The following is a 288,358-nucleotide window of genomic DNA, read 5'->3' on the forward strand; positions in this document are numbered from 1 at the left end:
CCTTGGGGACCCAGGGGCACCCGGCCTGTGCTAAGAGATGGATGGTGCTCATTTCAGACTCCAGCTTCAGCTGTTTCTACTGTTTCGATGTGGTTTTTCCCACCATCTGTCATTCTTTCCTCTGTTCGGGACAGATTAAGTAAATGCTACCCGTATGGACTGGTTCAGACCTACCCAGCTAGATGGAACCCAGATATTCGTATGTGTTTGAGGACGACGGAAGAGCTGGCTTTGTTTAAAATTATGCTAATTCACAGGAAGGCAGAGAGATGATAAAGGCCAGATTACAAATGACATTATTGAAAATTTCATTCATTGGTTAATAGCACCTCCAAGAAGTGAAGTCAATTACTCTATAACAGAGTGGGCTTCAGGGTGGAATTTTATAGGAAAAAAATAAATAGGCCACCAAATGAAACCAGAAAGTAGAGATTTCCAACATTTCAAAATGATTTCCTCTGTCATCTCTTTTCCCATGTGCTTTAAATAACTGTAAAACCGTGACCCAAGGAAGGAGATGTAAAAAAGAAAAGAAAAGAAAAGAAAAGAACAGAAAAGAAAGAAAAAGAAAAAAGAAAGAAAAGAAAAGAAAGTCCACACAGCCAGCGTTTAACAGTTCATTTCAAAGCAGAATGAATCATTATGCCAGGAAGGACCACAGTTGCTGGATTCCGGAGATGCTACATTAGCATAAACACATCACAGATGAACATAAAACATGTTCTCTTCTGCATTTTTCAGAGAATAGAAGTGCCTACTTTGGCAACCCTTTTGAAAAGTAGCATTTATGGGAAAAAATACATTCAATAAGGGATTAGGAGCCTAAAAGCTCTTAATGAATATTGAGGCAGTGATTCACAAAAATTGACTCCCCATTGGCGTGAACTTCCAACAGAGGACATTTTCCCCAGTCGGGGTCCAGTTCGTCTTTGGGCGTGTGCGCGCTAATGGGACCGAAGCCACATGGGGCTTTTACTCCGGCGCACACAGCTCACACAAAGCATCCTGCCCTTTCCTCAGGAGCGCCTGCGGAGCCCGCGATGGACGCTTTTCCTCCAAAACATAATGGCATTTCAGACGGGGAAGTGACAGAGCCATCATTATGCACTTGGAGGAAAATGAAGGGCCGGGTTAATTAAACTTAGGTAAGAAGATTCACTGAAGCCATGGGTCGCCCCACCAGGAATATACGGTGCTATTTTAAAAGAAACCAAAAACAATCTAGAGACTGCATTTTATGTTCCTGTTGCTGGCGTTTGCAGAAGCTTCCTGTTTTCCCAGTTTTAAAAACATTCTTCTATCTTATGTCAGTATTATCTACCAAGGCAGCAGTTTGATATTTGGCATTAATATTTTCCACAAATTTTAGGAGATATGTCCATTTATAATGAATAGTTTTCTGAATAGCAAGGATACGGTTGCCTATTCTATAGGGATTCAGTGGTCCAATCCTAAAAATCAAAAGGCTTGTTGGAAATAAATGAGAGGAAATCTGCCTTTCTCATTTAAAAACATGTCATATGAGAAAAGAAACTGAAGAAATTTCTCATGAGAAAGGGATGCTCATTTTCGTGCTTAGTTTCAACGCACTTAAAATAATTGAGAGAAGAAAAACTCAATTAAGATTTTGTTTAGAAGAGATGTTTTCCTTGCCAAACATTGATTACCAGTGAGCTCTTATATGCAGAACATATTTCAAATGAGTCTTGCTGTAGGCTACTCCCAGGATGGCGATTTGTTTTAATACTTTATGGTAGAAAGGAAAAAAAGAAGGTCCACTTTAAGATGGAAGCAGAAATATTTCCTAGTTCCTTTGTCCCATTGATTGTTTTTAATCATGCTGTGGCATGTTGAATATTTCTGAGCACCTGAAATTGAAGGCAATTCCCCCCCCCCCGTTGATAATTACACTTTTCTGTTTCCAAAGTTTTATTATATGTCCCCAAACAGCAGACCTTCCAAAATTTCATCTTGTTCTTCATGAATTTGGTCTGAAAACGTTTTCTGGGAAGAGATAGGGGTGATAAATAGAACATAAGAAAGGTACCTTGCTTGCCGAAGCATTTTAAATATGTTAGGATATTATCTTAATAAGCTTGCCAAACAAATGTTTAAAAAACAGGCTGAATTGTAAGTGGGCAGTTTACTGCACAGTGACCCTGGGATGGTACTGATTGTTCCAAATACCAATATAGCAAGCACACCTCTCTAAATGCATCCCATTTCTGCCTTCCGATTTTGAAAAATTCTTTTAACTGGTCTAAAGGGCAAAACAATGGGAAAAAATAACTCCTTGGACTAGAAGACGTGCTTCACCTGGTTATGTATCAGTGTACTTTGAAATATCCTTTCTCTGTGAAGGAAGAATGAAGCTTTATGGTGGTCCTAATCCATGACTGGTGATTATCCTTATCAAAATTTCCTTCCCAGTAGCCTCCCTCCCCGACCTGGGTTGGAATGCATCTAGATGATCCAATGGGAATGGCTCTGGGTCACACAGCGGAGGATGGTATGTTTTCTTCTGGGTTTTTATTCTCAGTGAGTGGAGCCCCGTCTGTGCAGGTATCCAGGGACCCAGGCCTCCATGCTCTGAGTGGTGGCTCATTCCTTCTCCACCTGCATTTCCCACATCTAAGCTCAGTCATCACTTCCTGTGTGGATTGCTACCTTCCCCTCTGGCCTCATGGCGCCATAACATAGTCATTGGCTTTGACCCTCACTTTTGATGGTAAACATGTCCCAACTGATGCCTCTACTGCCAAATCCCAGTCGTTTCTCCGAGATGCAGACTTGATTTTGTTGTTTGGCTTAAAACTCATTCAATGACTCCTGTGTGGATGAACTTCAATTAGCTGGAGGGGAGAGGCATGTGTGAATTTCTCCAGGGAGATTTTGACTCCCTTCTACTCCCCGCAGTACAACAAATGGGCGTGGCCACTCCCACGTTCCCTCCTCGATCCTGTAAGTTCTCCTCACTCTTCCTACATGCGCCTGCTAAAGTGCAGGCCCCTCAAGGGCAGGACCATGCTTTCTTCCACTTTGTATGCCCAGTGCCTAGACAGAGCACACTACTGACGATTCCTTTTTCGATGACAGTTCAATATGTATCATTTGGCGTTAGATCCTTGCATGTAGGCTTCTCCTGGACAAAATGGTAACAAGTGTAAACCATGTCTTATTTCAAAATATTTGAATTTGACAATATATCTGCACACCCACACTCTCCTCATCACAGTTATCGACAGAAAGCCAATTGCTAAGCTTTGACCATTATCCCCTCCTGAACTATAGCTTACGTTTCCAAAACTGAAACTTTAGAAATGGTTAAGAGTCATGGGATTTGGCTGAGAGAAGGCTCTTCACTGAAATGTGACAAGACTTAACTCATGGTGTAACCTGTATTCCCTCATCATATAAGACCTTCCTAGTACAAGATCACATCTACAAAGTTTGTATACATGTTTTTGGTGCTTAGGAAAATAGTGAATGGAATACTCCACTAAAACTGGATTTTATCACATTTTATTTTGAGCCTCTTATAGATTGTAATAGAGCAAACCATTCTGTGTCTTCCAGGAAATTACATTAGATTTGTGTTTCTATCCACTCACCAAATGAATTTGGTGAGTGTTACTTTTATTCGGTATGGTTGCAAGAATAGGAGGGAAATGTGGACTTGGGAGTTGGTTTGAATCTGACTCTGTCGCTTTCCAGCTGTGTCACCCTCGGTGAGTTCCACCTACTCCCCCAGCCTCACTTTCCTCATTTATAAAGTGGGACTTAACACCTACTCTTGTATCGAAAATGAAGTTCGATGATACATTTAGCACATGTAAATCATTGTGCATTTATTCTGGTCACATCTTCTATTTAAAACAAATTAATACAAAGAAAAACCATTTCTTTTTTTCCATAGTAGAATTATATTATGATTTTCATAGGGTATATTAATTAATGATTACAATTACTTATATGTGACCCATTCTTTGTGTCTTCAGGAGTGTTCTTTTATTTCAGTTCTCAAAGTTCCTGCCCCAACCCCCACCCTGCACAGACACACTCAAAATCACAATTTCCTACAGGGACATTATCAGGAAGTTCTGCAGGGAACAAAACAATTGACATTAAAAATCAGTACTCTGCAATTGTCACTGTTATTATCTGCCAAAGACTCTGCATAATGCATTTTAAACCACAAAGGCTGGCTGCCACATCCATGTGAAATGCTTGAATTTTATGGTGCTTAAATATTTAATGATTCATAGGGGGAAAAATGTGAGATGTGTCCAATAAATCGCATCCCTTTCTCTAACCTATGGTTGTAAAGTTAAAGACTTGCAACATGGAACATTTGCAGGATTCTTGGTCTGCTACTGACACCTGAATCTGTGTTGTAGTACAAGTTATACTATTGTGCATTATATATAAAATTCTGTGATGACCTCCAAACATAGCTGTGTGTTTTATCTGGGTGAATTTCTTCTCTTTCAAGCCAAAGTACGTTTGCTTTTTGATGTACCGTGCTTCTACTGTGGAGCCAGCAGAGTATGGGAAGTGCCCCCTTTGAGGAAAAGGGTGGGATTCTGAGGCTCGAGAGAAGTGCTGGCCAGCAACGGGGTAGGTGATGGAGATGGATGGGGCCAGGCCTCAGAGCCAGAGGCTGTGTTGAGTTGCATGGGCAGTTGGCATGGGGCTCACTCAGACCCTTCAGGCCTCAGTTGTCCTATTAGCTGAAGGAGAATGAGACCACCTGCTTAACAGCGTTGTCCTGAGGATTGAAAGTTAGAGATACAACCGCAAAGAGATAAAAAGTGTAAGGAAGGCACTGTTGCTGATAAACCACAGGAACTGGAAGTTAGGGGTTAGGCATCGAGAGTCAACAACTTTTCATGCGGTTACCCTTTTTCAGTGGGAGTATTTGGCCCAGCCTCTCACCTGATAGAGAAATAGCATTTCTTGAGGACCTACTAAGTGACAGGGGCTGTGTTAACCCTGTTAAATGTGTTCCCTCTCATCCTCTGAACTATCCTATTTTATGGGTGAGAAGACTGAAGTTTAGGGAGAGTAACTTGCTCAATGTCATAGTCAGCACCCCGTAGAACTTGGACCCTGGTCTGTCACTAAAGATTATGCTCTTACCTGTTACACCATCGCCTCCCACGATCTTCCCCATTTGTGGGTTGGCTAGACAATGGAGGGCGCGATGTAGATGTCACCCTGAGGTCCTGAACTGCCCTCACTGCAAAGCCCCAGTTCCCCGGACAGTCCCCCCGGCTCACTTTGGAGACCGTTGTAACCTGTTTTCAGAGAGACGAAGGCGGGGAACCCATGAGGACAGAGTGATTTGTGGGGGGGACCCAGAAAGCATATGCCTCAGGGTCAACTGAAGATCAGCTAGGCCTCTGGAGCTCCTTAATGTCCATTCAAAGTCAGCTGTTCAGGTGAACCACTCTGAGTTGGAGGAAGAAGTATCGGGAGGCCCTTATCTGGAGGCTCGGTCATGGTGGCACCAGGCCAACTTGAATGTCGTTATTCTCCCATTTGCCAGCAAAGGCACTTCCTGTCATGCATCAGTTTGGGGAATGGCTTGCATCTTCAATGGCAAAATACCTAGTGTGTATAGTTTTATTGGCTAACCATGACATTCTCAACCAGCCATCATTTTCATCTATTTGTCTGGAAAAGTAACGTAAAAAAGAGGAGTGAAAAGTGCTTCTGGTCGCAGAGCAATCTGTCTGCTTATAACACGCACAAGAAATGGGGACAGCCCACCCTGACAGTGTGAGCAGGGTGGATCTGCTGATCGTTCTGCTCTCGTGATAAACGGGGAGTCACTGACACCTTGAGCATCTGGGATTTTCAGCCGGTCCATTTCTGACCCCCCACAGCTGCCGCATACAAGCACTTGGGATTGGTAACTTGTGTGCAGGTGCGTGGTTGCAGGTACATTCTTTCCCTCAAACTTCTTTCTGCTGAGGTCAGCCCCTCTCTTTCCTGCTCCCCGAGACAGTAACAGTGGGCGGTGATATCAGGTCCTGGCTGCTGACCCCGCGCCCCTTGTGTCACCTTTCTGAGCCTCAGGGTCCAAAATGAAAACAAGATGCCTGGTTCCCAGGCAGGATGGGATGGTGTCAGAATACCCGGCAGATAAGCAATGATCCTCTCACATGCATTTGTGCACACGGGAATCTGAGACGGATTTCGGTGCCTATCAACTACTGGAGACCAGTTCTCTCTCTCTTTTTTTTTCCCTCTTCCATGTCCATATCCTTGTTTCCCTAGTGGCGGGAACCATTAAGATCCACTGTCTTAGCAAATTTCAGTAAGGAATACAGTTATTAACTATAGTCACTATGCCGTATGTTAGATACCCAGAATTCATTTGTCTTCTAACCGGAAGCTTGAACCCTTTGACCCACATCTCTCCATCCTCCCCACCCCCTGGTTTCTGTGTTGGATTTTTTTCTTCCTTAGGATTCCACACATACATGAGATCATACAGTATTTGTCCCTTTCTTGTTCCACTAGCATTCGGTCTTCGAGGTCCATCCATGCTGTGACAAATGACGAGATTTCCTTCTCTCTAGTGGCTAATATCCCATTGTATACATATGTCACATCTTATTTGTCCATTTATGCACCCTTGGGACCTGTTACAATGCACATTATGATTCATGTGGTCTGGTGGCAGGAGTCAGAATTTCCAGCAACTCCTTGATGCTGCTGGCCCCGGGCCCACACTCTTCAAGTAGCAGGGAAGTTGGCCCTGGCGCTGTTCTTTAATGACATCCTGAAGACCCTGTTCAATGGTTTTAATGCTTATCTGTTACCAGGATGTGCAGGATATTTTCAGTTATTGATGGAGGGGTTGTGTAAAGAGACAACATCACAAGGCTAAAATGAGACAGTTAACTTTTGAGGACCTCAAATACATGCCCAGAATCTGTGAAGTCACATGCTTTTCTTTGTTTGATGTGTTCTTGTTCTTAACACTTCCCTCCAGATACTACGCAGGGTATTTAAAAGGAAATAAAGTGAGAGATACAACTTCCTGGCAGAAAGCCTGGCTAGTGGCTGAGCAGCTGGTGTCAATGCTTAGAAAAGGGACCCGCATCCCCGCATCAGGTTCAGTTTACAGAGGGCCATGCGGCAGAGTGTGGTTTCGCAGGGTTTGCTTGTGTGGGACCCAGATTCCAGGAGTCTCTCTTATCACCTCATTCTCTTCCCAAGCACCAATATGTATTACCAGCAAATTTAATGATTTCTAGTAGTGTCGTTTCAGCTTTCCGTGATAAAGCGTAAATCCTATGTTCAAATCTGCCGGCTCGTTTCTGTCATCTGAACTAGATGTCAAGATCACTCTCCCCTGCCCCTAAATACAACAGAAGGGGGAAATAAAGGTTAGCATGGACACATCAAAAGCATTCCTGCCAAAGTACAATGGCCGGATTTGGTGGTATAGACAGGGAGCCCTCAGGGATGCCTTTTGGATATACTTGGATCTTGAATTTTGTGCAGTGACAGAGGGCGTGTCTTCAGACTCATGCAGGAGGGCAGTCATCCCTCCCCACCTTCTGATCAGTAGGCACGCCACCTTTGGAAGCCTGGGAAAGGTCTGAAATTCTTCCCATGGGCATATCCTTTCTTTCGAGTTACTCCTTTCTTGATGTGATTCAAGAAACCACAACAATATCACTTAGCAACACCCCCACCTTTTCTTATGTGCTGCCGGTGATGGCATAAATGAGCCTCTCTCTGTTTCAAAACACAGGCATTTATTGGTTCTGATGCTACAGACACTGTTGGAGGTACTGTGAGGTGATACACAGAAACGGTCATGGTCCCTGCCTCATGAGGCTTACAGTCTAGAGAGAAAAGACATTCTTTCACTGCAGGATACCTAGAAATTGCAAGAGGACTGTGAACACAGCCCAACAAGAGTAGTGGATCTGGGCTACGGTATGTGGGGGCAGGACAGGGAAGGGCTGGATGGGCTGAGCGAGAGGAAAAGACTGTCCTACGTAAAAGCACATCACAGGGAGGTCACAGGGTAAGCTCATGCCTTAGACAGGGAGACCAGTGAGTGGGAGAGCAGACTCTGTTATGGATAAGTGGGGATGAGGTCGAGAGGCTGGATGGGGCCTCACGGTCAAGGCTGAGGAGCCTGACCTTCATGCTTTGGCAACAAAGAGATAATAAAGGGTACTGAGATGACAACTGGCCATCACAAGAGTCCATTTTGGAAGATTAACGGCCAGAATGATGTAGAGCGAGTGGAGAGGTATTTTAAGTCTCGCAGAGCAATGAATTGAGAAATTTTAAGGTCCTCTAAGCAGAGAGACTGTGATTCTAAAATGCAAGACAAGACTAGGAGGGAAAAAAAAAATCAGGCAACGACTGCAATACCCGATGGGAAGGGAAAGGCACAACTGTATATAGAAGGTTTTATAAAAATGACTAATTGAACACAACTCTATTGAATACTGAACTTCTCAGGAGAAACAGAAGCCTGGGAACAAGGAGACCAGCACTGCCACACCTTGTGGTCTTACAGTCCGTTGTGGGTGGCGGGTCTCATCTCTCATACATCCACTCCCCAGTGGCAGAACAAGGGTCAGGTAGACACTCTGACCCCGGTCCCACCAAACCCTGCCATTCACTGCTGGCCTGCACCGCGGCCAGGATGGAGGGAGCTATAACTAGTGTGTACAACTTAGGGATCACAGGCAAAGAACGCGCTCGAGGTCATTGCAAGGAAGCAACTGTAGCCATCCCCTCATCTTGGGAAGCACAGACAGACTCTGCCATGAGAGCTCTCCTAGGCTGACTGCCCACAGCCAAAGTACGGCAACCGGATGCTTCACAGACAATCAGGAGATCACTACAGGCTAAACTACACACCAAACCTTAAAAACAGCCCTAAATTGCTTATCTTCTATGAGAGATAATTCATCTCCTACACTTGCTTTTGTTTGTCTTTCTCAACCTCATTCCAGTGTGTTGACATAATTCTGGGGGTTCCTTACTGCAGGAAAAAAATTAAGAGGGACACTGAAAATAAGAAGCATTAGTCACAGGCCAGTCTATTAACAACAAAGTAATTATCCTAATTTTCAGAATATCTTCGTTGTTGTGCTAAGGTAATTGGTTTATAACTAAAATGACCTCTCCCACATCTCTACAGTTGAATGGTGTTCCATTCCATAAAGAAAGAAGGTGTGTGCATTATAGGACTTCTACCCTGCAATATCCGATTCCAGTGTCTTGGTATCTATTTGATAATACAAATACAAGAAGGAGCCACTGCTATCAGACTCAACAGCAATGAAGAAAAGCACTTCCATACACAGTGGCTGGACTTTCAGTGTAACAGAAAGAGCACTTTGGTGGGAAAACATTCAATGAGTACCTCCCAGGAGCCAGGACCAGCCTCTGGGTGGTGGCAGGGGCGAGAGAGACAGTACAGAAAGATAAGACCCAGTCCCTCATCCCAGAGCCCTTCACAATCCCCGCTCCCCGTGCAGAAGACATGTTTTTGAGTAGATGTGCACAAACAAGAACAGGGCAACACACCAGTGTTATCATAGAACTGCCTTTACAAAGAGCTAGGAGAAGACGGTCTGTAAGAATGAGGTTATTGCTAATAGGGAGAATGAGAGTCAGATCCATAGAGTTTGGGAGCAAGAGAAGTGACATTTGAACACTTTAACATGTTTAAGGCTATCAGACTCACAGACACAATTCATATAATAAACAAGCCATATGTAGCTTCACGCTGATTATAAATTAACCCGCGGAGCCCAGCTGTCATTGTGCAGGTCAGAGCGCTCCCAGGATTCAAGGGTTTTCTTAGCTCATTTGTAAGCAAGGTCAGTGCCTCTCACAGATCAATCGGATTAGGGACTGGATACAAAACTGCATAGTTGGTGTGCTTCAAGTTCGTCAAATGTGTATGAAGAAAAACTGAAAAAGTAATATCCCCAAAATGTTAACCTTGTATACCTAGTGAAAATGTAATCAATTTTAAAATGGTACAAGTACTTATATTTGTTTCTATTATGAATTTTCTCAGTGGAGACACAGTCCTTATTCAGTCTATTTTCCTAATTATATATTTCTGGCTTTATTATTATATAAATCAGTTTTACTGGTTGTAAAAGTAATATATATACGTACAAATACACACTTTTTTATTTGACAGAGAGAGAGAGAAAGGCATAGAGAGGGAGAGAGAGGATCCCAAGCAGACTCTGCGCTCAGCACAGAGCCTGATGCAGGGCGTGATCTCACAACTATGAGATCATAACCTGAGCCGAAATCGAGAGTCGGACACTTAACCGACTGAGCTACCCAGGTGCCCCAATACACACATTTTTTTTAAAAAACACTGCAATATAAAATTGTAAAAAACCAGAGAGCAAAATCGTATGTGCCCTACCCCCAAAGATAACCTCTGTTAACATATGGGTAGACTGCCTTCAGATGTTTGCTTTATGCATATATAAGGCCCATATATTATTCTTGTGATCATAAAACTATATATAAATGCTAAAAATATCAATGAAAATAGGAAGATCCTTTTCTGCTTTAACTCTCTTTAAAGGTAAATATCTCAGTGACAATAAGACAGCAGTGATATGACTGTGTCTTTTTATTCTCAAAGCACAAGCACCAGGAAATAGTTTATATGACGCAGATGGCCTGTGGGCTCTAACAGCGAGGGGTGCTGGGGGTGTCCTGGACCCCTGGTCAGGACAAGTGGCTGTTACAGTAGCCATTTTAAAGGCACTTTTATGGCAAAAAAAAAATACTTCCTCGAGAGCTTTCTCAGTGACCAGCCCACCAAACGAGCTTTGCTCTGCTAGTAGCACCTGCTGCTGCCTGCTGGCTGGAGCCCGAGTCACGAGCTAACCCGAGTCACGTCTCTGAGAACCTCTGCTCTCACTGGGGAGGCCACTGTGAGCCCAGAATGTGGGTGCCACCTGATATCTAATGGAGTGCGTAGGTGGTTCCCCCACCAGGGTCTTACCCAAACTTTTGAGCCCAACGTTCTCTAAAGACAAAGCCATGGAAGAACAAATCAAGTATGCTGTCAATGCCACCCGGACATGGGCACCCAGGGAGCCGAGGCGCCTGGGCCAGGGTGACGGGAACAGCAAGCTGGTACAACGGCCGCATCATGTTTCCTGGAAAGTCATCATGGCACCGTGGCGGGAGGAGGGAGGGCTTCTCTCCTCCCGCCAAGGCCGACATTGGGCGCGCGGGCAGAGCCAGGGGCCTGATCTTCCAGGCTGCTGAAAGTCACAGTCTTCAAAACCGGAATGAGCCAGCCGCCCGTGGAAGGAGTGTGGAAACCGGTCCCTGTGCGGCGGCACGGACCCTCCACCCGCGACACAGGATGAGGCCGGGAGGAGGGCCGCTCCCAGACAGCTGTGGGCTGCTTCCACCAGGGTGGTTTCAGCACAAGGCGATCTGCTTGCGGACACAGACCCACAGGGGCCGCGGGGTGATGAGCAGAGGCAGATGTGAGAAGATGCTATACTCCGCTTTCCTTTAAAGTAGGGGCTCGGGAAAGGAGGGACCACACGGGCAGTAATCACATGGCTGGACTCTCTTGCCCAACGTGCGGTGCCCCCTCACTGGTTGTCAAACCTGCGAAGCCGCTGCCTCCTCATTTCTTCTTCTGGAGAGAGACGGAACCCGTAGGGCGAGGGGCCCAGGTGGCTGTTTCCTGCAGTGAGAAAACACAAGGGAGACTCAGACACTGCCCATCTGTCATTCTGACACTCACAGGGCGTTGCTTCCTAGGCTTCCAAGGGGGAGGGAAGACGATGGCTTGGGTGTCATCTACCCTTTAGCACGAAGCAGAAATGTAACAAACATATTTCAACTTGAGCTGTCAATACTAAGTTTCAACATCAAGTAAATACTTTTAGTGCGGTCCAGCCTAGGAGTCTAATCCAATCCTTTTGAAGATTCTTGACACATCTCCCCATTTTTATTTTTTCTTCCATCATGCTTCACAATCTGCATCATCTGGCTTCTACAACGTCTCAAGGGCTTTATTTTATTTTATTTTATTTTATTTTATTTTATTTTATTTTATTTTATTTTATTTTTTTATGTGCAGAAGTGTCTTGTCCCTGTTTCAAGCTTCCCCACCAAGTATGCTGGTTGATTTCTCTTTTCAGCCTTTGGGTAGCCCTCTCTCCCTGCCTCTGCCCAGCTGCCACCCTCAACACTCCCCCTCCCCCCCTGCACCCCAGCCAGTGAGAATCAAGCCTGCTTGAAACATACAAACACCACCGAGCATCTGAGCATCCAGGGCCACACAGCAGGGACCCAGTGACCATGCTGACCAATTATCTGGGAGGGCAGACAAAAATGCAGGCTTAACACCTTAAAAGTCATCTGGAGGACCATGGAAATCATCACTGAAAAAGGGTTTCTACTCATTCGCCAAGACTGGTAACTTTTCAGAGGTGTTCCCAGGTAATCTACATTGATATGAATGCTGTTAAGACGAAGATAAAAAAAAAAAAAGAGCTGGAGAGAGAGCAGTGTGAAACTAAGTTAAGCTGCTCACAAAGGAAGACAAACGCTGTATGATGTCACTTACATGTCAAGTCTAAAAGACTGAACTCATAAAAACAGAGAGTATGGGGCGCCTGGGTGGCTCAGTCGGTTGAGTGTCCAACTTCGGCTCAGGTCATGATCTCACCACTCCTGGGTTTGAGCCCCGCATCGGGCTCTGTGCTGACAGCTCAGGGCCTGGAGCCTGCTTCGGATTCTGTCTCCCCCCTTCTCTGCCCCTCCTATGCTCATGCTCTGTCTCTCTCTCTCTCAATAATTTTAAAAATGCTAAAAAATAAAAAAAAAAACAACAGAGAGTAAATGGCAGTTACCAAGGGTGGGGGGTGGAGGGGGTGGTGGTGGAGGAAGTGAGGAGATTCTGTTTAAGGGCTACAAACTTGTAGCAAGAAGATAAATAAATCCTGGAGTGCTAATGCCCAGCACTGTGACTGCTGTCTGCAGTCAGTATTACTGTATTAGAAACTCCCAAGTTGATAAGAGGCTAAATCAACTGTTCCCCACACAAAAAAGAACTGATAAATAGGTGACATAATAAAAATGTCGGCTGATGCTGCGGCAGTAATCATATAGCAATATATAAATGTATTAAACCAACGTGTTGTGCACCTTAAGTTTTTTTTTTTTTTTAATGTTTATTTATTTTTGAGGGAGAAAGACCGAGTGTGAGTGGGGGAGAGGCAGAGAGAGGGAGACCCAGAATCCGAAGCAGTTTCCAGGCTCTGAGCTCCACGCAGGACTCCAACTCATGAACTGTGAGATCATGACCTGAGCTGAAGTCAGATGCTCAACTGACTGAGCCACCCAGGCGCCCCTGTACACCTTACATTTACACAATGCTATACATCAATCACATCTCAAAAAAAGTCTGTCTACTCGGTTCATGACAGGAATTTCAGCTGTCAGACGATGAGAAATTTTGAAAAGGCAGTCAAAAGGTAACTCCTTCCCCCCCCCCCCATTTTGTTGTTGTTTACTCTTATCTGGTTCTCCTTTCTTTTGAGACTCTGGGAGAATTGCCCCTCCTGGATACCCTGTGGGCCTTCCTCACGAGGAGACCCAAAAGTCAACTAGGCAGGCCTAGCTCCATCCTCACTTCGGGCTAAACTTGACTCCAAGGCTTCTTGGTAGTGTAATTTATGTCAGTTTATCAACCTTCATTAAGGATGGCATTCAAACACAGCACAGGCTTATAAGACTCCCACTGTAAAGAGTTTATGAATACTATTAAGAGTTTGGGGGCACCTAGGTGGCTCAGTTGGTTAAGCATTTGACTTTGACTCATGTCACGATCTCACAGTTTACGGATTCAAGCCCCGCTTTGGGCTCTGTGCTGACAGCTCCGACCCTGGAGCCTGCCTGGAATTCTGTGTCTCCCTCTCTCTCTGCCCCTCCCCTGTTCTCTCTCTCAAAAATAAATAAACATTAAGCAAAATTTATAAAGAAAAAGATTAAAAGTAACCAGATACAGCTTTTGCTATATGTATCTGAAAAGTAATTTGTCTTTGTTTCAACGTGGCAAACGCCTTGACATTACAGAGAAACTCATGAATCCAATTACCATTAGTTTATTGCTTGAAACTGTTTCGTGTGAGGAGATCCAAATCCTGCTTTCCCTTCAACAGTTGTTTGCAACAATAAGGCTATTCTTAATTGCACTTGGGAGCGCAGGCCAGCGCGTGACACCCCCGTTCCAGCGTGGCGGTTGGGGGGGGGGGGCGCGAGGAACAGCCATGGGCAGGATCAAGGGCAAGCTGGACGTGGCATGTGGAGTCTGGGCCACGGCGCATGCGCCCATGGGAGCTGCAAGAGTGCTCAGCCTCCCAAAGGAAATCACGGTGGCCACAGGAAAAAGGCGGAGGGCTGACGCATCCATGGAGGGAGGGGCAGGGAGGAGCTCAGAGCTGGGGCTGTAGGGCTGCTGGGGCCCAAGCTCTGAAAACGAGCAGCCCGCACAAGTGCACTTTGGACGTGCGCACAGGGCAGTCGGGGGGCGCGGGGACGAGCCAACAGAAGTGCCACGTACTCAAGCAGAGGACTCACATCAAGGAACGACGATCGCGCAGAGCTTTTTTAAGGCGCCCTGTTTCAGTCAGCTTTCACTCCCAGTTGTAGGATCCCAAGTTAACAGGCGAGGAAACTGGCTCACGGAGTGTTGGGGACACACACAAAAGGTCACGTCTCCCCATTTTTCCCACGACGCCCGCACTGACGTCTTGCCGTCCCCATGCGCTCAAACCCACACGGATACGTGGGGAGCTCGTGACATTTGGACACAGGAAAAGAAGACCCAGCCTAAAGCCTTCAACTCTACGTGACTCTGCGGTCACCGCAGATATGACGACAAGGTCCCCTCAGGGGCCCCCTGAAATTCCTAGCTTTCCAGGACCAGCAGAGGGCGCTGATCGTCACGGTAACACAATTAACACCCAGTTTGTAATCAGGCTCAGTTTTATGGGTATTTAAGCCTGTGCTTTGGGTCAGTGCCACCCTGCTATCCATTCACGTCTCAGCTAAGCTCTGCCTTCCAACCCCTGCTTTTCATTTACTCTTAAAACCATTTCTGGCCTTTCTCAGGGGGTCTTAGAAATGTTTGCAATATATACTTTCATCTTTTTAAGTTTATTTTTTTGAGACAGAGAGACCTGAGGAAGAGGGAGGAGTGGAGAGAGACGGAGGGAGGGAGGGGGAGAGAGAGAGAGAGAGAGAGAGAGAGAGAGAGAGAGAGAGAGAGAGANAGGGCTCAAACCCACAAACTGTAAGATCGTGACCTAGCCGAAACCAAGAGTCGGATGCTCAACCAGCTGAGCCAGCCAGGTCCCCACATTTGTTACGCACTTGGCACAGATGTGGACGGGCCTCCGCTGGGTGGTGGGAGGCGATGCAGCCCCATCCCCAGGATGTGATGTTCGTAGGGCATCAGCAGATGTTTCCAGCCCTGCCTGGAACAGGAGGGGACATCCTGGGCCAGTATCCATTTCGCAGGTTCTAGTAGGCTCCTTTGTGAGGGGAGGCCGCCCAACCAGGTGACCGCTGGGTCCCTTCCACGACTGTGTGGTCTCACCACCTGGGATGAAATCCCCACCCCTCCACTCTTAGCTACACAGCCCTGAGCAAGCTGCTTATCCTCACGTGGCCTTAGCTTCCCTGTCCATAAACTAGGAATAAGGAGGGATTCCTTTGCTGGAGTGCTGAGAGGCAGGGGAGAAAAAAAAACAAAACGTGGCACATAAAATGCTTAGCTGAGCCCCGGACATGCAGTCAGTGCCTGATGAGTGCTGGTTGGTATAATTTTTCATCTCTAACATCATCGTGAATCATGTGTCACATGCCTACGTGTTAGTATTGCTAACTTAACTCGGTATAAGACACAAAATAAAATGATTTCTTAAAAGACAGCACCCAATTCTGCTGGAAGCCCATTTGGCAGCATTTTGTATCAAATGAGGAGCTGCTGCTTACTAAATATTTGCCTTCTAAGAAACAGATACCAAAATGAAAGGTGATTAAGAGAGAGAGGTAGGCTTTTCAGTCGCTGGCAAAGCTGACGGACCCAGCCAAGACCTTTCCCCTGCAGAGTTACACCATGCACTGGACATCTTACAGCACTGGGTGCGACAGCCCTGCTCTGGTGAACTGCTCTGGTGAATTAGTATGTATGAGCCTCGCTTCCATGTCCCTGTAAATGGAGGTCAGCCCTCGATGTTACTCAAAGGAACAGTGAGCATGCTTCAAAGGACCTCAGGAACAGTGCCCAGTTTAAGATGATTTAGCTCAATTATAGCCCCAGTAGTGAGGTCATAAGATTTATTGACTCATGGTTCTTGATGGAAAAAATTTCAGTTCTCTACCCTTATGTATAATGCAGTCACCTCTGTATTTTACATCTGAGGGAGGAGAGGCAATTTCACCCAGAAAAGAACTGCTAAAAGGAGCGCCATGAGTTGATGGCCATTTCCCCTCCTGGTCGCCATTCCTGTAGAGATGTTTAATTTGCTGGTATTCACGGATCCTGCCCATGATCTGAAGACGACTCTGTACCAGTGAAATGAGACTGATGTGCGTCACAGGATGGAATATCCACAGGATGAGGGAGCTAAAAAAGGCCATTGCTCTTTAAAAAAAAACAAAACAAAACAAAAACAAAAACAGGAAACCTCTAAATAAATCACCAGTGTTCTATTGTCAAATTGGGGCAGCAGCATGAGATCCATATTCTCTCTTTTAAAGTGACTTTATTAAAATCCCATGAATTACAAAGCTTCCCAAACGCCTCCAGAAAGGATGGTTGCTCAGTCATTTACTGACAAACACCAACAGGGCTGGAAGGAATTCCTAGTCTAACAATTTGGCAAGGTTCTCTGAAAAAGGCAGATACTTCAGGACGTGGGACCACTCTATGTTTTGAGTCACTAATTATAATATCTCTCCCTCTATCTTTTTAAAAAAGAGTTTGAAGTTCACCTAAAACCTCATAATTCCGCACAAGTGGAAGCTTCGTTACGGTTTCCAAGAAAGGTAACATTTGCAAGTGACTTGAGAGAGAAAACATTCCCATTTCTTCTACTCAACCAATCGAGTCAGCCATAGTGGGGATTTCTTGGTTCTGAACTCCCATCTGGAATCTCAAAATGAGAAGCTTTGAAATGGAGACCCACTCAATGGCTACTTTGTCTCTCTGACCTGAAGTCAATAAATTCTGGAAATCTTTAGGGCTGCAAAAGACTTAAAATAAATAGGCTATAATTCAGTTAGCTGATCAAGTAACCTAAAATGCTGGGTCTACCATGTCAGGTGTAGTGTTTCTTGCAAGATAGACAATGTGCAGTCTGACTTCTGGAACAGAAAGTTCTGGAGACAAGGCACGTCTGTTGGGCCATTACTACATGCTCACCCTTCTTATTCTTCCTCCTTTTTAAAAAGTGCACAGCTTGATTACCATTCATGAACTGAACATGTGGGGTCAATATCAGATCAAAATACAGAACATTTCTGGGACACCTGGGTGGCTCAGTGGTTAAGCATCTGCCTTCAGCTCAGGTCATGATCTCATGGTTCATGAGTTTGAGCCCTGCATCAGGCTCTGTGCTGATAGCTCAGCCTGGAGCCCGCTTCAGATCCTGGGTCTCCCTCTCTCTCTGCCCCTCCCCAGCTTGTGCTCTGTCTCTGTCTCTCTCTCTCTCTCTGTCAAAAATGAATAAACGTTTAAAAAAAAATACAGAACATTTCTGACACTCATCAATGTCTGCGTGTGCCCTTCTAAGTCACTGCTCCCAACTAAAGAGAACCCACAACCCTGATTTCCAACGGTGGAGACTCCTTTATTTTCATGCATAAATGGATTCATACCCTATGCAACCTCTGTGAGTGGCTTCCTTTTATGTTACATTCGTGATCCATATTGTATATGTGGTTTTTATTTCTACCTGCGCCTGCAAGTGGAACTTCCCTATTTATAGACAGAGAAACTGAGGCTCAGCAATGTCAAGTTAACTGGCCAAGGCCACACAGCCGGGTCAGTGGCACAGTCAGGACTCCATCCCAGGAAGGCCCCTTTCTACTCTGCTCCAGATCTGAGGTGTGTGTGTGTGTCTTCCCTCATCCCAAACCAGACTGTAAACCTGACCAGTACTACTGCCTCAATCGTGACTTGGGGACAGGATCTGAAGTCTGCCTCTGCCTTAGAGAAGACTCACTGCAAACAGTAACCTTTCTTGCGTCACTAAAGGGACCTGGGGTTAGGATCTCCGCTGACAAGGTACAGTTTTAGCAACGGGCCCAGCTGCAAAGGGGCAGCCTTGGTAGTTCACTATCAAGTCATACTTTACACAGAAGACAGTTTATCACTTCTTACGGAAACAGTTTTTGATGCGCTTTCGCCCTCAGTGCGCTGGAGGAGCAGCAAGGAGGAAGGAGAGCCTGTGTCCACCTGTCATTAGCAATCACTAGCGCATGAAGCTTTTCTTTTTAACTCGAGTATAGCTGACATGCCGTGTTACACTAGTTCCCGGCGTACAACATGGTGATTCAACAACTGGGCACATAATGCTATGCTCACCACAGTGGAGCCGCCATCTGTCACCATGTGACACTACTGCATAGCGACTATGCTCCCTGTGCTGTGCCTTTTAGGCTCATGATGTGTTCATTCCGTAACAGGAAGCCTGTATCTCCCCCTTCCCAGCACCCATCTGCCCATACCACCCACTCCCCTCTGGCAACGATCAATTTGTTCTCTGTATTTACGGGTCTGTTTCTGCTTTTTGTTTATTCATTTATATTTTAGATTCCACATATCAGTGAAATCATATGGTATTTGTCTTTCTCTGACTTATTTCACTTAGCATAATGCCCTGTAGGTCCATCCATGTTGTCACAAATGGCAAGATCTCAGCCTTTTTTTTTTTTATGGCCAACACTCCATTATATATTCAAATTTTTAAAATACCTATTCATTTTTGAGAGTGAAAGAGACAGAGCATGAGCAGGGGAAGGGCAGAGAGGGAGAGAGACACAGAATCTGAAGCAGGCTCCAGGCTCTGAGCTGTCAGCACAGAGCTCAACACGGGGCTCGAACTCACGGACTGCGACATCATTACCTGAGCTGAAGTCAGACTCTTAACCGACTGAGCCACCCAGGGGCCCCATAACACTCTATTCTATATTATATCACATCTTCTTTATCCATTCATCTATTGACTGACACTTGGGTTGCTAATGGAATTTTTTTTAAACAAATGAATGTGAATTTTAATACTAAAAGATTTTCCTCTTTTTAAGATCAATCTGTCTTAAGTCCTTTGAAAATTCCATCACCACCGCAACACTTTATCACAAGAGATTTTCATGACATGAGCAATGATTTTCAAATACCTTTTACATACACTTAATGATGCTTTAGAAGGTTCCAGATTTTCCTTGATCTAAACAATTTCTTTGACCAAAATGCCATTTGGTCAGCAATCTGGAAGTACCTCCATTGACCCATCCTATCAGCTAATGGAAACTGAGACGAGGTTGACTACGTCTAAGAATGTCCAGATACTACAGGACTGTATTTTTTTTTTTTTTTTTTTGGTTCCCAATTCAAAATCATCTAGGCTTATTCACTGGACAAATGTATACAAACTCTTGGAAAACGAAACCCAGGGCTCTCTGAGGGTAGAGGTCTCTCACTTCAGTATTCTTGTTGCCTAGGACAGATGAGGGGCCTGGCATGTCTGGTTGGGGTGAGAGAACCCACACATGGGCCTTGTCTTGAGACATGGGGGCTTGGGGGAACACGCTTTACAACAGAAAAAAAAGGAACCAAAGATAAGACTTCCCATCTGTGAGGAGGGAGCGAGTTCTGCTAAAAAATGTACATACGTGAGTTCAAAGATGCTAGGAAAAAGATGAAAACCTCTTGGGAAATTAAGACTCCACAGTCCTCTCAGAAGCTCCAGGGCCCAGTGTGCCTTCGGGGGGCATCTGTGTTCCCCGGCTTCTGTGTCCTGACATTTCTGAATGTCATGGGTTTGAGCCCCGCGTTGGGCTCTGTGCTGGCAGCTCAGAGCCTGGAGGCTGCTTAGGATTCTGTGTCTCCCTCACTCTCTGCCCCTCCCCCACCCATGCTCTGTGTCTCTCTCTCAAAAATAAACATTAAAAAGTTTTTTTAAAAGAGAGGACAGTAGAGAATATTTAAACTATAATAAATTGAGCTTGACAAGGTGAAAAAACTGCCTCCTCGAGAGGCACACAGAGTTCTGGCCCAACTGCCTGCCGCTCACGATGACCTTCACCCTAAAGAGTGGTCATGGTGGGATTTGCTCTTCCTGGCTTTCCACAGCCCCAGCCCCGTGAGCACAGTTACCACCACACAGCAACTGACTGGTCACGGAAGGCAGAAGCCAGAGTCAGGGTCCCAGCCCTTCAACGGGGCCAGACGGTCTTGGAGACACCACTCACTGGACAGCTCCCTGCTCTGTTGCCCTGGTCCCTAAACATTAGTGAACATCATGACAGAAAGCTGGTCAGAGACACAGATTACAAGATCCCACGGCTAGAGATGCCTGTGCTGGAGCCCAGGAAGCTGCATTTCCACCAGCACCCACGTGATTCTGTTGCAGGTGTATCATCAGATCACTGAGAACTGCTGTGGAGAAAGAAGACGCTTCGCCAGTCACGGGCTCACATCCTGACTCTGCCAGGGCCTTGGACGAGTCATTACCCCCACTCCCAACCCTCCAGGCATCGGGCTCGTCTGTGCCATGAGGGTGCTGGGCTCGACACTTTTACCCCCTGCACAGAGATGCCATGGTTGTCTGCTTCCCAGTGAGACATCAGGCAGGCTGGGCCAAGGTGGGAGACTACAGTGAGACATACCAGCCACTGGCGTCTACTGCCTGAAGCCTGGGTGGCCCACTCTGGAGGATCCCGCCTGCCCCGTTGGCTGGCCTGGCCGTGATGTCTGGCCATCCTGTGCTCCTCGGCCATGTCCTCCAACTCAGCTGGTCTATCTCGGTGCCCCTCCACTCTGCCATTTTAATTTTTAGTAACCTTTCTATTTTGGAACAACTTTACATTTGCAGAAAAATTACAAAGATAATAGAGACAATTCAATTCCCCTAATGTTAACATCTTATGTTATCGCAGTATAGTTGTCAAAATGAAGGGACCATTTACAGGATGGTGCATTACTATTAACTGAATTGCAGGTTTCGTTTGGACTTGACCAGTTTTCCCAGTAATCTCCTTTTTCTGTACTAGGATCCAACGGTATATTTAGTTGCCAGGTCTCCTTGGCCTCTTCTGGCCTGTGGCAGCTTCTCCATCTTTTCTCACTTCCTATGACCTTGACGATCTTGAGGGACACCAGCCAGGTAGGCTGCAGAATGTCCCTCATTTGGGTTTGTCTGATGTTTCTCCTCCTGCTTAGACTGAGGTTATGTGTCTTAAGGAGAAGTCACATGGGGGACGTGCCCTTCTCAGCCTATCATATCCTCATATCTGGGGTTCCTGCTATCAACATGACTAACCACCGGAGAGGTAACCTTGAGTACTTGGTTAAGTAGTATTTGCCATGTTCCTCCACTCTTACACTTGTGTGATGAGTTCCGAGGGAACAAAGCATTGACTCTCTCCAGGGGTGACCAGGATAAAACGGAAGAAGTAGGAGTGGGGACCTCAAGCAGGCTTGGTCACCTGTTTCGGAATGACAGGACAGGGTGGGGGGGTCGTCCTTGACCTTCACTGGGCCCCAGGTCCCTGAATTCCAGGTGAAGAGGCTCCAACACTGGTGTGAGGGCATGAATCACCGCGAGGGTCATTGGAGAGAGTTTCCCATTCTGTAGGCTTGGCATGGAGCCCAGGCCGTTGTATTTTTAATGAGCTCCCAGGTGATTCTGACGTCTGCTACCTCTGGGGAACCAATGAGCGGCAGCTTGGATTTTCCTTGCAACTAAAGATATCCACACCTTGAGTTTCCTTCCAGTTTTTACACTTGCCAGCAGGTGGACCCAGAGGCCTGTGACATCGAGTCCACGGAAGAAAAGTAGGGCAAATTCCAGTCAACAAAGCATTCCGCCTCGTAAGCAGAATTGGGGTTATTTTGAAACAGATGGGCTCTACAGAGGCCGCCGCACTGAATATTATGGAGCTGTTTATTGTCTAGATGCTCTGAAACTCAGGGACTCTCTGCCGACATTGAGCAGTTTCTATGTCACATCAGACTTCTTCAGGAGCAGAGGAGACGGACGAGGCACTCGCAGAGGGTTAGACGCGGTGACGGATGCGGGTGCAGAGTTGGCTATTTTAACCGGCTCTAAACTCAGACTCTCCTCTTGCTACTGTGCTTACAGCCTTGCATTGCGGAGTGCTTTTTACTGCAAGGATCTGTATCACCCTAACTCCCGGTTAGCCAGAAAAGATAAACAGAAACAACTGTGGGAATAAGACCATCATGGATGTAGGAATCCCAAAACTGATTTATTTTAAAACCGAACAACCTAAACCAGTCCACGATGTCACCCAAACCCCCACTTATACTGGCCCCCAGTCCCCTTTCCTTCTGCCCCCTCTCCTTGTACCGCCCCAGCGGAGTATCAGGAGGGAGGAAGCAAGATAAAGAAGGGCCTTCTAGCGTTCGGTCTGACTCTGCCCGATGCAGTGGTTCCGCATGGACACGGCCAGGACTCATACACGGAGTATTCTGTGAGTCCTGGAAATCTGCAAAGAACTCCAACATCAATGGCTCCTCCCTGAAGGACGTTTTCAATTCCGTAGCCCGTGACCTCAGACGCTTAGCTGCTGTTCTGGCCAGTCCAGGCCCAGAGGGGCCATGAAGGGGTCTCTGAAGTTGGTGGCTGGGTAATTGGTGGTCTGGCTGTGTCTGCGGCCGGGCAGCCCCCAGGGGTCTGAGGGATACAGACATGTGCTTCCTGGTGGACGAGGCCCTGCCTGAAGTGGTGGGTTCAGAACCACCTGGGCCCCCAGCTCTCCCCTGGCTCCAAGGGATAAACTGCCAGGTGCGCGATCCAGCGCCACCCCCACCTCCGGTGCAGGGGGAGGCCCTTTGCTCAGGAACAACAAAATCCCTAATGCGATTGCTTTTCGCCTGGGCTTTCAAAGCCCCTGTTCACACAGAGGTACAGAGACGCGTTTGTGATGACATTTAGACCTATTTCATGTTTTTCCTCGCTCCCTCTCCCTCGAGCTTCAAATCAGAGACAGCTCAAGTTTCAGCTCTTTAAGCAAAGGCCCAGAATAATGTTTTCATTGACTTTTGAAATCGCAGACCATTTAAAATTAGACAATATTTTACTCAGAAGCCTTTCAATCTTCTGAAAGCACCGTTTAGCCTTGGGAAATGAAAAAATACAAATAAACATCATCCCAAGAAATCATGGGATAAGGGGGAAAAATATGGAGAGCTAATGTGAGGAGAATCCTGGGAAGGGACAAGGGAACAGAGGTTGAAAACCTCCGCTGACAGTGCCAACTCGGGGGTCAAGTCCAGGTCACCCTGGACAACCGCTGCAGGTAACAGGATATCAGGAGAAAGGAGGAGCCTCGGGCGGTGAGGGGGTGGGGACGGCTGGCTCACAGGCCCAGCGGCCACAGGGACCCAATGCTTTCATGTCACAGTCCCGCAAGCAACGTGGCACAATGAAGCCCTGAAGGCCAGATACGGGCCCGGAAGAGGGAGTCCCACAGTCTGAGCGGAGAAGAGTTTGGTGAGAGGTAGATTCTAGGCTGTACCTTGGGAGGTTCCAGCCCAGTATCTGTGGTGGGACCCAGGAATCTGCATTTCTTTTCCTCAAGCACCCAGCATGAGCTACCGGCCTCACTTTATGAAACCTGGATCATAGCAACGCCAACATGCATTCCGGAGGTTGGCCATGAGTGCTGATTTTGTACAAGTAGGTCTTGTGTCACATTTTTCATGAGTCAGAGACTCTAGTGGTTTCTTAGGTTGTTTATGCTCAATCCTGGATGATGTGAACTTTAAAAGTAAGGTATCGGTGTAACCCAGCTCTCCGGAAGAATATAACAAACACAGTTACAGTATTACCCCAGAGACTCTGTTAGCCTGGACATTAGTGTAGATGAAACTGGCCCACCGTCCCTCACCCATGCCTTGGAACGGAGCAATTCACCCCTGGATCCCTGGTGGCTGGTAGGCAGGTGGTGGGTGTATCACAAATGTTTGGTGCACAAAGAAAGACTAATTGTGCCATCAGGGCTGAGCAGAGAGGGAGTCAGGATGGCCAGGCCAGGGCAGTGGGGCCAGAGGGCACTGACAGAGGGGAGATACACAGTGGCAGGGAGGGCATTTCAAGGTCTGGGAACCTTGGTTTCTGGCCTTGGCCCCCAACCAGCTCCCAAACCCTGACACATTCACGGATGAGGAACAGGTGAGGGGAGGCTATGCACACACACAGGCTTCAGAATACAATGCGGTGTATTTGTTTCCTCTGAAATTCCTTAAGTTTCCCTGGGCTCTGGGGTTCATGATACTTTAGAGGACTTTCAGCAGCTAGAAGCAGGCCACGATAGGAGATATACTGGGTACATCTCAGCTGAATGCATCTTAAAGACGTCAAAAATTCAAATTATTTCAGCATTTCAAATATCATAATCCTGTTTAGTGCATAACCACGCATCCAGAAATACTGATACCGATGCATAATTACAAAACACCCGACCCGGGAAACTGTCCCTGAGGTGTTTGACGGCCAAGAGAATGTTATGGCTCAGTGCTCTTATGAGAGCTGAAAGCCACCTTGAATCCATTTCGTGAAGGTGGGATGAGAGGAGGAAGAAGAGATGAGAGCCCCAGCGATGGAGTGTGGCATGGCTGGTGTCTGAGGGGCACAGGTCGGCAGGGCCAGGCTGCGGCCATCACAGGGAAGCAACCACCACGAGAAGCTAAAACAACGTGAGGACGGTGGCCAGGTGGTCAAATAAAAAAGGCAAGAGAGGGAGGAGGTGAGCATACGTGAAAGAAGAATGACGTTCTTGTTGGAAGTATGATCACCATGACTTCTGAGTGGCCACCGCGGGGGTGGCCTCCTCCACCAGGGTGCAGACACCATGGACAGGGTGGACAGTGCAAGCACCGAGCCCTTCGGGCAGGCACGCCCTGTGAGGTAGGCGGCTGAGAGAGGCCACTGGGGGCATCGCACACCCACAGGAGCCTTGCTCTCTGCGACTAAGAGCCAGGGAGTTCTTCCTGCGGTTCAGAGTCTACCTGGAGTTGGAAGGCTGTGGATTTCTGTGACGTGATGAACTATCCCACAATATGGCGGCCGTTTTCAAAACATGCTTATTTCTGTATTCGATGGTATTCAGCCTAACCTGAGCTGAACTGCCACTCTGTGGGTGTTCTTTTAGGTCTGGTTAACTCATTCCCACCACGTTCTAACCTTGTGCTTCATCTAACAGAGTGTGTGTATGTGTGCCATGCGTGGACACATGTATGTGGGCGCGCGTGCACGCACACACACACACACACACCCCTCTCCAATAAACAAACCCTCCCAGTCTCAGGAAGCCTGGGGGTGGGGGGTGCTCAGATGGTTTTCACACCACTCAACTGGCCTGCCTCGAATTGCCTCAGAGTGACCTAGAACCATTCAGAAATGACTCTACAATAGCTTCTTAGCAGAGCAGATACTCCATAACAATTAAAAGTGACTTACTCTTACCCGGGCTGTTGATAATCTCTAGGAAAATAAAACTTCCTTCATGAACATTAAAGGAGACCTCAGGACTCAAGTTTTTGAACTTTACGTGCTAAGTTAGGGGTCTAGAATTTGGCTTCTCTTGGCAAACAGAGGAGCTGCATGAAGAGGAGGGATATGTTGCTCTCTGAGCCGCTCTGGAAGAATCCTGTGCGTGCTATGGATTAAAAGCTCATGCCGGAAGGCCTGTCTATGGTTTTAGGAAGGAAGTTCTGAAGAGTCAGTCAAGTGTGGACAGGAGGTTTGGGTAAGATGCATCTAGTCCATCTTCAAAATCATGGGTTTTCAGAGAAGGGGGTGGTCACTTGGGATGGTGGTATCCAGTTGGCTCATCTTGGAGACAGGAAACAGAGGCACAGAGAGGGTAAATGGTTTTCCTGTTCTGTGCAGCTATGGGGCAGAATCAGAGTCAGGTCTCCCCAGGAGCTGCTCCTACTACCGGGCTTCCTTAATTTTTCCCTTAAGTTTATTTATTCATCTTGAGAGACAGAGAGAGAAAGTGCTTGAGCAAGCAGGGGAGGGGCAGTGGGAGAGGGAGAGAATCCCACGCAGGCTTGGAGCTGTCAGCGCAGAGCCCAAAGTGGGGCTGGATCTCAGGAGCCGTGAGATCACGACCTGAGCCGAAAGACGCTTAATCGACCGAGCCACCCAGGCGCCCCATCTTATTTTCTCTTTCAGGCATTTCATCCTACATAACCCGCACCTCCCTTGTCAAGCCTGCAGTGGACACTGGCATCTCACAAAAGTGCCCTTCTGCCACCTGGCTCTGGCAGGGGACAGAGCGAGGGAATGATTTCTGGAGCCAGACAGACCTGAGTTTAAATACCACCTCTGCTCCTTGTTCTGTGCCCTTGGACAAGTCACTTTCTTCCCTGACCCTCGATGTTATCTGGGCAGTGCAGGGATCTGCTTCACAGATGTGCTTAGAAATGAACGAATTAGAATGTCAGCATCTGGCCCCAAACAACCATGGCTAAGTGGTTCCTAATTATCATACTAAAAACCCCCTTCCCAGGCTGCCCCATCCTGGGAATGTCCCCACCATACAGCCAGCCAGTCACACATACCCCGACCCTAGTCATCCTACACTCCTCTCTCTTCCTCACCTACCCCTCTCGGACCCCCCTCACCAAATCCTGTCATTTTAACCCAAACATTTCCCAAACTCGTCCCTTCCTCTCCGTCTTCCCCATCACCAACCCTGCCTGAGTCACCTGTTTCATGAGCCCAGACTGGCATCTGAGCCCCTAAATGATCTCCCCACATTCTCTCTGGTCTTCCTACCAGCCATCTCACACACAGTTGTGGGAGAGCTTCTGGAAAGCACGCGCCTCATCAAGTTCATCCTCTGCCTGCCACAGGTTTCCTTTAAGTATAAACATCAAAATCTATACCCAGCCCAGCACGCTTGCCCTCCGTCACCTCCCGCTTACCAGCTACCTTATCCCGCCCTCCAGGAACCAGCTCAAACACCGCACCTCCAGGAAAGTGAGTGCTCCCACCCCCGAACACTCAGTGAGGGTCCTCTGCCCTAAGCTCTCACAGGAACACAGCCCCTTCCTTCAAAAGCACACGGTGCCACCGTCAGTAATTGGACAGGACTCATTATTTCGGTAATGTGTGTTCGCACTGGGCTGTGAGCTCTGCGGGGTAAGAACGGGAGGGGTTGTGTTCACAATCTCTCTCCAGGGATGAATACATAAATGAGCGGATGCCTGAATGAGAGAGAGGGAGGGAGGGAGGCGGGAGGGTAGGAAATACTGTCCTCATTTTACAGATGGCCAAACTGAGGCTCTAGAAGGTGTGTCATTTCCGGAGCCCTTAACAGCCAGCACACGATACGGCCTGGACGTGAAGGGGCTGGATCCGAGCCCAGTGTTCTCTGTCTTCCTCCAGACTGCCCTGGAATCCGGCACCCACATCTCTCCCTTTATAACATCCAACTTTCTCCACTTTAACCAGTGGCTCAGCAAAAAAAAAAAATAAATAAAATAAATAAAAATATATATATGTATCAGTGTCTTGTTCTGTTTTGTTTTTAAGTGGGAGGCCACGAGGGTATAGGAGGGGCCATAATTGGTACGTGAAAAAAGAAGAAATTGCAAGTTGATATAGTGGATATTTTGAGTTAAGAAAAAAAGATGACCATGAAAAGGCACAAAATGTGTTGCTTTTGAGACCACGTATAACCACATTTCCAAAATTGTTTCTATGGGTCTGAAGATAGTAGATTAAGGGCAACTGACTTGGCGAAAAGGCCTAGATGGGGTTTCAGATGCTCTTAGGTTAGGAAAAATAATCAGGGCAGTAAAAGCCCCGATGGGGACACTACACCGACATGGCTGACAGAAACAGAACATACTTCTATGAGTCATTTGTAGCTTTAAATACTATAGAAAAAAGAATGTATGAAACATGCCCAAACAGCCTCCCTTTGATGTGGCGAAGCCTTTTAAAACCACATTGTTCAAATTTATGTTAAAATGCAAACCCTTCATGTTTACAATGGCGCACTTGGAGAAATGCAATATAAAAGTACAACTGTTAAATTTCAAAGACAAGACTTCTAACCTCAGAACAATAGGGCATTCCCAGTGCAAATTTATGAGCTGTTAAACCTCAAAAGGTTTCTTCAATTAGCAGTGAAGGCTTTTGACATATTTGCAGCCTGATATAGGGGCTGCTCTTTCCATAATTTGGGGTGTATTGCTTTTATCAGAACTTTTCCTTACTTTTATGGACCTCGGCCGACAACTATTGTGCCTCTCTCTTCACAGCGTTTGATCCTGCTAATTATGCTGTGGGGCCAGGACGGCATTTCACGGTTTACCATTGCTCCTGGGGCGCGCTACAAATTATACATAATGCATTGCATTGTAATTGCTGCATTGTGAACTTGGCTCGCCTTTCCAACATAACATGCCGACATCCAAGTAGTTTTATTATAAAAAAAACCATAAGGGATTCTTTTGGATTATAAACATCTGAAGACATAACATTCTCATGAATTCCAGCTGGCTATTTTGGACACACAGAGGGCAGGCGAGGCTGAAAAGCAAAGCAAATACACTTCATATTGATGTTTACAGAGGAAAGGAGGCGGTCGTAAAGGCCGGAGGGCTCCACCGAATGCAGAACACAACGGAGGGCGCAGAAGATGAAGGGCGGACTGAAGTCCACACTGAGAAGCGCCAGAGATGCAAATTCTAGCAATGGTCCTTCGCCTCACTGGGCCTCGAGTTCCTCATTTCGAAAACAAAGGCACAGGCCCAAGCGGGCACAAAAGTCCCTTCTCCCCAAAGACAGGGGCTTCAGGAGAGCAGTGGCTTGTTTTCTGAGTTTAGCTCGTCAGGCCAGCCTTGCCGGGGGGCGAGGAGCCTGCATGTTGTAGTAAACATGAGGCCTCTCTTGGGTGCCCTTGGGTTTGGGGCCTCATAGAACAAGATGATGGCTCTTTAAAGGGTGGGAGGCAGCATGAGAGAAGCCGCACCTTCTATATATGCACCACGGCCCGCTGCAAACAAAATCGGGAGAATAGTATGGTGGGCAGTGGGGCTTATCGCTGCTGCCTGCACGCCCCGGGCCGGAAGTCCATGCTCCTGAAAGCCCCCAGCGGGCTGCTGGTGGCTCCGGGCCTATGTTTGGAAGCAACACCTAGGTACCAGGCAACTACTCCTAATGCTCTTTTCTGCCCTGCCCCCCTCCCCCCAAAATGAGACAGTAGCCTGATCTATTAATTCAGACCAATTTCCTTTCACTTCCTTTCAGGGAGAAGAATGTTCTAGAAGAGCTTATAAGTGCAGGTGGCACTCGATCTGAGCACATTCTGCATCAGTGAGAATGCCGTCATCAACAACAGGGGAGGAGGTGGGGGTGAGGCTGTGGGGGTGGATGGGGGTCAGGCTCATGCATCTTAGTAATTTACAACAAGTTATCACCATCTGGGGACACGCCGCTTCCTTGCTGCTGCATGTCACAGTGGCTGGATTTGGAAGTCAATGACATGGTACCCTCACTTCTCTTGTCTAATGGCATTTCTGGCTGTGGGGTGGGCGGGGTGGGGGAAATATATGTCTAGGATCCAGGAAAGTCAGACCGCACAGACTGTCCCCACAGGCCATTTCTGGAAGCTACACTTGGGCTGGCCCTGATGGGGACGGTGGCCAGTTTTCACACCTTCACAATGTCCCTCGTGCCAAGACTCGAGAGCCTTCATCCCTGTTCCAATCCACGCTGCATTTAGTGTCCAAACGATCAACACTTGTGACCAGTCAAGTCGGCCATGCCGGTGGAGATGGAAAGGGAGGCTATTTTAAACCGAGCCCACTGGCGTGACCGCATTCATAATTTCTGTGTTGCCCAGACCTAGAGACGGAATACAGCACCCCAGTCCTGCAGCCAGAGGCACTGGGCCCCACGGGGGGCATGTTTTCAGCTCTTGTTTTCCGTCAGTGATGATGGAACTTGGCCTATGTGTATCATCTCTTTTCAACTATTTTTTAAATCATATGCAGTTTCTACGAGCACTACCACAGCTTATAACATGCCAGTATAAAGGGCAATGCTTAAGGAGTTTATACAGAGACCACTGTTGAAAATTTTAAGCCTAACAGATGTTCAGAAGCTCCCTTCTTTGTGTAGAGATACACGCCTTTCCGCACTAGATGACATTTGATGCATTGTCCTTGCATCCCAGCAACTTCACTGTTCTGCACCAACACCACCCCCTCCCGGCCCCTTCCTTACGAGACAGTTTCTGTTGTCTAGGTGGGACTCTCCTGGTTTGCGTGGGCTCCGAGGGGAAATGAGAAAGCATCAGGAAAATCACGAACTGGGTGGCCCCAGGAGAAAGGGGATGACATCCCCTTCCGCAAGGGGAGGACTGCCTAGAGGAAGGCAAGCAAACTGTTAGGGCCTCAAGAGCATCTACTTCACAAGCTTCCAACACGGTCCTGTCAAAAAGTGTTTCTCTTTATGCTCCTTTATTGTCCTGGCATCACATTAAACCTTGGGAGACACTACGGAGCGCAGGTCTGAAAGCTCACGTGTTAGAAATGGAACTGCTGATAAACGGAAGGACTAGGTGGCGGTTTTATTTTTATTTTTTATTTTTTTAATGTTTATTTATTCCTGAGAGAGAGAGACAGAGCATGAGTGGGGGAGGGGCAGAGAGTGAGAAGGAGACAGAATCTGAACCAGGCTCCGGCTCTGAGCTGTCAGCACAGAGCCTGACGTGGGGCTTGAACCTATGAACTGTGAGATCATGACCTAACCTGAAGTCAGGCACCTAACCAACTGAACCACCCAGGTGCCCCGTACTGGCAGTTTTAAAAACACAATTTCCAGGGCGACCCAGTGGCTCAGTCGGTTGGGCATCAGAGTCTTGATTTGGACTCAGGTCATGATCCCAGGGTGTGGGATAGAGCCCCGTGTTGAGCTCCACACTAAGCAGGGAGCCTGCTTGAGATTCTCTCTTTACCCCTCTCCCCCATTCGCTCTTTCCCTCAAACACACAAAAATCTTTAAAAAAACAAAAACAAAAAAAACACAATTTCTTTCCCACCACCAAGAGAATGACTCTCCCCACGCCCTCCCTGGGTCGCTGCAGTGAAGGAGCTGGGGCAACTGGAAGTGCTTTTGGTCCATACGTGGCCATCAGACCAGTGGGCCTGGGCTCACTGTGCCACAGGAGCGTAGCCTAAAGGAGATCTGTGGCCTCAAACTGGTAAAGGTCACCTATGTACAAGGCCGGGGACCTTGTAGGAATGAGTTTGGTCCAGGTGGGTCACCACCCTGCCCTCAGTGATGAGGACCAGACACTGGAGTACCCTGGTGCTTGGAAATTCCTATGCAAAGCACTTCCAGGATACACTTGTCTTTATTTTTCAACCAACTGGGAGAATCAAATGACCAGATGTCTCCTTTCAGTATCTTTAAGAATGAACAAGAGACCTGACAGAAGTCAGCACCAGGATCCTTGGGGCTCAGAAACAGTGACACTCACACAATGGTGTGGGGTCAGGTCCTGGTTCAGCTTCACCACATTCACACTCCACACTCACCACTGTGTCCAGAGACCTGAAATTCAGGGGACTGACACCGAAAAGAGCCTGTGAGTCAAATGTTAAGTCCAGTAAAATTTGGTATAAAGGAAATATGCTCTCAAATTTCTGTCCTACTGGGTGACGACCCACCTAGATTCATAATCTCCGGTTAACTAGAAAACTCACAACTTCTTCCTCCTACTGCCGGCAGCTGACATTTTATTGCGTGCTTACTATGTGTCAGGTATGGAGTTAAGCATCTGACATGACTTCCTCACAATGACGGACAAGGGGTGGTTGTGGCTCGCCAGTCACAGCCAGGAGAGGACACAGCTAGTGTCATTTTCATCTCTCTAACCTCCTTTATTCTGGTTTAGAACTTGTAATTTCTAATTCCAGCAAAGTCTCTGAGGCTGTCTGAAAATTTAGCAACTTGCCTCTCTCCTTTCCTTAATTAATGCAACCGACATTAACTGAAAACAAGGACTGTGTGTCAAGTACCATTCTAGATTAAGGATGAATAAGATAGTTTCTTCTCTTGAGAAATCCACTGAAGTCTGAGATGAAGAGGCGTATATGGTTTAAATGAGTGCATATATTCACATCCATGAGACCTATGTGCTAAGGCCAATATTAAACGTATGTAAAATTTCTGAAGCTAATGAGGCTACTTTTACATCTCCTTGTCCTATAGATCCTGAAACAAGATTCAGGAAAGCTAAGAAACTCACCCAAGTCCCTCAGCTAGTCTGCAATAACTTTTTTAAAAATCATTTATTTATTTAAATGTTTATTTTTGAGAGAGAGAGACAGAGACAGAGCATGAGTGGGGGAGGGGCAGAGAAAGAGGGAGGTACAGAATCCGAAGGAGGCTCTAGGCAGGCTCTGAGCTTCTGAGCTGTCAGCATAGAGCCTGATGCAGAGCTCGAACTCACAAACCATGAGATCATGACCAGAGCTGAAGTCGGACGCTTAACTGACTGAGCCATCCAGGTGCCCCTGGGAATTTAGTTTTAAGTAATCTCTACACCCAACGTGGGTCTTGAATTTACAACCCTGAGATCAAAAGTCACATGTTCTACCGACTGAGCCAGCCAGTCACCCTGCCTGCACAAACTCTGGAACTGGAACCTGGTCCCCCTCATTCTCATTGACTACAGACACGCCTACGATTCGGCGCATCAAACCATCTATGTGCTCCAACAAGGTTTCCGGCAAGAAGGGTCATCCCAATGGCTCAGGCGGCCATAAGGCATTGCTGGTCTTGCTCACATAGCATATAGCTTGACTCTGTTAGAACAGTGGCTCCTCTTTGATGTCAGGCCACAAACACTCAAAACATGCCGTTGGTGGGCAGTTAACCTTCCATCAAAGAGTTCTGTGTCCCTCTGACCGCTCCTCCCACCTGGGCCGGCAGTGAGCAAAGGGCCCAGCTAATTTCAAACCAAACTTCAGACCTATATTTGGCAGCAAAGTATGTTTAGAACTTTGCAGTGTTGGTCATATAAGGGTCAGAATCCTAACTATTTCTTCAAATTGTTACACCCAGTGCTGTGTAAAAGGAGTCTTTGACTCTGGCCACCTGTCAGGGCCTGTGATACTGGGTAAGGATGCAAGAGTGTGGTAAGGCTGTGAGTCAGCCTCCCCACAGTCCCCACAAACCCTGAAGTCTAGCACATTCTCCTACCTAATGGTTAACCTGAACAAAAAGGATCTCAGGAGGGAGCAGCTGGAAAGGTCAACAGTCAGGATTGCGATTTTAGGACAGAAAATTCTATTAGCCTCAGAGGTGTTCTAAGGCTCACAGAAATGCTAGAAAGGGATGTGATCTGTGGCAATTAGGCCCGTGAATGAAGCATCTCCACACTCTTCTCATTTGGCTTTTACTCCTTAAGATAATAATGATGATAATCACAAAAGACCTGGCAGTGTTAAGAATGATGACCTCCTGGGGCGCCTGGGTGGTTTAGTCGGTTAAGTGTCCGACTTTCGCTTAGGTCATGATCTCGCGCTTTGTGGGTTCGGGCCCCGCGTCGGGCTCTGTGCTGACTGCCAGCTCAGAGCCTGGAGCCTGTTTCAGTCTGTGACTCCCTCTCTCTCTGACCCTCTCCTGCTCACGCTGTCTCTCTCTCTCTCTCTCTGGGCTCTGTGCTGACTGCCAGCTCAGAGCCTGGAGCCTGTTTCAGTCTGTGACTCCCTCTCTCTCTGACCCTCACCTGCTCACGCTGTCTCACTCTCTCTCCTAGAAATAAATAAAACATTAAAAAAAAAAAAAAAAAAATGATGACCTCTAGAACTTTTAGGCTTGTTTACTCATGGTCTAATTTACCATCTTCCTCTAAAAGAAAAACAACTCAAATTTAAAACATTAGAAAAGTTCTTGCTGGGGTACCTGGGTGATTCAGTCATTCAAGTGTCTTGACTCTGGATTTTGGCTCAGATCATGATCTCATGGTCTTGAGATGGAGCCCCATGTTGGGCTCTGCGCTGAGTGTGGAGCCTGCTTAAGATTCTCTCCCTCCCTCTCTCTCTATCCCTCCCCTGTTTGCCATGCATGATCTCCCTCTCTAAAAAAAATTAAAAGGTAAAAGCTCTTGCTGAAGAGGGCAGGGGAGGGAAGAAAGCATAAATAGGAGTGGTAACATCTAAGAACTGCTTTGGGAAATACTTCCAAGGTCATGGAGCTTTACCCTAAATAAATAAATACCCACCTTCCAATGGGATAGTTTGGGGTAAATGGCAAAGCCTATGAGGAAGCAGAATAGAAAAGGGCATATGAAAACACCACCTTCCCAAGCTCCTTACACAAGGAGGCCAGATGTCTCCCGTCAGGCACCCACTTCTTGGTGACCAACATCTCCAATGCAACAAAACGTCTCAACAGTTTCCTGAATAATTATATTCTTAAACTGACATCAGGCAAATCTTGTTCTATCTCCAGAGAGAATATGCTTTGGGATTCCTGCCACAAATTAAAATGCCCTCGATGAGTTTAGGAACAGCTCACTTAAGAACCATAAAAATCTAGGGGCGCCTGGGTGACTCAGTTGTCTGACTCTTGACATCAGCTCAGGTCTTAATTTCAGGGCTGTGGATGCAAGCCCCATATTGGGTTCTATGCAGAGTGTGGAGCCTACTTATAAAAAACAAAAAACACCAAAAAAGAACAATGCAGATATATCCATACATGCAAAAAGGCAATACTGAAAGTGAACAAGAGGTGGCTGGGTGGCTCAGTTGGTTAAATGTCTGACTTCCGCTCAGGTCATGATCTCACAGTTTGTGGGTTCCAGACGGACATTGGGCTCTGTGCTGACAGCTCAGAGCCTGGAGCCTGCTTCAGATTCTGTGTCTCCCTCTCTCTCTCTGCCCCTCCCCCACTCATGCTCTGTCTCTCTGCCTCTCAAAAATGAATAAATGTTAAAAAAAATAAAAAAGGAAGAAAGAAATAGGAAGGGAGAGAAGGAGGGAGAGAGGGAGAAAACAAGAGTCCCTGAGTTGGAGTTCAGGTAGGAACCACCATAAGGAAGGATGGTGCCAGAGAGCACAATACAAATTCAAGAAGGATTCTACATCTGCTTAATCTGAAGTCAAGGTCTCCCAAGAGATTTGAAAAGAAGTACAGAAAAATACTATAGCAGTCGAGAAGCTGAACATTTACATGCTCAATTGCTCAATCGTTATGCCATAGGCTCCCTTCCCCCTTCTAGCCTTAGTTTATCAACAGAAGGGTTGTCTTTCGAATACGCAAGGTCACAAGTGCATGAACATACAATCCAACCAAGAAATGAGTAATAAAAAGCAAAGACACTTCAAATATACTTCACAAAAGGTACTCCAAGAGCAAGAGCTTGATCCAGTGGGAAGAGACAGACCTCTGGACTCCAGGGACGAGTCTGTCCTGGTCACTGTTGTGTTGCTAGTGCAGGTAGCCAGGGAGTATTTGTTGGATGACAGATTCCCAAAGGATTTTCATGGATGGAGGGCAAGTTCCAGCATTTCTGCCCCGAATTGGAAACTTAGCCCAGCAAGCAGCATTGCAGGGTTTTGAGTTTAGCCCAAGCACCCTGGAGGTCTCTTAAAGAGGTGTGTCCAGCCTCCAGAGGCCCCGGGGATCCATGAGGAGCAAGTACTCCCAGCATCCATCCACGTCAGTGTGGACCCTCTTTTCTAGGGTGAGATCAGGTCAGAGGAAGAAAAAAAATTGGCTTTTTAGACTGTCCTAGTATCTCTGCTCCTCATTTAGTCCTTTTGTATTTCTTTCTTTCATAAGGAGGGGGCTCTCTCTCTCTCTCTCTCTAGCTTTCCACCATGTTCCATAGGTCACTTGCTATCAAACCCTAGAGCTTTGAAGGTGAAGATTCACCTTTGGATTAAACCAAGTCACACAGTCCTATGTCTTAACGCATTTGAAATGACACAGGGCGGGGCTTCCAAAAGCAAAAGCCCACGAAGGTCCTCAGACACCCCCCACATGACTGATGGGACATCCCTGTTCTCACAGAGCTCACAGTCTGGTGCGGTCAGAGGCACACACCAACAGCCACGGTCCCCTTGTGAAATATCTAAGAAAACAACTTCTCTGAACCTCCATTTCCTCGTGAAAAAATAACCAACCCAAACTCAGAAACCACAGCCTTCGGGGCAGTTTTGAGGACCAACTTCAAGACAAAAAAAGATGGGAAAGTATTTCCCAAGCTCGAACTAATGAGAAGAAGTCTTAACTTCTTAAATCGCGGTTCCTCCAGGGTGGTAGGTGTCTCTTACTGTGTCTGTTGCTGCACCTGCTGCCTATGAAGAATCAGAGCTCAGAACAGACGTATCTCTACCAAACCCTAGAAATAAGGCTTCTACGGTGCCCTTCTGCAGCCAGGAGGTGTTCCCGGTGGACCGACACACATAAACCAGAACGCTTCACGCACAGACAATTCTTGGTCCATAGCGTGACACACCGAAGAGCCAGAAGCTTTAAAAAAAAAAAAAAAAGAAAGAAAGAAAGAAACCATTTTTCAACTAGCTTCAGTCCTAAGCAGATACAACCATTTATTTGCCCTAAGAATGAGAAGCCATAGACTGCTCCGAAATTCAATTGTACATCTCTCTGTTGAAGACATTTTATTAAACACCTAAATCCTCCCAGCCGGCAATGCTAGTAGGTAAAAGGGAAAAATGAACTCAGCTTTGGAAAGCAAGGGTTACATGACACAGGCTTGGAAATCTATCGTAGGAGGCAATCTGGTTCTATTATTCGTCCTGGGGTTTTTACCCCCAATTCTTTGTTGTGCCATCCTGTTTGGGAGCAGCATGGGAGAGGGCTGGGGTGGGATATGACCAGGGTAAGAGCAGCCCAGGCACTGAAGAAGAATAACATTTAGAAATCTCTGGGAAGAGAAAACTGGCTGCTTCGAATGTGTTAGACTAGACCCTCCTCCTGGCTTCAGGGCTGCCTTTGTGTTTCACCACAGGATGTGTGTTAAGATGATGTGCAGCGTGTTTAAATAAGACAAGAAAACAAACCAAGAAAAATTTAGCCTTATGAAGAAAGAAAATCCCCTAAAAATACTCTACTACGACTTCAAACATGAAATCGCATTTACAAAATAACATTTTAATGACTTAGGCGTAAATGACTCAGGAACATATGGATTAAATTTCCTTCAAAATGCATATGGCTGGAACAATTACGGGGAACTTGCTTGGCAAAAATTAGCTTGGTTTGTAGAGCACAGCTCTGGAAAAAGAAAAAAAAAAAAGAAGTGTGTCAAATGGCACTCACTGTTAGCGTCCCTTTCTGGTGCTTTCTTTGGTGACTGAGTCAATTGGCTACAGCAGCCATTACCTAACAAACTTGGAACAACTTTCTTGGAAATGGTTTAATTCTTTTTCCCTATTTAGGCAAAGTATTCAATAAGTTTATAATAAATGACTCTCATTCACCCCCAATATTGCATTAAAAATAGAGGCCCACTTCTGTAAAAAAGAAATGTTGAGCTATCTTAGGCCCGGAGCAAATGGTTACCTTGTCTTTCTGACGATGGAGATTTAACATTTTGGGATGTTAAAACAAGAATGTTTTTATTTTAATCTATTTGGAATAAACTTTAGAGAATACATCCCCCCCCCCCCCCCCAGTTAAAGATACACATTTTAGGCAAAGCCCACGATAATCAGGCTCTGTTTTTTACTTGACCAACCTTTTTTATTTTTTCACTAAACTTCACATGTGAATACTACCACCATCATTATAAAAAATACCTTAGCATTCACAGTGTTAAGTGTTTCCAAAATGTACCCTCAAATACCATCTCATTCCATCCTAGGGGATAGTCATGATGAGTATTCAAAGTATTGTTTTTAAAGATTAAAAAATAATTTAATATTTTGAGAGACAGAGAGAAAGAGAGAGCATGAACAGGGAGAGACAGAGAGAGAGGATGAGAGAGAGAATCCCAAGCAGGTTCCATGCTCTCGGTGCAGAGCCTGATGCAGGGCTTGAACTCACTAACTGTGAGATCATGACCTGAGCCAAGATCAAGAGTTGGACACTTAGTTAACCAACTGACCCACCCAGGCACCCCTCAACCTAATTTTTTCGACAAGGAAACTGAGTGCTGAGATTCACATAATGGTCATAAAGTACAAACTAGCCATTATGCAAGTACCAGCTGTACATTCTTGTCTTGAAATATTTTGTTGTTCATTTTTAGTAATGTTTGGTAGCAGCACTCTCTAGGATCCCGAGTCCCTTTATGCCCACATACTAGAATCTCCATTCTTTAAGGACCAGAACAAAAGCCATACCTTTCAAGATGTGATCCTCAAACACTCAGTCTTTAAGAGTGATGGTCTTTTGTGTGTGTCTATCAATTGGGCTCAACTATGGACTCCCTTATGTGATCAAATATGAATTGGGCTGTTGTTGTGAGGGTATTCAGTAGATAGAACTGAAATCCATAATCTGTTGACTTGATGGGAGATGATTCTAGATCATCTGGGTGGGCCTAATTCAGAAAGGCCCTAAGGACCAGAGCTGAGGTTTCCCTGAAAAAGAAGGAATTCCACCTGTGGACTGCATCTTCAGCACGTGCCCGAGACTGTCAGCCCACCCGTCCTGCAAGCATGCCTACAGAATTCAGACGGGTCTGTTCAGCACCCTCTGGTGCATGAGCCAATTCCTTGCACTGAATCTCCTAACATAGGTCTCCTACGGGTAGTTTCTCTGGTTGAAATGGACTAATTCCCCAGGTGCTTCTCCCTCTCTGTTCCTATCATTTATAGAATTCTTAAAACCATTTCTATAGCTCACTGCTATAGAAGTTCTTTGCTACTGTAAGTTCTTTGTAAGGCAGGCTCACGTCTCAGACATCTCTGTAAGCCACGCAGTACTTAGCCTTATATATGAATAAATATCCACCGGAAGAATTAGATTACGTAATGCAAGAGCAGAAGAGACAGTGCTTCATCCTCCTGTGAAATAAGTAAGCCTGATTCCAAAATGCTCATGGGGAAACCGGACAAGCCAAGGAGAGTCATGGCCTTCCAGGTGATTTCACCTAAGAGATTATTTCTGTCAACTACCAACGGGTTACCGGTTTCTCCTCACTGGACAGGACAATCCTATGGGTGCAGGACATTTAACTTTCCTGGCCCTGAGGCACTGAATGATGATCACAATCTCTCTACTCAACCCCTCAGTGCAACAACAGAAAAGTTCTCACATATTTCCCAATGACTGCCCTGCAGGGGGCATACTGGGCTCATCAAAATTTACCTTCTTAGCATTAAAACAATTAACACTTTTCAAAATTCAGAGTAAAAAATTAGGCCAAAAAGAGCTGCTTCTAAAGCCAAGCTGCAGAATTATGGATCTGAAAAATGAAAAATACTAACAGGTTATCACGAATGCCAAAAAGCGATCACATACAGAAAGTCACAGGCAGGGAAAGATTTCTTAACTTTAGATACTTTATCCAGGCTTTTATAAATATTTTTTATTAATTCAACAAGTACTTTGGGGCCCTTCTGTGAGCCAGGAAGTATTTGTTATGAGCCCATGAGAAGATAGCTAGAAAGACTTTCATGAAGTACATAGGGTACATTTGGGGATGTGAAAATATTAGTTATGTGGCATGCACAGAATGCATTCTCGGGGACCTGGGGGCCTCACAAAGAGGTAATCCACCTTCTACATCACCTTCTCAAAGTGATTTGTAGACCAGCCTCAGAACATCATCCGGGGAACTTGTTAGGGAAGCAAAAATTCTCAGACCCTATCCCAAACCTGCTGATTCAGGAACTCTGGGGATGGGGCGTCCTTTCTGATGTGTATGACAGTCACCTGCAGAGCCTGCCAGAACAGACTGCCAGTCTCACCATTGTGTTTCTGGTTCAGCAGGTGTGGGGTGGCATCCAAGAGTCTGTATTTCTAACGAGTTCCCAAGACCCGCTGGGAGAAACTGTGCCCTGCATCTGCCCTAGTATGATGGCCACTGGCCACACGTGGCTATTTACATTTAAATGAATTCAAATTAAGTAAAATAAAAATTCAGTTCCTCAGCTGTCTTAACTACAGTAGCCCCCGCTCATCCATCGTTTTGCTTTCTCCTGTTTCGGGTGCCCGTGGTTATCCACGGTCACGAGGCAGACATTTCGCCTCTGACATACGGCCAGAAGGTCAACAATAGCTTAACGCTGCCTCATTCACCTCACTTTATCTCATCATGGAGGCATTTTATCATCTCACATCATCACAAGAAGGGTGAAGACAAGATATTTTGAGAGAGATCACATTCACATAGCTTTTTATTAGTGAATATTACAATCATTCTATTTTACTACTGTTAATCTCTTGCTGTGCTTAATTTCTCAATTAAACTTCACCATAGGTATGTTTATAGAGGGAAAAAAAATAGTACATACAGGATTCAGTACTATCTGTGGTTTCAGACATTCATGACAGGGGGTGGTGATTTTAGAATGTATCCCTCAAGGATAAGGGGGAGCTCCTGCACATTCCAAGGGCTCAGCACATCCAGCGAGTAGATGTCCAGTGTCCAGTGTCTATACTGGACACTGAAGACGCAGACCGTGTCTATCACTGCAGAAAGTTCTATTGGACAGCGCTGTTCCGGAGCTACTGATGAGTCCCCTCCAGGAGAACCCTTCCATACATAGTCAGGCACCGCAGGCAGAGCAAAGACCAACTTCACATATTAGCCTTACAATAGCCAGATGGTCTAAGCCAAAGGCGAAGGCCATTTTGTGAGTGAGCTGCTTCTCTCATGGGCAACTCACTGTGGCTCCAGGATGAGTAATATCAGGGGGTTATTTATGTAATACCAGCTAAGGCTGGGGAGTTCAGTGGGAGCAATGCAGCCTGTCAATTATCATGTTCCTTCTCATTAGTTCTCAGGAGTAGAGGTAGGGGTTAAGAAACTCAAGCCTTTAAAAGCACAGGGCCTCCAGGGTGCCTGGGTGGCTCAGTTGGTTAAGCATTTGACTTCGGTTCAGGCCATGATCTCACAATCTGGGAGTTCGAGCCCTGCGTCGGGCTCTGTGCTAAGAGCTCAGAGCCTGGAGCCTGCTTCAGATTCTGTGTCTCCCTCTCTTTCTGCACTTCTCCCACTCAAGCTCTCTCTCTCTCTCAAAAATAAACAAATGTTAAAAAAAAAAACAAAAAAAATAAAAGCACAAGGCCTCTGTTTTAACTCTGATGGAGCAAGAGACAAAAGCAGAATCTATATGGAACCAGCAGCTGTTCATTTCCTGAAGCAGCTCTTATCAATGCTATTGTGGACCTTGGCCTTGCTAAGTCGATGGACCATTTCTCGGCCATCATCCCACAAGTACTACGAGGGGCATTTGACACAACTCAGCCCTCCTCCCTCCTGACTTATCTTCAAGGAGCCACACTCTCGTCTCCACTTTCTGCCCACTTTGTGGCCCTTTCTTCTCACTCTCCTTTGCTAGTACCTTCTTTTCTCCACAAATTTCATGTCGGAGACCCGGGCACTTAGTCCTTGGTCCTCTTTTCTATTTACGCTCACTTCCTTGGAGATTCCATCAGGCTTCATAAAATTTAAATATCATTTATACCTCACTGATGACCTGCAAGCAGAGCCTGTTTCCAGACTGCACCCAGCATCTGGCCTCATACAAACCACCTCTTCACTGTCCCCACGTGAAACTCTCATAACCTCTCACTCCCTGCAGGTCTAAGACTGGACTCCATCCCCTAACCTGGCAAATCTGTTCTCCCTGCGTGTTCAGGTTCATGGAAACCCCAAATTCCCAGTGCTCTCAGCCAAAACCTCAGTCCCCTCTCTCTCCTCTTTCTCTTACAATCACAACTGTTGTCAAAGAATCTTTCTGTATCACCTTCAAAGTGTACCCAGAAGCCAACCCCATCGCTGCTCTGACCCAAGGATGGCTCTGTCATCGGGTTTAGGGTCCACTATCTTGACACCGCTGCCTTAATTACATCTGTAAAGACTCTTACTCCAAATACATTCTGATGGGGTCTTTCGGGCATCACCACTCAACCCGCCAGGCTGCCCCACGCACTAGTTTCAACACAGCAGCCTGGGTGATCTTTTAACAAGTTAAATTAGGTTACTCCACTGCTCACAATTCTCTAACGCTCCTATCTCGGAGAAGAACAAAAGTCCTTAGACTGGCCTAAAAGGCCTTGTGATCTGGCCTTTTCCCTCTCCATCCTTACCACCTACCCTCTGGGCACAGACAGCACTGGCTCAGGGGAGTCCCCGTGGACAGAAGTGGAGGAATGTTTTGAGTCAGCACCCAGAGCACTTGGTTATTGACAACACTTAACGAGGAATGAGTTGGGGAGGTGAAAAGGTCTGCCGAATTCAGTTTTACACGCACTGCATCGGAGAGGTCCTTGAGTGGGTTATATATAATTTCAGAAGCTCAGGAAGAGATCTGGGCTGAGGAGATAAATGTGGAAGCTGCTGGCATATACGCAGTAACTCAAGCCTTGGGAGAGGAAAGTATACCCAGAATGAAGTCATTAGGAAACCCGTATTCAAAAATCGAGTGGAGGTGGGTGAACCTCCCAAGGAGGCCAAGGAAAGAGGCCAGAGCAGCAGCCAGAAAGCCAGGGGAGCGGGCATCGGGCGGAAAGGCAGGCAAAAGGTAGGGTTTCAAGAAGGGGTGATTAGGTCTGGCAAGAAAACGTAGGGAAGAAAAATGACCCCGGGCCTTAGCAACACCGAGGTCGCTGGAGAACTTGGCTAGCGCTATGTGATTAGGGTAATGGGGGCCACATCATGATCGAGGAAGTGGAGGCAAGATTCAGAGATGAAGAAGTGAAGACAGTGAGCAATTCGCTGGAGGATGTCAACGGGAAGAAAGAGTGGGGTGAGTGAAAGGCAGCTGTTACTTCTCTCTCTTTTGGGATGAGGTGGAAGCAAGCATATGTTTCGCTTTGATAGGAAGGATCCAGTAGAGGCCAAAAGGATGGGGTGAAGACAGAAGGAGAAAGGGATAATCAGTAGCAAAAGATTTTCCTGAGAAATTAGGAATTCTTTGATAAGGAGAAGACCTCCCTGCCCAGCTGTCAGAAGGGATGAGTTAACTATGGGGAGGGGTATAAGTAAGTCTGTAGCTTTCTTGGTGGGAGAAGGAAGTCATGACCTACAGGTGGATTCTATTTCCTCCAGGCAGTCAAGGCCAGGTGGAATGTTGACGTGTATTTAGAACAAGCTCAGTCTCCTCTATTGGGTCACTTTCTCCAATCAGACTCAGCTGCCAGATGGAGTGTCTGAGACACCCAGAGGCTGGGCTAGTCCCAATCTGTGCTTGTTTCCAGACAGGTGGAAGAAGGATGGAGCAGCGAGGGCATGGACGGTATCTGTAAGACAGTACTTGAAACAAAGGACCAGAAATCTAAGCAGGGTGGGAAGGAAAGATAAGGAATTAATAGACTGAAAAGAATACCTGAGGCTGACTAGTCAGAACATTCAGGTCACCTGAAAGTGGCTGAAACTTTAAACATTAAATCTATGAATGCCAAGAGCCCAGTATATTTCACATGAGAAGCAAAGGTGTTTTATTTTTTTAAGTTTATCTATTTAATCTATTTATTTATTTATTTATTTTGAGAGAGAGAGAGAGAGAGAGAGAGAGAGAGAGAGAGAGAGGATCCCAAGGAGGTTCCACACTGACAGCACAGAGCCTGATGCTGGGCTCCATCTCATTAATTGCAGGATCATGACCTGAGCTGAAGTTGGACTCTCAACCCACTGAGCCACCCAGGCGCCCCACAAAGGTGTTTTAGATACAGGTACTTTACTATTGAGCGCCACTCTACTTCCTAACAAGGAGGACCAGAGGGACCTTGACATTGAAGAGGTAAGGAGGAGGTACTACAATTCAAGAAATATTCCAAATCTGGATTTCATACCATTAAATTACTTCTAAATGATTTGCTTTATTGAGTTCACTACAGCTGTTTCTACCCAAGTGTCTGTCCTACCTGTGAGTTTTACTAGATTTCTCTTTTAAAGCTACTCTATATGCAGGGGTTCTCAACTAGGGGTGACTAGCCCTCCCCCTCCCCCGGAGATAATCCATAATGCCTGGGGATATTTTGGGCTCTCAGAGCCAGAGGGAACAGGGCACTGCAGCCAGTGGGTAGGGGTCAGGTGCTACTCCTCATTCTATGATGCACAGGTCAGTCCCATGCCACCCCAACAAGGAACTATTCAGCCCAAAATGTTACCAGTGCTAAAGAAAATGCAGGCTATTTACAACAAAGAGGGCTCAACTGTGGATCAAAGTAACTAACAAACTATCTTCAAATTTTCTGCACCGGAAACATAATAATGGCTTAACAAAACCAACTTCGTTTTCAGAAAAGGCATCAAAATAAGTACATAAGAAGGTACAAAGTTTAGACGTGTAAGAAAGCCTCCAGAGATATTTGACTTCTCCCTCCATCATCACCTGGCTTCCCCCATTCCCTCGTTCCTCTCTTTCCTACATATGGGAGAATTAGCTTCCAGTGATAAATTAATCTTGACAAATTTCCTTTACCAGAAGTCAATGTGAAAGTCTGAAGACTTTAGTAAGACGGCCTTTTGCTCATGTATAGAAATGATGAAAGACCAGGCCACGGTAAATTCCAAGCAGAGTACCATAATTATAGCAAATTTATGAATGGGTCTTCTTTTCACAGTTCTACTGTCAGGACTAATTACTTGTATTAATTAGGACTGTCAACACATGAATATGCTTGTTGAGGCTGCTTCCTATGGTAAAATAGGAGACTTGTAAATATCAAGGCACTTGGAAAGATGCAAAGACTTTCATTTATTAGCAGCTCTGAATGAAGCGGGAGCTCCTATGTACGGGCCTTGGGAATTGACTGTAAATAGATTCCTGGTTAATGAATTTGCTGTTTGTTCTTCCTTGCTTATGCATTACTCCTGGTATAGCCTTTGGATCAGATAGCCAACACATCACTGCTTTAGAAGGACTGTAGGAAGGATAAGGAAAGAATTCCTCACGTTGCTGGAAAATTGGAAAAGAACAGCCAGGGTGGTTAAGGTGAACAGGAGGGAGCAGAAGCAGAGTCTGACCACCACTTTTAACTCTATGTGACCCTGGGTAAGTGGATGAGTGACTTAAACTCTCTATGACTCAGTTTCCTGACCTGTAAAATGGGGAGAGCAACAGAACTTCTACAGAGCTTTGGTGAGCCTCAAAAGAATCAATACACACGAGAGGCTTAGAGCACCAGCCAGGTGAAGTATGTCCTGGCCGTAACCATTTTCATAATCATGGCTACCTGGGTTCGGGGTAAAAATAGAAGTGAACACTCCTAGAAGGAGATCCTTGGAGTAACACGTAGAGTTATGATGAGCTTTGGAGTCAGGTCTGGATTCATACCTCGACTCTAGTACATCTAATTCCTAAGCCTCAACTGTGCCAATCTCCTGAGTTCTTATGAAAAGTAAATGGAAAGGAAAAATGCCTGATGGAGCATTTGTTTAGGCCATTGTTTATGTTTCCGGGGCAGAAAATTTGAAGAGAGCTTGTTAGTTACTTGCTTATGCCTGGGGCTTGCTGTTATTGGCTTAGGTGTTCATTATCATCATTATCTTTTTGGAGGAATCTCCAAAACTGAAATGGATGCGGAAAGAAAATACTTTAGTAAGTGATCTAAGAGAAGTGGAGAGAGAAAACACGTGGAAAAAGAGAAAAGGAAAACAAAATGGCAAGAGGAAATGGTCCCTTCCGGGCCAGGTGCCCTTCTGCTCCGGTCTCAGGCAGCTACCACTACAGAGCCAAGTGCAGGGCCTAACTCCCTTGCCACAAAACCCCCATATTTCCCTCAATTACTCTGCTCACTGGTGAAGGAGAGACGGCCGGGATTCTAACAGGGGCCTGACTGACTGCAAAGCCCAGACCTTGTTCAGGTGGGGAAGTGAGGATGCAAAAGGCTTCCTCCCAGACTGAGGAGTCTACACATTCTGCGCTCTTTCTGCTTTTTCCCCTTTACACATAAAAAATAGTAATCAAATTCTTGGTAGGCAGAGTGTGTTCTGCCTGGCTGGCTAAACTTTATCTGATGACCACCATAAAATACCACAAAACAATTTTAAATCAAGGTCAGTTCATCAAGTCATTTCAATTTTAATCCCTTTAAGTACCAACTTGGCAACAGTCCACAAAAGACAGAATTATTCTGTATTTTATTTGACAAGGTCTTTCCAGAAACGCCCATCTCTGACAGTGTGAAGACAGCCTACTCATGGGTGCTGCAGGGAACATTCTGGGAATGACTGAGAGGGTGTCTGCTAAGGTCCCTCCTGATTCAAAGACATTCTATTTCTGAATATAGCAAGATGTCCATGCTATGAATGATTTCCATGGAAAATCCATTTCTGTATAAAAAATGTCAGATAACTAATAAAATATGGTAAGTTGACCCCCAATTTTGTCTTTAAAAATCTTGCAGTACCTTAAAAATCAATCTGGACAGGGGCACCTGGTTGGTATAGTTGGTTAAGCATCCAACTTCGGCTCAGGTCATAATCCCAAGGTTCGTGGGTTCAATCCCCGCGTAGGGCTCTGTGCTGACAGCTCAGAGCCTGGAGCCTGCTTCAAATTCAGTTCTCCCTCTCTCTCTGCTCTCCCTCACTCATGCTCTGTCTCTTAAAAATGAATAAATGTTAATTAAAAAAAAAACACACACCAATCTGGCCAAAAGTTTATACATCAAAATCATATATAAGGAGAAAATCTAGTTGTAGGATGTTCTGGATGCTTTCATAAGGATATTTGCTAAATACAGGGTAACAGAAAATCCACAGTAGTTCCTAGTGATGGAGTAAAAAGCAACCAGATCCACACTGATCACTGGAACCTGTTAAAACTTATTTTCAGGATGTATCTCCCACCTCTATTCCAGGTGCTAATTGCTTTAGAAGCAAATGCAGGCAGCAAAGGACCTTACTGACAGTCCTCTAAGGTAGTGGGAGAGCTTTAGTAATGGTCACAATATGCATCATTGCCCTTCGAAGAACTCAGTTTTTATTTTTTGATTGCATATTATGCTTAAAAATGAACTTGCATGACAGCTTTAAGTGGGGAGTGTAATGATGTGGATTGCTGGCTCGAGCCAATAACAACCTCTTCTCCCAGGGTGCATAGTGCCTAGGTGGTTAGGACCAGGCCACTCCTAACGCCCTTGCAGAGTGAAAATCCCAGGAATGAGTATGTTAACAAGAACTCTCTGTAATTCTTCTAAGGCGAAGCCACTGGCATGGGGCTCGTAGGTTAACAGTTCCACGCCGTTTCTGGAAGTGTCGGCTGAGCTCTCTTTAAACGGCGCAGCCAAGCCGTCAGGTTATAATCGTCTCTAATTGGTAACCCTGTGAACTGCAACTTCCCTAACCACGAAAAGGGCTGATGATACCACTTCTCTAATAAGAAACATGTTAAAAGACAAATAAAAAGAAAGCGCTACGAGCAATAATCATGAAAATTCACTGCATCATGTTAACGTTTCTCATCAGTAAAAACTCAGATCTAGAGAACAGAATAAACAAAAACCAAACACGTTACTTTACAATTTATTAACTGCATGATTTCCAATAGGAAATGGTATGTGATGTAAGATGGGCTTAATGGTTTCTTTTTTTTTTTTGGTCACGGAGCCATGTCAAGAAAGTATCTTCTTCCTTTCTTTCCTCCCTCCCTCCCTTCCTTCACATCCCTAAATATTCCCAACCAACAGTCCCCTTTTTGTTTACTAACAAGTCTCCCCTAGATAATAGCTATTTTTGCTGATGCCTTACCAGTTTCCTCCCTCCACATGCCCTTCCTCTTTCTCCCACCTGACCTAGTTCTCTTAAGGCAGGAAATGTGGTCCTATCTTCATTTTGGAGGAAGAGAGGGCAGCTCTCTTGCTCATGTTTGGCAAAGCATGGGTTTTCCATATATTCTAAAAATCATATACAAAGAAATTAGAAATCCACATTACTATTGAAATGGTACCTCCAATTTAAAAAAAAAAAAAGTACCAACTACCTTCTGCTAGAGCTCCTTCAGAGTGAAGCAGAGGTAAATGGGAACCTCTCACCTTGATCTTCAAGGACTTCTCTGTCTAAAGACTAGGGGAGCTTATAAAGCAGTCCCAGTGCCTGGGCCCACGCTACCATCCCTCCCTGTACACTCCTTCACCCCGAGGCTACCAGCCACGGATTCTGATTGGTAACTTTAAAAAGCTCCCTGGGTGATTCTAACAGGCAGCTGGCTGAGTACCAGCAAAATCTCTGAAACATCTCCTCTAGTTACTTAAATACTCGTCAACCGTGTGTTTGGTCTTTCTTGAATTACAGTCCTTGGATGCACCCACAGTCACCATTCACTTCCTAGAACACATTGGATGGCAATGCTGATTCTGTTTTCAGAAACCAAGTGTGGTCACTGCAGTTACCAATATATGCACTTCTCCTTGATGTCCGTGAGCTGTCTCTTTCATAAAAGTCCACTCTCCTTTATTCTTAATGCTGTCTTTCCTATCTTTCCACTGAATTGGAAGATGCTATCTACAGTTAACTGAGTGTTACCTGTGAAGGGGGGAAACATTTTGGGATTTCATATCCCCTGGGCTCTCACACAGATCCCCTGAAGGCCCTGAAAACACTCAACCATGAAATTTGCTGCACAAATTCGTATACAGAATGTTAAGTTGACCAAGACGACATTAATTAACCTCTACTTGGAAAATTTCATTGGAAACTTTTTGATGAGTATTTTTCAGAACTCTAATTCACTAAAGTTTCAAATTTCATTCCAATAGGAATGAGTAGGAGTACAAAAGTTCACTAAGCTAATGAAGTAAGAGCAGTGTTTCATAGAAAACTAGTACTGTTATTATTAATTAAAATATGATGGGGGCGCCTGAGTGGCTCAGTCGGTTGAGAGTACAACTTCAGCTCAGGTCAAAATCTCATGGTTTGTGGGTTCGAGCCCTGTGTCGGGCTCTGTGCTTAACAGCTTGCTCAGAGCGTGGAACCTGCTTTGGATTCTGTGTCTCCTTCTCTCTCTGCCTCTCTTCCATTCGCACTCTGTCTCTCTCTCCGTCTCTCAAAAATAATGTACAAAATTTTTTTAAATAAATAAATTACATAAAATATGATGATGATAATCCTACCAATACACAGTACGTAGACTGTATATAGGCTCACATCCTGGCTCTACCACTTACCAGCTGTGTGACCTTGGTCAGCCTTCCCTCTGCCTTAGTCTACTCTCCAAAGGATAAATAGTAAAACTCACATCACTGTTGTTGGATTAAGTGAACACACACACACACACACACACGTGGATACATATGCATGGGTCCCTTACAGTGGTGCCTGTTATGATGACTCATTAAGTTCCATCTCTTCCCTGACAACCCAATCCCCACAGAGTGATCTTAAAATCCACATCTGAGGTGCGCCTGGGTGGCTCAGTTGGTTGAGCATCCAAGTTCAGCTCAGGTCATGATACTGTGGTTCATGAGTGCCAGCCCAACACTGGGCTCACTGCTATCAGCCAGTCAGTGCAGAGCCCACTTGGATCCTCTGTCCTTCTCTTTCTGCCCCTTCCCTACCTGCACTGTCCCAAAAATAAATATTAAAAAAAAAATCCATATTTGATCTTATCACTCGCCTACTCAATGTCTTCCACAGTCCCCAGGGCCAGGCACAAAACCTGTGAATACAATGTACAGGGCCTTTCACAACCTGATTCCCACCTATCTTACCACATGGAGCCCCACCTGAAAAATATATTGCAGCTCCAGCCAACTTAGTTTCTCCAATAAGCCACTGTCTTATCTCAGGGTCTTTATCCATTTTCTCTGCTCCCCTCTCAAGAGGTTCACACCCTTCAGTACTCATCACTTTCAGAAGAAAGCCAAACTCCTGAGATGGGCCATGGTCTGGAACCCACTAATTCAAATTTAGAGTCAATACCTAGATTGCCCGCAAACTTAGATATCATGCATTCATTCATAGGAGAAAGGATTCTCACTACCTGAGTATCCTGTCTGCCAACAAAGAAGGTGATGGGGGCGCCTGGGTGGCTCAGTCGGTTAAGCGTCCGACTTCAGTTCAGGTCATGATCTCATGGTTCGTGGGTTCGAGCCCCGCGTTAGGCTCTGTGCTGACAGCTCAGAGCCTGGAGCCTGTTTCAGATTCTGTATCTCCCTCTCTCTCTGACTCTCCCCTGCTCACACTGTCTCTGTGTCTCTCTGTCTTTCAGAAATAAATAAAACATGAAAAACAAAAAGACAAAGAAGGTGATGGCAGATTGTTATGACGGCACTTCAGCCACACAGGAGGCTGACCTGTGAATTCTGAGTTTAGAGTAAATGCCATCCTCTCTCTATGCCTCTGCCTCCTGTTTGCTGTAGGCACAATTTTTAATTTATTTCCATTTTAAGTTGTTATTTCTCTATTTGTGTAACTGCAAAGAGCAGAGGAAGGCATGCTTTTTCAGCAAATACAAGTCTGGGTGTTTTTAAGGACAGTGCTCATTTGATCTCATTATTCTGCCAGTTAATTGACAGGAAAGAATGTCCTAATTGCTCATTAACTCTGAAGATGTCCCCCTTGTATAGTGTCAAGGTCTCAGAGACGCAGGGTACACAGCATCTGTACAAACTGCTGCTGCTTTGGGGGACACAGCGTAAGTTTCACACAGCTTAAAAAAAAACAAACAGCAGATGTTTTTGATTTTTGCTTCCAACAATCTTATCTATAATAGAGTAGTGGTGAGTTATTTTCTCCTCCGGCTAATAAGATGAACCACATTGCTGATTAAATACTATTTTCTGGGGCCCCACGGTTTTTCACAGCCATCACTTATGGAAATCATTCTTGGTGGATGGTAATCTGCCAAAATGGCAATGGATTTTTAAACGGTACTTCGAGAAAGGTACTCCTCGAAGGACTTTGGCTTCTACCCACCCATGTCCCCATATGCGGGACTGTGATGAGTAAAACCGTAACAGAAAGAAGCCATCGACACAGGCGGTGCTCAGGCCCCTTCCTCAAAGTGTTCGGAGAAAGCCAGCATTACTCTAAACAGGGCTGCCCACATGCCAGGAAGCCTGGTCTGCATGCTTCTGTGATTATATAAAACATTAAAATGACAATCAGCAAATAATTAGGGCTACCAAGGGCTGGGAAATGTCATAACTTGACAATGGTCATCGTGTCAAAATTATGCTCAAAATGGGCCTTTCTGGGCCTGAGTCATCAAAGTCAGGGGCTTATTTCCCTCTGTGCCCCCAAATGTCCCAGCAAAAAGCGTCCTGGATGCAACAGCAAATTACCTGGAGGTTTACAATGTATCTTTGTCCCAGCAGTGTGTCAAAAGAAGGGCCCCACTAACCCCCAGAGACACAGCTTATTTAAAGTTATAATGAAGACAGCAGGTGCTCTATACAGATGTCACTTCTAGGAGTCAGTTATTAAACACTTAATCTCCCTTACTGTCTACTGTCCCTGGGCGAGCTACACTTTATGTTCCTTCAGCATCACTGTAGCCAAAAGCAAACTGTTTCCTTTTAGTCTCACAGAGCTGAAAATTAAAAACGACTGGGCTCTGGGTTGTTTAGGTGGATTTGCAAAGACTTCTAAATGTAGTGATTCAGGAGTCAACCCATACTGTTTTCTAGTCACACAAAACTGTATTTTGCAACACAACAATGCTCTCCCACAGAAAGCATGCCAGACGTCTTTCCCTGGTGACCCAAACCGCTGCGTTCTAAACACCACACAACCTTTCGTTCAGACGAAGTGCAACAGATAGCAAAGGACCACACTCGAAAAAATGTACGAAGCTTTACATTTCCTACACTGTCAGGTAAAATGGGCCCGCCTGGTACAATGGTTCTGAAACTCTGTGCGAAAGCAGCCTCAAACTAAACCAGAATCCAGCATGTTCTGGAACCTTAAGGAAACAATCACTGCAATAGCCAGGGAGAGCTAGCTACTAAAAACAGGAGCCGCGGGCCTTCTTGCCTAAAGTGCATGGATCACTTTAGCCTGGAAGGTTCAGAGGAAAGATGGAAAGGGAAAGGGGAGAAGCAAAAAGGAAAAGGGGAGACTGGATCTGGAGCGATCCTAGTTTGAAAGCCAGGCTCTGCTCAGCCTCCTCCATCACTCTGACTGCCCATCGGTAGCCTGCAGAGGCTGGAAGTGAATGAATGAGGCGTCTCTGCACTTGTCCACAGCAAAACCACCTGCAGCCTTACATGGAATGGGGCTGTGGAGAACATCACAGAACAGCATGGCTAACAGTAAACATTTTTAGCAATGCCCAGATTCATTTTAATAATTTTTTTTCCTTAGAAAGGTTCTACATGATTTTGTAGAAATTTTCGAAAAGGGAGTTAAGTCAAAACAAGAAAAGTCACCCTAATCTTATGCTTGAGAAATAAGGATAAGTGGCATTTTGTGAAATATTATCCCAATCTTTTTTTACAGTACATTCACTAGGTCTTTTTTAATGACTGAGTATTAGTCTATATCATAATTTATTTAACCTGTCCCTTCTCAGGGCATGATTAGGCCATTTGCAATTTTTCCAAAGCAGATGATTACAATGTCATTTTAATCAGCCTAATATTTATAGTGATCTTCATAACACTGCACAATTTTGGTACAACAAAAATAGATTTGAATAACACAGATGTGACACAGGAAGGTTTCTGGTCCCTAATTGAGATTCATGAAGATATATAAATACATAGTATGCATGACTCTCACATCTGGCTCTCCGTAACTAAATACAACAGAATTATAAATAGTTCTGGACCCTTGGAGAACCGCCATGTGATGAAACTAGACCACTGTGAAAGCCATTTGTGAGTCTATAATAAATGGAAACCAACGTATGACTTGATTTTTCTTACTAGCAAGACAACACAACAAAATAAATGGAAGACTGCGCAACTCTGACAAAGGGAACTTTGAGAGGCAGAGTGGATGACACCGGAAATTCTCATGGGACTAATTCCCACTCCTAAGGAGCAGGAGAAATGTGTGACAGCCTGATGTAAAATTCTGATGTCTTAAGCCACATCTAATGTGAGCATATTCATTCCTTTTTGTTCTCAATCATTTCTCCTCTAAAAGGAAAGTTACTAGGGGCACCTGGGTGGCTCAGTCAGTTAAGCGCCCGACTTAGGCTCAGGTCGTGATCTCACAGTTTGTGGGTTCAAGCCCTGCATCAGATCTGTGCTGACAGCTCAGAGCCTGGAGCTTGCTTCAGATTTTGTGACTCCCTCTCTTTCTGCCCCTCCCCTGCTCATACTCTGTGTGTGTTTGTCTCTCTCTTAAAAATAAACATTAAAGAAAGTTTTTTAAAGGAAAGCTACTGAACAAAAATAGAGCCCTATTAAAATGAATGATGCAAATACCCTTACTTAAAATGTCACTGATGTTTCCATATTAAAAGCAGTATTTTCACATTCATATGCTATAAATTTTGGTAGAAATGAATGACAGCCAAGATGACTATTTATGATTGTCTATAGTAAGCACTTTTTTAAAAAAATTTTTTTGAGTGTGTGTCCTTTAAGGTACCTTAGATGCAGGTTTCTTGTGTAAAAGGGAGTTCTTTCCCTACAGAAAACCATTTATTTTGTGATTTTTAAATGTATCCAGATCTGTTGCTTAAACAAAAACTGAAAACCAACCAAACAAGAGGACTTAGCCAATCATATGCGGACAGGTGAAGACAGCAGTCATGGAAATGTCATTGTTATTCTATAAGCAATACGGTCTTTCTAAATGTAGCCACAACCACCTCCGTGTTCAGTGCTCTGAATTCAGGAAAATCACAACAGCCAAACCACCTTCAAGAACACAAACATAACTCCAGCTCAGTTAGGTTTTGACTATGTGGACAAAAGGTCCCTCCTGTCACCAACAATTCAGTGGCAGCCTAGAAATGCTTTTTTAAACAGGCTCTGTTGTAGGACATAAACAGTGTCCCAACTAGTGTCCCTTCTTGTCTGGTGTTTACCACTTAGAATATGACCCTGGGCAAATCATTTAACTCCTCTGTGCCACTACTTCACAATCTGAAATAACGAAGATAATTATAAATGTTTCTTTTATGTGAACGTTCCTTGCTCCATAGAGAGGCACTTAATTCTTGTTGACTTAGAAAGAATTTCACCACAACATTTGCTGTGGTTTCCTTCTGGGTGCCTATGCTATGGGGAGGGGCTGCAAGGATACACCTCAAATGTTATGTGGTTCTTCTCTGGGTGGTGTGCTTATGGGTTCTTTTTGGTCTTCTTTTCTCATCTGTATTTTCCACAGCAAATACATATTGCTTTTATAACCGGAACAACAAATGTTAACCAAATTCTCAAGATGGTTATAGGTGAGATCAGGCAGCCACCATCAACCTGTCTTGGGTCCTCAGCACAGTCTCCCTCAGGACATCTGGAATTCAGGTGCAACTTCCAGAAAAGGAGTTGAGCGCTGACCATTCCAATGGCGAAACAGAAGCAGAAACGTGCAGCGATCACAGCACACATCTTACCAGATGTTAGCACACGTGCATCAGATCCGTTTGTCACACTATCACCCATCTCCCTTACCTCAAAAGCCAGGTGGTCTCTGCCCCTGGCGACAGGGAGAAGCTGAAAGTCTGTCTGTAGTCACGTCCAGAAGGCGGAGGTGAAAACTCACTCAGAGATTCAGCTGTAGGGTGGACTCACGGGAGCTCTAGAAATGTGTATCCAATCTAGCACCTTCCAGGGAGGTCTTGACTCCCAGGCTCCTCATACCTGCATCCCCAGAGCAGGACACTGTCAACAATAATCGAGGCCAAGTTAGCAGACATGTATATAGATGGTGATGGGCTATTAAGTCTCTTGGCTTCTCTGAGTCTGTTTGGGCAAAATCAGGTGTCAGATATGATGCCTCGTAAGGTCACTGCCAGCAGGTCACAGTTACATATGAAACTGGTGCTGCTTTGTCCTACTCTTTGTCATTGACTTTAAACATAATCTAAATAAATTAAGCAAAGGGTCACAATAACATACCCATCCCCAAGATTTAAACTGAAGTCACATGCTTAATATGCTCAACAAGGTAGCTCTTTACAACACCAAACTCATCAATAGTGTCATAGTTAACCTCAAAGATGAAGAGGAACTATTAAGACACAGTCATGAGAAATGTTATATATATTCACTTTGATGTGTAATTACAATGCTTAAAGAGGAATCAGAAAGGCTCAAATAAAAAGAAAAGAAAATCCAATTCACTGAAAATATCAACTAATGAGTCTATGAAACAAAGTCTGGGCCTTCAAAAAAAAAAAGAAACTTGTTTTGTATTATATTTTAGTATAAATATGTAGGATTAGAAACCTCCTCATACCCTCAATGGTTTAATAAGGATTTAAGATCCACTGTAATTTTAAAGCCCTATTTGATATCTCTTTTCCATATTGATACATTTTGTAGAAATAATAAGAGTTTCTTAAATCAGGTCTATGTTAATAGTTTTCTGCAATTATTTGATTTTATGGGATGCTGACCATACACATAACTTCTGAGATTAAAAACTGTATAGATAGCTTGAGTACACAAATCACTGTATCAGTAAACTTGGTAGTATATAAAATTCTTATATAGCTTAGAGAAAATGGTTTTGCTAAAGTGGAGAATTTCACAGATGGGTAAGTAAAGTGATCAACTCAGAAGTCACCACATCACTTTCGTGGATCTAATATATTGGTGAGCTGAAGAGAAGTCCGTCACTGGTGAGCTGAAGAGAAGTCCGTCACTGAAATCTCCTACTATTCAGCAAAGATGGTAAATAACAGGATTTCTTCATTTCTGTAGCCTGCAATGCTAAATGGTATCTGACGCACACAAGGGGCTCAAACACAGATTTGCTGAGTAACCGCATAAATAATGAACTTGACCGACACGATGAGGGTGCCAGGTAATATTTCCAAGACCTAACTTAAGATCTGGTAGCCCAAAGTGGTCCCCAAGCGTGGGGGAGGATGGAGGGGCCATGGGTGAGTGGAATTGATTCATTACAGTTCCATTTATACTTTTATTGTTAAATCTCCTCATTAGCATCTGAATAATGCCTTTTAATAAATGGTGATCGTGGGGGGTAGCAGCAGAGGAAAAATTATAAATACACGTGTAACTACTACTGTCAAGTTCCCAAATATGTTTAAATTTCATGTATCTTTACTTCTATTTTATTATTTCAGTAACTGCGGGCTATGGTTAATATTTTAAAATCTGGGACATCAAGAGATGCTGCTCCTTTCCAACAGGGACCCAAACAGAACTGGGGCTCACTCCTTTCACAATTTTTCTCCCGGGCTGGGAGATTCACGTATTGTTTCGCAGATTTTAAAACGCATGTGCTTCTGGTTCTTTACGTGCACAATTTGACATCTAGACACAGTCTTGAACATCAAACTTCACTCACTGAAGTATCGCCCAACACAGAGCAGCGAGTAAGAACTGTAATCTGTACGAAGTGTTCTGCAATGATACTGCTTTTAGACAATCCGGCAGATGGTACTTTTTCATTACATAGACACTCTTCCTAGGGGAAAACACACCAATTTACTTAAAAAAAAAAAAAAAAAAAAAGTTATGTGGTCACAGAGAATTAGCTGTATGTCTCTGTCCTGGCCCATAATGCCTCTGCCAACCCACGGCCAGCCGTGAGCATTTGCATATGTTAAAAACTGCCAACCGCATTATGCCTGCCCTGGGCCAAGGAAGGATCATATAATCATGCAGCCAAATAAGCTACCACCGTCTAAGCCACGTATTTATCGATTTGGGTCTGCCGTGGATGGCTGTGTGAGTTTCTATTGCTGAAACGGTCTTTCATCCCTAAGACCTGAGACCTACAGGTCAAACACCAATATTCCCCACGGTTCCCAGAACCCTCCACCTCTTTCTGGCCACACTCCTCCTACTCAGTCCATTACTACACAATAATGGAAAAGGAAGACAAGACCCAATTCAACTCTTTACTATAAAATAATAATAATAATAATAATAATAATAATAAAATGAAAGTCTGATGATATTCAGGCATTCTCACCTCAAGTAAAGTAAATATGCCAGGACTGAAATGCAGGCCACCGAAGTCCCTATCATTTTCTCTTTGTGCCACACCAGGAGAGAGAGAAAGAATGAACGTAATGTGTTCCATTTTCTACAAACGTGTCCACACGATAAAGAAACAAGACAAATGCTGCTCTTATAGACCCTGGTGTAGCTTCAGTAAAAAGCAACGTTGTACATTAGTCTTTTTTTTTTTTTTTTTAACCTAAAATGTGTCTCGGTTGGTTCCTATGAACACAGAATGCTTACAAACAAGATTCAAAGATATTGTCAAATAATCTGGTAATAACAAAAGCACTAGATATTGATTTGGAACCTCAACATTTTCCCCAAAATGGCTCCCCCGGCAATTTCACGTCGGGAAACTCAGAGACAAAGCAACAACCAGATTCATTCTGAAGCCAAGACCTTTGTAGCATATTCCACCATGGCTTCACATATGGCCAACCAGCAACCCCCAACTGTACGGTGTATGTGTGTGTGAGGGGGGGTGAGAGATCTGCCTGATTTTCACGAGAGAGCCAAAGTGTGATCGTGGCCATTTGCCTTTCAGAAAGAGTCTAAGAAAAGCGGCACAAGTTCCTCCACATGTCAGCAAGGATTTCCAGCTTTAACCAGGGCACATGCTCCAGGCTGGCAGACAGAAGTTGAAAAGAACACAGCTTTGTACCCGGCCGCCAGCTGAACTTGGTGGCAGGCTATTTAAAAAAAAAAAAAAAAAAAAAAAAAAGGCACAAATTATACATAGAAGGATGTGGGGGAGGGGAGAGAGGAAAATGCAATGAGCTAATGTTCCCACTTGGCATCTGCCTTTTGACTCAAAGAAAGAGATGGCTCTTTTCCAAAATTTTTCTATTATTGTGCTATCAGCTGCCTCTTGGACTTGCTTATAAAAGCGGAGACCGCCAACAGAACAAGACAAGATTTCTGTGGAGAGTAGTAAATGCGCAGGCTCCTTGAAATAACAGGGATTCCACGATTTCTCCTACAAAGGCTACTTTGGGATGAGTATTCCCGGCATGAGCTTCAGGACATGTACAGCCGGGTCCTGTTGAGGGCTATGCCAACAGCGAATTGTGAGGTTAAAAAAGTGCCACCTTGATTCTTTAATTTCCTCCTCCAGGATAATTTAACTAAAGAACAATCTGAAACTAATTGGTGCTGGAGGTTTCTTGCTGGACTGGCATTCAACCAAATGAATTTCTATTAGTTGGCCCTTTCAAATCTCAGCATTGCTCTATGACACTAACTTCTTGCTCTGAAAACTATAAATCAAAGAGAAAAAATTAAGCATCCAGCCCTTTGAAAAAGGACTATAGATTCTGCCTACTTCGTGACAGGAGGATCTTATTCAAACAAACAAACACGAAAAGGTAATAAGTAAATGTACTAAGAATGATAGATTCAAACCCCAGTTAAGAACAAGGAATGTTTCCAACTTCTCTTTGGGGTGCAGAAAGCTAGGGAAAGCATCACTCCTATCCTTATAATAAACATAAATGCTGGACAATCTGCAAATTAATAACTTTTTCTGAACCATCAAGGAGCTGAGGCAGTAAGGCAGCTAAACAGAGGTCTAAAAGGTACCTGAGCCCTTGCGTACCTAGAACACACGGCTGGATGCTCAAAAAAAGAATTTGGCCGAAACCATGAACGAATTGCTAAAGGCTGAGTGTGAGCAAGAGAACACAGGTTATACTCATGGAAATATAACACAAAGTGTACTGGGGGCTACAATATAAGAGTTCACACCCACTTCTGGGCTCTTCTCAGAACCTCTTGTGGGCCTCCCAAAACGGACAGTTGAGTCCACAGAAAACATCCTTTGTCAGTCCTGGGAGAAAGCACAGCAGTCAGGGCAGGAAAGGTTTGTTTAAAAAAAAAAAAAAAAAAAAGACTGCCCCGATCCTCCTTCTGTATCCCTATGGAACGAAAGCCGTCACTGCCTGGGAGAAAGGCAAAGACCACTCTTTCCTTAAGGAACATGGTGAAAACCTACTGCAGCCTAGAAAAGGAGGAGGGGAAATGAAAAGGGACCTCTAGACTTGGGGGCGGGCCAGGAACACGGAGAAGGCCATAACTCTAATCACGACACAGTCACTGCCTAGGATCAAGGCCTAATCAGAGCGTACCCCGCTTGCCCGCCACCCCAGACTATAAAACCACAGGAAGCAGCAGCAGCAGCGTGCACCACGGAGAAGGGGCATGAACTGCCCAAGCACAGCACAGAGGAGACGCTGCTGAAGGTCAAGCAGATGCCGAGAGAATGTCTTCAGCAAATCGGCCCCCACCCTAAAAGACAAGGTAACCTGGAGGAATCTCAAGTGTTTGGTGTACAGAGGGTAACCACAGCAACCCTAAGCATTCAGGAATACCGAATTATATATATATATAAATATAAATGTTTTCATATAACTCATATAATTCAGAATGCAGTACGCAATAGAACAGGTAGATAATCAGAATGGGGGTGCTGAACTGTCAATCTAATTAACGTTTATAGAATATTTCACCCAACCAGAGCAGAATACCCATCCGTTTCAGGAGCACATGGTATTTTCACCAGGATGGACCATAAAATGTCACAACCAGGTGAGCCTCATCCTGAGAATGCAAACCTTCTTCAACTTTGAAATTCAAAATAATTTAAGAAGAAAAAAACATACAATAATCTCAACAAATGGAAGTTCTTGAAAATGACTACTTAGAACAGCCTACCTTCCCCTCCAAAAAAATACTTAGGTATAAATCTAATACATAGAGGGTCTAGATGTTCAAAAAATCTAGCGGTATGAAAATATACAACAGAAAAAATACAACAGAACACTGAAGGAAAATAAGTAAGGTACAAAATAGTACATACTATACAGTCAGAAGTTTATAAAATTAACTCAAACCAAATACTTTCTGCATAGGGAAAAAAAGGCTACAAAATATTAAGGCCTTTAAAATAATGTTTTTTGGGGGGCACCTGGGTGGCTCAGTTGGTTGGGCGTTCGACTATGGCTCAGGTCATGATCTCACAGTTCATGAGTTCAAGCCCTATGTCGGGCTCTGTGCTGATGGCTCAGGGCCTGGAGCCTGCTTCAGATTCTGTGTCCCCTTCTGTCTCTCCTCTCTCTCTCTCTCAAAAATAAGCAAACATTAAAAAAAAAATTTTAAACAATGCCTCTTTGGTATATTTTTTTAAGTTTATTTTTTTATTTTTATTTTGAGAGAGAGAAAGAGAGAGAAAGAGCATGTGGGTGAGCAGGAGAAAGACAGAGAGAAAATCCCAAGCGGGCTCTGCACTGTCAGCATGGAGCCTGATGCAGGCCTTGATCTCACATACCTTGAGATCATGACCTGAGGGAAAGAAATGAAAAGTTGGACACTCAACTGACTGAGCCACCCAGGAGTGCCATGGTGTCTCATTCTTAATAAGACAATCACAAAGTGTTTTAAAGAAAATAAGCCTGAAATTTATAATATAAACAGTTTGTAAAGCTAATCCCTTTGCTGCCACCTGAGCCTGTAAAGTGCACTTTGCGAAGTCTCGTTAGGTCAACTTCCTTAGAACTCATCCCATATGTTCTTAAAATCACTCACTGAAAATAAAGTTCCGTGGTCAGAGGAGTTTAGAAAACAGTCATTTAATAAACTGGCTTCCCAATTAGAACTGTGCCATGCTGCATCTTTAAGGGGATATAGTTTGCTATATTTTTATAGCTTTGCAGTGTTTCCCAAATCTATTTGGATGCAGTACTTGGCGGGGGTGCAGGGGGAGCAAGCCAGAAGGTACCGGGTTGTTTCCACTGACCTTCCAAAGTAGGCTGCAGACAACATATTATTTTGCTTCTAAATACTTTAGTGTGTACCTCCCAAGAACAAGGGACATTCTGCTGCTTATCCATGACACCATCGTCACCTCCAAGAAACTCAGATTACTTCCCTAACAACATCTAATATCTAGTCCAAATGCAGAATTCCCATTTCCTTATAAACTGTTTTTACAGCCACTCCTTCAAGGTTCTCATGTTATGTTTGACTGTTATTTACTCTTAATACAAAACACCACCCTGTTTTTTGTTTTTTGACACGGATTTTTTTTTTCTCCAGGAGACCAGTCTCCTTGAATTGCAGAAATCCCATGTTTTGTCCAATTATTTCTCCATGGTGCTATTCAGCCTGTCCCTCTATCCCATGTATTTCCTATATACTGACACTTACATCGAGAGGCTCGAAGTCACGTGAAACACTTTCAGCAAGAATATGATGTTGTGTGCCTCATCCGCCTCCCTGGGAAACACACAGGCCATCTCACTAATGACACCTCTGAGCTGAGCTTAATCACTGCGTTGATCTCTCTGTTGCAGAGGTACATTTTCCCCTTTGTTATCAGCATTTCCACTCTGAGGTGACAACTTCCTCACTGTCTGGTCCCTCAACAACCTTTCAGGTGATGGTTTTCGTTGTCGTCGATGGTCTCTGCAGGACCACGCATTATTTCACAGGGTTTCATATTAATTTTTATTTACCTCCTTCAACATTTCCTTATGGGAAAATTGAGTTTGTGATGTACAGGTATGTGAGTTCTGACAAATACAGAGTCGTGTATCCACCACAATCATCACTACACAGAACAGTTACATGGCTTTAAGGAACTGCCCTCGCGCTGTCCCTCGGGGGTCCAACACGAAATCTGGTATAAAGCCCGTGTGCAGTAGCTCTGTTCCACCTGTCCTTATCCCATAATATCTCCTGTCTTGCCTGATAGTGACTAAACCCCTGTTTGCATAGGAATAAAACCATGAAAATTTGTTTTAGTAGAGGCTCTGGGGCCCTGTCCCCAGAAGTTAGGATTCCGAGGCTAAGCGTGCTGTTAGCAATTGTGATACCAGTAACCCATTGAGTATATGCGATGTAATGATATGAGAATGGCCCTAATTCTCTCCCTTGCCTTCTATCCATCCTCTTCACAACGTGACTCTGCAGCTCCTGCCATGAAGAGGTGGCTTCTACTTCTGCATCCCAGGAGTCTGGGCAGCGTATTCATTTCAGCAACAAATACAATGGAATTGACAACGTGCCAGCCTAAGAATCGTTTTCACTCTCTCAGAAGCTTTGGGCTGAGGCCTGGTGGATGAGCCTGGGCCAGCCGGCTGGCCAAGCAGGGGTGCACGGCCTCATCTCCACCATCGCCTCACACGACGGTCAGTCAGGCAAGTGAATGGGGTCATCCCCCAGCAGTCAGCTCCAGGTGACCCACCACAGACCCCTCAGCACAGAGGGCGAGCTAAGGTCACTTAAGCTTTGGCCAGCTGCACTATATGCTCTAGAGCAAGACAAAATGTTTACTGTTTTTAGCTGTGTGTGTGTGTGTGTGTGTGTGTGTGTGTGTGTGAGAGAGAGAGAGAGAGAGAGACAGAGAGAGAGAGAGAGAAAGAGAGAGAGAGAAAGAGTGAGTATGTGTCTGGGTGATCTGTTACATATACACCATAATTCTGATATGCTTTACCCAAGAAATACTGACTTAACTCTTCCTCTCCATTTCTCTTGCCGCCTTCCTCATTGTTTCTCGTTTGGACTACTGCTGTCATTTGACCTCCATGCACACTGCTGCTAAAGTCATAAGCCGAGTTGTCACAGCTGATGCATTCTTATCATCTAGCATAATGCCTCTGCTCCCCACAGGTGCCTGGTCCTTCCTGTGCAACGACTGTAGCCAGATTCGTAAAGCACAGCTCGGATCACGTCCCTCCCGCACACAGGACTCTACTGGCAGTCACTCCACATTCCAGGTCCATTTTCCACTTGGCCTGTTTAATTCTAGGACCTTTGGGCTCAGACCGCAGCCTTGCTTCCCATTCTTCTTCCCTGCCTTCACTTAATGCTCCCTTCGAACTGGAGGGCTGGCTGACCACGCCCTCACCACCTGGTCTATGGGACACTGACTCCCGCCTGGAAGACCCGCCCACATCTCTGCCAACTCCCTATGTCCTTGAAGGTCCAAGTCCTCTGTGAGGGTCTGGTAGCTGTGGTTAAGGCAGAGCTCACCCCTCTCCCTACCTCAATTGGTTGGCCTGCGCCTTTCTTAGCTGAGCACTCCCACCTTAGCACCTGCTATGAGAGTTACCTGCTCCCTGCGGCATCCAGCAGGCATCTCCTCCACCCAAGACTGTGAACTTTTTGAGGAAGAGTCCATCTTTTACCTCTGTGTTCCCTGTGTACCTAACACAGTCCATGAAACATCATAAGACCTTAATAAATGCTTATTGAATGAATGAAGAGATGGTTTTTAGTCACTTAGTAAAACAAGAGTAACAGTAATAAGCCAACTCACAGCAAAGATGGCAAAATAAATACAGTGCTTTTCATATATCGGTCTGTAAAAGAAATCTTCTGGAAAGCCTGTTCAAAACACACATTCCTAGGCTCTGCCCCCAGAGAGACTGGGTTCGGTAGGTCAGGAGTGGAGCCCTGAGTGTGAATTCTTATCTAGCTGTCCATGTGATTTGGTGGAAGGTTTGTGGGCAATATTTTGCTAGACAGTGGTATACAGCCTGCTTTATAATGAATTCCAAAACGAGCTCCTTCTTTCGTGTACCTAAGAATTTTTTTTCCCTGACTTTAATGCCAAAGCATTGTGTTCGGTGAACCTGTAAAAAGAACAATTTTAACAATACATACATAGTCTGGCACCTCGTTAGCTTAGGTTGCTGGGAATAGGGCATCACACTGTGTTCTTTGTAATGACAATCTGCACATACTTTTTTTTTTAATCTACATATCCTTTTTATAAACTATTTAAAGTTTAATTTGTGACACACAGTCCTTTTTCAGACCATCTCACTATGTGAGGCATGCTTTAAAATAAGAGAAGGGCGTGAAATTCCTACCGCGGTCCCAGAGGCTGGCTCTTAATGCTCTCTCAAGCTGCTCCTCCTCGCTCAGCCCTGCTGTGTAGGCATCATAGTTCCTGGGTACTTCTTCAGAGTAAGCTGGCCCGCCGTGGGGGTAATAATCCTGATACGTGGAGTAGCCTACGGGCACAATGAAAAGGCTATAGAACATTGGCATGTACTGTTCTTTCCATTCTCCTGATTTTGTAAGCAAAGACAATAAAATAATTGATGTCATCATTTTGAGTACAGTAAGAACCGCCAAAGTAAGAAAAGATGACAAATGGAGAATGCCTCCGTGAGGCTGGCACTGATAGGTCTTAACACTGCTGTACCCACAGTGCCCAATGTGGAACTGGACACGCTGAATCCTCATGTGCTAAAGAGGAAGGAGCTATTAACTGAGAAGCTCTGAGTGGTCCTGGTATGGGCTATTTTCACCTGGAGTGGATTCTTACAGTTCAGAGCTACACAATACTTGGGGTATTTTCTGTGAAGTGCTCAAGAGAGTGAAGGTAATGACTGAAATGACAGTTGATAAAACCTGTCTGTGGCTGCATAGAATGGGAGGCAGATACCATTTAATGCAGATACCACAGGATTTCTGTGCTGGGTAGGCTACTTGGGACAGTAACAACTACACTGAGAGATACACAAGGCAGGATCTCTGTAATTATAATTGTATGTCAAAGAACATGGTTTCTATTAATAGCCCTTTCAAGAAATTGGTTGCAGGATACAAGAGAAGAAATGACCTGCTCATTAAATAAACCTTTAAGTATCAGACTTACATACCCCATTACTAAAGGTCAATTACAGAGCAAAGTTCACGTCTGTTTCCATCAATCTTCTTAGGTTAGTTTGAGTCTACTCCTCACATTTCCTTTAATTGCCCACTTTTATGTAATTTGTTTGGAAGAGAATTTTTCCCCTCAAAGACTCCCAAGCTAATTCTGATATAATGAGAGAGAAGTTAGTAATAGTCTGTTTTAACTTTATCCCTTCTTTCCTTCCATTATCATATCCTTTGGAAGTGAATACTTGAAAGGTTAACTAATGTGCTTTTTGTTCATGATGAAAATTCCTAGCCTGTACTATGAGTCCTGTGTCATATGTCTCCCAACATAGTACATGCCTGAGTTTAAATTTCTTATTGCTTTAGTAAAACTATAGGAAAACACACACACACACACACACACACACACACTCAACCCAAAATAGAGGTACACTGTGGGGTAGAATCTGGTTAATGAAGATTTCATATTCAGAATATTTGATAATTGGTCCTGAGGCTATTTTAAAATTTAGTTTTACGTTGGTTATAAATAAAATGCAAGATTAAAAGGGAAACAGTTTAACTATCTCCCATAAGAATTTTTGGGCACTCCAAAAGTCCTTATTTTCATAGAAACAATGGAATGATAATAAAACACACTGATCTAGTTTCAGCTGATAATCTGAAGTGATGATACATGTCTATACTCTTACCGGTTATTATAATACTCTGCTATCTTGGTACTGTTTTACTAAATGTCCAGGAAAGTCACTCACAAAGTGAATGATTTAAGTAAACATTAAATAAAAATTTTCAAGATTTTGGGAATTAATTCTGACAAACCTTGCTCCTAAGGTAGTAAAAAATTAGTGGAAATTTACTAAATACCTCCAATGGCCCAACTTCCACATTTTCTCCCATGTTTCCCAGGTCAGAATATTAACATTATATCTAAAACAGGAGAAGGATGCAAATAAAGTTCCCAAATCCTCACAAGAGTGTAGGACTGAAGTGGGATCTGGATTCAAATTTAAATATAGACATCCTTCCTCAAACTGGTCTCCACTCAACTTTCCCATGAAAGAAATTTAGCTCCCGCTGCTATGTTGGGGAAAACCCACCAGCAAGTTTCATAACCTGAGAGTAAAGAAGACTGCAGTGCTGCTCCAGATACTGCTTTCTGGAACTCTTACCAAAACAATTGCAACAACAAAGCCTTTCATATAAGGGCAAATGGCTAAAATATAATCAATATGTCTACTTCACAAAGAACCAAAGACAGGGGCAACTTCCAAACCATCATAGAATACTTATGGGTAAGTCATAAAATACTGTGCCTGGCTTTAGCAGTCCCTGAAGAGAGAGACTGCCCAATCCCCTAAGAGTGCCAACTATTTTACTGCATCAGAAAGAAGCATTTTGGGTACTTTTCCATATGGTTCATTACCACTTTCAAACCCCTATGGAAAGTCATTCTGTTATAGAAGTTCTAAGCAGCATTTCTACCTATCTAGCCTCGAAAAGGTTCAGCTAATTCAAACCCCGAAATAACCTCAAAGCTCTGAATACCCACCTACACAGATAGCAGAATTACTGCCTACATCTATAGAGTTTCAATTACCAGGTAAATTTGCTACAATTTGAGGCAACATTTTTTGACATAGAAAAAAACATTTTTCTTTACTTTATTTCTTCTTTAAAAAACAAACCAGCAGTGCCTTAATGAAATAAAGTCTACAACTCTCAACATCTGAATATTAGAAAATCTAATATGGTACTTGTCAGATAAAACATAGGGAGAAAAAGGGAAAGCTTTAGTAAGTTCAGTCAAAAAGACTAGTGTGGTTAAAGGTTCTCTCTTACCAGTCATAAATCATCAAGAAGACCAAAACTCCCATCAATATCTATTATAACAAGAATAGGTCTCGTAGGACAAAAAATTTTCTTCAGCTGTTCCATTGGCCCAATCAGATATTTTTAAATCTTCATAATAAACATGGCTGGAAAGACCCAACAATCAAACACTTAAGATAAATAAGTTTAAATTATATCCTGCAATGAATACCAGTTTAATATTCTTTTGTAGCTATAGACTTTGGCTCTGTAGTAAAAGAAATTCTGGTTATCATTATTCTATTAACTACTCCATCTGTTCCTTATACACATACCAGGATTTCATGGCAAAAGAGATCAAGAAACACCACCAAGATTAGAAAAATTGGTAACAGCTTTTTAAACATTCATGAGGTTCTTTGACCTATAAAAGACTCTTGCAGCTATGGACTGCCATATTAAAAATAAATCATTACTTGTAAGAGATACATATGCTCTCATACAAGTTCCCTAGATGACCATTAGCATGGCCACCTGGTCTTATGTAGCTCTGCTTTTGAAGAAATCCAGTTACTTCAGAGGAAGGAATATAAATATGGTAATCGTATAGGGGATAAGAGAGAAAGGTAAAAGAGGCTTTTACTTTTGCCTTTAATTCTCTGGTCTGTGTGTCTGCTGTGTGTATGCCTCTTCCATATGAAGGAGGAAAGGAGTAGGGTTCCCTTTTTACTATTTTTTTTAAAGTGCCAAAAAAGAAAAAGAGAAAAGACAGTAACAGGAACTAGGATAAATCAGCAGAATGTCCAGTCCATCTCCTATCCCTGTACAACAGAAAAGGCAGAGGCATCAGTGAGTGGCACTTTTGGACCTGGTTTTATCACTAACTATCTGTATGACTTTAGGCAAATTATTTAACATCCCTCGACTTCAATTCCCCAGCTGTCACACAAGACCTTAGGACCAGGTAGTCTACGATGGTTTTAAGACATGTCTGCACACAAATATATTATTATTCTCTTTGTTCCCAGAAACATTCCTGTTAGTTCTTGGGATTTAATAAATCAACCAGGAGAAAACCTTTTTTTCCCCTCTACCAATGCCTAGGTGTTAGGGGCCATGTTCTACTCTGTTCTATTCTGCCAAGTAGAGGGAACAAAGTCAACAAGTGAGAAATCACAGTGGGAGAGAGGATCAAAATGCATCTTCCTATCCAACCCACCTCTTCCTAGTTACGTAGGCCAATGAAGCTCTTATAATTAAATCAGTGTAAACTGGTCTCCATAACCAAAAACGGAAAGGTATCAACACTCTTCCAAATGAGTATATTTATCAGCTTAGTCAGTAACTACTCATCGCCCTTCTCTTTAGGTGAGTCCACAGACAGAGGGAGATGAGCTGGCATTGCCCAACAGCTGTTACCCTGTACACCAAGACCACAGTTCTAATATTTTAAGCATTCAAATTAGCACAGGCAAAAGCCTCAGAAGTGAAGTCTTTTCTTGGGGCAGCAATAGTATTCACTTCTATGGTCCCCGAGTCAATGGAAGGCCAATCGTCTAAGCCTATGATTTTTGTTCTTTTTTTTTTTTTTTTTTTTATATTTTTTTATTTATTTCTAGGAGAGAGAGAAACAGCGTGAGCAGCGGAGGGTCAGAGAGAGAGGGAGTCACAGACTGAAGCAGGCTCCAGGCTCTGAGCTGGCAGACAGCACAGAGCCCGACGCGGGGCTCGAACCCACAAACCGCGAGATCATGACCTAAGCGAAAGTCGGACGCTTAACCGACTAAGCCACCCAGGCGCCCCTGATTTTTGTTCTTGATTTCATGAAAACCACCTGGAAAGTTAAAAAAAAAATCCAATTCCCTGTATCTATCCTCATTCTGATTTCATTTGTCTTGGATGAATTCATGGCATGGATATACTATAAAAAGCTCATCAGGTATTTCAAATATATATATATTTGATATATATTATCAAATTGATATATATTATCAATCTTGGCTATATATATATATATATAGCCAAGATTGATAATCATGATCCAAACCTTTATAACTTGACTATAACTCCAATAGTCTCACTCCATTGATTAAATCCTCCAGTGGCACTCCAGCACATTCTGGATAATCTCAAACAGGCTCTTTAGTAAAAAGCCTGATAATCCCTTTCTTCCCATTGCTTTGCTTAACTTCTACTTATTCATTCAAGACCCTATACTCCACTTCCTCTAAATAACCTCCACCAAATGCAACCCTACTCCTCCCCCTCAGGCTGAACACTGAATGTATCGTGCTAATAGTGCTGAAATGGATTTCTACCTCTGCTAGAAAGGCGTAACTAGAACTGAACTAGCCCTTCCACCATACTAAAAAAACTGAAGAAAATATATGAAACAAATGTTAGCAGATATTGTATAACAGGCAATCCAAGATTTTGATCCTTGAGAGAAAGGAAATGAGCCTGGAGGTGCTTTCCAGACTGTGGTACAGGGAAAGGAGACACAAGCAGGTGCAGCAGGATCCTTGAGATAAGCTGACGTTTGCAGGGCAGAGTTTCGCAAAAGAAAACTAAGTGTACAGAGAACCCTTCAGAAACCTGCATGGGGCCTCTGGAGATTTTGCTGAATTATTAAGCTCCACATGTGTGGGTGAAATGCCATGAGACCAGGGAAGGAATGAAGAGCTACAAGTTGAACAATTCCCAGAGCTCAGGCAGGGCTAGGAGACCTTTGCTTCCCAACCAACCAGAACAGAGAGCCCTTGCTGAACAAAGATCATTTAGGAGAGACCCCAGAAAAGTGACACCTCAGTAGTAGCACAGAATTAACCATAGAGTAAAAGTTACTTTAGACCCAATAAAGAACTTAAAAACAAGCGTCAGAAGGATCAAACTGATCATCAGGAAACTTAACTGTGTGCCAGAACAAAGTTCAGATTTCTCTGAATTAAGATAAATTCAATACCACAAAATACACAATGTCTAGTATCCAATCAAAACTTAATAGACAAACAAAAATTGTGACCCACAGCCAGGAGAAAAATCAGCGTGTGTTGTAGTAGATGCAAACATATATATATTATATATAGGTATATAATATATATAGATACATAATATGTATGGTATATTATATATAATTTATATAATATAATATAATATAATATAATATAATATAATATAATATAATATAATATAATATATATTAGAGAGAGGGAAACAGAGAGAGAAGGCATAATTATGCCTTTGAACATAAATATTATAACAGTGCTCAGGATTTAAAGAAAAACATGAATATAATGAGAGAAGAAATGAAAGATATGGAAAAGAATAAAATGGGACTTCCAGAGCTGAAAAATACAAAAGGTGAGTGGAAAAAATTTGCAAGATGGGATTGACAGCAAACTCGACCTTGTGAAAGAATCTGAACACACAACAATAGAAACCATCCAAACTGAAGTCCCCACATACCCAAATACACAGAATCTCAGACTTTTGTAAGACAGAATGAAGCAATCCAACGTTGGTGTGACTGGAAATCAGAAAAGGTGGGGAATGTTCTTTAGTAAAACAAAAGCTGGGAAAATGGATTACCAAGGGACCTGAACTAGAAGGAAATATTTAAGAAAATTCCTAAGGCAGAAGGGGAACGGTAAAAGATGGAAATGCTGCAGCGCCTGGGTGGCTCAGTCAGTTAAGGGTCCGACTTAGGCTCAGGTCACGATCTTACAGTCTGTGGGTTCGAGCCCCATGTTGGGCTCTGTGCTTACAGCTGGCTCAAAGCCTGGAGCCTGTTTCACATTCTGTTTCTCCCTCTTTCTCTGACTCTCCCCTGCTCACGCTGTCTCTCTCTCTCAGAAATAAATAAAACATTTAAAAAAATTTTTTTAAAAAGATGGAAATTCAATCTACACAAAAGGAATCTCCTATTTCTGTGAATCAACAGGAACAAGCTCTGGGCCCTTCTCTGAGCTATGGATGTGATGAACATATCCAATGGGGGATTTAAAAAAAAAAAAGCAGGGGCGCCTGGGAGGCTCAGTCAGTTAAGCATCTGACTTGATTTTGGCTCAGGTCATGATCCCAGGATTGTCAGATTGTGGTCCACATCAAAATAAATATTTTACTTAAAAACATATAAAAAGCAAAGGCTTTAAGAACTGAACTACTACATAACCCACCACAGAAATATCAAATTAACCCATGAGAGGTACATGCATGAGATTGGCCCAAACAGCACAGTAGACCTGAAAACCGAAGTGACATTGGAATGTAACCACCCACAGAAGGAGACAGAATTTGTGGTCTAAACCTAAACAGGGTGACTGCCTGCACAAACAAAAATGTCAATATTTACAGAGGGTTTTCACAGGCTCTGGAATCTCACAATAGTCAAAAAAATCACTGTCAAAATTACTGGAAATCACAGACTAAAACAAAACAAAAGACAGTGACCAATGAGTAGACTCAGAGGTTGGAATTATAAGACAGACTTTAAAGACGATCCAATGACCAATGACCAAATGACCAATGACTATGCTCCATGAGATAAAGGTGAACATTTTTGAAATGAATGGAGAGATATTTTTCAGCACAGATAGAAACAAAAAAAGAAGAGAGAGAACCAAATGGAAAGTTTAGAACTAATAATATGGTATTGTAAAAAAGCTACTGGGGGGCGGCCAGGGGGCTCAATTGGTTAAGCGTCTGACTTTCGGCTCAGGTCATGATCTCACGGTTCGTGGGTTCGAGCCCCTCTCTGGGCTCTGTGCTAACAGCCAGCTCAGAGCCTGGAGCCTGTTTCAGGTTCTGTGTCTCCCTCTCTCTCTGACCCTCCCCTGTTCATTCTCTCTCTCTCTCTCTCTCTCTCTCTCACACACAGAAATGAATAAAACCTTAAAAAAGATTTTTTTTTAAAAAAGGCACTGGATAAGTTCAAAAGAAGACTGGAGAGGACAGGGGAAAGAGATCATGAACTTGAAGACAAATCAGCAAAAGTTATCCAAGGTGCAGAACACAAAGGGAAGAAGGTTGAAATAAAAGAGCATGAAGGGCTTGAGGAACACTCAAAATGTTTAGATTTCATGTCATTAAAGTTTCCGACTGGAGGAAAAAAACATTTGTACAATTAATATCTGAAACCCTCCCAAATTCAGTGAAAGACAAAATACATGAGGCAAAAACTGACCAAATTAAAGGGAGATCCAGATAATTCCATAATCACAGTTGGAGATTTTAATCCTCTCTCTCAGCATTGACAGAAAAATTAGGTTAGCAAGATTAGTAAGACATGGAAGATTTATATATATATATATATAAATATATATATATGTAAAAGCACACAGACATACTAATATATATAATTCTCTGTACCTATATTATTTAAGCCAGGGGTCAAAAATCTACAGCTGTGGTCCAAATCCAGCCCACTGTCTATTTTTGTAAATCAGGTTTCACTGCGACACAGCCACACTCATTTGTTTATAAATTGTCTCTGGCTGCTTTCATGTTACAGAGACAAGTTATGACAGAGACCATGTGGCAGTCAAAGCCTTTAGAGTCTAAAACATTAGTTCTACGGCCCTTCACGGAAAGGGCTGCTGACCCCAGATGTAAGCTACGACGGTTGTCCAGTCAAATGGCTCTAAAAGACACGGAGACTTGCCCAGCCTATGGCTCATTTAACACTTGTCTGCAGGAACTGGTCAGGAGCAGTACCGAACCGCCTCTGAGCATGGCACGTGAAGGCCTTAGTCTAAAACAGGTCATGTGCTTTAACAGGAAGTGCTTGTTACATGTTTGCAAGCCATTTAGAAAAAATAAACTCACTTCTTTAAGTCACATGGTATTAACTATCAGAGAAACACCTACCTTAGCCTCTTAGGTGGGCGCGAGTCCTCCTGGATGTGTCGGTGGGGTGGACTGTGGAGAAGAGTAGAGCTGAACCTAACTTCTAACCCTCTGCGGGCAGTGTGGGCTTGCAGACCAAGAATCTGGTACTAGACCCGGATCTAGTGTGAACGTTACCATGTCTGACAGACCTCGTACCCGATCGTACAATCTTCTCAGGCCACGGTAACCTCCTCCCTCAGCCCTCCTTACCAGCTCACCCAAATATGCTCCCTGGGCTGTGGCTCCATCTAGCTTTCAGGCGCGTTGGTTGCACTTGTACATACCCGTGGACGACTCTACAATGGCCCAAGCTACGACTACCTTAAGGAAGCTCTGTGGTGGCAAACACTGTCAGTTTTTGAAATAAAATGTAAACGCAATAAAGTGCTTACCTGAACTATTAAAGTAGTACTGCTGTCTTGGGTGATGAACATGGGAGGAAAAATTGCCTAAGTATAAAGGAAACAGACATTTTAATTGTAGCCCTAAGGATCCCCCCCAGCCCAGCTTTACGGAGGTCTGATTGACAAATAAAAAACCGCATGTATTTGGGTTGGACAACATTAATTTTTAAAAGGTATATAACATTATGATTTAATATACATCTACATATGAAATGACTGCTACACTCAAGTTAATTAACACCTATCACCTCACATAGTTACCACTGTGTGTATGTGTGTGTGTGTGTGTGTGTGTGTGTAAACATAAGATCTACTCTCAGTAAATTTCAAGTATAGAATGCACTGTTATTAACTATAGTCACCACACTGTACCTTAGAGCTCCATAATTTGTTCATCTTCTAACTAGAAGTTTGTACCCTCTGACTAACATCTCTCCATTTCTCTCATGTCCCTCCTACTCTCTGATTTTAGGAGTTCAACTTTTTTAGATTTCACATATAAAGGAGATCATATAGCATTTGTCTTTCTCTCTCTGGCTTACTTCACTCAGTATAATGTCTTCTGGGTTCATCCATGATGTCACAAACAACAGGATTTCCTTCTTCTTTATAGCTGACTAATTCCATTACACACACACACACACACACACAGTCCACATTTTCTTTATCCATTTAGCTGATGGACAGTCACCCTCTCTTGGCTATTGTGAATAATGCTGTAATGAACATAGGAGTATGAATATCTCTTCAAGACACTGATTTCATTTCCTTTGGATATCTACTGAGAAATGGGATTGCTATATCATAAGGTAGTTCTATTTTTAATTCTTTGAGGAACCTCCATACTGACTGTACCAGTTTATATCCTCACCAACAGTACACAAGCATTTCCTTTTCTCCACATCCTCCAGAAATGCTTACGATCTCTTGTCTTATTGATAATAACCATCCTAACTCTTCCCTATTTCAATTTGCATTACACAGTCATAGTAATCAAAATAGTAAGATACTGGGCATATAGACAGTGCCATCAACCAATGGAACAGAACAGCCATAAGGCATTAACTGATGATCTTTCCAACAATTAGGAGGTTCTTTATAACAAAGCCAAAGTCATCTCAAATGATTTCTAAACAACTGTTAAAGTCCCTTTTGTTTGGGGCTAGCCCTATTGGGAACAGAATACGGAGAATCCTCCGCAGTTCCTTATAGGTTCCTGTTGACCTGACCTAAGACTGTTAGAGAAGCCATGGTTCCTACCCTCCTAAAGGGCCTTTCCCCTTCCTCATCTCTAAAAGGGCACTAGGACAGTCAATTCAGCACTGCTGAAGGGAGGTGGCATGGGGAGTAACAGACCCAACTTCAGGGTGATACTCCTTCTCCAGGAGTTATTAGACAGATGCACTAGGCTATTTTCCACAGGGTTCCTGTGGAAATTCTCAGGTCACTCTAGATCTTTCTCTGGCCTCACCAGAAAAAAGGCAGAGGGACTACAGGCTATTTGTAAATAGCACTACATGTTTGTTTCAACTTTTCTAACCTAATTTTCTATTGTATTCCTTTGGAAAAAACGTGATATAAAAAATAAGTCTCCCCAGAACATAGGCAAAGCTTTAAGAAGGAAAACTAAGAGTTAAAATGGTGTAATTGTGGGGAAAATTCTCTTTAATATCAAAATATTTCCCTAAATTATCTGGAAAGCTTTACAAACCACTTCAACTTCAGATACACATAGAAAATGAAACAGAATATGGGGCACCTTGCTGGCTCCATGGATAAAGCATGCGACTCTTGATCTTGGGGATATGAGTTCGAGCCCCATGTTGGGTGTGGAGGTTACTTAAAAATAAAATCTTTAACAAAAATGAAACAAAACATTAAACTCTCAAGAAACATTCTTTCCCCTTTATCAGTACTAAGGAGCACTGGGGCAACAAAGCTCATTACTACATTTCCATAATTAAGTTGTATAGAAAATACAATGAAACTGGACATTTTCAATAAATGCAGTTCCTCCTGCCTCCACCAAGCACACACACTAGAAACACAGTAATAAGCCAATGTAGGGAAATGGGAATCTGTTTAGATGCAACACAGCCTGTAAAAATCATCTGAAAGCGAGCACAACCTGCTAATAAAGACGGCAGCGCAGTGCCTGGGAAGCTTTCTAATATCATGAATATTATATGGTTCTCAAGAACACCAGTCATCGGCACAAACTGTGAAAACAAATTATTTATGGTTCAAGGAAAGGTAAAATAGTCTCAGAAGGTTTCCTATGAATAAAAGATGAAATATTGGAACTCATATGGTCTATAAAACAAGTGTCTGTGAAATAGTTTTCCTATAAGTCAAAAACACTATAGCATTTTAAATGAAGAGGGCTAAAAAATTCATATATTTCTAAATAAAATAAAGTATTTTCATTGGGCATCAATTTGACGGGGGGAAAAAAAGCCAAAACAACAAAAACAAAAAGACAAAAAAAAAAAAAAACCCACAAATTTTGCAGGCAGGAGCCATGCTTTAAGCTGCAACACATAGCACACTTGGTTTGGCCCAGACATGAATATACACCTCACCTGCCGAGAACCTAGGGGTCACTCTGAATCCTTGCAAATACTGGCCTTGCACTTCAGTACAGATTTGTTTTTCTTTTGTGACTTTGCCTTGCACCTATATTAATTTGTGGAAGATTACGAAAGAATACATTATTTTAAATCCATTTTAGAGGCACCTGGGTGGCTCAGTCAGTTAAGCATCCGACTTGGGCTCAAGTCATGGTCTCAAGGTTCATGAGTTCAAGCCCCGCATCGGGCTCTGTGCTGACAGCTCAGAGCCTGGAACCTGCTTTGGATTCTGTGTCTACCTCTCTCACCCCTCCCCTGCTTATGTTCTCTCTCTCTCTGTCTGTCTCTCTCTCTCTCTCTCTCTCTCTCAGAAATAAATAAAAAACATTAAAATTTTTTTAAGTAAAAAAGAATCCATTTTAGTTCTCTGCATTTTCAAGAAAATCACAATTTCCTGTGAGTGCCCTTAATGCTGCTGGTAAAAACACCCTGTGAAAGCTTCTGTCTGGCTCACAATCTGGGTTTGCAGACTCCTCTCTAGAGCAGTGTGGGCCGTGTGTGCAACAGCTGTTTGGCCTCTTGGTTTTAAAAAGAGCCTATTAGGGAATTCCTGAGCTGAACCACAGGGAAACTTGGGGTTGCTTCTGTTTCCATTAGAATCTTGTTTCCATTAAAATTAAGATGAACTTTCAACCTGTTGTCAGGTCAAGGGTGTTTTGTTCTGTACCTGCACACATTTCCATGATTTTCTTCAGAGGCCCAAGAGTGTACATCAATCCGACGAGAATCCCGGCCAGATGCCCAGCGAAGGAAGCCCTAGGAGAGAAGGAGGCTCTTTGTGAGTATTTGCTCTGCACCGATTAGACACATTCTGTCTTCTCAGTAGGCCAGGGCATGTCAATTGGTCACAGTCTACAGGCTTTGCTCCCCCACCACGTCCTTTATGCCGAGGACACCGTCCTAAGAATGTTTCCTACCTTAAAAAAAAAAAATGTACAAGGAATAACCACCACCACATGTTTAAGATGCAGTAACCTTCCTTGACCAAGAGAAGTGGGCTGGCCCCCTTCACTGCAGTGGAAACATGTTGTCAAGACAAACCCATCTACTTCTTCCCGTTATTCTCTGTGGCTCCCATCCCAAAACATAAATGGAATCCATTTTCTCTGAATTACATTTCAAACTATCCAGGCACTGGGAGGCCCTGTATCTCCCAGTATAGCACAGCCGAGTTCTGCCGTACTGCTGAATGAGGCGAAGGGCAGGAGAAGCCCAGCAGAGGAAACGGAGATGGTCACACCCCTTCCCCTAAAGCTGCTTTCAGCCCCTCTGCCCAAAGAGACAAAAATGTAAACTTCAAGCCTGAAAGATGAGGTAGGGCATTAAATTGGTTCCGTGCTTCTTAAAGTACTATCTAGGACTGGCAATCGCTTATAAGTGATTCAGCAAAGCCCCACCTAAGTCTTTGGTGAATGAGAAAAAGAATGAACGAAAGAAAATCACCTAGCTCTCTCCCTCCCCCTCCACTCCCGCTCTTGCTCTCGGTGGATCCACACTCTGCCATCAGCTGTTCTAGAAGAGTAGGCCTGTTCTGTCATAGCCATCCAGTGAAACTCACAGACTCGGCTGCTTACAGAGCACCCCAGCCTGTGGTCAAGGCCACCCAGCACTTGGCCTCGCTCACTCGCTCACTCCTTCCCTCCACTTCATGGCCCACTAAGCCCGTCACCTCACCCCACCGCCAGATCCCCACATGCTCAAAGGTGACCACAGGTCAAGCTGAAAGGCAGGCACCCTGTCATAAAAATCACATTCCTCCTTCCTCTCACAGTCTTCCCTCCGCAACGCTGCTTCTGCCTCCACTCTAGCACGTACTCAGCCTGCTGGGCAGCAAAGTGTTTTATACATTGGCCCGGCTGTCTGTCTGTCTGTCTCTCTCTCACACAAATTCCCTGATGGCATCGACGATGTCTTCTTATTCATCTGTTATGTCACATTAGAAACTAAAGACAAACAAACAAATAAATGGTCAAGTGTATGAATATTTCCACAGTTTGGGGAAGCGAACCTCATTTCAGAAAGTTATTAAGGGAGCCAGACGTAAACTCCCAGACCACAGTGATTTGTCGTTTCCACGTACATATGACACACTCCGAGGACCGTGCCTGGCACTGGAAGACACTCAAATGTGGATTGAGTGAATGATTTGAGTGTCTCAGGACACCCAGAGGCAAGTTAAACCTGTCACATCTTCAACTTAGAGCGCACTCCCTGAGCCACGGCCATGATGGAGCTGAGGAGCTGACGTTCAGTCCCCCACAGCAGACCCAGAATCAAAGCCGGCACACTTCACCTACCCCAGCAGCAACCGACAGGGCAAAGGCCCTGGAAAATCACTGGCAAGATGGCCACAAGCCATTGTCACTGCCACAGAGCTAGTGAGGAGACTTGTTGGGTCCCAGGAAATGAATAGGCCATGGAACGCTTTGGAGAAAAGACCAGAGGAAGCCGCCCACAGGCAGGATGGCACTGCCATTTGTTCTGTTAGCCAATTCACTCCCACTATTGCCTGAACGAGCTCTTGCCAACGTCACACACAGTGCATGTCTGCACGCATGCACATATACACTCACCCCCCTACCCACACACAATCATCCCTTCAAAAGAGCTATTATCTTCATCAAATAGATTTACCTCAAAGTATGTGTAACCTGATAATAAAAACATAGGATGAGACACTCGGGTTCCCATTTTCAGGGGAAGAATAGCATGAACTGTGTTTTTCTTTAACTTTTCCAAAAAAAATAAAATAAAATTGTGCTTATTTTATTCTATTTTTAGGTTACGTAAAACCCTTCAAATGGTTCTAGGAATGGCAGAGAAAGTGGTAGTTTGAGGGATACAAAGAAGAGGCCAGAATCAATTTTTTAAAAATAGTAACCTCGATTTCTCGGAGAAGAAGAAAATTGCATCAACGTTTTTTAACTTTTTAACCCAATCTTCACAGTGAATCATAGCGATATAAAATAACATAGGAGAAAATTTCAATTTAAAACTCCAACCTATGCAACAATCAATCCTGAACCTCAATTTACAATTTAGAGCACACCACAGTGAAATGAATTTCTTCTCTCTCTAAATGAGTTTGCAGAAGTTCAGGTTATAGTCTAATTGTCCTAATGTCACTGTGATTAACTGGGGATGGAAAGCTGGTGGGCCAGAGACCACACTGCACCATCATCCAACATTCTGCATTTTCACGGAAGTCACATCTCAAAACCCTAGCCAAACTTACCATTTAAGCTCTACACAGGTGTTCTTCTCTTAAAAGAAGAGATGATGATCGTATCAATCAAAACTGAGAATTTCTCAATGTAACACACACAAAACAGGAGATGCCACCAATGGAAAAGGAAATCCAGGTTCACTTCGAGTCGCAGGTACCTTCCTCCATGCCATTGGTAACCATTTGACAGACCGCCTCCCTCGCCCTTGAAGGGACGCCCATGTCCTGAGAGAGGAAATGGACCTGCGGGCAGGAAACAGGACTGGAAATTTGTCTCCTCCCCAGCAGGAAGGACATCCCCAGTCCTGGGATCTGGCACTTCATCCCTGCCCCTGGGGGTGCTGCGGGGCCACAGGGAGGCCCTGGACTTTGGAGGAAGCCAGTTAACAGCTTCAGAAGCAGTCTGCGTTATCATGATCATAACTATATACATAACTCAGACATTGTGATGTCTTGTACTGTCCGAGGAGGCCCATGGCTTCAATGCATCTGTACCTGAAGTATGTGCTCTGCTCTGTCCTCAGTTACACCCATAGGCGGGTGCCCCATGCGGGAGGCTCCTAGGAACACGGCTTCGTTGCAACCTGACTACGTCTTAGGCTAGGACTGAGGATTTGGTGATGGCCTGCCACCCTCCATCCGAATTCAAAATAATTCTCAGGGACAGGACCGCCCTCTTCAACCCAGTACCCATGACCTTATTAGTGCAGTAAACAGCCTGACATTAGCACTTAACAACGACTGAAGGAATGGAGCAGTGGAATTAAAATTACAAATAAAATGCACATTTCTACTATATGCTCCAATTGCATTATAGAAACACAAGTTAGGCATGGTCTCCAATTAACAATTGTTTTCATATGAGATCTCATCCAGAGAGATAATGACCAAACATGACACTGTCCCCATCCTGCACACTTGGACAACGTGGTACACAAAACACCCTCTCAATTAACAAAACAGCAGCACTGAATCTACTATTACATCCCAAAATTGGTCACCTAGAAGCTTAATTTCTTATGATAGCTCAATAGTGACTCCCTTTAGGAATCATAATGGCTATAATCAAATACTGACTGATGGCAAGGTACAGTCTCAGGCCAGACACATTGCTGCCATGTCCAGTCACACAGGTTGTGCACTGCACAAACAGAATATAATGAGAAGAAATATCATTTGTCTGGGGTCTCAAGTGTTTCATAAAGATCCAATATTCAAATTCAGATCATCACTTCTCAACTTCGGGGAAAGTACCCATGTAATTTCGTTTCAATAGGGGACTATATCTTAATCCAGTAGTTCTTAAGCTTGTTCAGGTTCTAAGCCCCTTTCAATGTCTGATGAAAGCCACAAATCCTGCCTGCAGGAAAATTACACATACACAAAACATGTCACCTATAATTTTAAGAAGTTCATGGATGGCTTGAATTCCATCCACAGACCTCTGGTTAAAGACCCTTCCCTGAAGTGAAACTAATTCATCACAAACGGAAGAATTTCAAAACTTAGCACCGAGTCTAAACATTTCACTTGTACTCAAATCCTAAGACAGGGGCAGCAATCTGTCTGGATTACTTAAATTTATTAACATGCCCCATCTCCTGGCTGTGCTGCTGCTCTGTAATGATGTACCCTACTCCTAGATTCAGCTTCCTTCCTGCTCAAATCCGACGGTTAGCCATTCTTCCAGCAAAAGTCTGAGGATAAGAAACTCTGCTCCTCTCTGTATGTCCGAAGAGGTCTTTCATTTCAGCCTCCCATTCTGTCCAGAGGTACAGAATCAACCACTGCTGTTTAAAAATCTAAGTTGGGGCGCCTGGGTGGCTTAGTCGGTTAAGCGTCCGACTTTCGCTTAGGTCATGATCTCGCGCTTCGTGGGTTCAAGCCCCGCGTCGGACTCTGTGCTGACTGCCAGCTCAGAGCCTGGAGCCTGTTTCAGTCTGTGACTCCCTCTCTCTCTGACCCTCCCCTGCTCACGCTGTCTCTCTCTCTCTCCTAGAAATAAAATAAAAATATAAAACTAAATAAAAAATAAAATAAAATAAAAATCTAAGTCGGCCAGTTCTTCATCTGTCTTTTCTCTTGGCTTTTCAAATTTTCTCTTTATTCCGGATACACTGCCATTAATACCACAATCACTCCAGTTGTGGACTTATCATTTTGCTACAATCCTGAAAAATCTTTAGCCGTTATTTTTTGTCCTATGGACCTCCAGAGATGCAGCGCTGACCCAGAAGTGGGGCTCAGTTTGTGTCTGTAGGAAAAAAACTAAAAAAGAAAAAATGTTGAAACGTTAAAAAATCAAATCAATGTTGGTGCCCATTACTGACAAGGAATACTGATGGTAATTCTGGACCAAAACTGAGATGAAGATATTACTGTGTGTTATATGTCAAATGTATTTCAATAAAGCTGGGAAGATGATGATTGTGGACTTCAGTTATGCAAACTATATGCAGATACTATTAACACCAGCACAGAGCGTTCTTTCCTATCAGGCCGGCATAAAGTGATTCTCACTCCTTTGAGAGGCGACTTAGAAGGTTAAGCTAAGTGGTTATGCAAAATGTTCATGCTCCCGTGTGCCACTGTTAAGGAATCAAAAGCCAAAGCTATGATTGAAAGCTGTGACAAGCTATAAAGGTCCTCCTCTGCTAAATGGCAAATTCTTTCCACAGCTGAAGAAGCTGCCATGTCAGGCATAGCTCAGAAAGCAGAAAATGTATTACCCTAAGACATAATCTCCTGGTGTCTGCGGAGCAAACGACCTCATTAAGGACGTAACTTGATGGAGACATGATGTTAGACAAGGCAAGAGAACAAGGGAAGGTAAGAGGCAGTCAGCTAGACGGGGGCAACTATATCACACGTCCCGTAATTTCCTCCGGTAAAAGCAGTTTGTGCCAGGCTGGAACTGCACTGATCAGAAGCTCTCCATTGTTTGGGGAGATCTTAATAAACGATCCTAATAAACTGGCCTAACAGTGGTAAGATGTGATGAAAAGTTTCCAGGGTTTTGAACATTCAATGCCACCAGGAAAGACCTTGATTAAGACTGCTTCTTCTCAAGAGAAACTGTTCTTAAACTGTCTGGTTTCGGTCACGGACGCTCTCTTCAACCACTACTCCAGTAGTGGATACAGTCTTTTGATCGCAGTTTGGGGGAGAGTTGATCTACACGTTCTTTCTTTTTATCACATTCCCTGGCATCTCCTTCCTGCTACCTTTGGCTGCAGAAGTAAAAACTAGTCCTCTTCCAATATTGTACTCCCTCCCCAAGGGAGGCACTGAGATATTGGCCATGTAGCCTCTAATATCCACATGCCTTTATTAAACACGGCACCACCTGGGGCCTAGGGCTGGGAGCTGGCCCCTGACAGTTACTGGAGTCCCAGACAAACATGATCTGGACAAAAACAAGAGCGTTGGAAAGGGATAAAAAGTCTCTGTTACGAAAGGGCTTCCAAGATAAAGGATGATGCCTAGTCACTCCTTGGCTCTCAAGCCCATGCCCCTCAGCCTGGCAGCAAAAGAACCCCATGAGCTGATTCAGAAGGCAGCACCCATTCCTCCATTCACTCGCTCATCAAGTACATCCAGGCTGACTGTTAAATAAGACAGACGTGGTCACCGCCTCATGGAGCTTTCAACCTGCTGGGGGCGCACACACTCTAACTATGAATTGTTTAAAAGTAAGGAGGCGACTCTACTTTCCCTGGAGTAGTCTGGGATGGCTCCTAGAGTGACATTTAAAGTGACATCCACAGCATCTGGAGCTTGAAGGCCCCGAGTGTAGGAAGGGGGCTTCGCAGAGCACAAAGCACATGCCTGAAGAGCTGTGAGGCTGGGAAGAACCTGGTGTGTTTCAGGTGGCTGGAGCATGGGGAGTTAGCATAAGGACATCCTATGGCATGAGATGGATTTGGAAGGAGGAGCAAACATGTAGGCCACATGTGCCAAGGGGAAGGACTTGGGTCATTTCCTGAGTATACTTGGGAGGCCACAGGAGAATTTTAAATGGGAGAATTTTTCAGAATGATCTATTCTGTCCCGTGGGAGAGCAGACTCTAGGGGGGTAAGAAAAGCCAGCGCAGCAGACCAGTGAGCAGGCTGATGTAGCTCAGATGAAGAATGAGGGCAGCTTGGAAGAGGGTGGTGGCAGCAAAGGCAGGAGATGTGAGCAGCCTCTATTCTGGCAACAGAGACGAAAGAACTTGCGATGGACTCCAGGTGGGGGTGCAGGAAGGGGAGAGATCTAGGGTGCTGCCCTGTGCAACATGATGGACAGTGAAACCCTTCCTTGGGGGGCCTGGGTGGCTCAGTTGGTTAAGCGTCTGACTTCAGCTCAGGTCATGATCTTGCGGTTCGTGAGTTTGAGCCCCGCATCAGGCTCTGTGCAGACAGCTCAGAGCCTAGAACCTGCTTCGGATTCTGTGTCTCCCTCTCTCTCACTCTGCCACTCCCCTGCTCACACTCTGTCTCTCTCAAAAATAAAATTAAAATTTTAAAAGAAAAAAAAGGATGGACAGTGGAAGCCTTTACTGGGATATGGGAAACTGGGAAGAGGAGAGGGCAGGGTGGGGAAAGTTCAAAGCTCAGTACTGATGTGCTTAGGAGAGAAATACCTTCAAGACAACTAAATAGAGGCACCTAGTACAGCATTCAGTAGGAAGCTAGGTACCAAGTTGGAAATTGAGTGGAAGATTGATTTAAAATGTTGCTCCAGTATATTTCATTTTATTTAACTTCTAGAGTATGTGTATATAAAATGACTACAATAGATCCTTATGTATATAACGTCAAACACATTACACACATACATATATACATATATGTATCTAAAAATAAGATTTAAAGAAAGTACTGTCCATTAAAACAGCAACAGATAATGGGGAAGGGGATAACATCCCCCTTTCTATTTTCCAAACTTCTTATAATATTGTTTTAGTAATTGCATTGCTTTTTTTTTTTCTCAAATACAAAGGGAGCAGACATTGGGCAAGGCCCTCATTTATAGTACAGCTTTTGTCTCATCAGTGCGGTGATGAGTCTAAATGTTTTTGTTGTTGCGAGGGTAAATCATTAAGAATGTTCTCCTCCATGTGGCACAGGCAAATGTTTTCAAATAGCACTCCAGATGAAAATCTGTAGCTTTGCAGTATTAATGAAGTTTCTTTAGAAACTGTTGTTGTTACTCGAATTTTCAAGACAGAACGGAAGGTGTGCCAAGTTAACTGAAAGCAACAGGTAGGTTTTATTTTGCCTGCAAAATAAATGAACAACGATTCCCCCCTCCCCCAAACATACACACACACACACACACACACACACACACACACTTAACTAGAGCACAGATGTTACACAAGGGAGGCCTGAGCCCCTTGACTTGCCGGACACCTCACATGACCAGACACATCCTAGAGCTTCCTTCCCCTGGTATTCCATACTCACTGTTGAGTAGATTTCATAGGCCAACACTCTGTCCCTCTTCTCTGCACCATCCCACACGCACCCCGGCAGCACCTGGGATCCGCTAGGAAGGTGTTTGAGAACAGGGGGAAGTGGAGTTCTTTCATCTGGGACTGGATCCGGGGTGTGACACCCTCAGAACCTATGTGCACCTACCTGCACGGGCTCTCCCGACTGGCACTGCCTTAGTTCAGGCCTCTCCCTGCTCTGTCCCCCTCGCCCTGGTTCACCGCTGTGACACGCACTCTATCAGGCCAGCCTTGTCCCAACCCTTTAGCCTCTTGGTGATTCCCCGTGTTTCTAGAATAAAATACCAGCCAGGCTTCTTACATCCTTCACACCGCTCCCTCTGCCTCTTAGCCTTTGCTCTCCACGCCAGCCCACAGCTCTACCGCACCCAAGCTTGAGCCGTTTGCAAAAGCCTCGCATTCACCCTTCTTGATCTTGAATGCAGTGGTGCCTTTGCCCTCCACTCCACCCGGCTCAGCCCTAGCAGAACATTCCTGGCCAGTGCGTACCTCCGGGCCAGGGGAGGGGCTGCTCTTCTGCAGCCCCCTAGCACCCAGGTTTTTCCTTGTCTGATGATTTCCCTGCCATCACCCAGCTGCTTAATCTAGTGGCTCTCAACCCTATCATACCCAATGCCCCCTAAAACTCAGTTTGCAAGGCTCCACTTCCTTGAAATAAAATTTATAAACATCACAATCACACACACTTTTTAAAACACAGATGCGCGCGCGCACACACACACACACAATTTCAACTCAACATTCTAATGGCCTAGCTGTGATCTCAGAAAAATTGTAACAAGACAAGGAATAATAGGAATTATTTTGCACATGACACGACCAGGAGACACAGAAAATGGTCCTTCGCTTGCCTCTCTGTATGGAATCTGCATGATGGAGAATAATAAATGCAGGCAGATACAGACGGGCTTTTTTGTGACTCAAATACCACATGCAGGGTTCCGTCGGTGACACGATTTTATGTGAGGATAAATAACTGTTGACTCCAAGAAAAGCAAGTACAATCTTCCCTGAAGTGACATTTACAATTTTCCTGGAAAAGTCACTGTATATTAAATCCATGCCAAAAAAAAAAAAAGCAAAAAGATACACACACACAAAAGTTTGTGTTTATAGGAAAAGCACAACTAGGTTTTAGGCTCAGAGAGTCATAAATGGCTTGTTCACCTACAGAAACGTCCTTTCAGCAGATCTGGGGACGGGGGGTTACGCGGGATCATTCTTGTCGCAGGGCACTGTCCTGCTCAGTGCAGGGCAATTAGTGCCTCTGGCCCCCTACGTGCCCAAGGCCAGCAGCACTGCTAATCATTATGTTAAAAAAAAACCTTGCAAATTTCCAAAATCCTTCCTGGGGACCTAAGCCACCTGTCCCAGTAGAAAGCCACTGGCTCAGCGCACAGCAAATGCTTATTAAATGTTTGTTGAATTGATAACCTTTAATCAATAGGCCTCAAAAATCTTCCCTTTCAAGTACTTCTTCTCATGTGACTATACGATGCCCAGAGAGTCCAAGGATTCCAAGCAAATCTACAACATATTGAACTGATACACAAGAAAACTTCCCCCGACGACTGAAATGCACATGGGGAGGAAGAGTGTTTGAAAGAGGCCATAATCACTTCCACATTGTGCTGTGGGAGAAGAAATGCAAGCTGGCACGTGGAAAATGCCGTGCCATCTGGTATTACTACAGACAGAAAGATTTCAAATAACCACATGAGTGATTATTTGCACATCACCTCCAGAAAGTAAATATAAAATGAAAGAGAAGCTGGGTTGTTTATAGCCTGATTTTAACATGTGCTACTGTTATGAAGCAAATAGATGTTCCTGTGAGCTCAGCCTTATGGAGGGGTTTTCAGAAGCAGTGGGACTCCTAGAAACCCCATGGCCCTTTGGTAGGGGGGTAGCTGTTTGAGGTTGCAGGAAGTGACCAGCGTCAGTGACCTTGATTAACAGGAGCCATCACAGGGATACACAAGGAAGGGTGACAAGGTGGGGTGCCTGGGAGGCTCAGTCAGGTGAGCGTCCAACTCTTGATTTTGGCGCAGGTCATGATCTTCGTGGGTTCGAGCCCCTCATTGAGATTCATGCTGACATTACAGAGCCTGACTGAATCATTCTCTCTCTCTCAAAATAAATAAATAGATTTTTTAAAAAGTGACAGCTCCTTGGATTCTATCCCCAGAAATTCTTCAAAATTTCCTTAGAGTGGGGTGCTGACATCATTTTGTTTGGTTATTGTTTGGTTTTGTTAATTCCCTGGGTGATTTTAATGTGTTGAGGTCCACTGATCTTAAGCCATAGTTCAAATTCGAATGGTGAAATTACACCCACCATCGTAGGCCAATAAGAAAAACATTTTGAGTATAGGCAAGACTCTTTACCCTACAAATTACCCCATAGAAGTGACATCTGTTTCCTTTCTTGGTAAGTGGGTCCTAATACATTCTACAATAATGCTGCAAGAGAGGAAATATAACTGAAAATTCATGCAAGGAAACACGTGAGCTTACTTCAAGAGATTTACAAGTTCTTTGAACTTATAAAAACCTGATAATTCAGCTAGCTAATGTACCCACATATCCAAGAAAGTGACATATACATGGCCAAAGATGACAACAGTAAAGAGTTAAGGCAGTCCCCGAATCCCTGGACCCGACACAAAGATGGGGAAACAAAACCGGAGCGCAAAGTTAGCCTCTAATCTCAGAAAATTAAATTCTACTTGTGGTTCAATCTGGTCTGAATCAAAATTCTGACTATGAATGCCCCACCCACTATATGACTCAGAGACTTGGGCATGCCGCTGATATCACATACTGCTTCTGTAGCAGCTTTGTTGGTATGCCTGGAAGGCATAGCTTATGTTGAACAAGAGCACAGAACCACCAACAACACAGTTCAGAAAATGCCTATTAGAGGAGAATCTGTTTATGCAATGCAACCTGCTAGGCTGAGCGTCCGTGGAAGCCACGAGACCCATATGAGCTCATCTCAGAGCACTGTCAGGGTCAAAGAAACCATCCCACCTCCAATGGAGGTCCAAGGTGGGTAGATATTCCCTCATCTCCCTTCCTCGCAGCTGGTACACAGGCAGAGGACCTATACTCGGCCAGTGAGATAGATCTCATCTTGAGAATCTCATGATGAGAGTCCAGTGTAGCAATGCTCTGTGTCCATCCAGTTCTCTCAGCTGTTTCCAGCCCAGTGCTTTGACATTCTCAACAATTCTAGAAGATACCAGATAGCCTTCCAATCAGTCCTTTTGTGGTTAAGCTTGCCAGATTGATTAATGGTTTCAACTAAGAATTCCAGGTATATATATGGAAGCTGAGGAAATGAGTGGCTCTATTTTCTCTGGAATCACCCCTAGCCCTAGGGTGATGGAAGGTCGGATCTTTTGGTCAACTCACCACCATGTAGGTGAGCTTCTCCATGTGGAGAATGAAGGCATGGACAGATTCCAAGATGGGCCCTGATGATCCCTGATTCCTGGTCTTCACACCTTTTACAATCCTTTCTACCCACACATGGGTCGGACCTGTGACTTGCTTCTAAACAGAACAGAGCATACCACTTCCACAATTGTGTTACAGAAGACTGTGATTTCTGCCTTACCAACAGACTCTTTCTTGCTGACTTTGATGACAGAAGCTGCCATATTGTGAGCTAACCTATGGAGAGACTGCAGTGGCAAGGAACTGGGGATGCCCCCGGCTGACAGGTGACAACAAAGCTCTGAGTCCAGCAACCCATAAGGAACTTTGTTCTTTGATGAGCCACATGGCTTGCAGGCAGATCCTCCTGACATCAAGCCTTCAGATGAGACCTTAATGCTGGCTGACACCTCGGTTGCAGTCTCGTGAGAAATCCTGAAGTCAGGGGCCCAGATAAGCCAAGCCCAGCTTCCTGCTGCACAAACTCAATGAAATAATAAGCCTGTGCTCTTTCAAGCCACTACACTTGACACCATTTATTACACAGCAATAAATAACTAACACCGAAGCCAAAACAGGAAAAGAAACAGAACCAGGAGATAGAGACAAAATCCTAATACATCTTGTCTGCACCTCCAAATCCTACCACATCTGATGTCTCTGAGGCCCTGGCCTGCACCACCTGAAATTCTAATCATGTAAGCCAACAGAGGTCCTTTTCTTTGGTCAAGTTAGTCCCAAGCTGGGCTTCTTTAAACTGCAACCAGAGGAATCTCAATAACAAAAGTGTCCAAGGATGACAGAAGCAATGTAGAGCCAACAGATCTCAGAGTCTGAAGGAGAGAATTCTGCCTTCCACTATTTCAGTTCCAGTGTAAGCTAAGACTGCAGGTGGACTAGGGACTTGATGATCCTAATGAAAGAGTCAAAAAAAAAAAGTCGCCATACTAAAGAATTATCAACCCAGATGTTCAAGTCACCAAATCATTTCTCAGAACCTACGCCCTTGTATTAGATTCGCTTCCATTCCTTGTGTGCAGAAGACAATAAAAATAATATGGCAAGAATTAAAAGAGAAAAACATAAAAAGGTATTCCATATAATGCCGACATATTGTATGTGGGAAGCAAAATGTGAAGAAAAAATTCAAACATCTCATCTTTTCAACTAAGAAACACTATTTACTACCTCCATTAAACTCTTTGAAATTCATAGCGACTTTGTTCAGTGTTAGCACAGACTCCCAGGGGGTTGCAGGACTCAGGTGGGTCTGGAAGACCTTCAGATGCTCTGACTAGCTTCAGTCATTCTTCCCGAACCCACAGAAGACAACTCAGGGGCACTGACATAGTGGTAGCTTTTCCAAGGAGCCAGACATGGATTTCAGGACTATCCCTGTGATATCTCTTTAGCTCTCCCAAAAAGCCCAGAAGACAGGTATTATTATGGGTCCCATTTTACAGAAGAGGACCTGAGATTTAGAGAGAAGTAAAACCAAGGGTCAAGCTTATAGAGAGCGAGGAGAAAGTGGGAGCAGCACTCAATAAATGTGTACAGAAAAGAAGATTCAGGAAAGGGTCCTTCCCCAGAATCCCCTCCTCCCTGATGGATACACTTTCTGCCTGTCTTTGCTTCAGACTCTGCACATCTGAGGAAGTTCAACCTGCAATGAGGAATGTGGAACGAGACTCCAAGGGTATGAGTAGGAACCATACATATAATTGTTCGTGTGACACAAGTCTAACAATACCGTGGGTTGCGTCTTGACCCACAAAGTACTTGCAAAAAAAATCAAATCATGTACTCTGATTTCCAATTCACCATCCTCAACAAGTTTTTTTTTCCCCCCAAAAACAGTATGTGCCTTCTTCAGATCTACTAAAAGCTTTGTTTTGCCAGGCGATTTCAATCTCCTTTACTATTTTCTAAGATCTTTTGCTGCCCACTCCTCCATCCAATCTTCTTTTTACCATGGATTCCAAGCTGGACCTTACGAAAATTCAACTGAAATGAGTATGTAAAAATCTATGAAATCCAGATTGAATGGGGACCTTGGGCCATCATTAAAGACAAAGTCCCATGTAGAAGATCATGAAATACTACGGAGCACATGCAGAACACCTTTCTCATTAGTTAGGCAGTCCACCTCCACCCGTACAGGGAACAACAGCGCTGATGAGTCTTTCCAGACTGAATGCGCAGAATGAGTCAGTCTGCAGCACTTGAAATACCATTACAAACAATGTGTGTCAAACAGTGTATAATCAGCATGCTCAAGATGCTTGATGGCAATCATCGGCAGCGTACTCAGAGCGATGCTGGAGTGGAATTTATGAATTTTAAATGAACTTTAACCGTTTCTTACATCAAATCTTCCAAATTACTGCTACGATGCAGAAAGCTTTAACCTTAACGTTCTGAGACAGGCGTTTTCACCATCCCTGTGTCTGCTGTCTAACCATAACTCTCCATTCTCTGTGGCCATGATTGAGTCAGTTCCCAATCCCTGCAAATACACCTTAAATCTCTGGCCATGACCGGAGAATCTCAGAGCAGAGATGTGATAACTCCAGAACATGAATAATACCACTGTGACTAGCATAAAACGCCTGCCCGAGGATAACAAAACAGTCGTAACAATGATGATGAAGGACAATTTTTCTGCCTTCAGAAAAGCCACAGTTCTTTATTGGCAAGAGGAAGAGCCGCACTCAGTACTGGGGCATTCCATCACGCCTTGTCACACACACGAGGTTTGCTCTGTCACTCCTTAAAAAACAAACAAACCGGGGATGGGAAGAACAGGAGAAAAATGAGTTCTGAGTAATGAGTCTATGAGAAATGTGGCTAAGAGTCACAATAATCTATGACCCTTTACTTTTTCACACAGTTAGACTCTTAAAGAAGGGGATTATTCCTAAGCAAACAATCTTCTGTCTCTACTCTAGCCTCATTTCTCATTCAGCAGCTTGCAGGAGGGAAGAAAAGGGAAGGAGGCCACCCGTGAGTCACCATCAAGTTAGATAAAGCAGACAAGGTTGCTTTCAGAAACCTTCTTCACCATAGGTACGCAGGTAGTAGCTATGCTGAAATGACTTTAAAGTGATTCTCTAAAGCGAAATGCAAAACAAAAATAAAAAAATAAAAAAACACCAAAAGACATTGGTAACAGCAAATTTCCATCAACACTACACTACACTGGTTATTAGTAAAAAGATGGATTGGATAGTGTTCATTTTTAATTCATAGACTCTATTTGTATATTCAGTACAAAAGAGCACTGCAAGTTTATAAAGTCATTTTTCTGCCGCCCGCATAAGTACTGAATTATTTAAAGCTCATTTGAAAAACACACACACACACCTGACAGTTTTTAAAATACTGTTTGACAACAGCGTTTCCAACATCTATAAAAATATGTGCTAGAAAAGCAGACTCTGTGCACACCGTCTTTCGTTAGCAGGTCCTAAGGTATTTTTACCCACTGGTATGTCACACCCCACAAAATCACTTGAGAGAAATAGGGGGAAATGTGACCCTTTGTTCAGGGTTCAGATCATCCAGTGAATCTATATCACCCTCAAAGTAAAATTAACTGGTTCATCAAAATCTGTACATTGTCAGTTACACCGGGAATTCTTCCCTCCAATGACAAGAATGGAAGTCGTGGATCTACCAACACTACCAACGAGCATTCTCTCCATAAGACTTCACCAAATAAAACTGTGACTTCGCATGCAGTCAGCTGGAGTACCTCAGAGAAACTCAGGCTTAAAAAAAAAATTCTCTTAAATATTGTTTGGATCATGAAATCTCCACGTTTTCTTCTAGAAAGAAGATTTGGTTTTAATAATATGGGTACAAAACTTTAATGAAAACACATACAGTAATCTCTTTTTTTTTAATTTTTTTAAATGTTTTTTATTTATTTCTGAGAGAGAGAGAGAGACAGAGAGACAGACAGACAGACAGCGTGAGTAGGGGAGGGTCAGAGAGAGAGGGAGACACAGAATCTTGAAACAGGCTCCAGGCTCTGAGCTGGCTGTCAGCACAGAGCCCCGACCGTGAGATCATGACCTGAGCCAAAGTCGGACGCTTGGCCGACTGAGTCATCCAGGTGCCCCACACACAGTAATCTCTTAAAAACAGAAAAGACATTCCCCCTCAAACATACATCCTTCCAGAAGCCGATCTAGCTTCCTCCATACCACTTCCATTTCCTTTTCGTATCTGCATTCAGGTAGTCTTTCTAATTCTCTTAGTTAAGCCTGCCACAGGCTTGCTCACTTGATTTGTCTTTTTCAAAGAAAAGACTCTTCAATGACCAATTTTGTCATATTTGTCCCTTCTGGCTTAGTAAATTTTGCTTTCATCCTTATCTTCCTCTAATATTTTACTTGTTGCATTTGTAGCTTCTTAAATTGAGGGCCTACGTGTTTTACTTTGTAAACTTTCTTGCTATATTATTTAAAATACACTTCAGACTTTGCCATAGCCTACAGGTTTGATGTGGGGTGTTCTTACTGTTCATTTATAAAGTTTCTTTTTCGATTTCCTTTTAAATCAGGGAGTTATTTAAATATTTGCAACTGATTCTGGTTATTGGGACTGCATATTCCTTTGGCTCATACTTAGGTCTTTAAGTCTTTATTATTACTGTGTCATCAAAGACATGGCCTATAAATCTCCCCGTTTTCAAAGGTGATTGAAGGTGTCCTTGTAGCCTCATACACAACCCTGTTTATTTCACGCAGGCACCTGTGGTCCCCATGTGGGATGAGGCAGGGCACTTCACTTCACTCATTCCCCTCTGGGTGTTGAGATGCCTTTTTCAGTCTTCTGAAACCTCAGTTTTCCCTTTTCTTCTTTGAGTCTGACTTTGCTTTCCAGCTCTGTACTCAAAGATTGTGAATTGGACTTTTCTTCACTGCTCACTCAACACTTCTGAACTTGGGCCAATTAACTCGGCTATTTACACTTTGCCTTTTATCTTCAATCGGGCCAGCCGCCTCATACTCTGGCTTTACTCCACAAACACACATTTATTGAATAACTATGATGTGCCAGGCACTGTCTCAGACACTGAGGATAAGCTGTGGATAGGACAGGCTGATGATATCTCTGCCCTCCGGGCACTTAAAGGAGGCAAACAAGTTAAGACTGATGACAGTATGAAGATGCTTGTGAAAGTACACTACCATATATTTATATTTTACCAACTTATTTTTTTCTACTGTAAGTAATGCATGTTCACTATAGAGAATTTGGCCAAAAAAAAAAAAAAAAGAAAAAGAAAAAAATGATAAACAACTCCATAACCGGGAGTTAACCATTAAAACTTTTTGTGTTTTTTTCCTAGTCCTTTTTGTGACTGTTGTTTGGAGAAAAACTCGAAATCACATTATATATGTTACATTCTACTTTCTACCCTCATCTTAAGTTTTTCAAATTTAACGGCGATGTTTCCAATATTTAACTCCATTAAAATAACCTCTGAACATACCATTTTAATGGCTATATAGTATTCTATTGCATCACGATTTATTAAATCATTTGCTTGCTACTGGACACATAAGCGGTTTCCAATTTTCCAATACTTCATGACAGTAAGTACACTTCTGTTGATCTTTTTCTGTATTTCTGGTTATTTATAATTTGGGCAGGTTTCTAGAAAAACAGTTACTGAATTAAAGGGTATAAACTTTTAACAGCTCTTGATACAGATCATCAAATTACTTTTCAGAATGTTTGTACTAATATGCGTTCCCACTGGAAGTTTATGTATATACTCTGGTTCACCAAATCCTTGACAAGTGATAATTTTAATCCCATTAATTTAATGAGTAAAATAGCTTATTATTTTAATTTCCCTTTATTTGGTTAATAATGAATGTTCATTTTATACATTTATTAGCCACCGACTGTTTTTGTCAACTATTGATGGACTTTTTTGATTTGCCTATGTTTTTCTTGCAGTTAGTATTACTCATCTCAAAAAAATGACCCTCTTTTTTTCCCTAATTTCTGTCTTGTGTGCTTTCTACTTTGACACATGACATAGTTGGATCTGGAAAAACAATTTTGTTGCCTTGGTTTCATTTGAGATTACTATGTTCATTGCTTTTATCCTTAGAAATTTCCTCCCAACTCAAGAACTGAAAAAATTCCTTCACATATCTTTAGACATGTTTTACATGTTTTTATAATATTCTAAACAAAATCTATAAGAAATCTGTTTCTACGTATAGCGAGGTAAAGTTCTAACTTTTCCCAAGTAGTTAAAAACTTCTTCAAGAAGAGCCTGGGTGGCTCAGTTGGTTAAACATCAGACTTAGAGTCAGGTCACGAACTCACGGTTCGTGGGTTTGAGCCCCAGGTCAGGCTCTGTGCTGACAGCTCAGAGCCTGGAGCCTGCTTTGGATTCTGTCTCCCTCTCTCACTGCCCCTCCCCTGCTTGCACTGTGTCTCTCTCTCAAAAAATAAATAAACATTTAAAAAATATTTTTTAAAATTCTTCAAGCACCATTTGCAAAATAACCCTATTTTCTCAACTGATTTCTGACTGTGTCTTTATTATGTTTGCGGCCTATTTTGTTCTAGAAAGATGTAGAAAAAAAAAAGTATGTCCTGGAATCGAGGAACTATGGTGATATAAATAACAGAGGAGACATATACTGCTGGAAATAAAACTTATTTATTTGACCCATGTGTTATAAATGACTACAAAATTAAAATGCTCTCCTCTTGAATTCAGAGGGGAACAATGTCCATTTAAGGAGAGATAAATTAGAATCAAATTATTTTATCTCTCATATAAGCTAATGAGAAACCAAGTTTAAAATGGAAGGAGTCTGCAGCCCATTCTCAACTCGTTATCACAGAATAATTGATGCCATAAATGGCTTCAATTCATAGCATGGACTGTCTTCATCTTGCATAATTTGCACCAAACCTGAATGTAAACGGAAAAGTCCTCTGCCAATTTAACTCCCATGACTTTTAACTAAAAGTCACTTAAGACTGCAGAAGAGGAAGGAGGAAATTAGTAAACATAAAGAACTTTCAGTGTGAAAACATCCCTTCCTATACTGAAAGGGTAATAAGTAAATACATCAGAAATCTCCAGAGATGTGATTTATCATCTTATTAGTTGAGAGTGAGTATTTAATTGTATAACATTTATCTCCAACAGTGACTCCTGAAAAAAATTCCCACACAGGTCAAAGTGTATTCGAAATACTCCAAAGGGAAATAAAAGTGCTTCACAGAGTTCATTTTTTTAATGAAAAAAATTAGTAAAAAGAAAATCAAGTCAAAATATTGCTACATTTGGTAATTAACTTTTCAGAACAAGAAAAAACCGCTCTTTTGCTATAAGACACAGTACACAATTTAGTAAGATGTCCTTATTCCTATCACCTGTGAATACAGGATGTAGACCTTTTCTATTTAAAAAAATATCCATCTTTTTAAAATACCCTCCAGTCATCATTACCTGAGACGGCCAACACGGTGAACCCATGTCTTATACCGGTCACCAAGTCACCAGAACTGATCATTAACAAGCCTCGTTAGTTAAGTAATGATTAGGGGGATGCCACCATCCACACTCTCACAATTACATCACAGCATGGTGGCCAATTAGGTGCAACCTGGGTAGCAAGCCTCATTCCAGGCAACTCTATGTTCAACTGGAAAACCAGCTGCTTCCTTATTTCTACCTACTGCTCTTGTCCGTTATTTTGAGCCAGCCAACTGGGTAAAGCAGGCCCTAGACAAAGTCTGACTTATTTACAGACAGCAGGCACCTTCCATGCTGGGACGCTCTGGCTGGGATGGAAATTTCTCAAATCCCCTTCTGGGTATGACGTCTACGTTTTAAAACCGAATCACAGCAAGACTGTCCAATTACAGAAAATAACATGGGTCATACACCTAAATCAAAATGTACTCGGAAATGATGTTAGTGGCTAACTGAACACCGTTTCTGAATCACACGAGGGCAAATGAAAGAAAGGTAATGTTTGAACACACAGATATTTAGGAGTAATAATTTATGGCTCTTCATTAAAAACTGAAAACAAACAAACAAACCTGTCACAGACAAGAGGAGCTGCTATAGACTGAAACTGGTCCTCACCCAAATTCGTATGTTTGAAGCCCTACCTCTCAGTGCGATAGTATTTGGAGGCGAGGCCTTTGGGAGATTACTGGTTTAGATGAGGTTGTGAGGGTGGGGTCCTTGTGCTGACATTAGTGCCCTTAGAAGAGACACAAGACATGAAGCCTGAGTCCCTCCCCTGTCCTCCCTAGCCTGTGAAAACACAGCGGGAAGGCAGCCATCCACACAGCAGGAAGAGATCCTGCACCGGAAACCGGCCATGCTAGCGGCTTGATCTCGGACACGTAGACTCTAGAACTGTAGGAGAATAGACTTCTGTTGTTTAAGCCACACAGTCGGTGGTGTTTTGTTACGTCAGCTCCCGTTAACTAATACAGGTCCTAAGCACATGTGAAGACTAAGTACTACATGGTACCCCAGAAGAGAGTCTGGAACAAAAAACAAAAAAGACGGTAGGGAAAAACTAGGAAAATTTGAATAAAGTACGGACTTTAGTTAATAATCTGTCAAGGCTGACTCATTAATTGTAAGAAGTGCACATACCAATTTTAAGATGTCAAAATTAGGTGAAAATGGGTGTGGATTACAGGGGAACTTTCTGTATTGCTTCACAATTTTTCTGCAAATCTAAAGACATTCTAAACAAAATACAATTTACTTAAAATACATGAGTAAATAAAACCTGTGTCTTCAATCTTTCCTCCAGAACAATCCATCATATCATTCATTTTTGTTCTTAGCGACAGTTAAAGTATATCTTTATCCATTAATATCAGCAAGAAAGAAATTCCCCATAAACGTTGTCTTTGTTATTATTTATAGAACATAAAATTCTCCTATGTTCTTCAGGTTTCTTAATACACATAATCTAATAAGAAGAACCACATGGTATTTAATATCACACAGCTACCTGAAAATATGTAAGGGACACAGACAATCACTGACAACAAAACACAACTTGCTGAAAAGGAAATGACAAGTTGTCCTATTTCACTAATTAAAAAATTGCAAATAACAGCAAAGTTATAACTTTTGTTATGTATCAATTTTCAAAAAAAAATTGAAGGGAATATTCAGGCTGGCCAGGAAGTGGGCACCTTTTGTTTTTCTTTTTTCTCATTTTTATTTATTTATTTATTTGTGTGTGTGTGTGTGTGTGTGTGTGTGTGACAGAGAGAGAGAGAGAGAGAGAGGACACAAGTAGGGGAGGAGCAGAGAGGGAGAGGGAGACACAGAATCTGAGATTCCAGGCTCTGACTGAGCTGTCCACACAGAGCTTGATGCGGGCCTTGAATCCATGAACTACGAGATCATGACTCAAGCCGAAGTCGGACACTCAATTGATTTGAGTCACCCAGGTGCCCTGAAGTGGGCACTTTCATATGCTGTTGCTGGACTATCAACCAGAACAAACTTCAAGAAAGCGCATTGATAATATGTATAAAAAGCCATGAAAATAATTCAAACCCTGAGCTCATTGATTATATTTCTGTGAATGGAGTCCAAGGATATATTCAGGCTTGGGAGCCAGACTTGCAATGACCTGATAGACATCCTCACTTGTCATTTGAAAGATGAGATAGCAAGATTAGTATGTAAGATTAGTGAATGAAAAAATAAACTTAAGGAACCACAAAAGGAATCCTGATGCAGCCATTAAAAATCAAGGCTTCTAAAATGTGCTCACGACAAGTTAATGGAAGAGGGTAGCAGTGTGTGATAGGGTGGTAGAGCAGTTTTCTCTGGGTGAGAGATCATGGCCAATTTGCTTTCGTAATCATATGTTTACAGATTTTCAACTCTTCTACAATGAATATGCAGATAACTGAAAGAGAAATTAGGTTACACTTCCACTTAGCTGCTTTTTTTTTCCAGTTCAATAATTTATATAATTTAACCAATTTTTATTTTTTAATGTTTTTTAATGTTTATTTTTGAAAGGGGGGGAGGTGCAGAGAGAGAGGGAGACACAGAATCTGAGGCAGTCTCCAGGCTCTGAGCAGTCAGCACAGAGCACAAAGCAGGCCTTGAACCCACAAACTGAGAGATCATGATCTGAGCAGAAAGTCAGTTGCTTAACGGACAGAGCCACCCAGTTTATAAAATTTATAAAAGAAATTATCATACATTCTCTTAGAAAATAATAATGGAAGAAAAAGTCATTAGATGAAATTGTTTTTTCTGTTTTCCCCACGTCTCCCATGCAGCTCGAAGCTCACTTTGTCTGGCTGGTCCAGGGCAGGGCCTTCCCACTGTCCACAGGTGTGGACTCCAGAGCCAAAGAGATGATTTATACACCTCCTTTCCCTCAAGGCGTTCCAATTCTAGTGGCAGGGCAAGTTCCCTGCCTCAACGTTTCTCCTCATCTCCTAAGATCTAACTCCAGGGAATCACTGCTTTAGTTAAGTATTGCTCTCACTTTGAGCTCTGTTCAACTATAAGCCCTCCTGGGAGACAGACGAATTAACTAACTCTTGTTATAGGATTCATATAACTTTCCTTTATGGAAGCCTATAAGAAGAGGAAGGAAGCGTGTAAATGGACAACCAAGCAACGCAGAAGAAAAACTTCCCCTACTTCACAGAATTTGCTCAGGACAGCCCTGGAATGTTGATTCAAGTTTATCTCCTTAATAGGCTCTGAAAACATGTTTCCATGAAATAAAACAGAAGGGGAGTATCAGTGCTATAAACATTTGTCATCCAAGCGTGTTAGAAAAACACAACAGCCCCAGAAGATACAAACAAAAGATGTGATTACATATTATAAACAGAACAACACTTCAGAAAATGCTTATCCTGGACAACACATGAACAGATTTGTGTATGCACACATACACATATACATACGTTAACATAAACACACACCAAACAACTTGGCATTGTATTATAAAAAGTTTGATTTTTTAAATTTTTTATTAGGTTTATTTATTTTGCAAGAGATCGAACAAGGGAGGGGCAGAGAGAGAGAATCCCAAGCAGGCTCCGTGCTGTCAGTGCAGAGCCTGATGCGGGGCTCAAACCCACAAACCGAGAGATCATGACCTGAGCTGAAACCAAGAGTCAGACGCTTAACAGACCGAGCCAGCCAGGTGCCCCAAAAAGTTTATGTTTCAAATAACGATCCCCAGTGCAGCTCAACTGCAGACAAAAGCGATATAAAAAACCGGCATAACTTCTTGAAAAACAACTTAACCCACCCTTGAAAAACATGAATCCCAGACGGCGGCCCCCTTTCCTGCCAGTTATCTGCCCAAACACCGCCCCAACCCTGAGGAGACGACAGTCCCTCGTAGGCTGCATCCATCAGGCCATTTTTGCTGGAGGAGCTTCCTCTCCCAAGCACAATTCATTTGGGTACCACTGGAGTTACTTATTTTGTCACTTACTTGTTTATACAAACCCCTTTTTGTACTTTTTGACCCTTTATCTATTTGGGTCTTGTTTCATTTTCCACTAAGCTGCTGGGAATACGTCCACATTTACAGAGTTTAGAAAGGAATCTCATGCTTCCATTTAGGACAAGGTATTATGCCCTTATACCTCATTTTCTACTCTGCTCTAAATAACCCTTTCTTCAATTTTCCAAGGATTCTATTAATAATGCTGTTTGTGACTGAATAGCTGTTCTTAGCATCTTTGGTTGAGGTCAACGCTAAATCTGTTAGCACATACTTCCAAATACGGACAGCTGTCTTGCGAGCTGGCACAGCTGTTAGCAAGCCTCACGGACAAATAATGCTCATTCTAATGAAAGACGATAAGTTAGCAGAAATCTGTGATTGCACCCCATTCTCCTCATTGCCACCAAGGTCCTGGCTGCTTACTACCACTGAGGACAATAAATGGCACTGCTCCTATATATATATTTCACTCCAGTTTAAGTAACTCATAGCTGCTGGACAGCAGTAGCTCTCAAAATTTTTGTGCCGTGTCCTACAATAAACATGCATTTTAGATATGATACAGGTCACATGCACATACAGCTAAAACAGAAATGTCTTAATACTTACCCTTACTGTGTTCAAAACTCATATTTCTGTTTCTCCCTGCCCCCAACTTCCTTCTTTTCTTTCTGAATACCAGAAAAAAGTGACCAACTATTGATGTCAGGATCTCTTAAAAGGTTAAGGGGTAGAATCCACAGCTGAAAACCCTGCTTTAAAGCCCCGTTACTGCTGGGTGACGTCGCTGTGACTCAGGGCCCCACAGCATCGGGGCATGGACTTGCCCCACACCTCTACCCACTGCTTTCACTCCAATCTCCCCCACCCCCCAAGCACTGTCCTTTGTCCACATGGCTTTTCCTTCTATTTTCCCCCTTTTCTTTCCATTCGACTCACTGTGGCCATTACAGCTTCTGCCGAGCACATCTGCCCTGAGGAAGTGGCAGAAAACAAGCGTTTTCTTTGACTCATACTCAGTTCAGAAAGAGCACAGAGAGGTGGACAGCATCTGCTGCACAGCATCGAGGCTAGGCTGATTGCTGGCGGTCTCTGAAGGCCATCGCTACATGTCACACGTCCCTTCCTCATGACAGGATCGGAGGTGCTGGACTTCTCACACAGACCCCAGGGCCAAGTATTTCTACTCACAAGGCAGAAAAGACATTGCCTCGGAAGTTGTGAGGCACTTTTGCAGCCATCTACTGGTTGCAGCAGGTCACAAATCCACCCGGTTCAGGGGGAGGTGAGCTGGACCCCACCTCTTGACGGTGGGCTGGCCAAGTTCTAAAAGAACATGCTAGGTGGACAATGGAGTGACAGTCATGTTCTAAACAGCTGTTCCCCAACCTCACTCCTAATTGCCAGGCAAAGATCCAAAAGCCTACTGTGGAAGTCGATCCACGTGCACGGCACATGTGATACAGCCGAGCTGACCGCTGTCCTCTGCACTGGTACTAGAACCCCTCTAGTATGAATCGGGGGAGAAAAAACCCATATGTTGTGTTCTTAGACAAACATGCCAGAAGCAAGTTATCACAAAAGGTAAGCAGATGGAAGGAGAGAACTCAATGTTGCAGAGCATTTCCGTGCCGTCTGAGGGATTCTATCCCACACAGAACACAGGTAGATGTCTCAGTCACTCCTGGAGTAAGACAGGCAAGGAGCCATTCTCCTTTGGACAAAGACTTAATGGCTCATGCTGACAGTTGTTGATCTAGCAATTTCAGCACTTACGCATGTTTTCGCATGCCCTACTGTGTCCCTCTCTCCCACCCCTGACTGCACCAGGTGCCCATGGAAAAGGTTCTACTTGTCCAGCAGAACGTAACCACCTTTCCTTTCACACAAGCTCAGAAACCTTCAAGCGGCTAGAGAGGCAGCAGGAAGGCTTAGAGGAGCAGTTCTCAAATGTGCTCCATGGGCCACAGGAGGTCCCAGAGATCCTTCCAGAAGTCTGTGAGGTCAAAACTATTTCCCTGGCAACACTAAGCCATGATTTGCCCTTTGTGCTTTGCTGACCTTTGCACTAATGGTGTAAGAGCAGTGGTGGGTACCAACACTGATAGGTCAGCACAAATCAAATGAATCGAGGCGCGCTGGCCCCAAACAGCACCTTCAGCCACCACGTTCTTCACGGCCACATATTCCAAGTTAAAAAAAAAAGAAAAAAGTGAAGTTTTATTTCAGAATGCTTTTAGTAAAACAGTAATAGCCTTAATTTCTAAAATATCAATATTAGCACATTGTTTTAATATGCTCTGTGACAAAATGGGAAACATGCATAATGTGCTTCAGCTGTGTATCACAGCCAGATGCTTGTCACCAAGAAGAGCTCTTGTGACTGGGGGAGTCGTGTGATGAACCAGCCACTGTTTTCGTGGACCAACCTCTCCTGTGTCATGTTCGCTGGGAAGAAAATCTGACAGACTACGGTTAAATAAATGGAAAATGATACCCACTTTCTCAAAAAGAAAGATGAGCCAAAAAAAAGAAAGGAGCTAAGAATATTTAATGTCAGTGATATAGCTTGAGTATTCAAGGGAAAAATCAAAATTTTGGAAACTGACAAGATTGACAGCATCAGAGTTTCCCATTGCTCGAGAGGCTTCTGGCAAAATTAGTGGTGATACTGACAAATGTGATATTCTGATACTGTATAATTACATTCATCCATGTTTACAAGGTCTGCATAGTCAGTGAGCCAATGTTTCCAAACCATCAATGTAGGATATGAGAAAAATCATACGTGGGTAGAAGATCTGTTCAAAGTTTAAGACAGGCCAATGGATCTTCACATAACAGAGTACGGCAGGGTTCACGGATGTCGTTTCAGATTCCACAGTAGAACTAACCTTTAAGAAAGTACCGTTTGCCAACTGTCAGTAGGGTACAAAGAGGAATATCCACAGTTATCTGATAAAGCTATTAAAATGCTCCCTCCTAATCTTTCCAAGTACACATCTGTGTCAGGCCAAATTGTCTTTTGCCAAAATGATACAGCTCAACAGATTAAATGGGGAAGCAAATATAGGAGTCAGACATTCTGGGGATGCAGCTAAAGGGAAACAGAGTTGGACTTACATCTAGTTCGGATTCAATGGGGTTTATTTACATGGCTGATGGTCAGTTTGGGGCAGAGTCAACTCCCTGATGGTTATGGCAATGTACAAATGGCTTCAGGAAATCCTCCCAATGCCTACTCTGTGTCTTTCTTCTTTTTTAAAGATTTACTTATTTTTGGGAGAGCGCAAGTAGGGGAAGGGCACAGAGAGGGAGACAGAAGATCCAAAGTGGGCTCTTTGCTGACAGGCTGACAACAGCATGCCCGATGTGGGACCTGGTACTCACGAACCACAAGATCATGACCTGAGCTGAGGTCGGGCGCTCAACCGACTGAGCCACCCAAGCAGCCCCCCTCCTCTGCACCTTTAGCCTGAATTGTAACAGGAGGCAGAAGGGCACAAGTCCCATAGCACTCTCAAGTGTCCTGGGGCAGCCAACACTGGCAATATAATCACCATGCTAGGGCCAGCGCCCAGTGTCTGGAAAATTCTCCCTATCACCGAGCATGTAAAACTGTAAATGGAGGAATCTCACTACAACACAGTGAAAACAGCCACAAAATGGAAGTTATCTTCTGCCACGAATCTACTCGGTAGCATAGGGTGTGCAATTACAAATGTGCCACCCATTTGCTTTTTCCTTTCCGAGAACACTGCAAAATCAACTTTATCCGAATGCGTGGTTTTGTAGCTCTCAAAAATATTTTCAAATCATCTCAGAAGCTGTAAAGAAAAGTAACAAATTGGTTCTTAGAGTTCTGGTAATCTAATGAATGAAGAGAAGTGAATCGTAAGAGTATTAATATTTAAATTTCTTGCCGACTCGGCACAAAGTATTGGCATCTGTAAAGAAAACATGCATCTTCTACTATGCCACTAAAGATCAGTGACGACACTGAGATCATTCAAAGTACGTTTGAGAGAGCTCACTGTGCAAGGAAACTTGAAAAGCTCTGAAGTTTTACAGCTGGTAGGTAAAAACGCTTTGGTCGGGTCTTTCCGAATCAGAAAACAGTGCTAAAAATTTACATAAATTATAAAGAAACTCTCCTAATCTTTCAATAAGAATTTAATTTTGATAATCCATGCTATTCCCTCTGCAGAAATGCTATTGCCAAATGACTGGAACATGAACAAGAGATCAAAAGAACACAGCCAAACCAGGGGGGAAAATATTAGAGAGGCCTGCCAGGGAGTTAAGAGAATATTATATTACTTCTATGGATTTTGCAATGTTTATAGTATTTGTTAGCTCTTTAAAATTTGTAAATTGTTGTGCTTTGTTTTCTCATTACAAATTTTTAGTTTTGTTTCCAATTTTGTATTTTTTTTCTTAAAAAGAATCCACAAGACTGAATAGCTTCAAGCTCACAAAACTAAGATCTGCCCTTGACAGAACACTTAGCTGCCTCAGTTCCTTGCTTTTGCGTCTTAACCTCTAACCATGGATTAACCCCACCTAATAAATGTGGAAGGAATGACAGAATCAGAAAACCACTCTTCACGGTTCCCCCTGAAATTACCAGTTCAGACAAGGGCCATCACTGGTGTATACTAAACCATAAGGTGGAAGGTTAGTAACAAGTCATCTGCCTGATATCCAATTATCACCTCACAGATTACTTTCCAATTACGAAGGGATAAATGTATCCTTACATTGGAGACCACCTTAATGAATTGATCAAACTCAGAATTCCTAATGGACAATCAGCCATTATGTCCTTCCTGTCATGATGCAGGAAAATACAACACAGCTTTATGGCATCACTCCTATGAAGTATTCTTTTTTTTTTTTAATTTTTAAATGTATATTTATTTTTGAGAGAGAGAGAGAGAGAAAGACAGAAGGTGAGTAGGGGAGGGGCAGAGAGAGAGGGGGAGACACAGACTCTGAAGCAGGCTCCAGGCTCTGAGTTATGAGCACGGAGCCCGATGCGGGGCTCAAATCCACAAACAGTGAGATCATGACTCAGTTGAACCCGGCTGCCCAACCAACTGAGCCACCCAGGCGCCCCTCCCATGAAGTATTCTTGCCAACAGCCCAGTTTAACCTGAGTGTAAAAACATTTCTACCTAACCCAGTACACAGAAATGCAGAGGGGCTAGAGGAAGCGATTAAATAACCCTACACGTAAACACGCAGAGAAATCTAGAAGCTGAAACATTCAAAAAACCTAGTCTCTTCATAATTTTTCCCTGACAGTTACTTCTCAATGTCATAGAAAAATAAAAAGGTAGGGGCGCCTGGGTGGCTCAGTTGGTTGGGCAGCCGACTTCGGCTCAGGTCATGATCTCACAGTTCGTAGGTTCGAGCCCCGCGTCGGGCTCTGTGCTGACTGCCAGCTCACAGAGCCTGGAGCCTGTTTCATAGTCTGTGTCTCCCCTCTCTCTGACCCTCCCCTTCTGACGCTGTTTCTCTCTCTCAGAAATAAATAAAACGTTAAAAAAAATTTTTAAAAAGGAAAATAAAAAGGTAGAAGGACAGCCTTAGAGCAAAAGGGAACAAAGAAATGTCATAAACAAATGTGTGAACCTAACCATATCCTAGTCATCTTGTATCCCCACCCACCTCTCAAAAAAAAAAAAACAAAAACAAAACAAACAAGCAAAAAAAAAAAAAACCCAGCAGTTACAAAAGACACTTGAAAACTCGGGAATATCTGAATATAAACTAATTATCAGACAACACTGGGGAATTACTGTTAATTTTCTTCAATATGACAATAGTAATGTGGTTACATAAAGCAATAGATTATTTTAGGAGATATATGTTGAGTTTTTTAGGGGTGAAGTTACTCTGATGTTTCCAACTTAACTTTCAAATAGTTTAGCGACTTCTTCATGTTTGAAAATTTTTACAATTAAACTGGAATAAGTAAAAAAATGTATTAAATCGATTTTTTTCTCAATCTAACCAAGAAGGTTTTAATGGAGTCAAAGTAATTATTCATGTCAAACATTAGCAATGAAGCAGTACCCAACACCTAGGGGCTAACCTTTCCAGAACTGCCATATTGTACGAAAGACTCTCCTAGGGTCCAAACACAGTCATGAGCTGCTTAATTTGTGTTTATGAGGAGCCCATGGGAATTTTTAGACTGCTAACTGCCATTCTGGAAGGAAAAGTCAAGTAGAAAGTACCAGGGAGACAAAACTGATACAAACAAAATTTTGTTTGACTTATTTTAATATTGATTTTAGGAAGAACAAGATTTCAGGTATGAGTCCTTTCGGACACACTGCACCGTTCCAGTGACTGATCTCATAATAAAAATGTTAAATACTTGTAAAACTTATAAATACTTTCATATAGATGATCTCCTTGACTCCTTAAAACTGAGGTAAGGAAACAGAAAACAAGTCATATTCCCAATGGACGGATGAGGAAAATGAGGCTCAGAGAGGCTACAGGATTCACCTGAGTTGGCACAGCTAGGTATGTCAGCCCCGGTCATTCACACGTGACCACTGTCCTCTAGCATGGTCACTGAGGGGCTGCCTTACACTGGGTAACTTCCTTTCTCTGGAGCCTCAGGTTTTGGAAAACTAGCCTTAGGCTCATTATGAGAAATGACAGAGGTGAGAAGCAACGCTTGGCATCAGACCCCCTTTCTTCCATCAACAGAAGGTGGGGGTCTGGGGGGTGGGAAGGGGCAGGAGCCCAGTCTACAAGGAGGCAGTCTCCTCAAGGAGGCTGCACACTTCCCTGCTGTGTCACCTCCAGAGCAGGGACACTTCTCCAAACACAGTCACCTAGCAGGGTCCCAGGACACGCAAGGAAATGAAAAGACCAGGTGAGGCAAAGCAATGGTAGAAAACAAGGTACAGGGGCGCCTGGGTGGCTTAGTAGGTTAAGCGTCCGACTTTCGCTTGGGTCATGATCTCGCGGTTGGTGGGTTCGAGCCCCGCGTCGTCGGGCTCTGTGCTGACTGCCAGCTCAGAGCCTGGAGCCTATTTCAGAGTCTGTATCTCCCTCTCTCTCTGACCCTCCCCTGCTCTCGCTCTCTCTCTCTCTCTCTCCTAGAAATAAATAAAAATATTAAAAAAAAAAAAAAGAAAACAAGGTACAAACAAGGCCAGTGAAAAGCAAAAGCACCAGCGAATGAGTGCAATTACTTCACTCTGCTGGGCAAGGCCAACCCCTCACAGAGCCCGATGGCTGGCCGTTTGGAGTGGCTTCCCTCCATAACACGCTGTAACTGGGGGAAATTACTAATTCCGTGGCTTTCATAAAACACAGAGGTCCACCAAATGTTTGCTTGGCAGATTTTTTTTTCTCCCCGGAGGGCAGCTCATTAAGTCTGACAATAAAGCAGGCTTTGTTCTAAAGATTTACAGTGTTTTCCCAGTGCAAATTCTAACTGACAACCACTCGGAGAATAACAATGTAGAGCCAACAGGGCTCCGGTTTCTTCCATTCTTCCAAGATCCATCTCAAAGAAGCACTCACTTCTTAGTTTCCTGGACCCAGCGTTTCAGCTTGGTCTTTATTTAGACACCGGCATAAGCAGATGCTTGAGTATCAGAAGTTTATCATTCAAAGTAGTCAAATCTTAAACACCGAAAAGATGTATTCTTTCCAACTTCAAAGATAGGAAAATGTCATCTGATTCCCAGGCTCAGAATATTGGGTCCCTCCACGCAGAAGAAACAGGTTATATAAAAATGCAACCATGCCTTTTCCATGGAAAGGCGGGGAACCCTAAAAAAGCAATAAATAAAGTGTGTGATGATTGAGAAGTCTTCAGAAACCGTTGCTGGAGAATATTAAAGGCACTGCTATTCAACAGATCCATCATAGAATAAAAGTTCAAGTATCAGAGGGAGTAATTTCAATATGAATGTTGGGGGCTGTTGTCACAGACAAGTCTCTCCTCTACACAGAGAACACAGGGTTACATGGAGCAAGTCAGGGAGCTGTGAGTGACAAGGTCTAGAGCGAGCGGGCTGTTCAGATAAGGGACAGACATTACTGGACCCTTTTTCAAAGAAAACTTTGAAGATTTTGTGAGGCTTTCTTCAAGGAACTGTCACCAGATAACAATACAGTTGCAAATGAGTGGTGTTTGGTGGTCACATAGCTGCCTTTTACAGAGCAGCTGGCAATGGCTGCCCATCACGGGAAATTAGCATTAAAGAAGGACTCCAGGTCCCACAGAGAAAATTCTCAGATAAAGTACAACACCCAACACAGCCACAGGAACCAGAAGCAAAATAAGACCCCTCTCTGAAAAGAAAAGGAAAAAAAAAATCCTCCTCACTTCTTCCTGAATCTTCCTGACGTTCCCCCTCCTCTAAATGGCATCCAGGTCCCCGCAATAAAAATAAACAAACAAAAAAACAAAAACCCATGGGTTTCCAATAGCACGTATGGATGAAGAGAAGTGAAACTGGTGGAAGATGTGGGAGAAAAACACAATTCACCCTCTTTTACTTTTTCGTATCTTTTTTAAGTTTACTTATTATTTATTTTGAGAGAGAGGAACAGAGCTCAAGTGGGAGAGGGGCAGAGAGAATCCCAAGCAGGCTCCACACTGTCAGCTCAGAGCCCTGTCATGGGGCTTGATCTCACAAATGGGGAGATCATGACCGGAGCCAAAATCAAGAATCAGATGCTTGACCAACTGAGCCACCCAAGTGCCCCTCACCCTCCTTTTCCTTTTTAAAATTTTTTTAAAGGTTTTATTTATTTCTGAGACAGAGAGACAGCGTGAGCAGGGGAGGGGCAGAGGAGAGGGAGACACAGAATCTGAAATAGGCTCCAGGCTCTGAGCTAGCTGTCAGCACAGAGCCCGACGTGGGGCTCGAACCCAAAAACCGTGAGATCAGGACTGAGCCCAAGTCGGATGCTCAACCGACTGAGCCACTCAGGCACCCCTCACCCTCCTTTTTCTAAACAAAAACGGAGAAAAGAACCAAAGTGGGATGGCGTAGCACCCCAGGCAGGAGCCCCAGACCAGCAGTCAGGAGATCCTAGCCCATCTACGCTAGGGTCTACCATGAGCTGTTTTAAAAAGTACCTTAACCTCCTGACTTCTCTTGTCCTCATCTGAAAAGGAAAGGATGCATCTTAATCAGCGGTTCCCAAACCATATGCCTTGGAGCCCTCGGGTCCTCTGGAGGTGCCTCTAAGGCAACCACAGCAACATGGGGGCAAAGCAAAAGAAATAGGGCCCCATGTTTCCTCTCAACCCTAAACCATTCACAGTGGATCCATCTTATACACTGAGTAAAGTTGTGAGTAAAGTCTTTTGTTTAAAGAGTTCTGTTACCAAGGCACTTCACAAGAAAAATGGCTTCAAAGCACTGGACCAACACTTCTCGTGATTTTTATCGCTATAACTCTGTGGTTTCCATGTGCCTCTTTGCATTACTATTTTTAGAATTAATGAATAGACAGTCTCATTAATATTGATCTTTCCAATCTGCATATCCTTCCAGGGCAAGGGAACTGAAACTCAGATAAGACAAGTTTACCAAAATCACAGGACTCAGTAGTGGACAGGACTCAAACGAGGAATGTCTGACATGAGAACGACTCATAAGTAAGCTCAATGCTGCCCTTAAAGAATCAAGTTTGCTGTAAAGAAACAACTGGTTACCTCGTTATTATTGCAATTCTTTCCCCCGGAACATCAGGTTCTTCATTTGTATACTCTGAGAGTAAACACTTACCCTGGCGAGATGAAATGAATAGCCAGAAGTTCTGCCCAACAAGCAAATCTGTTGGGTACAGGAAAGCCCAAAATGTTGGCAAAGCCTCCGGGACAATAATGGTTGTTAAGAACTTTCAAAGCAAACAAAACTCCTAGAAGAGAATAAAGAGCATACAAATATCAACAATCCAAATGTGGAGACAGTCAACATTTACAAAGAAAACTAACTGGATGTAAAAATGATTCTTTGACTACATCCAACTTCTTCCTCTGAAACACACTCTGTTCTTCACAAGTCAACCCAGCTTTTGGTAGAAAGACAATGTTCAGAATGTCCAAGGCAATTGTTCTTTTGATGTTTCTTAACACAGAAGTTTGTGGTGACTTTCAGTATGCTAGAGAATATACAACCTATAAAATGGGAATAAAATACCTGAAATGGTACTAAATGCTACTGAATTGTTCACCTCAGAATTGTTCATTTTAAGCTATGTGATTTTTAACTCAATAAAAAAAACCAGCAAAAATGTGTATTTTTTGAACCTCTATGAAAAGACATGTTGAGGTCAGGACATGTTTCCTTTCTTCTCCCACAACTGGTTGCATGAAGATATATCTTAGAGGGAAGGGAGATGGATGGCAGGGAAAGTAGACAAAAGAGTTAGATTTCCTTCTGGTGCAGGACTCTTTCCCTCCTCCCCTTCACATTCTAATTCTCAAAACACCTACTTTAAGCCCTAATGGCAATTTCAGTCCTATGAGATACAGACAGAGAGACTATCAGAGTTGCTGCAACATGGCGTCTATGCCATGGGAGGCTGTGGTGCGTTTTAATGAAGTTATTGAGAGGCATACTCAATGTTTTAGAGAACTCCTTATCACAGACACACCTGTGGGTCTTTCCCTGGCCCCACCATGATAGAGCCCATGTATTTCTAGAACTACATTTCCTACACAACTACCTTCTTTGAGCAGACCCTGGTCCAAACAAACTGTCCAAGAATGAATGATGCAGTTAACCAGTGAATGATTAACGCAGAATAGCAAGATCTATGTCTCTCCTGTGCTCCAATCAGCCTTCTCTCCAAAATCCAAGCCCCAGCAATCTTCAGCCACTCGGAATTCTGCTCCCTCGCCAGATACAGAGCCACATTTCCTACAACGGCACCAGCCACACCTCCCTGACTGTCTTCACGCATGCCGCCTTGGAAATCTGTCTGCCTTACCTGAGAAACCCACAGCACAGTTCGCTCTGAAGACTGGTTCATTCATCACTTCGGCAAGAGCAAATTCCAACAAGAGGTACACCACCCCAGTGAGCAGCGAGAATGTGACGATGACATAGGCAAACCATTTACTTCCTAGTCTCCTTTCCAAGTTTATTCCTTTCCATAGCATGGAAGCCATATTGAAATACAAATGCCAATCATCTGCATGGTGAAAAGGAGAAAGCAGCAAGCGTTGCCAGTCCTTTTGCTGATAACACGTGTCCACACTGAGGCAGGAGCCCAATAGTGGCTTCAGAGGACTCAAGAAGAACCAGATGTTGACAGCCAGAGTTGCTAGGGTGACAGGTGGAATATTGTTAACCCCAACATGGAGGATTTGAGAAACGAGCAGAATAAGTCCAGTATTAATTCCTCTTGGTCTCCGCTGCATGGTTCGATATCAACCCCGTGACGGGAAAATGTGGTCAGGTTTTAGGGATCTGGGAAGATATACAGGCAGCTGAACCTAAAACATAAAAGGCACATGAAGATCCATCAATTAAGACTTAATGCACCGATAAGACATACTCATTTGAAGATGAGCTTACATTATTTATACACATACATACCTATGTGTTAAATATGTATATGTACAGATATGTGTGTGTGTATGTGTATATATGCACATATATTTCACTCCTCCTGTCTGACAGAAACATTTTTTATCAGTGTCTTCCAGAGCAACATCCAAGGTGCTAGCTGATGTCCGCCCTCACCTTACATTCTAAAATAGAACGTTTCTCCCAAATCCCAATGGACCAGCTAACGGATGGGTATGCTTTCTGTGACAAATATGACATGAAAATATGACTTGTCTTCCTTATAAACAAACTTGTAATCTTATGTAAAAAAAAAACTCAAAGATAGTGTGTACATATTTAATAATGATTTCTACTCAGAATGCTGAGCAAGATTCCTTACCCCCTTAATTTTTTTAAAGAAATATTCAATTTTGATATATTCGATAAAGTCTCCCGCGAAGTTTTTCTTTTTTTATTACTTATTTATTTGTTTATTTAGCCCCAAAGTTTTTCAACTTCCACAGGCAAGTTTTTTTTTTTTTTAATGTTTTTATTTATTTCTAGGGGAGAGAGAGAGAGAGAGCGTGAGCAGGGGAGGGTCAGAGAGAGAGGGAGTCACAGACTCTGAAACAGGCTCCAGGCTCCGAGCTGACAGTAAGCACAGAGCCCGACATGGGGCTCGAACCCACGAACCGCGAGATCATGACCTAAGCGAAAGCCAGACACTTAACTGACTAAGCCACCCAGGCGCCCCCACAGGCAAGTTTTAAAATGCAAGCATTTACGATCTTCTACTCCATAGTGTTGGTTATCAACTGTTAGGATGCTTTATCTTCACAAAAACTTCTGCTTTTATAAATTTCTTGCCATGTGCCAAATCCTAGATTGAAAGAGACACTATCTTTAAGGAGGTCACCTTCTACTAAGAAATAGGCCAACAGCTGCCATGCTGTTTTAAGCTCAGTGACAGAGGAAGCCCAAAACCAAGGTGGTAACAGGACTGTAGTCTTAACAGAGTAAATAAGAGTTAGCAACAAGAAAGAACGCCAAGTTCAGCACTACTTCTCCACCCACTGGTCCTAGGCTGGCCTTGTGACTTCCTTTGGCTGACGGAACACAAACCAAAGGACACTAATTGTGAATGTGGACCTCGAGATGACTGACAGCCTTCTGCTTTCTCCTGAAACCCCCTCAAGCAACCAAGTAGACAAATCTGGGCCAGCCTGCTAGACGGGAAAGACATATGCTCCAAGCACCCTTCTGGCCCTGCCCACTAGCCAGCTACTGCCCCTGAAGCAAAGCCAGCTAGAGGACCAGCAGCTGACCACAGACAAGAAGTAAGTCCAGCAGAGCCCGGCCTAATTTGCTGACCCACAGAACAATGGCCTAGATAAATCATGCTTTAGCTTCACCAAGTGTGAGGGTGGTATGTTACGCAGCAACTACTCACCAATACAGAAGGGATTTGCTTTGGTAAGGGCCTAGCTTTAGACTTAGGGGAAGAAGTTAGTAAAGAAAGAGCCACAGACTAAAGATGCAAAAGATAAACAAGAAGAATCAAGTCCTGGGAGGGATTAGCATCGTCCACTGTAAGAGGAAGAAGGAAGAAAAATGTCAGTTGCAGATAAGGGTAAATAGGCAGACTGGGGCCAGGATGCTGAAAACGTTCTTATCCGGTGGTTTTTACTCTGTGGAGGTTCCTGGGCTCCCAACCAAATATCTGATTTACTCTCATAGCCTAAAGATTCTCGTTCAGACAGGACATTGGAAGGTACATGGGCTTTGGTATAAAACTCGGTACAATTCTACTTTATAAGCTCTGTGATCTAGAGCAAATTACTTCAAAACTCTCTGAACTTTACTTTCTTCACTTTAAATTAGGAATGATAATACCTCCCTCACAGGATTACTGTAACATGTCTGGAAAGAAGCAGATGTTGAATACACAGTAGCCACATTTTTTCATTACTGTAAGTTAATCCCACTTAGATGGACAAGTTTTGCAAATGGTAGCATCTTAATAAGGTTCAAATGTACTCCCTCTCCTCCTCCCATGGATTCTAAGAAATGACCCAGAAAAAATTATGCATAAATTTGCACATGTGTGTATGTGTATACCTCCATGATTAGCACAACCCAAGGTTCTTTATTGTTATGAGCTTATTAACATAGCTCTTTAGCATTCTCATGAACTAGAGAACTTCATAAAATTTCAGCTGAAGAGCTCCTGGGTTATTTTAGAGAGATGGTCTGTATTTTTCACACTGACATTCAAGTCGATTTTCAAATCTCCAACTACTGTGACTTTTTTTGCAATACTCCCTAAATAATTTTAATATCAAGCCTCAATATCTATAAAAGGAGCAATGGAAAAATACAGCCTTAATCATGAAGTAATTGGCTTATAAGAAATCACAAAACGAGCCCTTCAATCTCAGTGTAAACAGTGCCCTATGATGCTAGGCTGTGCACAACAGAAAATCAAAACTATTTATGTCTCCACTTAAGAAAACTTCCCCCCTTGGGGCACCTGGGTGGCTCAGTCTGTTAGGCGTCCAACTTTGGCTCAGGTCATGATCTCATGGTTCATGAGTTTGAGCCCCTCGTCATGCTCTCTGCTGTCAGCACCAAGTCCACTGTGGATCCTCTGTCTCCTTTTCTCTCTGCCCCTCCCCTGCTTTCTTTCTCACTCTCTCAAAAAAATAAACATTAAAAAAAATTTATAAAAAGTAAAAAATAAAGGGGCACCTGGGTGGCTCACTTGGTTAAGCATCCGACTTCAGCTCAGGTCATGATCTCACCACTTATGGGTTTGAGCCCTGCGTAGGGCTCTGTGCTGACAGCTAGAATCTGGAGGCTGCTTCGGATTCTGTGTCTCCCTCTCCCTCTCTGCCCCTCCCCCACTCTCCCTCTCCCTCCCCCCAAAATGATAAATATTAAAAATTTTTTAAAAATTAAATAAAAAAGGATATTAGAAAAGTAAAGAAAAACAAAGAATAAAAACTAAAAAAAAAATGAAAAAAGAAAATACATCCCCTTGACTGGAATCATCAGTGATGAGGAATATGAACAAAAAGATAGCGGAGTTTCCCCAATCTTATAGCACACTGTGCGCTCAGGCTCATATTGCACTTGCTTGACTTCTGCTCAAACCCAGAAGTCCCTTTCCATCCAAATCCCTTCTCACGCCATCTCCCGCTGGTGACGGCTCCTGCCTCCTGGACGCTGTGCTCTCCTGCTCCACCAGCCCTCCTTCTAATCCCCTTCCTCCGCTTTTCTCTTTTCCTCTATCCTTGCTCTCTTTTGCACACGCTCACGGAACTCCTTTCTCGTGGTTCTTAGAAGCTTTTTTTGTCATTTTGAGTCCCCAGATTTATATTTTTCAACCTGGATTTAACTTATAAGAATACAGCCTGTCTGATCTCTTGGTTTCTGAAAACTGAATTCCCCCACCTCACAAAATGTCTACTTAGCCATTCCTTCTGTCACATTGATTTAATAAATATCAAGTGCCAAAAGCATGCCGGCCTCTGTGCCAGGCAGTAGAGGTACCGCAAAGAACGCAACACTTACAATCTCAGCCCCTAAATAATCCATTTCTATTTGCCGAAAGACATAAAAACATCGGCTGTAGAGAATCAAAGGATGGATAAAATGATGTGGTTCACACTTGCAATAAATGTATACTTAATGTGAAGGCAGATAATAACTATAGCCAATGGGAGACATGCAGAATATACATTTGGGTTCCACATTTCCAAATAAAGGCCACTAGAATACCAGTGTGGGTAGAATTGGAAGTTAGGGGTTTTAAGTGGCAAAGATAAAGGGGCATATTTTATATCAACTCTAAAGCCCACATTTCTTCTGCATAAGCTATCAAGCCGGCCTCACGAAGTAAGGGAGGCAGCCCATAACATGGTAACAGAAAATTTACGTGGTCCATGTGAAGATCAAATCTGTGACCTGACCTTGTGTGCCAGGCAGGTGCAGTTCTAGGAATACCAAAGGAAGAGATCACAGTAAGTGAGCACTGACTACAAACGAATGTCATTTTGTCCTGCTCATCAAACACATAAAAATCTTCAGACTGTGGAGGCATAACAGAGACCACAGAGGCATAACTGGTTACAGCAACTCATCTATAAACTGGAAGCCAGTTCAGTGCGTTTGGTTTGGGAAGTGATGTATTTATCCTAACTTGTACCCAGGCCACAAAGCAGTTACCACAGCGCAAGGAAGAGTAAGCTAGTCCCTGCACTCCCCCACCTCAAACCCGTCCTTCCCCATACGGTCAACCTGCCCCACACTGAACACTGGATCATACCCTCTAATTCTGCTTCCATCTCCATCATCTCAGAACACAGAATTTCCCACTTCCCAGGTGGATCCCACTTCAAGCCAGGGATGTAGGAAACATCCTTGACCCGCCCTTCGCCCCCCATTGCCCCCCTACCCCCACATCCCATCCACCACACATAGTTAATTCTTCCACAGCGGGTATCAATCTACTTCTTTCCAGCTCTTGAGCCCTAGTCTGACCTAAGCCACAATCATACCTTGCTTGAATTACAACCAACCCTCTAACTGGGTTCTGTTTACCCTCATACCTACCAACTGTTTTCCACCAGCATCCACAGTAATCCCTATAAAACTGAAGCTGGATTCCCCTGCAATGGCTTATCATTAAGGTCAGAATAAAGTCCCAACTCCTTACCACGTCCACATGCGATGACAAATAGGACCCCACCCACCTCTCTGATCTTCCTCAGTCATGGTGCTCCCATGCCAGGACCGCCACAATTACAGCAGAAATGGGCAGAATTAACCTTATCTGTTCTGATCACCACTGAATACCCAGGGCCTAGTACAATGACTGGCATATAGTCAGTGCTTAATAAGTAATCTACCCAAGGACTCAACATACAATAAATAAGACTAACTGCAAAGGCTATGATCTGTTCATCTTCTAAGTATTTTTCCTGCAAATGGGAGCCACCTTCCCCATAGAACTATGCATATGATTCCATTTATATTTTAGTTCCAGAATGGTGTTTATAGCATTTATCTCAACTTTACAGAAATAAACCTCTGATCCATTTAAAATGTATTAATAGGTTGTTTTGCCCCAACTACTTGATTAAAAAATGGCATTTTAATTATGTAGTAATACACACTAGACAGCACTGTATCAAAGTTGTGACAGAGAGAAATGGAAGACTTCTTGGAATACTGAAAGGAAAATTAGCCATATTTACTTTTAATGAGAAATTAAATATTAAACAGGTATGTAATAAGAAAAACTAAGTGGCTAGAACAAACAAAAGAAAGTGAATTCGTTAACTTGGGAGACCAATGTGTCTCAAGAGGGAGAGAAAGGAGTTTTATAAAAAGGGGAAAAAACTAATTACAGTGATTTTCAATTCTACTTACAAAGCAGAAACTATTTCATCATTACCATTTACTAGGGTGGTGTCGGTCTCAATTTTCAGTTAAAATGTTCTAGAAGAATTCAGAACACTGAAGCTGCAAGAATAAACAGCAGTGAGAAATTCAATTCCCAAGTTGGCATCTGATGGTAACAGTGTTTATCCATTGGCCAGCTGAGGGACATTTGGGCTGTGTCCACTTCTTGATTCTAATGAATAATGATGCCATGAATGTTCATGTATCTTTTTCTGGGTAGGCACACATGTTTTCCATTCTCTTAGCCATATACCTAGGAGGAGAATTGCTGGCTCACATGGTAGCTCTACATGTAACTTTTTGAGGCACTGGCAAACTGTTTTCCAAATTTCTGTACCATTTTATATTCCCTCCAGCAGCGTATGAGGGTTCCAATTGCCCCACATTCTCAACAATATTTGTTTTTACCCACCTTTCTCATTACAGCCATCTGAGTGGGTGTGAGGCGGGACTGACTTAGACTTCCCTAATGACTAAGGGCATTGAGTAAATGTCTAAACTTCTATTGTTTAAAACGCAATATAAACACATTGAGAAGCACACATAACCATATAGACAAGCTCACACCCTCTCTCTCTCTCTCCCTCCCTCCCTCCCTCCCTCCAAGAAACAATTTGACAAGCTCAGGTCAAAGAAAGCTTCAGAAAGAAAGATGGAGCCACAAAGAAACTGTTTTGTTTACGTGGCCATGATTTCTTTTTTTAATTTTTCTTAATGTTTTTATTTTTGAGACAGAGAGAGGGGGACACAGAATCCAAAACAGGCTCCAGGCTCTGAGCTGTCAGCACAGAGCCCGATGCAGGGCTCAAACTACTGAACCGTGAGATCATGACCTGAGCCAAAGTCAGACGCTTAACTGACTGAGCCACCCAGGTGCCCCTCCACTGCCAGAATTTTAGCACCATGGTCCCCCCCCCCCCCCCCGATATGCTATGTTGAGAGTGAATGCAAATGTACTTCACTAGCAGGGGCCTGGCTCGGGCCAACTCACATAACAATAAATATTGTAAAATTGTTAGTATGTTGTATTGCTTCAAACAAAGCAAAAATGTATGGAAATAGCAGATTATGTTAAACATAAGCACTTCCTCTGCTTTTTAAATTACAAAAGCTAGACAACAAATTAGTGCATCATAAATACCACACTAACTTGGTCAAAATATACATGAGACACAATGCATTTTTTTCTTATTCTGTTTTAGTACAGTCTACTTTCTCCAGGAATGAACTGAACTAAACAAACCATTTCTTCTCGCCCCTCTAAGCCTCTCAGGAATCCTATCATTCATGGCTTTTCTAATCAAAACTTAGGAAATTATTTTCTCTACTTCTTCTTAGAAGGTGGATAGATGGTAACATTTTAGTATGGCACAAAATAATAAAACTCTTTGTTCATCCAATAAAACTTCTTAGCATAACTTTATTTTCCTTAAAAGATTTTAGCTTCCTTAGGTTCCAAGAGAACTCAATTACAAAATGCACATTTACAAAATATTTTTGCAAATAAGAAAATGGTATAGTGTAACATGTATTTGCATTTGGTGAAAGACAAGAATTTATTAACTAAATGCTTGCAAAGTAATTTGTTTCCTCTTCCCAAATACATGAATGCATTTCAAAAAGCTTATGTAGCTTAGAGGCAATATATGGTTGTTAAATGCAATATATAGTTGTATGGATAACATGTAAATTATGCTTTTAAAACTTAATACTTAGGGGTACCTGGGTGGCTCAGTCAGTTGAGCATCTGACTTCAGCTCAGGTCATGATCTCATACTTCATGGGTTCAAGCCGCATATCGGGCTCTGTGCTGACAGCTTGGAGCCTGGAGCCTGCTTCAGATTCTGTGTCTCCCTCTCTTTGCCCCTCCCCTTCTTGTGCTTTCTCTCTCTCTCAAAAATAAGTAAACATTAAGAAAAATAAATTTAACTTAATATATAAATATTAAATGTAATAGTAGATGGTGTGGCTTCACGCCACTACACCATGTTCCTGGGGGTACAGGGTGAAATTTGTCTTATAGTACCATAATTGTTTAATGGCAAGTGGAACATAAATGACAAATTTTTCTGGCCACCTGCATCTGTTAACTGGCTTCCTGAGTCACAATAATCTTAAAGCCAAAGAAATCAGAGTAGGACTCTCTATTTTCTTACTTTTTAAAAATTTTTTCATGTTTATTTATTTTGAGAGAGAGAGAGAGAGCATAAGCAGGGGAGAAACAGACAGAGAATCCCAAGCAGAGATCCCAACTGTTAGAGAGCCCAATGCGGGGCTTGATCTCACAAACCATAAGCTGAAATCAAGAATTGGATGCTTAACCGGCTGGGCCACCCAGGAGCCCCTCTTATTCCATTTTAAAGCCAGAGAGCTCCAAAGAAATGAAAACAGTCAAGTGGATGAAAAATGACTTCATGAATAAAAAAATGAAAACTGAAATCAAATTGTATTAAAGAAGGTAATGGGGAGCTAGTCATGAACATGTGACACTCTCAGTAATTACGTTTTATTCGTGGAAATACCTACAACTTGGTCTCTGTTCCAGAAGAAACTGGGAACTGAAAGCACAATTCCTCTTTTGAGGGCTACTGAGACCTCCATTTATTCCACAGTTCTTCAAGCTCATATGCTCCATCTTAACAACCACGTGAGATATGGTCTTACCCAGCTCTATACAACCATTACACTATCTTGCAAAGGCCAACTGGCTAAATTATTTTGGTAAGCTACCAGACATTGGGCTTTTATGACACAAGATCTCCTCCTCCTCCCTCTTTCCCTCATCTACCATCTCTCCAAATGAAAACAAATATAAGATTTCTCACATCTTAATGGGATAATGCTGAACCATTGTTTATAATAGCCTGCCTTAAGTATCAATATCATTCAAATGTAAGGAAGAATTCCTGATCCCTGAAGGGGATGGGATTTAAGACCACTAAAATAACACAAGAATAGAATATTCCAGACAAGTGAGGAACCATTAATGAGGGCATATACTATGTGGTGACAGACCTGACCAAAAGTCAAGCCCTTATCACTGGACATTCTTCCCCTGATCCACTTATATAACAACTGACTAGATTTGCTGAAAATCCACTCGCATCATGTTATTCCCTGCCCCCAATCCATCATGTTCTATATAACATCATCCTAAGACTGAAGAATATCATAGTTAATAGAATGGACTCTGTCGCTTAATGACCTGGGTTCAAATCCTGACTCAACTGATTGGAATTTCATGATCTTGGTCAAATTCTCAGTCTGTGCCTAAGTTCTCTCATTGATAAAATACATCCTAAATAATACTAAGACTTGCCTCATAGCCTTGTTAATATCCATAAACCATGCAGGACAAAGCCTGAAACATACTAATCACACATAATAAACATTACCAGTGTTAGCAGGTTTTAAATTTTTACCATCGTCATCTGATCAACACCTCAAGCATTTCAGCCTAGGAGTCAAAGTCTTATAATATATGTCCCCAATAATAACTAGTATCTCACGCACATATTTTTAGTTTTCAAAGCAGTTCTGTATAATTTGTTTCAGGTAATTCTCACAATCGTCTGAAGACAAACTTAGTTCCGTGTTTATTGACTAACTGGTTGACCCAAGCACTTGCCAGGAAAATCACCTAACCGTCCTGCTGCCCTTTCTGAAGTAAAGGCCACGGAGCTGCCCACGTGAGGAGTAACTCAATAGAGATTCCACCCTGGAGACTTCTGGGGATGCTCACATCTCAGCCCTGGGTTTTCTCTGTCCAAGGTGCTTAGTAAGTGGCCGGCTCCACAGGACAGTCACGTGGTGCGCTCTCACCACCAGAGGTCACCAAAGTGAATTTCACACACATCCCATAGCTTAGATTTTAATTTGACCATTCCAAACACAACTGCTCCTATGTAGTAAAAATCCTTTCAGGAGTTTTGGTGTGAAACCATGACACGGAGAAAGAAATTCCATGTTTCCTGTATAGATAAACCAAGATGGTAATGCTCATAAACTGGATTATAAGGACTCAAATCCAGCTCTTCCCACCAGATGGTACTGCTATCTGGCAAGCCTTTAACCTGTGTCTGTCACTCCTACAAACCTTGCAGCTACGGCCTGTTCCTATGAGAAGCCCTCCCAAAGTCTGCACGTCCACCATGTATAACAAATGCCTCGAATGTCTGTAAGCAGTTAAATAAAAATCTCTGGAAATTCTAGGCAGTGAACTAGAGGCAGTCCAGCAAGTAGTTCAAAGTTCTGCTTCATTTCCCAGTATCTTTTAACATAACCCCCTTGACTAGGAACCCTGATGAAGCCAGATACTTTTCTTCCACATAAATGCTTCTTGGAGGGTAAACTCAAGTTTGAGACTTTTTTTTTTTAAATGTTTTATTTATTTCTGAGAGAGAGAGAGAGAGAGAGACAGTGTGAGCAGGGAAGGATCAGAAAGAGAGGGAGATACAGAATCTGAAGCAGGCTCCAGGCTCTGAGCTGTCAGCACAGAGCCTGATGCGGGGCTCAAACCCACAAACTGTGAGATCATGACCTGAGCCGAAGTCGGACGCGTAACCAACTGAGCCACCCAGGTGCCCCGTTAGAGAACCTTTTTAAAGTACAAAATGGGAACAAAACAATGTTGCATTTTTAGATCAATCCCTACTTATATGGTGTAAAATTTTATTAGACCTAACTTGAGAAAAAAGTGATTACGAGGGAAAAAATTTCATTACTTAACCATTTAGCAGGGGGCTTCTTTTTATGAAAAGATTTCACCAAGAGAGGTAAGGCATAGCAATACATTTAAAGTTAGATACTGCTTTCAACAATAATGAGGGTCGGGGTGACTGAGTGGCTCAGTAAGTTACGCATCTGACTTTGGTCCAGGTCATGATCCGCACTTTGTGGGTTCGAGCCCTGCATGGGGCTCTGTACTGACAGCTCAGAGCCTACAGCCTGCCTGAGATTCTGTGTGTCTCTCTCTCTGCCCTCCCCCACTTGCACTCCGTTTCTCAAAAATAAATAAACATTTGAAACGAATAATAATAATGAGGGTCACTGAAATACAATGTCTAGTTACAAAAATTATTACAAGGAGAAAATTACATTTTTAACATTTCAAAAGAAGTAAACAGGCATCTTAAAGGAAAATTCCTAGAAAGCAAACCAATGTGAAGAAATTCTGAGACATAAGCAACTTTAGTTGCTGAGGGCAGAAGGGTTATGTTAGCAAGATTAGAAAAAAATTGGTAAAACTTACTCAGTTCAGAAATATACAGACGGTGCCCACTGGGGGAGAGGATTGTTAATCTTCATGATTATCCCCCCAAATAACCCAAATTAACATACAATCTAATTAAAAAGAGCATGCTTGCCACCCAAACACAGCTTCAAGGCATCCCTTAGCTACTGGCCCCCAACCCTATGCACACCCCCACACACACTTGCAACCAGATTTCTCCTTCTCAGACCCTTAGATATAGAAATTCTAGAGCCATCAGAATTTCTGGAGCCACTGCATGCAGGTATTTTAATAAAATTTATTTTGTACACACAAAAAATAACTGAGGCAGACCTAAGGTAGTAGCTATGAAAAAAGAAGTTTAAATTAAATATGGGAAAGTGATTTCAAATGATGCAATGATCTACTCTGAGCCATAGAAATACATGCCCCATGGCAATAAATGGAATCACCAAAAGAAACTGTCAAGTTAGGACCTGATAATCTGTTCTATCCTGTGGATTCTTAACAATATTCAGGAAGCGATAAGATTCACCCTGCTTATTAGGGCAAAAGTTTGGTTGATTTCACCTAAAAGGTACAGAAGGTTAGACAGAAGACTTCGGCTCCCATCCTGGCCCAGCCATTAAGGAGGAGGATAGAAAGCCCTAAGAAGTTAAAGATAAAACAAGACAACAAAAAGTGCTGGGTGATTCTGGATCATCTTTCTGGGCGACTGGGTCTTGGTCCTGCCCTCATTGTCTACCACAGTCTGATGCTCCTCCACCGTCCATCTGACTCAGTGATCTTGGTCACAGATGTGCTCTCAAAGTAGTACTTCAGCTGGGGCTACAGAGCTGGGCCAAGCCCTTCTAGGAACCTGAGACTTCTTCATTGTCTTCTCTGATAATGGGGCCCCATGATATCAAACCTCTGGAAAAGTCTCTGGCTTGGGGGAACAATGAGCTGGTTTCACATACAGGCAAGAGACTCAGGAAAGGAGCTGCAGATTTAGGAAATGTTCTCAGTAAGTTTCAACAACAATGACAACAGAAGACCTATGCGCGTCAGTCTATTTCTGCGGAGTAGAGGAAATGAAGAGTCCACAGTATATTCCAGGGAATGAGAGGCTTTGTCAAAGCAAAAGGAAAAGACAAGGCCTTGCTGGTGGTGAGCAATACACTGGGAATATCCCCGGCAATTTGAAAGCCTTTGGTAAAAACCATGAGGAGGATTAAATCAACCAGAGAAACCATTCCTGGCGAGAGAGCCTGTCCTCTCCCACATCTGCCCATGGTCCTGGTTCTACTCATCCCACATATGCTCCTAGCTTTGGGGTCCTAGATGTCCAAGAACAACCATCTCGTTCGGTTGAGTTGGCTCATCAAGTTGCTTTGTGGCACACAACACTCAGAAAGTCTGAGTCTAGTCTTATGGTTCGCTCCAAACACATGCCCCAAACATGGAGACAGACAGATGGAGAATGAGAGACAGAGACACACACACAGAGAGAAATCAATCAACTCCAGGGAGAAGGGAGTTTAACTGCATCCTAGCCTGGTAGAGGATAATTTTTTTAAATGTTTATTTTTGACAGGGCGTACACGTGCACATGAGCATGAGTGGGGGAGAGGCAGAGAGCAAGGGGGACAGAGGATTCAAAGCAGCAGGCCTTGGGCTGACAGCACAGAGGCTGATGTGGGGCTCGAACTCATGAACCATGAGATCATGACCTGAGCTGAAGCTGGATGCTCAAGCGGGGGAGCCACCCAAGCGCCCTGGAAGGGGCTAAATTTTAACCAGCTCACCTATGTGACCGGCCAACGGACAATATACTGACCATCTACCACAGGCGAGGCAGAGTTATCAGGCTCAGAGAAAGAAAAGACAAGGTGCACACAACTGCTTGTTTCAAACAAGTTAGGAAGTTGCTCTGATTGTTCCCTGCACAGGAGACAGGCAACAAGTGCTTCACTCCATGGGGTGACTAAGGACATAGATTTAGAGAAACCTAGAACAGTTCTACAGAATTACCCAGCTTTCATACTGTCATCGTCACCAGAAGAGTCTAAGTATGTCACTCTGTAGTAAGCAGGAGCCCTCCTTTGTATATAAAATATATATATACTATATATTAATTTTAGAGGAAGACAAGAATGCCATTGGGGGAGAGGGGCAGAGGGAGAGAAAGAAAGAATCTTAAGCAGGATCCACACTTGGCGTGGAGCCCAAAGTGGGGCTCGATCCCACGACACTGGGATCATGACCTGAGCCAAAATCAAGAGTCAGACCTCAACCAACAGAGCCACCCAGGGGCCCCAGCAAGAGTCCTTCTGTGCACACAGATACTTTCACTCATTTACTGTTGCCCATTTGCTGGGTGGCTTTCAAACATTTTCACTGGAATCAAGGGAGGGCTATTTGGAAAATCCTAAACAGACACAGAGCCTCTTAAGTCACCTTGCCTTGAATTTCTCAGGGATAAAATCATGGGGAAAGGAAGGGGTGGGGTGTAAAGGTCCTCTCTGCAATAAACTGCCAGGAATCAAACACGTCCACGTGCAAGACCCAGATGGTGGCCTCTCGGAAGGGCAATCAGGACTTGTTTGTCTCTGCACCTCCCCAACCCTGGGAAAAACATCACCGTGCACAAACCCAGATGAGGGGCATTCTGAGTTCATAAATCCAACCCAAGCAACCACTAAAAGAAAGAAACCCCTTGTGCAGCTTTGTAAAGGCAGAACAAGAGACCCCTGCCAAGATGCTCCCTTGAAGCCCTTGTGATTATTAAACTTAAAACACTGAGTACCTGACCTTATCTTCTTCCATTGCTCTCCTATGCCCAGCAGCCTGATCAGGCCGTGCCTGTCTCTGGGTCTTTGCTCAGCGCAAGCAGTGGTTACGACAGCTGCCTTGGGTCAGATCACCCAGCTGGTCTGTTTACTAGCTGTGTGAGTTACCTTGAGCAAATTACCTCACCAATCCAAGCCTTGGTTCCTCCATCTATAAAATGGGTTGGTATGAGGACTGAAGTAGCACGCTCTTGACGATTGCAGCAACTTGTTTTGGTATCGTTATACACTGTTTGGGCTTCCCCCAGAAGCAGACACAGAGACAAGGGTTTCCGCACAAGTAATTTCCTTGGGAAGCCACATGTTTGGGATTTATGGTCATTTATTTGGGAGACAACTGACTAGTAGGAGAGCAGGGAAGCAAAACAGGGAAGGCAGAGCAGCCAAAAATGTGTGCGTTATCAAGCAAGCCATCACGATGGGTGTGGGGGGCTTAATCTCACAGGGAAATCTGGGAGCTGGCATAGATATGTCCCAGTGCTATCGCCCAAAGGGCTGAGAGTCTGCCTTACCTCACGGTCACCTGTAGCTCATGAGAGCAGGCGAAGCAAGCGTCAGGGGCCAGAGAAAACACTCAAAGAACAGCAGGTCCTGAAGGCTAGAGTTCTGTCAGGATGGATGAAGGGGATGTAGGCATGCCCCCCTAGCATCGCTCCCTGATCCGAGACACGTTCCCTTCCACTCCTCCCAACCCGTTCAATTCCTCCCCAACTGCAAGCCCAGCTCTTGACCAGGCTCCTCACGGACAGGCTCTCTGACCGCAGCACTAACGTCCCACAAAGCTCACTGCACGGATGGCCCACAACTGACAAGAGGGTGTCACCAGACCCAGTTATCATATCCTCCAAACTGTGTGTTTTCAGAGTGTCTTGGGGTTTAGACACACTCCGGAGTCTAAATGGGTCCCACCAACTGGCTTTAGCTGTGTGCTGTGTGAATTTACGCAAACCACCTAAACTAAGCCTCAGCTTCCCACTACGTAAAATGGGCCAGTAATAATAATAGCTAAATGTAAGGATTAAATGACTTAAAACATCAAAGTGTTTACAGTAATGCCAAGTAATGTTTAACAGTAAACACTCATTAAATCTTAGCTATTGTTTTAATGGCTTAAATAGAAAGACTTTCTATTGATTGTTTTTCTAAAATACAGATCAAAAAGTGGGGGGGTCTGGGTGGCTCAGTTGGTTAAGCATCCAACTTCAGGTCAGGTCATGATCTCGTAGTCCATAGGTTCGAGCCCCGCATCGGGCTCTGTGCTGATAGCTCAGAGCCTGGAGCCTGCTTCGGATTCTGTGTCTCCCTCTCTCTCTCTCTCTCTCTCTCTCTCTCTGCCCCTCCCCTGCTCACACTATGTCCCTCTATTTCTTTCAAAAAAAAATGACCATTAAAAAAAATTAAAAATAAATAAATAAAATAAAGGCCAAAGTCAAAAGAAAAGTCAAATCACTGGCCAAAATTACACACACACATTACCAGTTTGTCTTTGGTAGTAGGGCTCTCAAATCTTACATACATGTATGCTATGATTTGATAAAATTAACTCACAGATGTGGACCCACAGATGGAAGAGGCCATGCTCATGGCCTGACCCAGATCACACACCTAAATGTCAGTCGGTCTGCACTTACAAGAAACGCCTTACTGTCAAGGAAACCTGAACTCACAAGCCTCCATCTTCGCCTCAGCCAGCTTAATTTACCAGAAAGCAGGACATGCCAGCCTCATAAGGAAATCCCCGCCCCCTGACCAATCAGGCCCTGTTTCCACAGTGCCCCTTCTAATGTCCTGTAACACTCAGGTTTGCCCAAAATCCTCAAAGAAGAGTGCTGCACTGCTCCTGAGGCAGTGCCTCCCCATCCACAGATTGTTTTCCTTTGGATAAAGACGCCAAACTCATTACTAAATTGTCTTAGTTTTCTTACTCCACATATGGCATTCAGTCCTCTAAACTTTATGACACAGGCATTATTATTTCCCAATTTTACAGACAAGCAAATATAATCTGGCTCTACAGTCTCTGTTCTTAAAATGAAATGATGAGTCAAGGTCTGTCTGCAGAAAAGTTGAGAGTTTTTAACTCTCAAAACAGTCTACACTTAGATACCAAAAAAAAAAAAAAAAAAATCATTGAAGTTACCATTTAAATGGTCCTAATAGTTACGACCTTCAATGGCCTCAGTTCCAAACAAGCTAAGTGCAGGGTAGCAGAACATGCCACCGATATATGTCACTTGGCATAAAGATTTTTTTGAGCTGAAGGCAATGGAGAACAAGCAGAGATAGAAGTAAAGTTCTTTGCCTTCCACTATTTACCTCCGGGCTGGATGTGAATTTGCAGGCGTTTCCCTTTGTTATGTCCCAGAAAGGACAACAGTTAATCTGGGATAACTTCCAGCACCAGCAGATTGAACATAACAAACTTCGCTAACTAGCCCACATCTCCCATTAATTGTCCCACATATTTACCTGCTATGGAAACTCAAAGTCCTTTTCCTTCATCTTGTGACTTCTCCACAAATGTATTGTTCTTTCGTTAAGATGCTATATAAGCCCAAGTTCTAACCACCCCTTTAAGTTACTCATCTCTGTGTACTCCCAAATGTATGCACAACACACATGCAACTTGTTTGTTTTCCTCTTACTGATCTGTCTTGTCAGTCTGATTTACAGGGCTCCAACTGGGGAACCCAGGAGCACAGAAGGGAACGGAATTTTTTTCCTTTCCTACAGGAATGAACTTGGCTGTGACTCTCAATATGAGCCTTCTCAGATTTGGTGGGGACAGTCTGCCTTAAGACAGATCTATGAAATCTTGATTTTCAAGTTCATTCAGTTTTTGTCCTGTTGTGAAGACAGAGATGACAATTCCCAAACCCTTTACATGTCAGAGCTGAAGCAAGATACCAGCTGTCTTTCAATAAGAGACATGATGCTTTAACCACCAAAAAAATTAGGAAGGACATAATCTCAGCATAAAGAATAGTGTTTTTCAAGAAAGGGCAGTTGGTGACTTCCATCAAACATCCCCAAATGTATATGCATTTTGAAATTATTTCAAAAATAGAAAATCTCACTACAGAAAACCTTTACTATATCACATCTAATTTTTTTTTCATTTTTTAATGTTTATTTATTTTTGAAAGACAGAGAGAAACAGAGCATGAGTAGGGGAAGAGCAGAGAGAGAGGGAGACACAGAATCTGAAGCAGGTTCCAGGCTCTTAGCTGTCAGCACAGAACCCGACATGGGGCTGAAGTCACAGCTGTAAGATCATGACCTGAGCTGAAGTCAGAGAGCTGACTGAGCCACCCAAGCACCCCAAATCTACTTGTTTTCTTGATATAAGTCAATTTGTAGATCTATATTTAAGAAAGTAACACAAAGTAACATTCAAATATCCCATTTCTTTTGGTAATTATCAAAGTCATAGCCAACAAAAACAAAAAATTAATTTATATATCAAGTTAAAGACAAAAAAGTAACAGTAACCTAAATGTCATTTTTTTTCTCACTGTGGAATACATACATGCTCTACAAAGAGAGAACCAGAGGATCAAAAGCCTTCCATGCCTTCTCTGACTTTCTCCCACCAGGGCCAGGCACCTCACTGCCAAAGACTCTGGAAAGTGTGGGTATGTGGTGGGGGGGGAGGGGGGGCGGGGTGAAGTGCACCCTGGTTGGCATTCTTCCATCTCTCCCAGTCCTGCCCCAAAAAGTAAGGTTTAATCTGAGAATGACACCATAGAGAGGCAAAAATATCTTTTCTACCTTTTAAGAATTGCTGGAATAAAGGATCACTATCCCAATTTTTAGCCCCATGTTTTACCAAGTCTCCAAAATCACGGTCACATCATGTCACTTTGCCTTTGAAGAATGACTTTTGCATAAATGCACCTTCTTATTATTAGAAGTCTTGACGTTGGTCTCACCCAAGGGACTGTCACATAGGAATCATCTTCACATTATTGTAAAACATTATTCAAACGTACTGTCCTTGTGCAAAATCCCATCAGAGCTAGAAAAAGGCTAATTTCTCCTAATAAACGGATTTGCTTTCTCCTGCTGAGAACAACTTAGCCATTTAGTTGTTTTTCTCCCCCTTAATTGTGTCTTATGTCATTTCTAAACGCAGCACTTTTTAGAAATGGGCAAATAATGTACAAAGATGTGCCAATATAGAAATGTTAGGTCAATCGAAATCAGAGAATACCTCCCCTGCACCTGTGTTTGAAAAATAAAAAGTGGATAAAAGAAGGAAAGATATTTTAAAGACAGGAAACAGCATGCATGTGAAAGCAGAAACCTGCACCCAGCTGAAGAAAGCCGCACAGAAATTCACCGAATGCACCCAATTACACACCTCAAACATTTACCACCTACCTAAGATCAGACAGTATATTCTGAGTTACACCCATCCACACCCGCAGTTACAGCTTATCTTTCAATTCTAGATAATCCTTCTTCTACCACCTGACAAGAATTCACAAGCTCCAATCCTCTGACAACCACTTTAACAAGCAAAGTTCAGGACTTTTTCAAGGCCAAGTGCCATATTTACTGTAGTATTGATGTATTTCTTAACCACTTAACATGTGTGACTGTGCTACCATTTTATTAGGCTCTTTTTTTCTTTTTAAATGTACCACTGACAAAGTTTTTTTGAGTGTTTTTGCTCCAACCACCATTTGCACCATAAGCCCTGTGGTTTTTATAGCATGATTTTGCATAGCACGGTGATTTTAGGAATGCCTATGTCCCATTCTAGCACAGCTGACTATACCACCAGCATAAAGTGTGAGGGAGGGAGGTCAGCTAACTTAAGCAGTGCTGCTTGTCAGCCATTACTACTCACTTCCACTCCATGTATTCCTCCTACAATCCCAACCTGAAACCAAACTCACCAAGGTTAGAGGCCCTCATCACTCAAAGATCCTTGGACAAGTTAGAGTAAGAGGGGACAAATTCTCTCTCAACCTAACAAATATGCCCTTACTTTTCCTCTTAATGTCTTCTCTACCAAAAGTTCTTCTGCCTTCCTTCACATGGAATTTAAAATCAAGATTCCTTTAATCTTTGCATTTGTTTGCTTGATCATATGTCCTTAATGTGCCAATGTTTATCTCTGATTATAATTACTCAAGGACATAGACCACATTTGTGTTTGGCCAGATGATTTTACTAAGAGGTATCAGTATAATATCTAGTTCGAGTGTAGCAATTTCAGCAAAGAAGGAAAGAGTAAAAATAAGAACCCAAGATCAGATGCTCTGACAATACATGCAGCTCAATGAAAAAAAAAAAAAAAACACAACTGCATTTACATGCATTGTGCATGTTTCACTCCTAGACAGCATACAAGGTCAAACCACTGTCAGTTACAATAAGCTTCCAAACTTCTGGTCAATTACCTGGTTAATAACAAAAGACAAGGCTATGACATCATTACAGTTATAATTAATTTACACAGATCAGCTTCCAGTTAATCAAATACATCTTTAAAAGCATTTAATTATTTTTCACCTAGAAAGCAACACTCAGCTTGGTTACATAAAAAGCAGTCTTGCTGAATTCAACATGAAAGGCTGTCAGGCTACTCTCAGACATAAAGGACAAGAGCCTTCACAGGGCACACTGTGGTAATGTAGGAGCTACTGCCAAATTCACAGCAAACAGAAGCACAAGGTGATGGCTAATACAACACATTTGAACAGTCCCTGATCATAACGAAGTTGTCAGGCAACAGGGTAAACATATAGGCTTTGGGAAAAGAAACGTCCCAATGTCAGAAAGGTATAATGGGGTGAGTAATATTAACGTATGAAGTATAGGACAGTAGTTAAGGGCATGGTCTTTGGGAAGAGTTCTACAAAATGCCTTAGAAAATTTATTTGATCGCCAGTTTCTCACCTGTCAAAGGACATGATGCAGGCTCATTGGGTTTTGTGAAGATTACATGAGATTACATACATAAAATCATAAATTGGGAAGTGATAATGTTTTTAATCCATACAAATAAATTACGACCTAAGATTAAAATTTTTAAATAGCTTTCAAGTATATTTATAACTTAGTAACCAATCAGCATTCTTCTCCACTTTCTATGATCCACTATATTTAAACTACATCATATGATTCAAGTCTGCATAGGTTTTAAAAACAATATGATGGCATACATGGAAGGCACATCAAAGTAGAAGTTATTTCTAAATTAAAATGAATTTTATAATGAAGTCTCAAACCAGAGTTCCTGTCAACATGATCTGATAATCTGAGAAATTAATGAGCCTCCAAAAAAATTTCAATGTCAGATGGAAAAAAAATTTTTTTGCTCCTTTTTAAAGTGTTATAGTCTTAACAGAAAGGATTAGATTATCTTTACACATGAAAAAAATGAAACCACTGGATTTTGTATATAATCTTGACTTTTGCTCCGCGGTGAGGGGAAATTAGTGCCAACCCCAATTGTGATCCATCACCACTTATGATTTCCAGTATCAATCATAAGCCGGTCCCTTCTCTCACAGACTACACGTCTTAGTGTAATGAGGCCTCATTAAAGTTCTCCGACTGACAGCCCTTCAGACATAGGTCCTTACCCCGGAGACACATGGGGAGCAGCAAAGCTCCCCATCACTCCCTTCTAGAGGATTCAAGTAAATTCCGTGCTCACCTTTGCTCTGTGCCAGACTTCTTTGTTTATCTGCCTAAAGTCCATGAAAAAGCGATAGCCATCCCCTCATTTAATCTCTGTGTAAGAACTGTTAATGAATTATTTATGTGCCTGAAATCCTCCCAGCACAAGAACTAGTCAAGAGGGAGAAGGGCACGCCTGACTTCAGAGATGTGGTTTATGTTCCCACAAAGCATGTGGGACGTCTGCTAATCATGGGGGGGAGACGGGGGGGAAGGCTTGGAGTTTTGGCCTGCCCAGCAGCATCGATACTTCATTCTTTCAGTAACAGGAAGCTGCCTCCAGCCTCACTGGATGTGGTCCTGGGGTAGGGGGAGGGAACCAAAAGTCAAGGGTGTCCTTTCTCACACTGATTCAAGGGTGATGGTGACCATAATAACCCTCTCCCTGGAATCTAAAACCTGTGCAGAGATACGAAGTCCAACAACATCTGGAACTCATATTCGGAGCTTTACCTTAGATACTGTCCAAGTCCACCAAGTCCACCCGAACCTCAAGAGCTCACCTGGCTACTATCCTTTTCCAAGGCTTGGCTCGTTTTCTGTCGATTCTGTGAGCTTCTCCATCAACTTCCAACAAATCTCTTGTTCTCAGATAAGCTATCTGGATACCAGAGTTTACTTACTTTCTGTTGTTTGCAATGAACACTATTCAAAATGGTACATTTTTCAAGGGCTGGCAAGTAGACCCTCATCTCATTCAAGCGACACCAGCTCCCATGTCCTGGTGCACCACTTCAGCCCATGGGAGAACCAAACCATGATGCGTATATAAGCAATATCTCAGAGGTCTACTCCAACCATGCTAACATTAGAGAGAGAGGGGCACAGCCAGCTAAGGACGTAAGAACAAGAGCAACTTCTGCATAAGTAAGTCAAAGTCTTCGCAAAGTTATCTGCTAAGTGTCTAAACAGGAACACTGGATGGGGCACCTGGGTGGCTCAGTCAGTTAGCGTTGGACTTCGGCTCAGGTCATGATTTCGCACTCGTGAGTTTGAGCCCGACATCAGGCTCTGTGCTGACAGCTAAGAGCCTGGAGCCTGCTTTGGATTCTGTGTCTCACTCACTCTTTGCCCCTCCCCCACTCACACTCTTTCTTTTAAAAATAAATCAACTGGGATGACTGGATGAAGAATGTCATCACAAAAGGAAAAATGGATGGTCTAAAATCTGTCTTCTATTTATACAAGGTTGATGATTTTCTTTTTTTTAATTTTTTAAAAATGTTTATTTATTTTGAGAGAGAGAGAGTTAGACAGAGAGAGATAGAGAGAGGATGAGCGGGGAAGGGGCAGAGAGAGAGATAGAGAGGGAGACACAGAATCCGAAGCAGGCTCCGGGCTCTGAGCTGTCAGCACAGAGCCCCATGCAGGACTTGAACTCATGAACTGTGAGATCATGACCTGAGCCAAAGTTGGACGCTTAACTGACAGCCACCCAGGCGCCCCACAAGGTTGATGATTTTAAAGAATACATCTAATTATTGATTTTTAAAATTTACTCCTTGCCTTTCTTCTTTACTGAAGATACGAGTAGTTTGTATATTTAATAAAATGTTATCACTTGATGAAAACTTCTGACTAGGACATTGGGACAGGAATCATTTAGATTTATCAACAAAACAAAACAAAACAAAAAGAGAAAAGAGGAAGGAAGGAGGACAGAAGGAATACAGGAACTGAATAAGAGGCTTCATCAACCTGACGGCCTTGAGAAAGGATCATGGGAGTATCCTGCATCTTTCTGTGGATTTACCTGGGTCCCACCGTTAGGCAACTCATTAACAGACATCACCTATCACATTTCTCTAATTATGAGCCCAAAGAAGAAAACCAATGAATGTGAAACTATAGCAGTAAAAGCATTGAGCATATAATTTTATATCTCACTGTCTTATCATTTAATAAATGAGCACCTATGAAGGGAGAATTGGTGTCCCTCCAGGCCACCACAGCCTAGAGAGCAGACATGCAAATAGTGACACCACAGTGTGGCGAAGGATGAAAACGTGAATGCATATAAAGATGCACAGACTGCATCTAGAAAAAAGCAAAAATAAGTTTTGAGGATTTGTATGGAGTGTGGGGTAAGGAAAGAAAGAAAATACTGGGCAGGCACTATCCCATGGGCAATGGGGAGGGAGATGAAATGATCCATGAAACTCATAATCAAAAGCAGGAGAGCCATCTCTCTCTCTCTTTAAATTTTTTGTTTATTTATTTTTGAGACAGAGGCAGAGCACAAGTGGGGGAGGGGCAGAGAGAGAGGGAGACACAGAATTTGAAATAGGCTCCAGGCTCTGAGCTGTCAGCACAGTCTCTCTCTATCACACACACACACACACACACACACAGGATTAAGTCATCACTTGGTGGACATAATAGCTACAAGCTAAAAATCTGGAAGGCCAAAAAGTCCCTCTTTGATACAAAATTAACATACCTTGAAAGAAATGAGGTATTCCTGAATACTTTGGTAGGAAGGAAGAGACTACATGGGCAGGAGGCACAATACTTATTACTACATTTGTTCAAACTTGGAAGCAAAATGATTCATTACAACCACATGACTGCGAATTGCTGGTATTTGTAACATAAGAAAATGTGGCTAAGTTTCTTTTAGTGTTGCCCAACAGATTCCCTCAAGGAAAAAAAAAAAATCCAAAATTAGAAGGAGCTGCCAACACACACCCCTATATATTATTTATATAAAGTTGAAGTCATTGTAATATGTATGTAAATCTCATTCATAATTATCCTGATACTGTGGCTTTGGATTAAAAATGCATAAGCAAGTTTACACCATGCAGAAACAGCTGTTGGTATAATGAGAACATTCCTGGAGCTGAAGCCAGATTTGGGGTCAAATACGGATGCCACTGTTTACTAGTGTGTGGCCTTGGGCGAATCCTATAATCAATCCTGCTGAGCATCTTTTTCTTTATCCATAGATGAGAAAAATTCCACTTACTTACTGGAGTCATTGTGAAGAATAAATGAAAGAGCGCATTATGTGAAAGCACGTAGCGCACTCCCAAAGTTTGTTTTCCAATCTCCCTTCCTCTCCATACAGTAATGAGCCTTTCCCCCCATGGAACTAGACTTTATTGCTTTATAATTATGATGTGCATGTAACAATGTCCAAGAAACTAGCTGGTAAAATAACACCGGCACGCAAACCTGAATGCACACATTGTTAGTTGACTATCATCTCGATCCCAAAGGGCTCTTACACGGCTCTTGTACACTATCTATTGCTTCCCAGAAATTTGACACATTTTCTTTTCTGAATACAGCCAAAATTATCCCACAGGCTTTGAAATATCGCCATCATGATGTTGCACAGAGCAGCTGGCTGATTGAAAGTGACTCCCCCTCTCCCACACTCCAGCTGTCACCAGGAAACCCTCCTCAATGTGTGAAAAAAGACAATGTGATATTCCTATCGCTCCTATTAATAACAATCTAACAAATACTTAGCATTTGAGATTATTTTTCTTATGAAAGCTCACTATTAACTAAAAATTAACTCAAGAAAAACCCTTTACCGTCTAAATTGCAAACCAGCTGCTTTCATACAACAAAAAACAGAGGGACTGTAAACACAAGTAATGTATTTCCACTGACTTCTTGTTTCTTTTTCCTTGAGTCGTCTGTAATGTGAAACAACAGCCAGTTAAAATATTAAATAGCTTTAACAGTGATACAGCTGTCACAGCTTAGGAGGGATCAAAAAATAAAAAAATAAAAATGGCAATGATTTCTCAAAAAGCGAGGATAGACTCCTAGTTTTGTCATCTATGGGTCAGACTGAAGGCTGGATCTTTTTTCTTTTTTTTAATAACCACTCGCTCCTCTACATGAGAAGTCATACATACATGTGACCTGGCTGACAGCCCTGGGAACTGTCTTCAGAACAAGCCTGTGAATCCCACTCACAATAATTCTTAATGCAAGGACTTTTTAGACAGAACTCCTCTCTCGAGGATTTCTATCCCACAGATGAAGAGTCTGACACGCAATATCCTGGACTCCAGGGTTCCAGCGACATGCCTCAGAATGTCATTGCCAAAGACGTGAGATGAGCACCAGCATGCAGTGCTGTGCCTTTTGACCTCTCTGAGCAATTCAGGTAAAATCTGCAAAAGAGGGTTGCCTCCTAAAAACAAACAAAAACAAAAACAAAAACAAAAAAAAACCAAGAAATCTAAGGACCACCGCTTCTATGACTAGAAATGTAGCATAAAAAGAAATCTATCTTTTTCAAGCATCATTTCTATCTTTTAAATGGTTTATGAGAAGAATGTTTACCTACACATGCATGTATCTAACTTTACATAAATGTACCCCCGTTAGATTACTTATCCCATCTCTGTATTATGATACATTGCCAAGTAAGCAAAATTATGACCTGGTCCGGCTCCTTTCAAGTATTTTCCACACTCATATATACATATGTAATATACAGACAAAAATATGCGGTATTATTACTTTTTAAAAAATGCTACATAATACGTGGTGCGTGTTTTCGCTGTCAGTCCATCTCCTGGAACATCCCGTCCCTTCTCTCGCTGACTGTCCTGGTTAACTAACTGAAGATACTTACATATTAATCAATGGACCTCAAGCTCAATGGACCTTGAACTTCCAATAAACACCCAAAACAATGTTATGGAAGTTGCTCTGTTGTGGTGATGAAACTGAAGATAATGTCTTTCTAGCAGCTTTCAGAGTTCTAACCTTCTCCACGTGTTTGCTTTTTCTCACTCATAATAATGTGAAAGCTTTGACTCTTCACTTCAGGATATGGCCATTTGAAAAGAAAAGCAGTACAGTTAGGGAATAATAAAAGTACCTCATTTATTAAAATAGCATGAGGAAATAAATGACAAGGTTAGGCTAGCCTTTTTCCCTCTGTCCAACATGCAGCATTTATTGACCCTCTACGCCTTCACATGGCAGACATGTTTGGCACTTTATTTCATTTAATGCAATGTCCTGAGGTAGGTACACGCCATGACTCCTACTTTATAAGAGAGGAAATTAAGGCTGAGAGGATGTTAATTTGTCTAACGAACTCAGTACGTAGCAGAGGCGACCTGACCAAAACCACTGCTATAGGTCTGCCTCTCTGACAGAGAGAACCAGAAAATTTGGGGGCCTCTGAGCAATGAATGTTTCATAATGGCACAGTGTTAAATTAGTGGTAGTAGTAGTAGTAACAAAATTATGTACAGAAGCTGATATCCAAAGCGACTTGTTTTTATCTGAAAACTCACACACAGACAGTGTCTAGGAGCCACAGTGTGGCTCAGGAGCAGTGTGCTCTAATCGAAGTGACATGTTGTTTACGCCACGGTGCGGTTCTGACACTTCTCAACATTGGAATGAGTCTAGGTTTTATGACAACTGCCTCAAATCCTAAATATTTCTCCTCGCCAACACTGGCCCCCTGAAAAGGGAAGAGTTGAAGTAAACACTGCAACTGACAATCTGGGGGTGGGGTGGGGGTAGGGAACCTGGCAGGTGAAAGGCACATTTAAATTTGCTCCCGCTATGCTTCCAGAATAGAGGTATAGGGAGTGGTGGGTATGAGGTCTCCTCTGCTGGTGGAGCCAGTGACACATGGGAAGGAAAGATAAGCGTGGAAATGTCTTCTGCTTGCAAGTCACTAACACCTCTCATCTCCAGAGCTGAGGCTTATCTCTGGTTATCCACCCTACTTCTTTATCAAGGTCTAGGACAAAAGAAGGTATAATTAAACTGAAAGACCAAAAACCATTCCCTAACACAATGACTTGAGTCATTCTTATAAATACTCAGTCCCAGGGCACCTGCTTGGTTCAAGGAGTACAGCATGTGACCCTTGATCTCAGGGTGGTGAGTTCAAGCCCCACATGGAACAGAACACCTACTTAAAATAGAACAAAACAAAACCAAACAAAAAATGGCAGCAGCATGGGTAATAGCACACACTGCTGTAACTTGCAACTAAATATCCTGCATCCAACAGTCTTAATTTATACAGACGGTGACTAGAATCCAGAAATAAACAAAATCCCCTCTAAGCCCCTGGTCACAATATTCATGTGCTGCAATGCACAATTAACCCCATGAAAATCCTTCCAGCACAAACTATGTGTGTATTTAACTTTATGCAATTTTTTTTTTTTTGTAATTTTTGCTATTTATTTTGAGACAAAGAGACAGAGCATGAGCAGAGGAGGGGCAGAGAGAGGAGACACAGGATCCAAAGCAGGCTCCAGGCTCTGAGCCGGAGCTGTCGAGCTGTCAGTGCAGAGCCAGATGAGGGGTTCAAACTCACAAACCATGAGAGCATGACCTGAGCCAAAGTCACACGCTTAACCAAGTTACACAGGCACCCGAAACCTCATGCACTTTTAAGGAGCTATTAAATAGCATCTCATCTTTTAGAATTTTCTATGTGTGCTAGTGTTAAACATTTTCCCTGAAATTTCTTTTTTTTTTTTTTTTACTTTTTTAATGTTTATTTATTTTGAGAAAGAGAGAGCGCGCGCCAGAGCATGAGTGGTGGAGGGGCAGAGAGAGGGAGAGAGACACAGAATCACAAGCTGGTTTCAGGCTCCGAACTGTCAGCACAGAGCCCGATGCAGGCCTTGAACTCACAAACTACGAGATCATGACCTGAGCTCAAGTCAGACGCTTAACCAACTGAGCCATCCAGGTGCCCCGAATTTTTTCTTTTCTTTTTTTAGTGTTTACTTTTGAGAGAGACAGAGAGAGAGGGAATGAGTGGGGGAGAAACAGAGAAAAAGGGAGACACAGAATCTGAACAGGCTCCAGCCTCTGAGCTGTCAATGCAGAACCCTGCCGGCTCAGAACTACAAACCGTGAGATCATGACCTGAGCCACCCAGGCACCTCATTTTTCCTTTCCCAGCATTTTCACGCTGAATACTTACAGCCCTGTGAAGAAGCCTCTAAGTAACTTGTCCAAGGTCTTACACCTAGGAAAGGCTTCACAGGATTCGAAGTCCCTTCTGTGACTTCACAATAGCTACTCTTTATCATGACAGCACCACCTCATGCTGATCCCCCAGTTGGGATCAACTGGAAAGCTTGTTAAAATACACTTCTGATTCAGGAAGTCTGAGGTAAGATCCCCAAATGTGCATTTCCGACAAGTTCCCAGGTGATGCTGATGCTAGCAGTCATGGGACAATTAGCAACTCAATTTTCAGCTCTTCTTTGTAAAATTATTTCCTTCCCCAAGCTGCCATGTCAGCAGCAAATTCTAACTCTTTATAGTTTATTGGAGCTGAGGGGAAAAAAGACATAAATGTGGGACTTCAAACTTTTAGGAAGCAACTGCAGAGAACTAAGAGGCAAATTACAGCTGTCACTGAGTGTCCTGCAAAGAAGCCTACACAATGTGATGATTAAGGCATGACTATGCAATACTTCCTAATAGCAATCCTCTGTCTTCAAAAGCTATTGCTTAGTTTGGAAAAATAAAGCATGTGATCCATTTCTGGACAGGTTTGGAAGTGTGACCAGAAAAAGGGTTAACTTCACAGGCGGATTTCCTATCCCCTAGTCAGAGAAATACCACTGTTTAGGTTAGAGTGGTGTCTGCCACACACTTGCTCATAGAAACCAGTTATTCTTCCAGCACCTGAAACTGAAAGTTGTTGCTGATGCAACGTCACTTTAAACTTCCTGCTTTCGAAAGGACTCTGTTAAAATCCCCCCCAGAGCCAAGCCCACCCTCCGAGCGCGTCCATGACGGAGTGCCAGGATCAGACCGGGTGCGGACGACGGGACCCCCGGTAGACTCGGCAGACGGGCCGCGGGAAGCACCCTCCCGCCTCTTGGACTTGCCCAGGGTGCCCAGGGTGCGGAAGCGCGCCTCCAATCCGGTCCCCCGCCCGGCCCGGGGGAAGCGGCGACTGGCGGCGGCCCGCACCCCCTCCCAGCCCGGCGCCACGACCCTGGAAAACGACGAGCGACACCAGTCAGAACCAGCGACGCGAGGGGTGCCAAACAGACGCGGAAACTCACACTCTCTACGGCCCGCCTGCGTCCCCACGTCTTGGCGCGCGTGTGCGTCATCACGCACGGGCGCCAGACACCGAACGCTCCCGGGGCCCGGGACCCGCAGGGCGGGGAGAAGAGAGCGTGGACGACTTCGCGACGCGGCTCGCACAACAAGGGGGCGGGGCGGGGCGGGCCGTAAAGCGGACCGGCCAGCCTCCGTCCGCGCATGCTCAGTCGCGCGCGCCCGCGCTTTTCGTCGCCGCGGGCTGCATTTCCCCGCCGCGTGCGGCTGTAGCGGCTTCCGGAAGGCTTCGAGGGCCTCGCTGGGGAATGTCCACTGCTGAGCGCAGCGTGGGGGCGCTTGTACCCCCCACTCATTCTCCCAGCACCGAGCAAGCCGTGGATGATCTTCCTTGCCGTCGGACCCGTTCGTCGCCCACCGCGCACACAGCGGAGGAGCGGCCTCCTTTCGAGGGACCGCACGAGGGGGACACCCGACGTGGGCCCGGTGGCGGCTGAGAAACTGGCCTTCCGGGCCCATCCGTGCCGCGAGGTCCCGCTGCTTCGTCGAGGAGTCGGACACTGCCCGTGAAGTGCTGGTGGGAGGGGCGGAAACTCCCACCTTCGTGAGTCGGCGGCAGTGGCCGTCTTCTGTGGCAGAGCCGTGGTTACCAAGTGGGCCTCCGAGACAAGGCCCTGGGTGTGCTGCTCACTCCCCAAAGCTTAGCCTGGAGCTTGCGTTTCTTGGTCTGTTTCCCATTTAAGGGCTTCGGGTGTTAGGTATTTCGATGGAGGGAGCCTATGATGCCATTTTAGGAATTCTGCTTCTGTTCTAGAAAAAGTTCCGTTGTGGGAGTTAAGTTAAATGTGGTAATGCGCGTTTCCTTTCTGCAATACGCAGAGGCTGTCTTACTCTTTGGTATGGGATTTTTCTAGTAACTAGGGGGAACAGTGGCCTTTTTGAAATGCAAGAATACAAATGCAGGGGGTGGTATGCTGGTCTCTATTTGTTGGAGGTTGTGGCAGCTGTGTGTAGCGAGTCTCCTGAAAAGCTGCCTAAATCAGAAAAGTTTGTGTTGTCTTTTGCTACGGTTTATTGCTAGGACTCTTCGTGGCAATGGTCGTTTTGGAGTTTGAAATTTAAATGAAAATTTGGCTCACGTTCAGAGGAATATAACAGACTTTCAAGTGACAGGGAAGAATCTTAGGAAATGCCAGGTACATTCCTTGAGGCTTACAAGTCACCCCTTTCTTCTAAAAGCAATATGCTGATCAGAAAGTTTGACAGAAACTGTATTCCTAGACAGTCCACTGAAAGGGGATGGGAAGTAAATGAATTGCCTGTAGGAGGATTTTATTTAGTTTTCTAGAAAAAAAAATAAATAATTTTTCAGAAAGAAAGGATCGTTTATTTTTCTGATCCAGTATCATATGCATTAAATCCATTCACACTAATCCTATCTTCTATCCTCTAACACCCCTTACACATTTCTGTAATTGCATCATTTTTCTTTTAACACATCAAATACAGAAGTAATTTTAAGAGAACCACAAGTCAAGAAGTCTCAATAAAGTAATCTCAAAAATGTCATGTATAGGAGTTAAGAGTATACTTAGGCAAGTATATCCCATTTTAAATATTACTAGTGAAAAACTTCATAGACATTTAAGAGGATAGAAAAGTCTGTCTTTTAAAACAAATGGCCTTTTTTTTGTCCTATGATTCATTAAACAGACTGCAACTGCAGGTTCTGTTGAAATCAGCTTGTATACTGAAGTGCTATTTAAATTGGCAAACATCACTTAGGTAATTGTGCATCTTAAACAGTAACATATGAGGCAGTCCTACATCTTTCACTGAGACGGGGCTTTAATAACAAAACAAAGATTCAATGCCAGAAGACCTTTAACCTTAAGTGTATGCAATTGTTAGCCTTACTTTGTAAGATGATGATTCTTAAAGTGTTCATTATCTTCATCTTGAGACAAAGCATCTGTGCACATCATATATAATATCCAAGACCCATCTACTGACCTGAACAATTTTCTGATTTATTAAAGGTTTGCAAGAAAGCAGCAATACCTGAGATTAAGGCATTTGATGTAAGGGAGTGTTCCTAAATTGTGGTCCTAGCATATAAGTAGTGGAGTTGTGGTAACAACCTTTGTACTGTTCATACACCTAGGATTGGCACTGGCAGGAAGGCAGAGAAGTATCATTTTCAGCTTTCAAAACCTGGCCTGAAGGAGGGAGGACATCAGCAACAGCACGCTGAGCAAATAACACAACCGAATTATTTTTTGAAAGAGGACCTTGTTTTGGTATCCAGTTGCTTCTACTGGATCGCTCATTGTTATACTCAACACTGTACCAAAAGATGTATAAAACCTATCAAAGAACGTGTAGCTTTCTTGTTAGGAAAAGCTTGCAAATTAAACAATTCAAGAACAATCTAAGAACCACAAAAGTGCGTACAAAATTGCATCATGTATTATGATAATAAGACCGATGACAGTATTTAATAGTAATAGACCATGCAAACAGTAACTATAAGAAATTTGCAGTGGCGTTACTGATACCAAACAAAGTGGACTTTAAGACAAGAAATATCTCTAGGGACAGATTTCATACAGGGTCAATACATGAAGCAAAAGCTGATAGCGTTGAATAGAGAAATAGAAAAACAGTAATAGTTTGATATTCAATATCCTATCCTTAATAATGGGTAGAGCAACTAGACAGGAAACCACTAAGGATATAGACCGCTTGAGCAACACTACCACCCTGGTACACTGTACTTAGTGATAGCAGGATTTATATTCTTTTTAAGAAGTATAGCCTTTAGAATAGTCCATATGCTAGGTCATAAAACAAATCTCAATAAATTTAAAAGGATTTGGATCACATTCTATGATATAACCATGTTCTGTGGTTATATCATATACAAGATTAGGGATACACAATAGGAAAAAAATCTCCAAAAATTTGGAAATTAAATGACTCAAGAGTCGAAATTACGAAAGAAATTTTAAAATATTTTGAACCAAATGAAAATGAAAACATTGACATTTAGGGATGCAGCCAAAACAGTGATCTGAAGGATGTGAAAGAAAAGAAAAAGGTGGCAATAATCTAGGTTTACACCTTAAGAACTAGAAAAATAAGAACAAGTTAAACCCATAGCAAGTAAACGGGAGGGAATAATTATTGTATTAGAAACCAGTCAAATAGAGGAGAGTAAAATAGAGAAAATCAATGAAAATAAAAGTTGGCTCTTTGAAAAGTTCAATAAAATTGATAAAACTTTATTTGGCTGCCCCTCCCAAAGAGAAGATACAAATTGCCAAAATTAGGAATGAAAGCAGTACCTCACTGCCCACTCTACCAAAATTAAAAGAAGCTATGAATAAGTTTATGTCAACATATTAGACAATGTAGTTGAGTTGGACAAATGCCTACAAAGATAAATTGCCAAAACTGAATCAAGGAAACAAAGTCTGGAGTTTGCATTCATGTCCTATGGATACCATAACAAAGTACCACAAACCAGGTGGCTTAAGCAACAAAAATTTCTTTCTCATACTTCTGGAAGCTAGAAGTCCAAGATCAAGGGGTCTGCAGGACCATGCTCTCTCTGAAACTTGTAGGAGAGAATCCTTGACTCTCTCCTGCTTCTGGTGATTGTCAGCGGTCCATAGCATTCCTCAGCTTGCAGCTACTTCAGTCTCTGCCTCCATCATCACATGGCCTTCTCCCTCCATGTGTCTGTTTTCTCTATTAGGACACTAGTAATAAAGGATTGAAAGCCTGTCCTACTGCAGTATGACCTCACATTGACTAATTACCTCTTCATTGACCCTGTTTCCAAATTAGAATACATTCTGGGGTATTGCGGGTTGGGATTTCAACATATCTTTTTGAGTGATGCAATTCAACCCGTAACAGATCTGTATCAAGCAAAATTAATATATTTGGCCCTTGGACAACATGGGTTTGGACCGTGTGGGACCACTTACACAAAATCATTTTTTTGATAAATACAGTTCTGTAAATAAGTTTTTTTTATGATTTTCTTAATATTTTTTCTCTAGCTTTATAGCAAGAATATAGTATATAATACATATATAAAATATGTATTAATCACTATATATTTTTGGTAAGGCTTCTGGTCAACACTAGGCTATTAGTTTGGGGGAAGTCAAAAGTTATACATTGATTTTAACTGCAAGGGGTTCAGTGCCACTAACCCGTATGTCGTTGAAGGGTCAACTGTACTTTAAAATCTTTCTACAGGGGCACCTGGTTGGCTCAGTCAGAAGAGCATACAACTCTGGATCTTGGGTTTTTAAGTTCGAGCCCCATGTAAGTTGTAGAGATTACTTAAAAATAAAATCTTTCTACAAAGAAAAACACAGTCCCAGATGAATTCACTGGTGAATTCAATCAAATATTTAAGTTAGAAAGAGTGCAACAAAACATAAGAAAAAAATCTCTGTGACTTTAGGTTAGGCAAACACTTCTTAGCTATGATGCCAAAAGCCCAATCTACAAAAGAAAAAATTGATAAACTGGGTGGCCTCAAATTTTTTTAAAAAATTTGCTCTTTTAAAAAGATGTCGTTAAGATGGCCAACAGACACATGAAACGATGCTCAGCATCCCTCCTCATCAGGGAAATACAAATCAAAACCACACTGAGATACCACCTCACGCCAGTCAGAGTGGCTAAAATGAGCCAATCAGAGAACTCTAGATGCTGGCGAGGATGTGGAGAAACGGGCACCCTCCTACACTGTTGGTGGGAATGTAAACTGGTACAGCCCCTCTGGAAAACAGTGTGGAGGTTCCTCAGGAAACTAACAATAGAACTCCCCTATGACCCAGCAATAGCACTGCTAGGAATTTACCCAAGGGATACAGAAATGCTGAGGCATAGGAGCACATGTACCCCAATGTTCATAGCAGCACTCTCCACAATAGCTAAAACATGGAAAGAGCCTAAGTGTCCATCAACAGATGAATGGATCAAGAAGATGTGGTTTATCTATACCATGGAATACTACATGGCAATGAGAAACAATGAAATCTGGCCATGTGTAGCAACATGGATGGACCTTGAGGGTGTTATGCTGAGCGAAATAAGTCAGGCAGAGAAGGACAAATATCATATGTTTGCACGTATAGGAGGATTAGGAGGAACTTGACGGAGGAACAAGGGGGAGAAGAAGGGCGGAAATGGTGGGGGAAAGGGAGAGAGGCAAACCATGAGAGACTCTTGAATGCTGACAAAAACTGGGGACTGATGGATGTGGGGGGGGTGGGCATGGAGGAGGGCACTTTGGGGATGAGCACTGAGTGTTATGTGGAAACTAATTTGACAATAAACTATTTGTAAAAAAAAATAAAATAAATAAATAAAAAGATGTTGTTAAGAAAATGAAAATCAAGCTACAGATTGGAAGAAAATATTTGCAAATTTTCCATTTGATAAGGATTAGTATCTGGTTATTTAAAGTACTCTTATAACTCAACAAGAAGATAAACTATTCATTTGAAAAACAACCAAAGGATTTGAATAGATCCTTCACTGAAGAGAGGATGTAAGAATAACTAACAAACATAAAAATATTCTCAGCATCGGGTCATTTTGGTGGCTCAGTCAGTTAAGCGTCTGGATTCTTGGCTTTGGCGCAGGTCATGATCTCACGATTCATGAGTTTGAACCCTCAATAAGGCTTTGCACTGACAGCACGGAGCCTCCTAGGGATTCCCTCTCTCTTCCTTTCTCTCTGCCCCTTTCCCACTCTCAAAATACATAAGTATTTCAAAATACGTAAGCTTTCTGTCTTTCAAAATACATAAGTAAACTTTTTAAAAAATGTAAACAAACATTCCCAACATCATTAGTCATTAGGAATAGGCCAATTAAAACTGTTGCACAGCCTCTGCAGTGACTATAATAGAGAAGACAGGCAACAATGTGCAGACACTGGAGCCCTTGTACATTGCTAGTGGAAATGTAAAATGGTGTGACCTCTTTGAAAAACAAGTATTTTTTTAAAAGGTTACACATACACTTATGGTGCAACCCAGCAATTCCATGTTAAGAACATACCCAAGAGAAATGAAAATATGTCCACAAAAGACTTGAATGCAAATTTCCTGACAAATGTATTCATAATTGTCAAAACCTACAAACAATCCAAATGCTTATCAACTGTTGAATGGATAAAGCAATAAAAAAGATACAGATGACTGATTCATCCTACAACTTGGATAAACCTCAAAAGCAGTATGCTAGTTGAGAGAGAAAACAGACCCAAAAGACCGCATATTATAGAATTCCATTCCTATGAAATTTCCAGGAAAGGTAAACCTATATAGACAAGAAACAGATCAGTGGTTCTTGGGACTGGAGATGGGTAACTAAATGGACAGAAGGGGAATTTGGGGAGGATGATAGAAATGTTCTAAAACTGGATTGTGAAGACGGTTTGTCAACTTTACAAATTACATAGGTGAGGGCACCTCGGGGTGGCTCAGTCTTTAAGTGTCTGACTTCGGCTCTGGTCATGATCTCACAGTTCGTGAGTTTGAGTCCCACATAAGGTGAGCTTGAACCCTACTTCGGGTGAGCTCATGTCCTGCTTAGGGTGAGCACGAGCCCCGAGTGAGCCCTGCTTCTCTCTCTCTCTCTTTTTCTCTATCTCTTGCTCACTTGTGCCTTCTCTATACACAGAGAATGAGTGAATTTTATGGTATGTAAATTCCATCTCAATGAAGCTATTTAAAGAGAAAAAGGTAACCAGTCTATGGACACATGCAGACAGTCATCTACAAAGTTTAATAAAGAATGAGCATGGCAGACTGCACAGGGCTTACCCATTACATGCTATGTTCAGAGCATTATTCTTGAGTTGGGGGATACCAATCAGATATGGATGCCATACTCTAGGAACTTCTAGTCCTGAAAAGGAGCCAGGGAATCTACATAAATTTCAAAGAAGCCAGATAGAAAGAGCTAACTAGTCTTACTAATGTTTAGTTCAATTAATTTGGGACTTTAAAGAAGAGAATATTAATTAGGAGCTAGAAAGATGAGGAAGTCCTTGGTGAAATTGACATTTGAATGGTATCCTTGATATGTAAATAGGATTGTACCCACTGACATGAATGGAATGGAGCATTCTAAGCCAAAAAGAAAGCAGTAAAGTAAGAACAATATTGTGAGGAATCATTAGGGCGATTTATGTTTTATTTGAACAGGGCATTATTTTGATCAATAGTAACAGATGAAAAGGGTATGCCATGATGTCCAATATTCTTGGTAGTATGACCATTACAATGTAGATACTGGACTAAATGGAATGGACAATTTAGGAGAATAATGGAAAAAGTTAGCTGTAGATTATGGATGTAAGATAGAGAATATTAAATCTTATTTGAAAAAACACCATTAATAATAAAAATGCAGTCAATTAAAATGCTTTAGAAATTCTTATAATGCTCTTGTCTTTGAGTCTTTATCTGGAAACATATGCTTTAGAACTCAAATGACTATTTGTTTAAAGGAAGAGTATAGAATTAAGTATCTATCGTGATTAAATTTATTCAACAGCCAAGGAGAGAAGTTCTGGCAGTAATAAGGTATCCTAAAACTACAAATAGCAGTGCACTTGCAATAGACCTGTGATGGTTAATTATTCTGACATTATTGTGGACATTATTATAATTGCACATGGATTTTCACCACTCAACTCTCAGTCTACCGTGACTGAGAAGGGCTGCGATAACAGTAAAATATTTTATTTTATTCTGCAGGTGTTTTAATGCTTAGAACTTAATGCTTAAACTCCTGCTCCTAGATCAGCCACTTCCTGATTTTCAGTCATACCATAAACAGATAATTTTACTTATTATATTGAGCATTAAACCAATAAGACTTCATTCTCTCCTCATGTATTGTAAAAATTTTTGTCTGAGGAGTAACCTCTCCCTCCATAGAAGATGAAGAAGCCTTCGTTTCCTTCACCCTGCCCCAACAACCACTAGAGAACAGGAATATAACACGGAAATCTGTTAGTCAGAGGTTCTCTCTTAAGACTTGGACTCTTAGGAGATCTGGAAATGGTTGGAAGCCATAGTCATTTCAGCACCACAAATGATAGTGCGTCAGTGTGAGAGCTGGGGGCTGAGAACCATGTAAAGCACCTTCTGCATGGCTACCTCAGGATACCCTGAACTTTGACTCAACCCTTGACCTACTCCTGCTAAGACCTTCAGTTATAGATTTTATGTTCTTACAAATCAATATTATTTTGATAAATTGTAAAATTGTTTTCTTACTCCTCTACATCCTACAAGATCTCACTATTATCACAACGATGACTTCCAATTGTTAAGTAAGTTAATGCATTTAAAGCTCTTATCTTATCAAAGTGCCTATCACACAATAAATACTCAATACACATCACTGTTATTATCCTATTAGCTACCATTTGTTGAGTGTCTACCACATGCCAGGCACCTCACCTCTATTTTTTAAAATGAGGAGAGGGCCCCAGGGTGGCTCAGGCGGTCAAGCATCCGACCCTTGATTTCCGCTCAGGTCATGATCTCACAGTCATGAGTCTGCACCCTGCGAAAGACTGCACTGAGTGTAGAGCCTGCTTGGGACTCTCTCTTTCTCTGCTCTCTCTCTCTCTCTTTCTCTCTCTCAAAATAAACTTTTTTTTTAAGAGAGTCAGAGAGCCTAATTTATCACATACCTGGTGGGTAGAGGGAATGATGGGGATGATCAAACTTTCTTCCAAATACATTATTTCTACTTCTAAATATTAAATGACTAGTACTGTGTATCACCAGGTGCAGAATCATTTATATAAGAGGTAATTTTGTTTCTAATCATATGAAAGTTTAGAGTTCTCCTTGTTTCATCAATTATCTGCACCGTTAAAACTGGACATAACTCTTCACTATCCATTTCAGAATTATTTGGAATGATTGTGTTTCTTTCAATTTTCCACAGTTTTCTATTTTGAAAAGTAGTTTTTCTATTGTTTTGGATAAATCTTCCTTAATCTTGTTTTCACTTACGATTATTACCTCAAAATTAAATCGGGATCACAGATGTCCCATTGTTCTTCTGTTTACAGGATAATAGTAGAATATTGTTTGAGAGGTTCTTGTTTCTCTCAAATAATAAATACTAAATAAGTCATTTATTTTAATAATTATTTTTAACAGTATTTTCTTTTACATCTGCAAATGCCCCCTTCTATTTTCATATCAACTAAAATTCCGATGCCTCCATGAGTACAGTGAATGATTTTACTCCAGCCTGCCAAATAATATTTTCTACATGCCTTCCGGGACCTAACAGGATACCCTTCTAAATCACACCTCCTCAAATCAGGCAGCATGTGTCAGGAATATTATACATGTGCTTTATGAAAAGCTAATTTAGATAACAAAGTCTTAGAAAAGGAAGAGCTATCAATCATCTTGCTAGGAAAAAAATATGTCTGTAAAGGAACTCGCATCAAAATAGGGGAAATGTAGCTGTGATCACAGCAGTATTAGTAGTAGGCATTTGGGTCAACTTCCCGTCTACCTGTAGCACAGGTGATGTCAGGACCTCCTCTGGGCACATACTGGAGCGTCCACACCCACAGGCACACAGCTGTACCTCCACCATTGCTTGCTAATTAATAAAGAAAAGCACTTCGAAAAGGCCTTTCCATCCACACTTAAACATAATATGTTTTAATTTTTTTTTAATGTTTATTCTTGTGAGAGAGACAGAGTGTGAGCAGGGGAGGGTCAGGTAGAGAGGGAGACACAGAATCTGAAGCAGGCTCTAGGCTCTGAGCTGTCAGCACAGCTGACATGGGTGGGGCTCAAACTCACTAACTGCAAGATGATGACCTGAGTGGAAATAAGGTGCTTAACCTGCTGAGCCCCGCAGGCGCCCCAAAACATAATGTGTTTTGAATGGAGGGCTGTTGAGGGAACACTTAGAATGAATGTCACCTAAAGGTCGATGGGTCAACCTGTTCCCTAGCATGTGGCATTCCTGGATGGTGACTGGGGGAATCAGAGGCAGAGGCATCTCAGATGGAGGGAGCCAGGGACCAAAACCACAGTCAAAAAACTTACAGAATTATTGCTAAGGTTCTATCCAATTTATAACAGGCTAGGAAAAATGGGGCAGAGCATGGGGTAAGGGGAGTTTTGGATATCACCTACAATGACAGAGAGCTCCACTTAGCATAATTTAGATTTTTGTTTTTCTGTTTAAATTTAACACACCTGATTTCTATATCAAAGTATTTCCTTCTCAGGGGATTTGTTTTTTTGAGCACTAACCACATAACTTAAGGCTGTCATTTATCTGAGAATGTTATATTTATGTAAGTGGAAAAGGATTTTTAGAGGTAACTTTATTTTTCTTAACTTGTGAGTATGCCAGGCATCAAATAGATGTCAGATCATACAAGGTTTTATGCTGCCGATTATTTTTTAATATTTATTTTGAAATAATTGCTGACTTTAGAAAAGTTGCAAAAATAGTACAGAGAATTTCTGTATATTCACAAAATGTGCTGTTAACTTTATTTCTCTCTTCCTCTCCTTCTCTGTATTTATATGTACATTAATATTAGCACCAGTACGTTAATATACTGGTACACATTTTTTTCTTAATTATTCTCATGTAAATTGCGGGCAAGGTCTTCTTTTGCTTCAGTATCATTTCCTAAAACAAGAAACTTTTTTTAAGAAAAAAGTTATTAATCTTAAATCTCCAGGGTAAATCTAGCACACTATTCTCTCCATTTTAAGTTGCAAACATCCAAGTACCATGAGGCTCAGTTGGGAGCAAATGTTGATGTCCACTCTATTCTAGACCATATGTTTAAATACTAAGTAGAGCACAACCTGGATTTTAAAACAGGAAAATGTGGGGCTGGGTGGCTCAGTCGGTTAAGTGTCCGACGTCAGCTCAGGTCACGATCTCATGGTTCATGGGTTCAAGCCCCCCTGTCAGGCTCTGTGCTAACAGCTCAGAGCCTGGAGCCTGCTTTGGATTCTTTGTCTTCCTCTCTCTCTGCCCCTCCCCCTGCTCATGCTCTGTCTCTGTCTAAAAAATAAACATTAAAAATAATAAAATAAAGCCGGAGGATGCAAATTGATACTTTGGGCTGAACTACCAACATGACTCAAACATTTCTAACCACCAACATGACTCAAGCATTTTTCTACCAGGGCACAAAAGGACAAATGTCCAACAAAAATTTAATTCATTTGACTCAGTAATATCCCCGAACCTTAAAATCAATTGATTGAATGACTATAATTAATCCATAAAGGAACAAGATATCAAGGATGCAGCAAGGTGGTGGTGTGTATGCATCTAACAGGCTCTGGTAGAACTTACCATTATATAAACCTTTAAAGCTATGTGAGGGCTTGATAGAGGTTTTTGTTTCTAATGTTTGACTCACAAGGAGCAAGAAAGCATAGAAAATTGGAAAATGCACAGAATATGATTTCCTGTTTGACCACGGCCATGTGGCCTCAGGTAAGCCATTCTGACCCTCCAAAACTCAATTCTCTCAACTGTAAGAGGAGAGAATCACATGAAATTATTTCTAAGTTCTCCTTCAGCTTAAATATTTTGAGATGTAGAAGAAAAAAATAAACACCATGTTAGAAAAAAAATCAAAGACAATAAAATATATAATGTGACTAAAAGTAAAAGTCGCTAAACCAAAGAAAAGTTTTAAGATATAGGTAAAAGAGCAATATAATTTTCAACACTTGAAAGTCACATACGTTTAATTAAAACCTTGATAGTGAAGAAAAGTAAATGGAATAAAATATATAGTTTTGCTATATTTTAGAATGAAGAAAATAGAACCAAGAAGCGGTCAAAAAACTAAACACAAATCACAATTACTTAATAAATATGTCTTGTGGTATGATGTCAATGAGAGGCACTTACAGCCTGTGGACAAAGAAATCTAAATTACTGAATAATCCACAACTTGAAAAGTTGAGCTCTTTAAGGTTAACACATTTCTATCTATTGAGAGCCTGTAAGTCATGGGGAGTGGGGGGGCGTGGGAAGAAAAATATATAACTAAGCAAAGTCAACAACTGCAAAACCAACTCAAGCAAAGAGTAAGCTGATTATTTTTTAACTTCATAGGAAAAAATATCAAAAATTGATTCACTGCCCTTACAAAATACAGGAAACACTCATAACCATGATTGCATTTGTAAGTAGCTTGAATTCCAATAAACCAGCTTCAGCCTTAGCCCTAGCCAAGGGACTCTGTGATCTGACCAACCTCTCAACTGGGCCAATAATTCTTTCTTCTGTGGCTTCTTGCCAGGAGTAACTGAGATAAGGCATGATAAATGTAAAGATTACTGACTACCACATGGTTAAGGGCTCAAAAAATGTGAACTATAATATCAATCTTCCATAATCCATATTCAACTTTCCACATTGGGGAGGAAGAACCAGAGATTGAGTGGTAGAGATAAAAGAGAATGGAGGGTATCAGAAGCCAGAGGAAGAGCAGAGGTCTGACTCATTCCTTGGGGTGCTGGGTGCCCACCTTCCTGGACCAGTTAACAGGCCCCATTTCTTCAACACTGGTCTTTGGAACACCAAACTTTCTGGCAACTCCTTTTGTGGTCTGTGTTAACAGCTTTTCTGATCTAACTTTCAAAAATAAAAGTTAATTTTTAAAACAAATATTTACTTTTCTGTGGACTTCTTTAGAATATGCACCTGAGAAATGTAAGATTCAGCAAGGGAGTCAGGAGTGATGACTACTGTTAGTCTAAACAATGCTCTGTCATAGATCACTAGTTTTCCTTTTCTTTTGTTGAGTGAATAAAGCTCCTTATGAGAAAAATTAAAACAAGGGTTGACTACTTGCTTTTTGGGGAGTTTTTCCTAGGTCTTAGGAAATATTGTTTAGTCAGTATCAGAAAAAGAACCACTGATTAAAATAAAGGCAATCGTTTATTGAATGTGTGCCATGTACTTTACTCATCAAACTACATTTATTCTTCTAATGAATCTATGAAATAGGATTATTATTTCCTTTTATAGATACAGAACTCCAAACCAAAATGACTAGTACAAGTTCACAAAGACAAAAAGACTTGGCACTTAAACCTAAATCACCATGAATTCATCCACAAATCTTCGACTGCTCTAGCTACCAGAGGGACCTGATTTGTAGAGAAAAATGCCAGTCATACTTAAACCTCGACTTGATATTATATTAATAGGTTTTTACCTTGAATTTTCTTGAGACTTATTTTCAGTGCACATAATTGAAGTAGAAAAAAATAATGAAGGGAAAGCCTGATTTTTCCAGCACCAGGTTATATTTAATGTTAGGGAAAGGCAACATGTTGTTTAATTTTCAAACCCCTACTGAGAAATAATATGACATATTTTAACTATATTTTTATGGAAGAAACACAGGACATATTGCTTATTGAAGATTCTTGCGCTTTTGACCACATGTGACTGACTTAAGGTAAGTTTTTAAGAGTAGTTTTTAAATGTATTTATTTTTGGTAAGTTATTGTATCAATTGTGTTTCCTATTAAACCACAGTCTCTAGAAGCACTTTCTTCCTTTGGGCTGTAAAAAATATTCACAAAATAAAATATGCACATCAATTAGATGTGGCAAATTGTGTAGCCTCTCAAGACTTGGGTTAGATTAGACCTTCTTTTGATTAATGGGCATTCTTTAAATGAATTAGCCCAGATTCTACCCAGGAGCATACTCTGGGCATCCCAGAGGAATGCACTAGAACAAGTCGGAATGTGGAATATCTGTCTTCATCATCAAATACTGTTCAAAAGCAATTGGTTCTGAAGTACTCTTCAGACAGAGGTCACAAACTCCAGTGCCTAGAGGAGGTAGGCAGGTGATACAGAGTCAAGCGGGCTGGGTGGAGGAGACAACCTGACACATCATGGTGACAAATGGCACCTGACACTTGGCCATGGTGTCAGGGAGATGATCTGGAGCCATGGGACTATGGCAAACTGGCCATTGAAAGGGGCGGCTAGTTTTCAATTTTGGCTGACTGAGGCCATTTGGGAATCAGGGCTCAATGCTTTCAGATCATTTGATTTTTAAAGAGGAATTAGAATTTCAAAATTTGATGAATATCTTCTAATGTTTAATTGTTGACAATTTTAAAATACTACTTGGGCCAATTTAGAAACAAAACAAAACGCCCCGGACGACATCTGGTCAACAGGGCTACCAAGGTTGCAACTTCTTTTTTTTTTTTATTTTTTTTAATGTTTTTATTTCTGAGAGAAAGAGAAAGACAGCGTGAGCAGGGGAGGGTCAGAGAGGGAGTCACAGACTCTGAAACATGCTCCAGGCTCTGAGCTGCCAGTCAGCACAGAGCCTGACACGGGGCTCAAACCCACGAACCGCGAGATCATGACCTAAGCGAAAGTCGGATGCTTAACCGACTAAGCCACCCAGGCGCCCCTGCAACTTCTGATTTAAGGAAGTGAGACAAATAGTAATAGAAATAATACCTGAAAATGATCTCATGGTTCTGAATTCTTATACCTCTTTACTATCCTTTCTATAACATTAAAATTGCACTAAGTGCACTTAAGTTTTACTTGACCAAAAGAAACAGGAAAGAAGATTTAGTCCTAGCGTTCTATAAGTAACCATATGGTGCGTTTCTTGATATGTGAACTCTATACCACCTCCTTCAGAATTAACTAAAGAGCTTATTTAAAATGTGCATGCTGGGTTTTCATTAATTAGGTCTCAGGTGGCTGCTACAAATCTGACTTTGTGTAAGCAAGCACCTCAATCCCCAGATGATTCTAACAACCATTAACGGAGCTCCCCCACTTGGAGAATATGCAGGCGATGTGGCCACTTGCTTGTCAGCCTTCACCTCTGTATCATCCCTATACTCCCCAGCAGAGACAGCACTGATTTAAAAAGGGTTGAGTTTTGGATCCTTTGGATCCCTGGTTGTTTGGGAGATCCAGAACATGTCTGTGCTTTTGGGTCATTCAATTCTGTAGTTACAGTTTGATACTTCATAATGACAAATGTCTACCTCATTAGCTTGCAGTTGATAGTTGCTCAGTATATGTCTTCATTTAGCTAATGTCTTAGTAGGTTATTTCCTCTTGGCTCCCTACTGAGTATCAGTGTAATGTACCTGATCGGCGCCCAGTAAGTAATTTTTGATTGACTATTATAATGTATTAATTAGAACACTGTCAACTAGGCCTACCACATCAACGGTCTGTGACTGAACTGAACAATCATTTACTTTAACCCACCAGGCATTTTAGGTAAACCAATAATTTGACTAATTTTTAGCTCTCAGAAAATTATTTGATGACATTGACCAAATGAGCCCATCCCCAAATAATAAAATTTCTGGCCTCACCTGCTCTTAAATTCAAGAAGTAAACATATTATTAGGAGTGTATAACTCATTATGCACTCTTACCCAGGACAAAAATAGTATCATGAAAGTGTGACAGTCACACCATTTTAGACACGGGAAACATTAACTGTAGAATATGCTGATAGACTGACACGTTCAATGAACTACACAGGTTAGTGTGTCTAGGGAAAAACCACAATGAAATGTAAATTGTTATTTTGCTTCCGTGAAAAATGAGCCAAAACGCAAGTTGTATTTTAAGAACATTGAGATCAGGAAAAAGCAAGAGACATGTGTGTTCTGTCTGCTATTCATGCCCTATCAGCAACAGAATCTGGGTACAGGGCACAGTTTAAGAGATTATTCATCACGTAGCTTAGACTATAAATAAACTGCCTCTTAGAGTATCCCACGCATTGTCAGACAAAAGAAATTTTTGACCTCCAAGGTAACCTCCAGAAGATAAACTGATAATTTTTGGCACAGCACGTCTTTTTTCATCATTTCCATGCTATTCCAGTTAAGGCAACAAGCCTTGCAGTTCAGAATATTCAAATGTGCTATTGGGATCCTGGATACAGTGATGGGTCCTGAATTCACCCCTGCAGAGGTGAAATAACATTAAATTGTCACTGCCTCCTCTAAGTCAGCAAGATGGCACTGTGTAATATCTTTAGAAATACTAAGTTAGGAAGTCCACGGGGAAGAAGGTGAAAAGAAGGTTAGCTGCAGACATAAAATCATGCACCAGATGCAATGACCCTTCATCAGAGGCTTTGTAGCCTGCAAGTCAGCATAATGTTATCGAATTCACCTTCCTAGCTGAAGCCAGACACATTGACAAAGGCCACCCCACCTGCACACTGATAAGCCATCAGCATCACCTCACAAACTACAGACACAGAGCAGGGGCAATTTATAAAAAGAATGTAAAGCTATAAATAGCCTCTTTTATTTTCTATTCCCTTCACCCCAAAGGATTGACCTTTTATTTTAATGTCTGAAGAACCCATGAATATAACTTAGAGAGACATAAAAATTAACCTTTGGTAGCCGGAATTCTGAAAATTATACTTTGAAGAATTCCTAGAAAACTCAGTCCTCCATTTGTTGAGCAAGTGGAATAAAAAACTTTAGTTTTGCTAGGAATAAATGGAGTGACCGCTCTTCAAATAACCTTTGTATACTCCTTCAAATAACCTAAGTGTATTCTGTAGAAATAACTTCAACTAGAATTAATTAAGAGGGATAAAAATTGCAGGTTGTAATTTTTGCTTTTGTCTTCTGTTTTGTAGGGAAAGTGCACGGTCTTGGACTCAACCAAACTTGACCTGCTTCGATTAAGACAGTATAAAAATTTCCAAAAGAGCTCTGTGTTTCCTAGGGGAGTTAAAAAGTAAAATATTCAATGCATTTTGAAAATTTGGATGAAATGTATAGAAACTATATTACCTGATGCACAGTTGACAAACTGGATGAGAAGTGGGATTCCAGAAGACAGATTCTGGGAAATTGTTCATGATGAAATTTTATTTTATTTTATTTTTTAATTTAATTTTTATTTATTTTTGAAAGAGAGAGAACATGCAGGAGGAGCAGAGATAAAGGGAGAGAGAGAATCCCAAGCTGGCTCTGCACCGTCAGGATAGAGCCTCATGCAAAGCTCGAACTCACAAACCGTGAGATCATAACCTGAGCCGAAGTCAATAGTTGGACAGTTAACCAACTGAGCCATTCAGACCCCTGGAAATATTATTTTGGAAGTTAGAAAAATAATTTCGACCGCTCCCATTGCAGAAATTAACTCATCATATAATTACTGACGGGAAATTAATTGCATGAAGACAGCCAATGACCTCAAATTAACAATTAGAGTTCATGAATAAGGATCATGGGAAGAAAAATTAATTAGGTTGGTTCGGGCAAAGAAAAGAAAATAAATTCAAGCCAGTTATACCTAACAAGTAATCAGAAGCATACACTTTAAAAGAATGGTGTTGGGGCGCCTGGGTGGCTCAGTCTCTTGGACCTCCAACTTCGTCTCAGATCATGATCTCACAGTTTGAGTTTATGTCCTGCCTCGGGCTCTGTGCTGACAGCTCAGAGCCAGGAGCCTGCTTCCATTTCTGTGTCTCCCTCTCGCTGCCCCTCCCCAACTCATGTGTGTGCTCTCTTGTGCTCTCTCTCTCTCTGAAAAATAAACATTAAAAAAAAAACTTAAAAAAATTTTTTTTAAAAAAATGGTGTTGGGAGGGGCATCCCTCACTGGCCAGAAGCAGTCTATGAAAATTCTTTCCGAGTGGCCAGCCTATAGGCTTCTCCCTTTCCTGATGCTGAGCACTCTCTGTAGTTCGTCACATGGGCAACCATGTTGGAGTGTATACAGTGTGACTCTCATAACTGCCCATTCCCTGGGGGACAGCAGGGAAGGGAGGGTGGCTTGTTTGCTGCTTGTGGGGCTGGGGTCAGGGGCTTCTCTCCTGTACTGAGCCCACTTCGTATACAGCACCCACCTCAGCCACCTGCATCTGCCTGGTAGACTTGGGGGGAGAAGAAACTAGTACAAACATGACTTGTGGTTACTGCTTTTTCTATGAGTAATAAGATCACTTATCTCTGGGGAAGAAAGGTAATCAGATGTCCCACCAGCCTCCCAATCACTCAGGATTAAAATTCCAGTTATCTTTGACTTCTCTCACGATGCTCCCAAATATCCAATCTGTTTTCAAAGCACATTGTCTCCACCTCTGAATTTCTTCTGCATCTATTCCTTCCTCTTCATTTATTTTGTCACAGACTTAGGCCAGACTCTCGTGATCACATTCGGTCTATTGAAACGGACTCCTAAACTAGCCTACCCCTGCCCAACGTTTCCATTTTATTCTGTTTCCTGGATCTGCTCATGTCACTTCCCCTGTTTATCATAACAAGTGCTCTTCATTATTAACGAAATAAGCCCAAACTCTTTGATCTGCATTCAGAGTCATCGATATGGTCCTCAAGGTTATATAAGAGTGTTCAATTCTACAATTTAGTATCAAGTGCCTGCTATATAACAAGGATATGGCACAAGGAATTCTGAAAGATTCTCAAGTGAAGAGGACACTCTTCTTCTCAAAGCCTTTGTGGTTGCCTCTTCTTATAATGGCTGTCATGATGGTTAATTAACAGGTGCTAAACACATTATATGCGTGATCTCATTTATACACAGGCCACATGTTCTCCTTACTCCAGTCCATATAGAATGCCTGTGTTTCTTCATGATTCTCCAACCATTGTTCGTATAGTCCCCTGCCAGGAATGTTTTCTTCAAGCATTTCTTCATCTTTCCTTAACACATATTTATTGCTCACCCAAAGATAGCAGTGAACAAATCACACCCATTCTCTACTTTGTGAGAATTAATAAGTATAAAACATATCTGGTGATATTTAAGAAAAATAAAGTAAGTTAAGAGCGTCAAACTGGCAAAGTCTGCTCCCTTAAGGATGGGGATTCTGTGATCCTCACCACTCTATGGGAGGCGCTATTCCGCAAGAGGGTAGGGATTAAAGAGTGAGGAGAGATGAGGAGTGGTAGGACTAATCCCATTCAAAACACATGGTTGAGGACAATGACCATAATGCTGATGATGGTTAATATTTATTGAGTACTCATAATACGAGCTGTATCTGCTTGAAACCTCACAATGATTCAGGGAAATACTACTTTATTCACTATTGATATTTAAGACATGAGAGAGGTTGAATAAAATGGTTAACATTTATAATGATGAAAAGTGGCAGAGTCAGTTGACCCAAGGCAGTGCAGATCTAAGGTCTAAACTAATAGCCATTCTATGAATGGATGCACAGAATATGAGGGTGCTCTTGACAAGAGATGGAAAAACTTAATGCTGGGTAGATGCCCCCCAAGTTTCCATGTTAACTACTTCTGTGCCTCCAATCACCTCTCTTCTCAACCCTTCTTTCAAAACTCCAAGAGTGCTCTATTCAACAAGGAAGTCCAACTTTGTCATTATCCTGATTAAACAATTCAATGGCTCCCACTGCTGGGGAGAGAAACTATTATTATTATTACTATTATTATTTGTTAACAAAATGCGTGAAGTGGTATGTGCCTTGACTGTCAGTTTAAGAAAATCTCTACACCAAATTTCAGCACCTGGTACACAAGGAAAAGTTTATTTAGTTATTTATTAGCCACTATGAAGGGAATCCTTATTGGATTTCATGGATAGACTGAAATTTAGTTTTTATGCACAGAAATAAGTCCTCGGGGGTATAAGTCAGAGGCTCAGGATGGTAAAAGGAAGAATAAACACAAGGGCTTTGGAGCCAGAGTCTGGAATCATGGCATGCTGACTCTTAGAGCTCCAGTGGCCTTATCTGCAACAGCATCAAGTGCAATTTGAAGAAAATTTTTCCTTCTCATAAGGTTGTTGTGAGGATCAAATGAGATAATATACTAATGGGCTTAAACCAATGCCCACATGGAAATTCCTAAGCAAATGATGACCATTATATATCATTAAAGTTTTAATTGTTCTACCCTTATTATATTTTGTTACAGTAGTTTAATTCAAGTAGTAATATGTGAATGGAGCTTTAAAGACAAGCAAGCAATCTTATATTGCTTGAATATGGGATAAAAAGTTCCTCTTCCTGAGAAATCCATTGCTAAGATTTCTTTTTTTTTAATTTTTATTTATTTATTTTTGAGAGAGAGACAGAGTGTGAGCTGGAGAGAGGCAGAGAGAGGGAGATGCAGAATCTGAAGCAGGCTCCAGGCTGAGCCGTCAGTACAGAGCCTGACGCGGGGCTCAAACTCATGAATTTGTGAGATCGTAACCTGAGACAAAGTGGGACGCTTGACTGACTGAGCCACCCAGGAACCCTTCCATTGCTAAGATTTCTTATTTGTCCTTTTAGAGTTGTTGTGTATAAAAATATACATGAGCTCTTTAAAAAAAAATGAGCGATAGCATTTATTATATAGTTTGCACCTTACGTTTTTGTTTTTCCTTGTGAGGATTATTCTGTAAGGGCACTTACAGATCTACTGAATTCTCTTCAGCGGCTATGCAGCATTTCAATAGATAAATGTGGCATAACTTATTTAACAAGCTTTCTCACTGATGGACATGTACATTGTTTGCAGTTATTTTCCATTGCAAAACAATATGGCCACAAATATCTTTGTAAAATTATTTTTTTAGAATTCATTTCTAGAAGGGGAATTGTTGGGTCAAATGGCATATGGATTTGAAATTAGTATAACTCTTGTGCCCAACTGCCTTCTGAAATCTGAAAGATTTCATATTCCTCCTCAGTTGTAGTGTAAAGAAGCTATTTGAATACATTCCTTATAAATAACTCAATTTTCTTAAGCCAATTTTCTCACTGGCCCAGAAAACCCCATGCTACATTCCTACCACCTTTCCTTTAATCATTTTGCTCCTAGCCTAAAATTATCTTTCTCATTTGTCCTATCTAAATCTTCCCTATCTGCATTAGTAGGACACATTCAGTCATAAGTAAGAAAACTCAAGTGAAACTAGACTAAGGAAAATTAAAAGAGAGGAGAGGACAATTACTCAATGAATTCTAAGTAGTTCACAGAATTGAAAGATTAGGTGCAGGTTCTAGGGCAGGTCTAGAGAGCTGGGACCAGAGTTCACACACACACACACATCTAACTGTGTATTTACACCTTGGTTAATCTCTAGATGATTTAATTATCTTCATTGGTAGACTGGTGGGTCTCATAACTGTGAAAAATGTGAAAGGTAGCAAAGTATAAACATGAGACTTCAAAAGATGTTTTGCACTGGCAGCTTCTGGTTATCCATACTATTGGTATCTTCCCATTAGATGGAATTCAATCAAGAAGTTTAGAAAGCATTGGTAGAGTGTTCAGAAAAATCATCCCTCCCAAATATCAAGGAGTCATAATGTCAATGTTATTCTTTATAATAATGTCCTACAAGTGAAAATTGTGCGGCAACACTTCCAGAATCATCTCTTCCCCCTTGTACATGAAAAGAATATTTTGAAAGGGGCCCCTTCATCACGCTCTCCGTGGTCCTGAACCACTACAGTCAGTTGAAATGTGTTGGGAGGGGCAAAAGGGATAGAGAAAGTGAAGAAACTGTCCAGATAGAAAAGAAAATATTTCTGTTTTGTTAGTTTTTAAATACTCAGAAACCAAAAAGAAACTAAAACCAACCTTGATCAAATCAAAAGAGCAAGCAATTTTGTAAGAACCACTGTTAATCTGTGCAAATGTGGAAGTGCGCAGGCAGTCATATGGGGGAGTCAGCAGATCATCACTGTGTAGAGAAAGGGCACATCAACTGCCATTCATGGTGAACTTATAACAAATTATATGGATTTTCTTTATTTTTACTTTTAGGTTATGATGGGATAATTGCATAACTAAAATAATAATTAAGTCTCACAAGTCATAAAGCTGTATTTAAGTATATTTTGTAGTTCTATTAAAGACTTGGAGAGTTCTCGTTTTTACTCTTTGATAAATTATGTGTTTGTCAGTGATATAGTCATTTTTGTTTCACATAATTATATTCTTGGTGTTGATTTATTTTACGTAAGATTTTATTTCTTATTTTTCCAACTTAAAACTAAGTGTTAGTATATATTTGTCTTTTGGGTGCACTAAATTACTTTATGTTAATCTTTAAAAAGTAATTCAAGGGGCGCCTGGGTGGCTTAGTCGGTTAAGCATCCGACTTTCGCTTAGGTCATGATCTCGCGGTTCATGGGTTCGAGCCCCGCGTCAGGCTCTGTGCTGACTGCCAGCTCAGAGCCTGGAGCCTGTTTCAGTCTGTGACTCCCTCTCTCTCTGACCCTCCCCTGCTCACGCTGTTTCTCTCTCTCTCTCCTAGAAATAAATAAAATATATATTTAAAAAAAAATAAAAATAAAAAGTAATTCAAGATAAAGGGGAAAGCGATTATTTGGGAAATTTTAAAAGCAACAAGGTGTGATTAATCTAGGAGTAAATTTCTAGAAATAAACTTTTGTCTAAAAGTATTATTTAAAATTTTGGTAAAAATTTAGGACATATTACCCTGGAATTATTTTTCTATGAATATCTATATTCCACTTCTTTCCCTCTCTCTGAATTTCAATAAATGTCTAGAAGTCTAGGTTTTAGAGACAAGAAAGTAAAAGTCCGTGTTGAGAATTATCTAGATAGAACATCAATACCTTTATATATTTCAATATCTTTATCCTCATGGCAATTTTTCAAGTAAGAGTTATTTAGCAATTAGAAAATGTTTTGCCATAATCATCCAGGTAAGCAGTAAGAGTTTACTATGCAAATATACTGTACCATATATATCTGAAGAGTGCATTGAACTCCAGTGATTTCCCTAGAAATCAAATCATATCCTGAGCATTTTGTGTACACCTGGGATTAATGTTGATCAGTCTTACACATAAAATACAATACGGCTAAACCCTGTGCCAATTCCAAGGTTTCCTCTGATTTGACAACAGCAATCGACTCAGTAGTTTACTTTCTTCTCCCTGATATAGTGTCTTCCCTTTGCCTTAAAGAGAACACCCTTAGTAGTTACTCTTCCCAGTCTCCTTTGCTGGTTCCTTTGTCCTATTCTTTTCTCTACTTGCTACACAATTGCTGTCTGGTTCTCTTGGAACACCCCTCTCAGCGTGTTTGCTCTTGGGGTGCTCTGTCTGCAGTCTCAATCCTTTGGAATTTAGAATTTAGCCTTCATTCTGAGCTCTAGCCACATGGAGAGAGCAGGTATAAGTGCTCTGATTGACCCAGCCTTTCAGTCATCCCAACCCAGGTGCCAGATGTATGAGTGAAGAAACTTCCAGATGAGTCCAGGCTACAATCTTTCAAGTTGCTCCCAGCTATTTATGCCATCCCAGGCCGGGTCATAGACATCATGGAACAGGGACAAGCCATCCTCACAGTGCCCTCACTGAATTCATGATCCATAGAATTACAGAGCATAACAAAATGGTTAACATTTTAAGCTACTTCCTTTGAAGTGGTTTGTTAACCCACTAATAGGAAACTGACACTATCTCATTTAATGGAAATGGTACCTTTCTGGCTGCACAGATAAAATTGCCCTTTTTCTCTTATGTGACATCCAAACCACCTACAAATCCTGCTGACTCCAGCTTCTAAAAATATTCAGAATTTGACCACTTCCTCCCATCTCCACTGCCAAACAGATCTCCACCACATGATCCTTTATGGTTTCATCCACTGTTCTCTTGACTCCTCTTCTTCCTATTCTCCCCTCCCCCAGTCTGCTTTGGTCATGCTTCCTTCCTTACCGTTCCTTTCACATACCAAGCAGTTGCCTAACATGAACCCTTTGCACTGTCTATTTCCTCTGCATGGAACATCCTTCACATTTTCTAGTGGGCTATTAGCTCACCTCCCTTGGGATTCAATGTCACCTTCCTGAATGAGACTTAAACCTGGACCATCTACTTATAATTGCACCCTTCTACTATGACCAACATTCCCAAACCTCCTAATCTTGATTTAATCTTTTCTTCCATAGCACTTATCAACTTCTAACATACTAGATATTTTAATCATTTAAGATGCTTAGTTTTGGGGCGCCTGGGTGGCCCAGTCAGTTAAGTCATGGACTTCAGCTCAGGTCATGATCTCTCAGTTAGTGAGTTCGAGCCCCCACATGGAGCCAATGTGTGGCTCTGTGCTGACAGTGCAGATCCTGCTTTGGATTGGATCCTCAGTCTCCCTCTCTCTGCCCCTTCCCCACTTGCACACTTTCTCTCCCTCTCAAAATAAAAATGGTAATTTTTTAAATGTTTATTTATTTTTGAGAGGGAGAGAGAGCAAGTCAGGGAGAGGCAGAGAGAGAGGAAGACAGAGGAGCTGAAGCAGGCTCCCTGCTGACAGCAGAGAGCCCTATCTGGGGCCCAAACTCACGAATCCGGGAGAGCATGACCCAAGCCAAAGTCAAGGTCAGATGCTTAACCAACAGAGCTATTCAGATGCCCTAAGACAATAAATTATTTTTTAAAAGATGCTTAGTTTTATTGCCATGTGTCTTCCCTTACTAGAATGGAAGCTCCTTGAACGCAGATATCTGGCTTCCCTGTGCTGTATCTCAAGCACTTGAAATAGTGACTGACAAACAGTAAATGCTCAATAAATATTTGTTGAGTGAATGAGAATTAGCCCTTAAAAATGTAATTTCCTAGTACTTGGAGGCATTTATGTTTGGTAAATTGGGCACTTAACATTTTAACTAGTTTAATGAAACTAATGTCAATAAAACTAATTTACATTACTAATATGTAATTCTCTTTTAAATATGTCTCCTTTGCAATAAAAGCGAGTCCCTTTCCTACATAGCCTCAATCCAAAACTGGTGCAAAGTAAAAGATAAGCTTATATGAATATATTTTACGTGCATTTACGTCTACTGTATCTCTTTCCCCCAAATACTTTATACATCATGCAAGGTAAATGACATTAACAATACAATAGAATAAAATTGAGAAATGATAATGTCTATTATCTTTAAGAAAATAGTAATTGAATTACATTTTGTTCTTTTTTTTTAATGTTTTATTTATTTCTAGGAGAGAGAGAGAGAGAAAGTGAGCAGGGGAGGGTCAGAGAGAGAGGGAGTCACAGACTCCAAAACAGGCTCCAGGTTCTGATCTGGCAGTCAGCACAGAGCCCGACGCGGGCCTCGAACCCACGAACTGCGAGATCATGACCTAAGCGAAACTCGGACGCTTAACTGACTAAGCCACCCAGGCGCCCCTACATTTTGTTCTTAATTTGCCTTTTGCCTGTATTTAAATTTGCATTGTTGAGATACAGGGAAAATGTAAGTGTAGCAGATTTCATTGCTTAGCAGGTACAGATTGGCTTCAGCTTAAAAAAAAAAAAAAGGAGTGGAAAACTCATATTTGTTTGGTGCTGAGAACAGTATAATTTAAAAGGACTAGAAACCACTAGAAGTGCAATGTGCTTTTCCTCCTTGGGAGACTTTATGGTTAAGATGCCTGGTATTGGGGCACCTGGGTGGCTCAACCAAGGAACTTAGAAGTGGTGGTTGTATAGCTTTTGAATTCAAAAATACTCAAATAGTGAGGCAAACTGCAGAACATGGCATGTTAACGTGCGTGGAGATTAATTTAGGGGATCTTAGCAAGCATTAAAAGAAGAGCATGAGAAGGAGAGAGAGAAAGATGAGTAAAAAGATCCGAGTGCATTGCAGGGAAGAAGGGTAGACTGTGTTTCAGTTGTATACGTACATGTGTACAGGGCTTGATGTACAATGTGTTTGCAAAATGTATTTGTAACGGTGGGTCATGGTCAAAAGGTTTTAAGTCACTGCAGTAGAGTATTTGAGAATAAAACTATTGACCAAAGGTCAGTCCTTATGTATTTCATAATATTTTCATTTAAAATATATGGTTTTAGACATAAGCTAATGAGTGGTTTTCAAATCTTAGCACACTCAGTGGGGGGAGCAGACATTAATGTAGAGAGCATCTGATCTAGTAGTCAAGGTAGGGATAGAAAAAAGCTGTACATGTAACAAGTACCCAGGTGATTCTGATGTGGGTGACCCTCTGCTCACATGTAGAGCCACACCAGACAACACCACAGTTATCGATGTGACTATGAACGTCTTGAGTTCAAATTAACTCATGTCTTCCTAATCCACACATAGTAAATATTCCTAAACTACTAATCAGTTGCGGGTTTTTTGTATTTTTTGTTTTGTTTTGTTTTTAAGTAAAGAGCTTCAAAATCATAAGCCCCAGTTTGAGGAATTACTTGAAGAAGAAGAGAATAAGAAGATGGTGAAGATGAAGATCATGAAGAAGAAGAGGAAAAAGAAGAGGTGGAGGAGGAGGAAGAGGGAGAGGAGGGTTTGGGGAAGGAGGAAGAAGAGGAAAGAAACAAAAGATATGATTATTAACCCTGCCATTAAGGGGGGCTGGTGGGAGAAAAAATGAAAGGCTGTGGGTGACCCAGGAATTCTTTGTTAGGAAAACCAACTTATTTTACCTCCAGACCCTGACTACTGAATAAAAGATATTGCAAATTTGTCATTACTGAAATTCTTATTAAAAAACTAGTAAAGTTGGGGCACTTGGGTGGCTCAGTTGGTTAAGTGTAAGACTTCGGCTCAGGTCATGATCTCAGTTTGTCGGTCTGAGCCCTGCATTGGGCTCTGTGCTGACAGCTCAGAGTCTAGAACCTGCTTTGGATTCTGTGTCTCCAGCTCTCTCTGCCCTTCCCCACTTGTATTCTGTCTCTCTCAAAAATAAATAAACATTTAAAAAAAATTTTTTTAACAACTAGAAATAGTTTGAAGACACTTTTTGGTTATAGAATTTTAGACTGAGTACACTGCACCAAAACATTTTTAAATTTTTAAAAATTTTAGAAAGAAAAAGCAAGTCTTTTAGATAAGGGTCAGTTATGAGGAAGTAACCTAAAAAATCACCAATCAGTAAAATTTCTGAAATGTAAAAATGAAAGAGGGGCATCAAGTTCTCACCTTCTTCCTCTTCTCCAACCTCATTCATCTGTTTATTTGATGCTTTGTTTATACCCCAAACAGCAAAAATGTTGAGATTGTCTGTTGAGGGTGTTAATGCCTTTCTGAAATCCTGTGTTCTCAGTGCATTTATCTTCTCTGAGTTCTCTAGGATAGATGGAGGATGAAATCAAGACCCAAGCAGAATTGGACTCTTACTGACTGACTGCCTGTAATTGATTATTCTCAAGGCCTTGGTCACTGCCTGCTCCACCCAGCTATTGTAAATAGCCTGCAGGTAGGGACTTTTGCTTACTGGTTAAGGCCGTGCATTTACCTGTTCCCAAGGTATTTAATGAAACCTTTCCCTTTGTGCCTAAGCCAGCGATTCTTCAATTGTGCTGTAAATAAGAATCTCTTGGAATGCCACTTAAAAAAGTAGTAGCTCGAAATGTTGCAGGATTTTTACCTCAGTACCTGGGATTCATTGTCTTGCCACTTCCAAGAATGAAGCAGGCGCAAGTTTATTAGAGTATCAGATTAGAAAGAGGAATAGGAGAGCTCTCTCTTCAGAGGGAGGACTTTGGAAAGAGACTGAGACGCCCTCCAGAGGACTATAGGCAAGGGTCCTCGGTTTATAAGTTCTGGTCACCTCACCTCCCCTTCCCCCTTGTTCCTTCTGAGGTTCTTTTTTTTCTTTTTAATGTTTTATTTATTTCTAGGAGAGAGAGAGAGAGACAGAGTGAGCAGGGGAGGGTCAGAGAGAGAGGGAGTCACAGACTGAAACAGGCTCCAGGCTCTGAGCTGGCAGTCAACACAGAGCCAGACGCGGGGCTCAAACCCAGGAACCGTGAGATCATGACCTAAGCGAAAGTCGGACGCTTAACCGACTAAGCCACCCAGGCGCCCCTTTCCTTCTGAGGTTCTATCCTTACTGGCTTGGTAGCACTGGGTGGTGGGTTGTCCATTCCTGATTGGCTCATTTCCATCATATGAGGGGTGGCCTATGGCCATACTTAGGTCTTTTGTCAAGTTCTGAGGAAAACCTGAGGGGGAATAGGTGGTATCTGTTACATTCTCTCTTTTTTTAATGTTTATTTATTTATTTCTTTTTTGAGAGACAGAGAGAAAGAGAGAGACGGAGTGTGAGCAGGGGAGGGGCAGAGAGAGAGGGGGACACAGAATCCGAAGCAGGCTCCAGGCTCTAAGCTGTCAGCACAGAGCCTGGCTTGAGGCTGGAACTCATAGACTGTGCCTTGTAGAGTAGATATTCAAATATTTGTTACTATTAAGCTAGCTTAAAAATAGACATTAAAATGAGAAAATCTGCAAGTTTTTATTTTCCTTCAAGCATAATTCTAATTGGCCAAGATTTTAGAGATGACTATTTAAACCGCTCCTCCAGTTGTGAGCTATTTCTCTTTTTTCTAAAATTTTTAATGTTTATTTACTTGAGACAGAGAGAGGAGAGAGAGAGAGAAAGAGAGAGGGGTGGGAGAGGGAGAGAGAGAGGGAGAGGTGCAGAGAGAGAAGGAGACACAGAATCTGAAGTAGGATCCAGGCTCTGGGCTGTCAGCACAGAGCCCGATGCGGTGCTTGAACTCACGAACCCCTGAAATCATGATCTGAGCCAAAGTTGGATGCTTCACTGACTGAGCCTCTCAGGTGCCCCTGTGAGTTATTTCTCTTAAGCAGAACATATTCTGATATAGGAAATTTAAATACTTTCCAATTGTCAACAGTTAGTTGTAGCTTCCGCAATTCAAATCTAATTTCTGTTATTTCTGACAGTGACTTATACTTCTCTATGTAGACAATATATACAATGCTTAATTTATAGCAGATTAATTCATAACCAAAGTAAGTTTCTAGTTAGAGATCACTTTAGGGATTAGGTAATAATTTATGAAGTGTTTATGATGTCTCTGATAGCATTTCACATAGACCAATATTTTCATTTCAAAGCTAAGTGTAGACATATTGCCCAATAGTGCATCCATGGCATGTGAAGTTTTAGCTCCTGGAATCATAACCGCATTTGTGAATATCAACACAACTGTTCCCATGTTTTGATGAACTGTTTCAGCTCTTACTTTTAAAATGCACTGTAGTCTACTACACAAATCATCTCCAACTATCCTATAGATGGCAGCATTGAGCAACATATTTGGTAATAGGTTTGCTTTTTGGTTTCTGTGACTTTTCAGCTAGGGCTGAATTTTTCATAGTGTTATTTCATTACAGTATGCCACGAGACTAATTTAGCACGTACGGTGACAAAATAATACTTGTATCTGCTCCAAATTACTTTACTTAGATTCCACAAAAGCATCTCTTTCTATTCTGTATCTTGTATGAACCAAACGTGCATTTCCAGAGTAATCTCAACCCATTAATAAAAAAATATGTGAAGAACAAATGAACTTACTATAGTATAATTGTAATAAATATTAACCACTTTTAATGTTGATAGTAAAACATCAGCAAGTAGGAAGAAATGGCAATAACATCCCATGATCTGCAATAACCTTCCACCTGAAACCCACTGGCCTGAATGGAATTTGTCGCAGCAATCTGGCTTATGTCATGATTTTTATAGAACGTTTTAGCCACTGACATTCCATTTTTAAGGCAGAAATCATTTCCCACTAAGACAGTTTTTTTTTTAAAAAAAAAAGCTTTTATATTATTAGATAATTTTTTTCATATGATTAAACTCCAAACCTTTCTGTGAAGGTTATTGTAGAATATTTATTTGCAAATTAAATTGCTCTTCCTGCTTTCTCCTCCTTTTAGGAAAGAGTATTTTGTTTTCCACAAAGGCATAGTTGCTTTATTTAGCTTTGGGTGGGGGGGAGGTGGGTGGATGAAGAGGATCATCTGAAAAGTAAGTCTATGGATTTGGATTATTTTCCTACAAAATGAGAAATACTTTCCAGTCCCACCCCGCGCTAACCATCAAACCTGTACAAAAAAAGCCCTTTGGCCTTAGCTTATGTTCCTAACAAATACTTTTTTATCGCCAAGGGTAGAAGCCCGCACAATTACACTTGACTACGAACTTCAGTCTCCCATGCTCCCCATCCCCCTTCTCTGCTCCCCATAAAGCAAGCTACGCCACACAATCTCGGTCCCTGTCCCTGTCGTTACAAGTCTCATTACCAGCTCCAAATATCTGCTATTTATAGCTTTGCTGTAGTGGGCACGTGTGCCCTCATTACCAAGCTGTCAGAGGGAGAGAAGGGCGGGCTTTCCATTCAACAGTGTGTCCACAAATTATAGATTAACCACGTTTAGATGAGCCTGCATGATGGCTGGGAACCTGAAGGTAAGAGGAGAAATGAGAAGCTCCCAGGCTTCAGCAAATGCAGGGTCTCCCAAATCACATACCACACACCACTGAATGGCGCCTTCGGTTCTCTCTCTGTCTCTCTCTCTTTTTTTTTTTACTACGCTTTGCAACCTACCTTGGTACCCTCACCCTCCGTCCCCACCTCCCCTCCTGAAATACAAGGCTTGAAAGACAGGCACCCCAACCAATCAGAAGGCTTCCCCAAGAAACAGTGCCCGCCCCTCACCCCCGCTTCAGGCCCAGGCGCGCCCCGCCGCGGCCCAGCCGGCCGGGCCAGTGAGCATGCCCAGCCCTTCCCCGCTGCGTCTCCCCGCGAGCATCCTGCAGTGTCCCTGAGCGGGAGGCACAGGGGAGTCTCCGGCGTGCAGAGGGGGCAGAACCCCAAACTGGCCAGGAATGGGGTGGATAATCAAGATAGCATCATCCTGAGTGACAAACGTCATCTTCGCAGGGTTCTGAATGCCAGCTGGGCAACCAAGGGACAAACTGCTTGTTCATAGGTCAGCTTACAAAAACAACTTTGGGGAGCGTTTGCGTGTGGTGAGACGGAGACCCCAAGGTAACTGTTGGGACTCTATCCAAGCAGATCCGGGATGCTGACCTGCTCTACGCAGGAAGTACCCATTTTCCCGGAGCGTAGAGCCGGCCCGATCCTTGTTTTCTCCTGATTTTCCTCGTGGTCAAGGGTAAACATGTTATGGGGGTGGTTCAACGGGTATGGATACTGTGCGTGAAACAAACACTTAAGCCAAGATTTACCCAGTAGGGTTTTGGCCTTATGAGCATTCTGTAGTCCCCCCTAACATCTTTTTTTTAAACACAGATAGATTTCGTAATATGGGAAAGGGCTTCTAGTTTTCTCGCCCAGCCTCACCCCTGTGAATCCCCACCCCCTCGCCAGGAAGGAGGTAGGGGGAAGCCGTGATATGTACATTTTCTCCCTAATTAATCAGCAGCTACCCCCACCGGGCATCGAACACTCGATCCCTCTTCTCATTTTGGAGTGACCAGAATCCCCTTGGTACATGCCCTTGGGTGTCCCTCTGTTCCTTCGAGACACCTCTCCCTGCAGTGGTTTCGGGGATCCAAGGTGGAAGGCTGGCCCAGAAGTCCCTTAGAAGACCTTATAAAAATACAGATTTCCCCACGGTGGCCTATCACCCTGAGACTGAAGTCCAGCTTTTATATTTTCTGGAAGAAAAACGCTTGACCAGCAGCCACCCTCTCGAGGGGTCGATCTTACCTGTTAGGTAAGATCTAGCCCAGCTCCCGCACCCCCTCCTCCCTGGGCCCTCCCACTCAGGGCCCCGTAGCCGCAGTGCCCCCCCGCCGCCCCCCACCCTCACTCCTGCGTCTTCCCGAGCTCGCCCCCCCGCCCGCCCCCCCGCCGCGGTTTTCCCAGACTCCCCTCGTGCGTTCGGGTAGCCACCCAAACACCCCGCCCGCACCCGCGGCGGGGATTCCTGCGGGCCGGGGGCGCCCTGGGTGGCGCGCGGCGAGCACGGCTGTGCGCCGGGGCGGGCGGCCGCGCAGGGGCGCTGGCCGAGCGCTGCGCCGGGGCCCAGCGCGGGCGCCGCAGCGGCCGCGCCGGGGGGCGGAGAGGGGCGGGCGCGGGGCGGGCTCGGCCGGGAATGTAGCGACCCGGGCGGGAGCCTCCCGGCGGCGGCGGCGGCGGCGGCCGGGCTGCGGAGCGCGGAGGCTCCGTCACGTGTCGTTCTCCTCCGAGTGAGACGGCGGCGCGGTCGGCGGGGGCCGGCGCGCAGAGCCAGACGCCGCCGCTTGTTTTGGTTGGGGCTCTCGGCAACTCTCCTAGGAGGAGGAGGAGGGAGGAGGGAGGAGGGGAGAAGTAACTGCAGAGGCAGCGCCTCCCGGGGTAGAGGCGTCTTCCCCGGCTCCTTCCCAAACCTCCGCCTTCGCCTCCCGCCCTCGTCCCCTCCCCTCCTCCCCTGCCGACTGGAGCGAGGGGCAGGGATGAGCCTGTCCCTCCGGCGCGTCCCCAGCTCCCTCGGCCGCCTGGTAGCGTTTCGCGTGGGGAAGGCACTTTCTCCGTCCGCCGAGATGGGCCCGAACGGGGGCTGCAGCGGACCCGTCCGCGGGTGGCGGCGGCAGCAGCAGCAGCAGCAGCAGCAGCAGCAGCCGCAGCGCCGCGGTCTCCGCGATTGAGCTGGTATTTGGGCGGCTGGTGGCGGCGGGGCGGTTGGGGGGTGGGAGGAGGCGGAGGAGGCGGCGGAGGAGGAGGAGGAGGAGGGAGAACCCCGTGCAACGTTGGGACTTGGCAGCTCGCCTCCCCCTGCCCAAGGATATTTAATTTGCCTCGGGAATCGCTACTTCCAGAGGGGAACTCAGGAGGGAAGGCGCGCGCGCCTGGAGGGGCAACGCGGGGACCCCTGGCCGCCGCCGCCGCCGCCGCCGCCGCCGCCCGCCCGCGCCAGACTCCAGCCCGGGCGGCGAGAGATGCATCTTCGCTCCTTCCCGGCCGCGGCGGCTGCGAGGAGACCGGGCTCTCGGAGGATCCCGGCTGCGCTCGCGCCGGACGCACTGCCTCCGCCTCAGGGCATGAGACGCCCGTAAACTCCGGCCGGGGCCACCTCCTCGGCGCGGCCGCCGCGTCCCCCTTCGGCTGCCCCTCCCCGGCGCGGGCGGCGGCGCGGTGTTCGGAGTCGGGGGTTCTGCCGCCTCCAGCCCCGTTTGCATGTGCGGGGCCGTGGCGAGGAGCCCCCGCCCCCCACCCGGTTGTTTTTCGGCGCCTCCCTCTCCGCGGCGGCGGCGGCGGCGGCAGCATGGCGAGCCCCCCGGAGGCCGAAGGCTTCTCGGACGTGCGCAAGGTGGGCTACCTGCGCAAACCCAAGAGCATGCACAAGCGCTTCTTCGTGCTGCGGGCGGCCAGCGAGGCGGGGGGCCCGGCGCGCCTCGAGTACTACGAGAACGAGAAGAAGTGGCGGCACAAGTCGAGCGCCCCCAAACGCTCGATCCCCCTCGAGAGCTGCTTCAACATCAACAAGCGGGCGGACTCCAAGAACAAGCACCTGGTGGCCCTGTACACCCGGGACGAGCACTTTGCCATCGCGGCCGACAGCGAGGCGGAGCAGGACAGCTGGTACCAGGCCCTCCTGCAGCTGCACAACCGGGCCAAGAGCCACCACGACGCGGCCGCGGCGCCCGGGGCCGGAGGCGGCGGCGGCGGCAGCTGCAGCGGCAGCTCGGGCCTCGGCGAGGCTGGCGAGGACTTGAGCTACGGGGACGTGCCCCCGGGGCCTGCGTTCAAGGAGGTCTGGCAGGTGATCCTGAAGCCCAAGGGCCTGGGTCAGACAAAGAACCTGATTGGCATCTACCGGCTCTGCCTGACCAGCAAGACCATCAGCTTCGTGAAGCTGAACTCCGAGGCTGCGGCCGTGGTGCTGCAGCTGATGAACATCAGGCGCTGCGGCCACTCCGAGAACTTCTTCTTCATCGAAGTGGGCCGGTCCGCGGTGACGGGGCCCGGGGAGTTCTGGATGCAGGTAGATGACTCTGTGGTGGCCCAGAACATGCACGAGACAATCCTGGAGGCCATGCGGGCCATGAGCGATGAGTTCCGCCCTCGGAGTAAGAGCCAGTCGTCCTCTAACTGCTCCAACCCCATCAGCGTCCCCCTGCGCAGGCACCACCTCAACAACCCCCCACCCAGCCAGGTGGGGCTGACGCGCCGCTCGCGCACCGAGAGCATCACCGCCACCTCCCCGGCCAGCATGGTGGGCGGGAAGCAGGGCTCCTTCCGCGTGCGCGCGTCCAGCGACGGCGAGGGCACCATGTCCCGCCCGGCCTCGGTGGACGGCAGCCCGGTGAGCCCCAGCACCAGCAGGACGCACGCGCACCGGCATCGCGGCAGCGCCCGGCTGCACCCCCCTCTCAACCACAGCCGCTCCATCCCCATGCCTTCGTCCCGCTGCTCGCCCTCGGCCACCAGCCCGGTCAGCCTGTCGTCCAGCAGCACCAGCGGCCACGGCTCCACCTCGGACTGCCTCTTCCCGCGGCGCTCCAGTGCCTCTGTGTCCGGGTCCCCCAGCGACGGCGGTTTCATCTCCTCCGACGAGTACGGCTCCAGCCCTTGCGATTTCCGAAGTTCCTTCCGCAGTGTCACCCCGGATTCCCTGGGCCACACCCCACCGGCCCGCGGGGAGGAGGAGCTGAGCAACTACATCTGCATGGGAGGCAAAGGATCCGCCACCCTCACCGCCCCCAACGGGCACTACATTCTGCCTCGGGGTGGCAATGGTCACCGCTACGTCGCGGGAGCCGGCTTGGGCACGAGCCCAGCCCTGGCTGCGGATGACGCAGCCGCTGCTGCCGATCTGGATAATCGGTTCCGCAAGCGGACTCACTCGGCGGGCACATCCCCCACCATTTCTCACCAGAAGACCCCATCCCAGTCCTCGGTGGCTTCCATAGAGGAATACACGGAGATGATGCCTGCCTACCCGCCAGGAGGCGGCAGCGGGGGCCGACTTCCCGGCTACCGGCACTCGGCCTTCGTGCCCACCCACTCCTACCCCGAGGAGGGTCTGGAGATGCACCGGGGCCACCACCGCCCAGACACCTCCACTCTCCACACGGATGATGGCTACATGCCCATGTCCCCAGGAGTGGCCCCGGTGCCCAGCAGCCGCAAGGGCAGCGGGGACTACATGCCCATGAGCCCCAAGAGCGTGTCTGCCCCGCAGCAGATCATCAACCCCCTCAGGCGCCATCCCCAGAGAGTGGACCCCAATGGCTACATGATGATGTCCCCTAGCGGCAGCTGCTCTCCTGACATTGGAGGCGGGCCCAGCGGCAGCAGCACCGCCCCGTCTGCGAGCAGCTATGGGAAGCTGTGGACAAACGGGGTGGGGGGTCACCACGCTCATGCCCTGCCACATGCCAAACTCCCCGTGGAGAGTGGCGGCGGCAAGCTCTTGTCTTGTACTGGCGACTACATGAACATGTCGCCAGTGGGGGACTCCAGTACCAGCAGCCCCTCCGACTGCTACTACGGCCCAGAGGACGCCCAGCACAAGCCAGTCCTCTCCTACTACTCATTGCCAAGGTCCTTTAAGCACACCCAGCGCCCCGGGGAGCTGGAGGAGAGTGCCCGGCACCAGCACCAGCACCTCCGCCTCTCCTCCAGCTCTGGTCGCCTTCTGTATGCTGCGGCCGCAGAAGATTCCTCTTCCTCTACCAGCAGCGACAGCCTGGGCGGCGGGTACTGCGGGGTCCGGCCCGATTCTGGCCTCCCACACATCCACCATCAGGTCCTGCAGCCCCATCTGCCTCGAAAGGTGGACACCGCTGCCCAGACCAACAGCCGCCTGGCTCGGCCTACGAGGCTGTCCCTGGGGGACCCCAAGGCCAGCACCTTACCTCGGGTTCGAGAACAGCAGCAACAGCCACCCCTGCTGCACCCTCCGGAGCCCAAGAGCCCAGGGGAATATGTGAATATTGAGTTTGGGAGTGATCAGCCCAGCTACTTATCGGGTCCTGTGGCTTCCCGCAGTTCGCCTTCTGTCAGGTGCCCGTCCCAGCTCCAGCCAGCCCCCAGAGAGGAAGAGACTGGCACTGAAGAGTATATGAACATGGACCTTGGGCCTGGCCGGAGGGCTGCTTGGCAGGAGGGTGCTGGGGTCCAGCCAGGCAGGGTGGGCCCCGCACCTCCTGGGGCTGCCAGCCTGTGCAGGCCGACCCGGGCAGTGCCCAGCGGCCGGGGGGACTACATGACCATGCAGATGGGCTGTCCCGGTCAGAGCTACGTGGACACCTCGCCAGTTGCCCCCATCAGCTATGCTGACATGCGGACAGGTGTCGTGGTGGAGGAGGCGAGCCTTCCAGGGGCCACCGCGGCGGCTCCCGCCTCATCCTCGGCAGCCTCCGCAGCCCCCACCGCGCCTCCAAAAGCGGGGGAGCTGGTGGCCCGCTCTTCCCTGCTGGGGGGCCCACAGGGACCCGGAGGCATGAGCGCCTTCACCAGGGTGAACCTCAGTCCCAACCGTAACCAGAGTGCCAAAGTGATCCGTGCGGACCCGCAAGGGTGCCGGAGGCGGCACAGCTCTGAGACCTTCTCCTCGACCCCCAGTGCCACCCGGGCGGCCAACACAGTGGCCTTCGGAGCGGGGGCTGCAGGAGGGGGCAGCGGTGGTGGCAACGGCGGCGCCGAGGAGGTGAAACGCCACAGTTCTGCTTCCTTCGAGAACGTGTGGCTGAGGCCTGGGGAGCTCGGGGGAGCCCCCAAGGAGCCGGCCCAAGCATGCGGGGCTGCCGGGGGTTTGGAGAACGGTCTTAACTACATAGACTTGGATTTGGTCAAGGACTTCAAACAGCGCCCTCAAGAGCGCCCCCCTCAACCACAGCCGCCCCTGCCCCCGCCCCCTCATCAGCCTCTGGGCAGCAGCGAGAGCAGCTCCACCCGCTGCTCCAGCGAGGATTTAAGCGCCTATGCCAGCATCAGTTTCCAGAAGCAGCCAGAGGACCTCCAGTAGCTCGACTGGACATCACAGCAGGTGCGTTTCATGGTGACAAAGTCAGAAGACAAATCTGCTTTGCACCTTGTGCTGGAATTCTCTTCCTCTTTGCCTAGGCCCCTTTCCTCTCCTTCCCACTGCTTTCTTAGGGGGGTGCATTCACAGGATGGGAGAGATTAGGGCACACAAGGTGTCCCCCCTTCCTCGCCCCCTCCCCCCATGACACTTGGCTGATGGTCATATAAACCTGTTGGAGCAGCGGACCAGGAGGCCTTTTTCATTTGAGGTTCCCAAGCGATATATTTAACTGTATGATTTTTCAAAATACATATCCTATGCCAGTGCTGAGGCTTGTGAAGTTCATATATAAGAACCTTGTTCTCTTTATTGAAGTTTTCTTTTGACTGTATATTTAAGTCAGTCCCTAGAAGGAACAGACTACAAAAATACTGGTGAATACAGGGTCTAAACCAAACCTTCCACTGCATATCATTTCTTGGAGCTCTCAAGGGTGATCTTATCAAGTTGCTCCGTGTCCTTTAGTTCTGTGATTTCACAATACCAAGACCACAAAAATAGCAGTGGAAACGTCAATTTTTATTCCTGCTGCCCTAAAACGATTCAGGAGGAAGAGCTTATGTAGGCTTACATATTTAGAGAGAAATGCTTGCCTATTTATGACTCTGTAGAAAGTAATTATGGGTGACATTCTCTTTTTGTTCCTGAACCAGGATTTGTGAAATACTATGCACACACCGATCCATCGCCTCACAGCCATGGCTGTTTTTACACAGGGTGTGCAGTGAAGTCTGCATGTGTCCGGGACCCACTATTAGTTAAGAGTTATGGAAATTCACCCAGGCGTGTCTGCCTTACAGTTGTCTGTTCTTGCAAAGGCCCCAGGGAAACATCACCCAGACCATTTGGGGGCTACCGTACATCTTCTGTAAAATTGCTTAACATTTTTACGTGGAAAAGAAGGAGTATTGAGTTAGGGAAGTGCAGGGGTTTGGTTTGGTTTTGCATTGAATGTGAAGGCTCTTCATTTTGGGGGCATTTATGGTTGGTCCTTAAGGGCAAGAGTAGACACCTCAGTAAATGTGGAAAGTTAGCCTGTTACGTGTTCTGTGGCTAAGGCTCTATTGAAAATGAAAAACATTTGTAATGGGAAATCAGCCTGTCCTTCACTCTGTTGAGCCTGTTTTCTGGTGGTCATAATTGTGGGAAGAAGAGAGGAGTACAGTTTGCAAATAATGTGATGAGTTGGCAGTGTAGAAGTTTCCAGCATTTGGAAACATTTTATTCTGATGAACTGATTATCTTGTGATAGTCTTTTTGATATATGCTTCACAGAATGAGCTTTTAAAAGCATTATTCTTCGTAATGTGTGTCCATTCATAAGAAATTGTGCGTTGGGTTCTTATTGATAGTTATTTGCTTAATAAATGGCCTCAGTCTCCTTGGTTCTAACAGCTTCTAATATTTGACCCCATCTTTCTGTTTTCTAGAGCCAGATATAGCTATAAAAACAGACTAAGATTTTAGGTGATACAATATATTACATAAAGCATCATTTTTTTATTTAACCTTTATTTTCATGATTCACTACAAGAGAGATTTAATTGTGTATATCAACATCAGTTAAAAACTTTGGCTGTTTTTAAATGATTAAAAAAATGTTTTTGGGGAATGTGAATCCCTCTAATACTTTAACCATTTATGTTGCAAAGTGTTTTGTTTATAAAGTAATGAGAGTTTGAAGGAAAAAAAGCCAGCAGAACCAAAATTTTGGCCTTAGGGGAGATGAAAGAGGCTAGGAAACAATAAATTTTCCTCACCTGTTTTCTTACTTTGAGCAGGTCTCTTTTTTATGTAGAGTAGAAGAAATAATATTTGCTCTTAAAGAAATTGATGACCAAATAGAGTTTTCATCTTTTTAAAGGGGCTTTGAAATAAAATCCTCATGTGGAGGTTACCTTAAAAACAAACCGACCAGAGCAAAACGATCTTCTATGTTTTCTTAGGGAGAGTATAATATTTTGGAATAAGCATATAGTCATATCCCTAATAATCCTGAAGTAGCAATACACCACGCTTTGACAGCACCACGCCAGAAAAATCCTACAGTGTGTATTTGTAAGTTGTAAATGGAGAGAGGAGAGGTGCGTGCCCCAGTGTTGTCTGTGAGGCTCCGAATGCCGCTTGACCCACTTCACATCCTGAATTCTGCTCACTTGCCATTGCCCTGTTGAGTTTAAAGATGTGATCTGCCAGTCCATTCTTCTGTGAAACACAAAATCAGACCTGCCCTTGGCAAACAGCTTTTTCCAGGAATGAGTATGTTGGTTTGTGAAAACCTCCTTTTTTCCTAACTTCCTCATTAATTTCTATCTTTGATTGCTCAGGTACAACCTGAAACATGGAAGGAATTGAGGTTCAGTAAGGGGTGTGCGCTTCCTTTTAGCCCCTCCTGTTAAATGTTGCGGCTTCTCCAGTATTTTTTGCTGTTAAAGGAGCACATGTGTGGGGCAGCTCAGGAGCTCAGGACCAGTGGTCTTCCTTCTGAGTGACCTCATGGCAGCTACCAATTTTTGTCAACCTGTGTCTCCTCGGAGTTCTGCTTTTTAGTTCTTTTCCCGCATCCCGTTTCTCCCATTGTCTTTGTTTCCCATCTCTTGTTTCCTGTTTCTGGCATTGTCTTTTTTTTTTTTTTTTTTGCCTCATTTCAGCATTTCGCAGCCCTTGTGGCCTACACTCTGCAGAGAGTGGGTTGAGACAGCCCAAGAAAGAAGGCAGAAAGGACACGGCAGCCCACCAGCTTTTACCGCAATTTGTATTTTAGTTTTGAAACTGCAGCTCGGGCACATAGATCAGGCTTTGGCAAAGGCACAGACCCAAGCCACCCCTTTTCGGTTCCTTTTTTTTTTTCATCATTTTCTTAGGATTCCCTTCAAAAAAAAGGGGGGTGGGGGGAGAGCACTTCTTTTCTTTCGCTGCATTTCCTTGTGATTTCAAGGATTCCGTACCTCCACGACTACCTCCCGTCTCTCCCTCCGCCTCCCTCCTTTCCTTCCCCTGCCTGTGTGGCCTTTTTGTCTGGCGCATACCGTCTCAGCTCTGGCACTTTCCCGTTTCCCGGGTCACCTCCGCTTCCTGCATTCCTCCCTATTTATTTGGCACTCGGCTCCCCTCCCTCCTCTTAGCCCCTTCAGCCGGGGGCTGGGGAACCTGCGGCGGGGCTGAGGCCGCCCTCGCGAACCTCCCACCCCGCCCACCTCCGGTCGCCTGGGGGCGCTGGGCTGCCTGGCCCCCTCCCCGCCCCGCCGGCCGCGCGGTGGCCTGGGGAGCCCGGCGAGCCCTGGCCCCTCGGTGCAGAACTGGCTCTGGTGGGCGGGGCGGACGGGCGCTGATTGGCTCCCTCCAGAGCCAATCAGCGCGAGTGTTGGCAGCATTGCGGCGGGCGCGGGGTGGGGCCTCGAGCGGGGGGGGGGGGGCCGTGGGCTCCGGCCTCCGTCCGGGGTACCCGCGGTGGCCCGCGGGCTGGGCGTTCGGGGCGCCCGCCGCCTACCTCTGTCCTTCCACCTCGTCCTTCTGGAGCCTGCGGAGCTGAGCCAAATGCGCGACTCCCCCCCCCCCCCCCCCCCCCCCCCCCCCCCCCCCCCCCCCCCCGAAGATGTTATGCTCTCAGCCTTCTTCGTGCATCCAGCCCAGAATCCTAAGAATGAGAAAGTCCAACCAGCCCACTGACAGAGGCCGGAAACACACACTTCCTCTTATTTTTAATTGAGAAAAATCCAGGCCATGACCATGTGACGTGCCCCATTTTGTTTCCCTTCTCGCTTTACTACGATTTACTACGACGCCACGTTCCTTCATCTTCCTGTCTGGAAATCCAGGAGCACGTGGTTGTAGGATTGATTGGCTTGGCTCAAGATTCTTACATTTACGTCCCTTACTAATGGGGGGTGGGGGCAAACGGAGGAGGAAATACAAGTGCTGTGGCTGGCACTGTTTGGGGAATCGTTCTGGAAAAACTCATTTGGCTGGAAATTGCATCAGGGTCAACACTATATATCGAGCGGCCGCAGTTCTGCAAAGCATAGAGCCAGATAAGATCAACAAAAACTGACCCTTCTAGGCCCAGGGGAGCTCTCAGTGAAATGAAAATGCCGGATATAGCTTGCAAATCATGAGACTCTAGATTCATTGCAAGGGCCTGGGTAGGGTTTGGTACTGGGGTTGGGGGAAATGCTGCTTAAACTCTCAAAACCAGATTTATTTTTTTGTTTTTAATTCGTGACAGCTCAAGTGAAAGGTGGTCAGGGCAGGCTGGCTACCTTTCTGAAAGTTTGTTAGATTTGTGTCGTGGCTCTCACATAACCAGCATCATGTGAGATGTCTTACTTTAGGGGATGGGAAATGTGTTCAGATCTGTCCTTTCTAAAAATAAAGGAACATAAAAGAAATCCTCTCCTCTCCCTCTCACCAGCCAGCACCCCGCGTGCATCCCTGAAGCATAAGCCCCAAAGTCAGGGGTTTTCCTTAGGTGTAAATGTAAGGAAGAAGGACTGCCCTGATGTAAATGCTATGCCTCCGGCTGCCCTGAGCTGTGGGAGAGTTTCTCTGTTGTTCCAGAAAACTTTGAACCTCTAGCAATCTTCTTAATCTGTGCTCTCATTGAAGTAACATTTTATGTTAAAAAAATAAACCGCAAAAAATTCCGTATATTGTAGTTGTTTCTCTGTCCTTCCCCCCCTGCCCCGCCCCAAATGAAGACGATCTACAATATTGTCTACAATAAATGACTTGCAATTCAAAAGTTCATGTCTCCCCAGACCCTGCTTTTGCGCGGGGGGGGGGGGGGGGGAGAGGAGGTTATCAAAATTCCTGGAAAATAGCTTTATGATACCTTTAGTGATGGAATGGAAAAACCAGTTCCTGGAAGCCAGAGATCTTGGGTTGTAACCCAGCCTGTGCCCTTCAGTAGCTAAGCGACCTTGGGCAAGTCGCTTAATTTCTCTAAACCTATTTCCTCATCAGTACTTTAAGAGTTTTGTTCTAAATTATTCTGACCTCCTTTGCAGCACTAAACATAGGAATATTGTGGAGACAATGACTGATACTCTTTAATGGGTCAGTTGTAATGAGGATTCTTTGTGAAGAAGCTGTCGATGGGGTCATAATGAAGTGCATGAGAATGTTCTGTTTCCTCCTGTTCTAGTTTTAGGATGACTGACTCTTTATAGTTTTGGTTCAGGACCTTTCTGGGTTTGGGGAAGGGGGCGCAGATTTTAACAGATCTTAAGACAAGACCTCCAGACTACACTAGTCTCAATTTTTCTAAACTTCTCTAGATTAACTGGGCTCCTCCTCCTCCTCCTCCTCCTTTGTTGAAAAATCAAATGTGTGTGGGACTGCAAGCTGCCTGCTAGTTTCTTGCATCCTAAGGTCAACTGTTGGAAGGTCCCACCTACAATACAGGTCAAGCTTTAACCAATCAACACCTGTGACATTATTCCATTTCTTCTCTTGGGAATCCCCCCTTCTTATAAGGATGGTCTGTTTACTGATAGTGTTTCTCATGTGTACCATCAGAATCCTTCAGTGAGGTATCAGAGAGGAAACCTGAGACAGCAAGTGAGATATACAGGAAGTCTTTTACAATTTTTTGTTTCAGTCTTCTCTGTTAGGTATGTGAAAAAGCTCCGTATTTCTCTTGCTGGGAGTGTGAGTGTCATCTAGCTTTTTTTTTTTTTCTTTTAATGTTTTACTTATTTCTGAGAGAGAGAGAGAAGGGGAGGGTCAGAGAGAGAGGGAGAAACGGAATCTGAGCTCCAGCCTTTGAGCTAGCTGTCAGCACAGAGCCCAACTCGGGGCTCGAACCCATGAACTGTGAGATCATGACCTGAGCCAAAGTCGGATGCTTAACTGACTGAGCCACCCAGGTGCCCCTAGTCTAGCTTTTTGTGTGTTCTAGGATTTTTGACTTGTTAGTTGAGCTGTGCACAGCTTTGCTGACCTAGTGTTATCTTGGCTGTCAAGCTGCCAGTGTATTCAGAAGTTCCGACCCTGTGGGTCCCTCTGTGTGGATTGCATAAATCATTAGAACAGTCTATTGACTCTTTCATTCAGAACTTCATCGACCTACTCCTTTCCAATCCTTCTGCTACAATCATGTATATTTCTTAGCTGTATAGTGTATTAATGGTTCTTTTTATTTTGGTGGGGTGGTAACTTTAGGATAATGGAACACTTCAGAATTGCAAGGTCTTGTTTTAAAGCAACCTATTTTCTCAATTATTTCCTCATGTTACAGTTACTGGAAATTGTATTCAAGGAGAATAGTGTCTTGTGAATTCAGTTTGAAGTCCTTTTCACACTAAAGATTCTGCAACTCTCTTTACCACATCTACAATTATATACTTGATTTATTATTTCCTTATGAGTCCGTAGCTATGCGGCAGACTCTGAAAGCTCTTCTTAAAATGTTGCTGAAACATGTTTAGAAGTTGTGATGACATTGTACTTTAATTTAACAGAATTACATTCTAGTATTGGTATGGGATATAATATGAGTATGCTGATTTCCAAGTAATATGAAATAGTTGCCCCTCCAAAAAAGTTATTGTAAAGCTTTTTTAAATGATATCTAGGAAATATCATCTACTTACTTCTATTCTTGTCTTACAGTGTGGAGATAAATGGTAGTATCTTGCCCATTCTTGATTCACAGAAAAAAAGAAAGATGGATTAGATGGGTAGAAGGTACTGTCATCTATGGGGAAAGGAACATTTCCCATTTTAATAATATTCTTGCTTCAGGCTCTGCTGTAATCTATTTGTTAAAATAAAGTTGGTTGGATAAATGTTTTGTGCTTCCTCAATGAGCCAGTGATCTTTGAATAACAGAGCTCTTAAAAATGATGTGTTTATGTTGAAAAGGCTGTTTTTCTTTTTCAACCCTCTTTCTGCATTTTCATTAATGATGGCAGTAGAATTGAATATATGGGTTAGGCTATAATTTTAATTGGATCATTGCATCTGTCTTCAAGCAGAGAGGAAATTTTGTGGTTTTATTACCCCTACCCTGAATGTTTTATTGAGTAATGTTTTACTGAGTGAGCGTTCATTGTTTTCCTTCTGCCATTCCTTGTTTGCTCGCTTGTTTGTTCACCACTCTGTGTCATACTTTCTGCCATCTACCCCTGGTCCTGTTTGAGCCAAACCCACATACATTGGATGCTAATTGGTTGGGCTGTAAAGAAAACGCCAGTAAACCCAAGTTCATAAACTTTTCCCCCTTGTTTTCTATTGACCAAAAAATACTTGGATGCGAGTTCTCTGATCTGCCCTGACATATTTAGGTCATGCTGCTGAACAGTATCACTTAATCTTGAGAAATTGATAGTTGTGTTATGTTTGTTGAAATGATTAAAGAGACATTCCCCCCACTTCCCCCCTGGAAACATGTACAGTGTGGCAAACAAATTATATTTTGCACAAAAACTCATGATTCTTGCTCTCAAACAACCCATGAGAAACAGGCAAAAATTTAAGAAAAGACATTTATAAAAATATAACACTTAAAGGCCTGCGAAATATTCAGTAGTTAGTCTGTCTTCAACTGTTATTCATCTTTTATTCTCTCATGTTTGTTTATAAATTATTTGAAGGGCTCATTAGGATACCAGAACATCATCATACTCAGCCTTGAATTTTAGGGATTGTGGGAATAATCAGAAGAACTTTAGCTTCTCTGGTGCAAGATCAGAGACAGCCTACCCCCCAAACTCAACGTATATGATCTGCCCTCAGCCTAACAGGCCCCAGACCATGTTTTCTTGCTGGTCTCCCTCCATCTTTTCCTCAATACACACCACTGAGTACCTATGGTGTTCCCATAGAATATTTTCTTGTAAGTGGATGGGGGTAGAAACATGGAAGTGGAGGGGGAAGAAGCATGGTGAAGGGAGTTTGTCCAAGGAATTACCAAATTTCTTATGGCACAGCTTATCTGGGGAAAAAAGCACAAAAAAACAAGATTCAGAACATGAAATCCACGAAAGTCAGCATTTTTCATATACTTGCTGGGTGAAAGTGCCCAGCTACCTCAAAGTATTATGCTTTTCTTAATCCTTCTGCCCCTGGCCTCCTGGCTGGCAATAACACCGGCCTGCTTAAATAGCTTATAAGGCTGTTGAAACTATTTGGAAGAGTGGCCCATTTTGGGATATTCAGCTGACAAACATAGTATTAGCAAGAGGCAAGAAAAAGACATCTTTGGCTCTTTTGTGCAGGCGAGGCGGCCAGGAGAGAGGGGTCCAGGTGTTAAATGAACAGGAATTCATGAGGACTTGCTCGAGGTTGCTCCTTGTTAGGAAGTGGGGGTTGAAGGTGGGGGCTGCAAAGGAAATAGTGAAGTCTTTTCTCTCCATCTTAGAAGCTCTATCATTCAAGGACTCCCCCCCCCCCGCCCCCCTTCGGGTGGGTGGTTTTTATTTTTAGTAGTGAAAGGCTTTAACCCTCTGACCTCTGGTTCCTGTGCTTGCTTCTGGCTGCAAGTCTAATCTCCTTTGAGGTTTTGTCACTGCTGTTTCTTGAGTGTGTTCGCTTGCACTCTCTCTGCTTTGATGATGTGCAGTCATATTTGTTTTTAAGTTTCTAGTAGTCTCTTACGGAAACGTACAAAAACATTGTTTTTAGGACCTCCAAGTTTTATGATAGTTTGCTGGGTCTATTCACACTGTTTAAAAAAATGCTTTGGTGTCGGCATTCATGCACGTGCTCTAAGTTTGAGGCAGTTTAAAGCATTTTATAAAAAAGGTATAAAGTGAAAAATAAGATTCCCTCCCACTCTTGCTCCCCAGGTCGCCTTCTCATAGGCCACCGTCAGCGCTGGATTTTGTTTATGTTTCCAGAGATGAACTGCTCGTAAATTTTGAAGCTTAGTAATAGGGAGTTGGTTAAGTGCCCAACTGCTTAAAGTCTTCCATGGAAGAACAGGCTCAGATCCCCAGTTTTTGCACCGAAGGAACACGGCAGACAGCGTGTCTCTTACAATAGACTCACTGCCTTTTTTGTTAAAAGGATAAAAGGAAAGCCCTCTTTCCATGCCTCTTGTGACTCTTCAGGTCATACTATAAAAAGCATAATCTAGTATAGCCCAGTGATGGAGGGAAAGCAGTAGTTAGGAAGGGATCTGCTTTTCTAATTTTGAAGTGTTTGTGCAAATTGATTATGAAGGGAAAGGGGTCTCAGTCTTCAAAGTTCAAGTCTTTATTATTCTGTTTTCTCCTCGGTGCACTTCCGAGGTAGTTGGCCAGCATTTCTCCGCCCCCTCCAATGGAATGAAAAACTAGTTCTTAATATAGTGTGGTAGGATTAACTATAAAGGTTAACGATCCTTTTGAAGACTTTCTGGTCACCAAGGTCTCCTGTTTTTGAGAGTTCAAAAGAATTAATGCTTTCCGTTGAAAGAGTCTGAAAGAATGGGGAAACCCTTTCAAATTCTGGGAGCAGGTTATCTTAGACATCATAATTGCATGTAAATAATATAATAAGTTGCTTTCGTGATTTCTTCTCATTCAATTTATTAATAACTTTGAAGAAAGCGAGGGGAATTTAGAGAATGTGTTCTATCTCCTGAGGAAATGTGTATCACTGCGTGTATGACTGAGATAATCTCTACTTTGTACCAAACAGGAACCCTAATGGTTAGACCCATTTATGGCTGATGCCTTGATGTTCTTGCTGATTGCGGTCCAGGTACTATTATGAATAGGATGAGGCAGTTCTCGTTACAAAATAGAAACTTTCAAGACTGCAATAACAGATAACATTTAAATCATAATGATCGATATTTTATCGTTTTGGGGGACTTGTTAATAAGATTATTTAATAAATATTTTATAAAAGTAATAAATATTTTAATAAAAAGTTTAATAAACAATTATTGCTAAAGGCAATAATACCGGTTTTTCTTCCATATCCTCTGGAGTAAGGGATGAAATTCCGCAATGTGAAGGAACGTTTAAAACAGCTGTTAAAGAATTTAATATGTGAGGCAAGCTAGTTTCTTAGGTGTGCGCATCGTTTCGCTTTAATGTGTAAGAAAGCACCCCGAAACCTGTTTCGTTAAGACATCAGTCATTTGTTAGACCCCAGTTCTAACTCCGCAGGGTCGGGGAGCTGGGCTGCATTCAGCGCCTGCAGCTGGTGGATGGTTGGCCATGGGCTGGTCGGTTTCAAACGGTTTCCCTTACTTGTCTGGTGGATGATGGTGTCAGTTGGTGCTTGCTGCTGATTGAACCAGAGCAAGCTAACCCAAACTTCACATAGTACTTGGGTGAGCAACCAGCCGCAGCGAGAGGGGACAGGTGTGCACAAGTAGTTCCCAAGCCTCTGCTTACACCATGTTTGCTGCTCTCTCCTTGCCTAGAGCAAGTCACAAAGCCATGCCCAGTTTCAAGGGATAGAAAAATAGACACCACTTCCTGATGGGAGAAGACACAGTCTCTGATTTATACAATGTATGAGTGTATTTATAAATGCAGTTGTTTATATTGATGCATCTTTGACTATCCATCAGCTGCATGTTGAATATTTAGAATAAAGTTATTCTTAAATGTTTATAATAAACATGCCTAGCTTTGGGTGAAATAGCAACGATGCCTTTCGCGTTAGGTGATACCACTTTTTTCCCTTCTGATTTTTCTTTGAAAAACACAAACGCATATAATGTCTCCATAAACTTTTATTGAGTTCATACTGTGAGCCAGGCCCTGGGGACTGAAACTGGTGTGTCCCTGCCTTCCTGGTGCTTATAGGAGGCAGAGAACAAAGAAGTAAACAATGAATTGTGTTACTGCAAAATGTCATATGATGAGGAAGAAGGACAGGGTGTTACAAAGTAGAATAATGGGAAATCACTTTAAATGTGGGGACAGGAAGTGATTTGAGAAAATAGTACAGAATATGCTCCTATCATTCAGGTTTGTGAAGGGGGAGCAAATATTTTTATATCACATGTTCATTGGTCCAGGTGCAGATTCAGATCTTTTTTTTTTTTAAGAGTTTGATTTCCCCCTTGAGATATGCCTCTGATGGAATGAATGAAAGCTGGAAGGTCACCTCTGAGAAAAATATGAACGACTACTGAGGTTTCTAGTACCAGAGGCTGTCATCGATATTGTTGATGCCAGTGGTAGCTGGTGGAAGTGTTGATGTTATTTGTCCTAGGCTAGCAGACTACACTTCCTAACAGTCCTCGGGCAGCCTCACAGTCCTGGAGATGAAATGGGGTACTGCATAGGGGCCCAAAGCCACAGGGCATCAGGCCTCCTCCCTCTACCCCTTCACCAACACCACCCTTTCCTCCATGCATGTTGCAAGCTGGACCAGAGCAGAGGTGGCTCAGAGAACGAGGCTTTTAGTGGGGGAGTGTGGAGAGCAATGGGTGAAATGGAATCCAAGACTTTTCAACGGTTTGAAAGAAGTTTTCCCAGCTAAGCACAAACGTAGACTGTGTCACGCAGAGTTGCCAGTTCGTCGGATCCAAATGCATGATGGTTGGCAGTATCCAAAGGCCGGTGGGGTCCCAGATCTCTTACCGGGCAGTATTGACATTTTTCTTACACCAGAGCCTCAGATGCCTTGAACATTCCTGGGGCCACAGAACAAAACCAAATTGGGACACTGGGTAACATACGTCATATCAGGGAAGAGGGTAGGGAGATCCCTAAGGTGTTCTGAGGGGCTAGTTGAGTGGTGTATTTATATCCTGATCTTGGCGGCTCGCACCCACCCCCCGAGCTCCTCCGTGCCTTGTCCTCTCTGCCCTCCTCCCCAATTCCAGCACACTCTTTGAACGGCAGTTAACAATACCTTCCTTTCAAAGCTGATCCCCCTTCCCTCTGGTTAGAATAAGGTATATAAATATTACTTTTTTCCCTGTAAAGAATGGGTAATGACTTTACTTCTGAAAATATTTTACTTTCACTGGCAGGGTACCCTGGAAGTCATTGGGATTATAATGAAAACTTTCCCTTTTGCTAAGCTTTTCCTGTGTGTGTGTGTGTGTGTGTGTGCGCGCGCGTGCGTGTGTAGGTGAGGAGGGCTAGGGAGTAGAAACTACATTCCAAGAAAAAGGGTTACATTCCTAACACTAGGTCTTTAAAAATAGATTGCAGCCCAAGCCTTTGGTCCCTCACAAGTTCCTACAAGGGACAACCTTCAGACAGTGTATGGGCTTGTTAGTTCCGGGTGAGGAATGTGTCTCAAGCCTGAAAAAGGAATGGCTCGTGCTTTTAGCCTCTAGCTTGAACGCTGGAAGAATGTTATTGTGTCTTCAAAGTCTGCTTCCCACCACGCTGTATTAGATGGGCTCTTGGAAAGCGTTTTTGCATGATCAAGTGCACAACAAAAGCCCTTGCCACCCAATTTGATCTAATTCAATGGCTACTTTTAGGTGGGCTTTAAATTAATGTGTCTCTTCTGTAAAAAGGGAGCCCCATTCCACTGCTCCTTCTTTACCCCAGTTGAGATGATTTATAGTTACTCACTAGCTTAGGAAACTTTAGGCCTTTTTGGGGGGGAAAGTAGGGCAGTGGGGGCTGGGGAATGTTCTTTTTAAAAATCGTGGCAGAGGTATTTAGGAAGATGAAGAATTCTTAGCTCTGTAGAATTGAGAATAGAGTTTCATTGCAAATGAGTCAAATTGCATTTGCCTTGTAAAATGAATACATTTAAAAGATCACAGAAAACACTTAAGAGTATTTTATTTACTGGGTTCAGGTGCACCTGGCACCCTCCCTCTCTCCTTTCCTTCAGAAAGTTTCCCTCTTCCTGTGATGATGGGACGCCCCCTCTGCCCCCCTTGCTTGCTCTGGTTACTGGCTTCCCAGGCACTCTGGCACTCTTTCCTACTAAAAATTGTGAGCTTTGTGAGTGTAGACTCCAGTATCCGAGGAGGGAAGGGCCCACAGGCACTTGCCAGATTAAAAACTTGTTATCAACAGTTCAGGGAGCAGTTATTGAATCAAGGCATGGGATAACTTTAGAAAAGTCCCAAACAAAAACGATGCTGTGGGTATATTTTGAGAGCCTCCAACCATTTCAGTGCCCCAGATATTTTAAAAATCCAATTCAGATTTACCATTGTATTGAAAACAATCAAACCAAATTACAGCAGCTCTTGTAATCTGATAGGACCGGATATGAAAAGCTCGGGTGAAATTAATTACAACCTCATCATTCATATGTCTGAAATCTCAGGATGCTTCCTCTATTTCCCTCAAACGATTCTTTTAAAGATTGATGGAAACTTTGCTTTGTTTTGACAAGATTTATTTCTCTGCTTCCAACAGTAGTTTAACCAACTTTTAATCTAATAGAGTTCTTTTGATGTTAATTGTAGTTTACTAATCTAGGTCAGAGTTGAGCATTCTCACTGAGGTTTAAAGATATCAAAAGCAACGAGAAAATTATTTGAAAAGTAGTTATTGTATCACAGTTGCCTCTGTCTTTACAAAGAGGCTAGTTTGCTCTCTGTGCTGAGTCCTTCTTGACTATAACTTTGCTAGTTAGCCCCTCTACTAAAATACTAGGAAACTCTGGGAAAAGGAATTAAATTTAAATGAGTCCATTCTGCCAGTGTGGCACTTGTTAGCTCCTCTGCTATAATGTTAACCTTGGTCTGGGAAGTTGAACCTAATTACTACTCCCCCCTACCCCCACCCTCAACCCCATTCTGTTTCCACACTCCATTGAGGCTGGACTGATTTGATGGCCACAGTACTAGAACCTATATTGTGAACTAGCGTTATCAGCTATTAGAGCAATTCCTCTTAAACACTGCTTTTGCTATTTCAAGTATTACACTAAAACTTAAACTTGGAATCTAAGCAATTTTACACATAGCAAAACATTTGTCACCCTTTGTTCTAAAGCCCCACAACTCCCCGAAATCTGTGCTATAAATGCCCTGTATTTTATTTTCAAGAGGATTTCAATTTTCTCGGCCAGTCATTTGACATTTACGCTACTTTCTAAATAAAACCTCGCAGTGTTTTCCCAGCAGGTATATGCATCGGGTATCGAGCTAGGCTATTTCTGTCTCAGCCAGCGTGGCTGACTGGGTTCGAATGCTCCATGCAGCGACTTTGGCATTTGGTAGATACTGTTTGTTGTAGATACTGAAAAAATGAATGTGAGACCATATGTTTTTAAACCACAGTATGGGAAGTATGCCAGCACTTCATTTATCTGTAGACCAGAATCGTATTCTATTCAGGAGGACAGAGAGTTTTTCTTAACTCCATTGCCACCCCTCACACTTACTCTTAAATGTTTCCATCCATTCCATAATTAAGTTGTTGTAATCACCAAACCTGGATATTCGAAGAAAGCATAACTGGTCATGACAACAGTGGGAGGAATTGCCAAAGGCTCAAATGTTTGTAGACCAGACGTGAGAGAATGTTCTGGTTAGTTAGTACAACAAAGAGTTAGTGGGTTTCTGCTGAGTGCCAGGCATCGTCCTAAGTTCTGGAGTTACAACTGTAAAGAACAGACAGCAATTCAGGCCCTCATAGAGCTTCTTCTCTTAAGTAAGGACTGGTTGAGGGAGAAAGCTGTCAAGGATCAACTTCCCAGGGGGACAAATGAGACCTACCGAGAGATGTGACAAGGGCTTCTGGCCCCCCTTTAAGGACTTGAGAGGCTGACAACATTCATTTGTACGCACACTTTTACCTTAAAACTCATCACTGTCCTTTTCCCTGGATGTAAGTACGTCATTTGTACTCTTTGTGGCTTATCACTCATGATTACGTTTACTTTGTGACTCATAAACGCAGCAGAGTCAGATTTTTCTGCTGTAATATGGCTGTATATGAGACAGAAGGCAGTAACAGTTGAAGCTGATGTGTGTCTGCTTGGAAGAGATGGTCTTACACATAAAGTCAAGATCTTGAGCAGATAGCAACTAGGGAAGGAGGGTGAGGGGTATCAATATCTCTGGGGGGAGCTGGCAAAGTTGGGGACTGCCCATACGTATGGCCACCATTGCGTTTTGGGCAATAGCTGTGTTTTGGTGTCATGAACCATAGCTTATGTTGTGGCGTTGATGTTAGTAATTTTCACTGGGTATCAAAACTGTTCTTTTGAGCACTATTATGCAAAACTGGTGATGTGTAATACCATTCCTTTTCTGAACTTTTGTCTGGATACTCTGTTGGACAAGTATTTAGTATACTTTCTCTACGTTTATTCCTTGTAAAAATGAAAGACCAAAGTCTTGAAACTACTTCTATATAGAAAGATTTTATTTTTATATTATTGTATATTTTACCACTAAGGACTTTCAAGTATATTCTTGTTAGAGCCTTAGATCACAGGAGGAAATCCCACAGTTTCAGGTATCATTTTCTAGTGGTTTAAAGCTTTTATGGTGAGATTTCTTTAGAGCTGACTTAAGTCCCCTATTCTTAAGGGAGAGGATGGCCCTATTCTGATTTTAGTAGTGGTGACCAGTGATGGCCTCTGTCCGTTTTTTTTTAATTGGGTATGCAAATTTTATTTTTATCAGAAGGCTTGAAGATATATATAAAATCTACTGCAAGGGACAGTAAGGTTATAAAAACAAATTAAAAATAAAACATAGTGACTACATTTATTTATTTATTTTGAATGTTTATTTATTTTTGAGAGAGAGCATGTGCAGGGGAGGGGCAGAGACAGCGAGCAGAGCCCAGATGCGGGGCTGGAATTCATGAACCTCAAGATCGTGACCTGACAAAGTCAGTCACTTAAGCCACTGAGCCACCCAGGCGTCCCTTCAATGACTGCATTTAAATGTGCAGAAGATAATACAGGAAATCATAATAACCTTGGTGCTGTTACTAGTCAGTTTGCTGTAAGAGGAAATAAGTCTGGAAATGAATTTCAACCAATTCTTTGCAGAAAATAGCCATAAACATAAAATGTTTCATAAGTGATTAGACAATGCTCATTAAACTGGAGAAGACATTCCAGGTTTCAAATATAATATATATACTTTAGCTGAAATTTATTTACATAACCACATTCTTCTGAAAGAAATTTTTTATATTTTGTATTTTATTATGCATTATATATTTTATTTTGCTATATATTATATTTTATAAGAAATATTTCATATTTTATAATTTACTTTTCTATAAAAAACGAAAATGCACCCAATACGATTATAATTGGGGGCTCTTTCAAGAGTTTACTTTTAAGGAATCTCTACACCCAGCGTGGGGACTGAACTCCCAACTCCGAGATCAAGAGTCATGCACTCCACCCACTGAGCCAGCCAGACACCCCCAATTTAGGGTTCTTTTACGTGGCCAGGAAATTTGAAGGTCTTTGAAGACCCATTGGCAGAATTGCTGAATACTTACATACTTTTGTTTTTTCAAGCAAACTTGTTTTATCATTCCTTTTTAACTCAATATTTTTTTAAATGCGTTTCCTTTCTTTGTGACACGACACGATCCCCTGAGATCATCTTATTTATTTTCTGCCCCTCGTCCTGGAGTCTTCCATTTCTCCAAGAAGCCCTGGATCCTTTCATTGGAGAGCTGTATTAGAAACCAACATATTGGCACTGGCTGTGTTTGTTGCTATGGGTGTCACTTATTTTCTGCCCTCCCAGTTGCCAAAGCAAGGAAACACATGTGTATACTCCACCCTATAGATACAGACAGATCTATAAATATTTCTATATGTAACCATCTGTGTCTGTACCAAGCTAAGCATGAGTTCATGCTGATATCTCTCAACTCTAATGGATTTCCATATGGATTCTTCTAGCTTCCCCCTTGTTTACTGTCACCTCCCACTCCCGACAGTGGGAAACTTGGCTCTCACCATCCTCCATCCATTCATTTGCTTGTTCGATTCTACCCCGTGCATGTGCATACCAGTTTCAGAATTGTTGACCTGTGCCCTATAGGAAACAACTTTATCAACCAGAGCGTGGTGCTTATGTACAGTTTCTTTTGCTTTAAGTCTGATAGATTCACCTCATTTCCACAGTTACTTTAGTCAACGCCTTATTCTTCGGCTCCCTTCAGTGAGGTGGTTTCATGTATTTGTAATACATTTCAATTCTTCTGGTCCCATTCTGCATTCCACCTGTGATCACTGATTTTTTTTATATATAGGATTCCTTAGAATCTTTTTAAAAATTTTTTTAATGTTTATTTTTGAGAGAGAGAGAGAGAGAGAGAGAGAGAGTGTGTGTGTGTGTGTGTGTGTGTGTGTGTGTGTGAGCAGGGAGGGGCAGAGAGAAATGGAGACACAGAATCCGGAGCAGACTCCAGGCTCTGAGCTGTCAGCACAGAGCCCCACTAGGACCTCAGGGCTTGAACTCACAAACCGCGAGATCAAGACCTGAGCTGAAGTTGGATGCTCAACCAGCTGAGTCACCCAGGCATCCCTGTGATCACCGACTTCTTAATGATTTTTAAAAATTTGCAGACACTAAGGTTTATTCTTTGTGCTATATAAAGGGCTGGGTTTTTTTAATGGTTTGGTTTTTTTGTTTTTGTTTTTTTTGAGAGAAAGAGAGAGAGAGCAAGCCGAGGAGGGGTAGAAAGAGAGGGAGACACAATCTGAAGCAGGCTCCAGGTTCTAAGTGGTTAGCACAGAGCCCAAAGTGGGGCTCAAACACAGGAAGTGTGAGATCATGACCTGAGCGAAGTCCCACGTTTAAGGAACTGAGCCACCCAGGCGCCCCATAAAGGGCTTTGTTTTGACAAATGCTTCACAACTTGTATTTGTTACTAAGGTGTCATTCAAAATAGTTCCCCCCCAACAGAACATCCCCTGTGCCTCCCTATTCCACATTCACTCCCTCTCCCCTGCCTCTGGCAACCACTGATCCCTTGATCACCTCTGTAGCCTTGCCTCTTCCTGAAAGTCACGTAATCGGAATCATGCAGCATATGCCTTTATCAGACTGGCTTCTTTTCCTTAGCTGTGTGTACTTTGGATCCATCCAAGATTTTTGTGGCTTGATAACCTCCTTTCTCTTTATTGCTGAATATTCCGTTGTCTGAATGTACCAGTTTGTTTATCCCTCCCACTGATCTTTTTTTTTAAGTTTATTTATTTATTTTGAGAGCGACAGGGTGAGTAGGAAAAGGCTGGGGAGAGAGGGAAGAGAGAATCCCAAGCAGAAGAGAGAATCCCGGCACTAACAGTGCCGAGCCCGATGTGGGCTTCGAACCCACAAAGTGCAAGATCATGAGCTGAGCTGAAACCCAAGAGTGGGGCACTTAACCAACTGAACCACCCAGGCGCCTCCTCATCTGCTCACCTTTAATAGGATATTTCCCTACATATGTCTGAAGACCTTTGTGAAGTCAGCTCTCAATTTTCCCTTAATATTTACCATTTTCAGGTTTTACCCATCATTCTGATATCACAAACCTACACTCAGTTTTGTGGTTCTTTCTAAGACCTGTAAAAATTTCCAGCTTTTCCTGCCTAGAACTGGCCACCATTCTATAGTAGAGTGTTTCAGGCCAGCCCAGGGTACAGTTGGAGATGTGCTTCCTGATTTATCCACACTCTTCCCTTTTTTTTGAGAGAGAGAGAGAAATCTGGGGAGGGGCAGAGAGAGAGGGAGACACAGAATCTGAAGCAGGCTCCAGGCTCTGAGCTGTCAGCACAGAGCCGGATGAGGAGCTTGAACCCACGAACCGTGAAATCATGACCTGAGCTGAAGTCAGACACTTAACCGACTGAGCCACCCAGGAGCCCCCCACATTCTTCCCATTCTAAAATGCTCTGTGTCAGCATTTATTTGTGCAGCGACAGAACATTCTAGATCTTTGTACCACTTTGGAGCTACTGTGATTGTCACAGCCTGTTTCAGCATTCTCCCTTAAAGGGTCTAGATATTTGGATTTTTGAAAATGTGTTATTGGAATCCTTCTACTGGTCATCTTTTAAAAAAAATACAAACTATTTTGTTATCTCGCCTGACTGTAGATATTCATAAAATCTTCATTTTTGCTTTGCCAGAATCGATTTCTGGGTCTCAAGGAAATGAGTTAATATAGTTACTTTGAGCCTGGTCATCATCAATTCTAGACACTCAGTGCGACTCTGGAACTGGCCACACACTGCTGCTTGGCTGGGGTACAGCCACATAGGTCACAGGAGGCAGCCACAAGGCTCATCCCCATCTGAACTTGTCATCTGGGGACAGGGCTTTCTCTGCTGCAAGGCAGGAAATTGTTTCTGGGCTTAAAGAGGCCACTTTGTGGTAAATTGGTGCTTATCACCTTTGTAGGAAAAAAGGCAGCTACTTAGCAACTGGCTGAAAGGGGCTTGCAGATCGTATTTATACAGTCTTTTAACACTCAACCAGGCTTTTTGTGTTTTTTTGTTTTTAGGTTTGTTGTGTTTTCTTTTCTTTTTTGATCATTTACCACAAGCAGAGTGTAATCAGCCTTAAGGCTCCTCTCTCCTGGGGTGGCTACCATTGACCAAGATGACACCCCTTCCCATCCAAGAGGAAAGTGGGTGTGCTGTGGGGTGGGTACCCAGAGGAGGGAGTCAGGGGAGCCACAATGCACAGGTGTTTGGGTCAAATGGTAGGACACCAAAGACAAATAAAATCCAGGTCATTTATGTTTCATACTCTTATTCCATACAGTCTTTTTTTTTTCCCCTTTAAAAACACAGACATTGATTTTTTTCTCACTCTCTGAAATTGTCTCAACTTGTGTTTCTGGCAGTAGAATTCCTGACATACTAGATCATAAAGATTACTGCTAGGCGTATTTTATATCTGTGTGTGTGTGTGTTTTCTCCATATATTTAACCTTGGGTTACATGTGTAATTTTTCAAACATTCCCTTATAATCAGTTTTGTTGCCTGTACTTGTTAACTGTGAAAGCCTCTGGAAAAGTTGTTTAAAATACAGGAGACTAGGGGTTCCTTTATACACATACTTTTCACCAAAATGAACTTCTCTGGATGAAAGTTGTTTTTAAAACCGTTTAAAAATTTACTGACCTCAAACAAATCTTATGTCCTTTTTTAACCTTATAGTGAAACCAGGTGTAGATATCTGCTAAGGGCCATGATTTCAGAATGGCCCAGAAATATCCAAATAGCGTTCCCCACCTCATTGGCCAGACACATTCATGGTCTCCTCCACAGTTTCTGGTGCTGCTTGATTTTGCACATTCCAGATTGTCACCAGAGTCTAAAAAGAATTAGTATGCCTGGACTATATTTGCATTTAGAGTGTTAGCAACCCTCCAGAGTACACAAACTGGGCTATTTATGAAAGCAACTTCAGCTGACAGCTGAAGATCAGAAGATTCTATTTCGGGAAGTGTCCTAAATGTGAGGTTCTGTGGTGAAAAAAATTTAGTGCCCCACAGATAAGAATACTTAAAACAGGAAGCAGTGGTAATTTATTGCTTCCTGTGTAAGTATCCTTATCACTCTGATAAGCTTTAGGTTTCAGTTCTGCTTCCCTGATCCCAAGATTTCTTTTCTTATAATCAGCTCCTAGAAGAGGATTACAAATAGTAATAATAATAATAATGATAATAATAATGAGAAATGTACAAATGTGGTGGTTGCAAGGGGGCGGGGGGAAGGGGAGAGAATTTACCATCATGATTTTTCCTGTCTTAAGAGGGTGTTTCGGGGCACCTGGGTGACTCAGTCAGTTAAACGTCTGACTTCAGCTCAGGTCATGATCTCACGGTCGTGGGTTCGAGCCCCATATCGGGCTCTGTGCTGACAGCTCAGAGCCTGGAGCCTGCTTTGCATTCTGTGTTTCTCTCTCTCTCTGCCCTCCCCCACTCGTGCTCTGTCTCTCTCTGTCTCAAAAATAAATAAACTATAAAAATTTTTTAAAAAGAAGGGCCTTTCATTTCCTGTCACTCAGTAGTATTTGGTATTATACTACATAGTCACTGTATACCACCGTTGGCTCATTCCCTTCACCCCATCTGTTGTATCAGTTTCAGGTGAGTGTAATGCAAGGCTGCATTGACTATTGTTCATGAAAGGTTGGATAATGGGATTGAACCAGCATGGATAAGAAAAGAGGAGATGGGGATTTTATTCCTGATCCCCCCACTTCCTGTGATCTACCGTTCTTTGACCTAATTCTCTGGCTCATAAAATTAGAGGTACTAATAGTTCCCCAAACTATCTGATAGCATTGGTCCAAGGAGCAAGTGATATGGAAGTGCATTTATAAACTGAATTGCTTCTGGAGCCTGAGGTTTATGGTGGTTTCCCTTGGATCCTCTGCTCCCCTTTTGCACTTAGGACACAGTGTTTTTGGTTCATGTTCCTTTCTTATTAAAAGTATTTTTCTTTTTTTAAAAAATTTTTTTCATTTATTTCTGAGAGAGAGAGAAGGAGACAGCATGAGCAGGGGAAGGTCAGAGAGAGAGGGAGACACAATCTGAAACAGGCTCCAGGCTCTGAGCTGGCTGTCAGCACAGAGCCCCATGCAGGGCTCAAACCCATGAACCGTGAGATCATGACCTGAGCCAAAGTCAGATGCTTACCTGACTGAGCCACCCAGGCACCCCTAAAAGTATTTTTCTAAATCACTCACCTTCGTAGATACCTTACCTGGATGACTGTCCCATGATTGTGCCTGAAAAGATGCATCAACGTTGACTTCTAGATGAGATAGCTGTTTCATGAAGTAGGAGAGTGTTATAGTGTTAAATTCTAGGGAGCTGGGTTGCATTTATTAGCTTGGCATAGAAAAATCAAAGTTCTACACAGGGGCTAAATTTTTTATAGGCTCTAAGTACAAATCAGGATTAAAGAGTGAAACATGTTTATTAAATTTTAAAAGGAAGTTGGTACCTGCATTTTATAGTTCCTCTGGATTTAATTATATATTAAATATGGAAAATAAAAGTATTACTGGGTAGCACTGAATGTTTTCTTCCACAAAACTCATGTTGACAAATGTCTTTACTCTTGAACCTGTGCCCTCTTTGCCAGAGAGATCTGGGGTTATGTGCTGTGTCAGGCAGAAGGACACCATCTTAAAGAGACAGGCAAAGAAAAGCCAATAGCATGACTCAACGTACTTAAGTAAAGGAACTAGATCAACTCTTTAAGGTTGGTCATGGACCCAGGATGATGTAATTTACTCTTCCTAAAGAAAGGAAGCTTTGGAGAGTAAAAACCAGCCAAATCATCTCCTATTTCACTCCTGCTTATACAAAATGACATTTTGTAGTGTTGGCTGTGTTGTGATTTTAAAAGTTACCACATTTTTACAGAGGAGAATGAGTATTCAGGTGTGAGCTCATTCTTGGTCCTGACTTGTATGTGTCAAGGTCATGGGTTTGTGGGAAGGATGACGATCATAGGGTACACATGGCTGTAGAGGGGTTTACAGTTGGGTCTCCTTTTCCTGTGCTCAAGTGTATGCTATTGGCCAGCTATCCAGAATAATTATGTCAGTGGCTCACTAGGCTCATTTGTGTTCCAAAATGATTTCAGAGCATTGGCTCCATTGGCCAAGGAAAAACAGGGATGAAATGAGAAGAACAAAGGAGTAGGTTGGAGGAGCAGTAAACGTCACGTGGCAGTATTATAGATAGCTACTGACTGGAGTTAATTAATAATTTATAATCACCCAGGGGTCAGGAGTTTGAATTTTAGTCATTTCGCTGTTTTGTTTTCCTCGTAGAGTGGCTGATGTGAACCATTATATGAACCTTTGAATTTATTAAGAAAAATACTAAGCCTGAAAGTGTGCCTAAAGATGGTAACACTTAAAACATTCATCTTCTGGTTAAATAAATTCAGGCCCAGAGATGTTTGATTTTATATAGGTATACATATGTGTGTGTATATACATATTGTATATACATATTGATACATAACATATATGTGTGCCCGGAGGGTATGCCTTGTAGATTTAATTGTTCATTTATTTGTTCCTCAAACAGTTATGACGCTAAACACTGTTTTGGGTGCTAGGAATATAGCTGGGAATAAGAATTAGTTTCTGCCCTCATGAAGTTTATATTCTAGTGGGACAGACAATAAACAGATACATTCATTTCAGATACATTTATTTCAGATAGTGGTAAGTACTCTTAGGGAAAATCAAGCAGGACGGAGGTAATGGGCAAAATGCACGATCATCAATTTGTCAAAGAAGCTAAGTGGACCACACTCAAATGTAGTTTTAATTTAATGTTTTTGAAGCAGTTTTGAAAAATTCGATTGGGCCAGAAGCGTTTGGGTTTTCAAAAATATGTTTGGGGGGAAATTATAATTTATGAGAATAATTAAAGGATTTAAAATATAGCTTGTTAAATGAAGTTTCCTCTTTTATATGCAGAGTGTTTGATTATTAGACCTCCATGAAAATAATTCATGAGCACTGGTAATTAACTGCCCGTATCCATGACTTAGCCAGCCCTATCCGTAAAGTTTTTCAAAAATGCATTTATGACCAGTAGGAGTTTATTAGGGCTCATTTTTCAACCTCCTCTTTCTTTTCTGGAGGAGGAGAGGAGTGGATTTCCCAGTGCTTTCACTGCTCTGCTCACCTAGGAGTTTATACAACTTGGAAGGACATCTCTTAAATGACAGATAGTAAGGCAGTCAATGGATGACATGTCTAAACGAAGACAAATATATGCTGGTTATCAATGAATAGCCCTGATTCCTTTGGAAAAGTTGGAAGACTCTTATTTCATTGGCTTATGACTTATCTTTATATGTACCTGTGTTCCCCACAGTTATAGATAAAAAATTTTCTGGAAGAAATGACCAGAAATTGTTCCCACTTGCCTGTTGTTCCCACTACACAGATCGCCTTGTTAAACTACTTTGATGTTATAATAATGAGTTGATAAGTTGTTGCTTTGGAAATGGAAGTCTCATCTCTAGGCTCCTGTGAAACTCTGAGGAAGCCTAAAATGTAATTTTCTGAATTCCTAGAATTTCTTTGTAAATTTCTGAAGGTATCCATATTAGTCTGGTAACAGCCAAAGCTTAGTTTCAGGTGGATTTGAAGGTCAGTAAATATTGAGGAGTACTCAAGGCAATTTTACCAATCACCTCTTGACATACTCTGTAGTACACAAACACTTAAGTCTTTGATTAGCCCTTTGGCTTTGGTTTGGCTTATTTTCATCTTATCAATGGTTATTTGCTTAGTATGTTCATTATTGTCTCGTTGTTTCATAAAATATACTTGTATCAAGGCAACTAACATACGTCCAGTCATTTACTTGTTGACTACCTACTATGTGGCCAGCTACTTTGGAAGATGGAGACTTTAGTAAATTAGGCAGAATTAGGTTTTTATCTTCATGGCATACATATTACCCTAGTGGAAGAGACAAATGATAAACAAGTAACCAAAAACATATAATTTCAGGGAGTAACACCTACCAGAAAAATTAAAAAGTGTAAAGTGATGCAGAAGAAGGGATAGGGCGGGCTATTTCTGGTAAGAGTAGTCAGAAAGGAAGTGTTTGAGCAAACACCTGAGTGAAGGGAAGGAAAAGGTTAAGGTTAACTCTGTGCTGGTGAAGAGTGTTGTGAGGAGCAGCAGATGGAGTCCTACAAAGGCAACGATTCCAGTATATTCCAGTGCATCTGGAACAGCAGAGAGACGGGTAGCAGACACAACAAGAATAGTAGGTTAGAGCCAGATCTTGGAGGCCTTGATAGGTCATGGTGAGTAGTTTGGATTTCATTCTAGCGAGATGGAAAGCCCAGCTGGAAGGTTAGCATATGTGTAGGGACCACCCTACATGCCTACCAGGGATTATACTGGAGAAACATGGAGTTTGTCTGTATAACCTCTTACTCCTTACCTCTGTACTTTCGATTCAGCTAGTCAGCTGTGGCCTTTTCCATGAACTAAAGCCACCTTTAGGTTTTCATAGATTCGTTTCTAGAATTACTCGGGCAGATTTTTGGGATACCTCAAGGAGATCCCGTCTTCCGTCTTGCCACAGCAGCATGTTGCCCGAGCCACTGAGACGCCTGTGGGCCAAACCAGCCCCTTTGGGTATCGTCACTACAGTTTCATCCTCATTCCAAGACTTTCTGGATGCTTGGCCACCCACCTAGTGATGCTTGACGCATTCCTTCTCTGGTTTCTTTACAGCCCGACCACAATTATTCTATAGAGAATGGCAAGGCCCTCTTGCTTCTAGGGTAAGATCCTTGATTGAAGCCTCCATCGAGCAGTCTGGCTGTAAATAATTTAACCTAGTTTTTATCTACCTTGATTTGGCCATTTTTGTTTTGGAATCCATGTCACCTGACATGACCGGTTCACATACTGGCCTTATTAGTGCTTAACGTTTATTTCAGCCCTCTTTTTATCTTAAGTGGTTTTTAGGTTACGGGCTCCAAATTTAGACTCGCTGATAACACTTGGCTGCTAGTGGACTGGCACCGAGTGGAAGTCTGTATGTTTTAGGAAGTACAGTATTAGTTCGTTTTAATCCTTTAATCTTCCTGTATGCTGGATACTAGTCTGCTGTAACACCTACATTTCAGAGCATGTTTTTCTGTGATATTAAAAGCTGTAATGGAAACAGATGGCACCAATCAGGTAGAGTGAGTTAGCTTTGACTTTTATTGCTTTTTTTTTTTAACTGGATTTTACCCACTTCCTGGAATATGTTGGCTGAGTTCACTTTTAATGACGTTTTTGATATGCCATTTGCTCTTAGGTGTCAGCTTTGTGATCGTTCTTGTTTTGAGCTACCCTGGACAGCTGGCTGTAGTGGCTTCATGGAGACATGCTCATGGGCTGATGACACCCTAAATGTGGGCATGGCAGGGGGAGGTGACAGGAGGAGAGTAATCTTCGTTATCTGAGGTCCTGTGATTATTAAGGATTCAGTAGGGAAGTAGAAGCTATAACCATATTCACTAATGAGCTAACCACTTCTAGAGTCTCTTCTTGCTTATTGTCTCTCTATACTTATTACCAGGGACTGCTCCTCCATCTGGCTTATTCAACACTGAAAATTTTGCAAAAGATGTAGAAGTTCATGAAGTCAATGAAAATGATGTTGAGTGGCTCAGTTGGTTAAGCATCCAACTCTTGATTTTAGCTCAGGTCATGACCTCCCCATTCTTGAGTTCAAGCCCCATGTTGGGCTCTGCGCTGACAGCATTGGAGCCTGCTAGGTATTCTCTCTCTCTCTCTGCCCCACCTCTGCTTAAACTCTCTCATATTAAATAAACTAATAAATGAAATAAAATACTTAAAAAAAAGAAAGAAACGAAAATGAAGAACTGCTGAGATCCCCAAGTAGTCAATGAGAAGTCTAGATCTAGCAGAATTAGGCTAGAGAACTGTTGAAGAAACAAATCAAAGATAATGACTCCTTTAGGGAATGGTAAAAATAGAGGATTAAGAGAGGCCCATGGGGAAATTGATAAAGCCTTTGACTATTTCTATAGAATATATTTTTATAATTGTTCTGTAAAAGCCAAAGAACTCAAAGAGATGAAATATGCAGGAAAAGTATTTAAAAAACGAACACTTTGATCATACTCTGTTCATTCTAAGACTTTGCCAGGAGATGCAACTGACTTACATTTTGTTAAGTACAGGCAAAATAGCTTTCTCCATGTATTTTAGTTTCAATATTTACAGTATTTTAATTTTCGAATATAAAATCCCATGGAAACTGCTTTTTACTGGACAAATGGGCTCCCTCTTTTAAGTAGATTTTACTTTTTTATAGCTTTTTGTTTGTTTTGAGAGGGAGGGGCATACATGAGAGAATCCGAAGCAGGCTCCATGCTCAGTGCAGAGCCCAATGTGGGGCTTGATCTTATGAACCATGAGATCGTGACTGGAGCCAAAATCAAGAGTCTGATGCTCAACCGACTGAGCCACCCAGGCACCCAGATTTCACTTTATTAAATGGCTTTTTGCTAGTAGCAGTTATGTTCTGCTGATAGTGACATTCTGTGTATTGCTTTTATGCATGTGGCATAAGACAGTCATGGGGAGGAGCCCCTCCTTTTTCCTGCCCAAATTTTGCAAAGTAGAATGGAGTTTCCAGTTGGTGAGTAGGCAGGTAGCAAAACTCCAGGGATAATTCACTCTCGTGAGCCCAAGAAAGACCATTAGTGCTCACGGGTTGTTTTTAAAAACTCATTGGAATGGAGTGATAGTAGCCAACGTTATAGAAAACACAAATAAGTTAACAATTCCATGGGGTTCCCCCCCAAAAAAAAAATTCTTCCTGGCTCTTCCAGCTGGATGTGGATCAGTTCTGAAGGCTACACAGAGAGGAGCCTCTAAAGAAGTTTCTCTGACCACAAGATGGCCATTTGTGAAAAGCTTGCTGCTTCCTAGTCAATAAAGTTTAAAATTTTAAGGGTTTTTTTTCTCACATCTAATTCCCATTTCAGCTCAACTGTGTATTTCCTGAAACAGGTGAGTTAGAGCAGTTTTTTTTTTCTTCTAAGAAAGGAATATGAATCAATGAAGCCATAGTGGGAGATTGGGCTAGGTAGTAGTGACATAATCCAAGAGGAGGGAGATGGAAATGTGAACAGATTTTTCTTGGCTGGGAAGAGAATTACCAAGAAATGAAGTTTGTTTGATAGAGTTCTAAGCACTATATTGATGGAGTTCCTATATCCACCACTTCGGTGTGATTATGCACAGTTAGGTCTTCAGGGAGCATTTAATTAGTGCCTCATAGAAAAAAATCAAATCGTGTAGAAGAAAATCAGTTAGGCAGCTGACCGGCTTCTGATGTGCTCACACATAAATGAAGATTAAGGCCTTAAGAACTGCAACACAAAGCAGAAATTGTAGTATCATTTCTGTACAGAGATGATGACCACCACAATCTGCTTTCACTCCTTTTCCTGGATTCATAACATCAGCCTCATTATTCATTCTCTTTCCTGGTCTTCATGTTTCAGGCTCATGGAGTACTTTCGGTAGCCGTTTAACAATCCATGTTTTAAAATTTGTTTCTTTGTCACATTCTTTTGGTGATTCCTGTTATTGCCAAACCAACACACGCTTTTATTAGTGCAGTAAGAGCAGAAGCAAAACATTGTTTAGAAAACCTGGCATGGGGAGACATCATAAAATGTATTTTCAAATGGACTGGGAATGGTATTGGATTGTGTGCTGTTCAAGTTTATCGATGCTCTATCTTTCGTCATTTGGCATGAACTACAGAGTTATGTATAGGAATTTTCGTTTTCTTAGTGTGTGCAGTTCATTTGCTATAAAACATCGATACAGATGAGTTTTGAAGCCCTGATGACTAAGTGATTGGCCCAAAGATTATCATATGAAGTAGGACATATTAGTGCCCTGAGACCCATTGCTGTTATTGACAATAGTAGCTTGGGTATTGCTTCAAGAGAAATTTGATTCAAATTGTGAATGGAGGATTTATAAAGGGTCTTTTTTGATGGTATTTAAAGTGGACTTGGGACCATTGTGAGGATGAGTAATTCCAGATGGAGGAAAACTTGACTTCTATCCTAGAAACCAATACAGAAAGACCACAAAAATGTTGATACCTTGGCCTTTAGAAATCAAACACACTGTGATCAAATACTTTGGATTGCTGGTGCTAAGGGAGAAGAAAACTATTTCTGCTGCTGTTTTGCTTTTGAAAAACAGATGGCGTCTTTTTAAAAATACCCTTGAAATTCAAGCTCTCTGGATTGCTTATTTCATTTTCACGTAGGCATTAAAGGGGGTAACCACTGGGTCTGAGATGTGGCATCTAGGGTACTTCTTGTGGATTTTGTTTGTAATATTTTTGTCACAAATGTGGCGAGCAGGCATCCAGAGAACCTTAATACAGGACTCTCTGAAACTTGCATAATTTTAGGACCAAAGAAACCATGCTATAAAAGGAAAAACCCCAAAAATGCAGCAATTTGAATAAAAAGGACCCCAAAATAGGATGGTATGGGAAATGTTTAGAGAATGATGAGTTAAAACTAACAAGACCCTCGGGGGAAGACTGTCTACCACGCATGCTCTCCACTTCCCAGATCTCTCACACTAACCATCGTTCATTCCCTCCTTTGTCTCTTTTCCCCTTCTGTCTTTCCATTCAGAAAATTGCTGTATGTTCTTTACTGTAAAAGCACTTAAAAGAAGATAATGACAGAGAATGCTCTGAGTTAGTCTTATTCTCTCCTGGATGACCAAAATAGGATTGCAATATTTGGTAAGAATCACAAACACAGATTTATCCTTGACAGACCACTTGTTTGCTATTTTCTTGCCCAATTCCTTGTGTTAGAAAGGTGTTTTATATTTGTAGGGTTGTTGCTCTGAGCAGCTTTGGGTTTTATGTGTAGTCCTCTTTGTTTTATTCCTATTTTACAGTAAAATATGTAGTTCTACTTAGCACTAGATAAGGAGTTGACAGAGTAGAGCCTGTGGGCTAAAATCTGGCTGTCACCTGTTTTTATGTGTGTGTGTGTTAGTTATAATGAGGATTTGGCCCATTTCTTTATGTATTGTCTGGCTGCTTTTGACCTAGAAGAGCAGAATTGAGTTGTTTGAACAGAGATTGTGGGTAGAGATTGTAGGTAAAACTCACATTGTGATTGCTCTTTGTCTGTTGTGTGCATGTCTGTGGTCTCATGGCATTTTCGATGATTGTATCACAGGAGGAGTGAGTGAGGTGTCTCTAATTGTCAGTACAATATGACATCCGTAATGACTTCCCGAAGAATCCTGGACCGTGGTTCCAAGTCAGGATGCCACATTCAAATGGTGACAGTGCGTATTTATTGTCACTAAGAGCAAGGTTTTAGGAAACATAAGTAAATGAATTAATCATACCAAATTTGAATGTATCATTTCTGGAAAATAATGATTGCCCATTGTTCAAAGAGAGCGAACCTTCGGGAGCTTGGTAATTCGTAATTAAAGTGCTTCCGCAGTGAGGGCAAGGAGTGCATAGATGTGGGGCTACAGATCAGCCCTTTGTATTGATTAGTCATTTTAGTCCTGTTTTGTATGCTTTTTGAATCATCTGAATGAAGTGGCCACGCGTGCTGCTGACCAGGGGTCTTTACTAAAATTAATGAGAAACTTTAATTTTCCTGTAGTTTCTGATGGAAGGTGCTATTACCTGACAACCTCTATTCATGACCATGCTTATGGTCCTGTCATGATTTCTAAATCACCCTTGTGAAACAGTGATTTGAAATTCACAAATTGTATTTTAATCCAGTTAGAGAGCTCTTCCTTGGGCCGATTCCATGTGTTTGGAGAATGTCAGGTTTATCGATGTACCTATAAAATCTTAGTTCTGTTCAAGTGTTAGAACCTGTATCATCTGTAGTTTGGGATTCTTTGCGGGAAGAAGAAAGCCCTTTGAAACCTCAACCAGCCTTTATTCAGTGGAAGATTTGATAAGAAGCAAAACTTTGTCACTGTGAATGACAGTTGACTGATGTGGCAGAGGCGGCTGGAAGGAAATACATCGGAAAGTATCAGGGACCAGATGGCTAATTTCCAGCTTTTTCTGAGGCATGGCTCTTGGTAACTGGTGTAGAATGGCTTCATAGAACTCACAACCAGCGGGTTGGGTATGGCCCAGTGTCACAGGACTGTTCTCACTCAGACAGTGGTGTCCACACTGCCCCCTATAGTTGTACCATCCTAACCTCAGTTACAACAAAAAGTCAAACGAACACCAACACACATTCCAACGCCATTATGTTGTTGTCTTAGTTCAATTATCTGGAGAGTTGGGTTTTATTGCCCTGCTTTGCTCATTAAAACTGAGAGTTAAGAATTGGGATTGTCTGTCGGTTCCCACCCCTGCTAATTAGGTGTGGCGTAGCTTGATACAGAACCCAGCTTGATTCTAAGTTTAACTCCCCATCCTGGCCAGCCCTGAAACCTAGAAGTATTGTTTTTCATGGAAGCAGCGTGGAAAACTTCAGCAATCCCTGCATCTCTGCCGAGGTCCACATGTAAGAGTCTGCTGCTCTGGGGGGGAAAGAGCTGCGGGGGGAAGATTCTCAAGGCCGCTGTCACAAGATTGGCCTTCGCCTTATGTATATTTGCTCCCGAGGCTTCTAGTGCCGGTAAAAGACAGTGCCTTGGATTTCAGACAGCTCCATGGCAAGTTTTCAAGCTTTGTTCTTGCAACATCTTTTCGACAAGGAATTATTTGGTGTCTGATGAAAGTACAGAATTGAATTTAAAAAAAACAACAACTCGTTTTCTCGCTCATAGCTTTATCTGAAAGTGGGAAGAAGAGGGTGCTAGAGGGATGAACCATTTAGCCAATGTCTGCACGCACTCAAGTGGCTTCCTTCATACGTGCCCAGATCTCTACCAGCTGTGTACTTCATCTTTCACAGGGGTGAGGGTTTTCCTCTGATGTAGAGACATTCCAGATGGACACGAGTGTAAATGCCAGGTTACATTTTTAGGGGCTTACTAATAGAGCCACAGCAGATTAACGGAGGAGGGGGATAGTACGACTGCATAGATTTGTAGGGAAGTGTGGACCGGACACTGTTAGATTAGCTATTCGTGAGATCCTCTTTTATTGATTGACAGTTCATAAACTACTTGGGTATTTCCAACTCTCTCCAAGGAATAGGAAGTAGAATCTTAATGTCACCTTTTGTGGAAATAATATTTCAAAAAAAATTTTTTTTGGGTATTATTTAATTATTATTATTATTATTATTGAAAAAAAGTTTAACGTTTATTTTTGAGAGAGAGACACACACACAGAGCACAAGCGGGAGGGGGGCAGAGAGAGAGGGAGACACAAAGTCTGAAACAGGCTCCAGGCTCGAAGCTGTCAGCACAGAGCCCGACGCAGGGCTCGAACTCATGAACCGTGAGATCATGACCTGAGCCGAAGTCAGACACCCAACCACCCAACAGACTGAGCCACCCAGGCAGCCCTCAGACAACCTTTTAGCAAAACCACTTATTGAATCTTAGTTTTAAAATGAATTGTTAATTTTGTCTGAGGGCAAAAGACAGCAGTGCAAGGAATAAAACAAATTTAATTGGTGCAGATAAACTGAAAGACTTGTTTGAAGGGTGGGCTTATTCTGCAAGTGACTTTTCTTTCTCATCCAAGCGTATGTACACATTCTAACAGCATGAGGTCCAAGCATTTCAGTGTATTTTCACAGTTTCATTATGGTAGTGGTGCCGTATTTGCATTTTATTGCAACTTTGGGTTCTCTTGCGTCTTCTTGAGCATTTAGAAAGTGCCATGTTATAAATTACAATCAAAAAATGGATTTGGTTTGGGGCGCCTGGGTGGCTTAGTCGGTTAAGCGTCCGAGTTTCGCTTAGGTCATGATCTCGCGGTTCGTGGGTTCAAGCCCCGCGTCGGGCTCTGTGCTGACTGCCAGCTCAGAGCCTGGAGCCTGTTTCAGAGTCTGTCACTCCCTCTCTCTCTGACTCTCCCCTGCTCATGCTGTCTCTCTCTCTCTCCTAGAAATAAATAAAACATTAAAAACAATTAAAAAAAATAATAAAACACATATACATATACTAAAATCAATCTCATTTAAAAATTGCCTGTGCACCTAATCCTAACAAGAGAATTTGTAATAGCAAGAACCTCACAGAGGATCAGGACCCCAAGTTACCTCTGCATAGATCATTTTTATAGNACTCCCTCTCTCTCTGACCCTCCCCTGCTCACGCTGTCTCTCTCTCTCTCTCGCTCTCTCCTAGAAATAAATTTTTAAAAAAAACATTAATTAAAAAAATGAATTTGGTTTGTCTTCACACGATTTTTGAAAAAAGAAGTTTCGATGTTGCTTTTCATTGTTTTTAAATACATTCGGAAATGTATTATCCGCTTTGGTCACAACAGCCCTTTTCTGCTCACATAGTCTCATTCGGCCTTTGTGAGGAAATAAATTTCATTGCATGTCAACATTTTTCTATATTATAGGAAGTGCTACAGAGGTTTGGAATGTGTCTTGCTTCAGCTGCTGTTGCTGGTTAATGGTTCAGGACATTTGCCAACTGCCATGGTTTGCTGGCTATGTCCAAACCTGTGTAACTTCAGACTCAAGAGCCCAGTACTTATTTGCCCCATTATTAAATGCAGGTGCCAAGTTTAGAAGTTTGTTTGCTCCAGACCTCCATAAAAGTTTTCTCTGGACAAAATGTTTTGCTTTGTAGAAAGAACTTGTCCATTTACCAACATGGCAACATAAAAATACAGCAACTTAATCTCACATTTATAAATAAGCCTGCAGATTTGGCTTTCAAAATCACATGGATGCCTAATGGATATTACTTGCTAGTTTTGACTTTTATTTGTGTGTTGAGCCCTTGTGTAATACTTTTCCCCTTGAAACAGGCAGTTTGGGGTTTTAGGGCTTATTTTTTCATTATCCCCCATTGGGCCTTTATGAGTCATGTTTCAGCACAAACAGAAGTGAATGCATGATTGTAGAGCCTCTCTTCTTCCACGATTACTGGATAGAATAATTTGTAATGCGCACCGAATATCTTTGTTAGAGGAATTTACAAAAACGTCTTCAAAAACAATCTCTATATTCATTTGTCCTTCAGAATCTGAACAGCCAACATCTCTTTTGATATAGCAGTTGTATGCCCAACTATAAACTATTGGTGCATTAACTTCGTACTGGCTACAAATCATATTAGGAATTTAAGGATTAGAAAAAACAAACAATGGTATTGTCAAGGTAGGTTTTCATGTTCAATTAATTTTTATCAACTTTTTCATCCTAAAATTTCTTTTGTTTCTACTGATATGTATTTTGCCCAAGATTTTATCAGAATGCTTTTTGAATGGGGAAGTTCAGGGAGAAATGATTTTGGGGGGGAAATTTTTATGCAGTCTTTCTCAAAGTGTGCTTCACAGGTGTTTGAGTTGTTAGTATGAAGTGAGGTCTACATACTTTCTGATCATCAGTTTGGGAAACACAGGGTTAAACAAAATGTGAAGGTTCTAATGTCAACAGGGAAATACTTCCTAAATGTCATGGACCACAGAACCTTCTCTGTCATGGAGCTCATGTTTTATAGAATATGTTTGGTACTGCCGACTTACGGCATGCCCAGTACTGCATCTGTTGGAGCATACATATTTGGGGGCACCAACCATCTTCCCTAATGCAAGCTTCTTACTTTGTATATTGTAAGTTCCCCCAAATGTTGCTATGACTTGGAAATCTTTGTGATGACCCATCACAAAGATTATATTATTATAAAGTAATACTTTATAAGTAGACACACATATTCGTTCTTCTTACACATACTCTTCATCCCTATAAGCAAGCATACAGCATTTAGACCTTTTTTTTTGGCTATATATAAATGGATGCCTTCTCAGAAGCCTGTTAAGAAAAGGAGGAACCATTATATTGAAGGAGACAATATGGGGCTTCCCTAGAATTCTATTCCAATTGTGGTTTGGACCATTGGGTCTGAATTCACACTGCTATTGTAATGCGTCAGTAGGGATGTAATTGATCAATAAGTCATCCAATTTCTAAAACTATCTACTTATATTCCAAAGGAAAAATATATTCCTTTGGGGTGTCAAGACTTTGACCTCTAGTTGCATGGTTAACCTTTATAAACAGTGCCTATAACTCTTGGGCGACAGATTGACCGACACAGAACACGTATCCAAGGCTATATCACCACCTTCATGGAGCATATGTTTTGATTCAGTGAGGTCAGCGATGCCAGATTTTAACATCGGGATTTTCTCAACAAGATGCAGTTGGTGATTCACCTTGGCTCGTACCTCAGACATGTGGGTATAGGATAAATGCTTTCTTAATGATAGTTCATTGCAGCCAAATCTTTTATCTGTCTGAACTTATTGGCTCTCTTACCATTGATCTTTATTGGCTGCTCCTGATGGAAGTGTGCTTGTATTAAAATGTAAAAGGTACTTACAATGAAGTATCTCCCTTTGTACGGACAATTGAAAGTCAGTGCGTGAGGTCTGTAGATGACATGGTGTTTTAAAGACTTTTTGCCAACTGTTGATCTCCTGAAAATGTAATGGAGTCTTAGAGATTTGACTCCTCCTTTCTACTCTTTCACTTACAAGATGCTGGGATGCAGAGATTCATACTTTTCCAGTTCCCTTTTTGTGGCATTCTTGTGTTAGTGCTCAAAGACAAGAATTTAAAAACTGATTATAGGGATGGGGGCACCCAGTTTTCTAAGCCAGAGTACCAACAATAAGGCTGATAAGGGTTTATGAGTGGCACTAATTGATAGGGAGAAGCTATTAAGGGAAAGTTAAAAAAAAAAGTTGGGAGGAGCAGGGAGAGAAGCAAAGGATGAAAGCACAGACTGTCCCCAATAATGGCATCCACCGTCACCCAGGCCTGATGCCACCCAAACTCAGCGTGAACAGTTTTGGATTACAGTAAAGCCTTGGATTGCGAGTAACTTGTTCTGTGAGTGCTCCACAAGACAAGCAAACATTTTTAGTAAATTTCAACTTGATAAACGAGTGAACTGTCTTGCAATTCAAGTAGTGTGTGACACCGAACGTCACATGATCACAACTGAGCCAATGGTTGTTGAAATTTGTTTTGATTCATGAATGCTTTGGATTACAAGCATATTTCCAGAACAAATTATGCTCACGAATCAAGTGTATTTTGTGTTGTTAAGCCACTTGTATCCCATACCATGCAACAGGGAACACCCACTCGAGCTGGGTACCATTTTAAAGGTCATATATATATTTTAGAGCTTTCTGTAGACAAACATCATTAACACAATTACAACTCTCCACTTGAGCCCATTCTAGATCAGTTGCTCTCAACTGAAATAATGACACTGAAGCTCTGTTTCTATGTAAACTGTATAATATCTTAAAGCTAACGTCATTGTTTTCCCCTTCTCAAGTACAGCATGTTTTGATCTACATCGGGAATATTTTTAAAAAGTGGACGTCTAAGAATGTAAACAGTTGGGAGGGGAGATGCAGCTGCTTATGATTTACTTTTTAATCTTCTGTTCTTTGGTGGCTTCTCATGTCAGAGGACTTTCCTTTACATATTATAGTGTATGGCTTAGGACCATAAGTATGCTTTTTCTGGTTTTTATTTTGGATTTCTAAATAAAGGACGGAAGGACTGAAGGAAAAGTCGTTGGATAAAAATATCTCCCCGCAGACTGGATCCTACACTACAAGCACTGGGCCAGAAGAGCCTACAGTCCTAGAATGGAGAGGGTTTCTACTTTATGGGGCCAATAAATGTCAGGCTGTGAGCTTTACCTTTCGGCTCTGTGTGTGTGTGATTGTCAGAGGCTATTAGTCACACCCAGTTGCTTGCGTCGACCACTGTCTAGACTCTTCAAGAAATGAGAGATTTCCTAGTTAGTGTTTTTACAGGAGGGCACATAATAAGGGATAAAAGTGTGTATTTATGATGGCAAGGTCTTTTACAAACGATTTTCCAGAAGTGGAAGGATTTCTGAAATCTGGGTGCCTAGTGCGTGAAATGGTGTTCTAGCTGATTTCGTTTAGATTTATCAGAATGGCATTTCACTCTGTAACTTCTCATTGCCCTTTGTAAACACGAAGTTTACCCCCATGTCCTGTTATAAAAATAACTTTGTATATTCCGGTGGACTCTGCTTAGATGAGTGGTTTGACAGTACTTCCACCCATGCTTTTTCTAGCATTGTCTGTAAACGTGTGGTCACCAGCATGGATGTTGAATCCCAGTGGCCCCAGATACTAGAGTTGAGATCTTGAGGAATTTTACTATTTTTCCCAAATCTCAGTTTCTCATTTTTTGGAACAGGAATAGTAATACAGTCTCACGATGGTCATGAGGATTACATGAAATAATGCACGTTAAAACTTATAACCTAATGCTGCCATGGGACAGGTGTGGGCTGTATTGCTGGTGGGGAGTGTGTGTGTGTTTGTGTGTGTGTGTGTGTGTGTGTGTGTGTGTGTGTGTAACATGCTTCTGTACCACCCCCTCACCCCAGAAGTGCTTTACTCAACGATTTGGGGGAGGGAGGAAGATACAAGTGAAATTTGAAAACCAGTGTAATCAATATAAAATTTGCTTTATTTGTTTAGTCCTATTTTAATTTGTAGTATTAAAAATAGAATGAGCTTTTTAAAAAATTATCAAAAGGGGATAACACTTTTAAAAGGTTAACAAACCCTCTACTTACTCTTAAATGTAAGAGAAACTACCAAAACTCAAGAGCCCTTTTTTTTTCCCTAAAATTACTCTTAATCAGGTTGTATGGACCTTAGACTGTGTGTATGGACATCTGATTTTCATATATATACCTTTATATCTATAAACGTTTATTGAATGCCAGTTATGTATGAAACACAATGATAAATCAGGTAAAGCTGGAGATAACAAACCTCAAGAACAATTTGGTAAATGATGTCGATCAAACGAACGTTTTATTGACAAGCTTAGAAAATTAGATTTCATGGCACATGTGGAATATAGTATGATTCTACTATGCCAAGATATAATTTTACCTTTGAACTAATGAAGTATAAAAATTCAGGTTATAAAAGTTTAGGGTGCTTTAGAATTGCTAAGAACAATCCATTTTAAATATTGGATCAACTACTAAAGTTGTAAGTTCAGTGCAAAATAGGAAACACCTTCATACCCAGCAATAAAACAATAGAACAGTATTCCTTCTTGCTTTTATTTTTTTTTAATGTTTATTTTGAGAGTGAGAGAGAGAGAGACAGAGCGCAAACAGGCGAGGGGCAGAGAGAGAGGGAGACACAGACTCCAGGCTTAGAGCTGTCAGCACAGTGGCTGAATCAGGGCTTGAACTCCCGAACCACGAGATCATGACCTGAGCCAAAGTCGGACGCTTAACTGACTGAGCCAGTCAGGCAACCCTAGAACAGTATTCCTTAGTGATGATGAGTGTCATTGTTGGGGTTTCACTGACACCATGTTTTGAGGTGCTCTTCCCTGCAAACTCGCCAGCAGAGCAGAAAGCATCAGTGTCAGATACCTTACAATTTCCTTTGCAATCCCCTTTCTGCCATTCCCTCCCATGGCTTCTTGCTACTAGATGGGATGCATTGATAGTTTTGTAATTGCTTTATTGTCAGGGTCTGTGCCACGTGTTTTACAGTCACTGTCTCTCTTAATCCTCACCAATACCCCCATTGAGTTAGGTGGGCACTTTTATCTGTCACCTCAGTGAGGTTGATCCAGTACCTGAGTGCCGGTAAGTGGCACCAAGGAGCTAGGCCCTTACCATCATCAGAAAGCCAGAAGGGTAAGTGCCTTGCAGGCAGTTTCCATTCCTGTTGTAGCCCATAGTCCTTGATGAGATGTATTTTCATCCCATCTCACTGGTTAGGAAAACAACTCACGTGAATTGCACAGGATGCTAATTGCGCTACCCAGCAGTGGTTTTAGAATTAGTTGTTGGGGCGCCTGGGTGGCTCAGTTGGTTAAGCGTCTGTCTTGGGCTCAGGGACCTGATCTCACGGTTTGTGGGTTTGGCCCATGTCGGGCTCTGTGCTGACAGCAAGCTCAGAGCCTGGAGACTATTTCGGATTCTGTGTCTCCCTCTCTCTCTGATCCTCCCCTGCTCACGCTGTCTCTCTCTCTCCCTCCCTCTCTCTCTCTCTCAGAAATAAAAAATTATAAAAAATTGTAGAATTAGTTCTTGGAGAGGATCTCTGGCCATCTCATCATTTTCCCAAAGCCGCTAGAAACCTATGCTTGCCTTGCTGGGGCTTCTCTCCTAGTCAAAGCATAGGGTCAGGCCAGGTGAATGAAATTGCCATCAAATAATGAAGACCTTTGTGCTGCTGTAAAACTTCATTAAGGTGAAAATGGAACCTTGTAGTAACTAACTTTTCAATAAGTTGGACTGAAGGGCATGCTCTTGACTCAGGCTATTTGCCACCTTCTAGAAATCAGACAACTTTGCTATGGTCTGTTGATGTGAATGGAAGTTACTAGTATACACACACGCCATCCTTCTGTGCTTAATTTTTAATCTTTTCTAAATTTTGATACCTTTGAGTCATGATGGCTTTGCTGCTTCCCCAGATGCAAAGTGTGCTGCTTCTGAACTTTCCTCTGCATGCATCTATGGTTGTGGGGATTAGATACTTGCACATAGAGTCATCTTCATGCTGTAGAAACATTATGGGGATAAAGGCAATTTGATGCCTGCTGGTCCCCTCAAATAACGAAGCCAGGGAGTTAGGAACTAACCTCCAATTTGTGCCTTGTGGTTTATTTGGTAAAAGACAGCTGGAGGGGCATCTGGTTGGCTCATTTGGCTGGCTGAGTGTCTGACTCTTGATTTCGGCTCAGGTCATGATCTCACCACCCTTGAGTTTGAGCCCCGCGTCGCACTCTGCGCACTGACCACTTGGAGTCTGCTCGAGATTCTCCCTCTCTCCCTCTGTCTCTGCCCCTCTCCTGCTCTCTCTGTCTCTCTCAAAATAAATAAACTTAATTAAAAAAAAGACCTGCTGGAGGTCAGGGTGTATGTATGTAGTTCATTGAGTTGTGGTGAATGCTTGTTTATTTGGGTTCTATCATCTGTGAGCTAACACACATGGCCCAGCTCACTTCCTCTTGACCGGGACCTACAGACTTCAAAGTAATCTGCCTTCATGTTTTTAAGAGATAGAAATGTATTGGATCACAGTTTCCATCCCCCTCTTCACAGGCCAACTGTCTGTAGCATCCCTTAGCCAGAACACTAAACAGGTAAAGGCCCATCAGAATGGAGTCTACTGTTGTCTTTCCCAGTGTCTTCTTTGAAGCCATCTGGATCTTCTGTGATTGTTCAAGAGCCCTGATTCTTCTCATTCTTCTGCACCTAACTCTTTTAGAACCTTTCCACCTGGAAGTCTTTGTGTTTCAGTGCAAAACTCTTTCTGTAACTGAAGCTCATTTACCCTACTGAGATACAGATGGCCTGCATTCTAGCCTTCCTCAGAAGTCCCCAGTGAAGTCCTGTTATTCTTTTGTTTCCCCTTTCCTTCAAGGTTCTTAACTCCGTTGCTACTCAGAATATGGTCCTCAGACCAGCAACATGAGTGTCACCTGGCCACAGTTAGACATACAGAATTCTTGGGCCTGTACACAAACCTAGTGAATCTGAATCTGCATTTTAACAAAACCTCCAAGAGATCCGAAGCACCTTAAAGTTCGAGAAGCACTACTTTATTTTATCCCTTCACAGTTTAGTTTTTACTTTCTCTGTACTTTTCTCTGGTGTGCCTGACGAGTGGAGACCCCAACTGGACACAGTCCTGTAATAGTGGATATAGTTGGTATTTAAGTATCTCAAATCCCTATTACTTTAATACATATGATAATAATTGTGGACTAAAGGGATGCGTATTCTTCATTTACAGTAAATTTGTAGTCTTCAGAGACTTTTTGGGGTCTCCTGCTTGTTTGCCCCTTTTACCTACTGGAAGACTCCATTGTGTCTTTGACTGATTCAGCTACTAATATCTTGCTTTGCACTTATGTTGGGTTCCTTGTTTTTCCTCTTCTTTTGGGATCTTTTCATTTTTGGTCGGGGAGTAGGGCTCTTTTCTCTTCTGAAGACTTGGGCTATTAAGATGTTAATGATTCCTGGTTAGAAGAGTACTATACAGGGTGAGGAGACCCCAAGTCTCAGTGGGGTCTTACCTCAGTGGTATTCTTCACCAGTTTCATGAGCTCAGGCAACGTGATTCTAACACTAAACAATAATTACATGACCAAGGAAGCCTCCATAATACCAATTGTGGGACTGCTTTGGTTGTTCTGTCTATATTAAATCTGTGAACGCTTTCCACGATGACTTGGTCATGCCGTGGAAGTCCCCTGGCAAAATGGGAATGGAGCATCTAAAACAAAAATTGGAGTAATTATCATCCAGATGCCTATTTCGATTAGACCTTATAATATCCTTACCACCAGCTTATTTACTTGTATCAAATGGTTCGCAAGTCAGCTCCCTATTGATTTCCTTCAGCTATGCATTAGAAGAGGAAATTAGCAAGGATCTGGCTGCTCTTAATCCTTGCACCTCTATATAGAAGACTCTGGGAAGGCCTTTGTTTCTACTGGAAATTCTCTGGGGAATTGCAGAAGAAATGATGTGCGTGCAGTGGCTATGTGTAGGGGCTCTTTTGGGTGCTGCTGTTGGCTGGGAGTGAGGAGAGCTCAGGGTGGAAAGACAAGAAGGAAGAGAAGCATCTCCTAAGATTCACATTTGATGCGGACACTTACATGATCATGCTCTCCCTTATACTGTTAAGGAAGGAAAGTGGGGGTAACCAAATGAAGAGGTAGACTGTTGCCCATTTGTGGCATGGTTTTATGGGAAAAACCTAAGGCAGTTTTTAAGCAGAATTAAGCAGAGCTCATCATAGGGACGTTAATTAAATGTTAATTATAGCCTGTCGCTGTTGGGTAGTAATGGTGAAATTGTGTGGTTCAGTTTTATTCTGAAGGTATTTTGTCAGCTTCACAGGCTACAGTGTAGAAAGAATAGAAGCTATTGTTTTCTTTGTGTACTTTAGGACCACAGTAGCTTCGAGGGCTTTATTTAAGGAGGATGTGCTCTTGTTACCATTACCTTTGGGCTCAATCTGAAAAGCTTCATACTTAGCCACCCGGAAATCAACTTTTTCTTTCTGTTCAATGCCTAGTTTTTAGAATTTTGAACCCTGTATACTCTCATTGATAGTGGTGTATATGCCCTACTCCCCCTCCCCCTCCTGCCGCAGCATTTTTCAAGTTTAAGTTTTAGGGAAAACAGACCCTGAACACATCTTCCTAGGAAGACATCTTATATTTAGAAACAGCAACTGGGTGCCTGGGTGGCTTAGTTGGTTGAGCATATGACTCTTGATTTTGGCTCAGGTCATGATCTCACAGTTCATGGGATCGAGTCCTGTGATGGGCTGTGCCCTGACAGCAAGGGTTCTGCCTGGGATTCCCTCTCTCCCTTTCTCTCTGCCCCTTCCCTGCTTGCACTGTTTCAAAATAAACAAACATTCAAAAAAAAAGTACTTTCAGGGGTGCCTGAGTGGCTCAGTGAGTTAAGCATCTGATTTCAGCTCAGGTCATGATCTCACGGTTCATGAGTCCAAGCTCCCCATTGGGCTCTGTGCTGTCAGCACAGAGTCTGCTTCAGATCCTCTGTCTTTTCCTCTCTCTTCCCCTCCCCCACCCCCTCTCTCTTTCTCTCTCTCTCAAAAATCAACATAAAAACTAAATTTAAAAATTAAAAGAAATACTTTTAGAAACAGCAACTGGAATTTCCATCTTGTACCTTGACATTTTTTTTTGGTTATAAATCATCTTCCAAGGTGAGATTTATTTCATAAAGAGAAAAAGATCTCTAGGAACTAGTATTCTGATGTAGAAATAGCCTCTTAGAGAACAAAGTTAGGGGATTTATTTTAAAAGGTTGACTAATTCTGGAACAAAGGAGGCCTAATTCTTAACTTCATTTTACTCCCAGATGTTGGAACACAATGGGCATGACTAAGAGTCACAAATAGCGTGAGGAAAGTCTCTTCTTTTGCAGTGAGTTTTACAAATGACCGCGAGGACTAGATATTTTCCCCATTTCATTAAATCGTGGAGGCCAAGTGAGGTCAAATGACTTGACCGTCCCGAAAGTACTGGCTCCATTGGATGAGATACAAACCTGGAAGCAATAAAGTGGAACTCTCTGCAGTGTTGATCTCTTCATCATGGTCCATGTAGGGGGAGCAGCCTGGCACCCACTAGTCTCCCCCACACTCTATTGCTTTGACCTCCGTCATGCCTGGTGTTCTGCCCTGTTTAGTCCTTCCTTTTGTGTCACAACCGGACGTTCTTGTTCTCCTTTGGAGAAGGAACATAGGAAAACGTGGGCCTGGACGGATGAATCAGACTGGCTGTCTTCTAGTAAAAAAGGAGGGAAGGGGACACCGCAGAGGTCAGTGGCCAGAGGTAAGGCTGTGAGCATGGAGTGCGCACCCGCGGGGACTCTGTGGCCATCATAAATAGAGGAGCATCTTGGAAATGGGAACACCAAGCTCTTCCTGCAGGCTCTGCCATAGAATTGGCGTGGACCTCCCCCCCAACCCCCCCAGAAACAGTTACCAGGCCCATTTGGTGACCTCCTCGGGAGCTCTGGAGCATGGCTTCTCGGCCCCAGCACTGGGGACAGTGGGGCCCAGCTAGTCCTGTGTTGCAGGTGGTCCTCCTGTGTGCCGTGGGAGGTTTAGTAGGATTCCCGGCCTCCGCCCACCGCATGCCAATGGCTTCTCTCCCCCTTTATCCCAACCCCAGTTGTGACAACCCCGAAAAATGTTTCCAGGCTTTGCCAAATACCTCTTGCGGGGAGACAGTACTCCTGCCCACCCAAATTGAGCACTGGAAATTTAGTGACATGCTTGGAAGCTGGAAGGCCTCTGCAGAGAAATGTGGTTTAGTCCCATGGGCATTTCAAGTGAGTCTGGGTGGCTCCTGCCTGGCGCACCGGTGGGCCTGAGGACTACCTTCGCAGACCCCCTTACCTCCCCCAGGGAGTGTGATTCCTTCAGGGACACTCATAAGTGGCTTTTTTTCTAATGTTTATTTATTTATTTTGATAACGCGCATACCTGTGAGTGAGGGCGGGGCAGAGAGAGACGGGGAGAGAGAGAAAGAATCCCAAGCAGGCTCCATGCCATCAGCACAGACCCTGATGGGCTGAACTCACGAACTGTGAGATCAGAATCTGAACCAAAATCCAAGAGTCAGTCACTTATCCACCTAAGCCACCCAGGTTTTCTATTATTCCTCTTTTTTTTTGAATGTTTATTTTTGAGAGAGAGACAGACAGTGGACAAGGGAGGGGCAGAGAGAGAAGGAGCCATAGAATCCAAAGCAGGTTCTAGGCTCTGAGCTGTCAGCACAGAGCCCAACACAGGGCTTGAACCCATGAACCACGAGATCATGACCTGAGCCAGATGGACCCTTAACCAACTGACTAACCAGCTGAGCCACCCAAGCGCCCTGACCCCATTATTCTTAATAAGGATCCTTTAGTTAAGAGTTGGCATGACCTCTTAATTAAGACTTTGGCACCACTGTCCTCAGGAGGCTTCTAGATCAGCCAGGCAGCGCCCGCTCAGTACCCAAGTAACGTGATGTGGTTCAATTCGGCGTGCTGCCAGGGAACTTCTCAGCAAATGCCATTCTCCAGATTTAAAAGCCAAAGGCTGAGCTGTCAGATAATGGGGGAAAGAAGGAGGAACAAGAGCAAAGTGGAAGTGAGACTTGAGAGATGAAAGCGGAGACCATGAACCCGGGGTCAGCGGGTGAAAGGTCAGCTGCTCCTTGTCGGCTGGAAGAATTTTGCCTCCTGATCCTGGACAATAGAGAAGTGTTTGCAGTCGCTTAGGAATCTGCACCATTGTCTTGCTTCAAAGGCCTTAGACATGCAAGCAATGTCTGCATTATCAATAATTTCAGATTATCTTTCCCGTTTTTTCCCCCCCTTCCAGCTGCCCACCTTTAGATGTGTGCATCTGGCAGTAATTTCCATGTTTCGTCAAGTAAGTCAGGCAGCATTGACGGGCTGCGTCACATTCCTGTTCAGTTCCTTCAGATGCGAGACTGGGGACAAGAATTCAGAAACAAAAGCCATCCATTCCCTCCCCTGCCAATTAGAAACATGCTTTGGATGCTGGAAAGAGTGCCTAAGAATCTCACTGAACATCCATTTAAGTCTATGCATGAGAATTCTCTGAGTCATTTCGTGGAGCACTATAAGTCTTTCATTGGCTGATGTAGAAGGGGTGGGGGGCTTCAGGCTGCTAATTCTTCTGAGAAAGCAAGAGAAGTGGGTTTTCAACTGTGTTTCTGTAGATAGCATTAATTTAAGATCCGCCACAGCTACGCTAATGCTATGTGTCCTAATATTTAACTCTGTCCTGTTCCCTGTGTAGGTAGACAGGTCTTTGTCTAAAATCCTACCCCAGGGCCTTATTTTTAGCTTCACCACTACTCCTTTCACCTTTTCTTTTTGTTCTGGCACTTCCTCCTTACCACCCCCTCACAAATAATTTTGTCTCCCTTCCCAAGACGCATCCTAATCTTGGCTTCAGCCTCAGCCCTCGGCTGGCATCTGGTCTATGGATTTATTCCTGCTTGTGAATTTCACCAGAGCATTTTTGGTTGGTGTGTATTTTCAGGTATCGGGAAAAGATTGGAGATCCAAGGATACTTAGGCCTTTTTATTTTAATTTTTTAAATGTTTATTTATTTATTTTGCGAGACACAGAGCAAGCGCGTGCACCCGTGGGGGAGGAACAGAGAGAGAGGGAGAGAGAGAATTCCAAGCAGGCACATCCTATCAGCACAGAGCCTGACTTGAAGGCTCAAACTCAATAGCCGTGAGATCATGACCTGAGCCAAAGTCGGATGCTTAGCCGACTGAGCTAGTCTTAATAAGAGTTCTTACAGTAAGAGCTAATGTTTGAGGGCTCATATGTGTCAGGCATAATGATGAAAACTTTTCATGTATTATCTCATTTAAGCTCAAGGATAACCCTATGAAATGGGTACTCTTATCCCCATGTTACAGATGAAAATACTGTGATTTAAGTGGGTGAGTAGCTTGTCCAAAATCACAGAGAAGAGTGAGAGAAGAGGCGATCATGTAAATCGTCTTAGTCTCCTTTTTAATTTTTTTTTTTTTTAAGAAAGAGAACGCAAGTGGGGGAAAGGGGTAGAAGGAGAAGAGAGAAAGAGAGAGAGAGAGAGAGAGAGAGAGAGAGAGAGAATCTTAAGCAGGCTCCATGCCCAGCACAGAGCCTGACATGTGGCCCAATGCCATGACCCTGGGATCATGACCTGAGCCGAAATCAAGAGTGGGACACTTAAGCAACGGAGCCACCCAGGTGTCCCTCCTTTTAAATTTTAACTTGGAAGTAAGATTTGTGTTAAAATTGATCAGTTTTAAAAAGTGTAACAGCCATGTGGTAGGACCCTCTTCATTCTCAAAATAACGTTTTTTTTTTTTGGATTTTACTTCCTAAATTATATTCTAGAATTCAAAAGTCCATACAGGACACGCCTCACTCAGATAGTGGCTATTGTGCAACCTCAGGCAGACACCCACTTAACTGTGTGACTTCACTGCAAGCAGTGTTGTAGCTCATCTTGAACACAACCCAGCTACATAGAGGTCTCATCAGTGGCCTTCGATAGGCTGAGATGGATGGGACAGTTCTGACTATTGTTTAAGGCTTGCTTTCACAGGGGCGCCTGTGTGGCTCAGTCAGTTAAACGTTCGACTTCAGCCCAGGTCATGATCTCCTGGTTCATGAGTTCAAGCCCTGCACGGGGCTCTATGCTCAAAGCACAGAGCCCACTTAGGACCCTCTTCTCTACCCCTCCCCCACTTGCACCCACTCAAAAAAAAAAAAAAAAAGACTTGTTTTCACAGCCCAAAAGTCTTATTGCTTGCATTTCTTTAAAAAGAATTCTTCAGGTAAAGAGTCACAATTGTGCCCTGAGTATATTTGAAATATGCTACCCTCTACCAGTTTCGATTGGTTTGAGAGAGTTTTCTTTCATCATTTGGGCCAAACAACAATAGCTCACTTAACTTCCAGGAATCTGGGTTAAATTCTCCCCCTCCTTTCCCCCCTTAGTATTCTCAGGGCAAGAAGGAAGACAAAGGGTGAAACCTTTTTTGTTTGTGATTTGTGCTGATGCTTTTCAGGACGTGTCAATCTGATGGTGCAGTAGGGAAAGTCTTCTGATCTTACTGGGAGCAGTTGGGAATGGCCCCATCCTCCATTAGGCCAGTTTAATGATCAGAACACGGCAGAAGATCAGGGCCACACAGCTGAGGTACCTCGTGGTTCCTGTTAAAGATGCTTGTTCAGTTCAGTACATTTTTCTTGCATTACCAGATTCTTCCATACAGGCAGCCACAACCCATATTATCGGGGACTCCGGCGAAAACTCGTGGTGAGCAGGAAGTAGATTAAACACAGGTTTTCCCTTTCCCCTTGCTGCCAAAAGTGATGTCAGTGGTATTAATGATCCTTACCTCAGCCCGCTGCAGGCTCGGGGCCGTCTGTGTGAACGCCGTTCTGTGCCCTGGTTCCTATGCTATTACGGAAAAGCTGCTGATGGCTGATAAGAAACAATCTGGGAGTCAGACAGTTACTCAGATGTAAAATCAGGCACTTGCTTTCTTGAAGCAGTTTATGATATGACTCTGGGGAGAGAGCAAAGAATGCAGAATCTATTTAGTGTTTAGCAGAAAAATTAAAGGCAGAAGGACTGAGCTGAGTATGCTTGATTCCCTTTTGCCTAATTACAGAAATGGTATTGCAAACACTTTTTTACTATCTCTGTGCCACATTGTAAACTACGTTGTGATTTTAATTTACGTCTACTGGTATGGATCAAAGCCAGACCAATAAAACCTATTTCCTGTATTTCCGAACGTTGGGGAGAAAAGAAAATACCCAAGACAAAAAAACTGATGCAAAATGACAATATAAACTATAAACCTCAGAGCTGGAATGTAATTCCCAAGAGAGAAAATATACTACAGAAATAGCTCCTGTGAAAGCCAGAGAAAGACTGACTTTTATGACTTGCTTTCTCAGGTAGAGAAGAAGGTATCATATTACTTTCATGTCTTCAGGCAACAGGTTTATTTTGGTTGAGCTCCGTTAAAATTAAAGCTTCCTGTCCCACATTATGTGGTCTGACTTGTAATGTAGAGGGGGTTGTTTTTCTGAGTTTCCCCTCCCTTGACTGTCATGTATGTGAGGTTGCATTCTAATTTCTGGAGGAGAGAGATTTGAGACTTTATGATTTCCCTTGCAGGGGTCAGGGGAGGGCTTATTGGGTTGACCCTCATTTGCTTTCTCTTTTGCTTTATCAGCAGGCTCCATATTAATAAAAAGAAGGTGAAATAACTGAAGTGAGTATTCTTTGGCTTAAAAGATTTTTTAAATGTGTATTTAGTTATTTTGAGACAGAAGGAGGGGAGGAGGGGCAGGGAGAGAGGGAGAATCCCAAGCAGGCTTCGCATTGTCAGTGCAGAGCCCCATGCAGAGTTCGAGCCCAGAAACCATGAGATCATGTCCTGAGCCAAAATTAAGAGTCAGATGCTGAACCGACTGAGCCGCCCAAGTGCCCCTGGCTTAAAAGATTACTGAATGCTTATTCAGATTTCCTTAATACATCATTGACAGATTACTTTTTTCTTTTTTAAGATTTTACTGTTAAGTAACCTCAAACCCATGACCCTGAGATCAAGAGTCGCCCGCTCTACGCACTGAGCCAGCTGGGCACCCCTGGCAGAATACGTTTACTTGTTGCAAACCATATGGTTGTTGCAGAGGGACCGCGCAGGCTGCATGGTCGGCTCCTGGGTCAGCCCCTCTCTTCTCTTCTCCTCATAGTACACGTTGCCTTTCTTCACTGGTGGTCTCCTGAAGTCACCGGCCCTGCCAGGAGGTCTTTTGATGGGACAGAAGGGGAACTGGAGCGAGGTGGCCTCTCACACGTTGGCAGCTCTCCCCGAAAGCTCCTCCCTGGCAGCCCTGCCCGAAGGCCTGGCCAGTACCCTTGTTATCTTCACCAGCGCCTGCCCATGTGACTTGCACCAGGCGAAAGTGCTATTTAAGCAGCTCCGTTCAAGCACTGGCCTGGCTGGTCAGTTACCCTTGGCCTTTTAAGACTGTGAAACCAAGTCTTTCCAGCTTCTGGCCTATTTTAAAAGATGTTTCCTTTCTTTAGTTTCTTGTCAACAGAAACTAGCAAACCTCTTGGTCTTACCTCTAACTTGAGTTTTTAGTTTAATCCTACCTTGATTTTTCTTTCTTTCCTTCTTCCCTTTCTTTCTTGCTTTTCTTTCTCTTTCTTTTCTTCCCTTCTTCCTTCTTTTCTTCCTTCCTTGCTTCTGCCATTTAGGTCTGTCCTTTGCCAGAGTCTCAGCTTGCCCCCACACATCCCAGCTGTACCTTGTAAAAAGCAGAGTGATTATTCCTGTGTCCCAAACTTGAAGCTCTCTGGAGTTAGCTTTTCTTTTCCGTTTACTTGGGTGATTACCATGGCTAACAGGACTGAGTTGATAATTCTGTTTCCTCCCTAAATGCTGACATCCAACCCCCGGTGGTAGAATCAAACTCTAACCCAGGGAATGTCTTTAATAAGGGTTTCACAGTCCATCAAATAGATCAGCAGTCTCCTTTAACCACCTGAGATTGAGTAGTGTGAAGGTTAAAATCCAGAGCACACAACACTCCCAGAACCATGAGTCTATTTAATACTAATGTGTGTTTGTTTGTTTGTTTGTTTGTTTTTAATTTACTGGCCTGTTTGCAGAATCAGGTATGCTTAAAAACAGAATACTTTGGCAGTGTTTTATAACTTACTTTACTAATAATCTGTAAGCATTCTAGAAGACTCCATCTTCTCTAAATTAATGGTACTGTGAATTATTGTGCCAGCATCAATGAGGCGGCTTGAAGAAATGAAATGCGGTCATGGTAGTGGTATGCAGTTGAATATCATTGTGTCAAATAAGAAGTCAACAGGCCAGGGAAGACAAGATTTAGAGAAATGTCACAGGCTCAATATTCAGCATCCTGCCAAGAAGAGAGCTACCCACCACACCCACCATTTCTCTCTATTCCCAGGCAAAGGGAACTGTCTTCTCTTCTGAGAGGAATCCTCCCCACCTATTCATCTAAATACTTTGTGCCATTCCTTTAAGGACCTGGGCTTTTGGACACCAAAGCCAGGAAGTCAGGGGCTTTTTCGACTTTCAAACTCCCATCCCTACCCCATACACAATCAATTGGGAGGAAGGGAAAGGAATAGAACGTCTAGACGGTGTAAAAGTTGGTTAACATTTCAAATAGCTTCTCAGCACAGATTTTTTTTTTAAGAATGGGGAAGATCCAAATATGATCAAAACATTATTTTCCAGTCCTATTTAAGCAATGTTGACACTGAATGTAGAATTTTACAAGTTCAAGTCCTTTAGGTAACTAGTGAATTTAGAACCACAGCTGAATCATGGGTTTTCCCTGGGTGACAAGAATTCAAGAAATGGTTATTCCTTCCTTACATTTCCCTGTATTGTATCAACTTTCTAAATTTTGGTCGAGAACTTTTTAAAAATCATAGCTGTTTATTTTAAGTGAAAGAAAAATATGCTGTTTTGACACGTTTCTTTAAGTGGTGGAATTTATTTATAAAAATTTTTCTAGTTGAGTCTATAATATGAGATTGCAAACAATGATCTCCATTGAAGAAAAGTCATTTACTATAGTCACTTTCTTCCGAGCATAGGTGGGTGAGGAAGAGTTACTTTCTGGCTGCATTTTAGCATATGACAATAGCCCAGCGACTTCTAATATTTTACTCCAGTTTTCTTACTAATAGCAGAAATGGCAAGGACTGCTTTAACCAGATATTTACAACTGTGTGGCACTTGACTCAACAAATTGGAAGGAGGTTTCAAGGCCTTTGAATACAAGATAAAACTTTTAGCCAATGAGTTGGACTAAAAATTCATTGTTGGAAGGGTGTGGATCCTTCATTGTATGTACATCATAACCTTATGCTCTTTTCAGCTGCTTTACAGTGAAGACTAATCAGGCTGAGTGTGAAAAGCACCAGAAGCTTTATTTGTTCTTCAGCTCTCGTAGGCATAGTTTAAGTGGGTCGAGTCCAAAAAATGTAAATTCCTACCAGATGCAATAATGCAGTAATCCATAGGTCTCAAGTAGTATTGCTCAAGTGTTGACTTATTTGATAATGCTTTAAAAATTACATTTTTCATTACTGGCAACAGGATTAGGTAGGTTTTATCTTACGAGAAGACACACGGAAAGGTACAAGAAATGCTGATGTGGTGATGAAATTTTATCAAAATGTAATTTCCTGCTACTAAATCTCCTGACAGGTGCATCGTATTTCTGAGTTCAGAAGTTATTCCCCAGTGATGTAACTGGAGGGAAAATGTCATAGGAACATCACCATTTGGTATTTGCCCAGCTCTTCTCCAAGGAAGCGTTTTGCTTTTTTGTTTCCAGTTTATGGATGTTACAAACAAGTTTTTGTATTTGTAAAACACTGTTGCAATATTTGCCTCATAGGGCTGGTGGGAGTCCTGTTGGAATTTTGTACATAAAGTGTATCCAACACATCTATACCCCTGTCTTCCTTTTCAGTGCTGATTATAGTCTTTATCACTGACTTTTCATTTGTCACTCAACAGATGTTTCTTGCATTGAATGACTGACTGCTGAAGCCTTCTGTGGGTATTGATTTTTTAAAAGCATATTCCAAAAACATATACTATATGTGTTTGCCTTTCTTCAAGAGAGTTCCTTTATTCAAGATCAGCCTTTCTTGACTGCAGTTGTATAGAGGCAGGGATATAAGCAAATGAACTTAAGTCCCATGAACGTATGCTGAGGTCTGTCTGTAATGTCCTCAGAGTTCATTTCCAGTAAAGCTCGTTAAAGCATTTGTGAACAGCCATGCTTTTGGAACTTTAGTTTTGGAGTTCTTTGGCTTTGGATAATGCCTCACTGGGAACGATTACTCAGCTTCATCAACATATTTGGCCCTCAAGACTTTTTCGAAAGATCAAGTGTGCCCTCACAGGGCCAGGGCTGGCTGCTATAGAGACCGTTCAAAAGAATATGCCCAAGGCTGAGAAGGCAGTCGCAAAAAAAGAAATGGGAACTTGAGAAGGCATTCCAAAAATGCTCCCGACAATGGCTGCATGATTGGAATAAGTATGCAGACCCCAGGGTGGCTGTAGTGAAGGATAGTTCTCGCTCAAGCGTGTCTGTTAGAACTCTGTCGTCTACTCAGGAGCCGCGTTTTCTGTACACACAGACACGGTGACACACGTACACACACACCCTTGAACAAAGATAAACAGATGTGAACTTCAGACTTTCCCTTCAAGTTTCTCTGGGCCTCCGTTGCCTGTTTATAACCTCTGGCCCCATACTCCCAGTCAGCAGACCCTCCCACTTGCCCCACTTGATTTCACTTTCTCAGAGATTCCCCAAGGTGATGGCACCAGGAGGGAGCATTAGTGGCTGAGACATGTGCTGATCAGGATTTACGATAAAGGGCTTTGAAAAAGTAGTATGCTGAGACTTTAGAGGGAGAGTTTATGGTGCAGTTGACAAATCCTTTTATTTTCTGCTCTTTGAACTTACGTCCATGTGGGAAGTTACAGGGAGGGTTTCAGAGTGGCCCCAGAGCAACAGATTTCAGCATCTGGCGAAGCCAGAGTGTTTTCCCTTCTCGGAGGGCCCCCCGATCTCGGCCCCGCTGCATTCGTGCAGGTTGGCACGTGTGACAACAAAACTGGATACAGTTTGTTCCTGCGCTGAGCTGTTCATTCAGCCATTCTGGCTGAGAGCCAGGTATAAAATGAAAAGCATACCGTGTGCCCTTCGCAGTCCCACCACGCACACGCCCCCCTCCCATTTTTGTAAATGAGCAGTTTGTTTGTTTGCCTCAAGCCCTTTAATAAAGCAAGGCCTTCCCCCTTCATTTTAGGCCCAGAGCTGTGAAGCTGTGTCTAGATTCTCTTGTCGGAACATTCTGATAGATTGCAGTGTGAGTTCAGGAAAAACGTGAAAGTCAATAGGAGATCTGGAGATGTTTCACTGGGGTATTTGAAGGGATGGGTTTTCCTTACACGTAAAGGAACCACACAGAGTAAGTCCTGTTTCTCTGGTCTTGGAAGGGATAAGCTCGGCGTGCTCTCTTGTTTTTACATTGGTGTCTCCGCGTCATGTCTTTACTTGTATATAGAAAAATAGGGGCGCCTGGGTGGCTCAGTTGGTTAAGCGTCCAACTTCAGCTCAGGTCATGATCTCACGGTTTGTGGGTTTAAGCCCTGCATCCGGCTCTGTGCTGATAGCTCAGAGCCTGGAGCCTGTTTCGGATTCTGTGTCTCCCTCTCTCTCTGACCTTCCCCTGCTCACGCTCTATCTCTCAGAAATAGGTAAAACATTAAAAAATTTTTAGAAAAATAGATTGTTTACCTGTCATTTAAGAGTGGGGTTACTATTTTGAAATAAACAGAAATCTCGTAAAGCTAGAGTCTCCATTTAGTAAATTTCAACTACCTGAAAGCCATTATGTAAATAGTGAATGCTGACAGGTCCCAGCCATACTCTCCTTCGAGAGAAGAGAGCAAAAAAAAACCACTTCTATCTGTCAACATATACACGGCATGAATTTTAGAACCTGTTCCTTTCCTTGGCACGGATATGGATTATTATTACTACTTCATCTTGGCATATCATGAAACATGTCCTTATCGCTGTACTTAAAGATGTCTTGGAGTTTCTTTCAGGGTTCTTCGTCTCCCCAACCTACATTTGTAGGTTGACCCCTTTCCACATACCTTGTGATCCAACACAACCACATCCTTCACTTGGCCTGCCCGCGGCCACGCTCTCTTCCCCAAGCCTTGTTTTATCATGTACTCACAGTGGGAACTGCCCTTTTGCCCTTTGATCCATTCCACTCATGTTTAGTGAGCACCTACTGTGTGCCAGCCCTTGTGTTCAGGTCTGCAGATGCAACCCAGAAGCAACATGGATACGATTCTGTTTCCTCATCTCCCCACTGTCCCCTTCCTTCCAGACCAAGCCAAATGTGTCTGTGAAGTCCTTCCTTTCTGTTCCCAGATAGAAGTATTCTTGCCATGCAGCAAGAGCTTTTCTCCTGTGCCTCTACCATGGAATTTACCCCCTTCCTCTTGTGCATTCTATTTATGAGCAGAGCTTACTTCTTTCTAGAATTTCTAGAAAGCAGGGCTTGTAACACAATTCAACTTTATATCCCCTGTGGTATTTAATGCAACCAATTACTCATTCAGCAGTATTTATTATCTATTCTGGGCCATATACTATTGAGGACATTCTATAAATATTGGTATTTATAGATAACTTTTGAATGCATAAAGAATGTGGACCTCAGAAGGACTGTCTAATGCTAAAACTTGAGGGCAAAGAAGGGTTCATAGGGTTGAAAAAGGTGTCTCCTCTCTGGAAGGGAAGGGGTAAAGCCCCACGAGGTCTGCCTTCTCGAATTGCATGGAAAAATTCGGCTTCTTGCAGAATAACATTTCTATTAGATCTAACTCAGAATGCCTTTCCTTTTTAATTTAATGATTAACTAGGTCCATTTCACTTGGGTCTCCTTTTGCATCGAAAATTCTCATCTCATGTCAAACAATGTCACATTAAAAGCTGACTTCAGATTTTGTAACGTTAGGCCCTCCAGCTTCAAATTCTAAAATCTACACTTGACACTTAACCCAAAGAAGATGAAGCGTGGCCTGGCCGGAACCTGCCTACTGCATTTTATAGTAGTTTTACACAATAACTGTAATTCATATTTTTGTTTTGATCCTAAGAACGTCAAAGTATTTTGTGTTTTTGTGTTGTTAAACTCCAAAACCTCCAAATCACATCGATTTGTTTACTGACTTAATATTGACTGTTTTGAGTTTGTATTTGCTTTAGACTCTTGCATTTTGAAAGGGAAAAAAAAGTTAAATACCGTTTGTTGATTTTATTTAAGTACACAGTACTGTTTGTGCCTCTGGCTTCGGATTATCTAATCCCACCTCCTTTTTAAAGAAAAACCCTTAGAAAATGATGGACTCTGCGTTTTGAGATGCCTTTGCTGACGAATCTTTTTATTTTCCTTTTCAGAATGAAGACCTGAATGACCTCAGCAAACCCTCCCTTAACTCATGGGTACCCAGACTCTGAATATTTCATGATTCACAACCAGGACCTCACATCTTCCTCCTCAGTAGATGGTACGATGCATCCATTTCAGTTTGTTTACTTTCTACAATCCTCAGGAGTTCCTTGACTGAACTGCACGTACTATATTGTGCCAAGCAAAAAAGCACTGTGACACCAGAGTAATGAGTCTGCATAAACTTCATCTTCAACCTTAAGGACTTAGCTGGCCACGTGAGCTGATGTGGCCGCCTCTATGCCACGAGAGAATGGGTTCGCTCTCATTGCATTTACGAGATACATTTCATCTGCTGCTGAAACTGTGTACGACAAAGCATCGTTGTAAATTATTTCATACAGAACTGTTCGCATTGGGTGGAGAGAGTATTAAATATTTAACATAGGTTTTGATTTATATGTGTAATTTTTTTAATTAAAATGTAACTTTTCTTACAGCACATCTTTTTTTTGGATGTGGAACTGAGGTATACAATGTTCTGTTGTAAAGAGTGGAGCAAATACTTAAAACAAGGCTAACAAGAGTAGAGTAGGGTACGATCCTTGTTTTAAGATTGTAATTCAGAAAAATAATATAATAAGAATCATAGTGCCATTAGATGGTTCTCAATTGTATAGTTATATTTGCTGATACTATCTCTTGTAATATAGCCCTGATGTTGAGCTGAGATCCTTACAAGAATTGATCTTAATTTTGTATTTTTCCTGTAAGGCAATAGGCCATGTTAATTAAACTGAAGAAGGATATATTCTACTGGGTATTTTCAAGCGTCAGCTTAAAATTGGCAACTGAATGGAAGTAAAATCACAAGAAAAAGAAATGAAAGACTTCCATTGTATATACTGTAAAGAGGAGGAGACTTGGGTGATCCCTTTAAATCAAAAGCTCTCTTTGGAATGAACAATGTGGGTGTTTGTAAATTCTGGAAATTTCTTTCTATTCATAATAAACTAGAGACTGTTAATCTTTTCTTCTCCCCCTCCCCCCACTTCTGTAAGCTTCCTGCTCCATTGCTACCTTTTTTTTTTCCGTGCACACATTAGGATCTTTTATTTCCTGCATTGTCTCAAGAAAGTTGGTAAGACAAGTGAGTACTTGTCTTTCATTTCTAACCAGAAATTAAAACTCCAGGAATTTTTTTTTTTTTATCATGACCAGGGCTACATGTCACTTTCCATAAGACCCTTATCTCAGGTTTTCTGAGAACATCCCATGCCACATTATTTAACTGAATGTAATTTGGCCCATTTGCCCTGGTGGGTACTGGCCTTTTAGTGATTAGTTAATATAACCCTGTGTACAGAGAGCATGTCAATGCATAATGACCAGCTACTGAAGCATGCAGCCAGCAGTGAAGAGGTTAATCCTCCTCTTATTTGGAAAGTACACACATCTTGGAATTTTTCTTATGAAAACGAAAAGGCAGTGGGTGTCCTTCGAGCTATTGCCTACAGTGTTTTAAATCTGTTTTACCAGGGAACTTCCCAAAGATTAAGCGAGTCAATGCCAATGACAGCTCCTCGGAGTTCACGTAAGCTCTCTGTCAGATACTCCCAGCCCTGCTGTTGAGAGGAGCAACGTTTTATTTCTCCGATGGGATGAGCTTCCTGGGTGGAGGAAGGCCACTGGTAGGGCCCAGGGTTGGGGGCCATTGCAGTGGCTGCTGCCCCTTGTCAACTAGTCGGGGGACCACTCCAAAGGGAGTGGAGATAAATTGAATTCCTCACACTGCTGAGGCCTGCGTTACTATTAATTCAGCCGGATGGCATGTACCTCACAGATTGTTGTACAATGTTCATTGTTGCAGATTCCAATCATTTGCATGCTCATCAATTTCTAAGATGAATAGGTCTGTGGTCGTAAGAATCCATTGTTTTCAAGGAACTTGCTGAATTACATCATTTCCTATGAGGAGAGAACACTACCGATTTTAAAAATCTGATACGAATTTTTTTACACTTTTATAAAAAAAGACTTTCTTGGTCAAACTAACTTACACGTTTCGAGTATTCTGACTCATACTCTTGCTAGTGTAGGAAGAAAGTAAGCTGTCCTGCTCTCTTCCACTGGGGACATAGGGAGTTAAAGAGAAATCAGTGAACAAAGTTAACCCCAACCACTTTCCTGTGAAGCTGGTTATTATTTCTCAAGGAAACTAAACTTTGACTATGTATTGCCAAGATACCTCTGCATGTGGAGTATCAACATCTTTTGGGTGAGAACAGAAATCAACAGACTGGAGAAGCCATCTCTTGGTTAATTTCTCTGATGCTTTGTTGAGTCACATAGCATAAAGTTAGAAAATCTTATATAAGCTGCTTCAAGGGGTCCCTGAGCTGGATTTGGTGGTAGTATCCAAGCTCACCAATTTAAAACTGGAAGTGCTGGTATTTAAGGCAAAAACTCATGCTCTGACTACAGAGGGGGTGACCTTGAGCAACATCAGCTGCTAAATCCCTGTGTTCAGTTCCTATTGAGAGCTGGCTTTTATCCATTTCCAAGTATTTGCAGGCCAGCCAAGGAATTACATTAATGGGGCTTCTAGTGGCCTCTGGTTAACCTATAAGTTAGTGGTTTTTTCCTCATGATACCAACCTTTTATAGTGTTCTTTCTTAGAGACCTAGGCAGAGTTTTAAAATTCTCCTTTGTAGAAAGAACAAATATATTTCATGACTTTGAGGATATCTTCATTCTGGTAAAAAAAAAAAAAAAAAAAAAGAAAGGTTTTAGAGCCAGCTAGAAGTGAAGAGAATCCATTAATGATCAACCACCTGGGTCAATAATGACAATTCAGTACTGATGTTACATTTGTGGCTATTTCTTGCTAACTTTCAAAGGTCAGGGACTTTCTCAACTAATCTAGGTTGACTGCAAAAATGGGTTTACTGAAAACCATCTAGCGAAAAGTAGAGATTTTTAAGCTTTTTTTTCTCCATTGTCTCCTAGCTTTTAATTTTTGGGACACTTAAAGTATTAAGGAACAGTTTTATTCTCCTGTAAGAAACAGTATTTTACCACACTGAAACCCATTTTGTTCAATCTCGCATCCTGAATGCAATACACCATGTAATTGAAAACTTTAATTTTGTTTACTGCAGGTGGTTTAAAAATGGGAGGGGAGCTCTTGTTGACTGACAGTAGAGCCATGAAAAATGGGAGAGATATGAAGTGCTCTGAGTGTTTTGACAGAAGTCTGTGGGTCAGCCCATCACACAAAGAGGTGCTGAAATGAAAGAGAAACACTGTGGGAAGTAAGACCTTGACTGGGGAGAGACAGGGGGACCTCTTGGAAGGCATACGGAGAATGAATGGAAGCCAAATATGAAATCGCTGCTTTGCAGTGACTTGACAGGGGAATTAGTGTTCCTAGGACATCGTAATCATGGAGGTAATGCTGTGTTCATAAAGGCTGCTGAAAAACTTGAGAGGAAGAAGCATGCATTTCTTGGGATGTGAGGAAATCTGGCCTCACTGATACTAAGAGAAAGACTTCTACTCTGGAAAGCAAAATGCCTTCTTGTAGTGGGAACATCGAGGGTGAGACACTGGTGCCTTTTATCATGTCCAAAGCCAAGTCAGAGAAGATCTTGGAGGCCCTACCTACCATAGCTCTGTGTGTACGTCTCTCCTAAGCCTGGGTAGGGAAAGCATGGGTTGGATGGCATGTAGGGTTTCTACTGCTTGTAACCAGAGCATCCAGTTAGATGTGGTGAAGAGGTAGAAAGATAGTGAAGGTGTTTGACCCCATTCTTAAGGAATTTATCAGTAATGGAGAGCTTATAATTAACTAATAAGATTAGAAAACATGACTCAGCTGGAGAGTTGTCTCCCTTTCATTGTTGATGACTTGGCATTTGTAATGTATACACCAAGAACTCTGGTGTTTTCAACCCTTGCCATTCACCTGGCATTTAAATCTCTCCTTCCTTATGGTGTTAATTTCCCTGGTGTGAACCAATCTGCCACATGATAGGACAAATTCCGTAAACAGGAAAACTTGTCTGTATTTGTAGAGACCTCTTGAGTGCTGTTTTTGTGTTGTTTTTGTTTGGTTTTGTTTGTTTGTCTTACAACTTTGCTCTTTGGCTTAAGAATGTAGTTCCCAGGACAATTTTTCTTACAAAGTTCTTTCCTTACACCTCTTGGCTGCAGGGTGGGCCAAATTAAATACATATATATATTTTTTTCATTTAATGTATGTGCAGTTTGGTTTATCATCTTAAGATGGTGGTGCTGTCCATGGTGCTACTTCATCCGTGTACAAAAGGACCAATGCATGGTCTGTATTGCTACCAAAACATTTACTGTATATATGTGTATAACATATGTATTATGTATATATGTAATGGGTACCAGTCCAGGTATATATTTTTCTTTAGAAGTGTTTCACTTTTCCAAGTTTTCTTTATAGTGTTATGCTTACTTTCAGTTCCCCCTCCCCCACCCCGATTCTGTCTGGTACTTAGAACTGTAGTGTCTTCATCGTTAATTAAAGAAAATTGTCTAAATGAATTCACGGATGTGAATGCTAGTGATCCTTAATGTTTTTGGCTATGGGATGTGAAACTGAAACTGCCAATTGAAAGAGTCACTGGGGCGTTTGGGTGAGAGCAATATATACTATTTAACATACTTCAATAAATGATTTTGGAAAAGATAGGTTTGCTTCACATCGCCCCTCATCAGTTGGCTTTCAGTGGCCAAGAGCATAAAGAAAAAGACCTCTGGAAAGATTTTAAGCTGCTTTTGGTGGTGGTGGTAAAATGGGAAGAGGGAGAGGGGAGCAAAAATCCATTCTCCTCAGGATGGAAAGATACATGTTCTGTTGATAGTCACTGGAACGGCCTTATTGAAACTTTCAGTATGCACATGGATCCCCAAGAAGTTGTTCAAATGCAGATTGCCATTGAGGGGTTATGGGGACGGGACCAGAGATGCACTGGTGACACATTGCCATCATCTGGATAGCTTTTAAGAAACATCCATCGCCAGGCCGGCTCTAGAGATGGCTGATTCACTTTGGAATGGGGTCTGGGCATCAGCCGTGGCCACTGCCGCCACTTTTTACGCTGAATAGGACACTAGTACAGGGAAATTGTCTGATTACTAGAGTCACTTAGAAATGCTGATTCCCTGGAGCTGTGTAGGAACGTGTGTTTAAACAGGTGACTCACGGTGGGTGAGTTTAAGAAATCCTGATTTCTGTGCAAGTGGAACCTTTTGGATTGCTTCACCACGAGAAAGGATAGAACAATGATTTTTGCAAATAAGAAAGCATGTTGCCAAAATAGAAACAACCAACTCCCCACCTTCTCTCAAATTGAGCTTTCTTGCTTAAGCAATTTATTTTTTTAATGTTTATTTTTTGAGAGAGAGAAAGAGAGACAGAGTGTGAGCAGGAGAGAGGCAGAGACAGAGGGAGACACAGAATCCAAGGCAGGCTGTGGGCTCTGAGTTGTCAGTACAGAGCCCAACACAGGGCTCCAGTGCAGGAACTGTGAGGTCATGACCTGAACTGAAGTTGGGTACTTAACAAACTGAGCCACCCAGGTGTCCCTAACTTAAGCAATTTAAATAGTTGCTTGGTGTGTCTTACATAGTTAAGGCAGACTCAAATTATTGAACATTGTGGAAACAGATTGGAGATTAAGAAAATTTCTAGAAAATTTTTTTAATGAGCCTGATCCTCCACTGAGAGTAAAAAGCCTGAGTTTTCTTATTTTGTGCGGCAGGCTAGCAGGATCTGCCCTCTGCCTAGCATTGTAAATGGTATCCTCATTGTTAAAAAGCAGTGCAGAACATGATTGAATAAATGCTTGAAGTCATTAGTTCCTCTTTGCTTTACATTAACTTTGTCCATTTTCAAAAGAAAAACAATGACAGGAACTGATTTTTTCCTCCCGGTGGTATTACACACCAAACATCACTCTAGCCCCTATTGAAATTATACATAAACATCACTATTTAGGAGTAATTTGAGGGAAGTCTAGTTGGAATGAATTGACGGTGTAATTTATAGCATGATTTTCTTATTGCCTTTTACACATATACAGAAGCAAACCAGAGCAAGTAAAAGGTCGATGAAAGGACTTTAAGAATTAATCATTGGGAATTTGGGATTATCTCTCTGATTCTGTTTAAGCAATAGCGACATTACTCTGCATTCATTCTAGGTTAGCTAGCAGGAATTTACATCAATTGTCTCCCCTCATCCTTCAGCAACCCAGAGGTAGGTACTATCCTTTTTCCTGTTCCCCAGATGTGCAAGCAGAGGCAAGAAGGGGCGTGTCTGTGTCACTGACTAGGATGCCTCAGTCCCTTCAGTGAGGACGACTTGACTGTCTGTATTCTCATGACACCGCTGCAAGTCTCTGGTTTCTAAGTACTTAAACGAAACTTAAGTTCTGTACACGAAAAACGTTTATCACTCCAGCTGCCTTGTGTTACAAATTTGCTGAGCAAGTATGATCTCACAGGAGCCCGAAGTGAAGCTCTGTTCCACTTAACAACTTCCAACCTACAAAGTAACAGGGCCTTATTAGGTTTGTTTCCATTCTTTCTCTTTGTGTCTGCCTTCGTTTATATGTGTCAAAAATCTTTTTTCCAATTCCCTCTTGTTTTTCTCAATAAGTATGCCCCTTCTCAGAAGCAGCAAAATAGAAATATTTGGCTTTATTTTAGGAATGAACATTGGCAGCAGGTGAAATGTGAAAGCCACATAAAATCCAAACCACTGTGTTTTTAGGCATTGGGTTTTACATCATACTACCTCTGTAAATAGAGGTAAATCCGAACTTCTTAGATTCTCTGTAGAGATATCCATGATCAGATAAATGACTAAGAAAGGCCAGAAGAAAAACACGAGCAGGTGGATGCCTGAGTCTCAACTGAATTGAAGAAAAGGCCTCACCTGAAGTGAAAGAATGGGGAAACTCCTCCGGTACAAGAATTCCCTCTCTGCTCTTCCCTGCAGGGGAGGAAAGAGTTTTTCTCAACTCATAAGTTTCCTGGCTCAGTCTGAAAATTAAACTTACAAAGACAGAGTCACAGGGGGAGAACACACAGATTTATTCAATATAAGCTTTGAATAATATGGGAGCTTTCCATAAGGAAACAGAGACCCAAAGAAACAGCTTGATGGGGAGGTTTAGGCTTGGTTTGATGGAAAGCAGGCAATTGTGGAAGAAGGTAAAAGTTTAATGCATATAAGGTTATGGTAGTAAATAGGGAGACAGCAGGGCCTGCTTGTTTGGATTCCTTTGAGACACCCCTTTGTCTTTGGAGATAAGAGTGCTCTTTTGCTATGGGTATAAGGCAGGTACCACTCACATGAGTGTGTTGTGACCTGTTCCAGGGAAGAAGGTCAGAATGATCTTCCTGCTTCTGCTGTTTTCTTAAAACTCTTTCCGTTTAAAATATTTTATGTGCCAAGGTGCTGCATTTTGGGGTAGCATGTCCTGAACCCCACCAATCCACAGTGCCTCTCAAAGCGTGGGCTACACACAAACTACACAGAGTTTCCTGAAGACATTTCACCAAGTAGATTTTAACGAAGACCTCATGACACTGTACTAGTAATCAGTTGTTTCCCCAAAACACACATTTCTCCAAGATTATTTTACACCCCGACCTTAAAGGAATGTGTTGATGGTGCTTGCTAAGCATTAACCTTTCCTCTCTGTTCTACATGAATATTGCCCCAAATCTCAAGCATCATGCTCTTAGTTGTAAATGTGAGAGAAGGAATGATATTGTTGGAGATCCTCACTGCTTCTGGGGGAAAAAATAGCAGTCTATAAAGTAGAAATTAGTCTCAACTTACATAGGGAATAGCATAAAAATAAAGGAATTAGGTAAATTTGTACTTACAGTGCTATTCATCATTATCTTGATTCCTTAAGTCAAAATCACAAAAACCAAAATATCCCCAAATATTAAGAAGTGGTATGTCTGATGGCATTATAGATTATTTTAATTTTAGTTTTTCTAGTTTTCTGTGTTTATAATGATCATGTCTTATTCTCATAATGTGAAACAAAGCAAAATATTATTTTAAAAAAGCACAAAAGGGGGTTGGGTGAGAACCTCAGAGAATCCCACATGTCAATATTACCATACATACATCACACCATGCCATGATCAATCAGTCAGAGGTCAGACAATTATGGCCTGTGAGCCAAATCCAGCCAGCTGCCTGTTTTTGTAAATAAAGTTTTATTGGAATGTGCTTTTGCTCATTCATTTATTTAATGCCTATAACACTGTAACAGCAGAGTTGAGTATTTGGGACAAAGGCCAAATGGCCCCCAAATAAAATATTATCTGGCCTATATAGAAAATGTTTGCTGATCCCTGTGACTGATGTTTTTCAAGAGTTATATTTGGGATGAGGCAAAATTTTGTGCCCTGGGCTTCTGAAATTCTCCCCAGTGTGCTGAAAATTGTCAAGAGGGGCGTCTGGGTGTCTCAGTCGGTTAAGCGTCCGACTTTGGCTCAGGTCATGATCTCATGGTTTGTGGGTTCGAGCCCAGCATCGGGCTCTGTGCTGACAGCTAGCTCAGAGCCTAGAGCCTGTTTCAGATTGTGTCTCCCTCTATCTCTGACCCTCCCCTGCTCATGCTGTCTCTCTCCCTCAGAAGTAAATAAACAACATTTTTAAAAAAGTGTCAAGAAGCTCTAAGGCCACCATTATATTACTGTTGGACAGAGTTTATGATCATATTATCAGAGTTTATTAGTTCTTCTACAGCTGATCACTGAAGTACCAAAAGAACTTCTTTAAATGTCACTTACAAACACTGAAATACTTACAGTTAGGCATGTACAGCAGAATTAGAGTAAATCTAGGTTGATACCTTTTTCTTGATGTCCCAGTGTTTCTAGATTAAGAGCCAATGCCCCTCCACCCCCGCCCAGGTAGAAACAAATTAACATTTGTCCTTTTCCAAGAGGGGAGGGATTTCCTCAAGGTGGAACTAAAAATAGATTGTGCTATCTAGAACGGCAGGACCTCAACCTATCAGAGATGATAAACAGGTATCCTTTTCCAATCTCCTTTTCTAACTTGTCATTAGCTGTCATGCTGAGAATGGAAACCAAGGCCAAAAGCATGAATTCCAGTCAGAAAGATAATACCTGGTAACCTATGAGACAAAAATAAAATATTTGAGAATTGCTGGATTAAAAAAGAACCATTGTCATAAAGTGAGTCATTGGCTAGATAGACAATTCCTTGGTACATTTTTTTATTATTATAGACTCCAAATACTTATTCACCAACAATATTATTGAGGAACTATTATATGCTATGTATAACAGATACCCTCAGGAAAACACAGCTCTTGTCCTCTTGGAGCTCTCACTGAAGGTACTCTCAAATCTGGATCACTTGTTTTCTCTACAAAGAAACTGTATTTCAGTCCTATCCTCACTGAATGTGACTTTATTTTAAAATTGAATTAAGAGGGTGCCTGGGTGGCTCAGTCAGGCTCATCCCACTCTTAATTTCAGCTGAGGTCATGATCCTAGGGTCATGAGATGGAGTTCCATGACTGGCTTCACACTGAGCATGGAGCCTGCTTGAGATTCTCTCTCTCTCTCTCTCTCTCTCTCTCTCTCTCTCTCTGTGCCCCTCTCCCCTGCTCATGTGCTCTCTCTCTAAAGTAAAATAAAATAAATTGAATTTATATCAGTTGATTAAATGGATTCCTTAACTGCCCCCCCAAGCATGTGTCTGGGGTTCTTTCAGGGGCCTGGTATGCAGTGTGTGAAGCTGGTGCACAGATATGAGAAGTCATGTCCTAGGTGGTTGCTGATGTTGACCTGGACAGCCAAGAAGGTGGAGAGTGGGAGACAGGTAATCACTGAAATGGGGCAGTGGTGAGGACCAGAAAGCTTTCATGAAGAGAGTCAGAGTAGGGAGGTGGGGAAGGCCTCTGATAGCCAACCTTCGAAGAGACCAGAATGCATCATAGAATCACAAAGAGTTGATGTGGACAGAGTCCTTTATCTGTCATCAGGAACAACTCCTTATACTCAGCTAATGTCAAGAAACTAAGGTCCCCAGACACCAGACCATCAATTCACAGTTTCTCCTGGATCAAATATAGTGAAAACCCAAGTAACACCCTCAACTCATCTTTACTGAGCATTTTTGCTACATGCCTGAGGCTGGTCATGGATCAGCTCACATGCCCATGTAACCCTTCATCCCAAAGGTTTGTAGATATTATATAAAACACCATTTTACAGAGGAAAAAAAATCAAAGGTCTAGAAAAGAACTTGCCTAAGGTCACTCAGTGGGTAAGGGTAGTGTGAGAATCCCAGCTGAGCCCAGTTAACATCAGAGCTTTGTTTTAGAGTTTCAATAATTGAAAGCCATGGAAACAACAATAAAAATCCACATTCTTTGAAATCCTGATATACATTTATGACCCTAGGTTGTCAGAAAATGCCATATGGAAAGTTCTTGATTTACAGTTTCAATTCTCCAGATACAACCTATACCCCCTCCTCCATCCCACCCAACTTTCTCTAGTGCTTTTGAGGGTTTCTGGTTAAGTCAGGATGAAAGTGTTACTCGGCTTCTTGAAATTCGATTCTTAATTAAGTGATTTTCCTCACCAGGTTAAGTGCAGCTTCTAATTTTCTTCTCACAGAAGATGGCAGCCAAATGCACACACACATGCATACCACACCACTCACACACGGGAGCACACACCCCACACACAGACACACACACACACACACACACACACACAAACACAGTTCAAGGAGGATATGTTAATGAGGCTCTAAAACAGCCAACTTATTTTTTATATCAGCAGCATGTTTCTGGGTTAAATTCAAATTATTCATTTAATTTTACATCCCTCTCTCACCTTTGTCACACAGCAACTATTCCAGTTAGCAGGGTCCCCTGACCCATATGTGAAAAAAAAAAAAAAAATGTAGACTTCTGAATCTGGTTTACTTCATCTGTTGAAAAATAAAATGAGTTGAGCTGAGCTAAACAAACTTCTTCCTGAACAGAGTCACCCTACTATTTGTGTTTGCTGAAATGTTTGACAGATGGGAATCTGATGGGGGTGGGAGTTGGAGAGGGAGATTTCTTGCAATGGTTATGTGAATACCTCAAATCTTCTTTGCCTTGCTACTACCTATGTGACTTTGGGCAAAGCGCTTCTCTCTGGCCCTCCACTTCTTTGTTTATAAAATATGAGGATTACCTAATTGTAACCTGGGGTTCAGGAACTTGTCAACACTAAAATCTGATGCGTATTTTTCCGGGGGATGTCTCCCCCTGGGGAGAAGGGACTGTGATTTCCACTGGATTCACCAAAGATTCAAAGAGATGGTTTCTTGAATCACAGAATTTCACAATTGGTAGGATGCCCTAGCAATTTGTATAGAATTAGGGACTGGAAAAAATATCAGCAAAATTTTCCCCTAGTGCTTTTTCTCCTCAACTCTACACATTGATTGAGGTTGGGTACCCCTGACCCCTTTGCCAAATGTTTTCTTGGGGACCAGGGTTCTTCTGGAGTGGAAAAAACACATCTGATAAACAATGTTTTTCAGAGGTATATGAAATTAACGTATTAGCTCTCAGGGCATTTGGCTCAAAAAAGAAAACATATCCAGAAGGAAAAGAACACTTTGGCAAACAGGAATTAATTGCTTATGGTGGGGTTTTAGGTAACCATGTGGGGGCATGTTTAATAGGGGGTGTTTAGCTTAGTTGAAGCAGATTTCATATTTTATAGGCACTGAGCTTCGGAAAGGAATATGATGAGGTGATCCCCTTCTCTTACATGTAATTAAAATAAAACTTTACTTTGACAATGACATAATACATACCTCTTTGCCATATTCATGGTAACCTTCATTTTGAGATTTTTCTGAATAATTTTAATTCTGGGTAAGTTCTCCAAAGTTAAATTTTTTCTCTCCCTTGTTTTTGGCGTGAAAGGAGGGTCCTTGCCTGGCTGGTGCTCTCATGTCTTTCCTGGGTTCAACCCCCTTGTCTTCATATCTCTGAGGTCATTTTGGTAGGTGACCACCTACACCACCCATTCGTGAAGTTGGCTCTGACTCACTCAACAATGAACTTTGTTTACTTGTTGGCAGAGAAAGAACTGAAGCAGGAAAAGAATGAAAGAATTTCCTTCTGGCAGACAAACAATTCCTACTTGTTGCTACTAACGGGAAATCTATTTTTACTCTTCCGTGCCCCAGCAATGGAGTTGATCTTCATGACACAAAGAAACCCTCAGCCAAAAAATTTAAAAAGAGCATTTCTCTTTGGAAATTACCAACTCCCAATAGCTCCTCTAGGAAACCACACTATAGTATTTCAAGTATGAAGACGATGCTCACTGAACAAGTTCCATAAAAATGTTGGGCCCCAGTGAAAACAAAACCAATGATCAAAGATTTTCAACAAAGATGACCATGCAGTCAAAATCTGCCATTTAATTTTTCCTTTGGTGGTCATGGAGAGATACATTTTTATTTTAGAAAAGGGAATTAGACAGTCCTAGGCCAGCCAGGAAATCCTGTTTACTAGCTGTGAGACCATGGGAAGATCCCTTAACTTCTCAGAGTTATAGTTTTCCCATTTGTAATGTGGGGATGATGCTCTTTACCCTGCAGAGGTTTGGCAAGCCTTAAAGATACTCCTGACATTTCCAGTGCATTTGAAGTAGTGCTTCACCTGTAGCTGGTAACCCATACGTGTAGACTCTGTAATTTTGAGTCTCAACATTTCTACAACTTTTGGACAATAACTTTTCCTTTGTGCCAAAACAGTTTGATCTATCTGTTTATATCTGTAAAGTTTAAAAGGCCTTAGACACAAGAAGTCTCCCTTGCTTGGTCTTCATTCTGTATTTCTGGCGAAAAAGGCCCAGGCTCCAAAGAAAGTTTATGGCAGGGCCCCCTAGGTGGAATTTGGTGATCATGGTGCCACTTCTAAATAATGCACTCCTGCAGTTTCTGAGGACAAAACTGGCACCGATGAGGAAACTGGGCATTAAGAATCACAAACAACCTACCTTCCTAACCTACCTTCCCTATCTTCCATTCCAACTAGTGTGCTACTCTCCTTCAGACATGAGTGGGGACTGGACACCCTCCTCCCTGCCAGGCATGGTAACCTTTCCGTTGGATTCAAATATGGTTTCCAAGTCTCACCCTCTCACACGTCTTGCTAGTGCAAACACTGCTGTTTCATTCTAACTGCAGTTCTTTTTTAGAGATGTGTGTCTATTAGCAAATAGCCACTGCACACTTTGGCCCCTGGGGTTGGCCAGGCTTAAGTTCAACTCTTTTTATATTTAAGATCAAAATTAATGAAGAAAAATATGTAACAGGAGGCTGTTGTTTCTGCCTAGTTTATAAAGCAGGTTGTCCCCACGACAGGGCTCTTAGAGAGGAAGGTGGCCAGGGGACCCGGCTAGGGTAGGTTCAGCTCCCTAGCTGCCCTGGAGAGAACATTTTGCTGAAGACAAAGGAGCCAGGCAGTGGGGAGCAGACCCTGCTTCAGGCCAACTTTCTCTAACCCTGTTTCATCCCTTCTCCTGCCTTTCATGTCTTTCCCTCCATTTTAGGGCTGAGCCAACCTTGCACGGCATTATTTTTAGTTCTCACATGGGATCGCTGACTTGTCTGTCCCGTGGTTTCTTTTTCCCCTTTACCAAGGATGTGCGATTGTTTTTCTGCCGCGCATTCAGGGGCTCGGGAACATTGTGTGCTCACTCACGGTTAACCCCTTGCATCTCCCCGAGGTGCTTTGTTCAGTCGCTCATGAACTTTTAATTTTTTCCAGGCTTGTGTGTTTTGTCCAGACTGTGGCTCTTCTGGAGCTGGGCCGGCCTCTTTGTTTTGGGGAAGCTTATTGCTTCACAGTGAGACCATCTGACAGTTGTTATCTGTGACCTGAAAGCCAGAGGCAGCCAGGAGCCTGTTCTTCTCGAAGACCTCCCAGCTCCCCAGCCCCCACTGCCATCTGGGACCACCCGAGGAACGAGAGCAGTGTGACAACAAATGCTCACAGGAGGATGGGAGCTTTCTCCACCCACCAAGGCCGGCCTCGGTCTGTCCTTGGGCCCCCACCAAGGGGGAGAGCCGTCAGATTCATCTGTGTGGGTGTCAACTAGGATCTTCTCTCCCTCCCTCTGGCTCTCCCTCTGTCTTCCTCCCTTCCCTTCCTCTACCTTTCATAAAACTTTGTGTGCTGGCTGCTACGTAACAGGAGATATAACACCGAGTACAAGCCAGTGAACCATGTCTTCCAGAAAGTTCCCAACACACTGAGAATAAAATCCGTGCACTCTTTTGGGGCCAGCATGGCCCCGAGGGACTGTCCCTGCCTGTCTCTTCCCACCCGACCTCTAGCATGCTTCCCTTCACTTGCTGTGCTGTAAGCTCTTTCCCTGCGCAGGGCCATCACATCTTCCAAAAAGCCTGGATTCAGAACTTCTCGTAGGTGCTTTCCTCTCCTCTACAAGGAGACCACTCAGTACAGATGCTCCCTGCCCAGGGTGGCCTTGGCTCCTCGCCCCTGCCTCTCTTGCTGCCCACTGCACGTTTAGTGTCTTCCCAGTGCAGTCCTCCTCAGCAATGACCTCTGTCCTTATTTGCATACTTGTTTATTTTCTGCCTTTATGCCTCAGGCCCTCTGTCTTTTTCTCCATGTGGCCCCCAGTGCCTGACACAGACTTTGTCTTCAATAAATATCTATTGAATGAGTGGACAAATAAATACTTGAGCAGGGGATGTAAGAAATAACAGAAATAACACCACAAGTAACGATTATGACAACAACGATTGACTTCTCTTGGGGTTTTGCCAAGCACCGTGTTTTGTCTATGCTATCTCCAATCTTCCAAACAATTCTGAGAGAGGACCATTTTTATATTTTGCCCCTCCCCCCCCAAATGAGTCTTCCAAGCGTCAGTATCTTCCCAAGACCACCTACCTCGTGAGGGACAGAGCTGGGATCCATCCTCAGACAGGTCTGACCTTACGGCCAGCAGTTGTTCTTTTCCTCTTGACCGTGATGTCTAATACACGTAAACAATGATCATACAAGCCAGAAAGAGATAAGCTCCGTGAAAGACACAGATAACATGTCATGGGAATTCAAAGGAGGAACAAGTGGCCTCTGGATGAGGGCAGCAGGAAAGGCTTGTGACAAGGCGATTTTGTTTTGCTGGCCTTGTGCCCCTGACGACTCAAGGGAGAGAGGCGAGGGGATTTAGACAGTTGGAATGGGGTGAAGTCAAACACCAGAGGGCTGTGTGTGCATGTGTGTGTGTGTGTGTGTGAGTGCACACACGAGCACACACACTCAAGCACACGCATGATCGTTGAGGACAGAAAGGCAATAATGACAAGATGATTTTAAATTCAATTCAGAGAAGGCTAGTGCTTGTAATAGGGAGTATTTTCTTCCCATCTCCAGTTCTAACTCTGATTATTATTTAAAGACAAAAGCACACATCTGTATCTATTAGAGTAAGAGCTTCATATAAACATCTATTATCTCACATTTCTGTTTAAGCAAACCTCACTATTTATCTACTCCCAAAAATGTATTTTCTTCCTGAGTCACATCTTCAGTTCAGATGTAGTCTAAATGTTCCCAGGCCTGTCTAGCCTGGAGGTCACATGTGAGCACGTTACCACTTAAACCCAAGTTTTCATGATCCAGTGTACCCATCTCCTTATAGGATTTATGTTCTTTAAAAAACCTCTGACCAGGTTTTCCTTGAGTTTTCAGGGACATATCGGCTGTGTTCACAGACAAGTCCTTCCTGTTTGCTCTGCTATGGCTTCTCTCTGCTGCTGGACACGGCGGCCTCCACAGCCTCCTGGATTCTGTGCTTTGGGCCAAGCCCCCTGCCTACAGCTCGAAACCCAGATCCCCAGTCTCCAAATCGACTGCATTCTTCTTAGTCTTCCTGGCACTGGAGCTGTACACTGTGGTCCTCACAGGATGGGGACAAAGGCCTCCTCTCTTCTGAGGCTCAGACCTGTTGGGGGAGGGCTGGCAACTAGAATCAAAAGCACAGCAGAAGCCCTGCCAGTCACAGTAGATTCCATTTAGCTTGATACCAATGTGTTTCCAGGGAACTGAAAAAGATGTCAACGTGATCGTGACAGTGTCACATGAAGGAAGTCGTGTAGATGTGCTGATTTCCTGATCTTTCAGGTGAAGAGACAAAACAACATGTATAGCTGAGAAACCAAATGAGAGAAGTAAAAGTATATTCTAAATGTAAAACTAAATATTACAAAGCAAAATTGGTAGTAGAGGAAAGAGCTGTGGGGGGGGGGGGAAGAGAACTATAATAATCCTGATCTATTAGTTCCCTTTATAATATATCACAGTTTAGTATGATAAAGAGTGCAATTCAGAGCAAGGTTCTAACAGTTTTGAATATACATAAGCCTAAGAACATAGTATCAACATTCATAAAGAAAAAAAATTCAATACAAAATACAGGCAAAAATACCTTATAAGGGCATCTTGGTGGCTCAGTCAGTTTAGGATCTGACTCTTAATTTTGGCTCAGGTCATGATCCCAGGGCCATAGGATTGAGCCCCACGTCGGGCCCCCCACTGTGTGGAGATTGCTTAAGATTCTCTCTCTCTGCCCTCTCCCCCACTTACATTCTCTCTCTTTCCCCAAAAAACAAAACTGACTGGGTGGCTCAGTCAGTTAAGCATCTGACTACCACTCAGGTCATGATCTCATGATTAGTGGGTTTGAGGTCCATGTCAGGCTCTGTGCTGACAGCTTGGAGCCTAGAACCTGCTTCAGATTCTGTGTCTCCCTCTCTCTCTGCTCCTCCCCCACTCCTGCTCTGTCTGTCTGTCTCAAAAATAAATAAAAACATTAAAAAATTTTAAAACAAAACAAAACAAAAATACTTTCCAGCAAATGACTTGCATGCATTCTTAGTCCAGGACAGATTAAGTGAATACAAAGTAATAAAACCAGTAAAATACGTACACAACAAAATTAATAACCAAAATCCAGTTGCTAGATTTCATTCTTTGTTCCATGAACAAAGACCATACTTTTCCCCCTACGTGTCTGTGGAACATTCACAAAAAAAAAAAAAGACCACATATCAGGACACAGAGAAAACTAAGCAAAGTCCAACCTGAAGAGAAATCACCTCCTGGTCATAAATGGAAAAATATTAGAACAAAAGAATCAACAACAAAAGCTCTTCTCACTGGAATTTTCTTAGGTAACTCTTGGGTCAAACAGGAATTCAAAACTGAAATGGCAGAACCAAAATTATTTAGGAAATAATGAAAATTAAAAAACATACCTATCAGAACCATGTTATAAAGGTATAAATTCTACTATTTGCCATTTATATGTTATAGAAATGAAAATAAACTAACAAAGAGGGGAGAATAAATCAAAGGAAAGTATGAACAAGTATGAAAGAAGAAAACATAAACTAATTGAGAAAATAAAAAGTTTAGTTAAAAATGAAAAACCTAAATCTGTTTTTTTAAAGAAGCAATGCAAACCAAAACTATCAGCTAATCTAAATAAGTGAAAAAAGAAGACATCACACTAAAACTATATAAACTAATAATGAGAAAAGAACCACAGGAAAGGGGATTAAAAGACTCTCAGAGAATACACTCCATCACTTCATGAAAACAAATGTGTGAACTTGGTTGTAATGGATTCGTTTTCTAGGACAACGGGTTATAAAAACTGATCCCAGAATAGATACGAGCTGGAAATATTAGAAAATAGCAAAAAGGAAGCCTAAAACTTATATTTTTGGAAACTAGGTAACATATAATTATGTAACTCTCAAGTTAAAGTGGAAATTATAAAGAAAACAGTATTTAGTAATGAACGATATAAGAACACTATAATTCAGAGTTTGTGTGACAACACACATATTTGTACACAAATATTCACAGAAAACTTATTCATATTAACCCCAAATTGAAAACAAGTCAAATGTTCATTAATGGGTGAACAGCTCAACAAATTGTGGTGTATCTATACCATGGAATAATACTCAGGAATAACAAGGAATGAACTATTGATATACTCAACAACAAGGATGGAACTCAATGACATTATACTGAGTAAAGAACACCAGGCATAAAATAGTAGTTTATGTTTCCATTTATATAAAGTTCTGGAAAAGGCAAAACTGATCTATAGTACTAGAAAGCAAATCAAGGGTTCCTTTGGTGAAGGGTTAGAAAAGATTGACTGACAAGGGGCATGAGGGAACATGGGGCCTTGGTTGGTTACTCAGTGAGATACATAAGTTAAAACATCCACCTGTCCACATAAAATGACTATATTGGATGCAATTTAAATTAGATCTCAGTAAACTTGATTTTTAAAATTGTGTGGCAGCAAAGCAGCACTTTGAGATAAATTTACTTGGAAACAAGGAAGGTTTAAAAAATAAAGATGCTAAAAATAAAGAGATGCAGATACTCGTGCTCTTGGTTGCAATGAATTTGCCTATAATTTCCCTGCAACCCTGGTCAAAATTACATTTGGATTTCTAAAAAGAAACTTGATAAATTTATCCTAAAATGTACATGGAGGAATAAAGTTCTACAAATTGTTAAGTCAATCAAAAAATGACACAAAGAGTGAGACTTCTATCATAACACCTGTCTTACCAGGTGTTATGATAGAAGTTACAAAAGGGGTGTTAAAAGCATATCATTCCATCAAATCAATGATCAGGATAAAGAGCTTAAGGACAGAGCCCTGAATGTATGCTTCTTAATAAATTATGTTTAAAGCTACAGCTACAGAATTAGTTAGGGTTCTCTAGAGAGATAATAGGAGATCTGTGATTTCTCTCTCTCTTATCTATCTATCTATCTATCTACTTATCTATATGCATATATAGATATATATATACATTTATTTTAAGGAATTGGCTCTCAGAATGTTTAGGATTTATGTAACCTACTCCATGGTATGGGGCTCCTGGGTGGCTGTTGGTTAAGTGTCTGACTTCAGCTCAGATCATGATCTCACAGTTTATGAGTTCAAGCCCCACATGGGACTCAATGCTATCAGTACAGAACCTGCTTCAGATCCTCTGTATTCCTCTTTCTGGCCCTCCTTTGCTCTCTCTCTCTCAAAAATAAATAAATATTAAAGATAAATGAATAAATAAACCACTCCATGAGATGGCTGTCTTGGTGTCCATTTTATTTGGCTAAAGAGCCACTGGGAGACTTAAACTGACTCTTGCTCCTCATGGAAGCCCATGTCCTAGATAACAGCCCCTAAGGTAACGAGTAGATGTCAGTTATTGATATGACTTCCGCGAAGGCCCTTGTAATAAACCGTTTCCAGGCATCCCCAATGTCCCCGTGTGTATTGCTTAGATAGAATCCTCACGGAGCTTACCAAAACCCTGCCTTTTAAATTTGAATTTGAATCCTGCCTTAGTCTGGAGAACCCCCAAAGCACCGCACCCACAGATCCTAATAAAAGCATGTGTCCCTGATCCCGTCACTTTCTCTCCTGCTCCCTCCCTTGACCTTCCCACGTGGAACTTCGAGGAATGCTGTGTACTTCCTCCAGCACCTGTGAGTAATAAAACTCTTTATTTCAATTTCTCTTGCCGTCCTTTGTTGAACCATGACTCACCATCCAGCAATCTGGGCCTTCGCTTAACAAACGTTAATTTAACAAAGTAATAACACATGATTATGAAGGCTGGCAAATCCAAAGTCTACAGGGTGAGCCAGCAAGCTGGCTGGCTATGCACAGAAAGGCTGCTGATGTTGCAGTTAAATTCTGGAGACTATCTGCTCAAGGATTTCCTCTTCTCAGAGGTCCATCTTTTGTTCTTTTCAGGCTTTCAACTGATCGGATGAGATCCACCCACATTATGGAGGGCAATCTGCCTTACTCAAGCCTACCGATTTAAGTGTTAATTTCAACCAAAGTACTCTCACAAAAACATCCAGAATAATGAATGGCCACATATCTGAACACCATGCCCAGGCAAGTTGACACATAAAGTTAACCATCACAACTACGTATCCAATTAAGGTAGTATTAGAAAACCTTGGAGGAAAATCCAACTAGATTCTTTCCAAATATCTCACATAAAGGGAAACTTGAAACGGATTTAATTAGATAATTAAATCTCAAAGAAAAAAAAGTTAATAGAAGAAAATACAGAAGAATATCTTTGTTACCTAGAGCAAGTGTGATATTGTGACTTATGTTAATACGTCAATATTTGCTCTTTGTCCCATTTCTAGCACAAACTCCTAAAACGCTTAGAATTTCCTAAGTGCTGAGTGCAATTAAGGTGTCTTTTCTTATGTTAATGAAATGACTTTTGCAAAGTGCCTAGGTAACCTAAGGGGGTGGGGGACTGGTTGCCAGGAGAACTGACCTTGAGATTGGAGGGCTAGAACTTTCAACCCCATCTTCCCAACTGCCAGGGAGGGAAGAGAGGCTGTGATTTAATTAATTATGCTGGTGGAAAAAAACCTCCACAGAAATACCCAACGGATGGGTTTCAGAGAGCTTCTGGGTTGATAAACACATGGAGATTTGGGGAGAATGGAGTGCTCAGAGGGTGCGTGAAAGCTCTACACCCATCTCCCATACCTTGTTCTTTACACTTCTTTCAGTGCTACCCTGATTATACCCTTTTATAATAAACCAATGATGTAGGAAGTAAAATATTTCTGAGTTCTGTGAGCTGCTCTAGCAGATTAATCAAACCGAAGGAGAGAGTCACTGGAAACTCCAATCTACAGCCAGGCAGTCAGAAGAACAGTTGACAACCGGGTGAGGAGCATCTCGAGTGAGGAGCATCTTGAGTGAGGAGCAGTCTTGTGGGACTGAACCCCTAAGCTGTGGGATCTGATGTTATCTCCAGCTGAACAGGGTCACAATGGATCTCGAGTGAGGAGCAGTCTTGTGGGACTGAACCCCTAAGCTGTGGGATCTGATGTTATCTCCAGCTGAACAGGGTCACAATGGAGATGAATTGTAGGATATTCAGCTGGTGCCAGAGAATTGCTTGGGTGTCTAGGAAAACACCCACTCCCCTCAAACTGGAATTGGGGATCAGAAAGTTAGCAGGAAAGAACTTTCAAATAGAACCTTGAAAGCAAGACCATAAATGAAAATTCTGAGAAAATCGATTACATCAAAATTGAGGACTGCTGATCCACAAAAGTCATCATGATTAAAGCAGATAGATCAAGGACAGAATAAGAGAGGCACTGGCACTGTCTAGAGCCAAGGACTAATATCTAGATTAATAAAGAAACCCTTGAAAACCAAAAGAAAAAATAGAAAAAGTCCATTAGAAAAATGAGCAAAGGAAGCAGGACACTGAAAAGAACGGTATTTGGATAACTAGTATTTGAAGAGAAATCAAAATCAAAATTAAAGTAACAGTGATATACTGGTGTGCGCCTACTGGACAACAATTAGTTCGTTGGGGCCTAGTTTGTGTTGGGCCGGCTGAGAGGTGGGGCAGAGACACCACGGAATGGCAGACCTTCTTAGGATGGCTGACCTTCCCACCACTTCTTAGGATGGCTGACCTTCTTAAGATGGCTGACCTTCCCGCCACTACATCTGTGACCGTTACTACATTGGCGGGAAACAGAAATTTAAACCTTCCAACCCGGGACTTTCCAGTCAAGAGACTGCCCCTGTTATCTGAACCCCCACTAACAGGCTATAAAACCCCACCACCACCCAACCGGGCCTCGACTTCCCCGACTCCCCTCTCTCTGGAGTTTCGGAACCTCGCCCAGGGACACAGGCAATAAAACTGTCCCTGTAAATTCTCTCGCCTTGGCTGAGGGTGCAGGCAATAAAACTCATTCTGCGGAACCTTTTGCCTTGGAGTCTTTTTTCACTCAAAAACCTTACAGTTTGGGGCACATGGATGGCTCAGTTGGTTAAACATCCAACTTCGGCTCAGGTCATAATCTCATGGTTCCTGAGTTTGAGCCCTACACTGTGCTGGCCGTGTGGAGCCTGCCTAGGTTTCTCTCTCCCTTTCTCTCTGCTCCTTCCCTGCTCACATGCGTGTTCTCTCTCTCTCTCTCTCTTAAAATAAATAAATAACCTTAAAAAGTAAATAAATAACCTTAAAAAATAAAAATAAAATAAAAACAAGATGTTTAACTTAATTTAGCAAGTCAGTAGCTAAAGCTATGAGAGTCATTTATCTCAATGTATGTGGAAAGGCATTTGATAATATTCAATGTCCATTTTTTAAAATGTTTATCCATTTATTTCTAAATATTTATTTTTGAATTAGAGAGAGAAAGCGGGAGAGCATGTGTGTATGAGGGAAGGGGCAGAGAGAGAGGGGGTAACATGGTCTGAAGCAGGTTCCACACTGACAGCAGGGAAAACGAATGCAGGCCTCAAATTCAGGAACTGCAAAATCATGAGCTGAAATCAAGAGTCAGATACTTAAACAACTGAGCCACCCAGGTGCTTCTATTTATTTATTTTGAGAGAGAGAGTGAGAGAGAGGGAGAGAGAGAGAGACAGAGAGAGAGAGAGAGAGACAGAGATCATAAGTGAGAGAAGGGCAGAGAGCAAGTGAGAGAAATTCCAAGCAGGTTCCACGCTGTCAGTGCAGAGCTCCAAATGGGACTTGATCCCACGAACCCGTGATATCATGACCTGAGCTGACATCAAGAGTGGATGCTTAACTGACTGAGGCACACAGGCACCCCTCAATGTCCATTTTTTTAATTAAGAAGGCTTCTTAATAAAATAGAAAGAAGTGGAAATCTGTGTAGTCATCACTGGGGACTAATTATATAAATTATGATGCATACACACAATGGAATGCTCTATTCCTGTAAGATAGAGAGAGAATGTGGAAAATCTTCATTACCGATACGGAAATATCTCCAAGATACATTGTTAAGTGAAAAATTTAAAAAAGCAAGGAGCAGAGGAAAGAGCATTACATATTATCAGCATGCAGAAAGGAGGAAAAAAGGATATGTTGAGGTTGTCTTGAACATATAAATTTATAAGTATCATCTGGAAAGAAAATAAGAAGGTGAAATCATAGTAAGTGGTGGTGCACGTTTGTGTGTGTGTGTGTGTGTGTGTGTGTGTGTGTGTGTGTTGTGAGGGAATAACTGAAACTGAATAGGTGAAGGAAGCCTTGTTATAGTATATCTTTTCATACATTTAGTTTGGGGATCATATGAATCTATGACCTATTAAAAATATTAAATAGGTAATTTGAAAAAGAAGTTACAAGTCTGTGCTATTATGATTATCTGTGCTCTCACTACAAATGATAATACTTTCAGTGTTGCTGGGAGCCTAATCGTAGGGCTTTTAAATTTGGAATGGACGCTAATGATCATCTAAGGAAATCCAAAATCTCTTTTGCTGCTCTGCAACCCAGAGACGTGATATGGTCTGTTTTATCTGCTGTCAGAGTGAGCTAGAACTAAGGCATCTTGCATTTTCCTATTGATTCACTGGCAGATCTAGTTACCCTTTATGTAATTCATTTCAGGTTATTTTAACTTCCCTGTTCTACTTAGTTTGTTCTTGCTTCATATTAATTGTGTAATAACTACTCCACGGTTCTTTCAAGTTTGTTTTTCCCCAGTGAGGAATTAGATCCCTGAAATTCGTGGCGAAAGACTGGAGCGATAACTAAATTCATCTATATACAGGAACATTTTGTGTGAGGTATTATTCTGAAGTTAGATATCACCTTGTAACTCCAGAGAATAGAGATTTGATTCTGTAAGTCAAGAATGTTCAGTGATTTGGGGATGCTGTGTAAACTTTGTTTTCCTGGAACAATAACACTAATAAGTAATATAGCTAACACTTACTGAGTTCCCTCTATAAGCAAGGAAGTAAGAGCTACCTGTGTTAACTCATTTAATCTTCTTAACAATATTAGGAGACAGATACTGTCATGAAACCCATTTCACAGAGGAAGGAACTGAGACTTGCAGACGTGAAGTCTCTCAGGTTGGCAGAACTCGTCAGTAATGGAATTGAGTTGCAGGCAAACAAAGCTTAACTCCTGAGTCAGCATCCTTCATGATTTCTCAGATGCCTCTGTCGTATGGAGTTCTCGTTTGTTTAGTTTGTTTGTTTTTTACATCTCTGATTCTGGTTTCTTTCCACTTCTCTCAGACCCATTGAGTTAGAAATGTCTTCATATTTTCATGAATTTCTGAATGCAATGATCTCTGATAGCAGTCTACCGACAGTTCTCGTCTTGGACACTTTGTCCTATCTAAGACTTCACTGAAGGGGCGCCTGGGTGACTCAGTTGATTAAGCCTCCGACTTTGGCTTAGGTCATGATCTTGTGGTTCGTGAGTTCAGCCTGTAATTGGGCTCTGGCTGACAGCTCAGAGCCTGGAGCCTGCTTCGGATTCTGTGTCTCCCTCTCTCTCTGCCCCTCCCCTGCACATGCTTTGTCTCTCTCTCTCTCTCTCAAAAATAAATAAACATTAAAAAAAAAAAAAGACTTCATTGAAGGTATCAGAATGTGGGTTCCTGGGTGGCTCAGCCAGTTGAGGACTTCAGCTCACATCATAATCTCACAGTTTGTGGGTTCAAGTCCCTCATTGGGCTTTCTGCTGACAGTGCAGAGTCAGTTTCAGATCCTGTCCTTTCACTCTCTGCCCCTCCCCCACTCTCACTCTCTCTCAAAAAAATAAATAAAACATTTTTTAAAAAGAAGATATCAGAATGCTACAAGGTTATTTCTCTTCGTCAGGTACCTACACTTTAGCAAGAGTGATTTTTGAGTCCTAATATATTGCTAACATGTAGCTAATGTTAGGAGATAACCATAAGATTAATATGTTGATTTGTAGTTTTTTTCTTAGAGAAAGTAGTTATTGAGTATTAGAGTAACTCATATGCATTAAGTTATGCAGTATGGCTTTTAAAGAAATGCCACTGACATTGCTTTTAAGTAAAAATAGTAAGTAAAATAAAGTTAATAATTTGTTTCCTAATACATACTTTAGGAAATCTCTTTTAATACATATGAACGATTTATAATATACATACATACCAGTAAATATTTTAAATTTTATAACAAATAAATATTTTAAAGTACTTAAAATATTTTTCTTTCAGGGCATAGATATTTTGACTACCTTTTATTTACAAAAATAGATTGATTAACTTATGTGATAGGATGCTGAGTTGGAGGTTTTCATGTGTTGTCAAAGTAAAATAAATGCTCACACTATATATGAAAATTAACTCAAAATGGGTCAAAGCCTTTAATGTAACAGCTAAAATGATAAAACTCTTAAGAGGAAACATGGTTGTAAATCTTTAGGATCTCGGATTAGGCAATCATTTCTTAGCTATGACACCTAAAGGACAAGTAAACAAAGGAAAAAATATATAAATTGGATGTCATCAAAATTAAAAAACTTTTGGCCTCAAAGAACAGTGTCAAGAAAGTGTGAAAAGACAACCCATAAAATATTTGCAAATCATGCATCTGATAAATCTAGTATTGAGACTATAGAAGGAATTCTTATAAGTCAACAATAAAAAAGACAAGTTACTCAAAAACTGGGCAATATTTGAATAGACGTTTGCCCCAAGAAGATATACAAATGGCCAATAAGCCCATGAAAAGATGGTCAACATCAGTAGTCATTAGAGAAATACAAATCAAAGTCACAATGAGATACCATTTCACATCCACTGGATGCTGCAATAAAAAAAAAAAAGGCCATAACAAGTGTTGATTAGAATGTAGAGAAACCAGAACCTTCATATATTTGGGATAGTAAAATGGTGTAGCCATTTGAAAAACTGTTTTGTGGGGTGCCTGGGTGGCTCAGTCAGTTAAGTGTCTGGTTCTTGACTTCAGCTCAGATCATGATTTCATGGTTCACAGGTTGGAGCCCTGCCATTAGGCTTCGTGCTAACAGCATAGAGCCTTCTTGAAATTCTCTGTCTCCCTCTGCCTCTGCCCTTCCCCTGCTCATATATGCTCTCTCTCTCAAAATAAATAAACTTTTAAAAAAAGAGAAGAAAAACAGTCTTGCAGTTCTTCAAAAGTTTCAACATAGAGTTACCATGGAATGCAGCAATGCCAACCTTAGGTATATATCCAAGAGAACTGAAGACAGATGTTCACACAAAAACTTGTATATATTACTCATAAGGGCCAAAAAAATGAAGACAACCCAATTCCCATCAACTGATGGACGAACAAAATGTGTTACACCTATATGATGGTATTATTCAATCAGAATGGAGGTCGGTGGGGGCATGAGTGGAATAGGTGTTGGGGGTTAAGGTGTGCACTTGTTTCAATGATCACTGGGTGTTGTACAGAAGTGTTGGATCACCGTATTGTGTACCTGAAGCTAATATTACGCTGCATGCTAACTAACTGGGATTTTAAATAGGAATGAAATAGTGATCCATGCTACAATATGAATGACTCTTGAAAACACCATGTGAAGTAAAAGAAGTCTCATACTGGATGATACCATATGTACGAAATGTCCAGGATAGGCCAATCCATAGAGACAGAGAGTAGATTAGTAATTGCCATGGGGTTGCAGAGAGGGGACCATGGGGAGTGATTGCTAATGAATATGGGGTTTCTTTTTGGGATGATAATAATGTTCTGGAGTTAGAGGGGATAATTGTGCAACCTCAAGAAAATACCCAAATCTACTGAATTGTACACTTTAAACAAGTGAATTTTATGGTTTCTAAATTATATCTTAATTTTAAAAGGATGTGATAAAAGTCACATACAACATAAGAAAAGATTATCCATATGCATATTTCAAAAGATATATATTTCAGAATCTCTTGGATTCCTAACCCAAGTGACTCTCACCTTGATGAAAGATATAAAGTGTGGCCTTGTGCAGGCCTTGTGCATCACTCTCACTTCCCAAGTTTTCTGGGAAATGTTCATTTGTGTGCAGGGTCTTGTCAACCTCCCAGCACTGCTTACAGCAAATTAAATGCTTTCCTCTGAAAGGTGAAGAAAAAGAGAAAGCCCTTGTAAAGTAAATAACACAGAGCTAACAGCCTGATGAGCTGCAAATGCATTTTCTTAGCAGGTTTATGATTGAAGAAAATATTCACCGATAAGCACTTTCTCACCTATGGTACTGCATAAATTAATTTCTTTAATGAGTAATGATCAGCACTTTCTACAAAGTGTCTTGATTTTAGAGACTTCATGAGTTTATTTCAGGAGGTGCTGAAAGACAAAGTGTATGTTGTGATAGATGCTACACGTTTATATCATTCATTAAAGTTCAGGAATGGATCTAAGAGTGCAGACACATGTTTATATGTACAGTCAAACAAGGGGCTTTACATACAGTATTGTGGCATAAAACTTGAAGATCACAAATACGATATTTATACTACCTGGCATGATTTTGATTGCTCTCTTGAAATATGCCCTTCAAAAAATCATCATCTCTACTTAGACTTTAAACAGGATGCTGCTTATTCTATAGATTTTTATCTATGAAAGAAAAAATAATTTTCACTGCATTTATATTCTTAAAAAGACAGTACTATTTGTAAGCTATACATTGAGTGACGAATTTAAACTGTTTGACAACATAGACTAATGAAATCAATAAATAAGGGAATCTGGTGTGCAATGGTCTAATTTAATCCTCCCATTTTATAGATGAGAACATTGAGGCCCAGATGTGATGTGTCAAAGGTGAGTTTGTCTCATTCTAAGACCAGCCTACTTTCTACTACCCAGTGCTGATGAAAGATCAGAAATGCCTGAATGTAGCCAAACACCACTTATCAAAAGTCTTGAACAGCTTCCGCAAAGCTCTTATTGGAAGTCAACTTGACTGAAACAGTGGAAATGGAGTTACAGTAGCTAAGTTCATTTTTGGTCCGCAGCTTTGTTGCCCTCCTGTTGAGGATGGGAGAGAGGAACTTTATACCTTGCCCTTGATCCACGAGCATCATTACAATTCTGTGATTTCAACTTTGATACACCTAGGGGAGATGGAGTTTCAGGAATTAGTGATTGGGACCGTAGCATCGTGATGATCGCTGTGAATTTGCAGTGTCTTGCCTTGCTACTGTTGTTGAGGGAAAGCAGTTGATTGTAACAGAGCTTGGACCATGTGGATCCTATTGTACGCTGCCCTACATCATACCTTCCTCCAAGCTAACACACCAAAACCCAGAAGAAATGAGAAGTAAGTCTTCTAGAGGTCATCAGTGGCATGTGATTGACCAGTTGCTGCCATTCTTTGTTCACAAAGCGTCTGATGATTGTTTGCCACTTGTTTAATAAAAAGAAAATCGGGCATACTATATGAATGCAAAACAAACTGGTTATTCGTTAATAGGCATGAGTCTGTGTATTAGTTTCCTGTCACTTCTGTAACAAATAACCACAAACTTGATGACTTAAAAACAGTACATGTTTATTCTCTCAGGGGTCTGGAGGTCAGAAGCCTGGATTCAGTTTCACTGAACCAAAATCAAGAAGGCAGCAGGACTGTGTCCCCTGCTGAGTATCTAAGGAGTGATTGCATTTAGCACCTACCTAAATAACCCAGGATAGTCTCTCCATCTCAAGAGTCTAAACTTCTCACACCTGCAAAGTCTCTTTTGCCTTATAAGGTAACATTCACAGATTCCAAGGACTGCACCCTCAACATACTGGTGGGGGGTGTTATTTAGCTGACTAGAGTTTGCAAAGTCAATAAGCTTTCTCAAGGGTACACATGAGCCCCACTTTTGAGCATAATTTTTAACATAATTAATTCTGCAGGGCCATTGGGTACACTCACTGTGCCAAACTGGATGTTAGAAGCCCACAGAAATTCATCTACTTTCCTAAAGGCCCAATTCACACTCAGGAAGGGGCTTTGGAACCAGATTAAATTTTTATCCATAACAGCTACTATTCTTTACTAGGAGTAGGCTGAATTTGCTTACATTTGTGCAGATTTGGAGGGAAGGAGAAGGATCATTCCTCTCTCCTTTTGTGCTCTTCACTCTTCCAAATACAAGTCACCACATAGGAGCACTGACTGGAAACCCTATTGGCTGGGATCCTGTTGGATCTCAGCTGGATTTGGAAGGGTCCTATGTCAAGTTCTCTTGGTTGCTTTCTACTCCACATTGGAAGCCCCACCTATGACCCTGGCCAGTGAATTTTCTCTCTGTCTACTTGACATAAGCCTTTAGATTTAAGAAATGGGTGCCTGTAACCTCTGCAGGTAGGGATGCTATGGATGGAGGAGGAGGTGAGTGAATCTTACTGCTGGATATGATGAATAATCCAGATGATGTCAGAAGAAACATCTGGCTTGAGATTTAAGGGCCCAGGCTCTGAAGTTAGACTTCCTGGGTCTGAATCTGGTTTGTGTGACCCTAGCAAGCTGGCAAACCTTTTGGACCCCCGGTTTCTTAGCTGTAAAATGGGGGACATTTGCAATTCTTAGCTTCTAGGGTTGCTGGAAAGATTAAATAATATAATGTGAGTCGAGCTCTTAGCACAATGGTTGGCGTCTAGAAGCACTCAATCCGTGGAAGCACTTGTGAATAGTGTGTCCAGCCCAGAGGCATTCAGGGCATGGGTTTGCTTCTTGATGATTCCCCAAGGTTATGCCGAATATATGTGTGTGTGGGGGGGGGAGGGGGAAGGTACTGCACTCTGAATCTTCTGTTTAGTCATATTTATGGACTCTTGACAGAAGTCAGTGCTGGAGGAAAGACAGAGTGTATAAAATATAGAACTCAGCATCTGCAAGATAGAGTGAAATAGACATAAACGTTCTCATAAATGCCACAGGACTAAGGCATCTAGGTCATACTCTAGGAATCCAGAGCACGATAGAGGGACAGATAGAGAATCTGGTCATCCAATCACTTGTAAATCTCTGCACACCATTGTCTTCATTCTCTAAATCTGTTTCCATTTATGACTATTTGGTGTCCATTTATAGTTAAGAGTGCTGCATGGAAATGCAATTGCAGGCTGTGTCTGCTTGGACAGAGACTGTTGACTCCTGGGCCTCACAGCGGAGAGCTCAGGAGGGCCACTGGCCAGGGCAGCTGGCTGCCCCAGGGAAATCTCTGCCAATCTCCTGCCTGGCAACCAAGTTCTGGAGCGAAATAGCAAAAGCAGGCTGATGAAGGTTATCAGAGCTTTCAGGATGTATATTCCACTTTGCCTTCCTATACCCAGGAGACCGTCCTCCTTCAAGCCCTGGGATGGCTTCTCCAGATCCAGGTGACTGTATTAACTTCCCAGGACTGCCATGTATAACAAAGTATCACAAACCGGATGGCTTACAACAGCAGAAATTCATTTTCTCACAGTTCTCAGGACCCTAAGTCCCAAATGAAGGTGTTGGGAGGGCTGGTTTGTTCTGGAAGCTGTGAGGGAGAATGTCATGTCATGTCATGTCATGCTTCTCTCATATAGCTCACCTCAATAGCTTCAGGTGGCTATTGGCAATCTATGATACTCCTTGGCTTGTGGCTACATCAGCCCATCATTGTGTCTAGTTGTCAAATGGCCCTTCTCTGTATCTTTCTTCTCCTTTCTGTCTCTAGTAAGGGATCTCCTCATTAGATTTAGGATCCACCTTTATTCAAAATGGTCTTCTTCTGAGAGATCTTTACCTTCATCACATCTGCAAAGATCATTCCAAATAAGGTCACATTCTGAGGTTGAGGGTGAATGGCTTTTGGGGAACACAGTCAACCCAATACACTGGGTTGACAACCCAATACAAATATATATATTTGTTCAAGCCAAGACATGCTGGGATTGGCAAGTGCTAAACAGGATGGAATGCCAGTCAGGCGTCTTTGCTTGGTCACAGTGGGCAGGCTGTAGGGCCGCCTTCTAGATAACCACCCGCTATCTTCCCCTAGGAAGAGCATCTGTCAGGCCATGTGGGTTAGAAGAGGAAATGTGAGCACTGAACTATCCTTAATACTGACTTCTGAGTTTTTCCCATGTTCTTAGCCCAAAATTCACTTGCTTGCTGAGTGTTCTCCTTTAGGGACACGGAGGTTGAAACCTAAGTCACTTCCTGCTTGTTCATCACTTCCCTTCTTTCAAACTTCGTGATGTCTTCTTCTACCATTGTCCCTCTCTTCTTTTGACTAATCATGGTACGGTCAAGTTAGTGGGAAAAAAAAAGCCAGTGAGGAAAACAGTACCCCAGGAATTAGGAAGGAGAAGAAATAAGAAAGGATGCTCTGTCTGCTTTGTGTACAGGGATGTGCACAATGATCAAGTGCATTTTGGTTTTACTTTAACGTTAAAATGCGAGAAGTAGGTGTTCCTGGGTGGCTCAGTCAGTTAAGCAACTGACTTTTGGTTTCACTCAGGTCGTGATCTCATGGTTTGTAAGTTCAAGCCTCATGTTGGGTTCTGTGTTGGCAGTGCAGAGCTTGCCCGAGATTCTTTCTGCCCCTCCCTGCTTTTCTCTCTCTCAAAATAAATAAATAATAAACTTAAAAACAAAAAAGATGCAAAAAGTGAAGAAGTATAAGGAGACCCTTACCCATAATTTAAGAAATTGTCATTGGGGCGCCTGGGTGGCTTAGTCGGTTAAGCGTCCGACTTTCGCTTAGGTCATGATCTCGCGGTTCGTGGGTTCGAGCCCTGCGTTGGGCTCTGTGCTGACTGCCAGCTCAGAGCCTGGAGACTGTTTCAGAGTCTGTATCTCCCTCTCTCTCTGACCCTCTCCTGCTCACGCTGTCTCTCTCTCTCTCCTAGAAATAAATTTAAAAAAAAAATTGTCATTAAAACCACAATGAGTACTTACACTTAAATGTCAACTCAGCAGATCCTTTTTACAGTCATATTGTGATATTTAGTATTGGTAGGGACATAGAGAGAATAGGGAGTCTAATTCACTGCTGGTACAATATAGATCAGCAGATTTTTCTGGGGGACAATTTTATATCATTTTCAAGTGCCTGAAAAATATACCCACATATTCGCCCTGCTTCACCTCTGGGAAATTATCTAGAAAGAAAAACCAAAAAGATTTGTTATAGACCTATGTATGAGGGATATACACACATAAACTATATGTAGGTCAGAATCAGTTAAATGTGAGTATGGTAATAGTTAAATTAGAAGGCATCCATATCATAGCAGTTCATGCAGCCATTAAAAGTCATGTTTTAGGGGCCCCTGGGTGGCTCAGCTGGTTAAGCGTCCAACTTTGGCTCAGGTCATGATCTAGCAGTTTGTCAGTTCAAGCCCCCCATCAGGTTGTGGGCGGTCAGCACAGAGCCTGCTTTGGATTCTGTGTCTCCCTCTCTCGCTGCCCCTCTCCCCCTCATGCTCTCTCTCTCTCTAAAAAATAAACATTAAAAGAATTTTTAAATCACGTTTTAAATGAATATTTAATGACATTGCCAAATAATCAGGAAATTGTTTAAAATTTACGAGACACTAGGCTCATAATGATCCCGATTTAAAAAACCCAAACAACTTCATGTATTGTAAAAACAACAACAACAAAAAACAAACAAACCAACAACTGGAAAGATACATATCAGGATGTTATAGTTCAGTATCTCTGAATGATGTGATGATAGGGGGCATTTACTTCTATTTTTGTGTTATTTTGCACCTCTATGTTTTCTACAATACATGTGTTACTAAGTATTGCTGTTATATTAAGAAATTAGCCCAAGAGAACAAAGACGAATGGAAAAAATGAACACAACAGAAAAACATAATCTGAGATCCCATCTCTTCCCCCTGTTCCTTACATGGGTCAGTGTCAAGCTATGTAGGGAATGGAATCTATATATATACACTCTCCAGGGACTGCTTGCCTCTTTCTACCACCTGTGTCTTTGGAATCCAGCCCTTCATAGCCCTGTTTCATTGAGATCTGACACCACAACGTTTCTCTAAGCCTGTCTTGTTCATATATCATAGTTGGGAAACTCTTTAGACCTTGGGGATAAAAGAGATCGCTTTTCTTTTAGCTATCAATTTAGAGCAAAATTCAGTCTTTTATAGTGCTTACTATTTCTCCATGGTGACCCCTTTCTGTCAGTCACTGCTTCAGAGCACTGAGTTGTCACTACTTTTTGTACGCGTAGTGAAGAATTTAAGGGGAACCTGCCATTCTTCCCCTTCACATAGTCATTAGCTTTACCTGCAAGCTAATCTTTTGGTTAGACAGATAATCTTGAACTTCTTCTGCTCTGGGTATTAGTAAAGCATCTGAGGCTTTTTTGTTGTTGTTGTTGTTTCTTTAGAGGCATTGATTGATTAGTTCCACAAAGTCGAGAAAAATCTGACACCCACTCACTCCCCCTTGACCCCATTATCATACCTCCTCCAAATCCACTAATCAGAGCTGAGATGCTATAATTTCTGATCTTTATATCTTTGTTCTATTAGTCACTTTCACCTAACTTATTATGTCTTCACAGCACCCTCCTGCTGCTCGGCATCGTTTCTTTCTCAACATCAGGTGCGCACACTCACCAGTATGTGTGTAAGACTTGCAGATATATAGCAAAATGACAATTGAACAATTGTACATGTTTGCACACATTTGGTAGTCTGTTTGGGATAAAAATGTAAGACTCCCCACGGAGGTTACGCCACAAACACTTATATACTGCTCTTTGTTTAGGTGACCTTAGATTCTGAAGCAAAAATTAGGACCCATAGTGTGCTTTATTTTTTTCCTAGTGTTTAAATATCTATTTGGTCCAGCTTACAAAGGATAAAAATGAAAGAATGTTTAGTTTGAAAGTTACCTGTATTGATGACAGAAAATTCTATGACATTAAGATTGTTCTAGAAAAGCTTCAGTACTTGACCACTATGGTATTGTTACCCTTTGCTGGATGTGTGTGTGTGTGTGCACACACGTGTGTGTGCATGTGTGTGTGATGCTTACAGATGCTCAATCTATTTTGTACACAACTAGTATTATGTAAGTAATTTCAAGGTATTAGAACATGTAATGTTTCAAAATACAGTTTGCATTGACCCGTCAGATTGTTAACTTAATAGACCTAAGCACACTTAACACTGAACAGCAATTGTTCATGGCAGGTTATTTCTTGCTCTTCTCGGCCGCGAGATGAAGGAATGCTAAAAATGGCTCTGCAGATTGGTAAACTTACACTTAAAATATGATATTACTTATTAGAAACACAAGAGTGGGAATTTTTGGAGCAAGAATTTCAGGTCCCTGTGGCTGTGTTACTCACTGTCCAACGTACTCCATTGTTTATATGATTATAAAAGTTGCCTATTGAAAATAATTTTTAAAATATTGAAATAAAGAAAAGCATAAGGAAAATGACAATAACTCAATTTCAACACTCAGAGACAACTGCTATTAAGAATTTGACCTTTAAAGTAGTTTTCTGTGGATATATAAATATATAAAGATTTGTTGAATATGTAATTTAGTATCCTGCTTTTTTTTTTACTTAGTAGCAAATGTTAAGCATATTCTATATAACTAAAAACTCTTAAGAACATAATTTTTAAATTATGTAAACTCCACTGTTTGTCTGAATAGTGCCTTCCTGGAAGTAGTAGACACTTGATAGCTATCGAGTGATTCTGTATATTATGAATGTACTCTAATTTACTTGTTTACTCTTTAGTCATGCACAGTTTCTTTCTTTTATAAATTATATTACTATGTTTGCTTTTGGATACATTGTAAGTACCATGCCTTGGGAGTTATTTCCTAAAAAGACAAATATCAAGTTAAACAGCATAAACATATTTATGGACCTTGATACAAATGGTTTTTCATTTATGGTGCCCGACTTCAAGAAGACTAATAGACATTATAGATTAAAATAATCTCTTTGGACAGAACATAGGTAGCCAGTTAAAAGGATAATCAAACCATGACTTTCCTGAAATCATTCAACCAAGATAGCTTACTCATCACATATTGACAGTGGAGCCAATATGTCTATATGTTGACTGCCTTACAGTTAACACTAGAAGGATTTATTACTTATTCAAAAACTGCATATGTAGTGCTAATAATGAATCGTGTACCAACCCTGGGAAAACCATGATGAGAACAATCTCTGCCTTTATGGGGCTCACAGTTGATTGGGGCAGACTGAGCCGTATGAAGGTCTAGCACTGTCTGAGAGCGTTGAGTTGAGACCTCAGAGTTCATTTTGAAATAAACTTGGGAAAACTACATGATATTTACTCAATTCTTAACATATGGTGTTTCTTCTCTCAGGGAAGGGATATTCAACATCATCAGATGGAGTTTGGAGGGAGATGAGACTAAAAGTGAAGCATGTATGAGGCATGTGTGAACCATGTGTGAGTCATGTATGGACCACGTGTGAACTCCAGCAGAGATCTTGGGTTCATCATTCAACTTCACAAGTTTTTCACTTATAAAATAAAGAAGAATAATTTCAAACCCAGCTCTAGTCTTCTTGATTATATATAAGTTTACTTTTTTGAGAAAGAGAGTGAGAGAGAGAGCATAAGTGGGGGAAAGGCACAGAGAGAGAGGGAGACAGAATCTGAAGCAGCCTCTAGACTCTGTGCTGACAGCTCAGAACCCATGAACCATGAGATCATGACCTGAGCCGAAGTCAGACACTCAATCGACTGAGCCACCCAGGCACCCCTCCAGTTTCCTTTGAAACCAAAGCTTCAAGGATCTTTGCTTAGCAGTTTAGAGGAGATCTCTAGGCTATCAGGTAGTAGTCACTGAACTTTAAAGGTCGAATTTTGTGTTCATAGGCAAACATAAGATTTTGGAAGATTCCTGAGATGATGGTCTATGACTAGCTTTAAAAAAAAATTCTTTATAGGTATGCCTGAGTGGCTCAGTCAGTTAAACATTGGACTTCAGCTCAGGTCATGATCTCATAGTTTGTGAGTTCGAGCTCCAGGTGGGACTCTGTGCTGACAACTCAGAGCCTGGAGCCTGCTATGGATTCTGTGTCTCCCTCTCTCTCTGCCCCTCCCCCACTCATGCTCTGTCTCTCTCAAAAATAAATAAACATTGATAAAAAAATTAAAAATAAATACATAAAAATAAATTTTAAAAAATTATTAAAACATTGGCAAAATTGAGCTCCTGTCTGCCCTTTGCCCATTTATCTTGACACCACATCTTTTTTTTTTTTTTTCCCCTGATGTTTTGACCATATCCCAAGCTAAGAACATCTAGGAGCCAATATTGATTCCTTGGCTTAAAGTGTGCCTTAGGATGATTGAATGACAGATTTATATTGTTGCACAGATATGGAGTACATTCCGTTTCTTTCATATGTTTTGTATTTATTTTTTGGTGTGGGGTCATGGAGGATACTCTACATCCTCTCCTAGATGAACAGAAGGTGAGACACTTACTGGATGGCACTGAGAGGGCCAGGGATGGCTGTCTCATGCCCTTGGGTGCTAATTCTCAGTCACTGAAGGAACATCTCAGCAAGGCAGCATCTGGGGAGAAACTGAAAACAAGATCAGGTAAAAACCATCTTGCTGGTTTGTCTGTCTGAAGAACCCATCAGAGGAAGAAAGTCCTGTCAATGGTGGTGGTGGGGGAACAGAACCAGTTGAGTCCAGGGGTTAGAAGTGGAAGGGAAATGGAATCAGAGTTGTGAGAATGGCTCTAGTAACTTTTTGTAGGCGCCTTGTCACTTCTGAGGTACCATTAAGAGCAACATCTGGACCTGGCCAATTATGAAATGACTAGAACAGTACTGGTAAACAGGATCCTGACTGGCCAGCGGCCAGCAGCAGATTTCTCTGGAACTGCCACACCAGCTCAGGGCCAAGGAATATGGTGGGACCCCTGAATCATTTATTCTGTCTCTGAGCTCTTCAATAGGAGACACTATGGGGTGCTCACAGTGGAGCATTGAGTGATAACGAGTATTTTGTTTGCCTTATTCTATCAACTATAGTTACAATAGATTTTATTTGATTGGAACAAACTTCCTCATGATGCCCTGTTGCCAGGGAGCTCATCAACAGGTGAGTTGGTGTCAGCCTTCAGGACTACTCCATAGATGGCCTTTGACAGGTGAAGAGCCATTCTGAAGAGATGACTAGATGACAGAGTGCTAGATTTCTCTGCTTCAGGGGCTCAAATAGTCAATAAGGGGGAGACTGAAGATGGGTCAAGAGAGAAAGAAAACTTCTTTTCCATGAGGTGTAGATCACTGGTAAGAAGAAATTGGCACTCCTCACCTTCCCTCTCCCAACTTAAAAGTCAGTGAGAAAGTTCTGTCTTCACACAACCATGATTACGCCAAGGAGACTGAGTAGTCATCTTATTTGTCCTTGAATGTTTGGATGACGTGAACTTTACTTTTTCCTCATGTTAATAACTCTAGGGCTAAATTAGTACTGTGTGTGCTAGTTTAAAGTTTTCCTTTGGGAACCTGCACCATTGCTTCTGGTACTAACTGTTCCTCTTTTATTGAACAGTAGCAAATGTGCTACCCAGTTTTAAATCCATATTTGGCAAGTTCTCCACGGTTCAGTGTCAGAAGAGGTGATGGGGCCAGCTTTTCTTGATTTTTATAAGAAATTGAATTCTTTATTTTAAAAGACATTTGCCAAGTGTTTACATTAAAAATAAATATATCTATGCAAACATTATTTGACTCAAATTAGGATAAGCTATGCTTGGAATTTAGATGAGATGCACTATTTGCCAGAATGAAGATTTATTCAATATTCAGCAAACATTTATTGATTTCTCAATGTTGGCCAGGGATTGTGTTAAATACTATGAGGTTTGTATTGATAAATGAGATAATGCCTGCCTTCAAATCACTCACTGTCTCTTGAAGGAGACATATAATAAAAGATTAATGGCATGTTGTAATTTATGTGTAGGTGTAAGTAAGCACAGAAAGCTTTAAAGCCATTGGGGGGGGGGGTACAGACATAAAATATCAGGCTCAGAATATCAACCATTGGAATGCCAAAGACTTCTCCAACTACCTATATGGATTCTTATTTTCTTCGGTTTCCCAAATGCTCTCTGCATATTACAAAGTTTGATAACCCATGCTGTTTAAGTCTTTCCTCAAATATCACCTTCCTACTGAGATCTTCTGTGATCATCAGATTTAAAAAATGTATCTTCAGCCCCCATCCACCTGAACTACTCTCCCCTCACCCTGTATTCTCTAATCTTCTACTTTTTTTGTTTAATTTTTATTTATTTTGAGAGAGAGAGAGAAAGAAAGAAAGAGAGAGAGATAATCCCAAGCAGGCTCTACCCTGTGAGCACAGATGCAGGGCTCAAATTCATGGACTGTGAGATCATGACCTGAGCTGAAATCAAGAGTCTGGTACTTAATCAACTGAGCCGCCCAGGCATTCCTTCTGTGCTTTATTTCTTTCTCTCCAGCAACTCTCACCTTTAGATAGAATATATATTTTACTTTTTATTTATTATTATTATTATTAATCAACTATTTTTCTTTCCCCTCACTGGAAGTATAAACTCTATTCTTATATAGTTGTATTCCGAGCACCTAGAATGGTGGCTGTCACATAGGAGGTGCTCAGTAAATACATTTGCATAAAATTAAGGATATACCTAATGACCTATGCATTTTATAGCCAAAAAATTTTAAGGGAGAAACTATTAGATAAATGTTAGGCAGGAAAGTTACCTTGTGATTAATAAATCAATATTAATTGAGTGCTTGTTACACATTAAGCATTGCGTTGGATAATACCTGAAGCTCAAGAGAGCTCTTTGCCTTCAAATATCTTACAATGTAATTGATGAAGGAGATACCAATGCACAGAAAAGTAAGAACCCAGAAAAAATAGTATGAGGTCTCTAAGGTAGAACAAAGGAAAGAGCTAAGGGAGTGTCTAAGCAATGTTGGCTGAGTGGACTGAAAGTCAGGGCTTGATCTGGGGTGCAGGATTTAGGATGAAAGAAATGAAAACCGGAGCAGGGGTGATGGAGGTAGAGAAACGTGTGACTCTGCAAAGCCATGGCCCTGGGCGCCGTATTCTAGTATGAAACAGCCCTTAGATTTTTGTACGTGTTCTTTAGCAAAGCTATCTGGGGACACGGCAAACTTATTCCAATAATACTACCTTTGTTCCAACCATTGTGAAATGCCCCTTTGGAAATGATCTTTGGACACTGTGACTTGTGCTTTTGAACTTTCTCACTGGGGGCATCTTTCATTACTGGAGAACATATTTAATATTTTGAGAAAACCCAACCGTGGTTCGGGGTCAAGCTGGGTGCTATAGATTGAATGTTTGTGTCTCCATACTCCCAAATTTATATGTGAGGTACTAATGCTCAAGGTGGGGCTTTGGAGGTGATTAGTCATGAGGGCTCTCATGGGATTAATAATGGGATTAGTGCCCTTATGAAAGAGACCTCAAAGAGCTTCTGCACTCCTTCCACCATGTGAGGACACAGCAAAAAGATGGCTGTCTGTGAATCAGGGGGTAGGCTCTTCTGAGTCCCCTGATCTTCTTGTGACTTGATCTTAGACTTCTAAGCATCCAGAACTGTGAGAAATAAGTATGTGTTGTTTATCATCCACCCAATCTATGGTATTTTATTATAGCAGCCTGGATGAACTGAGACAAGGCACCAATCAAACTGGACAATACCATGCAAGCCTCAACCAAAGTGTGATTTTAAAGTAATGAGCTACATCTTCAGATATACCCCCTACACCGGAGCTAAAAGCAACTCAGGGTTGCCTTTAACGTCAGGGTTTAAAAACATGTTGGAGGAGAACTGTGTCTGTCATAAATTACCTTCCAAGGTGACTATTTTAGAAAGCCATTGCTCATTTGGATAAATAATTGCTTAAAAGGGCAGCATTACTCCTTTATTAGTCACTTTCCACAATTGTTAAAAGGGATTCCTCATTTCTCTGAATTCCTTCTGCTAGCCCTTTGCACATGGAAATGTCTTCTCTGCTTCTGTAATTGAACCAATTAGCTATAGGGTCGAGAAATGACCTGTCTGACTCAAGAAAATCATAGGGAAAATAGAACAAACTCAGCTTATATTTAATTATTATATGGGCATCATTGGTGTGGTCAAAGGAGATAATTAATTCTGACTTTGTCCTTAATAAAAGAGAAAAATTAGGCAGTAAGTATATCACACGAACAAGACACAGTGCCCATTTGGGGACACAAGTAACCCCTTCCACTTCTGTCCCTTGATGCTCTGCACACTCAGCTATATGCCTCAAACCTTGACCTCACACCTGAATCCTGAAATGCTCAGATAACTGGCTAGCTGTATGCATGATAATCTCTAAACTTTGCCTCCGCTTTTCTGAGTTGATGCCATTTCCATGTTCTTCAGCATTGGATTTTTGTTGGTAGAGGGATTGTGATCATCAAATGATTTCTATTTTATATATAAATGGGAAGACCAATAATCCCATTTGATATTTGGTGTCCATAGAAATTATTCATTTATGGAAGCTTGCAGAAGACTTTGATAGGACCAAGTGCTAATGGGATAACATTCAAAAGGCTGACCTGATCACTGTGACTCTGAAAGCAGTTCACCTTCACGCATCTATCCCAGGGTGAACCATCAGAGAGAAGAGGTAAGTGTAGATATCAGCTAGAGTTTCACTAGCTACTGACAAACAGATCCTAAGTGCAAGGGATCACTTGGTAAGAACTAGCCTTGTTAAAAGAGACAAGGTCAAGCTTCAGGAATGGCAGTTCAATTGTCACCTTGAATCTTAATATCCACAAGACTTACAGCCTGAAAAGCATAATGGAGCTCCCTACGTATGCTGTCTTTGAATACATAGAGCATTAAAGTAGAAAGGGACTGGGGAAAATAATTCACTTTCCAAACTTCACATGTAATTAAATTACAATTTGTCATTGTTGCTTAAGGTTTGTTAGACTTATCTCCAAGACTAGATTGTGTGTTCCTTGGATGTGGTATAGAATATCTGCACTTATACGGTCTCCACTTAGGTTAGAAAGTATTGGACTATTTGGAAACATGCAGTTAAATATGTTGGGTTACTGTGAGGACTAACCATTTGTAGCAATGGTTGGGTCTCACAATATCTGTAGAAATACACAGAGCGCAGAAATAAAGCAAGTGGGAGAATACAGTGCATTCTGCTACAGGGAAAAGTGACAAGAGACAAATTATTGTACAGCCGACTTTCCTACCCCTCGATAGTTCTCATAGCTATAGAAGTCACTTAGCTATGTGATCTTAGTTTTTTATTGGTGATCACTGCCCAGATCTGTAATTTTAAAGGCAACTTACTAAGTGGTGTTTAAGCAGGAAAAGAAACCGTGCTATTTGCAATGAAATGCAGGAAGAACAGGAAAACATGAGCAAGTTGGCACTTTGTAGATCATTATTGCCCCTGCTTAATAAAGTAATAGATGTTTCAAAATCACTTTGAAGTGGTTGCCAACTTCCTCCAAGCACTGTGAAACCTGATACTTTTGCCTTTAAACCATGCGTGAAAGTGTAAATGGTAGTACTTGTGAATTCATTCAATGACTTCCAAACTGTAGTCAAAGCAGGAAATGGGAACCCAAGCCTGAAGAAGGAGGGAGAAATGGCCTCCGCGAGATTCAGTGGTTGGATGTCAGATTTGGCTGACTTTTAGTTATGCAGACTTGAACTTTACAGAGATAAACATTGGTTTCCCCAAAGGATCTAAAGGAATTAAAAGAGGGAACTTTGATCTTCTTAACAATTTTTTTTTTAATTTAATAAGCTCATGGCAGAGTTAAGTGAAAGCCAGCTCAACCCACATTTAATAAAACACTTACGGAATACCACATTTAATAGATGTGTTTTAGAAGGTGGAAATTAGCGTCTGAATAAGTGTAGGTCAGAAGAGTATTTTCTCTGCTGATGGGAAAGACTGGCTCAGTCCTAAGGTTGAAATCATTTTCTGTTATCTGCCTTTCCTCTCTGAGCAGGTGGTCTGTGTGTGGAGGTTCTTGAAAATGTCAAGAGTCATTTTCAGAAGTGTCATAAAGGGCACACAGGAAACTAAGGAGGCCTTATATCTAGAGCTGCATGTTGGTCTTGGTTAGGGACTCACAATCTCTGTCATATTGGGGGAGAACATGACAACCAGATTGTTGTTCTTGGCAATTCGCTTGCTAACAGAATGGTTTAGAACAAAGGTTGACTCCTTCAGTGCTCATTGCCTGCTGACTTGTGTAACAGGTGGGCAGTCTGAATCCATGCGTGACCTTAGCTCTTCCTAAAGCAACTAGCCCCTAAGTCAGACAAGCAGAGTGACGACCTTCTTGTGCAACACAGTGGGCAGTTCAAAAGAGCCAGGTGGTGCAACAGAGAAATCTTCATGCGATTGCTGTTGCAGAGCAGCAAAGTTTCTCTCCAAAGATTCATCACCTGGTGATAGTACAGGTCTCCGTGAAAAAAAAAAAAAATCCACATGCTGCAGCAGTTTCGTTCAATAAAAGACCTTCCACGACAAAGGAAATGTTCTCTATCTGCACTGTCCAATATGGTAGCCACAAGCCAATTGTGGTTACTGAGACTAAGAAACTGATGCTTAGTCTTGCTTATCTTTATTTTTAAATGTTTTTTTATTTATTGAAAGAGAGAGAGAGAGGATGAGAGGGAGAGGGGCAGAGACAGAGGGAGAGAAAGAATCCCAAGCAGGCTCTGTGTTGTTAGTGAAGACCCTGACATGGGGATTGATCTCATGAACCATGAGATCATGACATGAGCCAAAATCAAGAATTGGATGCTTAACTGACTGAACCTCCTTGGTGCCCCAGATTTATCTATTTTTAATTTGTTTTAATGTAAGTGGTCACAGACATGTATCGGATCCTGTGTTGGACAGCACAGTTCTAGAGAAACCACAGTACTATGTGTTGTGAGCACCTGCTTCACGTGCAATACAAAATCCATGGACACAATGTCTGGTGTGTGTTTTTAAAGCTTAGGAGCTTCCACCTATTTTTCTCACAAAGCTGCAGTGCTGATCACATAAACAAGACACATTCCTGCAATATGAGAACACCCTCATCAAAAACCAGAAGAAAAGAAATGAGAAGAAAAAAAAAAGCTGAAGTTACAGGTGTTTCTCGGGAAAGACTGATGATTACTTCTTGGCCAGACATTTGCTGTGATGAAAAGCAGTAACGTCTCAGCAAGCAGACCACTCTCCTACTGTCATTCGCTTCTGGATGCTGGGTTCCTGCACTTTTATCTGTGTCGGAGAGCTGTCTAACTCTGTTCCAAGCCGCATCTTAGAAAAACAAAACAAAACAATAAAACAGAGAGAGGAAGGTGTGCTAGGTGTGGGAACATGCTTTACGATGCAGGTTTCGACTTGCTACGCAGCCATTCCATGTGTGACTGTAACTTACTGATTTGGAATCTGGAACATGCTCTCTATATAAGCACTTTTCTAATTTGCTAGCTTCCAAGGCTAACCTCTGGGAGTCTATTTTACCCATCATGGAGTTAATGTATGGTCTATTCGAAAAAAAAATATGAGAAAATGCTTCTGGGAAGTATTGGCTGTAAATGGAAACCCACCCCCAAATACAGCAAGGTTAATTATTTGATACTGCTCTCCAAGAATACTTATGAAGTTTGAAAAATTGCAGAAGAGGTTTTTTTTGTTGTCGTTGTTTCGAGGAGTTGACTGCTCAAAGAAAAGCAGATTAAATTTAGAAGAAAAGGAAGATTTGGGGGGACATTCTGAAGAAGGTATTTGGAGTACTCTGGTCTTATTTCTTTTAAGTGGGCTTAATACCCAGTGCGGAACCCAATGCGGGGCTTGAACTCCCAACACCGAGATCAAGACATGAGCTGAGATCAAGAGTTGGGCACTTAAAGGACTGAGCCATCCAGGCTCCCCACTCTGGACGTATCTTAAGAGTGTTTGCACTTATTAGCCTTAGTCCTGTATTTCACTTGAAATATTTTATTTCTAAGTTGATAGCTTCCCTTTTCTTGTCTGTGGGTATAGCAGTAGGGCTGCTCTTAGAATAATTAAGTAGCTGCATTTGGACTTGTGAGTGGAACAAACTACCAGACAGAAAGAAAAATTGAGAGGCACACAGAGGCTGATATACAATGGACAGAAGTTGAAAGAAAGTGAAAGCACAAGGTCAGGCTGTAGGATGATTGCTGGAGGAAAAAATGCACAGATTTGGGAATTATTATTAATCTTCTCCACTTACAGACATTTCCTTCCAATGCCAGGAACTGAGCTAGATTATTTACATTGATTATTTCTTGTCATTTTCCTGACAACCCTATGGAGTAGATCTTCTCCCCCTAGGCCTCAAAGGGAAAGCCAAAATTGAGAGATGAAACAACTCACCCAAGGTAGCGTGTCACCCCCTCCAGGTAAAAAAGTAGATGTGTCTGGATTTAAATGCAAGCCTGTTGAGCACCAAAGCTTCTGCGCTTCCATTACAACATATTCTTGACTCCACTGACCCGAGTGATAAATGGACGATGTGGGCGGTCATTATGTATGTGAGCCCTTTGGGAGGGATGGAAAGGGCCCCTAAGAGCATGTTGGTGCTACTTGTCAGGAAATGAGTGATGAGCTGGTGAGGTGGTGAGGAGTACAACGGGATCAATCATGGAGGAGCTGGCAGGTAGTGGTATCAGAATTTTAACAAGCCTGGAGATCCAAATCCAGGAAGGCCTCTTGTTGAATCGTGTTAGTGAAAGCTCACTACCATGGAAAAACAATTGAGACAACTTGCACTCTCCGACTGGTGGACCCATTGCTGGGAATAGGTTGGACATTTGTGGGTTTGCAATGCTTATTTTCTAGGGAATTTGCTTCAGAGAATGTTTTCTCTGATCTTCAAGGGAATCTATGTAAACTATGCCAAATGATACATTCATGTGAGCAATCCACCTTTTTGAATAACTGCTACTCATTGTCAATCCTTCCACATTCCATGAACATTGGATAAAAGCCTGTTGTGTGTCAGGTGCTCTTCAATGCCACCTGACATGAACACTAACTCCATGTACTGGACGATTTATTTTAAAAGTCAAATTTTAGGGGTTCCTGGCTGGCTGAGTCAGTTAAGTGTCTCCCTTCGGCTCAGGTCATGATATCACGGTTTGGGGGTTCGAGCCACACATTGGGCTCTGTACTGATAGCGTGGAGCCTGATTCAGGTCCTCTGTCACCCCGTACCACCCCTCCCTTTTCTTTCTCTGTCAAAGAAAAGACAAATTTTAATTTACTTAGTCTCCTATTTTAATTCCCTTTTCAGACCCTCTCTACCCATGATATCACAACACTGTGTGGCACTAAAATGGTACTTAAAGGAAGCAAGAGCATTTTCCTTGCAGTGTATTTATAACTTTCTCTCCCATTTAGGGCTTGACAGGGCTGAGTAGAAAACTAAATATAACCAGCATTTGTATTTTTCCCTCATAAGCCTGTTGGGCATTGAAAAGGAAGGACAGAACACAAGCTTTGTGAAGACTTCCAGTGTTAATGAGCAGCTGTATGTATCTCAGGGAAAGAGTTTGTAACTAAAAATAGAGTCTATCTAACTATAGCAACTCAGAGCATTTAATACCCAGGTTCTACACGGCAGAACCGAATTCCCAACTGAATTCCAAACGAGTGTGATTAAGGAGGGTGGAAAAGGTAGTGTTGTAGGGATCAGAAGAACTAGGGCCCCATATCCAGGGTCCATCAATCCCCTCATGAATTTCAATCAAATATGCTTAGTTCATTCACATGAGATTTTCTGAGTCTCAAAGACAATTAGAAATCAGTTTGTAACAATGAAGCTAAAAGGAGAAACAGTGCACACAGGCTATTTTTAGCACACTTCACCAAATTGTTTTTCTTCTTTTTTTTTTAAAGCCGAGAGTAAGTGGAAAGAAGGGAATATAAATACTTAAAGGAAAAGGTAACAGAAGTTTCTTGGCATGTAAGCCAGTTTTCTAAGGATTTCAGGTATGTCCAGAGAATTTGTTTTAAAATGGCCATCTTTGTTATTTTACATTTGTAAAATTCAGATATCCAGAACGTACTACCTAAACTGAATCAGAAAATTTTAAGAGGTAATTTTAGATATTGACCAGTGCTGTGGACTGAACTGTGCCCCACCCCCACCTCATTCCTATGTTGAAGCCCTAACCCCTAAGATGCCCGCATTTGGAGGTGGAGCCTTTGGGAAGCAAAGACATCTAGATAGGCTCTTGGTGGTAGTATCCTCATAATGGGAATAGTGCCCATGTCAGAAGACACACCAGAGTGCTTGCTCTTTCTCTCTCTCCCTCCACTATGTGAAGACACAGCGAATAGGGGCTGTCTGCAAGCCAAGAAGAGGCTCCTCATCAGGGACCAAATCTGCTGGAATCTTGTTCTGGGACTTCCAGCCTCTGGGACTGTGGGAAATCCATGTCTGCTGTTTAAGTCACTCAGCCTGTAGTATTCTGTTACAACAGCCAGGGCAGCAAATACAACTAGCGCTGCCATTGTTGTGTTGAAAAGATACGTTGTATGGTTATTGCTCAGTAGTCAAGGAATGTTCCACACAGCATTTTTGTTCCTCTCCATATTCTCTTTTCCTTCCTCCGTGATGAACGAAATCTTTTGGAAATGTCAGCAGGTGAAGACTTCTCCCAATACCTGCCCTGATGTGAATTGGCCTTCAGTGGATAAGGCATTTCTACCACGTGTAGATTTAAAATTTTTAATTAAAAGGCAAAACCCTCAAAGCTAAGCATTTCTGTGTCTTTGGCAGTTTAATACTGAGAGGAGGAAGAGGGATGTTGCCAATGTTTAATGACTAACAGCCACATCTTTGTTTTGAAACAGTAATTGTTATGTTCTTGGCCATGGAGAATGACCTACTTCCATATATACCTGTAAATACATGAAGGAAATAAAACTTCCCATATGGAAGGATTTTGACTACAGTAATGTTTACTTACAATATATTTGGTGAGTTCCTTCCTTGCAACGACAACAGATTAACTTGGGAAATAAAAATATGACAAAATTTAAAAAAGAATACAATCATTCTTAAGTCTTTCACACACATTATTTCATTGGTATTCATATTTTGGGGTCAAATTATAATGGCAGATATACTTGTACTCTGTTATTGATGGAGAAAGCTGGTCAGAAAAGTTCAAGGAGGAGGATACTTTATTCCTCTCTGTTGGATGCTTTCTCAGAAATTTTAAAATAATAGCTTTCCATTTCTAGAGGACTTAGATCAGCCATTCTCAAACGTTGTTGACGCACTTTACTTGCAGTGATGAAGGGTCCGGAGCCGAAGGAGAAATTCCATTGCTTTTCTCAGATGTATATTCCCAAACATGGATAAAAACAAGGAAGCATTTATAGCGCTGTGTATTGTTGAGGTCCTCTTGGGTAAAAATGGAACAAAACAAAACAAAATAAAACAGAATAAAAACATTGTGGGCAGCCTTCTTCCAGGCTTCCTCCAGCAACTGCAGACCCGTCCATCGGGTAGGACTGGATGACTTTTCTCAGTCTGTTCCCAGGTTGTTTTAAGTGCCATGTGAATATTAAATTGAACCATATGAAATTGTTACTTTCTCGGGTCGGAAATGGTCAAATGTTGGCAATTTCTTTTAGTTGTACTTAGAGTGGATATTTCTCAGTTTACATCCCACAGGTTGATTGTAAAACGGATCAGTAGTGGTTTAGGCGTTTTAAACTCTTCTCTCCCTCCTCCTTCCTCCACTACAATGATTAGCTGTCATTTCCATGTGCTACACACTCGCTGGATGTATTCAGAGTTTATTGAAACACCAAATTAGGAGGGGGGTGGGGAAGGGAGGGACTAAAGGCAATAATGATTTTTATCATCGTAAGAATTAAGAGCCCCTGGCTTAGATAAAATGGGCCATAGGCTACATTTCATTCCCGGGGCAGAGGTCTACAGCTCTCTCTCTCTCAAAGAAAGGGTTAATGAAGTTACCACTGTTATGAGAATAACCCAGAATCAGCTCTGACTTACTAAAGAACTCCATCCTTTTCCAACATCAGTAATGAATTATTTCCAGTATGCTTCGTGCCTAATATACATGGTGTCCTGACTCCATGGACGAGAACCCTTAGCATTGCCTAAGAGTCTGTAGGAACAAAGAGTTTAACTCTAAAGCATTGAGCCTGGGTTCCATGGAGCATGTACAATGGGCTGCCCAGGGACTATCAAAATGACCAGAAATTCCACTTGTCTGGGAAACCTCTTTCAGTTTGGACCCGGTTTGGAAGTTACAGTGAGTTCCTTTACAAACCTTCCCAGATGCTGTGGTCCTTTGGAGGAGGCTGGGTGGAGCCTCAGTGGCCAAGATCACACTCAAGGTGCAGAGCACAGACGGAGCGGGTGGCCTTACAAGCACAACCAACAAGCACATGTCAAACTGGAGTGGACATTTCAGAGGGCATCGAATGAAAGCAATTGGACTGGCATTAGGGTTGATAGGCTGTTTGCCTCAAATCACCACTTACAGCATTGCAGACTGAAAATCATTTGTAGCTGATATGAAATATCTTGCCATGAAGAAATAGCTCACCAGTGCGAATAGGTTTAGAGCCCCTTGAAATGAGTCTTCCAGGGACAGAATTGGGACTCAAACAGTGGGCAGGGGTGCAGACACAGCCGGCGACAGGCTAAATCTTACCTGGCTAGGAATTTCCACAGATCCATTAGTAAGAAAGCAATCCACTTAGAAAAGAATACCAGAACTTCACAAAACAGTGTTCACAGTTTGTTTTCTGGGTATAGTGGAAGTAGCTGTGGTCTAGCTTGTGTGTGCAAACACGTGCTTATATTGATGAGTAAGTCAATCTCTCTAGTTTTTTATTTCATAGCATGGGTTTGATCACTTTAAATGGACTCTTCATGAAGTATTGAGTTAAAGAGCCTGTTCTGATATTTTTACAGACATATCTGTAACAGGCAGAATCAATTGATAAGTTCACAGATTTAGATTCTTGGAGGAGGCAGATAAGACAGAGTTTATCTTACAGAGTGCCCATTGCTTCCTGGGCTTATCCCCAAGTATACCCTGACATAGTACACGTGCTCATAGTCACCAACTCATTGCTTCTATTTGGCAGAGATAAGGTAGGAAACCCATTTACATAATTTTTCTCAGAGTTTTGGGATAAAGACAATTAAAATTCTAAAAGCTTTCAAAATAGGTATACAAGTGAGGAGAACTGGATATTATGATAATGATCGAAAAAAAGGGACAAAGTCTTGAATTTTAGGAGCAAATATTTATGCTCTTAATTAAGTGATAATAATAATAAGAAGGAGAAATTAAAAAAGACAGGCTAGTATAAGACAATTAAATGCATATGAAGACTTTAAGACCATGGCGGCATTAGATCATCAGGGTTTTGTTTTTGTTTTTTCTCTCATAATTTCAATTTCTCCTGGTTGCACAATGAGAGTATCATGAGGGGAAGAAAGTGTGAACTCTACTTGGTTGTCCACTCTCAAGGTAATGCTGAGTCTGGCCTAACCAAGACTTTGCAAACACCCACAAACTCTGAGCATGGTGGGACATAAATTCCCTCAGGTAAATATGCAGTTCAAATACAATGTGCTATATCTGAAATTAGAATTGCAAAATATATTTTTTATCATTTAGAGGTGAAGCACCTCTCATTGTTGGTGCCTGCAGTTTCTTACCTGTTTCCCAGGGAAAAGCTGGTACATTTATCTGTACAGAAAGCAGAATCTGAATGGAGGGCACAGTCCATGGCATCAGCAAGCCACAGAACCGCCAGTCACCGTAATTAGGAATATTATTGTGGATGGTCCTCAAAGGCATGCATTTTAATAATCCCTAAAAATACTTTTGGAACAAGGACGGGCATGAATATATAAAACCAAAGTAAAAATATGTGTTTAACACTTTTGCCTGACTTAAGCAAATTGTGATCAGAGAAGACAGGATAGGAAGAAAACAAAATCTCCCACCCACTAGTCTAGTGTAAGAAGATGTCCATGTCATAGCCTTCATTTTTTGACGGGTCTGATGGAAGGATTCATGGAAAGAAGGAAGGAGACGTTAAATCCAGAGAAACAAGATTATTTAGTTATTTATTATTTATTAACATCTCTTCGGGTCATGCAGAGGTGGAGGAGGGGCTTCGTTTCTACTGCCCTTCATTTCTATACGTAATGCTTCATTTCAAGCAGAAACTCTTTGGTTTTGGGGGATATTTTTGGAAGTTTGGCAAAACTTACAAACCCTTTCTGATAATAATGTTTTTTTCCATTTTTCATTTTTATTCTTTAGACAAAGAGAGAGAGCACAAATGGAGGAGAGGGGCAGAGGGAGAGAAAGAGAATTTTAAGCAAGCTCTATACGTGTTTAGAGCCCAACTCGGGGTTCAATCCCATGACCTTGAGATCATGACCTAGGCTGAAATCAAGAGCCAGACACTCAACCAACTGAGCTACCTGGATATCCCAGAATAATATTTTTTAAATTATATAATATATATACTGTGTACACATATATTGTGTTAGTGGAGGAAATTATATCATACCAGAGATGACATTAATTCTATCAAAATGCCATTATCAAAATACTAAAACAAATCTAAATTGGTGATGTAATATATATGTGTTTTAATATACTAATCAATACGATCTAGCAGCACGTCTGAACTTCCCTAACTTTGAAGTGCTGATGCCCACAGTGAGATTCTGCATCTCTCCTCAGTTGTAACATGGCGTGAAAGCATCTGAACCATCCATGGGCGGCAGAGTCACATGCAACTGCTCGTGTAAGTCTGGCTTATTGCCTTCTTTCATAATTGAAGGAAATGCTAAATTTCAGCTAGAGGTGAGTAGGTCAGACAGAGTTCAATGACAAGAAAGAAGCAATTTTTTCCTCCTCTTCAACTTCAGAGCCCTCCCTGAATTTTCTCCAGGGACATCTTGTTTAGAACCCTTGGCCACGCTTCCCTCACCTGTTTCCACAGAAGGAAGGGTGGCTTATCTGCCTGGTGACTTTGGAAAAAGAGATGTAGCCTGCTCTTCTCTGTTCACCTTCTTGCAGTCTTCTCTGGCTTTCCCAGTTAGCCTGTCTGCACAAAGCCTTCCTTCCCACTGCTCTCCATCCTGCAGAGAAGCCTGCCCTGTAAAGGACACCTGCAATCACTGAGCTGTTTGTTGGACACAAAACGGGAAAATCTGTCTCTTTCAGGGGTTGGACACACCATCCTTTGTGACCATAATATGCCATGTGTTCAAATACAGTTTTTTTGGTAATGAGGCTACCGTTTTGAGCTCCTGATGTCTTGCTGTGGTCTGCCTCCTTGGTCAGCCTCCCTTTGCATCCCCAGGTGGCCCGAGTGTGTGGTTGAAGCCCACAGAATAGTGGAAGCAGACAGCTTGGGCGCAAAGCCCACCTTTGCTACTACCTGCTGGGGACTTTGGAAACTGATGTATTTCTCTGACGCAGTTTTCTCATTTGTAAAATATAGCTAACAGAACTCACTTCATAGGTTGTCTGAAAGTGCAAGGAGTTAATCCACATAAAGATCTTAGAATGCTAATGAGAATGAGGTGCTTGCTCAGTAAATGCAGCTCTTATGATTCTGAGTGAGGAGTGGGGGGGAGATAGTATGCTACTGGTTGAGCCCGCCCCCTCCCAACCCCCCCCCTCCCTCCCAACCCCCCCCCCCCGCCCCCTGCCAACTCCAGCAGCTTCCACTTGAGGTCTAAAACATCTAGTTGCCTGTGTGGATTAAGTTAACTAGATAGTTAACTAGATACTTGCCAGATCTTACCTACGTGTGCTGGGTTACCAGAGTGTCAGACTCTGCCTATTTTGAAAGAGACATAACCTCTGTATATGCACTGACATGGCTGTGCTGGTTATAAAAATAGTGAAGCTTTATGAAATGGACCTTTTTGTAGACTGACTGATTAAATATCAGTAATTTCATGTGATTAACCCGATACTTCGTATTAGTTGTTAAATACTCACTGCATCCCAGGCCCCAAGGGGACACCCATCTGTCCCCAGATTCCCTGGGACCCTCCAACCAAAGGGGTCCCCAGGACCTTGCTGTTGTGTCGAGTCTGACATCCACTCTGGCTGTTCGGTGCCCTTTTTGTATTAAGGGAAAGGTTTTTAAAAGTCTATTCTTTACTGAGTATCTGTATTGAATGTTGAGACAGTGTAAGGCCCTCAGCTAGTGGTTTCAACTTCAGTTTTCCAAAGCAATCACTACAAACAAAAAGCCAACACCTTCCAATTCCCGATAAACAAACCACCGCCACCAACATAGTCCTCAAACAATGAAGACTCAAGGCTTCTGATTGTCTGCTTGGAAACATCAAGGCATTCGTGATACTTCTTGAACCTCGCTGGAGTGTCCCTATAAGCCTAATTATCTCAGCTCTCAGACAAGGAAGACTTAATGTCTAGTTCTCTTAGCAGAAGCAAAGCATGAGGACTGATTAAGCAGAAGCTCCTAAGAGGATTATCAGCAGGCACCGTGCTCCCAGTGCCTACCAGCTGAGCACCGCCTCCTGGGGTGTGAACAAGGATCATGTTATGGTGTTACTTCCTGCTACTATGCGGGGCCCCTCACGCACACAACAAATCTGATGTCTGAGCCAACCTGGCGGAGCAGACCATGAAAGAATAATTACTTTGGGTTTTTAGAACTGCTAGGGTTTGACTCTATTTCCTAGCCTCTTCTCCAACCAGTCATCCCATGGGGATTTTCACCTCTGTGTTTTTAGCTCTGTCTCCTCTCGGGAAGTATCTTTTTCTTCCACCATTCGGAGCTGAGATGGACGGCCCAGCCCAACACGTTGTTCTTCCCGAAGCCTCACAGGCCAGACTGTACAACATGATGGCTTCTGGATCACATCCAGGCTGCACACGGCTTCTTTCACTGTGGGATACATACTCAGGTCAGAATTTCCTTTTTCAAAGGCTGGAACTGTAGGAGGAAGAAGGTTGATGGAGATAAACATTCATTGAGCTCTTGTTACGAATCAAATACTTCTGAGCACTATTGTTTGATCACTCATTGGGCAAATATTTATGTGCCAACCATGTTCTAGGCACTGGAGATACAATGATAAGCAGGACACAGTCCCTAAGCTACCTTTAAAATCTAGATCTTTCTATTTATGAAGCATGGCTTTTAGTAAGATTGTTTGCTATTCTGTCCCTCTGTAAGATCATGTACACAAACAGAAATGCACATGGAATGAGAACTAGATCTATTTATTCCACGGTAAAATCTCCTCCTCCAAATTAAGAATTCATAATCACTACTTTTCTACCTTATGCCCTGTGGACAACAGTATAAAATAGAAGGACCATGGGAACAACTGAAATAAAAAAAGCACAGGGTATATGTGTCTGTTTTCCTTTGTGACTTAAAACCAACGGACTTTTGTCTCATCTCTACAGACTTCTGTGTGTTAACACCCCTATAGCACCAAGCATTTGTCACTGGGCTACAAAGACTGCATCTGTAAGCTAGGCCACCTGCGTGCAGAGGCCTGCTTATTTACCAAGGCAGCATGTGGAGATATGGAGAGGTCCAGACTGAACTCCGTGTGGCGCTCATGCTCAGATAAGCAAGGTCAGGCGTCCCTGGAGGCCCAGGCAATTACACAAATGGCAGCTCATTGCAGACCCACAAATAGGTTGCCATTTGCCTCTTGCTTTGTTTTGGGCTCCAGGCCAATGTTATACAGGGAGAATTATATTGTAGCATTCACTTGCCAAAAAGAAAAAATAAAACTGCGCTTGCTTTTTTTTTTTTTTGTAAGTGTAACAAATAATCTTGTTAATGCAACCCGCTTGGAATTTTATAGTTCTAGGGGCCTCGTTTTTCATGTTTAAGGTAAGTGGTTTTTAAAATGTGTTTGCTTTTAGCTTAGTTTTGAAATCATTTTGCAAAGTGTAAAAAAAAAAATTATATGTGCGATCCACTGTTGTATATAAGTATTTTTAAAAAATTTTTTAAATGTTTTATTTATTTTTGAGAGACAGAGGGAGAGAGACACTGTGAGCAGGGGAGGGTCAAAGAGAAAGGGAGACACAGAATCTGAAGACGGGCTTCACCCTCTGAGCTGTCAGCACAGAGCACAACACAGGGCTCGGGCCCAAGAACTGTGAGATCATGACCTGAGCTGAAGTCAGACGCTTAACCGACTGAGCCACCCAGGCGCCCCAGCATTTTTTTTTTTTTTTAATGAGAGCAATGTAACAGCTATATATTACCAAGTGAAGATATTACATACAAAGTATTCTATAGATATTTGTGTCCAAAGACACTTTTGATTGGGGAAGTTTCTTGGAGATGCCAGCAGGAAGTTAGTGTTTGGATGAGGATACTTACAAAGAGTTATGCATATTAATGTAGTAATTTCTAATTAGCAAAATGACTTTCAAATAAACAATCTAGCTGTGTGTCTAAGGAGCAATGTCTTTAATTACCCTGTGATAAACTACTGATGAAACCCACAGCTGGATAACAGATAGCAGTAAAATCTGTCAATAAAACCAATATTGTAATGCTTTGCCAGCTCTGCTCACTTGTTAGGGTGCGTTAAGCAGAATTTTAATGGAGAATTATTTGAAAGACATTTAGGCACGCTGGAACATATTTCCGTTCATATGATGCGATTTAGTGGAATGTATTATCCTTCAAAGCTAATCATGAAAAAGCAAAACACACACAAAAGCATTTAGGTAAAAGCTTCCTCTTTTTTAAAAAAATTAATTAATTAATTTTCTCCGTTAAAGACTTATATGTCTAAAGGGAAAACCTGGTCAGGATTATCAGTACTGGGACAGAATATATATTGCCCCTGTGCCTTATGTGTGGGCACCAGGTACTACCAGGCCATTGTGGTTACATTCTAATTAGACTAAAGTTCACTTGAGTTTAGTAAACACTTCCATTACAGTAGTATTCTTGGTCTGCATTGCAATGTTTATTATTGAACATTTTGTTAAATTTTCTGAACTCTTAATCTACTATGCGATTTTTAAAATATTACTCTCAATCACATGGATGGGAATTACCATGGTTTATATTCTTAAAAAATTTTTTTTAATGTTTATTAATTTTTGAGAGAGACAGAGCACGAGCAGGAGAGGGGCAGAGAGGGAGGGAGACACAGAATTTGAAGGAGGCTCCAGTCTCTGAGCTGTCAGCACAGAGCCTGATGTGGGGCTCGAGCCCATGAATAGTGAGATTATGATCTGAGCCGAAGTTGGATGCTTAACCTACTGAGCCACCCAGGCGCCTCATTACCATGGTTCATATACAAGGTGGGGAACTGAACACATTCAGATTACCTTTCAGGGAGTCATAAAATAAAGATTAAAACCCAGAGAGCAGGTCAGCCTGTGGTGACCTTGGCCTCTCACTGCCATGCTTGCTTTTCCAGTGTTCTTCTGATAACGGATCTTCGTTTTCCTTTTGGTGCCATCCCTGCCCATTCCATGTGAACTTGGTGGGGCTGGCGGTCACATTGGCCTGCCCTCTTGTGACCCCAGAGCCAGGCACATAATTCAGAGCATCCGTTTGGCATGGCTACAGTGATTGATTCAGAGATTGGCACGTGGACCGATGTGAGTCCATTGTGAGCAGCCTCCTCTAAAATCTCCGAGTTCACTGTTTTCTGCTGGAGTTGCAAGGCTGAGAGAATGCGGTGGATGAGGGGGGGGGGGTTCATCTCGAGGAGGCAGAGGTTGAAGAATGAAGCCAAGTGATGTCAAAAAGGAGGAGGGATAGAGAAATGGAGGCCTGGAGACATTATTTACTTCCTGCCACCAGCTGTGCCTGAAATCAGTGATAATTCTACACCTCCTAGAAATATGAGATTGGCTTGTTGTTGTTGTTGTTTTTTACAAGAGCTCATTTGAGTTGGGTTTCCATCACTTGAAACTCAAAGAGTCAGGGTTCATACAGAGGGTGACCTGCTTGTTTGGGCAACATCCAAAGCAGACTATATTGACTAGAGAGCCTGAGTCTAATGATTTATAAGTCACACCAAAATAGGGGTCTTCTACTAAAGGCGGAAAGTACAGTTTGGGAGACAATTCTGCTACTTTAACAAAAATATATTGATAAGTGTTGTGAGAGACTTCCAAAAACCATTTCACACTATTTCCCCACATCATTTTTGCTTCAGTTAAATACTGTGTATCGTTAGAGGAGACCCACTTCGTGAGAGAATTCATTTCATTTGTTGAGTTACGTGTACAAAGTGATCTAGGGGGAAAAAAAGCACATTGCACAATAAAACCAAAAGAGAACATTCTCCTTTCTTACTTGGTGGTTATAAATACGATCTCAGAATTGGCTCAGGCTTCTTTCTGTGGCTCCTCTGGGAACAGAGTAGCCCTCCTCGTATTTGTGGTTTCTGTTACCCACGGTCAACTACAATCCAGAGGCAGATGACCCTTCTGATGTGTTGTCAGAAGGACAGTGGTTGCCTAATGCTATGTCCCAATATCTACATCATTAACGTCACTTCACCTCTTTGCATGGACGTTTGGTCATCTCACATCATCACAAGGAGAAAGATGAATACGGTACAATAAGAATTTAAGAGAGACCATATTCACAGAACTTTTATAACAGCTTATTATTGTAGTTGTTCTATTTTATTATTAGTTATTGGTGTTGATCTCTTACTGTGCCTAACTTATAAATTAAACTTTATCATAGGTATGTATGTATAGGAAAAAACAGTATATGTAGACTTTGGTACTATTCAGTTTCAGGCACCCAATGGGCATCTTGGGGTGTATCCCCTGTGGATAAAGAAGGGCTACTGTATTATTATTAGGCTTGTCCCTAAGTCTTTCTGATTTAAGTCCCAAATTTTCTTACCCCCATTGGCTCATCACCAGCCTCTAGGGCTTCATACCTTCATCTTGTCTTTATTTGTCTATTTCTCAGCCTTGATCCAATTTCTGAGACCCTCCCTCTTCCACCCCCCAACTGTCATTTCTTCTGGGCTCTGTGTGTTTAACGATAGTTCTTTAGGCAAAGCTCTTCCTGAACTAACCTATGTTCCAGGGCTCTTTCTTCACTCACCCCGACTTTGAGAAGTCTCCTTCCCTCCCAAATCTGGTCTGTCATTTCCAGTATATGACCTGAGAATCATTAAGTGGGCCTTTCCCAATTGG

At 42.5% G+C, this 288,358-nt stretch overlaps 2 protein-coding genes and 1 long non-coding RNA gene across 8 annotated transcripts; 1 reads left to right on the forward strand and 2 right to left on the reverse strand.

Annotated features, from left to right (window-relative positions):
• Positions 1 to 7,754: 7,754 nt before the first annotated feature.
• Positions 7,755 to 139,556, reverse strand: RHBDD1 (rhomboid domain containing 1). Of its 6 annotated transcripts, XM_039257620.1 has the most exons (8): positions 139,431 to 139,556; positions 110,603 to 111,110; positions 109,396 to 109,528; positions 76,595 to 76,683; positions 73,286 to 73,342; positions 64,397 to 64,540; positions 11,653 to 11,731; positions 7,755 to 9,963 (listed from the first exon to the last, which is right to left on the reverse strand). In XM_039257620.1, exons 2-8 carry the CDS (start codon positions 111,033 to 111,035, stop codon positions 9,897 to 9,899), a joined length of 1,002 nt encoding a protein of 333 aa, XP_039113551.1. In that variant the 5' UTR covers positions 111,036 to 111,110; positions 139,431 to 139,556; the 3' UTR covers positions 7,755 to 9,896. The 6 variants fall into 6 exon arrangements, with proteins under 6 accessions (XP_039113551.1, XP_039113553.1, XP_039113548.1 ...); XM_039257622.1 differs by lacking the exon at positions 7,755 to 9,963 and having other exon boundaries at positions 11,538 to 11,731; XM_039257617.1 differs by lacking the exons at positions 7,755 to 9,963; positions 11,653 to 11,731 and adding an exon at positions 55,114 to 55,292.
• A 32,920-nt stretch (positions 139,557 to 172,476) lies between these two features.
• On the forward strand, positions 172,477 to 232,075 carry IRS1 (insulin receptor substrate 1). The gene is made up of 2 exons (XM_039257610.1): positions 172,477 to 176,297; positions 231,051 to 232,075. Exon 1 carries the CDS (start codon positions 172,569 to 172,571, stop codon positions 176,274 to 176,276), a length of 3,708 nt encoding a protein of 1,235 aa, XP_039113541.1. The 5' UTR covers positions 172,477 to 172,568; the 3' UTR covers positions 176,277 to 176,297; positions 231,051 to 232,075.
• A 1,636-nt stretch (positions 232,076 to 233,711) lies between these two features.
• LOC120249143 lies at positions 233,712 to 246,157 on the reverse strand. The gene is made up of 3 exons (XR_005532780.1): positions 246,088 to 246,157; positions 241,988 to 242,084; positions 233,712 to 233,798 (listed from the first exon to the last, which is right to left on the reverse strand). It is a non-coding gene; the product is annotated as an uncharacterized LOC120249143 (long non-coding RNA).
• Positions 246,158 to 288,358: the final 42,201 nt, after the last annotated feature.

This window comes from Hyaena hyaena, unplaced genomic scaffold (genome assembly GCF_003009895.1).
Source record: "Hyaena hyaena isolate Hyena2069 unplaced genomic scaffold, ASM300989v1 scaffold_628, whole genome shotgun sequence".
NCBI classification, from domain to species: Eukaryota; Metazoa; Chordata; class Mammalia; order Carnivora; family Hyaenidae; genus Hyaena; species Hyaena hyaena.

Coding starts and splice junctions, on each gene's coding strand:
- RHBDD1 (XM_039257617.1), bottom strand. CDS start 111,035: ATGCAGCGGAGACCAAGAGGAATTAATACTGGACTTATTCTGCTCGTT. Junction 76,684..109,395: donor ATTCATTTCATCTCGCCAGG/GTAAGTGTTTAC, acceptor CTTCTCTCCTAG/GGCTTCCTTCGCTGGGCATC. Junction 55,293..64,396: donor AGCCAGCCTCTGGGACCGCG/GTAGGAATTTCA, acceptor TTGCCCAAACAG/ACTCAGAGAAGCCAAGAGAC.
- IRS1 (XM_039257610.1), top strand. CDS start 172,569: ATGGCGAGCCCCCCGGAGGCCGAAGGCTTCTCGGACGTGCGCAAGGTG.